General features: G+C 58.6%; 3 protein-coding genes and 1 long non-coding RNA gene across 19 annotated transcripts; 2 read left to right on the top strand and 2 right to left on the bottom strand.

The window, feature by feature from the left end:
- The first annotated feature begins 52,655 nt into the window (after positions 1–52,655).
- PRR5 (proline rich 5) lies at positions 52,656–104,303 on the top strand. 9 transcript variants are annotated; one of them, XM_082739841.1, is made up of 10 exons: positions 76,068–76,204; positions 82,455–82,584; positions 85,033–85,113; positions 85,757–85,897; positions 89,886–89,934; positions 90,568–90,625; positions 95,281–95,372; positions 95,824–95,964; positions 99,339–99,474; positions 100,964–101,928. In XM_082739841.1, the coding sequence occupies exons 4-10, from the start codon at positions 85,821–85,823 to the stop codon at positions 101,437–101,439; spliced, it is 1,029 nt and encodes a 342-aa protein (XP_082595967.1). In that variant the 5' UTR covers positions 76,068–76,204; positions 82,455–82,584; positions 85,033–85,113; positions 85,757–85,820; the 3' UTR covers positions 101,440–101,928. The 9 variants fall into 9 exon arrangements, with proteins under 9 accessions (XP_082595961.1, XP_082595964.1, XP_082595962.1 ...); XM_082739835.1 differs by lacking the exons at positions 82,455–82,584; positions 85,757–85,897 and adding an exon at positions 52,656–52,784 and having other exon boundaries at positions 76,085–76,204; positions 95,824–96,027; XM_082739838.1 differs by lacking the exons at positions 82,455–82,584; positions 85,757–85,897 and adding an exon at positions 52,657–52,784 and having other exon boundaries at positions 76,085–76,204.
- An 8,876-nt stretch (positions 104,304–113,179) lies between these two features.
- Positions 113,180–115,661, bottom strand: LOC309869186. Its single transcript, XR_014314039.1, has 3 exons — positions 115,434–115,661; positions 114,341–114,545; positions 113,180–113,381 (listed from the first exon to the last, which is right to left on the bottom strand). It is a non-coding gene; the product is annotated as an uncharacterized lncRNA (long non-coding RNA).
- LOC309869177 (rho GTPase-activating protein 8-like) lies at positions 114,865–171,500 on the top strand. The gene is given in 16 exon segments (XM_082739828.1): positions 114,865–114,908; positions 122,280–122,385; positions 123,433–123,543; positions 132,324–132,443; positions 135,039–135,182; positions 143,163–143,250; positions 146,668–146,799; positions 151,120–151,206; positions 153,400–153,498; positions 154,630–154,740; positions 163,252–163,325; positions 166,061–166,138; positions 166,470–166,598; positions 168,582–168,685; positions 171,060–171,268; positions 171,270–171,500. Coding segments are annotated over 14 exon segments (1,536 nt in total). The 5' UTR covers positions 114,865–114,908; positions 122,280–122,385; positions 123,433–123,497; the 3' UTR covers positions 171,385–171,500.
- A 15,111-nt stretch (positions 171,501–186,611) lies between these two features.
- On the bottom strand, positions 186,612–269,537 carry PHF21B (PHD finger protein 21B). 8 transcript variants are annotated; one of them, XR_014314031.1, is made up of 14 exons: positions 268,659–268,864; positions 268,406–268,471; positions 219,498–219,727; positions 211,363–211,455; positions 208,910–209,005; positions 208,655–208,784; positions 206,389–206,529; positions 198,713–198,764; positions 197,485–197,561; positions 196,135–196,189; positions 193,181–193,339; positions 191,423–191,498; positions 190,957–191,060; positions 186,612–188,703 (listed from the first exon to the last, which is right to left on the bottom strand). XR_014314031.1 is itself a non-coding variant. In XM_082739823.1 (14 exons), the coding sequence occupies exons 1-14, from the start codon at positions 268,852–268,854 to the stop codon at positions 188,485–188,487; spliced, it is 1,842 nt and encodes a 613-aa protein (XP_082595949.1). In that variant the 5' UTR covers positions 268,855–268,864; the 3' UTR covers positions 186,612–188,484. The 8 variants fall into 8 exon arrangements, 5 of the variants coding, with proteins under 5 accessions (XP_082595949.1, XP_082595951.1, XP_082595953.1 ...); XR_014314032.1 differs by having other exon boundaries at positions 208,655–208,745; XM_082739823.1 differs by adding an exon at positions 195,369–195,391 and having other exon boundaries at positions 208,655–209,005.
- Positions 269,538–280,120: the final 10,583 nt, after the last annotated feature.

Below are 280,120 nucleotides of genomic sequence, written 5' to 3'. Positions count from 1 at the left end.
AGCACCCCCTAACTGCATTGAACCTTGACTCCCCTTTTTCCCATGGGTAAACCCAATGAACAAATCACAGAACCCATTCAGAAACATCTGCTACAACCTGGGAACCCAGCAGGGATTTCTGAAGAGAAGAAAGGAAGGGACCTGCACACCGGTCTTCATGTTGGGCACTGCACAACATCGGGGAATGTCATTTACATGGACCCTTTTCTCCTCATGGGCAAGTAAGGCTCAGACAAATACAGGGACTTTCTCCAAGTCACACTGTTAGGAAGGAGTGGCCCAGGGTTTGAAACCTGGTCCAACACCGGTCCCAAGCTCCATTCTCCAGGCCCCTACCCACTCCAGCACGCTGCTCCACGAGCACCCTGGCAGACTCTGTGTCAATGCCTGAATGGGCTTCTAAACGACAGACGGCCACCTGATGTTGGGGTCGGGGGACGACATACTGAAAGCCTCTGCTGAGAGCTAGAATCCCTGCAGGGCCCTTCTGGGAAGGGGCCATGCATGCCCTCTGGGGGCCTCCTGTCTGCACACGCCGCCCCCTCCTCCACCCTTGAACCATCAGCTCCTTCACATCAGGGACAACTGGTGAAGCTATTAGGAACCAGCTTCAGGCTTCAAAAGGCAGGTGCTGGGGAGGTTCTAGGACACAGAGAGGGAGGTGACCCCTTAGAGAGGACGGAGCACAGGGTTAGGGTTAGGGATGATGGGGTAGGGTTAGTGTTGGGGTTAGGACACCGGTCTTGCAGCCGGCCTGGCCTGCTGGGCCTTGGCATCCCTATCAGATCTGCAGAGAGAGCAGGAGCGAAGGACACGCTTGCGCGGGGATCCCAGAGTCCTGACACAAAAAGGTCTCCTGCCCCAGGGCGGGAAGAAACAGACCTAGGGGAGATGGCTCCAGTCCTGCACCAGGAAGACAAAGACATCTCAGCAGTGACAGATGTCCTCCACGACTCATGTCCCCAGACACCGATGGGGAAACCGAGTGCCCAGAGCCACCGGGGGTGGGGCGACAGAGAGGAAATCAGACTCCTGGATTCTGATTCCAAAGACCCCCTAGAGTTGATGCGTCCCCCTCAAAACGTGCACCCACAAGGCGAGCACCTTGCTCTGGGCAGCAGCAGAGGGAGGACTGGCTCTCACGGGTGATCTCTGTTTGAAAACCACACAGGGGTGCTGATATCTAGGGGCTCCTCAGCAAGGTGAGAACCAGCCTGGCTTCCCACTGTGGGAGCCCAAGCTGTGCGGGGCAGGGACCGTTCTCCGCAGTGGCAGCCCAGCGAGGGGGAGGCTCAGAAGGGGCTAAGGCACAGACAACAACTTGATCACCTTTGGAGGCTCTCTCAGCAGGTCAGGGGGCCCCCCCTGAAACACAACGCACATCAGAATCCCCTAGAGGATTTAGTGACCCCCCCCCCACCCCAGAGTATCCCGTTCAGATCTTCGGTTGGGCCCTAAGATTTGCATTTCTAGCAATTTCCCATCTGAGGCTTGCCGGCCCCAGAACCCCACTTTGAGATCCACGAGGGTAACTAGAAAAGGCCGTGCTGGTCTAGCACGCAGGGTGTGGCGAGTGGGTTCTCCTACCATTATTTCTGAAACACAAAAGACCCTTTACAGGTTGCAAGGTGTTCCCACATCCTATCTCACACGCCACAGGGGGAGTGACTGTATTTTCCATTTGCCAGGGACCGGGGGCGGCCAGTCCGGGGCCCCAGGACTGGCTCAGGAGGTGGCTGGGGGGGAGTCACACCCGGACCTGGCACCTCTCCCCGTCCATCTTAACTGCGGGCTTTGTTCAATCCATGGTGAGCTTTCCCGGGAGGACTGGCCGCTTTTCCTGAACATCTACTATGTGACGCTTGTGCCTCTGCTCAAGCACCACGGACATCGCCCCACCTGACGCTTGCACCTGACACCCGCAGCAGCCTCCCGGGAGCAGGAAGCTGAGCTCGGGGCTGGCCGGCCTCCCCCTCCCCAGGTGCTGGACTCAGGGTTTGAATCCACACTGCCTGGCTCCTTACCTCAGGCTGTCCCTGCCGCCAAGCGCTTCCCACGTGGATGGCACAGGAGACAAGCTGAGGTGCCACGCGGAGCACAGCAGGAGGGACCCCGAGGGTAATTGGGTTCCCGGGGCCTCTTATGCCGGTGCCCAGGGCTTGGGCCCGGGCACGCCTTCCGTGACCACAGGCCTTTGTTCTCAGCCCTTTGCAAACAGACTCTTCGACCACAGAGTCCCTCATTTTCAGTTCCCTTTTCTCAGGTCCTCAAGTTAATTATTCCCGGCAGAAAAGGACTTCGAACTCCAGAAACAAGTCATTTCAGACGGCAGAGCTCATTATCTGCCTTGTACACGTGTCCCTGGGAGAGCAAGGGAGATTTGCTCGGGCCTGAGCGTAATTATGGGAAACGTTGGAGCAGAGCTGCGGTCCGCTCCGGCGTTGTTCCGTGGCCGGCTCCCGGCAGTGGCTGAGCTCATGGACACGGCGGCCCAGGGCCTCAGAGACCGGCTCCCGTGACCTTCCCCGGCCGGCAGCCTCCGGCACCCGCACCTGATCACGTGCCTTGAGGGCTTGAATAGCGTCCCCCAATAATTCATGCCCACCCAGAACCTCAGAAGTTGACCCCATTCGGAAACAAGGTCCTTGCGGATGTGCACAGGAGCCGCCTGTGCCCACAGCATGTGTTTCCTGCCAAGGTCAAAGACAGCGGCCAGCTCAGCTCTGCCCACGGACCCTCGCTCAGGGTGGTCCTCCGCGAAACCCTGAGCCACGATCGGGGCCGAGTCGGAACCAGAAAGCCGTTTCATTCCCTCCTCAGTCCAATGCTCCATGAAGCAGGCAACAGAAAACAGCTTCGGGGAAGGTGTGCTTGTGTTTTGACCTCAGCAATGAACCAGGGTGGCGCTCTCCTGTATCAGCAGAGGTAGGGGCAGGCGCGCTGGGTTTTCCGGGAATAACAGACACCCGGCAAAAACAAGGAAATCGGTGCCGATCGCCTCCCTCCTCCCTCCCGGGGTCCCAAACCAGCAGAAAGGACGTCGGTCTTCCCCCACTGAGCAGACGGGCGGACTGAGGCTTTGAGAAGGAAGGAGCCCACCAGAGCCCCTCAGGGAGCCAGGGCACAGCCAGGGCCGGAGACTTCTGAGTCTGGAAGCACATGGGACAGCAGAGAGGACGAGGCCGGAGACTGTGGGACCTCACGCCTCCTGGGCTGCCCTGAAAGCCTTGTCCCCCAGCAGCTCCTCTGGAGCCCCTTCTAAGCGGACGCCTCCTGGAGAGGGCAAAACAAGGGTGCGGGTGGTTTCGCAGGCTCCAAATGTCACTGGTCATGTCTTCTGTATCTTCTGGTGCCACTGTGACTGCCCCGGCTGAAGCCACCAGCAGCCCCTCCCCTGGAGGCTGCTCCAGCCCTGACTTCCCAGTTTCCACCTCCCTGTCACCCCCGACCCGGCCGGAGCACAGGCTCTCTTCCTGAAATGGCAATTGGAATGGTCCTAAATCGGGCCCATCATGGTCCCATCTTCGGCTTCTGAGCCCCAAGTGCCCCCCCCAAGCCGTCAAAGTTCTTATGAGACCCCCCCCTACTGATGTCAGCTCCTACTGCCCCCTCATTCCCCTCTGGGAGGTCCCTGCCCCGGGACCTCTGCCCCAACAGCTCCAGCTGCCTGGACACTTGTCCCCTGGCCTCTCCCCTTGCTCTAATGCCACCTTTCAACCATCCTGTTTAAAACTGCCGGCTCCGCCCACACGTGGGCACACAGGACTTCACATGCCTGGACCGTGTTCCTGGCCGGCCCGCTCTGTAAATGCATAGCTTGTGCATGGTCTCTCCTGATGCCCCTGCCGCAGTGTCAGCTCCACGGGGCGGGTCCCCTTCTGTCCTCTTCTCACACCTCCCCCGAGCCCCCAGAACAGCACCTGGCACGCGGCAGGTACCCCATTCCGTCCTTGCCGGCTCTAACAAAAGGGGATGGGGGTCAGGGTGAATTTGGGGGCAAAGGGTGGTTGCCACAGTGTCAGGGACTGTGGCCGCTGGGGCACCTCAGAACCCCTGGGGAACCGAAGATACCACGGTGTCTCCAGAGAGACCCAGACCACGGGGGTCCCGAGAGTCAATCCCCAGTGCAGCTCTGCTCTCCTGATGGGGGGCATCGGACAGGAGCCAGCTCTCGGAAACCCACTTCCTCCTCTGCTAGACGAGTTCGTAGGACCTACTGTCAGGGCCGCTGTAAGGTCCGTGGGGACAATGAGGACAAAACGGGCTCCTGGTCACTGGAGCATCTGGCCTTCGCTGAGCACGAGCTCTGAGCGAACCCCTGTCACAGCTGCCTGAAGTGCACCTGCTTCCCTCTCTTGCCCCAATGCCCACCATCCCCTGACTCTCCGTGCTGATCACCTGGGAATCCTGAAGGCAGCGAGGTGGGTGGTGTTCCGAACATCCCGTCCTGATCACAGAAGAGGGGACACTGATGAGTGGGGCACCAGGGCCAGGGGAAGTCTCTGGAACTGCAAACGGCCCCGTGAGGGTGCCCCCTATGGTCCTACAGAGGCAGGCGAGCCCCAGTGCGGGCATTCGACCCCATCTCAGGAGGTAAAAGAGCTGTTTTTCCAACCAGGAAGGCATCCCCTCCGCTGTGCCCCAGGGCAGGGCTGCAAGCAGACACCCATGAGGGGCGAAAGCCAGAGAAGAAAGAGGCTGACATCCAGAGAGAGGGGAGCAGGTCACAGGGGCACCGCAAAGTCACCCACGGTACGTGTGTATCACTTCACAGACACTGCGACACGATTTTCAAAGAAAACCAAAGGGGAACAGAATAAGAGATGCTGGAAGCAAATACGCCAATACCCCAGAACAAACAGTCCATTAGACCGAGTCACCCAAGCATGAGCGAGATGAGAAGATGCCATGGCAACGGACAAACACGGCATCCAGGGGAGAAGGGGAAGGGGGGAGCGTTGGCAGATGCGGAAGAGAGACAAACAGCCCGACCCAAACACAAGGAACAGAAGGAAAGTCTCCCCGACAGCCTCACGCTGCGGGATAACCGAGCACGACCGTCAAGTCCACCAACGAAAACTCGGGAAGGAGACCCAAAGACAACAGAATGAGCTGCAAAGGGAGGTTTCAGAGCCGAGGACAGAAATCAAGGACAAAATAGGCTTGGGGACCAATAAAGGAGACGCGGTAAAGAAGCTCACCTCCTTCGCAACCTGGCTCAGATGTCCTTCCTCACTGAGGTCCCCCAACCCCCTCTCCCATCCGCTGCACTGCCTTCGCAGCCCTTAGTGATTCTGTCTCGCTCTCTAGGATGTGTTCATTCAGTGAAGCATCTCTCTGCTCCCACAGTTTCCAACAGGGAGACTTTACCTGTCTGGCTCTTTCCCCGGTACAAAGAAAGATGCCCACCAAATAGGAAGCCATCAGCTAGCACGCGGCGAATGAATGAATGAATGAATGAATGAATGAGCAGAACAGAAGCTGACCACAATGGAATGAATGATGTAGAGGAAATCTCTGGGACAGTCCCAGGGATCACAGCTGAGAAAGACAAAGAGAGAAAAGAGAAGTCAGAAGCGTTTGCAGAGGCGGAACACGGTACAACACGAGGATAGCTGGCGTCCTTGACCCACAGCTCTCAGTGCGTGCGACAGATCATGTCGTAAACACACGGTACACCGTGGAGCCTACAACTCAAAAGGCCACTCCATGTTTCAGAAAGTTCTGCTGCAGAATGCCCCCCTGCCCCAATTTCCTTGCAGAGCTATGGATTTCAGGGAAATGGAATCCGTCAAGCATCCGGCACGCACAAGAAAATTGTCTTCGAGGAGGAAAAGAACGGCCAATGTAAGGCAGGGATCTTTTAAGAAATGGTTCACTTGAATTTTAATAATTCCTCCTGTTGTTTCTGAATTTTACCTCGTGGTAGAAATTGAATATAATATTTTCATTGAAAGTGTTATGTACTGGGGCGCCTGGGTGGCTCAGTGGGTTAAGCCTCTGCCTTCAGCTTGGGTCATGATCTCAGGGTCCTGGGATCGAGCCCCGCATCAGGTTCTCTGCTCAGCGGGGAGCCTGCTTCCCCCACCACCACCACCACGTGCTGCTCTGCATACTTGTGAGCTCTGTCAAATAAATAAAATCTTTAACCAAAAAGAAAAAAAAGTCTTACGTACTGCAATAACATTTGTTTTTTTGCTCACTTATTTGTTTGCTTATTTATTTCTTTATATATTTTGAATGGCAGAGGGAGAGAGAAAATCGTAAGCAGGCTCCACGCCCAGCAAGGAGCCCAACTCAGGGCTCGATCCCACATCCCTGTGATCACGGCCCGAGCCAAAATCAAGAATCAGATGCTTAAACAACTGAGCCACCCAGGCACCCCGAGATAACATTTTCATAAATCTCTCTCTCTCTCTCTCTCTCTCTCGCTTCATTTGTCTGGAGTGATGTTCACGTCATCCCAAGGCTGATCACGTCTGGATCGTGGAATGTGGGTGCCTTATACCTTCAACATTGCGCTTTTTCTGTTTTATCTACATCCTCTTTGTAGATTTCCTCTACATTGTGTGCTCAGGTAGCAAGCTCTGGCTTAGGGAATGTGCGAAAACGTTTTTCAATGAGAAGAAAGATAAAAAGAAAATTAGAAGCACATATGCCAAAATGTGAACGTGATTAATTCGGTGTGGTGGAAATCTGCCCACTGTTAGTCCTTCAGCGTTTTCAGCAGTGAGGGCGAAAGAGGAAGAGGATTTGGGGGGAGGGGAGAGTCACCAAGACCCCATGGAGCCCCAGGCTGAGACCCTGGGAATTGAGAATTTCCCCAGGGGGTGGGAATTCCCGGACCAGCATTAAGATCAGGGACGCCCCACTGGGCTGGAGGAAGCCACTGTTTGCTCCTTGCCTCCACTCGCCTTTATCTAGAACCTTCTGTGTGTGAGGCAGTGGCCAGTGAGAGATGTGCTTTGGGGAAATTAAGGGCTGAAGCAGGTGGGAACTACGTGGGTCAGTACAGGCGAGGAGACACAAAGGGACCTCAGGGAAGGGTCTAGAAGCTGGAGAGTGTCCACAGAGCTGGAAGCTGAGCGAGAAGGGACCAGATAAAGCACCAGGACATCACCGGGAAGTGGCGGGTCCACAGACGCATCCAAGAGAAGCAGCAGGACCAGCCAAGCCCGGGGTCCCGCCCAGCCTAGCTCATCCCGTTCTATTTCCAACACAGTCAAGAAAAGAATATCAAATGCCCGTAGTCCAGACAAGGAATCAGAGAGAAACATGATTTCTCCCAAGGTCATGTGGCTAAAAGGGGCACATGGGGACCCAACAGGTAGGGTCCCTCCTTAGCTCCGATGACAGCTGGGCAGGGGTCCTGATCTGTGAGTGTGAGTTCCCTCCCTGGCCACAGTCTCCTTATCCTGTCACCACCCCGTGGCACCTCCCTGGAGGCCTCCTGGACTTGCGGCTGGAGGAGGACCCCAGCAGGTGGCAGGACTCAATGCTAGACCAACTGGCCAGCCACTGGCAACAAGGTTACCCACCCTGATCGACCGTGTCCTAGTCCTGGAAGGACTTAAAGGATCACAGCTCCCTCCCCATCCTTCCAGAAGACACATGAGCGACCACACACAGGCTGAATTTATCATCCCCAAAACATCTGCCCCCCAGCTGCCCACCTGCCTCGAGAAGCAGAGAGAATTGGCCTCCTTTCACTCGCTGCGTGTGTCAGCGGGGGACCCTCCAGCCTTTGGCCTCCCTGGTGCCGGCAGGGGGTCCCCAACAAACCCTCTGCCCCATTCTGCACATGCGCCACCTCCCCCCGGCCTGCCCAGAGACACTGAGGCCACAAGCCCCCTGGATGCAGCACCCCCCCCCCAAAACCGTTTACTACAACCCTTTGGAGCTACTTCGTTTTTTGCCAGCCATTCCAGAGCTAGAAATATGGGGGCAGGGAGGGTGAGCCAGGTGTGCGGGGGAGGGGCGCTCCTGTGCCTCCAGCCTCACAAGCCCCACCTGGCAGCGGCAGGCAGCCTTTCCTGCTGTGCCTGGGTGTGCAGATGGGAGGGAAATCAGATAGAGACAGAAACACAGCAGCAGGCAGCAGCTTGGCAGGGACCCTGGGGCAGGGCAGGGCAGCGGGCAGAGGAGGGGCGCAGAGCTGCTGCCCTTGACCCTGTCTGAGGCAGGGGCCCCGGTGCTCCCATGGGCCGGAGACCCCCACCCACTTTGGGCTGACACTAGCAGGACATCCAGCCCCTCTGTTCTCGGAGGAGAGTTAGGGGAGACCTGGCCTCTCTCAGGGTCGGCACACAACTGAGCACAGGGTACCCCACCTACCACTACGAGGAAGCTGCTGTACCCCATTTTTTGGAGAGAAAGCAAGGCTCTGAGAACAGAAGCGGTCTGCTCCAGACCGCGCCGCTGGCAAGGGACAGGCCAGGGCTGGGGCTGGGGAGGGTTGGGGAGAACCCTGTCTCCCTTTCCCTGGGGGATTCCTCCTGGATGAGCGAGCTGTGGCCGTTCAAACAAGTGACCACAAACAATGCAAATTTGTTCTCTTTGGTCAAAGTCCAAAACCAGCTTCCAGACGCTAACGTCAAGGCGCGAGCCAGGAGGTTTGCTCCAGTGGCTCCGGGAGGGTCCGTGCCTCGCCTCTTCCAGCTTCTAGAGGTGCCCGCACTCCCTGGCTTGTGGCCCAACGTCACTCTGTCCTCCTGCCTCCTTTCACAAGGACCCTGTGAGGACCGTGAGGCCGCCCGGATAAGCCAGGGTGATTTCCCATCCCAAGACCCTTCGCGGCTTCGACTGCACGATACCCTGCTCCCGCAAGATGACCTATTCACGGGAGGCAGGTGTTGGGGTGTGGACATCTTTGGGGGCCAACATCCAGCCAAACACCCCCGCGGAGGGGAGCAGGGGAGGGACGGAAGCCGGCAGGCCTGCAGGACACCTGCACCCCTTAGCTCCTTCACTCCTCTCAAGGACCTTGAAGCAGCGCAGACATGGCTCCATTTTACAGACGGGGGGACTGAGGCAGAGCGCGCTGGGGTGGCACTCAGGAAGTGAGGGAGCCAGACTTTATCCACCCGCACAGGGCCCTTAGGGGGCAGGGAGCACCCACCCCTGCCTCCACCCAGGGCTTGTGGTCCAAGTTCTCCCCCACTGCTCTGCTCAGCCAGTCTGGGGAGGGAGCAGGAAGCTGCATCTTCCTTGTTCTAGCACATTCTTGTGATGCTGACGCCGCTGGTCCAGACAGCACTCGAAGAATAACTGTCCCCTGAGACAGGGAGCGGGGGAGAGGCGACCCGGTGGCTCTGGGACCGCAGCGAGAGAGCGGCCTCTCCCGGATGCCAGTCCTGAAGGTGCAGTGACCCTGTCCTCTCCAGCCAGGGGCCAGTTTTCAGGTCGCTGAAGTGGGAATAAAAAAACGGGGTCTGCCTCCCGGCCCCCGGGGAACAACAAGCAGAAGACGGGAGATGGGCTTTGAGGGGCCCCGCTGCGGGGGGGCTGCCTGACCTTCTGCACCAGCTCGGCTCCAAGCAAGTATAGACCAGTAACTCCCAAGTCTCCACTAAGGTGGGGAACGTCGGCATTCATGGGAGGTTCCTGGATGTTTCCTGTAAATTGTCTGTGCAGAAGGCGCTTGTGGGAGTCATTACATAAGTTTTCTGGGACTCTCAAGGGGGCACTGAGAAAGCACGATGAACAAGATCACGGTGGTCACTGGGCCACCCCGCTGTCTGGACGCTTGGCCCCTCAGCGCCCCCTGCCGGGCACACACGCAGGTGCAGCGAGCCTACCTCCCAGAGCCAGCCTGGGCCCCTTTTGGGGAGGGTCCCTTGTGCTCCCATGGTTTCCCCCACCAGGACCAGCTGTGCCCTGGGAGCCTCAGACCCCCGGTCCCCTGCCCTGGAGAGCCGGCAGCTGGCTCTGTGTCCACTGACCCTCCGGGGGACATCTGGCTGACCCCCAGTCCCTTTCCTGCAGCAGGGATTTCAACCTCTGGGGTTAATGGAGAAAAATGACTTTCCAATAAAATATTCATGCCAGACCAAACCTAAAATAGGCTGGAACAGAAGGCGGGTGAGTGTTGTCCAGTGCAAATGAGGTGACGTGGAACCATGAGGCTGTCCCTCTGTCTCCTCCTCCACCCAAAGCCTTGAGACCCCAGCAGGGCCGGCTTCAGGGCATGAACCCCATGCAGTCACGGGGGGCTGCCCCAAGTGCCCCCCTCGGTTGAATGCTCTGTGGTCGCCCCGTGAGATCCTCGATCTCAGAGCAAGGGCCCCGCGGTTTCTCTTGGCCCCCCAGCCTACCAACTCTGCAGCCATCCAGGCCGTCCGGGAAGACACCAGTGCCTGACCCTGGGGATGCCAATGCTGTCTTCTCGGCCTGTGTGGCCGGGAGGGAGGTGACAGTCACAGCCCATGGCTGTTGTTCACATGTGCTGGGCACCGGCTCTGCACCAAGCAGGTGCCCAACCACCTCCCATGACCCTCTGATGACCTCTGAGGTGACGCCAGTTCCCCCATTCACCACGAGGAGCCTTGTTGGCCCAGAGGCCAAGTCCCTTGTTGGGTGTTTCAAAGACCATGATGGGGGGATATGGAATGTTCTGGAACTGAGCAAAGGCCAAGGTGTCTGGGACAGGAGAGGTGGTAGCCAAAGCCAGCAAGGAGGGAGGGCAGGCCACAAAGGACTCGAGGCCAGTCCAAGGGTCTGGGTCTGGAAGCAGCCAGCGGAGTGCTATACAGGGGGTCTGATTCAAAGAACTGACTCAGGGGAGCCCTGGGGTCCAAGTCCTGCTGCGAGCCCACCGTCCACACAGAAGCTGGGAGGCCTTGCCCTCCCCCACGATGGACACCCTCCAGGTCCTCAACAACCCCCTAGAACGTTCTCCTCGCTCCCAGGGCAGCCTCTCAGGTCCCGGGCCTTAGCAAAAGCTGTGTCCTAACCCTTCCTCCCAGTGTTCCCAGTAACCAGGCCATCGACACGCCCAACCCTCAAGAGCTCCTTGCAGAGGCCAGGGGGGCTCAGAACCCTGCCACCTGGGTACCAGGGGCCAGAATATGGTCGGCAGCCGCCAGGCACCCACTCTGTGCCAGCACCTGTGAGAGGCAGGGGTCACATGGAAATGGGTATTCTGGCCCATGGAAATGGGCCCTGGCATTCCCAGGGCCTTGGGGTCACAAGCCTCCACCTCCCTCTCTGCATCAGAGCTTTGGGGGAGGGCATGCGAGGCTGGCAGGGGGAATGTGGGAGGGGGCTCCTCGGGCAGACGGAGGGCCGGGGCTGCCATCACTTGAGGCTGGGCTCTTGGCTAGGGGGCCCCCGACCCCATGAGGGGTTGTCCCACTCCATCGCACCCCGGCAACCCTGGCAAAGCAGTGGTTCGCCAGCTCGGGGTGACCCTGGACCAGCTGCCCCTGGAGGAACCTCAGGTGTGTCGGGGGCCTAGCTGCCCTCCTGGAGATTTTCCAAAATACCTGGAACAGTGAACTTTGGGGAGAGTCAGGCATGACAAGGAAGAAGGTAGCTGTGACCGTGTTGTTTCTCCCAGGGCCGGGAGGCCTGGCTCCCTCATGCAGAGCCACACTCTTGTCAACTTTCGTTGTCATCAGCCCTGCCCTGGGTTCACCACCCTCCTGCCAAAACCCGTGTTCCCTGGAGCCCACTGGCAGGGTGGTACCTAGAGCCAGGGTCCCTGCTGGGGTCCCAGGATCTGATGAGGCCACAATGGGCCGGTGTGTGCCCTAATTCCATGACCTGTGTCCTCATAAGAAGAGGGGATTCCGGACACAAACACATGGAGGGGACACAGCCGTGTGAAGACAGAAACAGAGACAGGAATGGATGATGTGACCACAAGGTCAGGATCAGCAAGGATGCTGGTGGCTACCAGGAGCTGCAGGAGGCAGGAGGGCCCTCCCCTACAGCCTGGCCCGGCGGGAACTTGGACTTCCGACCTCTGGCCTCCACAACGGAGACAGGGCGTTACTGTGGTTTGAAGGCACATTCTCTGTGGTCCTTTGTCCTGGAAGCCTCAGGAAGCTAAGGCAGTGGTCCTGCCACAGACCAGGAGAGACCCGGGAAGCCCCCAGGTCCCGAGCAGGACAGGCAGGCCCCCTCAGTGAGGCTCGACATGCCCCCACCCCAGCCTCACTGTCCCCCAAGCATCCCCAAATCAACACATGCCGATGCACCTCCGATCGCCCCAAGCCTGCTCCTTGTGTCCACAGCCCCCCAGGCTCAGGAGCTGCCAGTCACTCGGCTCAGAAACCTGGGGCCTTTCTTGCCCCCTAATCCCCACTACACTCCACTCCTTCCATCAGAGAAGTCTCCGGAGTCTGCCCCCAGTACCCAGAATCCAGCTGTACTTGTCGGCAGTGCGTGGCCGCTGGACCAGCCCAGGCCTCACCATCTGTCCTGGGTTGTCCCCTGCCCAATAGTGTGGCCACATCACAGTGGCCAACTTGTCCTTCCTCGGCGCTAACCCTGTCCTTCCTCGGCGCTAACCCTCGGGGCCTCTCATTCAGAGTAAAAGCCAAAGTGTGTTTGAGGCCCCCAGGCCCTGCGCTGCTGCCCCCTCCGGCCCAGGGGAAGCTTTGCGGCTTGTCCCTTTGCCTTCCTACCTCGGCTGCAAAGTCACCTGGTCCTAAGGCCTCCCCTTATTTCCAGATTCAATGTGATGGGAAGAGGGAGAGTCCGCGCCGTCGCAAGGCCCCATCCGGCTCGCCGTGGTCTGACACAGCTGTGGCAGGGGCTGCTGAGACCGTGACGTGGGGGCCCGGCGTGGGGGCAGGGAGGGAGCGGGAAGGCCCGTCTGGGGGGACCGCAGCGATGTGAGAAGTGACGAGTTCAGCCCGGACTGGGTGATGACCGCGGAGGCAGCGACTGCGCCAATTGCCGCTGAATTTTGAAGACAGAGACAGTGGGATCTACAGACAGACCGGCTGCGGGTGTGAGGGAAAGGGGAGTCTGGGGCCCCCCAGACTTTGGGGTCTGAGCCACCAGGAGGATAGAGCAGGTTTGAGGAAACGCAGGGTGGCTGGGAGGCCACTTCTGGGCACCAAGTGGGGACATCGAGTTGGCGGGCGGGTGTTTGAGTTTGGGACTCGGGGAACCTGGGAGGCTGGGAGGGGTTTCCCCGGCTGGGGTGTGGAGACGCGGGGAGCAGAGAGATGAGGGGAAACAGCGAGGCAGCGAGCAGGGGTCCCGCAGGGGGGACAGCGAGCACCAGGGGCTGGTGTTTCGAGACTCACAGGCGGGGGCTCAGGGACAAGGGAAGGGCGGCGATTGGCGGTATTAGCTCGATTACTGGAGAGAGTGACCAGGAAAGAACAAATCTGGTGAACGACCGAGGGGCCACCAGCGTCCCCTTCCGCCGGTCACGGGGGTCCAGGGCAGGGTGGCCTGGCTGCGCTGTCCCTCAGACCTTTGTCCCCCACAGGAGGATGTCCCACACTCTTGATGGCAGCTTCTCCTAGGAGACCACCAAACTGTGTCACAAACGTCACCCCACATGGTGGCAGGAAACAATCCAGGCGGCTGTCTGTGTTTACCTGCCGCGGGAACTCTGCCCCGGCCTGAGAACAGCCCCCGACATCTATAAGGCAGCTGGAAAGGAGGCCAGATCTTGCTCCTGAGAGCCGGCTGGCCCCACACAGGGGTCCGGTGTCAGCGCAGCGGAGAAGCGGGAGGTGCAGGAGGCAGTGGTGGGGAGGAGGCCGGGCTGGGGCGTCTGGGAGAGCGGCCCAAGGGTCTGGCTGGTCACTGCCGGTCCCAGCCAACATCCCCAATGTCGTCGACTTCTCCCATGGGAGCCGCAGATGGTGGTTTAGGACACATGCTTGCGAGACGCCTGGCTCAGTCCCGAGAGCGTGCGACTCCGAGCCTTGGGGTCGTGAGTTCGAGACTCATGTTGGGGGTAGAGTTTACTTAATAAAAAATAAAAATAATTAAAAAAGAAAAAATAACAATGCACTCTTGCCTTTCCTTTCTAATGTGATCATAGAAAGGACACTGTAGGGCAGGGGCCTTGGGGTGCCTGGGGCCGTGGTGGTTGGGCAATAGGGAGCCTCCCAAGGGCGTCACTGGACAACGAACTGGAGACCCCCCCACCCCAGGAAAGGATTCGCAGGGGAGTCATGGCTGCTCCGGCCTGACTGCGCGGCCCCAGCTGACTCATGGCCAGAGACTCTGGTCCCCCAAGCAAACTGCCCCCCACAGCAAACCGCGCCCTTTACCTCTAAACCTGGCCACACAGACAGCCCGGGCCAACGAGCGCCGACCGAGATATGGACCCAGGGCCCATGTCACGAGCCTCAGGTCACCCAGGAGGACCCTGAATATGGGCGACTCCCGGGGGTCAGGCTTGGCCCCTGGAGGCAGCGGGTTCACCCTCCTGCTGCTTGGATCTGCCGCCAGTGCTCACAGTGGGGCCTCACGGGAAGGCTAACTGGGCTGATTCCTGAGACTTCGGTGCCTATGACCTGGATGCCTTCTCCATGGTCAAGTCCCAGGAGAGGGGCACCACCCCCACCCCGTGCCCGGAGGAAGACACATCTGTGATCAGTCCTTGAGCTGTGACCTTGAGCGGACATTGGCCAGTAGGACTATGGCTACCCTCCATGGAGCAGGACAGGTGTCCCCTTCACGCACCCAGTGGAGGCCCCTGTGGCTTTAGGGGTGGCACGGGGGAGGGTCTCAGTAATGGCCACCCACCTCCTCTCCCTGGGACCACACCCTGGCTGGTAGATCAGCCCACGGAAGTCGCGGATGGGACAGCCCCTGATCTTAGGGTTATGAGTTCCAGGCCTGTGCTGGGTATGGAGATTACTTTAAAAAAATAAAAATCTTTTAAAAAATAAATAAATAAGCAGGAGGCCAAAGTGGTCGGAATGAGGGAAGTACCTACTCTTTGTTCCTTAATCTTCACATTAGCCCTAAAGGCTGAGACAATTACACCCACTTCACAGATGAGGAAGCAGAGACGGGGAAGTTGAGGGATTTGCCTGTGGCCACCCTGTCCAGGACCCTGGCCTGAGGGACTGCCGCTCCGATCCCACATGCACACAGGCCCAGGTGTCTGCCAGCCTGTTTCCCTGCACCCACCGAGATTTCCAGCGCTTCTGTTTCTCCTGAGGTCAACAGGAGTGTGAGCCCCCACAGGTCCCACACCGCCCTCTCAGGGGCCGACCCAACCGCCAGGGGCCTCTTCCCAAAGTGGGGTGGGCGCTTCCCGGTGGGCTCCCAGAAGCCAGGCCGAGGGGCTGGCCAACCTCCATCTGGAAGGACCGGTGGCCCCGGCCTGGAGTCCTGAGATCCCGGCTGAGCTAGTCCCCACTCCCAGCCTCAGTTTCCCCACCTGAGGGGTAGAGTGATGACAGCATCTGCTCCCGGGACGCGGAGAGGACTGGATGAGTCAACGCCTGAGACAGCTCATCGAGAAACGCCAGGTGCGGCTGACGTGCGGGACGGCTCCTGCGGCGGGGCGGTTGCCATGGCGATGGGCGGTCTGTGTTTAGTGGGTAAATACCCACAGCAGCCGGTCTTGCCTCATTCCGAGTCCCCGAGACCCGAGCAGCTGGGAGGTGTGCACAGCCCCGGGCCCTCCCCACCTGACCCGGGGAATCGGCCCTTACCCCTCCTTCCCTTCAGGGCTGGCCTGGGGGGCGGTGGGGAGGGGAAGCTACGCTGCTTCACGGTGTCCAGAACCTTCCCCCAGGGCTAGAACCTGCCCTGTTTCCCAAGCACAGTTCAAACTCAGACACTAACCGGCCCTACACCTCTGGCTCAGCAGAACTTGTTTCCAGAGAGTGTCCTGGGGCCAAGGGGTGATCCAGACCCCGCTGAGTTCTCAAGGAGCTCATAGCCATGCAAGGGTGGGGAGGAAGAGATCAGGGCCCCAGAGTGGGGTGGGGGTGTCAGACACCAGGCCCCCCGAGGCCCCTTCCAATGAAACCTTCCAGATGCGGAGTCTATGGGTAATCACTGGCTGCCCAGAGGGAGACATTTCTGTGCCGCCAAGTGCACTCAGTGACACGGTGCTCTCCAGCCTCCCCAGCTGTGACGTGGGGGTGAGCCCTCACGGCCCACACAGCCGGGCAGTGGGGGGGTGAAGGCTGCGGGCGCCTCACCCCGACACACTCAACCAGTGGCAGCAAGGAAACGTGGTTCGGGAAATCTCATCGGGCTGGTGGTTATCTCTAAGTCCGTGTGGTGGGCTCAGTCATGTGCATGTTCGGGAAAGGCCCCCTGCGCCCTTCTCCGTGCCTGCGGGCGCCTGCTGGGGGCGCTGGGGGCCCCTGGGTGCGTGGCCAGCCCCACCCCACCGGAGGGAGAGGGAGGATCCCCAGACACAGCTCTGGTGGCCCCGACACATGGGCCCAAAGGGACATCCCAACACAGCATACTGCAAATGCTTATTATTAAGACTAAGACTGGAGGAATCCTGGAATTCAGTACTAAAAACAAAGAAAAATATGGAAAAAGAAGAAGAGGAGGAGGAGGAGGAATAAGAAGGAGAGATGGTTCCAAGTCCCCCCATATTTCCCACGTGAGTGTCTTTGGGTCCTCAGCCCAGCCGCCTTCCCTGGAAGTGAACAGCAGGGAATGGCGTAAAGCCGGAAAGGGACTCTCCCTGGGCGTGTGGTGGTCCAAGGACTCAGGCCCTCCCCAAGCCCTAGCCACGGAGACAGTCTGATGAGACAGTGTGATGTAAGTCCTTGACATAGCTCATGCAAAGTTGCTGGGGTTGTACTCTGCTTGCCTCCCGGAGAACAGCAGTAGCTGGGGTAGAGCCAGCAAGGGGAGGAGGGAAGGAGGGGACCGGGAGCCAGAATCAGCCAACAGAGACCCCTACGGGCCACAGCGGGAGCACCTGCCTCCTAGAAGGGTTCGGGGCGACAAGGCAGGCCTAGCTTCTATTTCGGCAGAGTTGCTCTGACTGTGGAGAGGCTGAGCGGTAGCCAGCTGTGCTGCAGGTGCCTTTGGAAGCCCCATGGGATAGCCATGGGCCGTGGACACCAGGCACCCCGCCCAGGGTTGGGGTGTGGGCGTAGCCTCCCAAGTCACAGATCTGCGCATCCTCCGGCCCCGTGCGCTCACTGCCAGATGAGTGGGCCCCGGGCCACCAGCTCTGGTAGAGGTGAGCAGGCTCCTGGAGGTCTGATTTGCAAATCATGTTTTAATTACTTGGAAATGATCAGCTGTGTGGCTTCAAACCCTGGGAGACTTCATTTCCTGCCTTTGGGTGGAAAACCACTAAGTGGCAATGACAAAGAGCAGGAAGCAAGAGGGACTTAGAGCTCCTGGGGTTCTGGGCTCGGGGCGGGCATGCTCCAGCACGGGGGCTGGTCCCAGCTCCGAGACTCAGCCTCCCCTCCACCCTGCCCCCCTGGCTCCTGCCTCCCACTCCTGGCTGGTCAGAATGTGGTGCAACTTCTGCCCTTTCAACACAAGTCAGGCTGAGACAGCTGGTCCCCTGTCCACCCAGGCGGGGCAAGCATGCCCGCCCGTTGGTGAGGGAAGCCAAGCCAGCCCCAGGCCTTCTGGAAGCAGTAACCTAGCGAGCACAGAGCTCAACACACTGTGTCACTTACGCTGCTAAAGGAAGTGAGTACAGCCAAGACAGAAGGGACCTGGGGAGCACAGCTCAGTGCAGCAGTCAAGGAGGGCTCCGGGAGGAGGAGGCAGGAGTGGGATGCAGAGACCCGGGGTGGACATGGGGGAGGGAGGTCAGAGCGGCAGGAAGAGCCAGATCACAGCGGGTCAACACTTGCCAGTTTGCAAAATGCTTTCCCGGCGCATCTCCTCCCTGTGAGCCAGGAAGGAGGACCATGATTGCTCGCCATTTTACAGATAGGGAGGAGGAGCCCACACAAAGCTCAGAGATGGGACCCACGCCTGGGGCCAGGTCGCTCTGTCTCCAGCCAGCCTGGTGTCTCTGGGGACTGAGAAGGCAGTTTCCCTTCCTCGCCCAGGCACCCTTAGAGAAGGACCAGCTCTGCCAATCCAGGGTCGGGAGAAGGTGGGCCTGGTCAGCCACCGTCCTCTGTCTCCTACACAATGACGGGGGCCCCCACCTGCCCCCTGTGCCCAGATGAGCCCCTCCCGTTTGTCCGTTCCCAGCTTATCATCCTCAGATGGCTATGAGGGTCTTTCTTCTGCACAGGCTGCCCCTTCTCCAAACCTTCCATGGCTCCCTAGGGCAGGCCCATATACCCCTTACCACCGCCGACCTCTCCCTTCACCGATCCCTTAACCCTTTCTGGACCCAGACTCCCCGTCGCCAGCCACCTCAACCCTCTGGGCACACACCTGTGCCCTGCCCTCTCTCTGGACCACCCCCTCGTGAGCCAAGGTGCACATAAGGAAACGGATCGCACGGCCCAGCCCAAACGGCCCTATACCCACAGATCTTTGCAGCTGGAGATCGGAGCCTCCCTTAGCTGCTAAAGTCAGCCTGCATTCCTTGCCCTCCCCAAAGCCAGCCTAGTCCCTCATGTCTAAGCTCTGTCTCACTTGGACGGGCCAGTCCCTTCCATGGACTCACCTGGTTAAGCCAGGCCCACCGAGGTTACTGTTCTCAAGGTCAGACGATCCGAGGACTTGATCACATCTGTGAGGCCCCTTCACAGCAGCACCCAGATGAGCATCTGAGTGAATAACTGGGAGATGGTGCATCTCCAGGGTTGGGAACTTGGGGGTCATGTCGAATTCTGCCCCCCACATCCAGCTGCAAGGTCCCTCCTTCCCAGCTCACCCTGAAGACACGAAGGCGGGGAGCCAGCTCCGTGCACCTTCCAGTCAGCCGACGAAGATTGCGTCCCTGCATCTCTAAGGACCATCCCTGTTCTCAGTGAGAGAAGAAAGAGGGACACCAACACTGAGAAGCCACCCAATTTCTTAGCCAGCCGCGAAGCCCTGGACGAGCCAGAAGATCTCTCCCATCCCATGCAAACGGTTGCTACTCGAACCAAGCAGAACCTTCTCCAGCCTATGAAAAGTCAGTTCTTTCCTTTTTTTTTTTTTTTTTTTTTTTTAAGATTTATTTGGGGGAGAGAGAGAGAGCATGAGCGGAAGAGGCTAGAAATCCCAAAAGTGCCCAGAAGTGATTGGTTTTTATGACCAAGTAATCTCCAATAGCTGTGAAAGAGGGACTTCTCAAGGAGGCCACGGTAAGGAAAGCTTTTCCCATCTTCACAGAGGCTAAGGACCTTCCCTCAGGAGGAGGAAGAAAGGCTTCTTTTGTCTCATTTACACGCAGAGAGAATTCGCTGATGGTTTTACAACTTCGCCCTCTGAGTCAGAGGTAACCCAGAACACAACGCTCACCTCTGCACTCAGCGCCAGCCACTCCAGGATCAGGAAGGTCGGAGAGACCCTGGGCCTCCGAGGGCCGCCGTTGGCTCCCGAACACAAAAGCTTTCATTTCTGGGATGACTCCCTCTCCCAGGGGCGCGCGAACCCACGGCACCACAGAGAAGGTTTTACCTGTGATCGAAAGACCGAAGAAAGACAACCGCAGTGTGGACCAGACCCTCCCAAGCCCGCTGTCCCAGTGACCCATCAGCCCAACCAAACCACATCATGGGACCCAGCGACATAGCGACAGGTGTCACTAATGCCAGAAGACAGCAGAATCCAGAAGACAACGGAATCCTCAAAGCAAACAAATGAGAGTAACAAAATTCAGCAACCACGCACAAGCAGCAAGCGTGAGGAGCACACACACACGTACACGCACGCACGCACGCGCACGCACACACACACGTGGCCAGAGCTGCCGCATTTCCACAGGATGAGCCCCCCGGACGGGAGGCAGGTAAGATTGCACCAAGAGCCCAGGGTGGCACTTGGAAGGCCGTGCATCTATGCGACGCTGTGGGACAATCCTTGCGGCGTCTGGTCTGGGTGGAAACTTCCACAGCAAAAGACAGATGAGAAACGATTTACTTCCAAAGAGGTTCGCAGACTCAAGGGAAGCCAGACTGATGAGGGCTGCCTCACCAGATAAAAAACACAGCAGATACTTCAAGGAAAAACCAAGGGGTGCCCAGGCTGCTCAGTCGTTAAGCGTCTGTCTTCGGCTCAGGTCATGAATCTGGGGTCCCGGGATCGAGCCCCGCACCGGGCTCCTTGCTCAGCGGGGAGCCTGCTTCACCCTCTCCACCCCACGCGTGCTCTCTCACTATCTCCGTCTCCTCTCTCTCTCTCAAATAAATAAAATCTTTGAAAAAAATGAAATAAAGAGGGGTGCCTGGATGGCTCAGTGGGTTAAAGCCTCTGCCTTCGGCTCAGGTCATGATCTCAGGGTCCTGGGATCGAGTCCCGCATCGGGCTCTCTGCTCAGCGGGGAGCCTGCTTCCTCCTCTCTCTCTGCCTGCCTCTCCGTCTACTTGTGATTTCTGTCTGTCCAATAAATAAACAAAATTAAAAAAAAAAAAAAAAGGAGCAGAATTCTGCTCACCTCTTACGGGGCCTTGAACTGGCAGGGCCCTTAGAGACCATGTCGGCCACCTCCGCCGTTGTCCACTTGGGCAAGTCAAGGCCCAGAGGAGAGAAGCGATGAGGCCTTCCTCATGGGCTGAGATCATCATTTCCGAGGCAGAGCAGGACTCAGCTGCCCAGCCCAGGCCCACAGGACCCTCAGGGGCCCCTCGGCCCCTGCTGCGTCCCTTCTGGGAGGGAGGATCCCCCCTTCCCCCACTCCCTCCCAGACCCAGAGTGGAAAGAGCTAAATTCTCACTTAACAGCAGGATGCTTCTGGGCCTCATTACCATGATGCAAATTAATATTTATTATGTAATTATTCATCTTTGTAATTGCTAGTATTTCAAAGGGAACACAGAGGCTTTAATTAGAACGCTTTGAATATTATTAAAACGGAATGTCAGAATGAGCTGTGCCCCTCTTCCCGCTGTCAGCCTTGTGTCACGCTGCTGCCTCCAGAAGGTTCTAAGGACCTGGGTCCCCGCTAGCTCTGCTTCCCTACTCGGATGCGCACTTGGTTTGGGCCCACTGCTTTTCGCCCGACTTCTGGAAACTGTCTGGGGACATCTGAAGCTGAAAACACAAGCCTCATGCCTGTGATGTGTGGGGGTTGTGGCAGGACGCCTTCAGGGTGGGAGGCAGGCCAGCCCCAGGGGCAGAGGGGCTGGCAGGGGGCCCTGTGGCCACCCCCACCCCCACGGACCTCTGCATCCCGGCCCCCACCCAGCTCGCCCCCCCCAGCTCTCCCACAACGCAGCACCGGGCCACACTGCTCCTCTGCCCCAGGCCTCGCTCCGGGCTCCCCTACCTCCCTCCTTCCCGCTTGCATCCAACAAGCACTCATCCTCCGCCTGATGAAAGGGTCTCTTGCCCTTCTAGGTTCACAGAACATTCCCAAATCTTGGTCTTCTTGGTGGCAACCTGAGAGGATCGGAAGGTGGGCACCGGTTTGGGAAACTGAGAGAGCCCCCCAAGTGGCGCAGGAAACCTTGTCTGCCGCGTGCCGGGCCCTCTGCCCCTGGGGTTGCCCTGCCTCCCGCCCTGTCACCATCTAAGCCGACCCTCCAGGCCCTGGCCTTGCTTCTCACACAGGCGAGGGAGTGGCCTGGACGCTGCCGAAGCCAAGGCGGAGGGTTGGGTGGGATTGGGGAGGACGGTGAGGCCTGAGCGGGGATGGAGCAAAGGGGCTGTTAGCGGTGGGGGAGGAGGGTGGGGAGGAGGGATGGGGAGGAGGAGGAAGGGGAAGGGAGGCAGGAGACAGGATGGGGAGGAGGGTGGGGAGGAGGGATGAGGAGGAGGAGGAAGGGGGGAGGGAGGCAGGAGACAGGATGGGGGGAGGGTGGGGAGGAGGGATGTGGAGGAGGAGGAAGGGGGGAGGGAGGCAGGAGACAGGATGGGGGGAGGGTAGAGAGGAGGGATGGGGAGGAGGAGGAAGGGGAGAGGGAGGCAGGAGACAGGATGGGAGGAGGGTAGGGAGGAGGGATGGGGAGGAGGAGGAAGGGGAGAGGGAGGCAGGAGACAGGATGGGAGGAGGGTGGGGAGGAGGGATGGGGAGGAGGAGGAAGGGGGGAGGGAGGCAGGAGACAGGATGGGAGGAGGGTGGGGAGGAGGGATGGGGAAGAGGAGGAAGGGGGGAGGGAGGCAGGAGACAGGATGGGGAGGAGGGGTGGGGAGGAGGGAGTCGAGCCTGGGGGAAGGCAGCGAGCTCAGGTTGGTGCCGAGGGACCCGAGGGCCTCAGCGTGGAGATGCCCAGCCTGAGGGAAGGATGCAGGTCATGGGGGGGGGGGGGTCCAAGTCTTGGCTCAGATTAGAGAGGACAGAGACACCGGGAAGCATGGGAGAGCCCAAGGCGGCCCAGGGAGAGGAGCAGAGACATGGGCCTCGTGGAGGGGGGCCTAGAAGGAACGATCAGAGAGGAAGGGGCCTTGCAGATGGGTGGGCAGAGGCAGAAATGAGGGTGTGATGCTCGAAGTGTGCTCCCCACCAATATGTTACTGTCCTAACCCCAGTGTCTGTGAACGGCCCTTATTTGGAAATGGGGTCTTTGCAGCTGCTCAAGTTACAATGAGGTCAGTAGGCTGGACCAGAGTCCAACAGGACTGTGTCCTTATACGAGGGGAATTTGGACACAGGGACAGATGCGGAGGGAAGCCGGGTGAAGGCACAGGGAGAAGACGTCTACTGTCAGCCTCAGAGGGAGGCAGTCCCGCCAGCACCTTGATCTGGGACTTTCAGCCTCCAGACTGGGAGACTATAACCATCTGTTGTTCAAATTGCCTGCTCTGTGCTGCTTTGTCCGGGCCCCAGGACACCCAGCAGAGGGGTGGGGGACAGCGATGCTGAGACAGCGGACATGGAAGGGGCAGGGCCACCGGGTGGGGGAGGACAAAGTCACCTCCCAGGTAGGAGGTCTTCTCTCTTCTGCGAGGAGAGTCGACAGGCCATGGCGGGGGCGCACCCCATCCTCAAGGCTTCCTGTAGCACCAGCCCGGGAAGCAACGCATTTCAAGTCCCAGGAACCCAGAACAGGAGACCGGCTAAACCTGCAGCCAAGGTGCCCCGCCCTGGGAGACACTGTGGGGTCGGGACCCCCTGAGAGGGAAGGAGTGCTGTCCCTGGTTGCATCAAGGGCTGTCCCAGGCGGGCTGGGGTCCCTGCTTCAGTGGAAGCAGGAGGCTGCCCTGGGTTCCATACCTGCCCTGGTGAGTTCAGGGGCCGTCACGCCCTCCCTGGCCTCAGGTGCTCCATCTACAAAATAAGCATTAGAAACCCTTCCCTCCTGGGGCGCCTGGGTGGCTCAGTGGGTGAAGCCTCTGCCTTAGGGCTCAGGTCATGATCCCAGGGTGCTGGGATGGAGCCCTGCATCCTGGTGTCCTGGCATGGGCTCTCTGCTCAGTGGGGAGCCTGTGTCCCCGTGTGTGTGTGTGTGTGTGTGTGTGTGTGTGTCTGCCTGCCTCTCTGCCTACTTGTGATCTCTGTCTGTCAAATAAATAAATAAAATCTTAAAAAAAAAAACAAAACAACCTTCCCTCCTGACTCCAGGAGGCCGGCTCCCGCAACCCTTGGGGGGGGGGGGGTGGGTCAGATCTGAAATGTCTGGATCCCCAGCTGACGGGAGCCTCTCCCCTGTCCTGAAGGACTTGCTACAGGACCCGTCTGGTCCTGCTTCTTTTCTCTTGACCACCTGAGCTGTGCTCACACCGGCAGCCAAGGACAGACCCCAAACCCTATGCCACTATGTCAACAGGAAAGGCAGGCCCCCTCCCCTGTGTTCCCTGGGTTCAGCAGTCACCACCCCGCCCTCTACACCTTTAGGCCCCGCCTCAGACCCCCCCCCAGGTGTGTGCACCCATCCCACAGACACCCGGCAAGGTGTCCTGCCACTTGGGCGGGGCTGAAAGCAAGTCCCTTCTCCACTTTGCAATGCTCCCCGGCCAGTGGGAAGCTGCCTGGGGCTTTAAGGCGGGAGGACCTGCCTTCCCCTGCCCAGGCAGGATTAATATGCATGTATGCTAATCAGCAAAGCAGGGCAATTCACAAGACAATCAGAGGGACTTCATCCCTCTCCTGAAAGGCTTCCAAAAGCAACTCTGTCCTAGTTCCCCAGAGGCAAGCAGGGGAGGCCAGCCATCCGTCCTTCGTCCTTCGTGTTGAGCAAGGGGGGTGTCCCCGTGGGATGCCCACCTGCCAGTCTCTTGAATTGCTTCCTCGGCCAGGAGCTGCCCTCCCCCACTACCCTCCCTAATCCCTCCCACCCGCACTCCTAGCCAGAGCTGCTTCCTTGTGCCTCGCTGGGAAAAGGGGAGAGAGAAATGAGGGCAGGTTTTCTGAGCCAGCCGTCCCCAAAGAGGAGGCGCCCAGGAGGGACTCTGTCCCCGCTCACCCAAGGGACTCCTTGAGCCTCAGAATCCCTCCTGTCAAATGGGGCAGGTAACGTGCTTCCTGACTCCGTTGTTTCCAGTCGCCATCGAGGTGGGACAGAGAGCATTCCAGAAGCAGCAAAGGATCTCACAGTGATGCTCCTTGTGGTTCTTACTGAGCCAAGAACACTGCACCACCTCCTTGGCCGTGCTGGGGGCTGGGGGGGGGGGGCAGCATCACCTTCCCCAGTGAGGATTTGGCTGAGGGTGGCTGGGTCTGCTTGCTCACAACCTCCCCTACTCCTTGAGGGCTCCGACAGAGCTTGGGTGCCCCTCCCCAAGGTTCCAAGCAGCAGGGCCCATCGCAGGCACCCCTTCCCGGGCCTCAGCTCCCTCCACGTGGGAGAAGCCCAGGCCAGATCCCCCAGGACGAGGCTGGGCTCTGCCCTCCAAATACTTGTCAACAATGACAGCAACAGTAATAATAACCCTCGCGTGTCTGCCTGGCACCACTTGGTCCTTACCCCCTCCAGCGGGCCCTCGGTGAGCAGCGGGCCAGTAAAGCTCAGTGGGAAGGTTCTTGTCCCTGCCCTGCCTTCCATCAGACTGGGCTCCGGTGGGCTCCTGCTTTGCAAAATGTCACCACTGGGGGAAACCGTGCACAAAGGGCCCTCTGTACTGTTTCTTACAACTGCATGTGAACCTAAGATCATCTCATTTTTTGTAAAAAGATTTTATTTATTTATTTGAGAGAGAGCAAGAAAGCACAAGCATGGGGAATGGCAGAGAGAGGGAGAAGCAGACTCTCCGCTGGGCAGGGAGCCTGACCCGGGACTCGATCCCAGGACCCTCGGGTCATGACCTGAGCCGAAGGTAGACGCTTAACTGACTGAGCCACCCAGACACCCCTCACATGTTTTCACTTGACCTTAGCCAAAAGGCCGAGAAGAGATCCATTTTTTTTAAGTAATATAAAAAAATTAATAAAAAGACAGGGGGGAAAAAGCCTGTCACAGCTCAGAGAAGCCTAAAGAGGCGTGACAGCTACATATGCTGTCATATCCTGGTTGGGAGCCTGGGACAGGATGGAGACATCAGGGGATACTAAGGAACCAGAGTAAAGCAGGCACTTTGCTAATAAAAATGCTTCAGTCCTGGGTCATTCATTGTCACGAACGTGCCCCATGGAAGGAAGACTGACAGCCGGGGAGACGGGGGTCAGGTGGAAGGGAACCCCGCACGATCTCTATCTCACTGTAAGTCTAAAACTGCTCTGAAAAGTAAAGTCTATTTATTATTATTATTTTTTAAAGATACCAAATGACTACGAAAAGTTCTGGAAGTGTTTATCGAAGCCGCATCTTCTCCTGCCCTACGGCCCAGCCATTCGATGCCGAGTATATTCTCCAAAGTAACGAGACCATCGCCCACCAAGAGGCGTGTGTAAGACTATTCATGGCATCTTCTTTCAAAATAGACAGAAACTGAAGACACACCCGAGTCCTTCGATGGGAGAAGTCTAAGTCACGGTGGTATATTCATTTGGTAAAATACTACAACTAGAAATGGGGAAAACACCTGCTGCGTTCCAGAGAAACGGCGGTTCTCTTGGACATGACGTGGAGCCAAAAGAATTCAAACACAGTTGCCTCTGGATTGCGTGATTCCCGTTCAAGGGAAGGCGTGGCCCTGGATGGTGATGGCGGCTGTAGCCGATCAGCCGGGCAAGGCAGACATCCGGGAGGAAGGAGATATTCACCGTTTGTGTTACAATCAAACAAGAAGGGACTCCATATATTAAAACAAATGCACGATGGACTGAATGCCTGTGTCCCACCAAAACTCACACGTTGAACCCTCACGTCCAGAGTGACGGCATCTGGGGCCTTGGGGAGGTGGTTGCGTTCAGATGAGGTCATGACGGTGGGGCCCCCATGATGGGGTTCGTGCCCTCGGGAGAAGAGGTGAGGACACAGGGAGAGGAGGCCGGCTGAGCCCCAGGAGCGAGTCCTCGCGGGAACCCCACCCAGCCGGCTTCCGTGTTAGTCAACGGATTTACACATACGTACATCATGTATGCGGTTTACAGGACATAGGATGAGGGATTGGCCCAGGTGGCCCGGAAGGCTGAGAGGCCCCACGATCTACCAGCTGGAGGCCCAGGAGAGCCCGTGGTGTGCGGCGCCAGGCCAAGCCCCAGAGCCCGGGAACCAGGGCCACCCATGACCAAGGGCAGGAGAAAATGGACATCCCAGCCCAAGCAGAGAGAGAAGGAACTTAGCCTTCCTCTGCTCTTTTGTTCTTTCTGGGCCCTCAAAGGCCTGGATGACGCCCCCTGCATTGCTGGGGGAGGAGGGGGGAGTGCTGGGGAATCTGCTTTATTCAGTCCACCCGTCGCAGTGCGGCTCTCCTCCCCAAACGCCCTCGCAGTCCTACCCAGAAAGAACATTTCAGCAGCCATCTGGGCCTCCCGGGGCCTGGTCAAGGTGACGCAGGGAATGGGCCATCACAACCCTGGAAAACGGTAAAGTCAAGCACCAACCCAGACGTTTGGTTGAGAGCGACTACGCCATACTCACTCTCCCGAAGAGAGTTCTGGAGACCCGAGTCCAAGCTCCTCGAGGATCACGCCAAGAGCCAGCGCCCTGGTGACACGCACCCCCCCCCCAAAAGGTCACACCCAAAAATGTCCCAGACGTCATCCAAAGCCCCCGCTCAGTGCCGCTGCTGTTTGGGGCCTGGGCACGTAGCCGGGCAGTGGATGACAAAGAGGGTCATTTTTAAAGCAAAGCTAGTAATTGCAACAGTAACAGTGACTATAAAAGCAACAATAAATTCGACGAGCACAACCCGACAAGGGAATCCCAGCCGCGAAACAGAAGCGCAGCCGTAGTGACAACAAACAGCGAGACGCGGACGGACACCGCGGAGACCCCAGTGTCCGCCGCCCCAAGATGCGCTGTGTCGCCTCCCTCTGTGAAGTCCCCCTTTCCGACGTCCGGGAGGGAAGACCCGATGGCGCGTCTCACACATACCCGAAAGCCTCAGACGGGGAGCAAAGTTGGTGCGCGGGGAAGACCCGCAGTTGTCCGAACACGGGCGGTCATCCCGCTCGGCCTTGACCGTGAGCCGGAACTTGAGGAGGGCGGGCCGTGAAGGGTGCCCGGGCCAGGCTGGGAGGGGCCGTGGAGACCTGGTCCTTTGCTGATGGCTCGGCCTCCCTGACGCACTGGCTTTTCCACACCTGTGCCTCCAAGGCAAGGGGAAGAGGGGGTTTTCTCCTTAAGGCTCCAAGGCCCTCAGACCTCTCCCTCCCTGAGATGACCCCACATCCCTCGTGTGTCACCTTGAATCCTCCAGGGGCTCCATGCACACTGTGCCTGAGTCCCCAACCCAGGCCTTGGGCCCCAACCCAGGCTGGCCTGGTGGCATCCGGATGGATGCATCAGGGGCCCCGAGAGCTGAGGGAAGAGGCAGCCTGGGGGGCCGAACGTGGAGAATGGGACTTGCCAAGGCTGCCAGATGCCAGGCAAGGCCTGTCCCCAAGCGCAGAAGCACGGGAGCCATAGCCCCAGAGTGCATGGGGCCCCACTTCCCCAGCACCCCCACCACGAGGGGCCCCGCCTTCCCCCTGAGCCAAGAAATGAAGAGGAGGAAAGGGTGGGCTCTGACCTTTGGTTCTGAAATCCTAGGAAACAAGACCCAGGACAGGGACCACCAAGGTTCAGACACAGGAACAGGGAGGCGGTCTTCCCAGAGGCCCTGGTTCCCTAGACCCTGAGCCCTCTGCATCTCCCTCCTGCGTCCGGTCCTGCCTCCCTGCTCTGCACGCGTGCACACATGCACACACGCACACACAGCTCACACATGTGCACACAGCACACGCGTACACCACATACACCACACTCTCGGGCACATGCATGTGTACACAGCACACAGATCACACACATGCACACACCCACATGCAGCACATACATCGCACATGTGCGCACACAGCCCACTCGCACACGTGTACGCCACACACGCCATGCTAGCGGGTACACACACACGCACACACACACCACAATCACACACACCCACATTTCCACACACACTCCCACGCTGGATGGACACGGACGCGATGCGCACACACACCCCCGCCCCTGGTTCTCGGGTGCGACAGAGAGGGGCGCCCATGCAGCCCACACCGCAGACGACTGAAAAGTCAGACGACGCGATCCCGCTCTTTTCCAGAGGAACGAAGGAAGCCTCTGTCCTCTAAGCCAGCTGGGGCGCAGCCCCTCCAAGGTGGCCGTGCTGTCCCCTCTTCTTCCCAGCATCCCCAGGGAGGCCCAGAGAGGAGTCCCCACCTGAGGCAGAGTGGAGAACTGGCCTGTCCTGGGCCTCAGCCCCTGGGTCTTCCCATGGCTAAACTCGGGTTGGTGTCCAGCTGCCCCTGGCAGGCAGTGGGGGGACCCGCGGCCAGAGACGGGGGTCCCCCTGCTGTGGTATATGGACTTACGGTCACCTGGGGCCGGAGAGGGGTGAGGAGGTAAGGAGGCAGGGGGAGGGGCCCGGGTCCATGGATGTGCAGCTGGGCCAGGGTGAGGGTGCGTGGAGGGAAGGTTGGAGGGGTTGGAGGGGTTGGAGGGGAGGACGCGGCGTCCCGGTGGGAGTCCGCTTCTCACGACACGCCTCGGGCACAAGCCCAGTGGCGTCCAGCACGCACACCAGACAGCAGGTCACAGGCCAGACTCCCTCGGCAGGGCCCTGCTGTGTTGCGGGCGACGCTGTTGTCATTTAAAATGAGGTACATGGAGGGCGGACCTGGAGGCCCCAGGGCTCCCTCTCCTCCGCATGACCCTTGGCCACAGAAAGTGACCCCGTATGGCTCCAGGGACGGCGCCCTGCGGGGTTGCTGCAGCACCCAGGCCCGCCGCCTGTTTGTGTGGTTGCTAGGAGGTTTCCATGGCGACCAATAAGGGATGAGGGAAACCTGGAAGCTTCACACATCCCCCTCCACTGGTGGGAGCTGGGCCCCCGCAGCCCCTCCTGGGATTGGCCACGGCGCGGGGGTTGGGGGGCCTGGACCCCTGCAGACCCGTCGGAAGCCAACACAGCAGGAACCCTGGAGCACATGAGGAACAGGAGCAGAATGGGGTGGGGGCCCCAGGAGGCGGGGAGCCCCCGCAAGGCAGCACCCGCTCCACAGAGGGCTCGCCACGTGTCAGCTCATCCAGCCGGTCCCCGGGCCTTAGGATGGGGCCGCTGGTCCCCCCAGCCCCCAGCCACAGATGAGGAAATGGGGGAAGCAGCCCAGTCCAAGCTGAACCTGGTCTGACACAGTGTGCCCAGGGCTGGTGGGGGCCAGATGTCTCCGCTCCTAACCGCTCATCCTCCAGGGCTGTGCTCAGACTACCTCCATCTGACGGCCAGCAGAGCCAGGCACAGAGAGGTCAAGGGTCTGCTCCCAGGTCACACAGCGCAATAGGGACACCAAGCAGGAGGGGCATGGGGGGAACTGTCTGGCCACAGCCGAAATGCCTAGTCCTGAGACCCAGGCCAGTCCAGGGAGTCACAGCCCTGGGGGCACACGCTGACACGGATGGGGGCCACGGAAAGTCATGTAATGAAACACCTAGAAAACAGAGCTGGGTGGGAGAGAGTGGGAGAGGGAGGCAGCCGCGGCCCGGGACTGGGCGGAGAAAACTGAGCCCATCCTCAGCCCCTGGGGTGAAGGCCTTGCTCCTCGGGGCTGGGATGTAGGCAGTATCCCCCATGCTCCCCGGGGATGGCGTGAGGGCACTGCCCCCCATGCTCCCCTAGGCGGGGGTGTAGGCGTTGCCTCCCAACAGTACTCCTGTGGTCACAGCCCATCTAAACAGCCCTGGAAGGGGCAGACAGAGAAGGATTTCACTCTGTCACACAAGGAATCTGAAGCCCAGAGAGGCCAAGTGACTGGCTAAGGTCACCCAGCTTTTCAGTAGCAGAACGAGCCTCCTAACAGAGCTCTCCCACCTGCTGGCCCTACAAGTCTCCACTGGCACGCTTGTAATTTGCCCTGAATGATCTCCGATCGTGTGCCTAGGGGGGACCTGGCCAAGAACAGCACCTCACATGGGACAGACACTTGTGAATGGGGAAGGAGGAGCAGCTGTCCCGTGGCCTGTGATAAAGGAGAAACGGAGTCTCAAGGGCAGGGGCAGAAGGGAGTCAGTGGAGGAGGGAGGAAGAGCAGATCCCACGGCCCTGTCCCTAAGCCGCGGAGGCCCCTCCACCCACAGCCCCTGTCTGGAGAGGAAGAGCAAGGGTGAGCAAGGGGCAAGGAAAAGCCCGGGAGACAGACAGCCCGACGGTCAGGGCAGAACCCCCCAGCACCTCCCACTCCCCTGCCTGCAGGTGGGGGTGCTGAGGCTTCTGCTACCTCCAAGGAGGCAGCGTTGCTATGGTGACTGCCGTTACCTGGCAACTGAGCAACGTGGTCCTGGGCACCTGCTGCCTCTCCTCTGGCTCTGGGGATGGACGTGTGTCCAGGAGGCCCCTGGTCTCGGGAAACCCACCTGTGGGGACAAGGTAGGCTGGGGCAGGAAGGGGACAGGCAGAGCCCCTCCTGGGCCGGTGAGAATCCGGAGTAGGCTTTCATTGTTTTCAAAATTAGGAATAATAGTTTTGATTTATGGGATAACAAAAATAACATCGTGAAAAAAATGTTTTCCCAACAATATAAGAAAGTACACAGACAAAGGTAAGATTCACCGTATCTCCTTTCGGTGGCGTGTTCGTGTCACCCGTCTCTCTGCGCAGTGCCGGGGGGAACGGCGGGCATGGTTTTAACCAGGGGTCCCGCCCCGCGCGGCTCGCCCCACGTCCCCACTTAGCTCTGCGTGTGGAAGGTTTCTGGGTCAGCGACTCCAGTCTCTCGCACGGCGCACGGCCAAGGCCCCGGGGGGGTGACTCGCTGAGCGGGCCGGGAGCACGGGTTCGGGGCGAAGGCTGACCCTGTGCCTGGGTGGGGCTCACAGACCCCCAGAAGCGGAGATCCCCAGCGTGAGGAAGGAAGCCCTGTTCCCAGAGAAGGCACAGGGAGGAGAAAGGGCCTCTGCCCAGCAACACAGCAGGCTTCCTGGAGAAGGCTCTCTTTCAGAAAGCATTAGAAACATGAACGGGATTAGAATATGGAAGTGGAGGGGGCCCTGGGTGGCTCAGTCTGGAAGCCTCTGCCGTGACCCTGGGGTCCTGGGGTCCTGGGGTCCAGCTTCCATCAGGCTTCAGTGGGGAGCCTGCTTCTCCCTCTCCCACTCCCCTGGCTTGTGCGCGCGCTCTCTGAAGTAAAGGAAATGTGGAAGTGAAGACAGTGGGGGGGCCTGCGCTCAGTCCTCCCGAGTGTAGCAGGGAAACGGGGCGCCCTGCGGGAAGGCTGGAGGAAGAGGCTCCCGGGGGGGCCTGGGGCGGGAGGACAGGAGGGAGCAGCCAGGGGGAGAGGCCGGGTCGGAGAAGCAGAGCAGGGAGGCAGCATGTGGGGGGTGGAGACGGAGCTGGGGAGCGGTCCATATGGCTGAGCAGGTTTACTTCCCCCTTAACCCACGGCTCCCGTCGGCGCCGTGCTATCTCCATTGTACAGTGCAGCACGCTGAGGGCCCGAGCCATTCAGTTAGACTTTCCAAGGACCACGGCCCGTGAGCGGCGGCATCCCGGCAGAGCCCTCTCTGACTCCAGTCCCCAGAGCCCACTGCAGCCACCAGCTCGAGCCACCCTGTCCCTCCCACCACAATCTGTCTCAGAACTGGGTCCACCAAGGCCCCTGGCCCGCCAGATCCCTCTGGGGTGAGTGTGCTCCACAGCCCGGGGTCTCTCCGGGACCCCTGCTTGGTGTCAGGCCCTCGCTGACCGCCTGCTGCCCAGGACACGCATCGTCGTGGGGTCTGTCCTGAGGGGCCACTGGGCAGGTGACCAAGCCAAGAGGTGGTCAGGCCCATAGCGGGCAAAGCCCTGTCTCCTTCTGGGAGCAGCAGGGCCCCGCCCTCTGTGGGTGCTGGGGCAGGGGGAGGGGGCAGTCGTCAGTTTCTGCTGCCCTCACCCCCATCCAGGGTGTCTCAGAAGTGAACTTGGAGGTGGACCTTGAGTCCCCACCTTGAGTGAAGCCCACGGCTCCCTCTCGTTGCGCCCAACACACACAGACCGGACCAGAGATCCATGGGAACCCCCGCTCACAGGCTCCGCAGGGAGGGCCCAGCCCTCTGCCCACCGGCCCCTGAGCCTTCAGCCCCGCCCGGCAGCACACGCACACCAGCACCCCCCCCCCCGTGATCTGAGTAAGGGTCCCGTAGGGAAGCTTCTGTTCCAGGCCAGAGCGGCCTTTCCTGTCCCTGCCGGGGTGGGGCTCTGTCCCCCACCCACTTCCCCATCCCCAACCCGCCAGGGACAAACCTCCCAGAAGAGGAGGCAGGGGAAAGGCGGTGGGCATACCTCCTTACGCCCTGGCTCACCCCTTCCTCCTTTGGCATCCTCTGAGCCTCTGTCTCCCCAGGGCCAGGGGCAGGGGGACCAGACCCCCTCCTGCCTGGGGGGGGGGGCAATCCAAGGGTCACAGCCTGGAGTGGGCCAGGCTGGAGAAAGGGAGCCCACTCTGCCAGGGGCTTTAGAGGGCTTCCAGGAGGAGGCTGTATGTGACCGAGGCCGGCACAACCGGGGACCATCGAGAGGGAGGGTGTTAAGATTCCACATGTGGATTCCTTCTGAGCCAGCTCTGGGCCAGGCCTGGCCTGACAGGCCTGAGGCCATCGCACACCCTCGAAGTGAGGCAGGGGTGGGACGCTGCCCACGCTGGAGGGGGTGAGAAACGCCGAAGGAGAAACGAGTCACGGAGAGCAGAGGCCCCACACCTCAGGCCGGGCGGGGCCTCTGGAGGAAGGAGCTCAGGCCTGGGGCTGGCCCGGGTTCTGGGGTTCTGGCCAACCCCGCCCTCTCGGGTTTGGGGCCTGCCGTGGGTTGAGTGTCCAAATCCCAAACCCCAGAACCCGTGAGTGAGACTTTATTTGGAAAAAGGGTGTCTGCGTGCTGGATTGTCTGGTGGGGCCCGGGCCCAAGCCCCGTGGCAGGTGTCCTTGTAAGAGGCAGACACAGAGGGCAGGCTGTCGGAGACCAGGACCGACACGGGGGTGACTTGGGCACAAGCCCAGGAGCACCCCAGCCAGGAGCTGGAAGGGGCGGGCCCTTGGGAGCCCTCATATGAGCAGGACTCAATGCCTCCAGGTCCCTTTCAGGCCAGCCCTCCCCAGGAAACTGCAAGGAACGCGGGGGCCCCGGCAGGGCAGGGGCCCCAGCGGGATATGGGGGCGCTGAAGGCGCAGAGAGCCCCCAGACCTGGTGGTGCCCATGCCCCTTAGCCCCTGAGCAGGGCTGCGGCCTGGGGCCCTGTGTGCAGGGCTCAGCTCGCGAACGGAGCGGCGGCGCCCCCTGCTGGCCGCGGCGCCCTTTACAGGCGCCTCTAGCGGGAATGAGGGAGGGTGTCCCGCGTGAGCCCCCACCAGGACATCCTTAGCCAGGATTCTGGGCGTCAGGGTATCATGGGAACACGCACAGCTACCGGTGGAGTAACCGAGGGCAGCGCATCTTCTAGCCTAATCTGCGGAGCCCCTCCCCGACGCTGCCTGCGGGACCAGGGACCTGCCGGGGGTCGGCAGCCCGGGCCATGCGGCTGTGGGTGGGAACCCCACCTGGGACACTGGGGGCCTGGCCAGTCACACAGGGCCCCCGGCTCAGAAAGGCTAGAGCTTGGTTTCAGACTGTGCTGTCACCATCTTTAAAGTTGGGGACGCCTTGGTGGCTCAGTCGTTGGGCATCTGCCTTTGGCTCAGGTCATGATCCCGGGGTCCTGGGATCGAACCCCGCACTGGGCTCCCTGCTCGGAGGGGAGCCTGCTTCTCCCTCTCTCACCCCCCCTGCTGGTGTTCCCTCTCTCACTGTGTCTCTCTCTGTCAGATAAATCAAAAATTTTTAAGTCAATCAATCAAATCAAGCTCACCATTCTCAACAAGGGCCCCTCGCTTTCACTCTGCACGGGGTCCCGCACATCACATCCTGGTCCTGAGTGTAGGAGCTCCCACAGGAGCCCATGAGCTGGTGGAGGACACCCTCCACCCCGGGCTGCCGCGCGAGCGGGGCCTGGTCCTGCAGCACCCATGTTCCCACGGGGCCAGCCATCCCCCGTGGCTCCCGCTCCATGGACCTGAGCTCCAGGACAGTGTCAGGCCGCCCGGAGGCCTCCTGCACTGCCAAACTGAGCTAGACCTTTCCCTTGGGCTCGCTCGCCCCGGGCCTCCATCCCACAGTCTGGGTCGCCCTGGCATTGGGCCCTGATCCCATGTCCAATGCCATGGGCATTCTGGTCCCCCACACCAAGCCGGGCACGCAGCAGGAAGGGTTTTCGGCTGCACTGAATGGTGAACTGTCCGGGATGTGGACAGGATGCAGGGGTGGGAACACCAGCTCTGCGCCCCGCAGCCAGGTCCCTACACCCAGGCTCGGGGCCTGGGGAGCCCCCGGGATGGGTGGTCAGCCCTCCAGTCCCCAAGGCTGGGCCACCCAGGGTGGGATCTGTGGGGCTCTGCTGCCATCTTGCGGCGGATGCGGAGAAGGCGGTGCACCGCCCCGGGGGAGGCGGAAAGCTGGGCCCAGGCCCTGTAGCTGGAAACTGGGACGTCCGGAGGATGGGGACGGGGCCGCCAGGGCGGGGACACCAAACCGGCCTCCCCCCAACACCAATCTCTCTCCACCGTTCTGCTCTGTCTCTCCACGCTGTGAGTGAGGAGTGGGGGAGAAGCAAACGTGGTAATGGAGCTGGTGAGGGGCCGGGACCCCCGGGACCCCCAGGAGGGTGTCCAAAAGCCACAGCTCCTCCCAGAGCCCCCCCCCACTGCCCCACAAGCCAAGGCCGGACGACATTGGGAACTGGGCCCAGCATCTCCATCAGGTCCTTCCCCAAGGGGCTGGATGGTCCTCATCCTCCTTCCAGAGCTTACATCTCCACTTCCAATCCCCTTTCCCACCAGGAGCCCCTGCTGTGTAGACAGCCGGCATAGGCTGAGACCCCAGCTCTGCCCCCAGGGAAGCCAGCGGGTGTCTGGGAGCAGGAAGGTGGTCTTCAGAAGTGCAAATGGCCCTCCAGTCCAACCTCGATGGTCAGGGTGAATGAGGTCAGAGGAGGGGAGGGTTCAGGGAAGAGTGGGTGCCTAACAGGGGGGGGGTTGCCTTCAGACGCAGATTCTGCTCGCAGCCTGGTGTCCTTTCCACTCCGTTCAGCCTGCGGGACCGTGGGGGGTCCCACCTCTTGGCCCCACCTCGAGGACCAGAGGAGATCATACTCGCACAGTGTTTGGCCCAGACTCGGGCCCCACTGAGCACCTGCGCTGCGCCTGGCCACACAGGAGCCTGTTGGGGGGCAGGGAAATGACTACACCCCCTCGGCTCCCAGAGGCACCCCAAGTTAATGCAGCCCAGCAAGAGAGGGCCAGGTGACGTTTGGCAAATGGTGGTGCCCAGGGGGTCCCCCTCACCCACCTTCCCTCAACAGCCCTCAGCGGCAACCCCCCCGTGACCCCTGATTTGGGTTCCCCAGTCCTGCTGAGGGTTTTAGGGACACGCAGAGAGCCTAACTCTGCGTTCTCTCTAAAATTACTTCCGTGTCACCTCCTGAATGGCCCAGAGCCACAGAGACAGGGCCTCCTGTCCAGGGCCTCCCAGAGGAGAAAAGCCACCTCTGTGATCAACCGCAGCAAAAGCAGACCAGCTGTGGGCAACCTTGACCTCCCTCGGCGGCTGGAAGGGTGAGTGAATGTCTGTGCCTCTGGGCAGGAACTCCTGTGTGGCAATAAAATGACGTGCACTACCAAGCCATGACAAGTCACGGAGGGCCCTCCAAGACACATTGCTGGGCAGAAGAGCAGTCTGAGAAGGCCACACGGTGTGCGCCTCCAACCTAATGCCCTTCAGGGAAAGGCAGAACTCTGGAGACATTGAGAAGACCCACGGGGGCTGGGTACCAGGGGTGAGGAGGAGGGAGGGGTGAGAAGCTGGAACACGGGGCTCTTCGGGGCCGTGAGAACACTCTGTGTGATACTATCATGAGGGACACACGTCATTTACAACGTCCAAACCCATAGAACATGCAACCCCAGGAGAGAACCCTAATGTCAGTTCCAGACTCTGGGTGGTGAGGACCTGTCAGCCTCGGTGCGTTGCCTGTAACCGATGACCCGCTCCGGTCGGGGATGCTGGTGATGGGAGAGGCTGAGCCTATGTACGTGTGTGAGGAACCCCTGTACTTCCCACTCAATTTGACCATGAATACAAAAGTGCTCTAAAAAATAAAGTCTATTACTTTCTTTCTTCTTCTTTTTTTTTTTTTTTTTTAAAGTCTATTACTTTCAAATATGCTTTAAGAATCAGGTTGAGAGGCATCCAGGAGTCGGGACCCGTCCTGTCTGGTGGGTCCAGAAATCACCAAATGACCTATCAATCCAGCAAAGTCAAGTTCAGTGCCTGTATCACAAGAGGGTACGGCCCTGGCCAGACGTCTCAAGACTCACTGTCTTGGGAAAAGGAGGTCACGGCGTGAGGGGGGTGCTGTCTGGGTCCGCGGGGAGACGGGCTGGCGCAGGTCAGGTTCCGGAGACAGCAGAATGGGGCTGGAGGACACAGCAAGGGCTGCGTCGCCAAGCTCTTGGTGGTGAGCCAACAGTCATTTCATGACAAGCGGTTTGCCTCACTGAGTAAGCTCTTGTTTCCACAGACGGATTTTCAGCAAGTTCTCAAAACAATCAAGTTCTCTGCGACTTGATTCCCCGGGAAGAGAAATTTCTGCTGCGCGGTTCGCTTGCAGGCGGTGTGTTCTCAGACCGGAGTGAGAAGCCAGGGATCAGCAGCAAGAGCAAAGCTGGGCTCCCAGGTGCAGAACTCATTCAGAGATGAGCCTCACGGGGCCGCAGTCTTCCCATTGGCAAAGTGGGGTTCAAGATCACACGGATTCAGAAGGCCTTTCCAGCTCTGGTGGGCAGGTCTGTTTGAAGCTAGGCTCAGAGGGGCTGGGAAATTGCCCATCAGAGACCCCATGGAACACAGGCAGAGGTGAATCTGGATGTTCCCAATACCAGTCCAGCCGTCTCCTGGGCCCCCTGTCCTGCCCAGAACTTGTGCTGAAAAGGAGGAGGGCCAGGACAGCAGGGTTAGGAATGGGGAGTGGGAGCTGGGTCTACTGGAGAGGTGACCCCCTCCGTCTCTCCCTCCCTCTCCCCCAGACCCTGACTCTGCCCACCCCAACCCCATGGCTCCTTGTCCCCCATCCTCCCAATTCCTACCTCCTTTCCTTGCATCTCCTTGGACTTAACCCACCCCTTCAAATCCATTCTCCCTGCTGAGGTCAGTCTTAGCAAAACCCAAGTCTGACCCTGTCACTGATGCTCAAAACTCTCCCACGGCCCCCACTGTCCTTCAGACAAAGGCCCTCCACCTGCCGAAATCCTAGCTGCCCCTTCTGCAGAAGTTGATCCCAAAATTCATATGGAAAAGCAAGGCCCCACAACCTCTCCTGCTTCTTCTCTCGCTTGAATCCCCCGGGGACATTGTCCACCAACCTAGAAAGTCTAGGAAGACACAGCCTGGTCTTGCTGGGCACCCTCGTCATAGCACTGACCACCTGACACGGAGGCGGTCCCTGTTGGCCACCATCTCCGCCATCCCACTGTGAGTTCCCCAAGGTCAAAGACCACCCTGGCTACGGCAGTGCCCACCGCACCCAGCAGGGACTCCATAAAACAGGAATCAGACAATGGTTGTGGATGGATGAATGGGTGGATGGATGGATGGATGGATGGACGGACGAGTGGATGGATGGATGGACGGATGGACGGACGAGTGGATGGGTGGATGGATGGACGGGTGGATGAATGGATGGATGGACGGGTGGATGGATGGATGGATGGACGGGTGGATGGACGAGTGGATGGATGGATGGATGGGTGGATGGATGGATGGATGGATGGGCAGACGAGTGGATGGATGGATGGATGGATGGACGGACGAGTGGATGGATGGATGGATGGACGGACGAGTGGATGGATGGATGGATGGACGGATGGATGGATGAGTGGATGGATGGATGGATGGATGGATGGATGGATGGACGGATGGACGGACGAGTGGATGGGTGGATGGATGGATGGATGGATGGACGGACGAGTGGATGGATGGATGGATGGATGGATGGATGGATGGATGGACGAGTGGATGGATGGATGGATGGATGGACAGATGGGTGAGTGGATGAGTTGGTCGACGAAGGGAGGAGGAGGAAGGGTTTCCATCTGCCTAGGAAGTCCACCCAGTGACCCCTCTGGGGAAGAGGGAATTCCATTCACTCCTGTATCTTCTCTCTCCTTTTAGCCCCAGTGGCTCCAGGCCAGTCAAGGGTGGTGTGAGGGGATGGTCAGGCCAAACGAGCTCAGCAAAGGAGGGTGAGGGTCAGCACCACTCTTGGCCCTGGATTTCACAGCACAGCCAAGCCTCCCTTGCTGGGGGCACAGGCCGTGAGAAGAGGACCCATGGGAGCGCCCTCGGAGAAGACAGACCATCTCTGCTTTAAGCCAAGTGGTGACAAGGGCACTGGCCTGGGGAGGGGGTTGAGGGAGGGCCCAGGCCTGGCCTCTCTGCGAAGCCAGGAGCACACACAGACTCAGAGGGGAGGAGGGAAGACAGACACACTGCAGACTGGGCTTGGCTGGTAGAGCCTCATGGGTGCGTACCCTCCCTGTGCCCACGTGCGGATGCACACTCACAGACACACTCCATGGCCACCCGGCCACAGAGCACACTGCTGGTGGTTTGCGCAGCCCCCCGCCCGACCCGCTCTCAGAGGAGACCTCCCCAACACCTTCCGGGGCAGGTGTGAGCTCACAGGATCTATGTAGGTGTGGTTCCTGACACGGAGCTCCCGAGACCCTTGTACATACCTTGAGGTAGGAGCACTCGGAGCATCTCTTGTTCTGGGTGGGCTCTGGGTGGGCTCTGGGTGGACCCAGTCACCAGAAAGAACAAGGCAGAATCACAAGCCCAGAGTTTTCAGCCCCACACCCCACCCTCTGGAGAGGGGCCCCGGGGCCAGGAACGGAGTTAAAGACTGATTGCACCTATGTGAGGAAGCCTCCGCAAAACCCCATTAGTAGGGGGTCCGGAGAGCTTCCGGGTTGATGAACACATCCCCGTATCAGGAGGGTAACGCACCCCAACTCTATAAGGACAGAAGCTCCTACTCTGGGGACTGTCCCCAACCTCACCCTACCTACGTCTTCACTGGGCTATTCATCTGTATCCTTTTCACAGCTTAAATGTTATAAACTGGTGAACAGACATGCATCTCTTCTAGTAAACGATCAAATCCGAAGGGGGACAAGGTCATGGCAACGGCCAGTCTGTAGCCAAGTCAGGGGGAGTGATGGGTATCCCACACACCTATCAGGAGATGGGGAGGGCTTTCCGCAGGCGGTGCTTTCGCCTCTGAGGGCATCCAGTCACGGGAAGCAAACAGCACAGGGCCGGAAACCCGCGGTGCCCGAGGAACAGGAAACCTGGCCACAAGGCCAAATCCGAGGGCCAGAGATTAAGGTCTTAGCATCTGAGCGGTGATGAGGACCCATGCCGTACGGGTCAGCTTTGAAGGATTCATGGTGCCTGCTTTTCAGGTTCAGTGTGACCAGGGTCTAAAGGCAAAATAGGAACAGGGATTACAATGCAATTATCCACCTTCCCGTCCGCGGGCCTCCTCCCACCCCCGCCCCCAGGCCTCTGAGCATCAGCGGCAGGATCTGTGAACGGGGCTGACGAACCCAAGCCGGAGAGGCCGGAGGGTAGAGGGAGGCGAGGAGGGAAGGAAGAGTCTTGGGTGCCTGCGAGGGACGGAGATCCTGAGCGAGACCAGGAGATCATTTCAGTATGCGCTGTGGATCGGGACCCGTCCTCAGCCCGGGCTTTGGGCCAGGGGCTGCGCGGCAGGCTTGACTTGCTTCTCCCTAATTTTGGATGTGTTGCAAGACGCTTCATCCGCTGTGAGGCCACCCTTGGTCCACAGAGTGATGGCTCCCACGTCCTCCCTCCCGCAAAACAAGTCACGCTCGTTACCAGGCATCCGGGAATTTGGGAAACCGGGAGCAGAAACTTTCCATACTGGAGGGTGACAAGCATCACTGCTGGTAACAACTCAGCACTTGCTCTCCGGTCCTTCTCTCTCAGTAACATTCTGAATCTCGGGGAGGGCTTTTTTAAATTCGATCTAATTGCGTAAGCATCCCCCCCCCACCCCGACCCTCTTCCAAAACTCTTTATAAACCCAATTCCCTCACCGTCCGGGGAAAAGATAGTATAATCCCGGAATGCTTCACTCTTGCTGGGCACGTACATTTTCTCCCCCTACAAATGCTGGGAGGAACAGTGAGAAAGGTTTGGGAATCCTTCCTCCGCATGGGTTTCCAGATGTGGAACTACTGTGTCAGCTCACTTCCTGACCCACACCGCCCGGCGGGCCTCCAGCCAGGGTGCCGAAGTTCATGTTCCTGCCAGAGGGCCGCCGTCCCCCACCGCCTGCCCAGACCGACCTGTTCCCACCCCTGCAGCTGCCCACCTGAAGCTGGGGTGGGGGGTGCTCGCCTAGCTCCAGCGGCCGCCCTCCCACCCCTGTGACAGTAGGGCTGCCCGTGCATTTCTTGCCAGTTTCTCCGGGCCTGGCAGGGGCTGAGGCTGGGAGGCCGGGGAGGACGCCGCTGGGCTGGGGGAGCCCTCAAATCCGGGCCCCTGGCCTGGGCCAGCAGTTGCCAGGGTGACAACGGGAGGGTCACAAGAGAACGCGTAGACAGCGGGCACACGCAGGGACCGGCCACCACATTGTCCCCTCTCCCAGCCCATCCCCCTGGCTGGCCTGCTTTAGGGGGACGAACTGTTCCCTGGGCCAGAGCCACTCCTGCCTCTTCCCAGAACAGCAGCAGATCCAACACGCTGGGCTGCTGGACGTCGTTAGTGCCTTCTTGCTTCCCCCTTGCCTGGCAGAAGTTTCTGGATAACTGGAGTCTTTTTTTTTAAATGACACGTCCCCTCCACCAGCCATGCGGTTTGGAGGCAGGGGGGCGGGCATGTCAAGATCCATATGTCCCAGAACGACTTCCTGTTTCGGAGGCCCAGGGCCCCCTCCGGGCCGCCTGGCTTCTCGTCTCGGCGGCGGGAGGGCCGGGCCGGAGCATGTGGTCTGTTCCGGGAGGCCTAGTGCTCCCCCCAGCTCTGGCCGCGGAGCCGGGCCGTGCTCTGGGAGGCTCGCGTCACCCGTCGACCCGCTCTCACCCAGCGCAGGACCAATGTCCCTGGGGTCCTCAGTGGTGGAGCCTGGCTGGGGCTGGGGACTGACAAATAAATCAGGCAAAACCCTCTTGCCAAGTTACCATTGGGCTCTGGAGGAGAGATGGGCCCCAGAAACATGTCATTACAGGCACACCGTTGTTGAAAATGTATTTTCTGAGCATTTATGATGGGTCCCAAGCTGAGCTGAGAGATTCCCGTTATAAGAATTCTGTGAACCAGGACCAAAGGGCCCCGGGCCCTTGCCGGCTAAGGCAGACAGAAGTCCTTCCAGGGCCCCCGCCCACGCAGGGTCCATACCCAAGCCCCCAGCAGGAAACCAGGGCATAGAGGGAGCCTCTGGGGTGAGGCCGATGCTCAGTAGGTCCAGCAAGGAGGCCAGGGCGTTCCCATCCCCAGGCTTCCGTCAAGGTCACAGACAAAGGTCCCCTGAGCCCCTGGGGCAGGGTCAGCACCTGTCGTGGGGGAGCCGGGGAGGGCTGGGTTCCTGCGGATGGCAGGGCAGGAAGCAGCTGTGGGAAGCTGGGGGCAGGGCACAGCGGTCACCTCGATAGCCCACGGTCCGCAGAAGCCAGGGCAGGGACATCGCTGTAATGTGGAACTGCTGTGGCCCAGGCACGGCCAGGCTCCAGGACCGACATTGCGCACTGCCCCATCCCCAGCCCCCCACCCCCGGCTCCGGCCCGATGCCACAGTGGAGCAGCCGCCGGCAGGCACAGAGGCTTCGAGCACCTCTCAGGGATGGTGATATCTCTGAGGCCCGTCCCGAGGATGAGGTGGAGATGTCAGGGGAGAGATGGGGCAGAGGGACAAAAAGACAACCCCACCCCAGAAATACCAAGGCCAGCCTCTAAAAGAAAAAGAACAAGCAGGGGTTGGGGGGGGGTGAAGGGTCCTGGGCTCCAGCCCTGTGTGCAACAACTCATTCCACGGGGAGCCTGCTTCTCCCTCTCCCTCTGCCTGCTGCTCTCCCTGCTTGTGCTCTCTGTGTGTCGAGTAAATAGAATCTTTAAAAAGAATTTAAGAAGAAAGAGAGAACAAAAGAAAAGAAGGAAGGAGGGAGGAGGGAAGAAAAAAAGAGAGAGAGAGAAGTGGCCAGAATGTTTGCCTCCCCGACCTCGCTGTGTTTGGGATCCATCTTCCCGCTTTAATTATGTTCCAAAATGAGGAGCCCACCCGCTCGGTGGATAGTCTAGGTGAGGCAGCGGACAGGAGGACAAGGGAGGTAGATGAGAAAGATCTTTCTCCGACCTGAACCCCCACTGAGAGTTCCGGCAATGCTGGTCGTAGTGAGTCCAGCATCTCTGGAAGTAATCAATCTGCCCCTGGATGCCGGGAGGCCCGGAGCCCAGAAAGGAGTCTGTAAGGGGGCAGGGGTTATAACAAGGTGCACAGGAGCCTCCCGTGGGCGGTTCTGCTTTCAGCATTCAGAGCCGCCCGAGGATTCCAGACAGAGCAGGGAGGCCCCGGGAGAGCCGTGGGCACAGACAGCAGCAGGAAAGAGGGAGCATCTGCCCCACGCCGGGTGCCAGGTGCTGTGCCACGTAGGAGTTCCGCTCTCTTCAACTCTACCTGCTCAGTACTTGCAAGTACTGGTTATGCTTTTTTTTTTTTTTGAAGATTTTATTTATTTATTTGACAGACAGAGATCACAAGCAGGCAGAGAGGCAGGCAGAGAGAGAGAGGAGGAAGCAGGCTCCCCACTGAGCAGAGAGCCCAATGTGGGGCTCGATCCCAAGACCCTGAGATCATGACCTGAGCCGAAGGCAGAGGCCTAACCCTCTGAGCCACCCAGGCGCCCCAAGTACTGGTTATACTTGCACTTAACTGGTGAGGAAGCCTAGCCCCAGGGACCTGAAGGCCTCGCTCATGGTTGCTCAGCTCCCTGCGGCAGAGCCAAGCTTACGACTTGACATTGAGTTCGTTCAACAAACTTTGACCAAAATTGCCTCCGTCTCTTCCCCCTTTCCCCCAGCTGCACACCTTCACCCACTGACCCAGGCCCAGGGGTCAGGTGCTGGGACAATAGGTGCAAAGGAGAGATGGTAATCCAGAGTCTGTCCCAGCCGACGCCTGCACAGCAGCAGGACAGCAGACAACTTCAAAGTACACACATTTCAGGTCCACGAGGAACTTCACCCACATAGACCAGGTCCCAGGCTGTAAAGCGAGTCTCAGCGCACGCACTGAAATCATGCAAATATGTGGAACAATGAAACAAATCTAGAAAAGCGGCACATGTTCGGAAGTTCAAGAAACACGCCATGGAAAACCCTGTGAGTCCAGGAAGAAATCCCAGGGAACAGAGAAAATATTTTCAACTGAACGAGAAACAAAAATGCACGTCAGAATTTGCGGGGAGCTGCTAACGAACACGGGGCTTAGAGGGCATGGGAGCTCTCAGTGTTTATAGTTTGAAAAAACAGAGGTTTAAAACCAGGAATCTGAAGACGCTAGAGAGCAAATGAAAATCAAATTCTACAAAATAACCGCCCCACCCCCACCCAGAGATGGCCACGTCTGATCCCTGGAATTTGCGACTCTGTGAGAAGAGGTGGCGGAGGGGAATTAGGTGGCGGGTTAAGTGAAGGCTGTTGAAACAGAGAGATTATGCTGGGTTATTCGAGTGGACCCAGAGTGATCAATCGCAAGCGTCCTTGAAAGTGGAACCGGGAGGCAGAGGTTCCAAGTGCTGAGATCCGAGCAGGGCTGAGCCCCGCACTGCAGGCTTTGAAGGCGGAGGCAGGGTCTGCCAGCCAAGGAGTGTGGGGAGGGTCTGGAGGCTGGAAGAGGCCAAGAGGGACTTTGCCCGGTAGCCCCCAGAAAGGGAGAGCCCAGCAGACACCTTGATGTTAACCCCGAGAGACCTACGTCAGGACCCAAAGGTAAAACATTTGCCTTGTTGGGCTCCAAGTCATTAGTTACAGCAGCTATAGGAAATGAATACAAAAATCAGTGCACCTGGGGCGCCTAGGTGGCTCAGTCGGTTAAGCGTCTGCCTTCATCTCAGGTCATGATCTCAGGGTCCTGGGTTCGATCCCCACGTCAGGATCCTTGCTCAGCAGGAAGACTGCTTCTCCCTCTCCCTCTGCCCCTCCCCCCAGCCTGCTCTCTCTTCCTGTCTGTCTGTCTGTCTCTCAAATAAATGAATAAATTTTTTTAAAAATCAACATAGCCAATAATTGATTTTTAGAAAAGATTAATAAAACACCCATACCCCCTGGTGAGACTCATCAAGGAAAAGAAAGGCACAAATTAGCAACCCCAGGAAAGAGGGAACATCACTACAGATCCTACAAACTTTAAAAGGATAACAGAGGAACATTGGGAAAACCTTCATGTCAGTAAAGCTGACAACTGATGTGAATCAAATTCCTGGAAAACCATAACTTAAAACTGACACAAGAAGAAAATAAGAAAATCTAAAGAGCCTCGTATCTATTTTGAAAATTTGAATTTGTAACTCGGACTCTCGGGAGGAAAACTTCGGGCATTGATGGCTTCAATGGTGAATTCTGTCAAATATTTAGGGAAGAAACAATACCAGTTTGACAGGAACCCTGTAATTATTCTAATGAGGCAGAACCATCCTGATATGGAAACTTGACACAAAGGAGAGAGAGAGGGACCACTGCAGACCAGTATCATTCTTAAATGTAGAGCAAATCCTCAACAGAGTTCTAACAAATCGAACTAAGCAACATACACGAAGGATAATGAATCATGATAAGGTGGGATTTTTGCCAGAAACACAAGGTTGATTTAATGTTCAAAATCAACCAGGGCTGGGGCACCTGGGTGGCTCAGTTGTTAAGCGTCTGCCTTCGGCTCAGGTCATGATCCCAGGGTCTAGGGATCAAGGCCCACATCAGGCTCCCTGCTCAGCGGGAGGCCTACTTCTCCCTCTCCCACTCACCCTGTTTGTGTTTCCTCTCTCACTGTCTCTCTCTCTGTCAAAGAAATAAATATAAAAATTGTAAAAAAAAAAAAAATTAACTAGGGCCATTTGCTCTGTTGACAGAATAAAGGATTTTTTAAAACCGTAGTATTTCAGTACATGCAAAAAAAAAAAAAGTGATCAAATCCATTTATGATGATTTTTTTTTTTAAGTCATTTAGGAAGGTGAGAGAACATCACAAACTAGATAAACTACAAGAAAACCTACAGCTACCCCCCAGGGAATGGTACGAGACCGGAGGCTTCCCCCTGGAGAGCCAGGAAGGAGATGCTGTGTCCGCTGTCCCTCATCTTTTCCACCTCGAGCCCGGAGGTTCCAGCATCATGGTGGTCCATGCAGAGTCCGAGGGGATCCACAAAGTGCCCACCAGGCCCGGCCTCGGTGAGGGGGGGTGGTTCTGGCTTTGAAGGGGACGTCTGGAAATGCTGAACTTGGGGAGAAGTCTACAGGGGCTGCCTCTGCCCAGGAGGCCACCGAGGATGCTGACGTTGTTTTAAGGCAAATTGGGCCAGGTTTTCTGTGGTGGCCGGGCTTGTTCTGTCTGAACATGGCTTCTTGGCAGGATTGCCAGGCCACGCCAATCCTGTTCCCTGGCCCCAGACGCTTGGGCAGAGCGCAGGGGGGCTCCCTGCTAGCTTCTCAGGGAGGGACAGAGGCACAGTGGCTGGCTGTGCCCAGACCAGACCCCTTTCATCCCCTAGTTGCACACTCCCCCGCCCAACAACCACCCTAGGAAGGGGAGGGAACCTCGTGCAGCCAGAGCCATTCCCACTGGGAGGGGTGAGTGAGCGGGTCTATGGAAGGAGACCCTGGCCCCCGAGGCTGGCAGGCTGGGTCCTGCTGAGTTCACCCCTCAGGCACCCCTCGGATCAGGGCCCTGACCTGAGCCCAAGACCCTCACAGGCAGACCGCAGACCTGGAGAACTTTACCGGCGCCTCTATGCTCAAAGGCACGCAGGGTGAGCACTGGTCCCGGAGTCCTGGGCTGGGCTCTGCCCTCCATGGGGAGCCGTCACCAAACTCCCAGGAGGAGAGGATGGCTCCACCCCAGCTGAGGGCCCTTGTCCCACCCAGTGGCAGAATCGGTTTTAGAGTCTGGCTCCCCTGCCCCCCCCCCCAGCTCCCCTGGGGCTCCCATCCACAGTCCAGGCCCACAGGAAATGCCAAGCACAGCAGAGGCGCATGAAAACCAAGGAAAACGGCCCTCCGGTTGAATCAGACTCCGCGACCTGGGACCAGCGGACCAGCGGTCTCCCAAGAGCCTAAGACAGCGGGATGCCTGGCCTTCTGTTGGGACACAGGCCCAGAGCACGCAGATCTAATGCCGGAGCCAGAGCCAGTGGGAGAGTCAGGCAGCAGACAGCTCTCCGCCGGCACCGCCCCCCACCCCCTGCCAGCCCCGCCTGGCAAGCCTGCCCACTGTCCCAGCTGTGTCACCTCCCCCGCCAGCCGGCTGGGCTCTCTCCACAGGAATATCACCTGCCAACGGTCCACTGTTCAGCTGACCCAGCCTCCAGCCAGTGTTGAACCTCCCACCTTCCCTCCAGCTCTTTCCCCGTCAGTCTGAGGGTCTGGAGAAGGAGCCCGTCCTCCTGGTGGCCCAGGGAGAGCCTCCCCGTTGGCTAACGTCTCTGACAAAGGCCACCAGGAGCATCCCTGTGGGTGAGCAAAGAGGGTGGCCTGGAGGGAGGGTCACCACGGCAGCGGGGGGCGCTTAGCTAGAGGGTGAGGAAGGACTTACGGGACGTTGGGCGAGTGCTGGGGGGCACGGAACGGGGCGGGGGGGGGGTTGGTGGAGGAGGCGAGGCTCTGCTCCACCGGCCTGGGTGCTGTGCGGCAGGTGGCATCCCAGTAGCCCTTATCAGGGGCCCCTGGCTGGCTCAGTGCGTACAGTGTGCGAATCTTGATCTCGGGGGTCATGGGTACAGAGCTTAGTTTAAAAAAATAATAATAACAACAACCCCTAGTCCACAGAGCCTGGAGCCGGCTAGAGCTGGGTGTGGTCATTCTGCGGCCTGTACCGCGTTCCCACCGTCGTCCGTGTTCAGTGCTGACCTAAGGGTCTGTCTTTTCTCGATTCTCAGTTAGCGGCCTTGTCTGATTCTCTGCGTGGTGGTTTATACTCCGCGGGAGGACAAACTGGTCTGGAGAGAGAGGGCTCTCCCGAGAAGGGGAAGGGCTGTGTGGGGCCAAATGTGGGCCCTCCCCGCAGCCCCTCACATGTTTGGGAAATTTCCCGAATGCATCACATGCTGGGATGGAGGGCTCAGGGGTCGACACGGCGGAAAAGCCAAGCTCTGCACTGAGGTTTCCCAGGTTCCCTGGATTTCCCCTGGGGGCCAGGGACAAGGCGGGGGCAGCTATCCGGCAGTCTGGGTGGACTGGAAGCCTGGGTGGGCAGGGCCCGGGGACAAGAGTGGACATTCCCAAGACGAGAGGTTCAAGGTCGGATCGCAAGGAGTTCACTCCTTGGTACGAGCTTGTGGAGGCAGCCTCCATCCCGATGGCGCCCTCCTGAGCAGAGCTGGCACTTCCCAAGTCCAAAGGGAGAGTCCAGAGCCTCCCAAGAGAGACACGGCTAAGGTCTCCCCAACCCGCGTGGCCCTGGCCTGGGAGCAATGTGGCGTCCTCACAGCCTGGCTGGAACCCAGCTGCTTCCCAGCTCCCGCAGCCTGCTGGTCAACCTGAGCTTTGCGCACAGGTGCGATACCCCGGAGTAGCACACAGGTGCGACGTCCAGATGCGGCGCCCACACGTGGTGCCAGGTGTGGTGCGCAGGTGAGGCACGTATTTGTCAAAATGTCTCTGGGTTCCACCTTTATACAGCGCTCTGTCCGGTATTTCCAGCATTTGCCAGACATTCGCTGAGCACCTACTGTGGACCACGCCCGGGAACGCACCCCGGGGACACGGGGCTGAGGGCGGGGCTTCCCACTTCCATTCCAGAAGAGAAAATGGGGAGGTGAGAGAAGTCCCTCCACGGCCCCTCCCGTTTGTCGCGGCTTCCCGGCACGCCGGCTCTGCAACGGACGGGTGACAGAAGCAGTGTCATCTAACAGAGCGTCCGAGACCAACAGCCAAGTCCAAGACGTTGGAGAGCAGAAGGAAAGCAGCGTACGCAATGGGGACACAATGCAAATGTCGCCGGATTAGTGCTCAGAAACCCTTCTCTTCCCTTCGTGTTCCAAAATGCTGCGCAGCACCAACCTTTTAAATCTACAATAACAGATCAGATCTGCAAAGCAAGGAAGAGGGGCCCTCGGTTCTTCCACTGGGTAGGCAAGGTTGGGAGCCATTCTGTTTTTGCTTTTTCCATTGTTAGATACTTTATGTGTATTTTGTGCTACCTGTTAACCACATGGTTATGGGAGGAGAGTGAATCCCAAATCACTGGCTGATCTCAGGGCATCCCTGGAGGGCAGGCTTGAGGGCAGGGCTCAGCTGAGCTGCGGGAGATCAGATTCCAAACCCAGCCTTGCTGTGTACACTGGTCTCCTGTGGTCACTCGAACAAAGGGCCACACATTTATGAGCTTAAAACAAATCATTCTCTTGCAGTTTGAGAAGCCAAAAGTCGGGAGGGCTGCCTTCTTTCTGGAAGCTTAAGGAGAGAATCTGTCTTGTCACTTTTTCCAGCTCCTAGAGACCACCTGCATTCCACGGCTTGTGGCCTCCTCCCTCAAAGCCACAGGTGTGACATCTGTCCTCGCTCTCCTTTTCTGAGCCACACCACCTGTGTCTTCCAGTAGCCCCCCCCTCACCTCCTTCCGAGAAGGATCCTTGTGATAAAGGGGGCCACTGGGCAATCCAGGATCAACCCCCATCTGAAGAGCCTTAATCACATCTACAAAGTGCCTTTTGCCCTGAAAGGTAGTAGACTCACAAACTCTTGGATTAGGACGTGGACATTTGGGGGCGGGGAGGGGAGCGTGCATCACAGACCTCATGTCACACGCTCTATGACAGCAGGTAAGTCACCATACATTGCTGGCCCCTGGCTCTCGGTCTGCATGGACTGGGCAGGCGTCTCCAAGAGCCCCCCCCCCCCCGATGCAGGAAACCCTCAGAGTTTGTGGGCTTCCACCCTGTCCCACAACAGACACTCACTCATCAGAGAACTCAATTTTGCACAGGTCTATAGATTTGCAAAGGTGTCAGGCAATGAGCAAAAGCTTGTGAGATATTTTCCAGTGACTCAATCAACCCATGAATAAATACATAAATGCACAAACTCGTGAAATTAGCTGGTATGACCACCCCCATTGTGACGACAAGGAGCCTGAAGCTCAGAGGGGATAGGTCACCTGACAAGGGCGTCACCCTGGGCCTCCTGGTTGCAGAACGTGTGTCCTTCCAGCACCAGGACAGTCTGGGCACACGGGAGCACTGGCCTCCTGCGCTCACTTGGAGAGGAGAGGCAGGAAATGGAAGGTCAGCCGGCTGCTGCGGTGGGGACACAGGGCTCACCTGAGCCTCCTGGTGGTTTCCCACCGCCCCACGTGACCCTCGGAGCCGCTCTAGCACACACACGAGAGCTCGATCTGGGGTTTCCTGCCGGGCCTGGGAGACACTAAGTTCTCGGCGAGTTGCTAAAAAAGGCAGGCGGGCATCCTGGGGACACAGCCACCAATGTGCCCTCCAGGGGCTCCCAGGGGTCGGCTGCCGTGTATACCACCTGTGTCACCTTCACTGTCACTGTTTACCCCGGTCCTGGGCCCCTCAGGGGAGAAGAGCTCACACCCCCCAAGAGCCAGACAGAGAGGCTTCAAACCGCCAGGTCTTGGGTTCAAATACTATTACTCACTGCATGGTCCTGGGCATTTTTTTAACTTAATTTTTTTAGAGCCGTTTTAGGTTCACAGCCAAAATGAGAGGAAGGTACAGAGAGCTCCTATACCCCGCACCCCCCACGCACTGTCCCCCCCGCCATCAGCATCCCCCATCAGAGTGGGACATCTCTTACAACAGGTGAACCTGCGTTGACATAGCACCCAGAGTCCAGAGCTGACATTAGGGTCCCTCTGGGTGTGCATTCTGAAGGTCTGGACAAATATATAATGACATGCATCTACCTACCACGGTAATGTCACCCATGTGGTCCAGATAAGGGACACACAAAAGGGACTGTCCACAGAAGCATGGGCAGGTTAAGGAAGCACCCAGGGGCTGGGATTGCAGGAAGCTGCTACCATCCCTGGGGCTGGAAAGAACGAGCCGAGGAAGCGTGTTTCGTACGGAAGCCAGGGGACCTACAGCTGCAGCGGGCCTCCCAGCCAGAGCCGGGGATGCAGCCCGGCCCGTGGTCAGGGGGAGGAAACGGCCCACCCTCTCTGCCTCTCCCCACTCCTCAGCCCCAGCCAGGAACCAGGAGAGGATCCCACCCATCAGGGCGGACACAGACTGCCAGAGGATGGACCTGGTGGCGGTGGCCGGGGGGGGGGGGGGACAGGGATGCCACAAGTGAAAAGTGACCAGTGGTGCTCATTATGGGGCCATCCATCCCCACCCATTCTTTCTACAAACACCTAGTTGGCACCTTCTAAGTACCAAACACTGTCCTCACCGCTGGGGTCGCTTTGGGGGAAGAGAGGAGACAAGGCCCCTCTCTCAGGGAATTTGCATCCTGGAAGACAAGCCCAACACGAAAGAAATGACCAATTACAGAATAAAATGCCAAGCCCGAGTATTAGGAAGAGAACGGAAGCAGGACAAGGGAAGAAAGAAGAAAGGGAGGCTATTTGAGATTGTGCAAACATATGCTGCACATCCCCCGGGCCCGCTCGCCTCCCGTGCTCACTCCAGCTGGTCCCTCCGTGCAGATGCCCTCTCCACCCTCTGGACGCCCTGGCCCGCCCCCCAGGCAAAGGTGCTGGTCCCCGGACCCTGGCAAAGCCCACCAGTACACTCCCTCTCCTGGCCTCCGGCCACCAGGAAGGCCTGCTTCCTGACCTATGCGATTTTAACAGGAGCAGGTGGCCTGGCTTCAAACAAGCACCGTCACGGGAGAGAAAAGTCCTGAACACAGACAGAAGTGCCCGCATAATTGCACCTCAAAACTTGAAACCATCCCTACACTGTGACACACAGACGGACCAGTAACTGCCATGGGAAGGCCCCAGCCAGGCGGCCTTGCCCCTGAGGGCCTTCTACATTTTCTGCCTGTTAATCCTGCCACAGAAGTCCAGGAGCCTCCCTCGCCCCTGCCGCCCTTCCCAACACAACATCACAAAGGAGACAGGGGGACCTTTTTAAATGAAGGGTGAAAAGAACATCTTCTTTATGCTCTCGGGTGTGGGGCCGGGGTGCTCCGCCTGGGGAATAAGATACGGGGCGCTGGACATTTCAACCAGGCCAGTACTTCTCAGACTTCTCCGGGCCTGGGTATCCCCTGGAGAGCTTGTAAAACCTAGGTTCCTAGGCCCCAACCCTAGAGTCTGTAAGTCTGGGATGAGGTCTGAGAAAGTGCATAGCTGACAAGTTCAGGGTGATGCCCACGAGGCAGGTGGGGCCAGACTTTGAGAACCCCAGGTCCGGCCATTCAGATGCTGGAAGCGTCTGTTGGCTCCATCCCTGCCCCTCTGCCCGCCGCCAGATCCCGAGCGCCCCCCCCCACCCCGCCCAACCGGGCAGGGACAGAATCCGAATGTCTGATTTTTCCTTTCCGGCTCGCAGCGCCCCGCACAGGCCGCGGCTCGAGGAGAGGGCGCTCAGTGGGCGTTAGAGGACCGCCGCCCGGGGTGGGGGGTGGGGGGTTACTGGGTGGCCGGGGACGCCCCATCCCCGGCGGGCACCGCCTACAGCCTGCGCAGTGCACCGGGGTGCGGGATCCGCGGAGGGCGCCCCGGCCCCAGCTCCCAGCTCCCAGCTCCCAGCTCGGGCGGGCCCCTTCCCCGGCGGCCGCAGGTCGCCTCCTTCCGCGGGTCTCGCTCGCATCGGCCGCGGAGCCCGGGCGGCGGCGGCGGCCGGGGCCGCGTCCGCGTCCTGCGCCCCAGCGCGGGCCCGGGGGCGGGGCGGGGCGGGGCCTCGGCGGCCCCCTCCCCCGGCCCGGGCTCCGGCTCTGCGCGGTGGCGGCGGCGGCGGCGGTGGCGCGGGGACCAAGGTGAGCGGCGGCGACGGGCCCCGGAGGCCCCGCGCGGGAAGGGGGCTGGGGGGCCTGGGGGGTCGCACGCGCCCCTGAAGAGGCCGGGCCGGGGGCACCGGAGCGCCGTGTGTGTGTGTGTGTGTGTGTGTGTGTGTGTGTGTCTGTGTGCGCCGCGCGTCACGCGAGTTGCGGGGACATGGAATGGGGTAGGGGTCGGGTGTCCCCCGAGCAAGGGGCTCCAGCCTCTCTCACTACGAGTCCCCCGGGACCTCCCAGCTCCTCTCTCGGGGTCTCTCCTTCTCGCCAGCAACCCCCCCCCCCGCAAGGCCCCGCCCCGCCCCGCCCCCTTCTCGGCTCTGTCTCTGCGGGTGGGTCTCTGCCGGTGCGTCCAGCCGGGTGTCCCCCTGCCTTGTCTCCTGGCCTTCCTTCCCCAGCACTGCCCCCTCCCCATGGCCCCTCCTCCCCTCCCTTTACACGGCTCCCCCTTAACAGAGCAAACAAAGATGGTCAAGGCAGGGAGAACCTCCTTTCGGAGCCCTGTCCGGTTTCAACGCGGGGCCCCACCCCTCTGGCCTCTGGCCTGGGCCTCCTGCCACCTTCCTGTGGGGAGCTGGCTCTGCAGAACCCTGAGGGCGGGGGCATGGTCTGGGGCAGCAGTTACATCTGAGGGCAGAGACCCCAGGGCTGGAGCACAGAGGGGTCTGTGGCCTCGGAACTAGGGAGCTCCCTGCACATCCTTTGAGAGGTGGCGGGCAGGGCAGGGCAGGGCAGACTTGCGTGCGTCCGGGTCTGGGTCTGGCAAGATCAGACCATGCGCTGGACCCAGTTCACAGGAGCAGGGCCTGACGCTTTCTAAGATTGTTTCCAGTGGAAACACAGCAGGGGAAAATGTGCTGGGCTCGGGGAGGGTCCCTGGCCTGGGGGTCACTGGGTGTGGTCTTGGCCCCGACCAGCCCAGCCACTTCCTGTGAGCAGCCTCCATTTCCCCATCCGTGCCTCAGGGCACCAGTGACACAGTGCACAGCTGCCTGGAGTGGCCATCGCGGTCCAGGTGATTAGTGATGCTTTTGGCGACATCCTCGCTGGGCGGGAGTTCCCCGGGATTCCAAACAGCATTCCTTGGACTGCATCTGGAGGGGGAGGTGGGGCTCCCTGTGGCCTCGCAGACCTCCTGCACCGGGTGCAGCCTGAGAACGCTTCCTGGAGGGGTAAGCTAGGGGCTCCAGGAGGTGGGGTCCAGGACCACCAGATTGTCCAATTCAATGACAGTGCTTGATAAAACGCCAGTGCCTGGGCTCTCGTCCTGACCGGGAATTCGCATCTTAGAGCTCACCCCCCCACCCCCACCGCATGCACGTGCAAATATGAACACTGCTGAACACAAGATCACATACTCCTTCTGGCCTGTGGGCTGTGGGGTGGACCCAAGAGCAGCCCAACCCAGGGGCTTGGTCTCACCAGTCCCCTGGGCAAACCACTCCCACTTCCTGAGCCCAGGTCCCATCTGGCAGCGGGGCATGGCCTCCCAAGGGTCTTTCCTACCAAATTGTCTGGGATTCTGAGCCGTTTGTTGAAAATATGGGGGCGGGAGGGTGCTCTGGTGTCAGGGAGACCTCGGTCAGCTTCGCAGGGCCACCTCTGGCTGTCCGTGTGGTCTGACCAAGTGACTCTGCTTCTTGGGGCCTCCGTATTTTCCATCTGAAAACTAGAAATCCTAGTATCCCCCACTCCTCACAGGTAGTCAGGGGATCCAAGGCGGCGCACTGCTTGACACTTGGCAAGCTCCCCATTCCCGCGAACCCGGGGTGAGCCATGAGAGAGGTGGGCACCGTCTGTGTTGCAGCTACCTGAACGACCTGGTGATGGAGGCGTTCATGTGGACGTAATGTCTCCCCGTCAGGGAAAGCGGTCGGTGCAGAAACATTTGTTTGCAGATGGATTTGTTTGTTTGTTTCTAATGGATGGATTAAATGGATGGGGCTGGTTGAGCGGCATCGCCTGGGCGGCCGGGCAGCGTTCCGTGGGATCGGCTGGGATGCTGGCGCCAGCTCTTTCTGAAGACAGGCACTGGGAGATGACACCCGGGTCTCCCAGGCGGCTCCCAGCAGAGCCAGGAGGGGCTGGGGCCCTCTCCCCACCTCTTCAAGGTGCCCTGGGTCCTGGGCGTTCATGGACGTGAACAAAATCATCTCCTGGGACGTCTGTGAGGAGGGCGGGCTCCCAAGACACCCATGGAAGGACAGGAAAAGCCATTCATTCTTTCATTCATTCCCTCGCTCATTCCCACTGGCCTTCTCCAGGCCTGGCAGATGGCAGGGGGGTCCTGGTTGAGGCAAGAAGGGAGAAGCCACAGATGCCATCTGAACGGGGAGCTGTAGGGTCAGACTGTGGGGTCCTTGCTGCACAGGGTCACACAGTGGGGTCAGCATGTCCTGCTTTAGGCTCACCCAGAAGCCTTGGGTGGCCTCGGGATACGCGTTGAAGAAGACCCAGCTACGCCCCGAGTCTGAGTCTGGAGAAGCAAATGAGAGTCTTGGACTGCTGTGAAGACATGGGTTTAGTGGCACAAAAAGGTGACTTCCTGGTGACACCGTAACCCTCTTTTTGCCTTTTAACCACATCCCCCTTAGATGTCTCAGAACCAAATCTCAGTGGGGGAGCACCAGCAGGAGGAGGGCTTGGAGATCTGTGTGTGACCCCAGTTCTGGTGACTCAGGAATCCCTAAGTCCAGGACACGGCTCCAGGCAGTGGGGAGGAGGAGCCAGCCAGGCCCAGAGAGGGGCCGCAGGGGCCGGGGACCCCGGAGTCAGGCCGGCCTGTTGCAAATCCTGACAGCTCCGTCCAATAGCTGTGTGGCCGTGGGAAAGCTGCCTAACCTCTCTGAGCTTCAGTTGTGTCATCTGCATTGGGTCGCTTGGACAAAACTGTTGAGATGATCAAAACCTTGGTTTCCCGAGCTGGGCTGCTCGGGTCTGAATCCCGGCCCCGCCTGTCCCCAGCTGTGTGACACTGGCAAGGCCCTCGACTTCTGTGCGCCTCGATTTCTTCATCTGGAAAGCGGTGAGAAAGGCAAGCCCTCGGAGCATAGGGTCGCGGTGAGGATCTGGTGGCTCCGCATAACGCCCTGAGAGGGACAGTCCCTGTGTAAGACAGGAAGAGTGGCGGTCCGGCCACCGGCTCTCGCCATCACGGTGCTCGGATGTGTGGCCTTCCGCTCAGGCTGGCGTTAGGCCCAGAGTTACTGTCAGCATCGGGGTCAGCGATAGCGTCTTTGTGCACCTCCGGCGTGGCGGGAGGACTCCAGGACGGGCCCGGGGAAGCCTTCAGCTCCTTCTCGCGCCCATCTGTACCCTCCGGGGAGGACAGTGAGGCCACCGACTGTCTGCGCCCTGGGAAAAGTGGGGGTAGGGGTGCAGGGGCTGGGCCCCTTCTGAAAAGATTATCAAGAAAATCGCAGCTCATTTCAGCAGGAAGTAGTGCTCTCTCCTCGGTTCGGATTCCAGAGAGTGGGCTGACCCCTGGGAAGAAGGGGGCTGCTGTTTCTTGAGCACCTACCATGTGCCTGGTCCCATGTGCAGATTCTGCAGGGACTAGCCAGCCCAGAGGGTGAGCGTGGCCGATTCAGAGGCCCAGTGGTTTGCCTGGAGACCCGGGCAACAAGGACCAGGGCTGGGGTTCAGACCTAGGCCGACTGGCAGGTGTGCACGCCCCCTTTCTACCCCTCTGTGCTACCCGCCTGAAGGTCAGAGAATGTCACCAAAACACCCCAACATCAGGACCCACCACAGTGGGCTCCTCTGACCCCAGCAGAAGTCTTGCTCGTTTTCTGGAAGGTTCTTAAGGTTTTGCTGTCTGTGCCATCAGCTGAACTGGTTAAAAAGCTTCTATGTGTTGCCCCAAGCAGTTTCTCCAGCAACACCAGTGTGCCCGGAGCCCAGAGGAGAACCCAGGAGGAAAGATCGGGGGAGGGAGGATCCAGGCCGGGAGGGAGGCCCCCACTCAGCACCAGGAGACCTGCGTTCTGGTTCTGGTTCTGCCACATACCCTTTGAGTCTGAGAGGTCATTCTCCACGCCTCAGTTTTCAAATCTGTGAAATGGGAACTTCAATTTCTACCGTGTTTGGTTCCCATGGGGGAGAGGGGTAAGGTAAAGCTACAGAATAGTAATAGTCAGCACATAAGCAGCCCTTGAGATGCACCTCATGTAACCCTCCAAGGCCATGGTATGACCCCATTGTACAGATGAGGAAGGCAAGGCACAGAGAGGTCAGTCTCTTGTCCAAGGTCACACCACTGGTAAGTGTTTAGGTCTGATTAAGATGGGCGGAAAGCCAGCCATCGAGGACACATATTGATGATAATAAACATGATGCCCCCTGCTTGATTAGTTCCTGTGACAGGGAGCTCACTACCTTATGAGTTCCCTAGGACTGTTAGTCTCGGACTTGAGTAAGTGGTGGTGATGGTCCCTGGCCCAGCAGACTCAGCGTGGAAAGGGACGCCTGGGAGAATAGGCTGAGCTTTGATCGTGCTGGGAAGCCCAGCCGTGGAGAGGTAGGGAGCTATGGTTTTCACTCTGTTACGAAGTGGGGGTAAGAACCCCGCGGCACAGGGCTGCTGGGAGGTGTGAACAGGGGGTGTGATGTCAAGTTTCTGGCAGCAGCAGGGGCTGGAAACGTGGCAGCTGTTACTACTGTCGTGTTGTTACTCCTGCGCTTACTGTTAGTATTAGGATTATTTGGGTCCCGTGCCCCTAGGAAAATCATGGACCCCTGTGAACAGGAGCCAGGCGGTCTACGTCCCTGGGTCACACCCTGCGACATGCTCAGTGTTTATTGATCGGACGCCTGATGTCCCGCTCCCTCCAAAGAGAATGTCTTCATGTGGGCGAAGTGCTGGGAGACCTTTCGTTTCCAGAATCTCATCCTGTGCCCCACGAGTGGGGGTTGTTAGCTCCATTTTAGAAACGGTCTTAGATAGCGCATGGGCCGGCCCAAGGTCACACAGTAAAAAGAAGGAAAGCCAGGAATGCTTCCTGGAGGAGGTGGCATGACACTGGGCCACCAGGATGGGACGTGTGCCTGAGCCAAAGGGCAGAGGGGGCCAGTGCTTTAGGCATGGTGAAGAGGAACGTAGGAGCTGTCCACGGGGCAGCGCTGAGCCCCGCACCCAGCCTGCGGCTCACAGCCCAGGGCAGGGCAGAGTGTGGGTGAGGCTCAGGGGGCATTTGCTGAGCCGAGCTGACCTGAAGTCTCAGCGGAACAGTAACGTGCTAGCGGTCTGGGCTCCTGACCCCACCCTGCACCCCACCCAGCCACTTCCTTCTGTCCGGGCAGGAAGGAGTGCTCTGCCGGCTCAGAGGTGGCAGGCACCTTCTTGGGGACGGCTCTGTGAGCAGTGATAAAATATTTATCTGAAACAGCGACATCTGGGCTTCCCTGCACAAGGCGCAGCCAGGGGCAGCTCCCCTCCCTAGACTTGCGGCCTCCCTGCATCCTGCTGAGTCACAGGGCAGGCCGGCGAGCCCCCTGCCTGCACCCCCCTTGGCCCCTCTGTCCTTTGGCCGCATGCGCACCTCCTAATGTGTAAGCCATTCAGCTGCCCACAGGGCACCCAGCACAGTGAGTGCTGAGGGCTCCAGAGCTTATCCAGCCGCCAAGGTCACGGGCAGAGGAGGCCTGAAGGCCGGGATCCCCATGCACTCACCCCTGCAGGGTCCCACCTCCTTGGTCCTCACAGCAGCCGGCAAAGGAGGTAGGACCTCTTGCATCTCTGTTGGGGGTGGGGAAGGATACCAAGGCTCCGAGCAGGGGTGCAGCCCATCAAGTCTCCAGCTGCTAGTGGCTGAGCGGAGGTTTGGCCCTCGTCTGTCTGACTCCTGTCCCTGGGAGGACAAACTCAGTTCTAGCCAGAATCGGGGGCCGGGCTGTCTGTCCGTCCTGATGTGACCCAGAGCTATGACTTCGGGTTTGTGCTTTTGATTTTCAGAGTAAAAGCAACAACAAAAAACAGTAGCAGATGGCTTCTTCCTACGGCCTCATGGTGGGGAGGAAGAGCAGGGGTTTCAGATTCTTTTGTTCGCTCATTCATAAAATATCTTCTGGGTGCACTGGCCGCAGGCCACCATGCGAGGCTCCGTGGACCCGTGGGGGACACTGATGCCACAGTGGGGGGAGCCCACGGAACCGTCAGGCCTGGGTTCAGCGCCCAGGCCCGCTCACCGCCTGCTTACATGTTGGGGGAGCTCCGGCAGACCGCCCCACCCCTTTGAGCCTCGGCCTCCAGGCTGTGGCTTGAGGGTCAACTGCTCTTTCCCGAGTGAAGATCGCACTTGTGTCATTTCTCTCTGTCACCTCTGCACACCAGCCTGCTGGGCATTCACTGGCCTTGGGACCAGGTCTGGTTTCCGAGAGACCCCAGCAAGCTTTGCGGTCAGCTCTCCCAGGGAGGAACTGGAGCTGGTGGCCCGAGGGGCTTTGCAGAGCTGCTGCTCTAAGGCAGTGGCTTTTCCCAAGGGGCTTGGAGTTCTGAAGGCAGGCTCTGGTCCTGGAGCCGCCCTTGTCACCCGCAGGTGTAAGAGGGAGCCCGGTCGCATGCAAGCTACTGATGAGATACCTGTGGGTGGCCGGGGGTCATCTCCACCCCCCCGAGGACTCCCACCCCCATGCTGGATCGAGCCACCGTCGCCCCTCACTGCCTGCCCACGCGCGGGGGCATCTCATCTGCCTATTTCCTCTTCACTTGTCCCTCCTCTCAGCCCCCCCCCCCCCCGGCGTCCCTCTGCCTGGAACTCCTCCTGCCCTTCTTCAGCTTCACTGGGGCTTTTCCCTGGTTCTTCAAGGCCCTGCTGGAAAGTGCCCTCCTCCTCCAGGAAGCCTTCTCGGCTGCCCCACATCCACCCAGGCAAGATGGGGCAGCCCGTGGAATCCTGGTTTCTACATTTGCGGCAGCATTTAGCGCCCCATGCTCATCTGTTCCCAGTCTCTCACCCTCCAAAGGCTCCAAGGTGGGGCTCTGCCTGATCCATCTCTGGGTCCCCAGGCTCAGCCTGGGGCTGGCGCAGAGAGGAACCCCGGGAGTGTCTGATGAATGGACGAGTGAGGGAGGGAGAGAGTGACACCCAGGACCGTGGCAGGGTTTCAGAACCAGGTGGTCAAGGACAGCAGTAAAGCTAGGAGGTGTGCTCCATGGGGAAACCCACTGCCTTTCTGGACCAGTCTCTGCAGACAGGGACTCTGTGTACCTGGCCTTCAGACACAACAGACGTTCAGTGGGAGAGGAAGGATTTCTGGGGACCATGAGAGAGACAGCCGGCGGAGGCTTGTTGCAGAGACTCAGGGATCCGGAGGGCTGGCCTCCCGGCCTTGGAGCCATGTGACCCCGAGCAGCTCGTCCCATCCGTCAGGCCTCGCGTCCATCCTGCACAGCCGGCATCTCCGTGTTGGAGAGAAGCCAGCAGGTGGCAGGGCGCGTTCAGGGGCGTTCGCTCAGTAACACGCACGTGTGTTGAGAGGCATTTGCTAAACTCTAGGAGGCCGTTGCCACAAAGACACATCCCTGCCTGCTGGGCGTAAGTCTCCATCGGACTGGCCTGACATAGTCCGAGGAGGGAGGCTAAAGGAACGCAGACCCACGGTGCCACGGACTTGTCACAAAGGGCAGCCCAGGGGAGGCCTCAGCCCAGCCATCAGCTTGGGACCTTGCTGGTGGGTGGGTTTGCTCAGAAAGCAGGTGGGCTAGGCCTGTGAGTGCTGCGTGGCTGGAGCCCTGAATGAGGGTGAGGCAGGGGTGGTAAGACCCTGGAGGAGAGGGCTGGACAGGACCCTGAGTGATGCAGCGGGGAGAGGGCGTATGCCCCGCCCCAAGAGCATCGCAGGAACAGCATCCCCTGAGCCCTGAGCCCTCCACCCGCCACCCTGCCCCTGCGGCAGGCTCTTTGCATTAAGGAGCCCCTGAGATCCTTGCCCTGACCTTACGAGATAGGCACTGCTGTGTCCCCATCTCACAGAATGGGAAAACTGAGGCCAAGTCACAGTAAGGAACAGAGCTGCACTTTCCGAGTGCAGGTCCTTTTGTCTCTAGAACCCAGCTTGGAACCCCTGGCCTTTCCTGCAGCCCTGCCTCTCACAGAGCCTCCAGGCCTTCCGCTGGCTCATCTGCAGAGAGGGCCTCAGCAGCTGACATCATAGAGCAAGGGGGCACCGTCACAACCCTTACCACCTCCAGTCCTCCCTGAGACTTGTTCTGTCGTCTGTGGTCAGAGCGTCACCCAGGGTGCCTGGTTAGGGGACGAGATACAGCACAGGAGGTACCCTGGGACAGGTGAACCCCCAGAAATGGGAAATGAATGTCATGTCCCAAGATCAACCAGAAAGAGCTCTAGGCAGCAGCAGGCCCCTGCCACGGAGATCTGCCCACTGAGTCACAGAGGGGGCTGGCCCAGTGCAGGTGAGCTCCTTCCTCATCTTTACCTGAAGGTAAGGAGAAGGAGCCAGTGAAGGGAAAAGGCCTCCTCTGTGCTGACAGTCAAGGTCAGGGGCCATCATCTTGTTCTATCGGCTCCAAGGCCAAGAGGACCCTCCAGGAGACTATGGGCCCTCATGTTGGGCGGCTGGGGATAGTTGCTAAGAATGTCTCTGAGATAGACGAGCTTCTCCCCTATATGTATGATAGCAGATGCTGTAGGCAGGAGGGAGGGGGAAAGGGCCTGCGTAGGCCCCAGCCAGGGCTCACCATCTTTGCTCTGGCAGGAGCCCCGTTGTCAACTGCACAGGCAAGGTGGGGTGGGCTGGTCCCTCTGGGTGTGGCCTCGGATGCTGAGCTCTAGACATGCCCAGTGCAGGCCTCTGCCCCTGTTGGTAAATGGGAACTGCTTCCTCCCCCCAACATTGTCTCTTCCTGCCAGAGCAGTTACGATGCCCAAGTAGAAACCAAGGCTGGCCCAGGGTAAAAGCTTTGGCCAAGGTCAAATTCAAACCCAGCACTTAGCTCAGGGCCTGGCACATGCTAGGTTCTCAAGAAATACTCACCGAATGAAAGGGAGGGGAGTGCATGCAGCCTTTGGTCCTGTCCTCACAACTCTGCGTCCCTGGTGAAGGGTGGCTCGCAGCCTGCCCACCTGAGAATGCTGTGTGTGAATTCTAAGGTGTACTTATAACTGCAGGAGCCGACCAAGGAAAGAGTCTGGAACATGTCCTTAATAGTGAGGGGTCCCACTCTCAACCTCCAAGCAGCCTGGGCAGTGCTGTCCTCCAAATGCAGATGCACATGAGGCCCCAGGGCTCATGGAGGAGACGTTGCTGGGTTAGGTCACCCTGGGCAGGGTTTTGCAGGATGAATAGGAGTTGGCTGTCCAGGCCAGGCTTAGAGAAAGGTCTTACCAGATAGAGTGAAGGGCAAGCATGTGGCCATGAACTGGGCCTGGCCTCCAAGGACAACAGCTTTCTCCAGGATGTTGACCTCCACTTTCATTCACCTGGAAAGCCTCAGGGAGGCTCTTGCTCCCCTTCCTCTCCCCTTACACATCCCCAGAGCTGACAGCCTGGTGGGTTACCTACAAGAGGGCTGGGAGCTTATAGCCTCATCCTTTTGTCTCATCCCTGTGGCGCAGCCCTAGAGACCTCTTGCTGTCACCTGGCCCTCCAGTTGGGGGGGGGGGGGGGGAATCCCTGCGGGGTGAGCCAGCACAGGGGAGGAGTAGAGCTTACAGGTGCTACAAGGCACCTCGCCGCCTTGGTTCCCAGGGAAGAGCTAGCGCTCATCCATCCCCACCTTGTCCACCAGCCACACTAGGAACCTCAGGGAAAGAGCCAAACCAGGAACTACCAAGAAGACCAGCACGAGGAGCCCCTGGGGGGCCAGGCCAGGTGACTGGGCAAGGCTGTCCTCCCTCACCCGGGACCCAGAGAAGAGCTGAGGGAGAGCAGGTGGCGGGACACTGCGTCTGCCTCCAGGTCAGAGTCTAGCTTTCTGGCTCAAAGGACTCAGCGGATGAGCAGTAGGGACCAAGCCTGGGGTGACTGCATCATGCTCTTGGGGCACCCAGGGAGCCCGGATCTGAGCCCAGCCGGCTGACCTTGCCCGCAGGCAAGGGTTTCCCAAACGGATGCAGGTCAAGGAGGGCTGGGGACAGGCCCCAGGGCTTTTCAGCTAATTGAGCCTCATGTGACTTCCCCCCACCCCCAAGTACTCACAGAGCCGGAGCTATGGGTCCAGCCTCACCTTGGCAGCCCAGTGGAAGGGGGCTCCACGTTGTTGGGTGAGGTGACCCTGGGCAGGGTTTTGCAGGATGAACAGGAGTTGGCTGACCAAACGCAATGGCCTCCGTGCCTCACTTCACATACATGGCCCCTTCCACCATCACCATGGCCCCGTGAGGTCCTGTCATCATCTCCACGTGACATGAGAAGTCCTCATGCTGGTAGTGGTGGAACCTGGTGGGAGACTGAAGCCGACAGAACCTAGGGGCCGGCAGGGTTTGCAGTGCAGGAAGAGAAAGGGACTGGAGCTAGCCCATGGACATGAGAGGTCTGAACCCCAGGCAGTGGCCTTTCTAGAACCTTCACACACCCCATGGCCGGCAGCATGGCACACACTCTCCCCCCACGCTCCACATCCCCTACCTGGTGGGGCTCTTGTCCTTCACATGCCCTATAGGTCTGTTCCCCTCATGGAATACCTCTCACCCTCACCTGGCTTCACTCCAAGCCCAGCTCTTGGGGCTCTGGAGACACAGGGGCCAATCCTGGAGGAAGGCCCTGTCTGTCCAAGTTCCAGCTACGGCCTCGCACTGGGCAGGTCTGGGACGGCAGGCGCTGTGGGTGAAGAGCACGGCAGGAAGACCCGAGGGCCACCTCCCGACTGCCTGTGTGGCCTTGTGTTTACGGCTCCAGAGCCCCTCCCAGTGGGCTGCTGGGAGATTACATCCTGTGGAGTTGCTGAGCACAAGACCTGCCCCTGCTGAGGGTGCGGCCCACCGGGCCCTGCAGAGAGAGGTCATCTTTCCAGGCCTGTTTAAAATAGCACAGCTGCTGAGGGCTCTTCAGGACTCCCCAAGGCAATCTCTGTCCTCCACCCACTGCCTCCTGTGGCTCTGCCCACCCGTGGCTCACCAGGAGGTGCTCACGATGACTGATGACTCTGCGGTGGTGGCCTCCGGCTCAGAGCTGGGCTCAGATCTCAGCCCTTCCCTTACCTGCTGTGCACCCAGGGCCAGCCAGTGTCCTCTGAACGGCAGCCTCCTCGTTGTGAAACAGAGCGGGCATTCTGACCGGTAAGGCAGCCCCGCGAGGGAGGGAAGTGGGTTCCCAGCGCCCAGTAGGACCTCAGCATCTGCTGCTTTTCCCTGGCCTGTGCTTGGCTATTAGAAAAATGTCCCTAAAGTCATACCTGTGGCTGTGTTGTTACTATAAGCGTTATCAAGATGTACCTGGAATGACAAAACAAATAAATAAAGCCAGCCAGGAGGTTCCAGGCAGGACAGTCCTGCCTGTGGGTGATCTGCGTGTCCCACCGGCCTGAGGCCTCAGTCTCCCTATCTATAAAATGGACAGCTGGACCCTATGAACTCCCGGCGCCCTTTGGGCTGGGCTTCCTGTGGGAACCAGTAGAGGGAAGAGGACTCAAGGAGTCCATGTCAGAGCAGGGTGGCCCCGCAGCCTACACTGGGGAGCCCAACACTCATTTCCTCCTGCTGCTGGGGGTCAGGTGGTTTTGTTAAATGCCTTTCTTAGACCCTGTGTCCGTTCCCAAACTTAAACCATGTTCATGGATGGGGCTAGTGGGAGGGGAGTGTAGGGCCGTAGACACAGGTGCATACAGAGGGGAGCGTGTCAGAGGGACCCCAGGGGGTGTGGGAGAAGGTCCTGTCCCCACAGGCACCTCTGGGAGTGGAATCCTGAGTCTCACTCCCCTGCCCTGCCCCCGCTGGCCCCAGGAAGGGAGCGTGATTGGTGCAGCTCCCTCTGCTCAGTGCGGCCCCTGAGGAAATGGCGCACTGCTCTCCCTGACCCCCGTGTGCCTGCAGGAACATCGCCCACAGCTTCACCAGCCTGTCTACACAGCACGATTCGTCATCCCTGTGTCAGCGGGGATCGCGATGGTGTGATCGTGTGTGACCTCCCCAGGCCTGTGCTTGGCTATTAGAAAAATGTCCCTAAAGTCATACCTGTGGCTGTGTTGTTACTATAAGCGTTATCAAGATGTACCTGGAATGACAAAACAAATAAATAAAGCCAGCCAGGAGGTTCCAGCACACCTGTGAGATATGGACTGATTTTTGACTCTGCGCTTCCTAGCGACCAGAGCAAAGAGGAAGGATCAAACCCGAGAGTTGAATGCCCTTCAGAGGAGAGCACAGGTTTCCTGGTAATGAGACCCGAGGGGTCCCGTGCGATGGGCTGACCCGAGTCCTTGGTATTCCTGTGGTCTGGCTTGATCCAAGGACCTGGTGTCTGGAACAGGGTCCCCAGGCTGCCCTAATGACAGGGGAAAGAGAGGGAGGCATCCTCAGGGGGTCTGTGAGAAGGGCCCAGTGAGGTCCCATAACCTCGAGAGGGCTGAAGGGTCCTGGGTCATCTTCAGGCTCCACAAGGATTTCACCTTCATCTGTTAGAGAGAGAACCATGTGTGTTTAAGAACAGAAATAACCTTTCCCCTCCTCCAGATCTGTCCCCTCGCACACACCTATCCAGGTGTCCAGGAAACTGGGACCAGTGAGCCCTGTCCGCATGCCCAGGACGCTGGCTTCCCAGTAGGGAGCTGGTTTTTATAACATCCTGCGTTCTTGTTCTCTGGTACGCCTTTGACAGTGTTAAGCAAATTCACTTCGGGGTCTCTTTTGAATGGTTTCTTGGCTCAAGCCCTCGGGGGTTTTGTTCTGACAGTTGTGGCTTGTGCCTCCTTCCCACTGGTGGCCCGTTGCCTTGGGCGCTGCATCCTTGGGATTGAGTTTCCTTCTAGCCAGGGGTTATCTGTAGACACCTGCCCGGCTCGGGGGGCCTGACGCTCCAAGGCACCTTCCTCGGGTGGGCTGCCCGAGGCTATCACCAGGCTGGTCAGATGGTGGGCAGATGTGGGCAGATGCCCACACAGGTTCTAGGAGACGTGCATGCTCTTCCAGCTCCCTGGAGCTCAGGGAGACACACACCAGGTTTCTCGGCCATCTCTCTTGGCCCGGGGGCAGATCTTTTTCTCAGCTACCCATTTATTAGAGGAACAGGCCCCCTCGAGAGCCCTGGCTTTGTGTGAGGGACTCAGTTGTCTCTCACACCTACCTGCTCAGCATCTTCCCTCCTGACTGCTGGTTTGACCCTCTGTCTCAAGACCCCAGTTTTTACCTCCTGGCCTTTTCCTGGGACTTCACTGTTACGCTGATTAGAGCACAGTGAGGGGAGCGGCTGAGACTGAACCACACAGACGTGGGAGCCAGTCCACCTGGGCTTGCACCCTAGCTCGGCCAGCGCAGAGTTGCTCAGTTTCCCCATCTGCAAAATGGGCACAGCAAAGAATAAGGTTGCTGGAAGTAAGTGCTAGAAGGCTGGATGCCCTAAGGCACCGAGAAGGGCACCGAGAAGGTCCCTCCACGTTGAACGACTGCGTCTTTCAAGCGTTCTTCGAGGTAACACCCTTCAGTAAAATCAATACTGAATACCATCTAAGTGTGGGAATGAAACAGTCTGAATGATAATACTAGTATTAACATTCTGGCCCCTGGCGATCTTCCTCCTTTTCTTACAAGTGCGTATGAAAGTTATGCATTTAGATGTGTCATTTTTTTAAATCCAGCATTTCTAGGAGAAGGGCGTAAGGAGAGAGCTTTCAGCTTGTGTCATCCTTAAAATTGTCCAGCCTCTTGGCCTTTGAGTGGTCACTGCAGAAGAATCCTAATGCCCCCTATGAACGACTGCTTCTTATAGAGAACTTTCCAGAGTGCTAAGCACCTGTCTCCAAGGCTTCTTATGAAATGGCAGGCCACCTTTGGAGTCTGGGGTCTGGTGGAACCCAGCTCAGCCACGGACAAGCTCTGTGACTCAGCTTCCCATCAGTTCAAACCCTCCACCCCTTATCGGAGACCCTCAGGCCAGATGTGACCTGGGAACTCCTGCTGGCTTTTGAATGGTGATCCAACCTGTTGATAGCTGGCAGGAGACACCAGGGTGGCGTCCGGGGGACTGTGTCTCTCTACCACATCTGCACAGAGAGGGGCAGACAAGGACTCCAGATAGCCTCACATCAGAGCAGATACAGATTTTGTGGCTGGACTCTGAAAAAACTTGAATTTTCAGAGTTTGTGCGTTTCCTGGCTGTGGGATCTGCCGTGGGGGAGAGAAATTAGCCTCAGCTCCCCGTTCCAGCAAGCAGAATGAGGGATTTACCGTCAACAAGCAGGGCCAGGGTCAGTGGGTGGAAACCTGTGGGGAAAGGGGCACTCTTGTGACCGACTCTGGGGAATTTTTGCTGAAGGCAGGACAGGGTGATAAGATACAGGGGGTGGGGTTGGGCTAAACTGACCTGGCAGGATTCCTGCTCAGACTGGATCCTGCAAGAGTAGGTGGGAAGCCCAAGGTCGGTTCCGTGACAGAGGCTCCAAGGAGCCTGACCAAAGTGTGGTCAAGAAGGAAAGGCTTTGTTCGTGTCCACCCGGCACATACCACAGGCCTCTGTCCACTGCAGCCAAAGGCCTCAGCTAGCGCCCAGTCTGATAGAGGACACAGACCTCCCATTCAGGGGAAGACAGTGTGGGGGGGAGGACCCCTACTGATAACAGCTCGTACCGACGAGCACCCACTGCGCACCTGGCCTGTTTTGTATCTGTGGACACCTGTTCAGCCTTGGGAATCACCCAGGGAGGAAGGTGTTGTTCTGGTTCTCATTTTACAGGTGGGGAAACTGAGGCACACTGAACCACACTCGTGAGCCCAAGGCAGACGGCTGTTCACCGGTATAAGCCACAGCCCATGCCCTGAGCCAGGGCACTCTGCTGTCTTAGTACTATTATTATCATCAATATTGCTGGGGAAGAAATGAGTTGGAGGAGAGGGAGGAAGGGCATCCCGGGCGGAGAGCAGCACTTGGCGAAAGGCCCAGGGGTGGGAAACAGGCAGAAGGTCTGGAGAACAAGCAGTCCCTCTGTCTTCTGCTTGGAAGTTGGTGCAGACGGAGGCCTGGACAGGCTCAGCCAGGGATGAAGCGGAATGGAAGGAATGGAAGCTCGTGCCCAGATTGTGGAGGGCCTTGGACCCCGAGCTTGGAAACGTGGAGATCTGGCAGGCGGAGACGCTCCTCTGATGCCTGTGAGCTGGGGAGCGAGGGAGCGAGGGAGCGTGCGGGCGGCAGGGTGGACCCCGACAGGCTGCGAGGCCGGGACGCTGTGTCTGGGGGCGGGGAGGAGTCCTGAGCCTGCAGGGGCTTGGGGGCGCAGAGGGGTGGGCAAGCTGCGGCACAACCCTGGGGCCAGTGCAGGTGGCCCAGCGGGGGCTGGGAGGAGGGCAGGGGAGCGGTACCTGCTCAGACTTCAGGTGTGGAAGGGCTGGCCTCCAGGCAGGTGAATTCCGTCCACAGTCCACTAGGCGGGAAGCCAGGGACTGGAGTGGGCAGCCTGGTGTCCGCCCCCAGCCCTGCCCTTCACCGGCCTGTGACCCTGTGGGTAACATCAGGATCTGGGACCTCGGTGTCCTCTTATAGTAGGGAATGAGGCTGCCCAGCAGGAAGGGTTGTGCTGGGAACATGTGGGCCAGGCCCTTAGGAAGGGACACCTCCCACCCCTACAGGGAGATGGAACGCCGCCGCCAGTCTCAGCGGTCCGCTCCCCCGTCAGAATCCATCCCTCCGTGGCCGTTGAACCATTTTCTTGCAGGAGCAGGGCGGGGTGGGGGGATGGCTCGCGGAACAGCCATTCCCCTGCTGGCTGGACACACCCTCCTCCAGGACCAAAGCCCTGAACTTGGCAGAGTCCAGACAACCCAATGTCACCCCCTTCCTGGGCTCTTTGGGCTTTGTTTCTGAACTCGAGAATGCAGGCCAAGTTTGGGTGCCACCGCTTCCTACATGCCCTGCTGGATCGGAGTGCCTGCCTGGGGCTAGTAATTCCTAGAGCCCTGGGACCTGCCTGGAAGGGTCATTAGTGAGGGGTCACCAAGGAGCAGTGAGTGACAGAGCCCTTCCTAAGGCCCCCAGTCCTGCACCCAGTCTCCCCATTCTCTCGGGCTCCCTCTCCTATGTCTTTGGTTATCAGGGTAAGTTCCAATATCCTGAGTGGTGGTTCTTTCCAAGGATTCTTCTAAGGAAAGGCTGCTGGCCAAGGAGGCGCCCAAGGGAGAAATAAAGCTGTCCACCCCACCTACCCCCCACTCTCCTGGGGATTGTGCGTTCCTATTGGAGAAAGCAGGGGTAAGGGAACGCGAGTGTCTCCAGCTGACTGGCCTTGGCGCCCGACCTGTCCACGTTTGGATGTCAGGTTCCCAGATGCGGAGGTCAAAGCCAGGGCCTGGGGGCGTGCAGACCCTGTGGGGGGAAAGGTGATGCAGTCGTGTCTTAGGTCTGTCTTAACAGAGGACCCCAAGCTGGAGGGCTTGCTACAGAAACTTACTCTCTCGCAGTGCTGGAGGTCCAAAGTCTGAGCTCAAGGTGGGGGCAAGGCTAAGACTCCTTCCTTGTGTCTCCCAGCTGCTGGTGGCTGCCGGCGTTTCGTGGCGCTGCTTGGCGGGTGAGCTCCCCACACCCGTCTGCCTCTGTCTTCACACGGCTGCTCTCCCCGCGTGTCTCCATCTGTGTCTTCACAGGGTCTTATAAATTGCCATTTAGGGTCCTCCGGGATGACCTCATCTCAACCTGGTCAGATCTGCAAAGACCCTCTGGACACACAAGGTCACGTGCACAGGGACCAGGAGTTAGGACTTTAGCATGTCTTTTGGGGGGACACAGCTCTACCCACAACAGGAGAGCAGCCTGGATACCCCCAGGACTCCGTCCGGCAGGCAATGACTGTGTCTGTATCCAAATCAAGTTTGCAGCGCTAGATGGGGCTGGCGGGGTCATCCTCCCCCAGGAGGGGCTGGGAAGGATGTGCGTCTGTGTGGCGGCGGCCCCCAGCTCTCCCCGCCCTGCATGCGGCCGACCTTGACTCTAGATGTGATGCTGATTACGGATGAGAATCCGCGGTGGCTGCCGTTTTCTCCAGGCCTGCTCCGTACCGGGGCCCTGGCAGACACACACTGCTCGTGAGCAAAGGTGGAGTCCGGGCAGCCTGGGTTTGAATCCTGGCCTGGCTGTGTGGCCTTGGATCAGGGTGCACGCGGTGACGAACCAGCCCCAGCAGGTGCTCCCCGAGCACAACATGTGGTCACTGCTGTCACATACCCTCGCGCTCGCGCTGCCGGGTCCGTGGTCTGCCTGCCCGTTTCACTCAACAGAGAGGACAAGGCACTGGAGGGGAAGAGGCCGGCACTGGAGGTGGGAGCAGAGAGCGGCCCCAGTTGGGGGGCTGTGAAGCCTGTGACCTCTGTTGTGCCCTGCTCCTGCTCTGCCTTTACCCTCACTGTGCCTCGGGCACCTATTTACAGACCCGAATCGGGGCTATCCAACACCTGCCAGGAAGGACCTAGGACGCTGCTTGTTCGAGACCTCACTTACGGAGGGGCAGGTCAGGTTTGGAGAGCTGTGTGGATGCAGTCATAGGGTGCCCGCGGGGGAGACAAGGGGCCTGTGCTGATCGGAACCTCCTCACCCGCCCCTAGAACTGGATCCAGAACAAGTGGAGGGGGAGTGTTCTGAGAACAGAGGCCAGAGGCTGCCCGCTTGGGGAAGAGCTCGGAATGGCTGTGTGATGGGGCCGGGAAGACTGGAGGGGCACATGAAGATGTGAGGAGGTGTTGGACGGGACAGGAGCTCACCCCGTGATGGCAGGGACCCAGTCTTTCTTGTCCCCCGCTGTACCCCCAACACCTCGGATGTCTGTAGGAGATGTTCCATAAGTCTGTCTGCAGTGTTTACTAAAGCACGAGGGAGGCAGGCTTTGCCTCACCAGCAGCGCCGTCCCAGCTCCGGAACTTTATGGTCGACCACTTGAACAAGCAACATAATCCCACTCGGCCTCAGTTTCCCCATCTGTGAAGTGGGAGTATTAAGAGTTGAGCCTGTCTGTAAGGCCACCAGAGGCACATTTCCTCTGGACCAGCATAAGAGCAGAACCCACTGGCCCCAGGCATGGCAAGTGGGAGTCTCTGTGAGGTCCCCCCCACTCATGGAAGACGACAGGTGTCACTTCTGCTGCCCATCCAGCCCGGGATGACGAGCAGCTGTCCAGCCTCGGGACAGTCACCGAGGACAGCGCATTGCAAGGCCTTCAGGGATGACCGGCAGAACCATGGGCGATGCTGGAGGCAGCCGGCATCACAGCTCTGACGGGAATCCCATTCTGCCGCGCGGCCCTAATCGGCAGCCGTTACAGAATCCCCCATGGTGACGTGCATTGTCCCGTCCACCTCACCCCGTCACGAGGCAGACGTGTCACCATCCCTGTCCACCCAGGAGAAGCGAGGAATGAGCCGGGCACTCCTCCCATGGCCTCTGCTCCCTGCGTCCAAGACCCCTAGGGGGCAGGAGGCACGGTCCCAGCCGGCTTCGGGAAGCACCAGGCTTCGCCACCAGGGGGCAGAGGTGCCCCCGCAGCGGCCGGTGCCTGGAAGTAGGCAAGGCACGAGCGGCTGAGGACAGCGCTGGTGACAGTGACAGAGCTGGCAGCCGTCCACCCCTTACCCCCACCCCCCAGGCTGGCCTGGCTCCCGCTTCCGCTCTGCCACTTGCTGACTGGGGCTGCGGGCATGTGCCTCCCCCCCAGCCTAGATGGCCCTGGAGGACACAGTACAGCTGCGGTGGCTGCCCCAGGCCCTGGACCCCCTTCGGACCCGGCCGCATGGGGCTGGGCTGACTCCCCGCTCCGGGTGGCCCAAGGACACAGGCTGGCGTCCCTGAGCTCCAGAGCTTGCCCTGGTGGACTCGACGCCTGGAGGCCCGGGGAGCAGACCTGCGAGCCCGTCCTGCCGTCCGTGCCATGTGCCGGAAGTGAGGGGCTGAGCCAGGGGTTCGCGGAGCCCAGGGGACCATGAGAGTCCCCTCAGATGCTCGTTCGTCATCCCCAGCCCTGTCCCCGATTATCCTGACTGAGGTTCCCAGCAGGAGCGGGACAAACCCCGCGGCTCTTTCTGATCCAAAGTCTCGGTGCCACGGGCCAGGCCCGTCCCACAAGTCACCTTTGGTCCCAGTGCCTTTCCTGTGAAGACAAAACCTCGGGGCCAGCCCCTCGGCACAGTCCTACTGTGTGCCTCAAAGACACCTGGATCCCCATCTCTGGCCACGTCTGTGGGAGCGTGTGGCCCCCACAGAGCTTTGTGGTTCTCAGTCCCCATCCTTCACACGCACCGGTGGGCGCTTGGTGCAGCGAGGCCCCTCACCCCCAGGCCCACCCATCTTACAGATAGGCAAACTGAGGCCTAGAATCACCTGACCTGGTGGCAGGGCTGGCGGACCCCAGGTCCGGCTGCTCCGTCGAGGGCTCTCTGTCCCATCAGAAGGACAAGTCCCTCTTGGTGACCAGGGCCCTGTACCAACTCCTGACACCCCACTGGTGGGTGGGAGGGATGACTAAATCTCTGGTCTGGGGGAAGAAAGGGCACGGTTGAGCTATCTGGCCTGGCATGGGTCCAGAGCAAGGGTACTCTGACAGTGTGGGGGACTGGGACCCCAGTCTCCCAGTCCCTTTCACAGAAGGCATTTCCCTCCCGGGAGTCTTCGCGCAGATGGACCCTGCCCAGGGCCACCCTTGCCATATAGTCACTCAGTTCCCACCCGCTCATCAGGCCCGGAAGGCCCCATAAGCGAGTGGAGGGCCTGGTGGGCGCCCAGAGCCCCTCTGCCTGCCTGCGGGGGCGGCAGCTCAGCGAGGGCTGTCACGTGGGGCCTCGGGCCCAGGAGGCCCGGTCATCTGATGCTTCCCAGGAAGCCAGAAATCAGGGTTTCTATGTCAATCTCTCCATTGTAAAGCCTTGGCTGCGCACAGTTTTTGGTTTTTGTTTTTCCCCCGCACTGCAGGCTGTGCAGAATCCATTTAGGGGCTTGGCTCGGTTTGTGGCCACCCCATTGTCCCCTGTTCTGGGGGATCGGAACGGTCTTGTCTCTTCCTGGCCTCAGCCTCAGATTCCAGCCCGGGGGGTTGGCTGCTCCCCTGGGCTGTCGAACCCCACCCCCATATCCCTGTACCCCTCGCCGCCTTGCACCTGCCCAAACCCAGGGCAGCGTCACCTTCACCTGAGTGTCCTATACACACTGGCCCTGGGTTCTTTCATGGAGGTCCTCAGCTGAGGCTAGGGCACGGTGACAGCAAATGTCCTTAACACAGACCCGCAGACAGGGTTGAAGGCCCTCAGCCATCCCTACCTCTAGAATTTCTTGCTGGCCCCTTGTTCCAGAACGCTGCTCTCCACCACGGCTCCCAGAGCCCCCTTCCCACCAAGACCCCCCTCAGCCCTTCCTCCTCTCCCTTCCTCCCACCTCCCCCGTGGGCTGCCCTTACCCACATGCCACCCATTTTCCCTTTAATTTCTCATCCAGAGGGGTCCGCCTCCCTCCCACCTCGAGCCGGCCCCTGCTGCCAGACTGCCCGTCAGCCCACCCACCTGAGCGTGCCCAGCAAACAAAGCCAGCCCTCTCCCCCGGCTTGGGAAACCACCATACATCACGTCCCACCCAGAGTCCAACCCCACAGCCCTGCTCCGCCCCACTTGCCCACTGGTGGCTACCGTGGCTCTGCCTCCATGCGCCCGGCAGGGCACGTTCAACAGAGCATTGGCCTTCCTATGGTCGAACGTCGTCCCTCCGCTCCTGTGCCCGGATGTTTAACTTCCCTTCTCAGACAGCGCCGCATTTCTACTGCGCGCCGGGTTTGGGAACGTAGTACCGACCCAGTTTAGTAGTCCCTGCCCTCCTGGCTCCTGGCACTAGGGCAGCAAATTCCCCAAATGACCAGAGGGCAACCCCGGAGCGCAACCCAGGGTGGAGGCAGCCAGAGAAGGAGGAGATGGCCGGCGCCGAGGGAGGTGTGTGGTTCCCGGCCCAGCAGGTGGATGGGCGTGGAGGGAGCATACAGGCTCCAGGGGTGTTTCTAAAGAGGTGAGAAACCCCCAAGGGTAGGAAGGGGCCAGCTCAGTCCTTCCTGGCCTGTCCGCTCACACCAGGCCGTGCAAGTCTCTGCCTTGGGGATGACGGGCTCTGAGGGAGTTCACAGCCTCTGGTCTCCACTCCGTCGAATTTTGAGCTCAGGGCGGGGAGTCTGATGGTCATGACCCTGCCTCCCTAGGGTGAGGGTCATGTCTGACCCACAGCAGGGGCTTGGGAAATGCCGATTGACTTTAACCGGGCCATGTGTCCCTGCAAGGTTCTTGTACACTTCGTACGGGGCTTTCTTGGCCCTCAAAGCCACAAAAGCAGCCCATCTGCTGCTTGGCCTGACCCTGGCAAACCATCCCTCCTGGAACATTCGGCTGAAAAGAGCTTCCGTTTGGGGGCTGAGCCAGGCCTCGCCACTGCCTCCTTGAAGCTAACTCCTGTCTATACCGCATCAGACTGCATGAGCTAGCCCCCACCCAGGGAAGGGAAGGAGCCCCTTTCTCAGGGGGCGGACACTTTGGCTCTGCCATGAAGAGGCAGCAGGAGAAACACATACTCTGGCATAAAGGAACCAGGGGCCTCTGGGCCTCAGTTCCCTGTTCCGTGTGACACGGGGGTGGGGGGGTGGCCTCTGAGCCTCCGCTGCCTGCTGAGATTCGAGGATCCGCAGCTCCTTTCTCCCCACTGATTTACGGGGGAAGTGTCTATGGGAAGACAAGGGAGCAGGGGTTGTGGTGCCAGCAGACCGTGATCAGCACAGGAACGGCCCTAGGGACTGTCCAGGAGGTAGGATGAGGGCAGCGATGCTGTGGGGCCCTGTCTGATGGGGGTGGGGGGGGGCTGTTTGCGTGCCCGTGCCTGTGCTTAGAAGGCCTGCGTTGGCCCAACTTTGCCATTTGCCGATTGTAGGTGCTGGGCGGGTTTTTTTCACTTTCTAGACCTCATCTCCTCTATTGGGGAATGGGAAGAAGCTTTCCCACCTCTGTATCGATACTCTAAATAAATAAATAAATAAATAGAAGAATTCCTACCTGGTAGAGGGAGATTGGCCTGAGGCCAAACATCTAAAGTGCTGTGCAAAGCGTGGAGAGTGCCAAGGCTGTGGCCGCCCTTCACTGGGGTCACTGTCCCCGGCCGTCAAGTCTTAGGGTACCCACTTGTTTCTGTCATCCCTGATACCTGGAGGGGTGGGTGGAGCGCCAGCTCTGCTGGTTTCTGCGGTGCAGAGGCCACTGGTGATCCCCCCAGGCCCCCGTCTGGCAGCCCCTCCACACCAGGGGAGGGTGACTTGTCATGCCCAGGCTGGGCTTCGGTGGGGTGGGGTCCTGGCCCGGTGCCCAAAGGGGTCAGGAGGTCTCCACCTCCTGAGAGAAACTGGGAGGAGTTTGCGTTCACGTGGCAGGGTCTGGAGGGATCCGCGTGGGCACAGCCTTTGTGGGGATGGCCAGGAGGGGGTGACTATGGGTGAAGCATTGGCAAAGGGGTTCTGGCATGGGAGGGGGTAAGGAGTCCCTGAGCATCGTGCTTGTGGCTGCGGTGGCCGGCTCGGAGAGGACGCTTGGGGTTGGGTTGTGCGTCCCATGCCTGTTGGTTTCCTGGGGGCATAGGTGGCCCTCGGAAGACCTGAGGGGTCCAAGCCTGACCCGGAAGTGGACACCTAGGGGGCTTTGGGGCGGCCTTGGCCCAAGAGGAGCAGACCCCGCCCCCGCTAGTGGCCCCGCCCTCCATGCCCCGCCCCCCCCGATCACACCCCTTTGCTTGAGGCCCCGCCTCGGCCCGACATAGCCACGCCTCCTATCCCGCCCCGCCCCCAGGACCTCCCCTGTTCCGCCCCCGGACCGGGCCCCGCCCCCGGCCCCGCCCCCGCCTCCGTTTGCGCCGGGTCCGCGCTGCCGGCCGCGCTTCTGGCGCTCCATGCTGCGGCCGCTCGGAGCAATGATTAACCCGGCGGGCCAGCCGGCGCGGGGCCCGGGGCGGAGGCGCGGGGCCGCAGCGGGACCCCGGAGGGCAGCTCGGCTTCCTGCTCTCGCCCAAGTTTCCTCGTAGAGGGCGCAGTGCCGGCCAGGGCCCGCAGCGCGGCGTGGCGCAGGGCGCGGCGGCGGGCGCGCGTGGGCGCGGAGCGGGCCGCCAGGGTCACCATGAGGACTCTCCGCAGGTTGAAGTTCATGAGTTCGCCCAGCCTCAGTGATCTGGGCAAGAGAGAGCCGGCTACCGCCGGCGCGGACGAGCGGGGCACGCAGCAGCGCCGGGCCTGCGCCAACGCCACCTGGAACAGGTAAGGCCGCGCCCTCCGGGCCCGCCCGCCGGGCCCGGGGCCCCAGAACCCGGGGAGAGGGAGCCTTCTGTCGGGCCCGCGCGCGAGGAATGGAGCCCTGAGCGCCGCGCTACCTCGCATTGAGCAAAGAACTTGCTCCGCCGGAGTTGTGCGGGCGGACAGGGAAGTTTAATGCAACGTGTTTCTGGAAGGGAGGGACGAGACCGCGGACTCGGGACTCGTCCTGCAGCGCCCAGCTGGTGGGCAACGGGGTGGGCCTGGAGCCCGCGTGCTTGCCTCGCACCCGGGGGTCTTCCCACGTCTGCGCCCGGGTGCTCGTGGCCATCTGGGAGGTAAATCGAGCAGGAAGTGTTTTTCCCATTTCTCAGATGAGCCGACGAGCCTCAAGGGCGCAGTCGGTGGGTGGCCGCTGCGCTTCCTGTCTCCGAGTAAAGGTCCCTTTGGTCGGAGGGAGGTGGGCGGGTAGCTTCCCCTGAGCGGCCCCTTGTCCTCCCAGCTGTCAGCAGGGGTGCAGCAGCTGCCTGGCATTCCTGAGACGACCCTCCCCCCTGGGGGCCTTTCCCAGACTAGCAGGGGCGTGGGAAGTCCCCCCACCCCCAAGCTTTGTTTGAAGAGCAAGGCTGGGATCCGGAAAAGAGATGGTTTATGTAGTGGGATTCCCCAGCGTGTCTGTTCCTGATCCCTTTTCAAAGTAGACATTTCCACCAAAAGGAAAAGGGAGGGGTGGGGCACGGACTGAAAGGCTGTTCGGGGCGGGCTGTGAATGCCGCCCCCCCACACACACACCTGGCAGGGAATTGTTGCCAGATGCTCTGCTGGCTGTGGTCCTGGCCCCCAGGAACCCGGCTGTCCATGTGGCCACCCAAGGAGAGTTTCTTGAGCATCCCAGTGGGCACAGGGCCACCAGCCTGAGACCCTTGTCTGGGCACTAGGCAGGACCCCATCATCCATGTGCTTGGCTTCTGTTCCCTACCAGGTTGCAGACTGCTTGTGGCTGGGTTTGCCTCAGTTTCCCTATCTGTCAGCGGGTGTGTGCATTCCTCCTTACAGGGCCGATGTGGAGACAGTGAAGGAAGGTCTGTCACGGGAGAATGTCAGTGACGCACTGACTGCACAATGTCCCAAGAGTTGATTTCTCCTGTCTCAGAATTCAGGAGAGAGAAGCTGATCCCCTGCCCACACCAACACACACACCAACACACACACACACACACACACACTTACTTCTCTGCTTTTGCTTAGTGGTAGCCAAACAAACTTAGTTCAGTTTCCAGCTCTGCCTCTACCTCACTGTGTGGCCTTGAGCAAGTCAATCAACCTCTCTGGGCCTTAATTTCCATAACCATAAAATGGGCTCCTAAGGGTGTCTGCCTCAGGGGCTGTTGCATTTAGGGTTTAAATGCAAACATACATATTCAAGCCCTCTGCGCAGTGCCCAGCACATGGTAGGGACTCACGGGTGTCTAGACAGGGGAGGGCATCGGCTCAAGGGCTTAGCCTCCTGCCCTTGTGACCCTGGGGCCAGCTCTGAGTCTTGGGGAGCTCCGGGAGGGGACTGCAGAGAAAGGCCACCTGAGTCCCTCCACTGCTTTTCACTTAATGGCATTTAGAACCAGCACCTGCCAGACTTCAGAAGAACATGTTTCCTCTCCCCCTGCTTGAGTCTTCCACCCCTTGGGCACCTGACTGCTCCCATCTGACGTCTTGTACTTCTCCTATGCGCCCGACACCTTCAGGTCCCTCGGTTCACTTAGCCCAGAGAGGGAGTTACTTCTCTCATCTCCCCTTTGAAGGTGCAGAGGGGGACACAGAGCGCCCAGCAGACCTGCCCATGTCAGTGTCACCCACATAGAACACGGTAGGGCGTGAGCCACTGCTCTCTCCTCTCCAGACAGAGGGTGCCGAGCCAAGGAGAGGCAGGGCGCCTTCATCTGCCCTTCCCTGAGTGGGAGCTGTGTCGGGCTGGGGTTCCACTCTGGTTTCTGCCTGCCCACCCCTCCTTGCAGTGCCCCCTGTGAGGCGGGGCAGGACAGTAGCCCTCATACAGGACAGCCGTGTCTGCCTTCAGGGCCCGCCTGGCTGAGCTGGGCACTCCTCATTCGGAGTCCAAGGCGTCAGGGGGACAGTGCTCCCTCCGTAGCCTTCTGCCTCCTCCAGCTTCTGGTGGTTTCTTGGCTTGTGGCAGGCTGCTTGTCTTCACGTGGCCTCTCCTGGGTCTGTGATCGAAACTCCCTCTCCTTTCTCTTGGAAGGACACCAATCATTCACTCTGGGGTCAACCGCATCCCAAATGATTCTGTCTCAGGATCCTTACCTAACTACGTCTGCGAGACCCTGTTTCCAGAGTAGACAAGAATTTCTTGGGGACCCCATTCAGCCCACCACAGTGACCCTGGGCGCATCCACCAATTTCCTGTGCATGTTTCCTCATCTGGACATGGGGCCAACATACAAGGCTTGCTCTCGTGAGAACGGGATCCGTGCGCTCACTGAGACATTCATCCCTGTGACTTGTTCTCTCATTCCTTCCTGTGCTCCCTGGCACTGGGCGGCTTCTGGGGCCACGAGTCAGCAGAGAAAGAACAGCTTCCTGAGTTGGGGGAGGGAGTCAGGAGATAAACAGGGACACAGGTAAAGGGATGAGGTCACCGCAGGTCGCAGGTCGCATTTAGTGCCTGGGAGAAGATCAACTGGGAGACAGGTGAGGGCTGTCATTCTTTCCTCCAGGATCTCGGCTCCGGGGGTGCAGGAACGGGAAGTGTTCGAGTGAGTGCTGGCTGCCAGGCACAGTTGTGTCCTCAGCCCTTCTCTGCTGGGCGGGTTTGTCCCCTGAGCCAAGCCAAGCACAGGGCCCCAGACAGGCTGTTCCCACCTGCAGCTGCAACCCCCCCCCCCCACCTCCGTCAAGGGCCGGGACAGGACGCTCTGTGAATGCCTTCCTCCTGGGCCTCCCCAGTTAGCTCCTGACAGGGTTTGGACCCCGTGCAGGGGTGGGGCGACTAGTTCCGTGGAGGTTATGCTCTTGAGCTGAGGGGCGAGAGGGAGCTCCCCAAACCTCAGCCCGAAAGGCCTGCCCAGCGCAGGTCCCCTGGGCACGTGTTTGGGCCAGAGGTGTTAACCGTTAATGGAGTTCATGTTAATTCTCATTCCCTGCTGGGCCTGAATGCTCTGGGTCTGGAGAGCCCAGCATCTGTCCCAGCTTCTAGCTGTGGGAGGGGAGGCCCCAGGCCGGGGGAGTGTGGGCCGGTGCTGTGCCATGCACACTGCCCAGCGTGGGACACTCCCTCTGTCCCCATCGCCTCCCTCCAGGGCAGGGGTGATTGTCTTCAGCTTGCAGAGAGGGAAGCAGGTGGGGGGAATGGACTTGCTCAAGACCGCACGCTAAAAGTAAATAAATAAATAGATAAATACATAAAAGAATTATCATCAAAAAAAAAAAAAGACCCTATACTAATATCGGGGTCTGGGGGTCTGACCCCAGGTCTGACTTGAGGTCAGGGCTCAGGGACCAAGAGAGGTGGGTATTGGTGGTAAGAACCTGGAGGCTGGCGGCAGACGCCTTGTAGGCACTCCCCTGCCATGGGCAGGGGCCGCCCGATTCCATCAATGCTAGCCCCCACCCCCAGCTCTGCACTCACTTAGTGAGGGGTCCTGACCAAACGCCAGACCTGAAGGCGCTCCTGTCATTCCCCAGCGGCCCTCAAGGTGGGACTCAGCAGCCCCATTTTGCAGGCGAGGACACTGAGGCTCAGAGAAGTTTGGGAACTGGCCCAGGTCTCTACAGGGAGTCTGGGCAGAAGCTGGGATCTAACCCAGGTCCAGCTCCAAAGCCTGCATGTCTGCCACCACCTCAGGGGAGGGTCTCTGAGGGGCCGGTGGAGGCTCCCGGGTGATCCCTTGGTTGGGGGTCGGGGTTGGAGGCTGCCGGGGGCCTGGGTTTGGTTCCCCATACCCCACCCCTGCCTAGTGGCTGCTCTGGGCCCTGAACCTCCAGCCCCGCCGGGGCCATCAGGGTGGGGTCCGCGGAGGAATGGCCCCAAAGATGTCCACACCCGGCCCCCGGAACCTGCGACTATGTTAAAGGCAAAAAAAGGACTTGGCAGGCACGATGATGTGGAGGGTCACGCGGTGGGGGCCTGGTGTGGTCACAAGGGTCTTCCCGAGAGTGAGGCCTGGGGCTCAGAGTCGGGGAGGAGGTGTCAGGATGGGAGTGGAGAGCCAGGGTGCCACGGTGCTTCCTGTGAGTGTAGAAGAAAGGGCCTGAGCCAAGCATGTGGGTGCTTCCAGAAGCTGGAAAAGGCCAGGCAGCAGATTCTCCCCTAGAGCCTCCAAGAGGAGCGAGTCACAGAACACCTTGAGATTAGCCTTGTGAAACTGGTTTGGAACCTCTGGCCTTCAGAAAGGAAAGCAAACACATCTGGGTTGTTTGAAGCCACTAGGTTGGTAGAATTTGTGATGCTGACACCCGTTCCCCCCTCCCCCCTGCTTTCCCCCTCCCTCTGCACCACTGAGCGCCCTGGGCCACCACCTCCCACACCCCGGCCCGGGCTCCATCGTGGCCCCAGAACCGACCTCACAGCTGGGAAGGGGGCACTGTGCTGTCCCCTCCACAGTCAGGACTGGCACAGGTCAGAGCCCTTGCTGGGTGCCCAGGGAGGGGTGGGGGTGGGCACGGGCACGGACCCCTCCTGCTCAGCCAGGAACCCTGTTAGCGCTGGGGACGAGCATCTGAAGCTAGGAGGACTGAAACCCGGGTGTGAGTGGGACCCGTTTGCCGAGGAGCCGATGCGGCGGACACGGGACTGGAAATGGCGTCATCACCCTGTTCACTAGCGGGTCCCCTCGGGGCCTGGCCGGGGGGCACAGTCGGCTTCCAAGTTGCCTACCTCCTGTGCCTTTCACTTGGACGTAGAGAGGAAGCCATGGGCCCTGCTCCGGAGGCGGCTACAACAAAGCCGGGTGGGCCCCCCTTCATCTCTTGGCAAGGACACTGGGGCTCCATCTGGTCACCCTCAGATAGGACAGGGGGACTAGAGCCTCAGCAGTCAGGTGGGGTGGAGGAAGGAGCCTGGGTGGCCCCGGGAACCTGGTGGCGCCCAGCTCCCCTGCCCTTCCTCGTTCACATGGCTGTCCCTTCGCAGGGACTGCTGGCTGGGAAGCCAGTGGGACACACCAGGCCTGGACACCAGGGGGAGGGGCCCGAGGAGGTGGCCGCCCTGCTCAGGGTCCAGGTCGGCCTTCTGGCGTCACCTGGCAGAGGCCTGTCCCCCTCTGTGTGTCCTCAGGCCGTGTCCACATTGAGGAAGGCACCAGAGAAGGCAGGACTCTGCTTCCAGGTCCTTCCAGGGGCCTTACCCTCTCCAGGGTCCCCAGAGGTGTATCAGCCGACCTGACCAGAGGCCGGGCGTGTGGTGGGCCCGACCCCTTCAGCCTCTGCTGGGGCTTTCTGTAAGGGGGGGTGGGCAACCCTGAGCAAAGTGATGCTGGGCCAGAGGCCCACACGCGGTGTCTCCTTCAGCCCACCACCCCCAAACCAGGGTGACCACAGGCAGGCACCCCCAGGAGCCCTACGGTGAGCCCTCCCTCTCCCAGTTTGGCTATGCCCCACCCCCCTCCTGGGCCACAGACTCCAGGGACGCTCTGGAGCCTCACCAGGGCTCTGGCACCTTCTCTTTGCTCCAGACCCACCTCGGGCCCAGTGAAGAGACTCTGGGACTCGGCCCTGCCCTACTGTCCTCCCGCACAGGGGAGGGGGACCGGCTCTGCGAAGGACAGCCCGGCGGGGAGAGGCCACGGGTCTCACCCGGAAGTGCCCTTGGAGGTCGCCTGTGGTTTCCTCGGGACCATCTGCCAGTGCCCACTCCGGGCCTGCCCACCTCTGGTCGGGAGGCCACAGACCGGGGTGGCTGGGGAGAAAGAGAAGTCACATGCGGGCCTCTTGCTCCCCGCCCTTCCTCTCCCTGAGTGGCTTACAGCAAGTTTTTTTGTTTTTTGTTTTTTTCGTGGCCCAACTTGGACTTGGGACAGAAGGGGAACCTCGGCCCCCGGCCGGGGAGGACCAGAGGGAGCAGGGCCCGTCCAGCCGGGGCAGCGAGGGAGGCCGTTTCCAAGCCAGCGACCGTGGGCGGATTCCGAGCCAGCGACCCGGGTCGGACGCCCACGGGCCAGGTTCGCGGGCTCTGCCAGGTGTCGTGCTCTTGGGACGCTGGGCAGTTCTTGGCTCCCCAGACCCTCGTCATTTCCTTCCGTAGCCTCGGGTGTGACAGGCCCCCGGTGTGGTGGTTAGAAGGGAGAGACTGAGAAAACCAGAGCGGATGGTTGAGCTGTGGTGGGAGCTGCTGGGGACACACCCTTCCTCGGAGACAAGCTAAAGATGCCCCAGTAAGTGTCACCCGCGGGGCACCCCACTGCCGGGCACCGTCTCCTTTGGGCGCTGGAGTTCAGAATCCATGGTGTGCGTGGGGAAGCCGAGGCACAGGTGGCCAGTGTTCACGGTGGGCGGGGAGGGGACGGTGGGTCTCAGGGTGGCCCCTGGGCTGGGCCGGAGGCTGCTGAGACTTGGGTGTTGGCGGGAATCAAAGGGAGGTGATTAGCTGATGCGTGGGGGGGGGGGGTGTCAAGGACAGGGGCAAAACAGTCAAACAGATAGACCACCCCTCCCCTGAAAGACCACTGAGGTCAATTTCTTTCTGCAACGCAGCCGTGAGGGAGGAGGGCCCGACCTGGAGGGACCAGGGGAGCGGGTGGAGGGCAGGCCTACAGGGGAAGAGGCAGCAAGGACCCGAGCAGGAGGGGCTGGCGCGTGGGACTCTCTGAGGGTCAGAGAGCCGGCCTCACCATCCAGAGCCACAGAGTGCGGGGTCACCTCTGGGCTGGGGTCCCTCTGGCGGTCTGCCTGGTAGAGGAGGAAGGCGGGGGCAGGGCTGCTAGGAGCAGGGGTGTGTGAAGAGCGGGAGGGGCCGCCCAGGGCTCGTCCTGCCCCTCCCACCTCAGGGCCTCTGTACCTGGTCCCCGCTGCACCTTGGAGCACCTCGGAGCGGCTGGGCCCCCGGGCCCCAGGGCGGTGACCAGGACTGTCCTGTGCCTCCTGCCCCCCCGCAGCCCCCACAGGGCTGGGAGTCAGCCTGCAGCTGCTCGGATCCAGGGTGACAGCTGCTGGAGGACCGGGGATTCCAGGGTGACAGCTGCTGCAGGACTGGCGCTGCTCATGCCCCTGGGAGGGGGTGGGGGTGTGCACGGTCCTGCCCCGGCCGGCCTCAGACCCGGCTGCATGGGGACAGGGGGCAGCTGCTGGATGAGGAGCTCTGTGCCCTCCCGCAGGAGACATGGCCTCTGTGATCCTCTGTCTCCCCGTCTGTGAAGTGGGGGGCCAGTCTGCGTTCCTGGGAAGGGTGGCGCTAATGCCAGTAGCCAAGGGCATTGGGAGCCTGGTGGCTGCTGCCTGGTCTGCGATGGAAATGGCAGCGCGCACCCGGCTGTTCCCTCCACGCTGAGAGTCTCGGCAGTGGGTCTGTGAGCTTCAGAGCCGTGCCTGGGGCCTGGGTGGAGGGCAGAGGAGCCACCCAGACCTGGTTCTTGCCCTCGGAAGTGTGTGGCCAAGGGAGGGCGGGGTGCTGATAGGAAAGTGAATCAGCAAAGTGTCAGGATAGGAGGCTCCCTGGGGAAAGGAAGGGGTCAGGAGGGCTTCTTGGAGGAAGTGGCTTCTGAGCTGAGTCTTCAGTATGAACAGCTGCTTACCTTGTAGACAGGGAGGAGAAGGGCTTTCCAGACAGAAGGGGCAGTGGGTGCAGAAACCCAGAGGTGTAGTGGCCTCTGGCTGATCTAGCACTCTCGTAGTCTGGAGTGTAAGATGCCCCGGAATGCAGGGAGAGGCCGTTCCTGACAAGCCTCGAATGCCATGTCCAGGCCTTGGGCTGTATCTGCAGGCGTCAGATTCCTCACAAGACCCTGGTCAGAGAAGTGACTGGAGGCAGCAGGGAGGCAGGGCAGCTGGTAGGATCAGGTCCAGGCATGCAAGGAGGGGCCCTGGCGAGAGGGGAGGGGAGGGCCGCAGCGGAGCTCCAGGAGCTAGAAATGGATCTGACCTCAGGGTCAGTTGGTTTCAGAGAGTGAGGGAGAGTCAAGAATGAATTTTCCCCAAATGCTTACAAGTTTCTCCAACAGCGAGGCTCTGTGCTCTTGGGGTCTACAGACAGCGATGGAAACAAGTTAATCAGATCACAGAAACACGGTTATACAGTGCCGGTCCGGAAAAGCTGGCAACAGTGTGTGATCTAAAGAGAATAGATAATGGAAGTGGGTGAGGACCAGCTAGCAGAATTGGCGTGTGCAAAGGCCCTGTGGCTGGAGGCCACTTCCCAGTGGGGCACAGAGCATGAGCGTTCAGTGCTCAGGGACACCAGGAGTCAGGAAGGGCCGGCTCGGGGCACCTGGAAGCCCATGGTGAGTGTCGGGATCGGATACGTTGCAGGGTGGGACAGGTGATCAAAGGGTACCCTTGGGAATAGAACATAGGAAGGGAAGCAGAGTGTGTGCAGGCCACAGAAGACATCCTGGAGAGGTAACTTGGAGGTGACTCAGGCCCGGGGCTCTGGGGAGGCTGGGGCTAGGGATGTAGATCTTGGGGTCGAGGTGGGGACTGAGGTTCTGGTATGGACAGGGTCCCGTGAGGACAGCCGACCCCTTCTCTCCTGGGCTTGCCTTGCAAGAGAAAAGATGGGCACCTGCTTCTGACCGGACCCGCTTCTGTCCCTTGAGCCAAGTAGGGGAGGAGAGGGCAGGTGGGGAGGGGCGGCGGGGCCTCAGTGACTCTCTTTCTCCCGCCCGCAGCATCCACAACGGGGTCATTGCCGTCTTCCAGCGCAAGGGGCTGCCTGACCAGGAGCTCTTCAGCCTCAACGAAGGCGTCCGGTGAGTGGCCGCCTGTCTGTCCTGTCCGGGGCCTGTGAGTGGGGCGGGAGGCTGTAGCCAGGCCCTGCCTCCCCAGCCACGCCTAAAATACTGCCCTTACGGCCACGGTGGGCAGCGACCCCGGGGCCACCGTGTGCAACTTGACCCAGGTTCTGGTCGTGTGGCTCTTGGGCCTGGTGGACCTTCACCCCCACTGGTCCCGAGGACTTTGTCTTCAGGGGAAGCAGGGTGGGACTTGGACAGGGGCTTGAGATCACGCCCACATTCCCCGCTGGTGTTGAGCATCATGAAGGATATTATTCTGTTAAAGAGGAAGGACCCACCTGCTTAATGACGGGAGTGTCGTTCCCGGAAAGGCAGTCACAGCCCGGCCGAATGCCCCTCATTTCCTGTGGACGGCCAAGCAGCGAGCACTGGTGAGGGAGTCCAGGAGGGACCAGCCCCTCCAAGCTGCTGCTGTGAGCCGGGCACCGTCCGTCACTCAGAGGGAGTCAGCAAGGCCAGCCCCGGTCATCCTGCTTTGCGGTGACGGAGGCTGAAGATCAGAGAGATGGGGATGTCTGCCCGGGGCCACACAGCTGCCTCAAGGAGGCATTTCCTCTCTTTGTGCTATTCCCTTCTCACTCCGGGCTCTGCTACCCAGTCCCTGTGTCAGCTGGGGAGAGGGGGCGGCCCAGCTCCTCGTCGGCTCACGATGGGAATGAAGGATGATGGGGAGCGGGATCGTGTTCATACAGGGCACCCCCGCCCGGTGTGGCAGGGCCGAAAAGGGCCTTACAGACAGGTAAACTGAGGAGCGGGGTGGGTAAGGGGCGGCGTTGCCTCTCCCAGGCCCCCTTCCATGCAACCCGTCTCGGGGGTCCTGCTTTCCTCAGGCTCCTCGACTGCCCATTTTACCGGGGAGGGAACTGAGGCCAAGGTCACTTGTTGCGTGTGCCCACAGGGCTGGTCAGTGGAGCTGGGGCTCAGGTCCCTGACCCCAGGGCCTGTGGGTCCTTTGGGACGTCCCCCTGCCCAACCTCCACCCAGCTTTCTCCATCCCAGAGCCACGTTAAAGCAAGTGGCAGGAGTTCCGCGTGGTCCCCGTGACTGGTCGTTGGCCTCGATCCCACGAGAAAGCCTGGTGACTGGAGCCGTTGATGGCGCGGTCACCCAGACGTTCCCCTCGGTGTTCGGGGCCACGTGGTGAGATGGGGGTAGGTGGGGGAGTTCCTCGGTGGGTCCCGGCGAGGCTAAGGCCAAGGAGGTGAACAGGCAGAGGACCCTGACATCGGCCATCACCCTTTCTTCCCTCCGTTGTCATGTACACGCATAGGTGGGCACAGCGACACGTAATTCACTCTTCAGATGTACAGTTCCGTGGTTCCTAACAGATTCAGAGTTGTGAGTCCTCACCGCTGTTTGATTCTGGAACATTCTCATCCCCCCCCCATAAAAGCCTGTCCCCATTAACAGTCACTGCCCAGCCCCTGACAAAGGCCAGTCGAGTGTCTGTGTCTGTAGATTTGCCTCTTCTAGACGTTTCACATACGCGCGATCACCCGGTGTGCGCACGGCCTGGGTCGGCCGCATCCATGTCGCCTCACGCCTTCAAGCTCGTCGCGTCGGAGCCCGTGCCTGCACCTCATTCCTTCTCGCGGCCAAATACTGTTCCACGCTAGGGAAACCGCGTTCCCTGCACCCGTTCGCCTGTGATAGCTGCCCCCTCGGCCGTGACACGCACACGGCTGTGAGCGCGCAGGGCTTCCTGTGACCCGCGGACACGTGGCTTCGTTTCTCCTGGGGCCACCCCCAGGGTGGGGTAGGGGCTGCCCCGCTGCTCTGCACGGCTTCGCTTCCCACCCCGGAGCCCGCGGCCTGTGCCCCCACCTTCTTCCCTGCACGTGCGACTTGACTTTCGGGAATTTGTATCCTAATGGCACTTGCAGGCGTGAGGAGCCCTTTCGTGGCTGAGGTTTGCACTTCCCTGATGACTGAGGACGGGAACATCTTTTCACGGGCTTGTTGGCCATCTGCAGACCATCTTTGGGCAATGTCTCCTTGGCCCATTTATAAATGGGATGACTTATCTCTTTCTTGTTGAGTCGCGGGAGTTCTTTATATATTCAGGGTCTGGACCTTCAGCAGGCTCTGACTGGCACAGCTGCTCTCGCTCCGTGGGTTGTCTTCACACGTTCCTGGGGCTGTTCTCCAAACCATGAAGGTTCGATTTTGGTGACATCCAGGATGTGGTCCAGCCTCTCTCTTGACCCGTTCCTTTGACCGCCTTCTTTAAAGGCCCCAAACCAGGCACACTTCGTATAATAGTTTCCCCAGACTAAGTCACTCTGGGTCACAGAGGACACCCCTCCAGGCACACCATGCCCCCAGCATTCGATGGCACAGCTCCTGGCCTGCCCAGGGCCAGGAGAATTGCGTGGGGGCTCGTGGGCAAGAGCTCAGCCACCTGCTCTGTCCCGAGAGGCCCCTTCTGTTGCCTTCTGGGCTCTGGCATGCAGATCCACTGGCCCTGTGACTCCCAGAAGCCACCAGACCCATCTGGCCAGGGTGGCCCTGGCCTCGGCCTCTGCCCCCCACTCCGGCCCCTTTCTGTGGCTGTCCCTCTCCCCTCCGATGACACCCGGGCTGTTCCCCCGGCAGTGCCTTCCCCAGGTGGTGTCCTGGGGTGATTAGGCTGCCTGGGCATTCGCCTGCGGATACGGGAGCCGCCTAACCTGCAGGCCCCCCAGCGTCTCAGTGTCCACATCTGTAGAATGAGCGTGACTCCCCTCCAGCAGCCGGGAGAGCCAGTGGATGCGGCACACACAGATGCTTGCCCAGCCATGCCCTCACCCCTGCTCAGGGGCTCACGTAGTGAGTTAAGAGGAAATATCGGGAGGTGTGTGGGGAGCTGCAGGCAGCCGGCAGTGGGGCAGAGGGTCTGCTCGGCCCTGAAGGAGACGTTCATTCATTCGTTCATTTGTTCATTCGTTCATTCGTGTTCGTACTCACTGTCACTAATCACAGGCCAGGGAGAGAGAGAGGAGGGCTTTACTGAGCACCTGCTGCATACACCAAGAGTGAGCTGTGGTCTCACTTGACAGCCCGGACCCTCCTCCCCGCCTCCTGGCATGTCTCTGGTCCCAGAGGAGGGTGCTGGAACTCAGGTAGGGGCAGGGACTTGCCCAGAGTCACACAATGGACCGGCGGCATCGGGCTGGCTCTCTGTCCCCTGACGGGCGGAGGGGACTCACCCAGGCTCAGCCTTGATCCCTCCTTGCCCTTTGCTCTGTGGCCATGCGTGGTGACCTGAGATAGACGTTGAGCCTGCCCATGGGGGTCACACAGCTGAGGTCATGTGAGGTGAGGTCACATCCGGTCCTTGGAAGCCCAGACGACTGGGACAAGGTGGAGGGACCGTGGCAGGGGCTGACCACAGGGGCCACTGGCTTCACACCCCCTTGCTGTCCGAGGTGGAGTTCAGCCTGGTGATTGCAGCCACTGTTAACGTCACAGTGACGCAGGGATGGCGTCAGGCTGTGACATGGGGTTGGTCCTGTGCTAAGAGGAGCTGCCAGCCAGGGGTGTAGGACAGGGTGCCAGGGGCGCGGGACAGGGTCCTAGGGCTGCCCCCAGACAGCCGCAGTTGCTCTGACCCTCAGGGTCCCCATCTGCCCCATCCAGGGACACCAGGACCATGGTCAGGCTGGCATGAGCTTTGGGCTGTGACCGGCCTGGTCCAGCTGTGTCTCTCTTCAGCCCCCACACCATCATCTCTGCGCCTATTTCCTGCCCGAAGCCCCAGGTTCCAGGGATGCCGGCTGCTCGGCTGCTGGGTGCTAGTCACCGACACAAGCCACCTGCCCTCTGTCCCTCTGCTTCATTTACCCCCCAGGCCCGTATCCCCACCACCCCCACTGGGGACAGCCAGTCCTTGGGGGGTGGTCTTCTTTCAGCTCCGCCAGGAGGGTGGAGTATAGTCACCCGAAAAGGCCTTTGAGGACCAGCGCACCCTCTTAGTGGGGATGAGGGACGGGGAGTTTGGTGCCCCCTCAAGTGTACGTGCATGCTTACACACGCGTGTGCGTGCACACACACAGCTCCAGGGCGGACAGAGACGAGAGGGGAGGTCAGGTGTTGGGCCAAGTGTTGACAGCGCCCGAGTGTTTCAGGCCGTGCCTGGTCTGGACTGGGACGCCCGCCATTCCCAGCCCCCAGAGGTGTGCAGTGCGGAGAGCTGTCAACCTGAGTGCGAAGGAGGAGGCTCAGACCCTAACTCGGTGTGTCCTGTGTGGCCTTGGACAAGTCACTGGACCTCCCTGAGTCTCCCTTGTCTCGCTTTTAGAAGGGAACCGTACTGGGCACCTGCTGCTGGGTTGGTGAGGACAATACAGGAGAGCTGCCCTGGGGAGAGAGGCGGAAGGGGGGTAGCTGTGCTGGTGGCTTGGGCTGGGCGGTGGGGGATGGAGCTGAGGGTCAGAGGCCCAGAACTGCTCCCCGCCCCCGAGAACGTGACAGATGCCAGTGGCCCTCACTTGCTCTGGGGAACCTTCCGCTTCCTCACGTGTGCAGTGTTGGCGGGAGCCCGCAGAGCCCCAGTGAACACCACGGAGGCCTGAGGCCCACCCAGCCCTCCCTCCCCACCTGCCCCCTGCACTGGGACGGGGTGGGGGGCGCATGCCCACACTTCCCCCTGGGCTGAGCGGGTCGGCCTCCTGCTGCCCCCGGCGACCCCCCATCAGTGCCGCCTGGGCCCTGCTGTCCCTCACTGTCCTGTCGCCTCCCGCCCACAGGCAACTCCTGAAGACAGAGCTGGGGTCGTTCTTCACCGAGTACCTGCAGGTGGGTGGTCTGCGCTCTCGAGCGGGCCGGGGTTGCTTTCCGAGCAGGCCAGAAAGGACCGGAGTCGCCTCCTCTCCGTGGTCCACAGTGTGCTAGGTTCCAAGGACTGCCGCACCACTGTGGCTCAGTTTCCCTGTCCAGCTGGGGCGGGTCGTCGGGCAGGTTCATGACAACGGTGCGGGTGAAGTCTGCGCGCCGGGCGTGCCCTGGCACGTGGCAGGACGCAGGGCTGGTTCCCTTCCAGGCCGTTCACCTCCCGGGACACAGGGTAGGCTTCCAGACGTCCCCGTCACTGCAGGGCCCCTGCGCCCCGAGCACGCAGTGACGCTGCTGGCCTGGCGTCGGCATCCTGAGGCCCCTGTGGCCGAGGCCCTGCCGTCATGCCGCCTCTGGCCAGGGAGCCTGCAGAGTTCACGCACACCCGGAACCGGCCGTCAGTGTCTTCCCAGCACGAGCCGAGGTTCAAGCTCTGCTTGGGGTGGGGGAGGTTGGGGGCAATGGGTGAGTCCCGGCCCCCTGGGCCTCAGCTGCCGGCTGATGGGGCGAAGGGGCAGGGGGAGGCCTTCTGGGGGCCTCCGCCTGCCCGAGGCCATCCGCCGGGGCAGTAACAGCTTACCTGTGTGTGCTTTCCAGAACCAGCTGCTGACGAAAGGCATGGTGATCCTGCGGGACAAGATCCGCTTCTATGAGGGTGAGTGTGGTGGCCCACAGCGGGGACCGAGTGCAGGGACTTGCCACCGTCCCTGCTGGGACACGTGGCCCTGCGTGCCTTGCCTGTGCCCCTGGGTGGCAGGGCGGCGAGGCCACAGTCTGACTCCAGGAGCGGACCTTACCGGGGAGAGAATCTGCCCTTCCTGCCACGGCCCCACAATTTGCTGGAGCCCGAGAGGGCTGCGAAATCAGGGAAAAGCCTGCCCCCGGGGCCTCTGGTGCCAGTGAACCCCGTTCCCGCAGCCTGGGAGATCCCCTGACAGGATCTTAGAGGACTGGGCAGCTAGCATAGGGCCGAGGTTGCCCTGATGTTCCCGAAGGAGGAGGTGGGAGGCGGGGACTGTCACCGGGCTGGGAGCCGCTGTCCCGTCAGAGGTTGGGGCCTGAGCTTGGGCCTGGACCTTCTAGATGAGTTTTCTCTTTCCATGCTCATACCCAGCCACGAGACCTTTGGGTCCCTGTGCCTGTTTCCTAGCTGGGGACAGTATGTCTGCAGCCGCACTGAGTAGAGAGCGGGGTGCATCCAAGCCCAGGCCAGTCTGACCCCAGCGCACATGCCCTTGGCCCTTCTGGAGGCCCCTGATCTCCAGCGCACCTCTGCCAGGCTCGGGCCTCAGCAGGTAGGGAAGGGTCCTGGCGGGCTCCGCCTCCCTCCCCCCAGCACCCTCCAGCTCCCATGTCCCTAGGTCAGGGGGCAGCGACCAAAGTGGTGTGTCCTCGTCAGAGTGAATTGGCAGAGAGAACGATCATATGAGAGGACCCAGCTCAGACCACAGTGCCTTTGCTGAGGCCTGTTTTCTGCCAGGCCCGGGGCTGAGTTCAGGCTCCACGAACATTCGCTGAGCACCTACTATGCACCAGGCACTTGGCACTTGCCTACTCTCTGCGAGACCGTCCTGCGTTTTTTCCAGCTACTAACACTGGCTTTCCCAGCAGCCCTGCTTGGGAGATACCACTGCAGCCACTGCACATACAGGGAAACTGAGGCACCCAGGCCATGCGGCTCTGTGCGGCAACCTGGTTCCACTTCCACTTTGGTTCCTTCTTCAGTCCTTACTCTGATCCTAGAAAGAAGGAGTATAATCCCATTTCCCAGAGGAGGACACTGAGGCCAGTGGCCTAGTGTGCATTGGGTGAGCTCAGAGCCGCGTGTCCCCCGCTCTCTCTGCACGTCCTGCTTCTGTCGGGGGCAACGCTGAGGCGGGAGCGTGGGAAGGACTGCCAGGACCACAGTCCAGCGGAGGGAGAGACAGACCGCCGGGGTCCAGGCTGGCTTCCTGGAGGAGGCAGCAACTGAGTCAGCAGTCGAGGCGCTAAGGATCTGGCACCTGGTGGAGGTCCCTCCCACGCCCCCTCCTTACTCGGCACATTCCAGCAGTCCCTCTGCCTCCCACCGGCTCCGGCCCAGGGGAGCTGGGAGCTTCAGAGAAGAGAAGCTTTGTGCAGCTTAGTCAGGCCCTGCCTGCAGCGGCCGTGTCACCAGGCCACCCTCTGGGGCGTGCCCACCCCATCGAGCCGCCCCAGGCCGCAGGGACCGGCACAGAGTCCCGGTCTAGGGGCCATGGGTCCTGGCCTCCATTTCCCACCCAGCCACAGACCTCAGCCTTGGTCTCCCCCTCTTAGCTCCGTGGGGCTGGATGGACTCCACCCATGTGCTCAGTACGGGTCAGGCCGCAGCTAGCTTCTGGGGGCCTGGAGATGGGGGAGACGGCTCTGTCCACCAGGGATTAACAGTCCAGTCGGGTACACGGACGGGGACCAGACGGTGACAGCTCCGTGTGATGCATGGCGGTGAAGGAAAGCCGTGGGGAAGGAAGGGTTCACTCCGTCTTAGCAGGGAGGGCTCCATGGAAGCAGTGGCCCTTGAGTCAGGCCTCAGAATGTAGTCTGTCAAGAAGCCGTTCTGCCCCCCTCGGTCTATACCAGGGGACAGTCGCTGACGCCACTCCCCGACGGGCGGCCTTTGGAGCCTGCCCTGTCCACCTTCTGCCCCGTTTGGCTCCCAAAGAAGCTCTTTACTTGAGATCGCTCCCTGTGGCCAGCCATGTCCTCACTTGTGCCTCTGCTGGGGGCCGGGGTGGCCTCGCCCACCCGCCTCCAGCCTTGCGGACATCAACTCCCAAGCACCGCAATTCCTGGAAACGAGAGGCCAGGAGGGACAGCCTTGCCATGAGACTCTCCGTGGTCTCCCAGCCGGGCTTACAGGAGTGGGGTCGGGCTGCCGCCCAGGATGGCTCCTCAGCGGCCAGACACCCGATGACCCCAGGGACGAACCCAGGGCCTCCTGCAGGCTCCAGGCCCTGGGCTCGGCCCTCTCTTGGCCGGCAGGTATCCCAGCCCATCACTGGCCATCCGGCCTGACTCCCCAGTGGCCTTCACACACTGGCTGGTGGGCCTGACTCCATTGGGCCGACCCCCTGGCCAGCTGGCCTCCTCGGAGCCCCTGCTGTGGCCTTTTCCATGGCCCTGTGGTCATCGCGGGGCTGAGACCTGAGCCAAGATTAGCCTGGTACGCTCCAGTCTCCCGGGCCCTCAGCGCTCGGACGGAACATAGGAGGGCAGAGGACCCACATACCGGGGGAGAAGCCCGGTTCTGCCGAACTTCAGCACAGACAAGGCGGCCCGCACGGGTGCACCGGTGGCCACAGCCATGGCCACCACTGAGTGAGCATTTGCTGCACAGCAGCCTCCTCCCAGTGCACGCGAGGACGTTCCCAACCATCTTATGGAGTGTCACATGGAGGCCTGGTTGCCGGACTCCCTAGGGTCCCACGGCGAAGCAGAGCAGGGCTCCAGCTCCGGGCAGCCTGACGCTGTCACCCCCGACAGCCCCCCACCCAGCCTTTGTCGCCAGCCTTAGACCACAGGCCCCAGCAGAGAACTTGGCCTGTGGGCGAGCTCGTGCTTCCTGGCCTCTTGGTCGCCTGAAGCTCTGACGGGCCCTCGAGGCTGTGTTTTACAACGTCTGCTTTCCACAGCATTTCCGCCCCGCGGGCTGGAGAGCGGCCTGCGGACGCCGGCCTGGCCCGGGCCCAGAGCCACCCCACGGCCGGCCCAGAAAACTGAGCCGTCTTTCTTCTCACCGGGGATGGCGGGGACCTAAAGGGACCTTTGTGTAGACAGAGGCCTGCGGGCGGCAGCAGCCACCCATCCTGGGTTCCACAGAGCTAGGTGTGGGCCCCTGGGGAGGGCTGGGAGCTGGCCGCCGGGCGGAGAGCCCCAGGGCCCACAGATCGGCCATGCACAGAGGCCACCCTCGCTGCCCACGGGGCTGGACGGGCTTCCCGGGGCCGCCCCCACCAGGCTTCCCTCCCAGAGCCCCCGCACCTACACAGAGTTGGGGCCTCTACGGGCAGTGAAAGTGTGGGGTTCGGAGTCCAAAGGAAGTACGGAGAAGAGGGGAAGGCCTTTGTTCGGCTCGCTGGTTCCCATGGAGACCTCGAGGCGTCCCGCACGAGCGGTGTGGTCTGGGAGGCCAGCCAGCATGTGGCACTTGCGCCCTTTTCACCCAGAGACCCCAGCACACCCCGTTTTTCTCCAGCCATCCACTGGAGGTCCCACCGAGCCGCAGGGGCCTTGGCGACGTGCTTAGCCCGGACCCGGCCGGCCAAGCTTTCTGTTTGTTCCAGGCAGGGGGGCTGAGCACTCAGAGCTTTGCATGTCCTGCAGCAGTCCAGTCCCAGCTCGGGGACACCTCATCTGTCCTTATCCCTCAGAGACTGCCCTCCCTGAGGAAGGCAGGCTCCTTCCCGGGGCTGGCAGAAACACCCAGAGCCTGACCGAATGCCTGCTTTCCACACATCTACTTGTGTGGTTCCCACACTGAGGATGTCCATCAACCCAGCAAATCCAGCCTCTTAAATCAGCTTAGCACCTCCTCCAGGAAGCCCTCCCTGCCGGCTCCTCTCCACTTTCTCTGGTTCCCTTCCCGACCTGGGATGCACTGTTCTTGGATGTGATCTCCCCGGTTCCTCTGACCCCAGCTCAGGCAGCCCGGGCTGGCAGGGACCAGGGGCCTGGAGGAGAAGGACCTGAACTTCTCAGAGGCTCCGTCTCTTGGTCTGCCCACTGAGGTCGCCCCTTCAATGGGCAGATGATTGCACTCCTAGTTGCCATTCAGAGTCCTGCTTCCCTGTCCTGTGGTGGATCTGGGAGGCTCTGGTGGGTCCCCAGTGCCCAGTATAGGTGCTCTGCAAACATCTGCATGGGTGGACAGATTGCCCGCCTGCTGGGGGAACGCCGTGGGAATTGGGAGGAGACAGGGCTATGTGTGGCAGCTGCCAGTGGGGGCAGGGGGCGTTCCTGTGCAGGACTGGGGTGGGATGAAGGAATGGGAACCGGCCAGGACTTAGCAGCTCTTTCTCTGCCCTGGGCCTTGGTTCTACTCATTTCATCCCCACAGCCCTGGGAGGTTGGCCCTTTCAATGTCCTGTTTTATTAATGGGAGAAACTGAGGCACGGGGTAACTACGTCGTGGACCCCCAGCCACAGAGTTGCTAAGGGCTGTGTGCTGTCAACCTGGGGGGCAGGGAGGGCGCCTCCAGGGCCCAGAGCCTGGCCCTCAGCTCCCATGCGGATGGGAGAGAGGACTCCAGCCTGGGAGGGCTGAGCAGTGACAGCTCCCTGTGCCCACAGGACAGAAACTGCTGGACTCGCTGGCAGAGACGTGGGACTTCTTCTTCAGTGACGTGCTGCCCACACTGCAGGCCATCTTCTACCCAGTGCAGGTGAATGGCCCCTGCAGCCGTGGGATGCCCGGGGCCCAGGCGACCACCCGTCCCAGCCTTCCAGCATGCTGTCCCCAGCCCGGGGATGGCCACGTCCCTGGACCCCTCACCTGCTTTCTCTCCTACAATCTGGAACGAAGGACGGTGTGTCCCCCCCCCCCCACACACACACACACACAGGCCCTATAAAGTCCTGGGCAGCACATAGTAGGCCCTTCCCAGCATACAGTAGGGGCTTGGTACGTGACAGTGACCCTTTCCTTGCCTGGGGAAGCTGGCTGGGGCCTCTCTTCGGGTCAGGGCCATCCAGGGAGGAGGGTGGAGTAGAAGGGGGCCCAGGGATATGTAGGGTCGTGTCGTAGCCCTGAGATCTGGCCCCGGATCGGCAGACAGGGAAGCAGCAGTTTCTAACGATGGCAGCGGGATGGGGCACGGCTTTCTGTGTCTGCAGGGCAAGGAACCGTCCGTGCGCCAGCTCGCCCTGCTGCACTTCCGGAACGCCATCACCCTGAGTGTGAAGCTGGAGGATGCGCTGGCCCGCACCCATGCCCGGGTGCCCCCCGCCATCGTGCAGATGCTGCTGGTGCTGCAGGTGCGTGGCGCCACAAGGAGGCCACTGGGCATGAGGCCGGGCCTTCCAGACGCAGAGCCTGAGGCAAGGGTCTGGGTCCACAGGACTCGTCAATGGGGAGAGACTGTTAGGAGAAACCTGTAAGGAGACAGGGAAGCAGGAGGAGCCCAGAAGGTGTTGGGGGGAGATGGGAGTTCAAGAGAAGGCAGACGTCAGCCTCATCCCATGGGGAGCCCAGGAGTGTGGATGGGCCCAGAGGTGTCCCCAGTGGGCAGGGACTATGCCTTCACCCCCTGTACCAGCCAGCTGTTGGGGCTGTTGGCCGCCTCCCCACAACGGTTCCAGACGTTCCTGGTGCCGGTGTCTTTCACCCGCCAGAGCAGCTTTAGGAAGGGGGCGGCCACACGCTGTTGGCAGCCTTGCTCCCAGCAGCTAGGGATCAGTGGCCTTCCCAAAACAGCAGAGGGTCTGATGGACCACAAACAGGGCCTTTTGCAAACTCCTGCATCCCAAGCGCAGGACCCTGTAGTTTGCCGGCTTGTCCCACTGTAAAAGGACAGAGGTAGGCACTGTCATCCACCCCATTTTATAGGTGGGAAATAGAGTCCTCGTTTGCCCAGAGCTAACAAGGCCTGGCCTCACCCACATCTGACGGCTCCGAAGTCCTGTTCCTTGTTCTTCATCCCCTCGTGCACATGGGTAACCTAAATTAGTCTCGCAGACTGCGAGGTTGGTCCTAGTGTCCAGGGCAGCCAGTGAAGATTGCAGAGCAAGGAAAGTGCTGACGAATGTGGAGGTCTGAGGGTCGAGGGACTGCGCAGGGCAGGAGCTGGTGGTCTTTCTGGAAACCACATGTCCTGCTGTTGGGATTTGGAAGGATTTTAGGGGAACCTGGCTGGGTTGAAGCCGGGGTCCTCTAAGGACTTTGTGCCTCTCAGCCTCTTTCCTCACCTATGTGACTTCCTGCCTGCAGGACAGGTTCAAGGACAGTGGGGAGTAATCAGATGTAAAGCCTTTTGTGGTGCTTCTGGGAGCCTGCGGTGGCTGGACAGGGATTTGGAGCCAAGGAGGTCCCACCCCAGGCTGGTGGCTAGACTGGGGCGGTGCTGCCCCCTGGTGGCCTCTCTGCCTCATGCAGCTTCCTCCGCTTGGTCCCGTCACCCCTAGGACTTGCCCTCCTGCCCCATCGCTGTTGCCCCACTCCCGACCTGGCCGGCACTTTGACTGAGCTTGTCCCCACTGTTTTCGAGTCCCAGATGGATCTGAAGTCACAGCTGCTGGTTAGCATGTGTCGAGGGCCTACCGTGTGCCCTGTACTTCCCCAGCAGAGTGACCGTTCTCCTGGGGAAGCCAGGAGAGCAGCTCAGCCTCTGAGTGCTCACAGGTAATGCAGCCCCGGGGCCGCCATTCTCAGTGTGCAGTGGGGAGCAGAGACAGACGTCCTGTACAAGGCTGCGCAGAAGCATCGTGCTGGTCCGTGCTGCTGTCCGTGGGGGTGGAGGCAGTTCCCAGGGGCTTGGGGTCTGTAGTGATGGCTCCTCTTCGTTCTGACGGTGGGAGTTCATGTGCTCTCTAGTAGTCAGCCCGGCGGGGGGCCTAGGGATGTTCCCGGTCTTTTTGAGGAGCCGGCTTTTGGTTGCCTTGATTTTCCCTGAGGATTTCCTGCTTCAGTCTCAGTGAGGTCTCTCTGATTATTTCTCTTGTGCTCTCTTTGGACCTTGTTCGCTCTTTTTCTGGTTTGGGGTAGACACTTACTGACTTTAGGTTTTCCCTTTACTAATGTTTCCGTTTGATGCTACAGTTTCCCTCCAAGCATTGCTTCCCGTGCGTCCCATCAGTGCGGATCTGTTTTCATTTTCATTTCATTCAAAACATTTTAAGATACTTGCTAAGATTTCCTCTTTGGGGGATGGCTGAGTAGCTCAGTCCGTGAAGCATCTGGCTTTGGCTCAGGTCATGATCTCAGGAGCCTGGGATCGAGCCCCGCATCGGGCTCCCTGCTCAGCGGGGAGCCTGCTGCCCCCTCTCCTTGCTGCTCCCCCGCTTGTGCTCTTTCTGGCAAATAAATAAAATCTTAAAAAAAAAAAAAAAAAAAAAAAAGATCTCCTGTCGGATCCGTGGCTTACTTAGAAGTGAGTGAGTTGTTTGATCCCCGCATACCTGGGGCTCTCCCGGCTCTCTCCCCGCTCCTGACTCCCTGGCTTCATACCGCTGTGCTCTGAGAGCCGGCGCTGTACTTACATCCTTTTAAATTTGCAAAGGCGCGTTTTATAGCCCAGAATGTGGTCTGACCTGACAGGTGAACCACAGGAGCTGTGGAACGTGTGATTCTGCATCCGGGGAGGGGCGGGGGGCAGTGGTCTGACAGTGATTGGCGTGTTGAGTGCCGTGTCCTTCCTGAGTTTCTGCCTGCTGGTCTGTCTTCGCAAGCGGATGAACAGTCTGTTCCTCGGCTCTAGCAGCTCTGCCCCATGCGGTCTGCAGCTCTGTTGTCAGGTGCAGGCACACTAGGGGTCATTCCATCCTCCCCGAGAACTGCCCTCTGTACAGTTGCATAGTGACCTGCTTGACCCCTGTTGACTTTCCTGTCATCAGGGGTCAACCCTGTCTGGAATTAACCTAGCTGCTCCCGACGTCTGCATGGCATGGCTCTCTCAACCCTTTGCTTTTATTTATCTATCATTCATTCATTGGAGGGAGGGACAGAATGAGAGAATCCTAAGCAGGCTCTATGCCCAGCACAGAGCCCCAGACAGGGATTGATCCAACAACCCTGAGATCATGACCTGAGTGAAAGCCAGGAGTCGGCCCCTTGACTGCCTGAGCCGCCTGCACGGCCCTCAACTCTTTGCTTATGGTCTGTGTGTGTCTTCCCGGCTGAAGTGGGTTTCTCAGGCGTGGTATTGGGGCAGGGGGGCTCAGGCTGTCCCTAGCTGCTATTTTAAGATTCTAAAGGCATCTTGTGCCATGAGCCTCTGGCAGCCCCCGAGCCGGGCTGTCTTCCCCGTTCCTTCAGCCGTCCTTTGTTCAGTGAGCGCTCACTGTGGGCCTACTGTGTGCCGGCCGTCTGCTGGGGTGCGGGGGGCCCAGAGCTTGCCCTCCCCGTCAGCGAGACCAAGTCTGTCCTGCAGGCGGCTGCCTTCTTCCAGCTTTGGCCCTGATGGAACCGGAGGAGATAGAGATCCCTTCAGGGCTCTGGACAAGGCGGGTCAAGGAGGAGGAAGTGGGCAGGGCCTGGCAAGGGCATCAGTGTAGAGCAGGGGAGGGGCAGGGCCACCTGGGGGCCGGACTAGAGCCTGGCTGGCCCTGGGGGGCAAGCTTTTCCTGGCTGGGCGGGGGCGGCAGGGAGCATGCTGTCTGTCTCGTGACCACCCGTCTCCCTCCCTCTCTCACAGGGAGTGCATGAGTCCCGGGGCGTGACCAAGGACTACTTGCGCCTAGAGACACTGATCCAGAAGGTGGTGTCGCCCTACCTGGGCACCTACGGCCTCTACTCCAGCGAGGGCCCGTTCACACATTCCTGCATCCTGGGTAGGGTTTGCCTGGGCCTGGGGCGGGGAGCGGGGTAACCTCTGGCCCTATCCACCTCTGCCCAGGGTCCAGGCCTCCCAGTGAGGAGATGGCCACAGCCAGGTCCCGCTGGGGATTTGCTTTCCGGCCATGCAGCAGCTATGTGCCAGGCCTGGACACGCAGGGCCCGGGGTCCCTCCTACAAGAACTGAAGGGGACTTGTCGGGCTGACACCATACATGGTAATGAGATGACTCCCCTGAGAGCCCCACGGAGCTCCATGTTCCCAGTGAGGGCCCATCTGTGTTCAATCCTGAAAGGCAAGAGCTGGCCAGCAGAGGACACAGCATGTGCAAAGGCCTGGAGCCCAAGAAACCGAGCTTGTTCAGGGGAATTGTAGGAGAGGGGTGAAGGGAGGTGGGCGTCCTGGGGCTGTCTGGCCTGTCTGGAGGCCTGCCACGTTGCTCCTTTAACAGACAGTCCGTTGGTTCGTTCCCCTGTGTACACTGAGCACCTACTCTGTGCCTGCCCCTGTTCTTGGCCCTGGGGAAGACGCAGAGGCCAGGCCCCACCCATATGGGCTCTCACGGTCACGGACGCAGGCCAATGAGTACACAGTCCCCTGACCAGTCTCCGGGGGGACCTATACACAGGTGATGCAAGGGCTCTGCTGGGAAAGGCAAGACTGGAAGTGACAGGTGAGCTGAGGGAGGAGGAGCCAAGCCTGGGGAGAGAGGCACAGGGGCCGCTGGGGAGCGCCCACCTGCCTGCTGACATAAAGCCCACCCCCAGGGTTAGGGTTAAGGTTAGGAGAACTGGACAGAACCTCTCTCCTGCCCCTGGGCAGGTCTCTGAGCCACTCACTGTGCTCAGCCCTGCCACATGGTGGTCAGTCTTTGGAACTGCAGGGCCCTGAGTGGGAGCCTGAGATCTGGCCCCCCACCCTGCACCCCCAGCGTGCCCACCACAGTCCGAATAAAACCCCAGCCCCGAATTCATGTGAAAAGACCCTTTCTCATCCTCCCCACCCCCATCCTGGCACTTAACCACTACTTGACCTGTGGTTGGTTCCCTCCCCACCACACACTGGGACTCCAGGAAGTGCTACAGGTTGTTTAACTTTCAACAGGTGGGGAAACTGAGGCATGTGTGCATTGGAACCCAGCCCTGCACCTCCACACACCCACCCCCCCCGCCTACCTCCAGGCTGAGGCTGGGACTGAGGAAGGAAGGAAGAAGTCACATAGGGACACACACAGTGTTAGAGCCGACTCCCCTTCCTTGCAGGGGTGCGCGGGGGCTGGGCCAAGGATCTGCACCGTTCAGGTTTTTCCCCGTGGCTGCCCTTTCTTGCGGAGCTAAGCGCACAGTAGGTGCTGGCTAGACTCTGGCCCCAGGAAGGGCCTAGAATACGCAGGTGCCTAGGTTTGCCAAGTGACCACTTCCCACCCTGGCCCCCGCCCCCCCCCCAACCCCATGCCTGACACCTTTTCTGTCTGTCTGTCTGCAGAGAAGCACTTCCTGCGCCGCTCCCGCTCAGGGGATGTGCTGGCCAAGAACCCAGTGGTGCGCTCCAAGAGCTACAACACCCCGCTGCTGAACCCCGTGGCCGAGCACGAGGCCGAAGGAGCAGCCGCCGGCGGCCCCGGCATCCGCAGACACTCCGTCTCGGAGATGACATCCTGCCCGGAGCCCCAGGGCTTCTCCGACACACCTGGCCAGGCCCCCCCTGGGGCCTTGAGATCCTCTATCGGCCCCCAGTCGGGGCCCTGCCCCAGCAGACTGTACCCCCCTGCCCAGCCCCCCGAGCCTGGCCCAGGCGCGGCCCACCCCTCCCCACCCTCCTCCAGTCCAGAGAACCTGGTGGACCAGATCTTGGAGTCCGTGGACTCGGATTCAGAAGGGATCTTCATTGACTTTGGCCGGGGCCGGGGCCCAGGCGCATCGGAGTTTGAGGGGGCCGGGGGTCGGCGGAGCATCGTGTGAGGGCCTCGCGTTTCTGCTGACCCCTGTGTGCCTGGGGGGTACGTGTGTGTAAGAATTTTTTTACTCTGTCCCGGCCAGTCAGCTGTGGGTCCCAGCCACTGTGCCGTTCCGGAGTCTTCGTTGGAGAAAGCTTCACCCCCCGAGCCCCCGGCCCTGCTCCGTTCGGGGCACGTGGTGGCAGCTCCAGTGGTCTCACGTGGGTCACCAGGCGCACCGGTCCGCCCTGTGTGCACGGAGCAGACCTGGCCACCACCCCCAACCTGCCCCAGCCCGCCAGCGTCCACACCCACGGAGACAACACTGTGGCCCAGCCAGGCTTCCGGAATGATTCCCAGAGCAAGGGGGGTCGGTAGCAGACCTGCCTTCCCCCTTCCCACTCACCTGAGGCCACAGCATGTGCTGTGGGCTCCTGTCCCAGACGCTCACATAGGCTGTCCTCACTCGGGGCAGCCACGGGCAGGAAGAGGATGGAATAAAGGTGTCTGCCCCAATCCCGAGCTCGTGTCTCTGACGCCAGGCCCCAGACGTCCTTTTTCCCTGGTGCTCACCCTCCGATGTCCCCTTGCCTCAGTGGGGCCTCCCTTCCCCACTCCCAGGGAGGGCGAGCTCCTCGGGTCCAATTTCCTGGTCCTCTCCTGACACTGGGGCCCAGAGGCCCCAGAAGGAAGAGTTGTGAAGCCGGGAGCAGCCGGGACCGTGGTGGGGAAGGGACATGCTCAGAGGGTCAGCGATCAGCGTGGCCAGCAGTAGAGCAGCCTGGGGAGCAGGCCTAATGGAAGGGGGGCTGGGGAGTTCTGTGAGTCAGGTGGTCAGGGAAGGAAGGTTGATGCCTCGCCCAACGCCAAATCACAGGGGCCCCCATCCCCGGGGACCGGCCAGAGGGATCCCCTGCCTGCATGGGCCTCTCCTGTCTACTGGGGCTCATTTTGGGATGCACACGTGCGTTGGGGCTGCAGGGCCACGGGGAGCGCGGTCTTGTGTGTAAGGAGGGGAAGTACTCACTTCACAAGCTCCGTGGCTGCTCGGCCTCGGAAAATGCTCCAGCAGTGGGCGGGGGAGCCCCCCAGGTGGGGCTCAGCTGGGAGAGTAAGAGTGACTGGCCCCAGCCTCTGGGGGCACTGGGGCTGGGAATTGGGCCACAAGCCTGTCCCTGGTCTGAGAACCCAGAATGGCCATTTGGCTGGGCTGGTTGATGGGGCTGAGATCCCTGAACGGCCTTCATTGGCTCCCAGATCCTTCACGCAACCCAGATAAGCCTGGACCCAGCTAACATTGGGGTGGGGAGTTGGGGGGGACCATTATCAGTGGGGTCCCCTCAAGGCAAAAGGGTCAGGCGAAGGGCAGAAATGGCAGGGACCTGTCCGGGCTCTGCCCTCACCAGGGTGTTGAGCCCTCTGTGATGTCTCCACCTCCTGGTGTGAAGGACCAGGAGAGCTGAGATTCTCGGGTCCCTGGGGACTCCAGTGGCCTTTGTGGGGCACCCTGAGGTCTTTGCCAAATCCTTCCCTGGACGGAGGGAGGCCCCATGCGCCAGCCAGTGGGGCCTCACCGGCGATGGGGAGGCTGGAGCCCCGGGGAGGGCGGAGGGCGGGTGCTAAGCCTGGGTCCTGAAGAATCCCAGGGGCTGCTTCGGCTGCGGCTGTCCAGCCCCTGCCCCCCCCCCCCCCAATTAAAGGAGCAGCTCATTGTCTGGGTTGGGAGCAGGTCTGTGTCACACGCAGCCTTGTTCAAAAAGCGTTAATGGAGATCTGCATCAAAACATCCTGTTATACATTGGTAAATTACGTGTGAAAAATCAGGAACAGATCACACCAGGTCCCCACACACAAAGGTCCCCCCGAACCCGCAGAACCTCAGACTCTGGCTACTGGTGTCCCCTCCAAGAACCAAACTTCCTTATGATGAAGGTCCCAGCCCTGCTCAGGTCTCACGTTGGCTACCAGGAGCTCAGGCCAAGCCCCGAGCTGGCTGTGGCCGGTGTAGACCTGTGGCTCTGTCTGCCCCCGTGACCTGCCATCCTTCCACACCCCCCACCCCCCTCCCGTCTCCAGTCTCTCCACGCATTCCTTCCTCAGGACTTGTCACTGAATTTTCAGGGGGTGGAAACGGGTTATGGGGCCAGAACTTTCTGCCGGCGTTCCTGTTGTGGGGAAAGCCATTCGGACATCCGCAACCCCATGGCCTGGGAGAGAGCTGGGCCCAAGAGGGGCCCGGGGGGCTTGGGCTGCACGAATTCTGGGGAGACCCGATCTGACACAGGAGTCCAGGACTAGTCTGTCCCCCCACGAAGAGGCCACCTGTCCTGTCCCCGCTGAGTCCCCAGCCACAGGTCGAGCCTGTCGAATGTGTGACCTCATTGGTTAACGGTTCACTGTCCACGCGCCACCAGGGCGCCTTCTCCAGTGGAGGGTTTCCCACGTGGCTCACTGTTCCCATCTCTGTCTGTCGTAGGTCCTCCGGTAAGCCTCCAGGGCCAGGGTCTCCGGCCCGCCCACACCTGCCGATGGGACTCTGCTGTGACCCTCGCCCAGCTGACGCGGGGGCTCCGAAAGCCTGAAAAGAGAAGTCCTGCTCCACAGTCCAAGCCCTTAGTGCTTCAGGCAAAAACCCACCCGGAAGCAGGCCCTGGAGCGTCGCGCTTATGGGAATGGGACGCCCGCTCTGCCCGGCAACCTCCGCGGATGAAGAGGGCAGTGACAAGGACGCAGGGGCCACAGAGGGCCACGGAGGGGGACGATCTGGGGGAAACCAAAAAATCGTCTTTAAGAGTTCATCTGGGGAACCCCTGCCCGTGCGACAGAGCGGGGATCCCACCCTCCGTCTCGGGGGTCTTGACGTGGTCTGTGTGACTCCTTCGGGCACCTGGGAAGCCCAGGGATGCTCTCTTAGAATAGTGTTTTTACAATAAAATACCTAAGATCACGAAGGAAACCAACTCTGCTGAAACCACGACGCCCAGCCCATCTTTAATGCGTGTGGACGGCGGCCTCGCGCGTCTCTACGGGTGGGTCGGCCGCCGGATCTCACACGGGCCCGTGCTCACCTGGACATCAGAGGAGTCAGGAGTCGAGATGATATTTCCGGGTCTCAGCACCCCCTGGGTGTGACGTGAGCCAGTGTGATCTCTGCTGGGGACAAACCTTGAGGGCTGCTCGTGGCGGGGCTGGGCTTGGTTGATGGTGATCCCCCACAAGAGGGCAGCTAGCCAAGCTGCCAGTGTCTGTCCCCAAGTGCTGGGTCCCCGAGTTTTATCCGCCGGCAGCTCTGGGAGTCTGAGGAAGGGCCCTTCTGGACTGCCTCTCCCCGCAGCTGCGCCTCCGGCCAGCCGCGTCAGCATGGGGTGGACAGAGGGGCTGCCACCCCGTGGCCCTCCTGGAGCCCTCTGCGGCTGCCCGGTGCCCTGGGCGAAAGTGTCCCGCTTTGCAGGCTGGGGTGGACGGTCCTCCCTGGGCCACCCCTGGCTGCTGGCTCCCCATGCTCGACACCGTCCTCCGGGGACGTACAATCCCCAATCCCCGTGTGTGCACACCCATGCATGCAAGTGCACATGTGCACACACGTACCCACGTGCACACACCTTCACCTCCCTGAGGCCTGTTGCTGCTTCCTACCCCCACCTCCAACCCCCATTCTCTGCTTTCCCTGAGCCTGGACCCATTTGCCTGCATACAAGATGTTGCCGGTGTCCCTGTGGGGAAACCTTGGCCCGTGACATTCCCACAACACCGTGAGCCCTGGGAAGGCAGGCTCGTGCTGATCTGGCCAAAGACATAGGGCGCTCCATGGCCCCGCTGCCAGCCTCACTTGCAGCCCTGGAACCCAGCAGGGGTGAAGGTAAAATGAGGGTCCCTCCTGGAGGAGGACACGGGACAGGAGCAGCGGCCTCAAAGCAGGACTGGTTCCTGCGTCGTGTTCTCCCTGAACAACCCTGGTGCACCAGAGCATTCCGGACAGGGGGACTTTCAGGGATCTCCCCCGAGGGCGGGGGGCCTGCGAGAGAGCATGCACCCTCACCACCCTGCATACACCCCTGCATTCCTGTAAGACTTCAGCTTCCCCTCCAGCTCCTGCGCATCTATGCAGAGACAATTCTGCGCGCGTGTGTGTGTGTGTGTGTGTGTGTGCGCGCACGCGTATGTTTGTCTCGTCCCTGCCTGTCTCTGTCTCTGTCCTGCTGACGGCACGAGACCGTCTTGGCCCTGGCCCCTCAGCATCTCCCTCCTTTCAGGCAAAATGTTCCGCGGGGTCCCCTAGCCCCAGACTTCCGTACTGAGCCTGACCCTTCTCAACAAAGGCCCTATCAGCCGCCAGGACCCACCTACTTTCAGAAGCAGGAGAACTGGACGTGGACAAAGTCACCTGCGGGACGGCTCTCCTGGGCCCCAGGAACTTCCCCCTCTTGCTCTGGGCGGGCGTCCGCCTCCGCCTCCCGTCCCGTCCCCGTCCCCGTCCCCGGCGGCCCCACCCATCCTCCTTCACAAGGGACAAGGCAGAGGCTCCAAGAGGTGTGAGTTCGACTCCGTCCTGCTGTGGAGCTCTGGTGGCCGCCAGGCCACGCGTCTGGGATGTGGACGTGGGACCTGTGGCTGGGGACCTGCACCTTCCCCCTCCCCCACCGGGGCCTGGCTCAGAGGGTGCCGTCCAGCAGGTGTCTGCTGGGTGAGCTGAATGGCAGAGGAGCCTCTCGAAAAAAGGCCAGGCCAGAGGGAGCCTTGGTTCTTCTCTTGGAAAAGGTAGACGGAAATCCTACAATATTTTTAGCCTCTCTCCACACTGCCCCTTGTTGTCTTCATGTCGTCCCAGATTTCCATCCAAAATGGCACTGGCACTTCCGCATGGGTTTGTTTTAGGGTGAAGCACGCCGCAAACACACGGGGTCCCCGTGGCGGGGGGCACGCCCGCGTGCATGACCGACACGGCCCCCAAACTTCACAGGAAAACCTCTGGCCTTCCTGGATCTCAGTCTGGGCCGGCCAGGCAGGGTCATGGAGGGGCAGGGCACACCCTTTGGGGTTTCAAGTTCAAGCCTGCGGGAGCGTCTGCCCCTCAGTCTATTCAAACCTTGGGCGGGCGGCGATGCTCTGCCGGCTGCGCTGTCCCCATCGGTGGCCGCCTCCCGGTGCTGTCCTGGCAGCCGGGACAGTGGGTGTGAGACCCTCACACCACGGTCCTCGTCCTGCAGAGGAGGGGCTGGGGAAAACGCCCCTCTCGGAGTGACTAGATTTCATCGCTGCCCCGTCACATGGAGGACCTGTGCTCCCGAGGATGCAAGTCCCGCGGGCACACACACTCACAACAGCCAACGGTCTCCCCCTCCCCCCACAGGAGTTCCAGAATCAACTTCCGTGTGCCTGGAACCAGCCATCCTGAGACCGTGGGAGGCCCGCGATATTGTATTCAAGGAGTCCATCTGGGTTCCCCTGGCCTCTACCTCTTGGTGGGGGGCTGGGTGCTGCCTCAGGTGTCCTACTGGAACAGGAGCCCCCCCAGCCCCGCCTCTCCCCCAGCTGCCGCTGCAGCCCCAGCTGCCTTGAAGCGGGCAGGGCCACTCACCCACTCACCCCTGCTGCTGAAACTCCTCTCCTTCTCTCTGCGTCTCTGTGGCCTCCCCAGGCTGCACGTGCCCTGCCCACCCCCAGCCCCAGACTCCGGCTCCAGAGCCTCGCAGCGGGAGGGCCCTCGGCGTGTCCCCACCTTGCTATCAGTGCCTTTGCCCAGGTCTGGGCTCTTCTGTCTTATCTCTCAGACACACACACACACACACACACACACGGACTCACAGACACATTCGCATGCATGCGTGGGCATGCTGACGGCCACACACGCACACACACATTGCACGCATGCACACACTCACATGCTTCTGGGAGCGAGGCCTCCCTCCCCGCTGTAGGGAGGGGGTGGCTCTTGCAAAGGAGGGTCACAGATATCCCCTGGCGCCCTCCCACCGCCCCAGAGAACCCTTCGCCCAAGGCCACCCTAACAGAGGGGCAGATACATGGTCGTTCGAGGCACCTGCCTGCATTTTGCTGGGGCTCTGTGTCTTAGTCAGGTCCCCCTATGTACAGATACCACAGCCTGGGGACCGTAAGCATCAGGCATTCATTTCCCACAGCTCCCGAGCCTGGAAGCCTGAGATCCGGGGGCGACACCCTCAGGTTCTTATAAGGACTGTCTTCCTGGCTTGTAGACAGTCACCTTCTCACTGTGTCCTCAGCGGGTGGACAGAGAGCTCCTCATGTCTCTCCTTCAGGACACTCATCCTATAGGGTCAGGACCCACCCCATGACCCCATTTAACCTTAGTTACGTCCTTGGGGACCCCATCTCCAAACAGTCATTCTCGTGGTTCTGGTTCCAATGTACAAGTTTTCAGGGGACACAGAGCCATCCACAGCACCCTGGTGAGGTGATGGGTCCATTTCTCGGGCAGCAAGACCCCCCGGGCCCATCCCAGAAGTCAGAGGAGGGTCACCACGGGGCCACAAACCCAGCCCAGGTATGGGAGCCCCGCCCACCCTATGACATTTAGGAAAACGGCGGGTGGAGGGGATGTTGTCATTGGAGCCTTCCTGGTGTCTTCGCCTGCCTGCACCCCTTCTGAGAGGTAACATTTGCTTTGGGGTGTGTGTGTGCGTCCCACAACAGACACCCACGAGCAGGAGACCTCCGTGGGGATGGCCTTGGAGCGCAAGCGTCCTCCGAAGTGCCCGCTCTGCTCTCGGCGTGTCAGTGTGTGGAAGGACCACCTCCTGCATTTAGGAATCACAGGTGGGAGGAGTCCTGTGTTCTGGAGGGAGAGGGAGGAGGGGTTCCCTCGCGCGGTGGCGGAGCTGTCTGAAGCCGAGGATGCCCCCAGCGAAGGAGCGGAAAACGCGGGGAACAGGAGAAAGCCTGGGCACCCGGCACGTGCCTCCGAAGATTTGACTCGTTTTGATCTCCCTTTCGACCGTGAAAGTAATATTTGTCCTATAATTTAAAAGAAAGACTGCTAGGTATCAACCCAGAACGGCTGAACGTGGTGCTTGAAATAGTGTTTGCATGTTCATCGCAGCATGATTCACAGTCGCCTGAAGGTGGGAGCCACCCAGGCCGCCCATCGACCGACGAGCAGATGGACCAAACGCGCTCCTTCCACACCACGGAGTAGGGAGACCACCACGGAGGCAGATCCCGACACCTGCCTCGACATGGACGAACCTTGAGGACCCTATGCTCGGTGAAATACACCCGTCACGGAAGGACAAAGCCTGCAGGATTCCATGTTATGTGAAGTCCCTAGAGTCGTCAAACTCATAGAGACAGAAAGTAGACAGGGGGTCACCAGGGGCGTGGGGAGGAGATTGGGGTGTTATGGTCTGACGGGAGCAGAGTTTCAGCTTTGCGAGATGAAGAGTTCTGCCCGCTCACCCCACGCCGTGTGAATGTGCTCCACCGTTAGGGCTAGGAAGGAGGAAGGGAGGCAGGAGGGAGGGTGGAGGACGTCGAGAACGACTTCCTGCCCTCCCTGCAGCATCTCCCTCGGGGAGTGTGGAGCGCCCTGCACTGGCCCCTAGGCTGAGGCCCGAGTGGGGTTGGGGCGTTATTGCAGTGAGGGACTCGGTCCCTGAGCTCCAGGAGTGTCCAGCAGTGATCTTGGGGATTCAGGGGAACATCAGCCAGACAAGCCCCTAACATCGGGACGCTCTTCCGCATCCACCTCCTGCGCACACCGAAGGCCCACACTTCCTGGTCTCCTGGTGGCAGGTGGGGCCACGTGACCGGCCCCGGCCAATGAGCTCTATGCAGAAGGGACACGGGGGCCCTTTGCAGTTGCCAGGTGGAGACTCCCGGGATCTCACCTGCCCTCTGCCTGGGGATGGGCAGGATTCCAGAGGGGGCTGCTCTGTGAGGTGGGGTCTTGCAGACAAGGTGTGAGTGGGAGATAGACCTGAGTCTCTGTGAGCCCCTGAGATGGGCGGATGTTTATTACTGTTGCGTGGCCCGGCTGGAGCTGGCTGGTACGCTCTGCTTTCCCAGATATGCTATAGGAAAGCGGTGGGTGAACCGGGAGAGAAGGCTGAGTGGGGTAGGCGGGTTTATGTGTTTACACGTGTTGCGTGCCTTCCTGGGTAGAGCCGGGCCCCAGGGTTCTCATCCCGAATTGGTCACTACCTTGCTGTGTGATGTTGGGCAAGTCCTCCGTCCTCAGTGTCTGGTATCTGCAGCAAGGGTTTTTCCAAATATAAAATCCTGTGAGCTTGGTGATGGTTCTCGGCTTGTCCATGCACCGTGGACACATGGGGAGCGCGAATATAAGAATGCAAGCTCCGAGACACCAGCGTCCCTGATTCAGCAGCTCCTCGCATAAGACAGTATGGGGCAGACAAGCACTTAATGGGTTTTGACCTGCAAGTGATAATGGCTTAATCATAAACGGATGGTCTTACCCCAAGAACGCTTCTCCTCATTGACTGATGTGTTTGCTTAGAGCTCAGAACTGCTTTAATAGGCTGTAAAAAGCTATACAAATGTAAAGTATCATCCACATCATCACAAGAAGAATTTCTCATGCTGACATTTCTGTTTTCACTATGGGGATTGATGTCAGCCTGTGTTTGGCGCGGGAAGAGGAACGTAAGACAGGAGGCCGTGGAATAGGGCAGGGTTCTCCTCTGCAAGCAGCCGAAGCAGATTTTGGTTGATTACAGAGGAGTTCGTTAAAGGATTTGGGGAGATCCCAGAGTTGTCAGTAGGTGGGAGCCAACACTGAGGTAGTGCTCCCTTCCAGGACAAACTTGATGGGAAAATAGCTGCCACTGCAGTCCCTGCACAGGGACACCCCCACCGCACAGAGATGCCCCCACTGCACAGGGATGTTCCAATTGCCCTGGATTGAACCCACAGCTGCCACCAGGCCTGATAGCAATCATGTTCCAAGTACTTATAGCCACTGCAGCCTCCCCCACCCCCAACACTGCACGTCGCCCTCCTGCCCTTTCCACTGTAACATATTCCCGGACTGGTTCCTCCCTAAGCACGTACATCACAATGGTGGAGCCTAAGTTGTCGTCTGGGCCTTGGTTGCAAAGGAGGCCAGGTAAATCCATTGTCTGGCCACCTTGGGCAGAAAGATTAGGAAGAGTGAGCATCCCAGTGCAGCAGGGGTGTGTGAAAGGTGCACGGGGCCAGAAGGCACAACCAGTGTCCCACTCTGATGTCAAATAGGGCATCAAGAGCATGGCCTGCTCAGTTGCACATCAAGAGGATTTCAACAATTAGGACCAAAGGATCCCAGAAAACATGGTGAACCTCATGGAGGGTCCACAAGGGTCGTCGCAGTTTGCAGTGAGGACTAACAACCAGACACATTTGCTCCGAAACGGGTGCGGGCGCAGGCTAGGAGGGTGGGTGGAGGGTCCTGACCGCTGCAGGGAAGCCTCCTGGCCTCGATGGGTCTCAGGGGCCCGGCCTTGAACGAGAGGAGTGGGACGCGATCTAGATGATCTAGATCCCTTTAGACTCCGTCCAGCCGCCGCGCCCACATTCAGCAGGGAAATCCTGGTTTCGAGGTTTTAATAAGGTTCAAAGCAAAGCAAGTCTTGGCTCCAGCAGCTGGCAGGGAGAGTTAATTTGCGAGAAAACAAATGTGAAGCCTAAGACGTTGGACCAAAGGATCTTTATTTCCTCCTTCCTTCAAGCTCTCCAACCCCCAGTGCTTATTAATGTGGAATTTGCTGCTTGGGGGAGAGCCAAATCTCCGACTTCATAAACATTTGTAAGAGCAAATTTAATAAAGCCGGGAATAATGCCATTCAGATGTAATTCCTTCGTTTCGCATTATTATTCTTTGTCTTCTATTGCAAGGCATTCGAAATGCACGGAGTTATTGTTATAGCAACAAAAGGAAATGAGTAACTGGTGCCTTGCTGATTAGACACACTTGGGGAAAAAACAGAAAAAAGAACCAAACAGGACCTGCCGGGGTTTTGCTGTTCCTTTCTGTTTCTCTTTCCTTTTCCCATGAATGGCGGAATACACCGGCATTGTTTCCCCTCTCATCATTCTGTATTATTGCTTTATTGTGCATATTTTATTATCACTAAGCTATACTTGAGGAATTTGTATGAGGTTTACACAAACACAAATGCGAGGGTGGCATTCCCCCTCCACGTCTTGATACCATGGAATTATGGGCCAGCCGCACACCAGCTGGAGGATGTTTTCTCTGACTTCTGCCCTAAGTTGCTTTTTAAAACAGAAAACCTACAAACTGTCCCTCTTCCATGGGGGACCGATCTTGCATTCATACTAAAAAAAAAAAAAAAAAAAAAAAAAAAAAAGACGTTTGCCTCCCAAAAAGGAAAAGAGAAACGTGGCACCAAGCACTAGAACAACCTGATCCTGTGTGTGAGTCGCTAATATGAATCAAATCCTTGGGGCGCCTGGGTGGCTCAGTCGCTTGACATCTGCCTTTGGCTCAGGTCATGATCCTAGGGGCCTGGGATCGAGCCCCACATTAGGAAGCCTGCTTCTCCCTCTCCCACTCTCCCTGCTTGTGTTCCCTCTCTCACTGTGTCTCTCTCTGTTAAATAAATAAAATCTCTTAAAAAATAAATAAATTGATGTCATTGTCATGTTTTGAGAGCAAGTACTTGGTGTTGAAATGGGCCCATTCCTGCTCCGTCCAGAGGCTCAAACACGCACTTGTGTGAGAAGTTAGCCCCGCAGTCCCTTCCTCGCTACCTGGAGCCCTCTGGCAACAAGGAGGGGATATAATCATAATTTGCAGGTGCACTATGTTAGTTGAACAGGCTGGTTGGTGAGGCTACAAATTCTTTGCACATGAAAAGGCAGCTACTTGGGTAATGATGTCCCTGGGCATACCGGGGAGCAAGAGTGACTGAGTCCGGCGACACAGACTGGGTGCTGTCACTCACTGCCGACTAGATCCTGAGGCCCGGAGAAGATCGAAGATTGGCAGTGACACAGGAAAGGAGTTTATGTCAGCGAGGCTGACCCCGGGAAGACAGCGCCCTGACATCTCAAACACTGCCCCCAAAGAGCTGGAAGGATGTCTGGGTTTACGGAGGGAAAAGGTGGGACAAAGACCGGTGGGCAGGTGCAAGTGGGCGGTACAGGTCAGGCCGGTCATTGTCACGGGCTCAGTCACCCGGGGGAATTGTTGGCTCAGGGTGGGCCCTGTTGCTTGAGGGGGTAGTTTTGGTTCCCATCGGGGGACGCTTTGCCTGTACGGTCTTTTGTGGGAGTTAAGAGATGCGCTGGAAAGAACTTAGTGGGAAGGTCCACACAGAGGTCAGCATGGAGGCCGTGGGAATCCTCTTTCAACGCGAGCAGGAAACTGGAGTCATTCTTTCATCCACATTGATTGGGGCAGGCAGTGAGCAAACCGCCTGCCCTGCAATGGGAACAGCCAGCGTTTGGAGCTGGGCACTGGTCCTGTCTACACTAATCCATATTCATTTCCTTTATGGTTATCATTAGCAAAACTGGCGTGAAGCTGACTGTCTTGACTTTGGGGAGGTTAAGTTCTTGGTCTAACTCCTTTCCCATTTCTGGAATGGTTGTGTGTCTTAGACTCAGCCGATCGGCGGCCTTCCTTGGGTTTGTTTTTCTTTCTTTCCTTTTTTTTTCTTTCTTTTTTGTTTTTTTCCTGCTAGAATTGTCAGGAGAGAAATTCTGCAATTTGGTTAAATAAATCAGAGGATGCTTTGGGTTGTAAGAATCAGAAAACTCTAAACTAGCTTCAACAATGAGAAATTTATTGGAGCATCAAACCAGAATGTCCAGAGGTTCTGACAGGCTTCAGGACAGGTTTGATCAAGGGGTTCATCACTGTCACCAAGGACCCAGCTCCTTGCCATCTCTGTTCAGATCTCTTTGTCCGTATCTCTTTGTGGTCACAGGATGGCCCAGTGTGTCTAGTGCACTGATGTACCTCATCTAGGTTGGAAGAGAGAAAAGGAAAAGGTAGGACTTTTTTTCCACCAACTATTCCAGCTGGACTGGCCTGAACTACTCGCTGTGGCATGATGAAGACCTGTGTTGACTGAGCTTAGGCCCAGTTACTTCAAGAACCTCGTAAGCATCACTGGTTAAGAAGAGTAGTATTGTGCCGACTGACATCTGCACTCACATATCCTGCTGGAGGTGGGGAGAGGTCAGTATGCCTGGTTGATTATCTTGGCTGCCGTTGGAGGCTCCTGGGACACCAGCAGCTGTGCAACCTTTCATGCAAAGCAGCCTGGGATTATGGAGCTGCTTGTCCCTCCCCCCCTCTCCTCCCCCCAGAAGGGAAGTGGGGAGAGCAGGAAGGGGAGCACTGGATCTGGGGCAAGGGAAGGATCCTATGGCTGCTGTGTTGAGGCCAAAGAGGCCAGGGCAGAGCAGGGAGGGCCCCGTGGGAGGAGGCTGTTGCAGGAGCCACCTGAGAGGAGTGGGTGGGGCTTGATCTCTTTGGGCCAGTGTAGGGGAGAAAAGTGTGGGCACCGATTTAGAAGTAAAAGCCATCTGGGCTTGCTGAGGGACCACGTATGGGACCTGAGAGCTGGAGAGGAGCCAAGGATGACCCCTAAGGGTTTGGACAGCGCCCCTGGAGAATGAGACAAGAAGCCCCGGAGAGGAGCTGGGCGCTGTCTGCTCAGGCCACCCCCCTCCCCCCATGGAGATGTCAGGTGGGCGGTTAGAGGCAGGACTCTGGACAGGAGATAGAAGTTAGGGATCATCCGGGTATAGACCATATCAAAAGCAGGGCGCTGGATGAGATCAGAGGGAGTGTAGGCGAAAAGGGGGTTCAAACTCGGCCCTGGAGCATACTGCGGGTCAGAACAGTAACAGCTCCCAGAGACAGAAATGCACCGCTTGGCCCCCAGGGACCCTTTAGAGGCCCAAGTCTTGGTCACCTCTTCCAGGAAGTCTTCCGTGCTCCTCAGAATGGGTCAAGGATTGCCCGGCCACTCTCTCTGGGGAGTTCTGAGCTCAACAGCGGTCCCCATCGCAGTCCCGGGAAGGCGGCTCTTGGCCCAGAGGACTCTTTGGGAGATTTTTGTTGAATGTTTCTTCTCGGTTCCTCGAACCTCCCTGCTCCGAACCTCGCTTTGCCTGTCCCTAAAATGGGGAAGCGGACCCTCAAGGAAAGCGCCAGCCCCAGGGGTGGGGGCTGTGCCAAGCGGGGCCTCGAACCAGGCAAGCCTCGGGGGCGCCTCCGGAGCTACCGGACAGGGGTTCGGAGCTCGAGCCCCGCCCAGCAGGCCGGCTCACCTGCACCACGCGCTCCCGGCCCCGCCCGGCCCCGCCCAGCCCCGCGCGACCCCGGGAGTCCCCGCTCCCGAAGAGCCGCGCCGCGCGGGCAGGGGCGGGGCGAGGGGGCGGGGCGATAGGCGGGCCCGGCGTGGGGGCCACTTCCGGGGCGGGGCCAGGTGAGTCGCGGCGCCGCCGAGCCCAGGTGAGGAGCCCGCGGGGCGGTGGCAGGTAAGGCCTGGCGTCCGCGGGCGGGAGCCCGCCTGTGCCTCGCGTGGGGACGCCACGCGGTTCCGCGGGTGTGAGCCGGCGGGCGCGCTCCGTCACCGCGCAGGTGGGCGCGGCGACACGTGACGTGGCAGAGGGACGCGGGCGAACCCAGCGGCCCCGCCACGCCGTGTCCCTTGCCCTCCCCCCTTGCCCCCACACCCCTCCTTGCCCCCTGCCCCGCCTCCCTGGCTGGCCGTGCACCGCCTCCCCCCTGCGCCCTTCCTCTCCTCTCCCTCACCCCTCCCCTCCGTGCTCCGGGCCTTCTCCCCGCCTCTCCTCCCCTTCCTTACCCTGCACCCCGCTTCCCTGCTCCCGGCCTTCTTCCCTCCCCTCCCCACCTCTCCTCTTTCTTGCTGCCTGCAGGCCCTCTCTTTTTGCCCTGCACCTCTCCCTTCCTGCGCCCCTCCGCTCCTCTAATTTTCCTCCCCTAATTCATGGCCTCCATTTGGCTGGGTTGCCCACTGTAGGCCCATCAGCCCCTCTCACCCCAAACCAGGGAGGTAGGACTCATCTTTCCATTTCATAGATGAGAAAGCTGAGGCTGATTCCGTCGCTCTGGCTGGGTCAGCGCCCGGAATGGAAGGCCAGGAGTTAGTGGCCAGAAACTTTGATCGCGTGGCTTGTCAGTCTCCAGAATCCGTTGGAGGAGAGGCCTGGCCCCTTTCACTGTTCTCAAGTCCTAGCATGGGGTCACTGATCTCAGCACTGGCTTGGAGGGTGTGTGTTTGCAGGGGGGCTCCCCAGGCCCCTGGAGAAGGGCCTGTGGAATCCTCAGGAAGCGAGCACAGGGGAGGAATTCCTGTGGGGTGGGGGACATGGCCTTGGCCATCTGGTGGCCACAGACTTGGAGGTTTTTTTGTCTTCTGGGCGTCTGTGAAATGCAGTGTTAACATTCATCCAGGTGAGAACTCAAAATTTAAATGAAGGCTCAACAGTGAACATCCTTTGGTTGGTCTCTGTTGGCAATTTGGGGACCTTGTTTGTGGGTTTCTCCTTTAATACAGGGACTAACCATTCCTTAACCTAACACTGTGGGCAGGGGGCAGGTGAACAGGAACACAGGGTACGTTGGCCTGAACCCGGCTCCTCCTGTGGACAGCCATCTCCACACTCCCTGCCCACAGGGAAGCTAGAGCGAAGCCAGGCGCTAGTGGGAGGTCAAGGAGGGCATCCTGGAGGAGGCAGCCATTGAACTGGAAGATGGATGGGCGGTTGGCACGGAAGGTATGCATGTTGAGGTCACCCAGAGGCCAGGGGAGGTGGGGTGGAAATGCCTTCGGAGGGGTAGGCGGAGCTGGTAGGAATTTCCTTGGACAACACCACTGAGTCCTTGAAATGTGATCTCAGTGAGATGTTTGAAGGTCTGGAAACTTGAGGAGACACCCTGTGGATGCGTGGCATCTCTCCAGCAAGCTGGGTCCGTCATGGGCACGTCGTGCATGGTGGCTTCCGTTAAAGAGGGGACAGCAAGAGCTCGGACCACCCTGGAGGTGCCTGGGCGCTTATCTTCACCACGTCCAAGAATACATCCCATTCTTTGATCTTAACCCGCTTTTGGGGATGAGGAAACTGAGGCACAGAGGCAGCAGGAGGGGGAAGGAGCCGCAAGATGGGGCAGAGCTAGTTTTTAAGCAGGGTCACTTTCTCTCTCAGGGACTCAGCCTCCTAACCTGTGAAATGGCCCCGTTGGCCATCCTTCCCAGAACAGTCACGATCACCATCACTAAGGGCCATTAAGCCCTCACAGAAGGCTTGATTGCCCCACCGCTACAGCCGCTTCCGAGGCAGGACTGTGACTGTTCCCTTTTACAGATGAGGAAAGGGAGGGAGGGAGGCCCAGGTGACTTTACGAGGTTGCAGGGCCAGCGGGCGGAGAGCTGGCCTCATGCCCACCGTGTCACTGCAGCGTCCACACCTCCCCACCGGGCCATGGTGCCTCCGGGGGCACTGAGTTCTGCCTTCTCGGTGGAGCCATTTGAAGCCTGCCCATGACTGCCCACCAGAGCTCTATGAAGTTAGCCTGGGGTAGAAGAAGACTTTTCTATTTCTTTTCGGATAAATTATTAAACTTTTCCATCAATCCTTGGGTTGAAATGGATGCTCAGGGTAGATGTACCGTGTGTGTCCAAGGGCTCCCCGGGCCTCCCGGGGCACATGTAAGGGGAGCCCTTCTGGGCCCTGCACCCGGGGTGGGGATGGCCTGGAAGATGCCCGTGGGGAGGGAGCTCTTGCCGGTGACACGCCCCAGCCGTCTTGGCGGAGGCTCCTGGAACTTCTGGCAGCCAGCTCTGGGTGCTGTCCAGGTTTCTGGGTCCTTGGAGGGCAGGAGACCTGGCTGAGTCTCCGCCCCTGTTTTCTGACCTCTCAAATGGGCCACATCAGGAGCCGGTTGTCCTGAGGCTCAGAGGGAACAGTGTGGACACTCAGTAGGGCAAGGATGGGGCTGAACTTAGTAGTGACTCTGGAGCCCCCACCCCGACTTCCCCGGCCCCCGGCTGTGTGACCTGGACCTGCTAGCCAGCCTTGCTGGCCATCTCTGTGCCTCGGTTTCCCCATCTGTAAGACACAGACAATGTTATCACCTGCTCATTGGATTTCTGGGAGGATCAAATGAGTTAATCCACACTGAGCCCCAGTACAAGATGTGGCACCTTTATAAGTGTGTTTCTCAGCGTCGGTTCGACCCATGGACCCTGGGAGAGTGTGAAGAGTGGACTTGGGTGTGACCCATTCCTTCCCTTGCGGAGGGCAGCTGTTCACCCTTCACTGACCCTGGACAGGTGAGCAGTTAATTTTCCGTTGAGCTGGTGACTGTCCATCAGAAGGAACTGGTCTGGCAGCTCAGGAGTCCAGCAGCTCCTGGGGAGCTGTGTTCCCCACCGCCCTTCTCCGCTGGTGGGCGGTGGGCAGGCTGGGCGGGCATGTTGGTTATCCGCAGGAACGCCCTGGTGGTTGAAGCTGGGGAGAATCTGGAACCAGTGGGGCTGTGGGTGGGGCTTCTGGAAAGTGCCTTTTCTTTAGGGCTTGTTCGGTGCTAAGTTCTCGGTGCCTCTGAGGCCCCTACAGCTCCCAGGTTTGGGAGCTGGGAGCGAGAGAGGGACCACCTTTGGTTCTGTGCTGTTCAAACACCTTGCAGGTTTTTTTTTATTCATTTGTGTTTTCTTCTGTGTGGGGAAGTTCAGACAATTGGAAATAAGCAGGACGTCACAGCATCGGGCACTGTCATGCTACGGCTGAGTCTGACCTAGGCTCACCCCCACTGTGCCTGCTTCCCTCCAGACCTCTAGCCCGCTCCCTGCCACCTGCTCACCCCCTCTTCCTCTCCTGCTCCTATAAAGCAGCCCCCAGACTCCATAAATATCACAGTGTGAATCCTGTTTTCTTACCATGACCGCAAAACCATTGCCACGCTTGAAGCAATGAACACAGGGGCGCCTGGCTGGCTCCGTCAGTGGAACATATGACTCTTGATCTCAGGGTTATGAGTTCAAGCCCCACGGTGGGTGTAGAGACTACTTAAAATGCTAAAAGAACAACACAACATAATTCTGTAATATCCAGTGGTCAGAATTTGGATTCCCATTTGCTACAAAGAACACTTTTTATCTATTTATTTTTTTAAAAGCTTCATGAATGATTTTTTTAAAAAAGATTTTATTTATTTATTTGACAGACAGAGATCACAAGTAGGCAGAGAGGCAGGCAGAGAGAGAGGGGAGGAAGCAGGCTCCCCGCTGAGCAGAAAGCAAGATGTGGGGCTCGATCCCAGGACCCTGGGATCATGACCTGAGCCGAAAGCAGAGGCCTTAACCCACTGAGCCACCCAGGCATCCCAGTAATTATTTTTAAAGATTTTATTTATATATTTGTCAGAGAGAGAGCACGTGCACACACACAAGCAGTGGGCAGAGGCAGAGAGAGAAGTAGGCTCCCTGCAGAACAAGGAACTCGATGTGGGACTCAATTCCAGGACTCTGGGATCGTGACCTGAGCCGAAGGCAGTTGCTTGACCAACTGAGCCACCCAGGTGCCCCAGTTTTTCTTTTTAAGTAGGCTCCGTACCCAGCATGGAGTCCAACATGGGGCTTGAACCCATGACCGTGTGCATAAGACTTGAGCTGAGATCAAGAGTCAGATGCTTAACTGACTGAGCCACCCACGTGCCTCCCCCACAACCAATTTTTTTTTTTTTTTTAAATCGGGATCCAGATAAGGTCTCTGTGTTTTGGTCAGTTCACCTGACTTGGGAGGCACGGCCGCCCGGTTTTGGGCGTGACCCGTGCTAGCTGTCTCTTCCTCGGTGACCACTAGGACGCTTCGCCTCAGAACACTCTGCCCCTTGGTGTGATGTCATCCCTTTCACTTGATTTGATCCTCAGGAAGGTGTCGGTGGGGCTTGTGCCTGCTGCACGGGGCAGGAAGTGGGGCCCGAGGGGAGCTGGCGGCCCCCCTAAGGGGCACTGTGAGAAGAAATGACGGATGACTGGGACGGAATGAGCCCATCTCACCCTGTCCCTGCTGCTCACGGCAGCCGGCTCCGGGACTGGGTACCGACGGGAGCAGAGTCAGGTCCCTGGCTCTGGCAGGTAGAGTGGCCTGACCATCTCCTGGGACCTGGGGCATTTTTTTTTCCCTCTGGCCGCACTGAGGGGAAGTCAGTATTTGGTCTGGCCACACTGTCACCGGATCTTTCTATAAAGAGGTGTCTGATGGCAGAAGTTTGTGGGTTTACCGGGGCTCCGTGGGTCCCACTTCAGTTTCCCAGGAGGCAATGGAGCAGATAGATTTGAATTCAGTTTGTATTATTATTATTATTTTTAAGGATTTTTTTTTTTTTTAAGTTTTATTTATTTAGAGAGTGAGAGCACAGTGTGGGGTGGAGGGGCAGAGACCGGGAGAGAGTCTCAGGCTGACTCCCTGCTAAGCACAGAGCCTGACATGGGGCTCAGTCTCCCAACCCTGGGATCATGACCTGAGTTGAAATCAAGAGTTGGGCCCTTAAATTGAGTCATGTGACCAGGAGCCCCTTTAAAGATTTTATTTTTAAATCTCTGTACCCAACATGAGGATTGAACTTACCACCTCCAGACCAAGAGTCGCATGTTCTACCAACTGCGCCAGCCAGGCAACCCCACCCCCTCCCCCTGATTGAATCATTGAATTGAACGTGAGCCAATGGTAATAATAGAAACAATATATGGATCCCTTACTCCCTGCAGGAGCCATAGGTTCCAGGTAGCCAAGACAGCATGTGCAAAGGCCCTGGGGCAGGAACAGCTTGAAGCATTTGAGGGGCAACCTCAGATGGACTTGAGGCCCATGTGGCTGGAGCAGAGAGAGTGGGGTTGTGTGGCGAGGGCCTGAGGTTGTGGCGGGGCCCAGGCATGAAGAGCCAGTCTTTCAGGTGTTTGCAGGGGTTTGAATTTTATTCCAAGAACTACAGGCAGGTGTTGGTGCTCAGAGGGTGTCAGGAGATTATGGATTGGGTAGTTGGAAGACCAGACTCGGGGAGAGCAGTCTGGGCCAGAGCTATGGGTCTGAGGGTGGAAAGCATGGGGTTGAGCATCCCATAGGAGAGGAGAGGTCCCGAGACTCCTCTGCCCTGATGGGTCTGAGCTGTATGATGGAGACTCTGGCAGGGCCCCAGCTATGTCCTCTCCAGGGACAGAGCAGCCTGGATGGTGGGCAGTGGAGTAAGTGAGGCCAGCAGGGGGCGTGACCTTGAAGTGTTGGTAAGACCCCGCTAGGGATGTCTAGAATGCTGGACTCTGTTGTGTGCCTTTTGTCTGTTCTCTTGTTCAACAGACACTCCCAGCCCTGGGGATGGTAAATGTTGGTCCTCTGGGGTGAGTCAGACACGGCCTGGCTGTCAGTGAACTTATAGGGATGGGTCAAGGACACACAGACACATGGTGCAGTCTGAGGAGGGCTGTGATGGAGCTGGGGGCTGCCAGAGCTCAGAGGAAGGCCCTCTCCCAGCCTTGGGAAGGTGGGGCTTGGGTGGGTGGGGCAACCAGGGCATCAGGAGGCTTTTGATTATAATGAAGAGAAAACCCCTTTCTGAACTGGGTGATATATTGGCCTATGTAGCTGAAGTGGTCTGGTGACAGTGTGGAGATCAGGTATGGCTTGATCAGGGTTTGGCAGTTCCCTGCCTTTTTTATGAACCTCTGGATCTTCAGTGGGGAGCGAGTTGGCTGCAGCCATTTCAGGCCTTATCTTCATCCATGGCTATTTGGAGAGAGACTTTTCCAGTGGTCCTCTCTTGAGATCTTTCCCAGAAGCATCTGGAAGACTTTTCCTGGGGGCCTCACAGGCCTGAATGCACCCACTCCTGTGGCCCCAGAAATTGCCATGTGCTGACTGGCTCAGGCTTGGCTTCCTCAACAAACCTTTGAGAAGAGAGATAGGATTACTCTTAGGTAATCGGGCCACCTGGGAGGGCTGTGCAGGCGGTGGTGTGTACACCTGAGTGGGCACCTGGGAACTCCAGGCAGCGCACCAGGATTGCTGGGGAGGGAGCAGCCCTGTCTGCCCAGCAGGCTGTGGGAGCACTGAGCCTTGACATTGGTGTCTATAAGAGCCACAGGGGGGTCGGGTGGCCCCAACAATGGGACAGGTTCCTTCGCCCTTTGGGAGTACCAGGCCTGGGGCAAGGTCATGCAGCTGGAGGCAGCCTGTTGGATCCTGCTGCTGGTGCCTCAGCAGGGAATCTCGGACAGGTTCTAGTGGGTTCCGGTCCTCCTGCCCAGACAAACGGTCTTCATGTGCCTCCTTGCCAGCATCAGGGACTCAGAACTGTCTGTGAGGTAGTGGGAGGGTCAGATTTAATGAATTTGGAACAGACCTGAAACAGATTTAATGAATTTGGAACAGTTTTTGGGAAGGGGAAAGAGTGCCCCAGTGCGTGCACCGTGGGGGAGGGGCAGGAGAGAGGGGCTTCATCTCAGGACCCTAAGATCATGACCCGAGCTGAAATCAAGAGTCGACACTTGAACAACTGAGCCATCCAGGTGCCCCTAAAAATTACTTTTTATGGGGTCCCTCTAGAGACCCCGGATCCCAGCTCAGTGGTCAACCTTCCACTTTTCCTCCCGCTCCCCCTTAACCTCCCCCCTCCGTTCTCCTCCCCTCCCCCTTCTTCCCCCTTCTCCTTCCCCTTCTCCTCCCCCATCCCTTTTCTTTTCCCCTCCCCCTTCCCCCAGCCAGGAGCAAGGGCTCCAGCACCTCACATGTGGACACTGTCTCCCCTTCCCCTTGGCTGTGCCAGCCCCTCTCCCTGGACCCTGGTGCCTGTGAAATACAGGGTGAGGGACCTTCCCCTCCTTCCAGATCCCTGTAGCAGAACCCTGTTCTGAGACACAAGCTGAGCCCTTCCTCTGTGCACCCTGCACACGACCACACAACTCAAATTCAACTTAGTGCTAATTCGCCCAAGGTAAGTAGGTGTTAATTTGTAGCTACTGCATTAACAGAATTGCTTTGAGGGCCTGTTTGTGAAATGTGCAAATGCATTCTTACAGCAACAAACCATTTTGCTATGAATTATAAACAGATGAGTCCGGCAATTTGAAATCTCTGTCGCATCACGTCCGCGTTGCGGCACGCCTGCCCTGGTCCACGACTGCAGTCAGGTCCGGCCCCCCTTCCTGACTGCTTAAACCCCTCCATGCGGTGGGGGCTCCTCAGGCCTGGCTCACAGCTGGGGGGAGAGGGCTCAGCATGGAGAGCCCCCGGAGGGAATTGCCGTGGGGTGGACTGGAGTGGAGGGGGACAGAGCTTGTGCTTCAAAGCCACCGCCCAGGACAGAAAGTGTGACTGTAGTGTCTGCAGGGCGCTGAGTTCTAGGGCTCCCGGGTCCGCAGGTCCGGGCAGCAGCTCAGCCCCCAGGACACTGATCCGCTGAGGGAGGCCCGTGGCGGCGCTAATCTAAGGATCCAGAATGGGGCGCACTCGCCCGCAGTACATTTGTGGCCGAGGGGACGGGGCACTAACAGTGGGAGAAGTTGCAGAGGGAGAATCCTGCAGACGCAGGTGGTGCGGATGACGAGGGCGGGCGGTACAGATTTGGTCTCCGTGCCAGGGAGAGCGCCCTAGACCCGGGCACCCTTCTGAGGGTCTTTTCTTATTTATAAAGGGTCCCTTTTGACCTTCCCTAAACTAATGAGGTGACTCAGGCTGGGCCCCTAGAGAGGGGACCCCCTCCCCACTCCTGGTTAGAGAGTTAGAACTTTCAGCCCCACCCCTCAAGCTCCAGGGAGGGGGCCTGGGGCTGGAGCCTGAGTTCCATCCCTCTTGGTGGTGATTAGTCACCAGCTGAAGGGGGCAGAGCTCTGAGACCCTGAGGCTAAGAGAGCTTCCTGGCAGGTGAGCCACAGCACACCGCTAGGGAGAGCACAGAGGCTCCATGCATAAATCTCCCCCCATTCCTTGCCCCGTGCGTCTCTTCTGTTTGCCCGTTCCTGAGTCATATTCTTTCCCACAGGTCAGTGATCATAAGTCAGGTGGCTTCCTGAGTTCCTGAGTCTTCTGCTGAGTTACTGAACCTGAATGGCGGCTGTGGGAGCCCCCGAATTTGTAACCGCATCAGTTCGAAGTACACTTTAGCCTGGGTGCCTGGGATCTGGGACTGGTGTCTGAAATGGGGCAGTCACTCGTGGGACTGAGCCCTGAACCAGTGGGGTCTGTGCTGACCCCGGGTTGATTGTGTCAGAGTAAGATTAAATTGTGGGACTCCCAGTTGGTGTTGGAGGATCAGAGAAGTGGTGTTGGAAAAACATCGTTGCTGGAAGAAAACACCACACAGGGGCAGAAAGAAATTCAAGGCTCAGGGAAGAGGCTGTGTAAGGGCCCTGGGGTAGGTGCAGCATGGGGTTTGGGCAAGCCTTTGATGCCTGGTTTCTGTGGCTGCAGCCACCTGAGAAAGGACGCCCAGGGCGAGGGGGTGCGGGCGGAGTCGAAGCCCGACTTGAAGCCCCAGGCTGGGGGCCCTCTTCTCCTTGAGCCTGAGCCTGCTGTCTTGTTAGGAAGGCAGGCGGGGCTAGAAGTGCCTTTCCTCATTTAGGGTCCCTTTCTTGCAAGGCTCAGGGTGCCCAGAGCAAAGTCACATTAAAAAATAATTTCCAGGAGGGCGCCTGGGTGGGTCAGTGGGTTAAGATGCTGCCTTCAGCTCGGGTGGCGGTCTCAGGGTCCTGGGATCGAGTCCTGCATTGGGCTCTCTGCTCAGCCGGGAGCCTGCTTCCCTCTCGCTCTCTCTGCCAGCCTCTCTGCCTACTTCTGACCTCTCTCTGTCAAATAAATAAATAAAATCTTAAAAAAAATAATTTCTAGGGAAGGGATAAAGCTGTGAGTGTCATACCGATATAGACTTGAACACATGTTAAGGATTTTATTAAACTCAAGAGGGAAGCAGGCAGATGCTGTCACTGGTTGAAAGGAGGTTCTGAAGTGCGGAGGCATTTACAGATCCGGAATATGGAAATGAAAGTGAAAAGGGAGGGAATTGGGGCATTTCAGGGGAGGAAGGGGAGCGGGAAGACAGAGGAGTCACGGGATTCCATTGGGCAGGATGGAATTTGCACGTCTGCGGACGAGAAATGATTTTGTCTTGCTCTCACTGTCAACAGTTTGCAGAGTTACCAAGTAGCCCCCAAAGGATGGAGTCAGCCAAGTAGGGCGTCTCTGTTCTAGACAACGTATACTTTTCCGTCAAGGCACAGGTTTGCTCCCACACCTACGAGAAGGCACCTGTGGGGACTGGTCGTCAACACCAGGAAATCCGCTGGTAGCGGGAGGTTTAAATGATAGTTTAAGACCCTTGGTGAGCAAGGGGGTCCCACTGCAGAGACCAGCCTAGGAGTCACAGGTGCGTCCTGGTGCAACACAGGCCAACACCTTGAAGAACTTCCTGGAAGGAATTCTGATAAGACAGAATTAACTGGTTGGCACAATGGGTGGGGTGGGGTGAGGGCAGGTGCCAATGTTTACTCTCCTCTTTGCATTTAAAAGAATATGTTTGACATTTCTCACCGTATTTGGAGTCATTCTGGTTCTAGGCAGGAATCAGGAAACCTGGTTTTAAGATCCAGCTCTCCACTGACTTGCTGTGTGACTTTGGGCAAGTTCCTTATCGTCTCTGGGCCTCTGTTTTCCTGCTGTACAGGGACAGTTGATGGCACAGTATGTTCACTGCGGTCCTTCCTGGGATCACTGTTTTGTGATTCTGATAATCCTTGGGAAGGAGGAATCTGGGTATGTGAGAGATTTGTCTCAGGTTCTCCAGGGACAGAGAACCAATAGATACTCGTATATAAAGAGTTTTGTTTCAAGGTATTGGCTCATGTGGTTGTGGGGACTGGCAAATATAAACCCTGCAGGGCTGTAGGAATTCTGTGTTGTAGTCTTGAGGCAGAAGCCGTTCTCTGAAAAAAACCTCTGTGTTTGCTCTTAAGGTCTTCTACTGAGGCCCACCATGCTATGGTACATTATCCACTTTACACAAAGTCAACTGGTTGCAAGTCATATCTACAAATACTTTCACAGCAACATCCAGGCTAGTGTTTGACCAGACAGCTGGGCACTGTAGTCCAGACAAGTTAACACAAAAATCAACCATCACAAGGCCAATGGGACCAGACTTACCCTGGTGCCAGAGCCCACTGCTCCCCCAGATGCCTTCTGGCCAGTCAGCACCACCTGACTGGCTCCTGGACTCGGAGAAGGCAGAGCAGTTGTGTCTGGTGGGGACAGGACACTGGCCTCCCGGAGGAACTCCTGGACTCCTTAGTGGCAGCTGCGGGACGGACTTCCTTCTGCTCTGGCTGTGTTCCCATCCTGTGTGGGGTGGGGTCCCACTGACCCCACGCAGCGGGGGGTTAGGAGCTGTCAGACTCTGGTGCAAACCCTGGGAGCACTCCAGGACGGTGGAGAGAGCCTTATTTTACTATCAGGTATAGGATTGGAGGAGTGGGCATGGCCCCCGGGTCCATCCAGATAGATCCACACGCCCCACGCCCCCAGACTGGCTGTTGCCCCGGTTGTGTGTGACGTGCCCGCGTCTGAGCACGCAGACTTCAAAACGAAGCTGCCTGTGCTTTCTGAGATAGGCAGTCCGGGTGAAGGTTTTGAGCCTGTGAAGAGAAGGAGTAGTTATCGCTCTGTTTGGTTCAAGCAGACTCTGGAGGAAAAACAAAGCTGTCTTGGCTTCTGTGGCTTTGAACTCCCAACTCCCCACCAGTTCCTTGCCAAGACCTCCCGCTGTGCCGCTCGGCAGGGGGGCCTCCCCCACCCCCACCCCGCCCCAGGGCACAGGAGCAGGAAGAAGCCTGGGTGCATTCTGGTGGTCAGTGCCTCCCATGAGGCTTTGAAGGGAGAATGTTCCAGACGTGTCCTCCCCCGGGTTAGGTGGGTCCCTCAGGACATGCCCCCAGAAGGTTGCTTTCAAGCTGTTGGTCTGGCTCTTAGCAGGTGTGTCAGTCCAGGCTAGCCCACAAAAGGGACACGTGTGGGACTCGGGAAGCTCTGGGGGTGGGGACAAGATGGCCTCCTTCCCTCATCAACTCCAGGGAGCCCCCTTGCCTGGTGTGAGGGACAGCAGAATGACGGGGTGACAGGAAGTCCCCCATAAGACTGGGTGCCCCCTTCCCCAGCAGCAGCAGCCCTTGGCACCCTTGTGCCTGACCGCCAGTCTCATCGGGTGGCCCCGGGACAAATGACAAAGGTGAGCCACGTTCTCAGCTCACCGGGCTTCCTGGCCAGAGCTGATCACAGCCCAGCTGCTGTGGCCATGGCGATGGCCGTGGCCGTGGCCAGAGCTGTGGGTGTAGATGATTGAGTTTCTTTTCTCACTTTCACTGCAGGTAGCGAGTGGCTCGCAGCCAGGCCTGGTGTCACCCCTCCCTCCCTGGTGCCCAGTGAGCTGCCGTCAGCTCCGGGGAAGCGGAATTTGGAAGGTGTCCCAGGGCTCCCAGCTTGGACACGGTGGGCCACGGGGTCCGCGTGGGGCAGCGCCAGGCCTCCCTTACCTGGGTCTCTGGGCCCTTCATCCTGCCAGGGAGTGAACCCGATCGCCCCTGTGCACCCTGGCCCTGGCCAGTGGCCAGTTGGCTGTAGGGCTCCCCTCCCATTACCTGCTCTGCCCTGGGCAGCCGCAGCCTCCAGGGTCAGGTGACCTCAGAAAAACGCAGGACGTGCAGGGCCGGGGAGGCTGTGGGCAGAGCTGGTGGCGGGTCCAGGCTCTGGTATGAAATGTGGGTGGTGACCGATGGGTCTGGAATTGTCGTGTATGCTGGGGTAGGAGGCAGTGTCAAGGCGGGTGGAGGACCTTGCAGGAGGTGAGGGTGTGAGACTCCAGTATGCCTGTGTGTGTGTGTGTGTGTGTGTGTGCGCACACGCGCGCACGCGGGCACGCGCTCGTAGGGAATGTGGAAGGGGGTGCCTGTGACTCCCGAGTCCTTGCAGGTCCCTCTCCCCCACTCCCTCCCCCTGTCCTGGGCTCCCCCCTTGTGCCATGAGCGTCTCCCACCAGGGTCTGCTGTGTCCTGGCAGCAAGGACTAGGCTCTTGCTCCATCTCAGCCCAGAGAGGGCAGAAGCCTTGGGCAAGGCCACCCAGCCGTCCGAGGAGGGGGCAGGGCAGGGAGCACGGGCGGGGGCAGGGGTGCAATGGGAGGTGGGGGGAGGAGGCTGGCTAAAACTGACTGAAAGTGACCCGAGCTAGGTCACTGTTGCCATGGCTCCCGGGAGTGGAAGTGCAGAGCACCTGGGTTTCCCTGTGCCAGGGTGAACCAGGAGAGAGGGAGGAGAGAGGGCAGAGGCAGAGACCCCCGGGGCCTGCCTTGGGCCCGTGTTCGCACCTTAGCGGCCTCAGTTCTGTGCTCTGGCAGATGGGGACGGTGGCCTTTCTCAGTGTCCTGGAGCGGGGCAGGGCCGCATGCCCACCTCCCTCACTCCGTCCACACCTGGTTTTTATCAGAATTGTTCAGAGGAGAGGAACACGGACGGCATCGTAGCGAGCACACACGCTTGATTCAGAAATGGGTGCCGTTCACTGGGGATCCACGGTGTGTCTGTCTTCTTCTTTTTAAATAACATCAACTTGCGGTCTTGCGGAAAGTCTCCTTGTGGATTTCTCTGAGCGTGTTCATGGCTCTGAGCGTGTTCATTGCCTGCCATGGCGCCCTCTTGTGTGTTCTTTGATCCCCGAGGGCTAGTTTCTCTAGAAGGTTTCTGGGGGCTTCACTAGACCCACAGGAGACATTCCGGCAGTCTTCGTAGGTGGGTCCCTGGCATGGTGGCACCCCAAGAGCCGCTGACATCTGGGGGCTAAGGTCACTTGTGCGACTGGGCTGCTGGCCACGCCTGTCTGGACACAGTCCTGTGGTTCCCCTCTTCCCTGCACCCCAGATCGCCTGTCTCATTGCAGCAAGGGGTACCGGCTCCCACCCCAGACCGTGCTGGGCCGTGCTGCTGCTGGCGGCCCTGGGCCTCGGGCTGAGTGTTCTGGGGTGTGGGATGTTCAGGGCCAATGGCTCAGGGGCGGGACGGGGGGGAGTGAGCCATCAGGGTGGATTGCAGCGTGCACGGGTGATCTGAGTGTGACTGTAGGATGCGGGCACGTGTGGACGAGGACCTGGAGACTGTGTGCAGAACTAGAAGTTGTTCACAGGGTTAGGGGGAGGCTTTCGTCCTCTTGAACACAGTCCTTCCGTGTTGCTGTTAAGCCATCTTGCCTTTGGAAATGCACTGAGCAGAGAGAGGAGGGCGAGGGACTGACTTGTGGCCACATGAAGTGGATGGGGCTCGCGAGGAGATCATGTTGTCAGCCTGTCAGGGAAGTTCGCATCAAGGGGAGAGCAGTGACCTTGGGGGCCCTGTGGCGTCCTGTGGAGGTAGAGAGCCAGGACCGGGTGTGGGTGTAGGGTTGAGGTCGGCTGGCGCATGACGTGGTGTTGCTAAAGCCAGATTTCCCCCTCAGAGTTTTTGGAAATGAAGTTCATTTACTTGTACCACAAGCACAAAGAAAAGCAGTATGGGTGGTGATCATTTTCTTCTCTTAAAGTAGAGAATGTTGAAGTAGTTTCCATTGAGTGTTTCAGCATGCACTGACTTTTCAAGGAAAAAACACGGAAGCACTCATTTGATTAGAAGTGACAGGTTGTCCATAACCCAACAGGCTTAAGCAGGAAAGAGGATTTATTGGATGTTTGCATTCAGGTGTGGCTGGATCCAGGTGCACAGTGTTTTATGGGATTGTTTCTCTATCTTCTGTGTTTGGCTTCATTTTTCTCCCCTTCCACATGGTGAACTTTGGTAGCTCCAGGCCCATATCCTCTCAAGTTTGGGTCCAGCGGAATATATTTAACATGTGTCCCTTCTCAGGACGCCCGAGTGGCTCAGTCAGTTAACCGTCTGCTCTTGCTTTCAACTCAGATCATGATCTCAGGGCTGTGAGATCGAGCCCTGTATTGGGCTCCACGCTGAGCCTGCTTAAAAGAAGGAGAAAAAGAAGTAGTATTTCTTCTCAGTAGCTTTCATGGAAGTCTTAGAATTCACTCTGCTTAGATCAGCTGAGGGCATGTGATCATGCCTGCCCACCCTCATCTCTGTGGCTTAGGGAATTTGGTGCCAGGATTGGGCAGGCAAGGATCCTGCGTTCCATGCTTGGTGCCCGAAGTAGAGCTTCTTGCCACGTTGCATGGCCTCTGCATGCCTGTGGTGTGCACGTGTACTTCTGTGCGTGTGTGTGTGTGTGTGTGAGAGAAAGAGAGAGAGAGGGAGAGAGAGAGAGTGTGGGGGGTGTTCCTGGCAGAGCGGGTGGGGATGCTGGTGGCCAAGAGGACAACGGTTCACTCTGTCCAGCTAAGGAGTCCCTTCCTGTGTTGTAGGCCTGGACTCTGGCCATAGCGTGTGTCTGTGGCGGCGTTCCATTGCACAGACTGTGCAGACCACACGGGCTGGGGATGCTGTTTGCTGTGCCCCTAATGTCCCTGATGTTTGGGGGGTGGCCTCCCTGGCCCATGTGGGACCTCAGCAGGCGCCTTGCCCTCTCTCAGCTACTGCCTGTTGCTGGTGAGGTCAGCTCCCTTCCTCCTGCTGACCTCTTCCCTGTCGGGTCCCTCTCTCCGCCTGAGCACTTCCAAAGGCACCCATCTGTTCCCCTCTGTGTCCGGGGCCCCGGTGCCCTGCCCAAGACATGGTTGTCAAGTGAATGTTCAAGGCCTCTGTGACCTCCCCACCCTCCTGCTGAGGCCTGGGTGTCAGCCACACCAGCCCCGGCCGCCTCTCCCCTGACCTTCCTCTGCGGAGCTGCCTACAGCCTTCCCACCTGCTGGGCAGCCCTTCCCGAGTGCCTGATGCATCTGACCCCCCCGGACACACAACAGCACCAGGAACCCCATGTGGCCAGCCCCCGCGCCCTCCCTGTTGGGGCAGGCACCTTCCTGACCTCCGTTGCCATAGGGTCACTTCGTCTACTTCGAACTTGTAAAGCATGGAACTGTGCGCTGTGTCACCCTCTGCGTCTGGCCGGTTGCTCCCCCCTTGTCAGGACACCCACTGAGGATGGCCTGTTCACAGGGCCGTAGAGTGCACCCCGTGGGACTGTCATGGTGACAGCCCCTTCTACTGGCCCTGGCTCCTTGCGTCATTTCCCGTGTGGGGTGTTTTCAGGAGTGCTGCTCGGAGCATCCTCACCCCGTTTCCTGTCTCTCCATGCAGAGGTACATGTTCTGTGCATGGGTCTAGGCTGGATTTGCGGGGTCCTGGGTGCCCACCCCTGTGTATTTCTCTTTTCAAGTTAGATTCTGATGTTTAAACACGGGCGGCGGTCATGGATAAGCACAGACTCTGACTTCTCCCCGCACTTCTCCCCGCAAAGGGAGTGGGTGTGGCCACGATGAGCCGTCTCTCCGCGACCCCCGGGAAGGGGGCGAAGGGGGCGTGCCGTCCCTGCCCTGGGCCTTCCCCGACTCCCTGCTCCCGCGCACCTGGTGGATGTCGTGGGTCAGCATCGCAACAGCCTCCACGCCTCCCCTTCCGGGGCTCTGCCTGTGAGCAGGAGCCTCCCTGACCCGTGGCTCAGTTCTCTCATCTGTAAAACGGAGACGAAAAGCAGCGCTTTGCCAACAGAGAGTTTGAAGAAGAAGGCAGCAAGGTTGTAGACTCTTTGTGGTCCTGAAACATCCTCCTTACATTGTCAGCCACACGTTGTTTTAGTTCAGGTCACTGTGTCTTGTACTGAGAGCCACACAGGCTTTTGCGAAAATGGACAAAGGCCAAGCGTGGGTAACTACCCGGAATTACTAGCCCGTACCCTGGATCTCTCTCTCGGAGAACGGCTTTCTTGCCACATCGTGCATTTCCTCTTGCTAGGAAAAGCCGGGCCAGACCACGTGCTGCTCTCACTGTGCATTTTCAGTGTTTTAGAAACACCTTTATCATGATACGATTCAGGTGACATAAACAGTGGGCCTGCACAAAGCTGGCATAGTCCCCCGTGTTTAGCGTCATCTCAGAGAATGTGCACCTGTCACCCCCGTCACTTTGAGGACATTTCCTTTACCTCAGAAGGAACCAGTGCCTCCTGGCTTCTTGGCTCTGCCCGTCCATCCGGGTTCCCTTCCCTCTCCCAGCCCTCGGCAGTCACCGATCCGCTGCCTGTCTATGACCTTGCCAGTTCCAGATGTTTCGTATGAACGGAATCATGTCTTTTGTGACCGGCTTCTTTCGCCCAGCGTCACGTTTTGAAGAATCACCCACGTGGTACCACCCTCGAGGGTGCAAATACTCCATTGTCTGGGGCCTAAGGGAGTTCTGTAAAGATTTGTGTGGGCACTGACGCATTATCCCAGGCAAAGAATAACCACATTTGGTGACTTGTAGCTCTGCAGCCACGAGCAGTTCTAGTTGATCTTTGCTGGCCTCAGTTTCCCTGTCCATAAAATGGGTGCAGGAGTGAGTATGTGTCTTTGTGCAGGCGTGATGGTGGCCTTGAGGACTTCGGCCCTGAGGGTGCCGTTCCCACTCGAGGTGTGCGCTGCCCCCTGGCCCCCTGCCCTGCCCTCCTGCGACATGGGGTGGCGTGGTGAGACGGAGCTCCAGCTGGGGGCACCAGGGCCCAAACAATAGGCAGTCACATACACGGGCCTGCACCTTTGGGGCTCCGGCTCCCCGGACCTCCCTCACGTGGAGGGTGGGCTGGGCAGGTGAACAGAGGTGGAAATGTTGTCTTGATTTGGGGTCTTGGGGGATCCGAAGTGGGTGTTTTTTTTTTTATGTTAAGGAGAAAGCCGGGCACATGAAGGCATTTCCTTCATTCCTTGAGCCCTCCCGGGTCCTGTGTGTTCCACGTCCATGGGTTCTCTGTGCTTCTCCCTCAGGGTGTTGGAAGGAGCCCATGCCGGAATCCCCGAGAGGTGGCGTCGGGACGGTGTGCCTGGGCCGCCCTGCCCAGCAGCAGAGCATGTCCCAGCTGGACTTGGAGGAGTTGGCCGAAATAGGTACCGGATGCTCTCCTTCTGGCCTCGTCCTGCAAGGAGATCCCGGGTGTACATTGTCTTTTAATAGATCATCTACGTATGTGGGGCTCAGGTGGGGTAATAGCGTCGGTCGCTGCTTCAGGCTCCCCACTAAAGTGCCAGCTTCTGCATCCCCATCTTACAGACAAGCAAGCTGAGGCTCAGGGTACCTGGAAAACGTGCCCCAGGGCACCCGGTGACAGGGCCAAGCGGGGAGGAGAGCCTCTCCCCGGAATCGCCCCCTGGCGTTTTGGTTTGGATCGTCAGTGTACATGTTTACCTGCGAGGCTCTTCCTGTTACGCACTCGGGCCCGGGCTGTTTGAGTCCACTTCCCTCCTCCAGGTCTGCAAAAACCGGGGTAGATTCTAAGAATCTGCTGACGGCCTGTTGCCCTGAAATAGACGGATTTCATTTCTGTGACCTGCGTCAGCGCGTCCCAGATGCACGACGCCTTGGCTGGTTTTGCACCTGCTGCGCGATCCGCGCCTGAGAACCCATCATTGTGCCTCTGGTTTGCTCCCCTGGCTGCTTCAGCCGTGCAGCCGCATGGAAGCACTTCTCACTGGGGCCCCCGCTGGCAGGAGCGGGAGCCCGACGTCAGCGGCGCGGTTAGGGACGGCTGAAGGGGACGTCCTGGTCCCTCCTTGGATGGTCCAGCGTTCTGCCTCCTCCCGTTTCCATGGCTGTGCCCCACGTGCTAAAGCAGTTTTTTCTTTTTCTTTTTTTTAACTGAAGTGCAATTAACATACCATAAAATTAGCTTAAATCAAAGTATTTACTACCTTCAAAATGTTGGGCGGTGTCCCCACAACGTTAGAACATTTCCATCACCCCAAAAGGATACCCCAAACCCCGTTAACAGTTACTCCCTCCCTCGGCCCCAGCAGCCATCAGTCTACGTTCTGACATCCTGGGGTTACCCGCCCTGGGCATTCCCGTTAACGGAATTCTACATCGTATGGTCTCCTCTTTACCGTGGTCTGGTATTTCCAGGTTTCCAGGTCCGTCTGGGTCGTCACACTATCAGTACTGTGTTCCTTTTTTTTTTTTTTTTTTAAGATTTCATGTATTTATTTGACAGACAGAGATCACAAGTAGGCAGAGAGGCAGGCAGGAGAGAGATGGGGATGCAGGCTCCCTGCTGAGCAGAGAGCCCGATGTGGGGCTCGATCCCAGGACCCTGGGATCATGACCTGAGCTGAAGGCAGAGGCTTTACCCCACGGAGCCACCCAGGCGCCCCTCGCACTGTGTTCCTCTTATGTCTAGATAATACCCAGCACATGGGTAGCCCACATTTTGTCTGTCTGCTCCTCCCTGGATGGACATGTGGCTGGCCGGGGCCACGTCTTGGCTGCCACGATCGTGGCGTGCACTTGTCTTTGATAGAACACCTGTTCCTGGTTCTTTGGGGTGCCCTGTTTTCCAGAACTCAGCTTGGGGGCGCCTGGGTGGCTCAGTGGGTTAAGCCTCTGCCTTCGGCTCAGGTCATAATCTCAGGGTCCTGGGATGGAGCCCCGCATTGGGCTCTCTGCTCAGCAGGGAGCCTGCATCCCCATCTCTCTGCCTGCCTGCCTCTCTGCCTCCTTGTGATCTCCCTCCATCAAATAAAGAAATAAAATCTTAAAAAAAAAAAAAAAAACAGGAGCCAGAACTCAGCTTAGCACCATCCCCCGCTTATCAGGATGCTTCACGTGGCTGCCTTCCCCGTGTCTGTGTCTCTTCTCTTCTCATCACGACCGCCGCTGTCGGATTTAAAACCCACCCTAGTCCAGTATGACCACGTCTTAGTGAATTTCATCTCTAAAGACACTATTTCCGAATAAGGTCCCATCGTGAGGCTCCAGGCGGACAGGACTCTTGGAGGGACCCTCTGGGGACCAGAGTCTACTCCAGCCTAAAAGTCGAAGGTCCCGATCTCTTTCCAGCTGAAAACATCTCTGCCTTGATTTGTTTTGCATGAAGGAACCCCCCCCACCCCCCTGAAATGAAACTGGAAGATGGTCCTTTTTCCTCCTTCATAGCACAGTGGCCCATTTTTGTCCTCCAACCCAAATGTGGTTTCCTGCGAGCTGCCCGTGTCCACATCTTCAATGAGGGCTTGGGTTGGTTGGAATTTGGAGCTGGGCAATCAAGTTCAAGTCCACACTCCACTGTCCAGGAGCAGTCTGACCTTGGGCCCTCATTCCCTGTCTCTGAGCCTCAGTTTCCACCCCTGTCGGTGTGGAGGGCAGTATTCAGCCCTGAGATGTCATTTTATGCCTCCATGATTCTGCACGCTGAGCGGGCACATAGTGGGTGCGCAGGAGAGGCGGGCACATAGTGGGTGCGCAGGAGAGGCGGGCACATAGTGGGTGCGCAGGAGAGGCGGGCACATAGTGGGTGTGCAGGAGAGGCGGGCACATAGTGGGTGCGCAGGAGAGGCGGGCACATAATGGGAACACAACAGAAATGGGTGCATAGTGGGTGCACACTGAGGCATGGTGACTGTCCTATAAAGAGACCTCAGGAAGCCGCCTCATTGCCCCCTTCCTCAAGAAGACAGCTGAGCCCCTCTTATCCTTGTTGTCTACCATAGAGCTGCAGAGAGATGAGGAGGAAGCAGCTGCTCTGAGCATAGTGAGGAGGCCATCGGCAGCGCCCGCAGCTGCCCAGGACCCTGCGCTGAGCATGAATCACCCCTTCTACGACGTGGCCAGGCACGGCATCCTGCAGGTGGCAGGTGGGTCGCAGCACGCGCGTGAGCAGGGAAGGAATGGAGGGAGAGGGACAAGTAGACTCTGCTCTGGGCGTGGAGCCTGACGTGGGGCCCTGAGATCAGAACCTGAGTTGGTACCACGAGTTGGAGGCTCAACCGACGAGCCCCCAAGGCGCCCTGGCAATGGGTAATTATTTTTTTTTAAAGATTTTATTTATTTATTTGACAGACAGAGATCACAAGTAGGCAGAGAGAGAGAAAGAGAAGTAGGCTCCCCGTGGAGCAGAGAGCTGATGCGGGGCTCGATCCCAGGACCCTGAGATCATGACCTGAGCCGAAGGCCGAGGCTTTAACCCACTGAGCCCCCCAGGCACCTGTGATGGGTTATTTTTAAATAAATGAGTAAATACTTTAAAATTTTCCCTTTTAGGTTTCTAGTATGGGCAATTTTTATAGAAATAACCCACTTTTAAAAAGATTTAAGACTCTTTGAGGACCTGGGCGCCTGGGTGGCTCTGTCAGTCGAGCCTCCGACCTGTGGTTTCGGCTCAGGCCATGATCTCAGGGTCGTGAGATCAAACCCCACCTCAAGCTGTGCACTGAGCTCAGAGTCTGCTGGGGATTCTCTCTCCTTCTCCCTCTGCCCCTCCCCCAGCTCACACGTGCTCGGTTTCTCTCTAAAATAAATACATCTTAAAAAAAACAAAATACAGCTCCTTGAGGATGCCAGTAGTTTTTAAGACTATCGATGGGTCCCAAGACCTGGAAGTCTGAGAAGCGGTGACCTTGCACGTGAGCGGGCTCGGCGGATGTCCCTCGAACACTCGAGAGGCATGTGTATCCCGCGGTGTTGGGCGGAATGTTCCGGGTGGTTCCGCCGGGTTCGGTTGATGCGTGGTGCTGTCTAGATTTCTGCCTCCTCCGGTCACTTCTGCGTCTGCACCGCTCAGCTGTTGACTGGGGGGGTGGGGGGGGGGGCTCAGAAGGCTCGTGCTTGGGATTTGTCTGTTTCTGCCTTTGATTCTGTCCACTTTTGTTCCGTGTGTCTCAACACTATTCTGGGGGGCACGTACACGTAGGGCTGTCCCGTCTTCGGGTGTGTTGACCTCTGTGTTGCTTCGAGGTGCCCTCCTTTACGTCCGGCTGTGCACCCACTACGGCAACCGTGTGTGACGTTCGTGTCGTCGGGCCGGCCGGGTGCTCTGTCCTTACTGGTGTTGGTGGGTGTGTTGTCTCCGTGCTGTTCCCTCAGCCGGTCCCAGTCTTCACGGCTGACTCGCGTTGCAGTTAGACACTTTCCCACTATCTGTCCTTTGGTCCTTCTCGTCCTCCACATGGCCACGTTCTCAGGGCCCCGCCGGCGTGCTCGGGACTCTGCACCCGGTCCCCGGGCTCTGGCGAGCGTGAGGCAGAGGGCTGGCACTGTGGGGCTTGTGGTTTAGGGTGACCCTTCCTGCCGCGGTGTGGGGCTGCCGGTGGCAGCTGGCGGTGCCCCCGATCGGAGCAAGAGCAGTGGTGTCGGAGTTCACGCTGTGGAGCTTTTCACCATCAGGCGGGAGGACCCGCTGACACCTGACTGGGACGGGGCCCAGCAGAGCGGCTGAGGCTCCCAGGGGTGCGGAAGGAGAGTTGAATCAAGAGATGGGGGCCCTGGGAAATAAGCTGGGGTCCTTCCTCTTGTGTGCCTCATCTCCGCCTGCTGGCCAGCGGGCCTAGGGGAAGGGACGGGGCTTCTCCCCTGGCGAGGCTGTCGGCGGCCCATGCTTTGTCCTGGATCCTTCAGGACCGGTCAGGGCTGTGGGCTGCCTTGGGCTGCAGGCAGCTTCTCCCAGGGATGCTCTGAGGTCAGCCGGGTGGCACACTTGAGCCCCTCCTCGGGCTGCGGGGTTCTTTGCCGGGATGACAGCCGTCCTCGGGTTCTGGAGAGTTCTCTTGTTTTAGACCGGAGTCTCTTGAGACGTTGAACTGTCTTTAGAGAACACCTGATGGCCTCAGGTGACCCTTAAAAGAGGCCAGCCCAGCCGGAGGTCCTCCGGAGTCAGGCAGAGGCGGCCGGAGCAAAGCTGGATGGGGCAGCTCTCAGCGTGGCTGAGGTAGACTTCACGGCAAAGACTAGAGCAGGGGAAATCCAGACACTCCGACCTGCCCGCGGCTAAGCAGAGAGAAATCATTCGAGCAGAAATCAACGTCCTGAAGCCACCACCGGCTTTTCTATTGGCGCGCCTGGCGAGAGCCCCTGGCGTTCCCTCACGGAGCGTCAGTCCCCTGCTCCCTCCTCCCAGCCTCCGCCGGGCGTCCGGCTCTGTCCCCTCGTGCCTAGCTCCGGTGCACGCTCCTGGGTAGCTGGCCCGCCTCGGGGACAGCTCATGACCTGGAACCCTTCGCCCTGCTCCACAGGGAAGCGACGTGGGGCACCCTGTGACACCGGCCAAGGGGTCCACTTGGGGCATGAGCAGACCTCACTCCCCACCAAGGGGGACCCCCTGGTTTCCTCTCCGGGTGTCACTCCCCCCAGAGCTGGACACCCAGAACCGCAGCTAGAAATTGGAGCCGTTACACAAAGTCCTATTGAATGATCTGTCCCTATTGAGGGGGCGTGCACTTGGCCAAAGAGAAGCTTTGTAGCATTGTAACCCTTTAAGATAGTGTTTTGCAGAGAAAGTTGATTTCGGCGTTTCAAGAAGTGGTCACCGTCCAGAGCTCCGTCTGGGGCCGGGGCTGTGAGCCCGAGGGAGGTCCCAAGGGTGGAGAGCGGGGCAGGCAGGAAGGGTCCCGAGGAGCGGAGAGGCCGAGGCGGCCGGGGGCGGAGAAGAGCAGAGGGGACAGGTGGCCGCCCCAGTCCTGGCTCTTCCTCCCCCACAGTTTACACCCCAGGCAGGCCTCCCTGCGGGTCGCAGCCAAAACGGGTCTTCCGGTCTCCTTTCATTTTTGCAATAAAAGAGGAGCAGCCGTCAGACAAAACCCCAAAGCGACAAACGCCCAAGTCACTCCTGGTTGGATTGCTGTGGCCTTTATTATGCATTTTAATCGTCCTTCTCCCGGAGCCGATGACGGATCGTCAGGAGCGCGTTCCGGGCCATGGCTCCGGGAGCCGTTTCTTTATTCATAAACTGGGCTTCTCCGTCTCGGAGACAGTGAGCGATGCTGTGCAGCGCCCGGTGCGGGGAGGAATAGGGGTCATGAATTAAACGGGTGCCTCGCAGAATTTGCATTTTATTGATAGTTTTCATTTCCTTCCACATTATATCATTTTGAAGCCCGTTTTCGATACGCCGGCCTGTGTCACCGGAGAGCGGCGGAGCAATATTTACTCACATTGACTGATGTCATTGATGCAGATGCCGTGTTGACTGCTTAATAAGCGGGAGGCCAGGCTGTCCCAGGGGTCCCTCAGGGCCGCCCTGGGGGCCTCCCTGCTGGCGTCGCGGGCGCTCGGGGTGGGGGGTGGAGGGCGCTGAGCCGACCCGGCTGGGGGTGCCACCGCGCAGCTGGGAACCCCGCCCCGACGGGCCTCAGCCTCCTCGTCTGTAAATGGAATAGCACACCTGGATACAGCCCCCATCCGGCCCGTGGAAACGGGTCACATGTATTGAGCACTTACTGTGTGCCGGTGCCATGCCGAGATTTTACTAAAGTTACTGTCTCAGTGCTTCCCAGCCGGTGTTATTTTTTTTTTAAGATTTATTTATTTGAGAGAGAGAGTAGTGGGGAGGGGCAGAGGGAGACAGAACCTGAAGCAATCTCTGCGTTGAGCATGGAACCTGATGCGGGACTCGATCTCGTGACCCTGAGATCACGCCCTGAGCTAAAACCAAGAGTCAGATGCTCAACTGACACAGCCCTCTGGGCACCCCTTCCCAGCCACGCTGATCACCGGGCCTGCCCTGCAGGGTGGCAGAGAGGCTGGCTTGGGACTGCCCTGCTGTGAGGGGACCAGGATCCCAGGGCCCGGGCTGTCCTCCCTGTCTCCTTGTCCACAAGTCCAGTCTGCGCGCCGCCGCCCTCGCCGTAAGCTTTGCAAGTCTGTCCGTCTGCGTAATGCTGGGATATTAGCTTAGGGGACATTTAGAAATCGGGGGATGCGGAAAGATTGCACTAAGTGACGTTGCCATTTTGGTTTTGAGGGGAGTAAAAACCCTTCACTGGTGGCCCAACACCATGCGAATTGATGAACTATGCAAACAGTAGGTGCACAATAAGTGTTTATACCGTGAAGGAGTGAATAAGTCAGCGCTTTATACGAGCGGGATGAGAAGGGACTGGGCTAGACGTGGGCACTGGGCTCCCAGGCCCCCTCCACGTCCCTGCCTGTGGCTCGCCCGCGCTGGCGCTGTCCGGGGACGCTCCTCTCCCTCGTTTGCAGATGGTGGTGGACGGGGCTTACGGCTGGTCAGTGCCCCTCACGCCCCATCGCTGGCTGAACGGAGTCCACACTCTTCAGGGGGAGTTCGTCCCTCTGACCCCGGCCTGCCTGGTCTCTGCACACCCTCTACCCTCTGGGCCCGCTGACCAGAGCCGCGGTGGCGTGTCCCCTCGCCCGGCCAGCACAGCATCTGTCAGCAGCCCTGGGTCTGGGGGCTTGGACAGGCCACGAGCCCCCCAGCCCACCATCGGCAAATCGGCAGAGCAGAGTAGGGAGGGAAGCAGGGCCTGTGGGCTGAGGAGGGCAGGGCGCTGGTGTCTGAGGAGACCTGCTGTGTCCTGGCCTTGCCCAGAAGGTTGGCATTCCTGAACACTGGGTCCCAGGGTGGCCTTGCTGGGCCCTTGTGGCAGGGCATGTGCTCCCCACATCTGTCCCTTTTCCTCTCTGAGGCTTTGCCGTGCCTGCACTGAGTCTGTGCTCCTGACTGTCTTGTACAGTGGCAGGCTGTGGACGTTCTGCTTGCTGCCTCTTTCCCGCCCCAACAGTGCCTGACCGTGGCCCCCCAGGACACCGAGTGGGTCTTGGCTGGGCAGCTTTGGTGGTGGAAGCCCTCTCTTCCTTGGGATCCGCTGGCCTGGGCAGCTGCTCTTCCTTCTGGCCCTGCATCCACTCCAGGCCGTCAGCCTTCTGCACTGGGGACCCTCCATCCTGGACGGGCTCAGCCCTCGCCCAAGGCTGCACCCGTGCACCCCTCAGCCCCGCCCACCCCGTGTATGCACGGACTGGCTCCGCCTCCTGTGGCCCCCAGCAATGGCCCGGCAGCCCAGGCCAGCACTGGGGGCTCCTCTCCAGTTGTGGAGGTCACTGGCCCCCACCGCCTTACTCCCTCCCACATGTGGTCTCTGCTTGGGACGCCCCACTCCAGGTCCCCCTCCACCAGCAGCCGGTGGGCCTTCAGAGCGACCCGTCAGATGGCGTCCCTTAGTTCCCTCCTCACCGGCTCTGCAGTGTCAGCGGGATAAAGTCAGACCCTCACTCTCCTCGTCCCTGTGGCCTTGACCCCTCCTTCCACCATCATTTCCCGAGACAGCCCGCAGCCCGCGGTGGCGCGCCTGTGTCAGACCCGTGCTGTTCTCGGCCCAACAGGGTGGCCCGCGAGCTGACGTCCGCTCTGCCCTCAGCAAGGCCTTGCCTGCAGCCCCAGTTCCTGCTTCATCGTCCCTTTCTGGAGCTTGGCCTCTGCGTCTCTGGCCTGCTAGGTGTGGTGGCCCCCCAACAACCCTGTCCCACCCCGCTCTGGCACAGTCGGCGTGGCAGGGGCGCAGGGTCATGTGACACGGCGGGGTAAATGGCGTGTCTGGTCTTTGTCTCTGATTCTTGGGAAGTAGCCTCTGAGTCCTTGCAATTTCCCAAGTGGCAGGAGCAGCTGTTTCTGCCAGAGAGGAGGCTCACAGCGGACCCCGGGTCGTGCGTGCTGCCAAGACAGCTCAGGACGGGGCTGCTGAGCCAGAAGGACCAACCGGGATGAGAGGGTCCGAGCTTTGTGACCTCCAGGGGCTGGAGACTGCCTTCAGTCCGCTGCCAGGCGTTTGATCCGCATTGATCACCGACGGAACCGCATATGGACTGAGTCACAGCTCTGTCCGCTGCACCCCTGTGGTGAAACCAGTGAGGACTCCGGAGCCGCATGCCCGGGTGGTGGTGGTGGTGACACGTCGATCTGCCTGACTGCAGGGGGAGGCGGCGGCGTGGGTCTCTACACAGGAACCTCCCACCCCGCCCCCTGCGCCTCCACTTCTGGCTGGTCTTGACTGGCGTCCTTTATGGTAGAATGGAAGTGAGCTGGTGAATTACCGACAGGAGGCCGTCGTGGGAGCCTCTGGGTTTGTAGCCAGCTGGTCCAAAGCGGGGTGCCCGGGGGACCCCCGACCAGCAGCTGCTGTCTGAAGCGAGGACCCTCTGTGGAGAATGGAGCCCTTCGCCCAGGAGGTGTGGCCCAAGCCCAACCAGGTGGAAGGTGCTGGAGACGTAGCCTGTGGCTGCCAGAGCCCGCAGGCTTCTCAGCGGCTTGTGGGGGGCGGGCAGAGACCCCCTCTGGGGCCGGGCGAGGCCCGTGTCTGGTCTCTCTGCCCACGCTGAGTGCACAGTGGGCCTTCTGTGAATGCTTGTTGAACTTGTCTTCATTTGCCACGTTATTTTGTCACCCCAAGAGTTTGCGCTTGGCCTGATTGGCAACGATGACGCCCCTCGGGGTTCTTGTCCTTCCATCACGGACGCTCACTTTCTCTTTCAGCCCCAGGGGCAATTAATTCCACGGCTTCGGTCGCCCCACGGAAGATCCCCAGCTTGAGAGGCAATGCACAGGCAAGGCACAGTCCTTGTGCGCCCCAGGCGAGCAGACACCGCTTGGCCACGGGACCCCGGCCTCTGGGACGCTCGGAGCAGTGTGTGGGACACACTCCCCTCCCGGGCACGCCCGCTGAGGGATTTGTGCCCGAAGCCCCCATTCGGTGAGGCTTCCGGTGCAGCCCTTCCACGCAGGGGCTCTCTAGACACGTGGGAAGCGTGAGCAGAATCCGTGAGGAGCCCCGGAAATGAGAAGGTGCCGTGTCTGGAAATCGGAACAGCTCTCGAATTCTGAGCATCAGAGTAGCTTCCGGGCTCCTGGGAAGATCCAGACGTGTCCCCCATAATAAGCAGCCGTCCCGGGTGTGCAGTTAGGGCAAGCCACGAGCGCGCACGTGGGTGTCCACGTGTGGACATGTGTGCGAGCGAGTGTGTGTGCAGTCCCCACTAGCTCCAGTCAGAGCCGGACGGGCTGGGAAGCGCTGCTCTCATTGTTTCTCGTTTTAAGCAAATCCCTGAAAATAGCTGTAAATACTTCGTTAGGATGAAAGCGAATTTAAAGTGGTGTTATTTCTAGAAGGGTACCTGCTTTCTTCAGGTTCTAGAATCCGTCTCTCAGCTGATCAGTGACGGGTGATTGGACATAATTTGAGGCCAGGCATGGGCAGTGGGCCTGCGTGCTGGGGACACAGATGATCAGACGGGCATAGGCCCTTGGGGAGCAACCCCCCTCGCACTGTCCCATGTGTGGTGAGGACCACTGTGTCAGCAGAGTCACAGGGTCCCCTGGGCCACGCCAGTGGCAGCACCAAGCACCAGGACTCCTGTTCACAGTCCAGGGAAGACTGTCCCCCAGGCCCCCCCAGCCTTCTCCAGGGCCTGGAGTCCTGGGGGTGTCAGGGACGCTTGAATTCTATGAGGAGGAGGCAGTGGGCAGGGTGGCCGGACCCCAGGGGTGAGGCCAAGTGCATCTAGGTTCGAGCCCAGGTGCCCTCCATCCGCGGAGCCGCTGTGCACCGGTGACTCAGCCCGCCAGGCCCCATCGCCGTTCGTAAAGGGGAGCGAGTGCCTCTGCATGTGGGCTGGGAGCGAACCTGAGTCTGACGGAGGCACACAGGGCGTCGCGTGGCACTCGCTCATCCAGGTGCTGTCTTTGCTGGCTGCCAGCCGCCTGGGCCCCTTAGGTCAGGTGGGGCTGCTCGGGAGGCTTCTGTTTCCCGTCAATGACGGGGGCTGCCGCACGAGAAGGCGGCCCTGGGTGCCGGTGGGGCTCATGCCTGTGTCTGCTCCTGCAGGGGAGGACCGCTTTGGAAGACGGGTCATCACCTTCAGCTGCTGTCGGATGCCCCCCTCCCACGAGCTCAACCATAGGCGTCTGCTGGAGTAAGTCCCATGGGTGCCTGTGCACACGCATGCACTTCTGTGTGTGTGTGTCCCCTTGTGTGCACGCGCATGCACATACACCACCCCCACCCCTGTGCACACACACACACACCACCCCCCACCCCCGTGCACACACACATACACACCACTCCCCACCCCCGTGTACACACACACACACACCACCCCCCATCCCTGTGCACACACACACACCCCACCCCCTACCTCCGTGCACACACACTCCACCCCCATCCCCACGCACACACACACCTCACCCCTGTGCACACACACACACCCCTGCACACACCCATGCACACATACACATTCGTGCACACACATGCGTGCACACACACCCGCACGCACACACATACACCCGTGCGCACACACACACACATGCACACGCATGCACATGCACTCCTCTCCCTCACTGTCAGCATGAGTGGATGCTCAGGGTTAAAGGCTCATCAGTGTAGGTCAACTCACAGGTCCCCAGGTGGATGTTGTATCCTTTTCCAGGTCACCAAAGCCACCTGCGGGGCTTAAGGCTCTTCTCAGCCCAGGGTGGCTTTAGGTCCACAGTCTGAAGCTCTGAGCCCAGCCCTAGGGGCCCTTTCACACCTCCCTCCCACACAGACCCCCGCCCTCTGGGTCTGCTTCTCCCCTGCTCAGAGGAAGGCCGTCCACTTAGCTGCGTGCAGCCTTGGCTGCTGTCACACCCTCCGTCTTGTCTGTTGCCGCTGGCGTCTGCACACTCCATGTGCCGGCTGTGCTGCTTCCCATGCCTACTTCCTGGCGGGAGCCCACGAGCCTCGTGAGAGGTGCTGGGAGAGTCGGCGCGTCCCGACTGCAGCCCCAGTGTGGCTCCCATTCCCGGTTCTGACCACTCCAGCCCGCCCACTTCTCCACCCAGGGCGTAGTGCTGAGGGGCCGTGCCCTGGAGCCCCCAGCTCTAGGGAAAGTGTGAGTGGGTCCCAGAAGCAATTGAGAGTCTGTGGGTAGTGTTTTTGTGAGAATCCCCTTGACCCGAACCTCTAATCTGGTCTGCGAAAGGGTCTTCTGACGGCAGTGGGAGATACAGTGTGACCGCAGGAACCCTGCTGGCCCCAGGGGCTCAGGAGTCTCGAGCCAGCGCTGCTGCTGCTGTGGGGCGAGATTGCCACGGAGTCCACAAGGAGCGCCGGCATTGTGGTGCACTGGCCTCCTCCAGCATGCTCGCACATGGGGGCACACAGAGAGGGGGTCCCGGGTCAGGAAGAGCTCCCGTTTGGGGTCCTCCAAGGTTAACACGATCCCTTGTAGATTATTCCTTCTGTGGCTTCACAAACCCATGACCTGCAGGTCAGCTGTCGCTGAAGGCCCACTGCTGGCCCAGGAGGTATTTGGATTTGTTTCCTTGTAAAGACAGAAGGACCCCGGACAGACAGAAAGCAGGACGTTGCAGGAGGCGGGGTAATAAACTCATTCACGGCTGTGGGCTTGCTTTGGGGCCACGACAACCTTCGGGAGCTGGATGGCAGTGGTCACACAACATCGTGCGTGTACTCTGTCACTGAATTGTGCGTTTTAAAATGGTTAATGCTATGTTACAAATTTCATCTCAATTCAAAAGAACAAAAAACAAAAACAAAAAAACCTACCTCTGATAGCAATGGGTACATGGTGTTTTCTCTTGTGCCGCCTCAGAGACCTTCACTACCAGAAGGAAGTGGCCAGCACAGCCTCTGTGGACAGTTGTGTAGGTTGTTCACTGCACAAGGGAGGCATCACGATGGGCTGCCATCCAGTTGCCGTTCCTCTCACCCAGCCCTGGAGGGTATCCATGCAGAGGAAGGAGCGCCTTTTTCTGATTTACTCCAAGGTGCCTGTGGGCTTCTTGATCTTGCTAGGAAAAGCGCCCAGGCTCTCTTCCATGACTCCATGGAAAACATTGCCACCACGCACACCATCCTCCTTCTCCCTGTCCAAGCAGTAGCTTTCTTGTGACCAGATGTGCGCTCCTATTTTTGCAGTGGGTGAAGAAATAAGTCTGTGTCTTTGAAGCTCAACCAGTAATTTAGTTAATGACTTCCTGCGCCAAGCACGCCGCACAGCAGATGCACCGCGACAGGGAGAGAGCTCGGTGCGCTCGCAGGAAGGACAGGGGAGCGCTCCGGGCCGGGGAAGGGTGCCTGCTTGCACGGAAGTGCCCAAGTGAGCTGACACAGAGGTTCCCCTGGTCTCCTCTCCTGAGAGTTGAGAAACGCAAGGGTGACCATCTGCAGAAATGAGGGGTTCCGGGCGGTGTGGGTGCTCTATGGAGCCAGACCTCAGCCTGGCTTCTGCCTGTGAGGGGGACGGAAGGACGGCCTTAGTGAAGGCTGCCCCGGGGGCTTAGTCCAAGCAGTGTTTGAGCAAGTGTCCTGGAGAGTGAGCACTGGGGCTGCCTCCCCAACAGATAAACCCAAACCTCGGACACGTCAGGCCAGCTTTGCCTCGCGTTTATGCATCGGAGATGAGGGACATCGGAGAGGTCCTCCTGCAGGTGGCTGGACGAGGCCTGGGGCTGGAAGCGATCGCAGAGTTTTGGGGACTCTTACTGTGGCATGTGGCCATGAGACAGAACAAGCAGAGTCAGGATTCTCCTCTAGGGTGATGAGAGAAAACGGTTGGAGCTAATCTGGAAGGCAGGAATTGCCTGCTCCTTAGAGACGCATCCGAATGGCAGGGTTCCATCCTGGGTTCAAATCCCGGCTCGGCCTCTCTTACCCTCTGGGGCTGCTAAACTCATCCCTGCATATGGAGTAAGTGAAACAAATTTATTCTCTCAGCCGGAAGGCCGAAACCAGTGTTGGCGGGGCCGTGCTCCTCCAGAGCGAGCCCCCTCCAGGAGAGGAACCTTGCCCCTCGCGGTGCTGGCTGGCAGCAGACCTTCCCCTCCTGGGCGGGGGGCTCCGTCACTCTCCGCTCTGCCTCTCTCTTCTCAGACAAAACTGCCTTCTGGGATTTCCCCTTTTATCTGTCCTGTTGGGACATGTGGGCATGTTGAGTGCCCGCCCAGATCATCTAGGAGAAACTCTTCCTCGAAAGAGCCTTACCTCAGTCACAGCTGCAAAGACCCTTTTCCGAGTCAGGTCACGTTCATGGGCTCAGACGTTTGCCGTGGATGTCTCTTCTGGGCCATTTTTGGGCCTGTCACGTCCCCTTGCTAGCTGTGTGACCATGACCCTCAGGGCTCCACCTCTCTGAGCCGCCTCTAACAAAAGGGGGTGGGGCCCCTTGCAGGTGGGTTCCCAGGGGCCCTGGATGGGTCCCCCCGTGACCTGGGGTGCTGGGTGCTGGCACCCAATGGATGCCCATGGCTTCTGTTCTGGGGAAAGCGTCCTTGGTTTCAGTGACAGTGAGAGGTGATTTTCGAAACCGGGTCTTGCACTTAATGCCCAGGTACTTGAAGTACACTCTGGACCAGTACGTGGAGAGTGATTACACCGTCGTCTACTTCCATTACGGGCTGAACAGCCGGAACAAGCCGTCGCTGGGCTGGCTGCAGAGTGCCTACAAGGAGTTTGACAGGAGGTGTGTGCCTGAGCCCTGGGGGGCAGGGGGCGGGGCTCAGGGTCCCACCGTGGGAGGTGGGGGCCAGGGGACTAGGAGGGGTCCGGGCTGTGCCACAGGAGGCGGGGAGCTAGGCTGAAGGAGCTGGGGGTGGGTGGGGTTACCTCCCCTCGGCAGGGCCTCTAACCTGCTTCCTCATCTAGGGCAGGGCCGGCCAGACAGTCAACATTTTGGCTTCACCGGCCCTTAGATTTCCTTTTTTTTTCCCAAAATTTTCTGAAGATTTTGTGTATTTATTTGACAGAGAGAGACCGCGAAAGAGGGAACACAAGCAGGGGGAGTGGGAGAGAGAGAAGCAGGCTTCCTGCAGAGCAGGGAGCCCAATATGGGGGTCGATCCCAGGACCCTAGGATCATGACCTGAGCCAAAGGCAGAGGCTTAATGACTGAGCCACCCAGGTGCCCCATCGGGCTCTCAGATTTCCATTGAAACCGCTTGGCTCTGCCGTGCAGCAGAACAGCCCCAGATAATACACACACACACACACACACACACACACACACGCAGACGTGGAACCCAGTTCTAGGAAAGCTTGATTGATGGACACCGGATTGTGAATTTCGTGTCATTTTCACATACCGTGAACTGTTACTCTTCTCATTTTTCCCCAACAATGAACTATGGAAAGCCGTTCTCAGCTTGCAGCCTGTGCCAAAGTCGGGGGCCTGCCGGATGTGGCCCGTGTACTCTAGATTGCTGACCCCCGTCTAAGAAATGTGGCAAAGAAACACAACCGCGTGGCCGTCTTCCAGATGGCCTTTGTGCTTTCTCCCCACCTTACAGTGTGCACAGGGCCTTCTGGTGTCTCTTTTGGAGAGGTGGGCGGCGTGCTGGGCAGGTGAGGACACACCGGTCCCAGAGGGCAGGTGTCTCTCCCTGTGCCCCTCACCTGGTGTGTGGCAGGGCTGGGACCCACTGAAGACCCTGTCTCCCTGTCCCAGCCGATGCTCCGCACCACTTGGGAACAGCATGGAACCGGAGGATTTTTTCTTGAGCGACGTCTTGCGTAACAGTTGATTTCAGAGTGTGCTTGGCTAATGGGCTGCACTCTCGGGCCTTCGTGCGGGTCTCCTGGAACCCTCTGGGTGTTCCTTCTCAAAGGCCCGTCATACCTCTGATGGAGATCTAGCAGAGCTTCGAGTGGGTGGGATGCTGGCCAGCAGCGCCTGACCTCCCAGAGCCGGCCACCTGTCCTTTGAGTCCTGCTGTCGTCATCTGTGACTCTTCGGTGGAGTTTCTTACCTTTCTGTGCTGTGTCTTAGGGAAAGGATTCTTGCGTCATTTACCTGACACTGTGTACCAGGCCCTGCAGGGGAGCTGGAGGCAGCCGGGCCTCAGCAGTAGCCCCTCCCTCATGAAGCTCTCCTGGATTGTCCCTGGACAATCAACTGCCCCTTCCCTGCGTCTTCGCTGTCCCTGACCAGACAGGGCAGCTGCCGAGTGGCGTGTTTGTGCCCCTCTGTGCCCGGCTGCACCCCCCAACTCATCTCTTTGTCCCCTGCCTGTGGGAGAAGGTCTGCATGGGGTAGGTTCTCACTCAGTGGTGGAGGAGCCAGGTGGGGCCGGGAGTGAGTGCTGGTGTTCAGGCTGGGGCAGTCAGAGAGGCCAGCTGGAGGAGGTGGCCTCTGAGCGGCCCCTGGAGGGATGGGCAGGTGTTGCTAGGTGGCCGACCTGAGGAAGAGTGAGGGGGGCTGAGGCTTCGTGGTGGGAGGGCCGGCCTGGGGGATTCAGCTGGGGAACGGAGGGAGCGGAGGGAGGTGGCCAAGGGCAGGGCGTGTGCGGAAGACGCCGGACTTGGTTTAGGAGGCAAGGGGGAGCCATGGGAAGTGCTTGAGGAGAAGTGAATGACACGTTCAAAGTGGCCTTTTCCAGAAGCTCAGGCCGACAGGAGGACATGATACGTACCCCTCTGTTGAGCCGATAGAGATCAATTATCAAATGGAAGGAGGCACACGTGTCTCCTACTTCTCACAAAGGTGGACCAGGAGGTGGTCCTGGATGTAGGTAGGATGGTAGACCTCGGACAGCTACTCTAGACATCAAAACCAGCAGGGGAGTGTCTGCTGGGATGGTGAGTTCCCCGTCACCAGAGGTATGCAAGTGGAGCTCCAGATGCACTTCAGTGAGATTTATACCACAAGGGTTTTCTGCCTGCTCTCGCTGCACCCTGGTGGGTGTCCTGCGTTCTTTTCCTCTTGGCTGTTGACTCCTCGTTCTCCGGAGTGTTCTGCCGGGCCGTTCCTTTTAAGGAACCAGTCCACACACGTGCTGGACCCCCTTCCAGGAAGCCACCTCCACGTCAGGAGTGACTTGGCGGCAGCAGTGCTCTGGGACCCTGGACCACCCGCAAGTCGCTGCAGCCCCCTCCCTGCACCGAGAGCCCTTCTCTTTGTAATTTGTTAGTATTTCCTTGGGAGATACTTTGAGACTCTGTAGACACCTTGCTCCTTATTGAAGCGTCACGTCCTGGTCTTAGCCTCCATCGCTCGTTCTCGGTCTGCTGAGAACTCTGAGGGATCTTGGGGGGCCGAACGGTGCTTGGAAGTACTGGCAGTTTACCCTAAGGCAGAACGTACACTTCCGGCTTGCTTACATTTGTATGGACTTGCGGGTTCCTGTTTCTTTCTTTTTTTTAAAATTTATTTGACAAGACAGAGATCACAAGTAGGCAGAGAGGCAGGCAGAGAAGGAGGGGAAGCAGGCTCCCCGCTGGGCAGAGAGCCCGACTCTAGGATCCCAGGACCCTGGGATCACGACCTGAGCTGAAGGCAGAGGCTTTAACCCACTGAGCCACCCAGGTGCCCCGCGAGTTCCTGTTTCTTTCAGTGGGTTCTAGTCCATGATTGTGTTTAATCAGATTCAAATGCAGCCCCGTGGGTGCCCTTCCTGTGACCCTCAGAGGTGTCCCATCGCGCCAAGCGAGCCCTGCCTTTCCAGAATCGAGCACCAGTGAGGCTTCAGGCACATGTCACCTGGCCCTCAGCCCACCCTGCGGTCCGCTGTTTCTCTAGGGGCCCTGGTTCCACTCAGTGCAGAGAGTCCAGGGTCCAGGGTCTGGAAGGACTGTGCTGGTTGATTTCGGAGACACTGGCTCCCAGGCCCTGTGCATGGACAGTTGGGGTGTTGTTTGCATGTCTCCGTTTCTGCCGGGGACCGTGCGCTTACCGTGGTGCCTACGGCCGTTCCTGCCCAGCAGGGCTCCTCTGGCTCTCTCTCTCCGCATCTGTCCCCTCCCCTCTGGCAGTGAGGACCTGCCTGTGCCTCCCTTACTGACTTGCTTGCCCGTCCGTCGCCCAGCATCTGACTTATCTCACTTGCTGGTCGTGTTACCTTCTTGGGCCACCCCACCGCTGTGCACCCCCTTCCCGTCCCAGTGTGTCCCCGTGAGGAAGCCTGCTCACACAGCCGGCCTCCAGTCACCTCCCTCGTCCTCCTCCTCTGCCCCTCCCCCTCCCCACCGGCAGCAGCCTGGTACACGTGTGATGACCAGCTCCTGGGGGACATGGGCTGATCTCCAGCCACCGTGGCCAGCTTCAGGGTCCCAGTGTGTCCCCACTGGACACAGAGTTAGAGGCACTCAGTGTGGACTTATTCGACTTACTCAGATGCAGCAGACAAATAGCATCACGGGCACGGGAAGAAGTCAACGTAGTAAAATAATGAGGAGGTGATGAGTTTTGAACATTGCCTCGGTGCTTAATGTGATTTATTATGTGTTTATGCTATTTAATTTGTTTTTCACAACTGGCTCCCCAGATGCCTGAAATTCTGACCATCCATCGGCTCTTGTGTGGGGGTGAGAGCTGGCCGGAGTCGCCCTGGTGGACCCCACGCCCCTCCCCTCACACAGCGCCAGGCGGGGGCCACAACCACCCTGCCCTCCCCTGCTGCCTCCACCCGGCTGGTGCCGACCTCCTGGGCCCAGGCTCATGGCCTTGGAGTGAATTATTCTGGAATGAGGGGAGCCAGTAGCTCCCTGTTTTTGAGTGGGTGCCCCGTACCTCGCGTCATGAGCAGCTCAGCGAGCCCCCCGCCCCCCAGTGTGGGCGAGTGCCCAGAAGTAGGGACCCCGCTCCTGCAAACTGTAAGGTGTGCCATGCATGCTGGGCGGCGGAGGCAAACAGGCGGTCCTGATTCTCCCCTTCGATGTGGGGCTCAGTGTGCTTGAACCGGCTGCGTGGACAGAGCCCAGGTTCTGAGGCTCCTGGTTAGGCTTCGCAGTTCCTCAGCTCAGGGTGTTGGGCGTGTCGCTCTGCAGTCCCCTCACGCTTCCCTCCTTAGGTACAAGAAGAACTTGAAGGCGCTGTACGTCGTGCACCCCACCAACTTCATCAAAGTCCTGTGGACCATCTTCAAACCGCTCATCAGGTATGCGGCGATTTTGGCGAGAACCTCACGGGGGCGGGAGGCTGCATCCTGTGGGTTCAGGGCGGTGGCGGACTGGGGCGGCTCTCCCTAGGTGGCCTCCTGGAGGTCTCCTCTCCGGGGCACCCATGTGTCTGTGCTACGCTGCCCCCCCGTGGCTGTGGCGGGTCACGGGCTGACAGTCATGGATAGGAACGCAGGCTCACAACACGGATCACAAGTAGGCAGAGAGGCAGCAGAGAGAGGAGGAAGCAGGCTCCGTGCTGAGCAGAGAGCTCGATGCGGGGCTCGATCCCAGGCCCCTGGGATCATGACCTGAGCCAAAGGCAGAGGCTTTAACCCACTGAGCCACCCAGGTGCCCCTAAAACATTTTTTCATATCTTTTCGTGATTCATTTATCACAACTTCTCATGTACCTTACGCGCGTAGCAGCTGAAATGATCCCGTGAAGTCAGCTGTCTTCTCTCTCTTCCAAAGGAGAGGAGGTTGCCACTCAGAGAGGCTAAGTCCCGGCTCAGCGGGTTTCCAGCTCAAGCCCATGTGGTTCTGCCACTTACCCTGCCTCAGGTGTGGCCGTACAGTGGGGCCAGGAGAGAACCTTGGGAATCAGGGCTGGAGGCACTGGGGTCAGGACTGGGTTCTGCCACCTGTTGGCTCTGTGGCTTCGGGCAGCCACGTGACCTCTCTGAGCCCTCGAGTCCTCATTTGGAAGTGAAGTGGATCAGCACAGAGGCCCTCCAGTGCCCAAGAACTAGCAGGATGTCCACGGACCCCTCCTGATTCTGACCCTCGGGGGTCGGGGCCTGGAGCTTGCCCATGCACCTCCACTGCCGTCCCCCAGAGTGCACTGCCCCGAGGCCTTTCCGGGGTATCAGTGGCAAGAAACAGGGTTCTGCTTGTATCTGTCCTCCAGACCTCCAGAGCCTGGTGACTAGCAAATGCCTGGCCACTGGAGGGGGTCAGGCAGCAGAAACATGGCGAATGTTGGAGGGTGTTCCTGTGTGGGCAGGGGCTGGCCCCAGAGGCTTCCCTGCAGCTCAGAAGCTGACCTCTCTGTCCCCCCCACAGCCCAGCCATGCATGCGGAGTGGCCTGGACCCCTTCTGCCCCCAAGGGCAGGTGGCTGGGGGTTGGGGCACGTGGCCCAATTCCTGCTCGCCCACTAGGGGGAGCCGGTGCACGAGGCTGGGCCTCCCGTGGCCTCCCGTGGCCTCCCGTGGCCTCCCGTGGGCTTGTGGTGGAACAGCTGGGCTTGAGCCGCAAGGGAAGAGGTTCTCGACGTCTGCCCGGGCACTGGCGTGGGGTTGTGGTTGACGACTTGGTGTCGTGCCCTCGACAGTCTGTTCAGAGGACACATCTCGTGTTGAGCGTTCTAGCCACACACACAAAGCCAGGGGACGCGAGGATCACTTTGTAGACGACGGACCGGCTCATTGCCGTGATGGTGGCGACAGCATCACAGTGTATGTATGTGTCCCACCTCTCCCTGGGTGCCGGCGACCGTCCAGCGGAGCCGTGACCAGGAGCTAGGCGGCCAGTGGTCCTTTACCAGGGGCAGGGTGTGGGGCCCTTGCCCGCCGGATCGTGTTCCTGTCCTCGCTCCGCAGCTCGGGGAGCGGGCTCATTGGTAACGGTGGTCCCAGGTGGTATGTACTGGTGTAGACGGCAGACGTCTTCCCAGACAGTCCCGCTCACAGGGAGAACCCATTCCCGAGGGGGAGGATGAGGCCCTCCGAGGCGGGGAAGCAGACCCGGCTGGGGCTTGTCCCCACGGTGGTGCTCACCCCCGGCTGGCCTCCCGGGGGACACCGTCCCGGAGAGAGGGCAGACAGTGCCTTGTGTGCTCCCTGCCCCGCCCCGGGACCCTCGCAGAGAGGGGGTGCCCAAGTGGGAAGGCACCCCAAACCGCAGGCTCCCCCGGCCCCTCCCTGCCCTCGCCCGTGTGTGCAGACTCGTGGCAGAGTCAAGCTGGAGGCAGATCTTTATTTTCATGCAGATGAGACACTGCATTGTCGGTGCCTCTGAGTTCTTAGGAAAGAGGCAGATCTGCAGATGCGCGGCTTCTGTTGTGTCCCAGTTTCCGCTGGAGTCAGCACTTACCGTCTCTCGGCGCGAGACGCGCGCGCCTTGCTCTCCCCGCCCCCGGCCCGGCCTCCTGGGCTCATCGTCCTTCTTCTCCTGCTTCTGATTTTTCAGTCATAAGTTTGGGAAAAAAGTCCTCTATCTCAACGGCTTGAGCGAGCTCCGCGAACACCTAAAGTACGACCAGCTGATCGTCCCCCCGGAGGTTCTGCGGTGAGTTGGACCCGCCCCGAGAGGTGTGGAAACACCCCGGGGATCCCACGGGCCTTGGTCCCCACCCCTCGCCCCCCGTAGCGTGGAAGGCTGCGCCTCCAAACACGCGCCCAGCGGATCTGGCCCCGAAATGCGCGGCGTCAGCAGGGATGCTAACTGCTGACTCAGGGAGCCCAGCCTGCAGGCGGGCTGTGCCTGTGCGGGCTGTGCGTGCGGACGCTGGGCCCTTCCCCCTCCCCCCGGGAGAACTGATTTAAAAATACAAGCCGCTGCTGTTCGTCTTGGTGTTTACCACGTTTGCCTTGAGCGGAGAAACGGGGGCGTTTCTCAGGCGTGTGCATAACGCCGCGTACAGAATGCAATGTTCTCGGGCCCGTCGCAGGTGCTCTGGACGCCAGCCCAGCCGGGGCTTTTGCTGAAAGCCTGTTCGTGTGTCTGCTACTTGAGCTTCCATGGCAGCGGGGATCTCTCCCATGGGGTCGGGAGCAGAGGAGGGTGGGCGGTTGGTGGCACCACAGCACGCAGGGGCAGGTCTTGGAACCCCGGCCCTTCGCATCTCCCTGTCTGGGGCTCCTGGGAGGGAGCAGGGCCTTCGCCGAGCTGCAGGGAGGTGGGGCGGCTTTCAGGGGTGGGGGAGATGTTGAGCTGCTCTGGGCGCCAAGTCGCACACCAGACGCTGGGCACACAGGGCGGTGTCGGACTGACCCTGCCCCCGGGTGGTAGGGCCAGGAGTTGGTGACAACAGCTAGGGAGGGGACTAGGGGCGAGGGGATATCAGGGGAAGAAGTGAGTTTCCCAGGGACCGGTGGCTGGGCCCAGAGGCGGGCGAAGGGCGCTTCCAGCAGAGGGAAGCCTTTGTGGAGACACGTGGGTGAAATGTTGGCCCGGGGTTGGGCGGAGAGAGTGGGCATGTGAAGTTGGATCATCCTCTGTGCCTTTGGTGCGAACACCCACGGTAGTGGCCGACAGTGTGTGTGCATGTGTGTGTGTGTGTGTGTGCACGTGCTCACACACACGCGTGCGATGGCGGTATGGCCCCTGGGCCCAGAAGGACAGGGCACGGGCCCTGCAGACGTTCACAGGGCGTCTGGCCCCAGCAAGGTGAGAGCCGTGCTTCCGCTGTGTCCTCAGGTATGATGAGAAGCTCCGGAGCCTGCACGAGGGCAGGTCGCCCTCTCCTGCCAAGATGCCGCCGCCGCGGCCCCCTCTGCCCACCCAGCAGTTTGGCGTCAGTCTGCAATAGTAAGTGAGCTGGGGGGTGACCTGCTGGTTTCCTCTGGGGGACCGTGGGACACTCGTGTCCCAGGGAGGCTGTCCCCACGCCTTTGTATCCAGCAGTCCCGCTTACCCCTGCGGGGAACCGGAAATGCACTCTTTTCCTGGAGGCAGGAGCACCTGCTTCCAAGTGTGTCCATGTGAATGTGTGCAGGGGACCCAGTGGCAGGCAGAGGACCAGGTCCTGGGGTTCTTGCCTACGTGCAGGGGACCCAGTGGCGGGCAGGGGACTGGTTCCTGGGGTTCTCTCCTGTGTTCAGGGCATCTAGGCCATGGCAGGACATGTGCCACCAGCCTCAACATGAAGCACGCTATGTGCTTTGCTTCGGCCAGTGCGGCGGGGCGGCCGTGGGGCAGGGCCCGTCAGGAGGGAGTTTGGGGAGCCAGTTCACTGTCTGCCTTGTAGTGAGGCAGCCGGGCGGTAATGCCAGCCGGCACCCCCGGTGGCCACAGTGCATCTCCCGTGGCTGCCACGCCAGAGACAGAGCCCAACTGAGAAAGGAACTTCTGTCAGGTCTAGCGCCTGATTGGGGACTGTTAGTGTCACAGCGTGCTGTGTCCTGTCCTTCCTGACTGGTCTCTCCCCTTACCAGCCGCATGACCCTGAATCCACTGCCCATCTCAGCTCGTTGACTTACTTTTGGAATGAAGGAGCTGGAGGATGTGGCCATTGGCATTTCCTTGTAAAGGATTCCGGGCCGACTTCATGGCTTTTGAGACTCCCCCAGCGGCCCCTCCTGCAGGAAGGCTTCCCCGATGCTGCTGGGGAAGTATGGGGACCTCCTGCCTCACCACCGCCTCCGACGGGCTGATGGGGAGCCTTCCCACCCCACTGCCTGGCAGGGAGCACCTGGTCCGTCCTGGTCTCTGCTGCCGGCCGTAGGCCAGACGGAGGCGGTGTTTTATCTGACGGCCGCGTGGGGCCGTTGGGTCTGGTGTGCGCGATGTGTAGAAAACCGGGGTCTGGAGGGTGGTGCTGGGTCCTGGATAGTGGTTTGCTCAGTCACAATCCTTGCTGCGACTTGATGCAATCTGAAAGGTTGAGCGTTGGAGACTGGACGGTGTCCTGGCCAAGGCGCTGGGGGACCCCCACCTGCCCCCTCGGACTTGCCACTTGCCTCTCCTGAGGCCTCTGGGCACGCGGACTCCTCCTCCTCTTCTCGTGGGGGCCGTGGGGCTACGGGGAGACACGCTGCGGACCCCGCTTTCTTCCTGGCCTGGAGTGAAGGAGAGCTGCTGCGTGTGACGGGAGGAATCACGGCCCCTGGGGGCGTCAGTGTCCCTGCAGTTGTGTCACTTTACATGGTGACGGAGACTCCGCAGGGGTGATTCAGTGAGGGATCTTGGGACCGTGAGGGACCCGGGTGGGCCCAGCGGCACCATGAGGGTCAGAGTCAGAGGGGAGCCAGGAGCACGGAAGCAGGAGGCTGGAGTGACGTCAGGGAATGCAGGTGACCCCGAGGAGCCGGAATAGGTAAGGAACGGGTTCTCCCCTCCAGCCTCGGTACAAAACACAGCCCCGTTGACCCGTTTTAGCCTCTGACACCTGCAGAAGGCTAGGACCGTAAGCTCTAACCGTTCGGAACTGCTGTGTCCATAGTAATTAGTTGCAGCAGGAACAGGGAGCTAAGAGCCGGCAGGGAGAAGTGTGTGGGGGAGGAAGGTGTGCGGTCACCCGGCTCCCAGAGCACGCCACGGGGGCTGGCGCTGGCTCACGGGGGCTTGGGTGCTGGGGGTCGAGCCGAGGGCGGGGCTGGCACGGGTAAGGAGGGGTGGGTAAGGAGGTGGGAGTTGTCCACAGGGGCCCAGGTGGGCTCCGTACTTCTGAGGCTTCTGTTGTCCCCTCTCGCTTTCAGCCTGGTCTGTGGGGCAGCGGCCAGCTGGTAACCGCAGTCCTCGCTGGCCACGCCCGAGGCCCGCGGTGCTTCCATTATCTGTCCCTTAGCCTGGCGACCTCAGCAGGGCCTTTGAGAGTGTATTCAGAGCCACTTCTGTCTCCGTATTGTCCAATAACATTTTAAAAATGAAAAATAAAAAAACAAAACACACCAGACTCCTGGATTCCTAGCGCCATCGACCTGAGTGTAGAGCAGGGGAGGCAGCCTCGGCCTTCCGACTCCACAGACGTTTTCAGAGTGTGTTCGCAGAGCATCTGAACGCTAGAGCCCACTCCGTTAGCAGACCAAAGACGGGTGTTAGAGATGTCCTTTACAAAGGCCTCTATTCACTCCAGTTCTGGGGCCAGTTGTAACTAAAAATCAGTTCGTTGTACTTTTTTCTTTTTTGACACCCAACGCGGGGCTTGAACTCACGATCCCGAGATCAAGAGTCATCGGCTCAACCGACCGAGCCGGCCCCGCACCCCCAGTTCATTGCAGCTTTAGGGAGCAATGAGTATCCCGGGACCGCCTCTGAAGAACACGCCGTGTGTGCCACTTTGAGAGCTAATCCATGGGATTGCCTCTTTAAATTAATATTTTATGCTGTTTCATTGCAAATGACTACAATAAAATGGCAATAAACATATTAGATAGAGCACCAAATATGTAATTTGTTTGGACTATGAATGAATGGAAGTCATTAAAATTCATAACCAAATCCTATTCACAAATGTTAATTTGCTGAGTTAAGTTCAGAAGCACACAACAGAAAGCTATCACCTTAGAACAAGCTAATTAAGTTAATATATTAAGGGTGAGACAGAGAGTCAAGCTAGCTTTGCTCCTCGCCATCCCCGAAGAGGGAGAAAGGCACGTGCGCGTTCCGTACAGCTCCCGCTGGGCAGCTGTGGGGTCGGGGGAGGAGGGCAGCTAAATCAGGACCTCCTTTGGGTAACGGAGGGGATGCAGGTCCCAGCTTGGGGAAGTCAAGCCAGTGACGTAACTCACCCCAGTTTCTTTCCCCGTAAGTGGAGCTAAAAGCATATTCTCCTTAGCTCCAGGCCCGGGGCAGCTTCACAACAAGGTGTGCAGACCATGTGAACCAGTCCCCGCTGCCCGGCTTGCCGGCTCTCATTTCTCCTTCATCTTCCCCTCCTCCAGGAAGCCTTCCCTGATGACTCCACACAGACTTAGGACCACTTGTTGAAATGACCATTCTCTCCGCTACCGAATTGCCTTGGCTCCCTTGTCAAAAACCGATTGCCCATGAGTGTGAGGGTTTATTTCCGGACGCTCGATTCTCGTCCATCGGCCCATGTTGGTTCCACACTGTCTTTAGTACTGTCACTTGGTACTAAGTTCTGAAGTCGGGAATGTGAGTCTCCCGACTTTGTTCTTCTTTTTCGACATGGTTTTGGCTCTTTGGGGACTCTTGCATTTCCAAATTAACTTCAGAATCAGCTTGTCAGTTTCGTAAAAAGGCAGCTGGGATTTCGGCGGAGATCGTGCTGTCTCTGCGGATCGGTTCAGGGAGCACGGCCGTCTTCCCCAAACCACACTTCCCAGTTGGGGAGCCACGAGAAGTCTTTCCTCACAGGTGGATCTTCTCCTTTTCTTTCCGTGAGGTTTTACGGCTCCCCGTCTCTGTATTTTGCACCTGTTTTTGTTAAATTTATGTAAGTATTTTGTTCTTTGTGATGCAGTTGTAAATGAAATTTTTTGCGTTCCCTTTTTTTGGATTGTTCACTGCTAACGAGTCGATGTAGTTGATTTTCGTACCCTGACCTTCTATCCAGCTGCCCAACATCAGTTTTTAGTTCTAATAGATGTTTTGTGAATATTCTGAGTATTTGCTATATCCGAGATCATGTCATCTGCAAATAGAAATAGTTTTACTTCTTCCTGCCCATTCCAGATGGCTTTTATTTCCTCTGATTGCCTGATCACACTGACCAGACCCTCCACTGGGTAGAGCACGCACATCCTTGTCTTTTCCTGTTCTTACCGGGAAGTGGCTATGATTTTTCCCCATTCAATGTGATCTTAGCTGAGGGTTTTCATAGACACCGTCTGCCATTGGAGGAGAAGCCCTTCCATCCCTAGCTTGCTGAGTGGTCGGGTCTTGTTTTTCTTTTTTCCAAGAAGAGATGTGAGATTGCGTCGTATGCCTATTTTGCCTTTATTGAGATCACATAGCTTTTGTCCTTTGTTTTTGTTTTTAAAAGATTTTATGTATTTATTTGACAGACAGAGATCACAAGCAGGCAGAGCAGCAGGCAGGGTCGGGGGGAAGCAGACTCCCTGCTGAGCAGAGAGCCCGATGCAGGGCTCGATCCCAGGACCCTGAGATCATGACCTGAGCTAAAGGCAGAGGCCCAACCCACTGAGCTACCCAGGCGCCCCTGCTTTTGTCCTTTGCTAATATAGTGATGACATCGATTGGTTTTTGTGTTGAACCAATCTTGTATTCTAGGAGTAAACCATAATAATCAATCTTGTATTCTAGGATGTTTGTGGTAGATCATCTTTTCACATGTAGCTCGATTGCCTTGCTGGTATTTTGTGGGTGACTTGGTGCCTGTATTCCTCAGAAACACGGGCCTGCGGCCACCTTCCATTGTGGTGTCTTTGACTTAGCTTCATGGCCCTTCTGTTTTTTGCAAAAGTTTGTGTCAGATCAGAGCGAATCTTTCCTTCACGGGGGTTGTGGGATCTTCAGACTCATGGGAGAAGGGCGGGTGCTCCCCCTAACCCCACCTCTCCGCCTCCTCTCGTATCTGCAGGAATGGGACCTGGGGGTGACAGATTCAGAGGTCCCCTGAAAGCAGGACCGCGTGTCTCTTCCAGCTGCGTCTCTCCCAGAGCGGGAGGTTTTGGCTGAGCCAGGGCCTGCTTTCACGAGGAAACAGGTGATGGGCGTCCGGCTTTCCCTTTTCTTTCGCTGCGTGCTTGGGTTCACTCGTCTTTGGTCTCCTGCGCCACGGGCTGTCCAGAAGACAGAAGTTGCCACTCTTTGGGAATGGCCTGTGCGGAGGGGAACAGGCGTCCCTCAGACTCTGATTCTCAGTCACATGAGAACTAGCCTGACTTGCTAGACACCCCACCCCATTAGAGTTTTGGGGGAAAACTTTCCAGTTTTTCCTTCACCTCCCTAAGGGGCCAGCTGTGCTGAGGTGGGTTAACCCCACCAGACCCCCCAACCCACAGTGTGAAGCTGTGGTCTTTCTGGGTACAGGACTCCGGAAGCGAATTTTGATTTGAACCCTCAGTTCTCTGGCTTCAGATAACATAATTTCCCTCTCTGAGTCTGCTTTGTCTTCTGTCCCAGTGCGGCCCAGGGACGAAGCCCGCAGTCCTGGTGGTGGGTGGGCGTGCTGGTGCACATTGGTCCTCCGCACGCTGTGGTTCTTGGGGTTTCCACCTGCGTTCCCCACTTCTGCCAGTGCCCGGGACCTCCCGGCCCCCTCTGCGGCTGAGACCTCCCCAGGTCAGCGACGTGAGCCGAGCTGCAGCCACCGTCCTGCTTTCGGAGCTAGGAGGGGGATGAGAGATGAAGGACCGTCTCGGACGGGTGGGAAAGCCGGGGTCCCGGCGAGGCAGGCCGGCCGTGCCTCCCTGTGCATGCTCTTTCTACAATGCTGCAGTCTCTCTTCCTTTCTGTGTTCCTTGCATGCAAAACCAGGGAAGAAACATGCTCTGAATAACTCGAGGCACGTCCCCCAAGGGGAGGGGCTACACGCGAGAATTATGCACGAGAATCCCTGGTGCCCTCTGGGGGCTGCGGGCCCGGAACAGCACTGTGCCCCCGAGAGCCCCTGCGCCTCGGAACTTGAGTTCAGGGTGTGGGTTTAATGCTCCGTGCCCCCTTGCGGAGACTGGCCGCGGCCTGCACACCTGGGGATGCACAGGGCGGGTCATGGGAGGACAGGATTCTGCTGGCCTGGGCACTCTCCTTTCACCTGGTCAGGAAGCACCTTTTATCCAGAACCTCTTGGGCAGAGGTCATTCTCCGCCCTGACTCAGTGGGCTGAGTGGGCCCCTCTCCTAGCCAGCAGCTGGGGACAGGGAGAAACCCTCAGCGGGGGTTTCTGTGCCGTCGAGAGGAATAACGGACCGCCAGGACCCTCTCTGCTGCTCACCACGAGCCGCCCGGCTGGAGTCAGTGCACCCTGAATGCCCAGGCGAGGAGGCATGTCTGGGCGGGGGGGCCCCACGACTGCGAGCGGACCCCTCCCCTTCTGGGACCCCGGGCCCCTCCCTGCCCTGACAGCCCGCTTGTGAAAGAGGAGATATGGGCTAAGCTTAGGCAAGGGGGTCTTTGGGCCGCTCGCCAGTGTCCATCCGGCCTATTTTACAGGTCTCGGGGGGGGGACCCCTCCCCGAAATGTTAACTAGCACAGACTTTGGAATGAACAGACCCAGGCTGTCAAGTTGGGAGATCTTGGGCCGGTCCCTGCAGTGTCCCCAGCCCGTGTCTTCCCGTGAAACGAGCCGCCCATATCTGGCCTGGGAGGCCACTCAGGCCCTGGCATTCCAGTGATTTGAATTGTTAGTATATTTGACTTAGAATGTAACCAAGCCTTCCACAAACCTCAGCATTGACTGCTGCTCCCTGCGGGGCGGTAATGGTGCCAGCAGCTCTGCTCTCCATCTGGGTAGACAGAGGCTGGGGAGGCTGAGAAACTGGCCTCGGGCCCCGCACCTCAGGGCAGGGCGGAGCTCTGTGTGGCTCCCACAGGAAGCAGGAGGAGGAAGCCGCCGCTCATCCGTCCACCGTGTTCCTCCCTCCCTGGGACGCAGAGGGGACTGTCCGGACTCTACTCCAGAGGGACACGGGAAGCCAAGCCTTGGAAAGGGTGGGGTTGTCCCCCACGTTCCTACGGCGACGGGACTCACAAAGGCAGCGGCTGTCATCAGGGCCTCTCAGCCGGCTGGGTCGTTGCCTCTCGTCCCGGACATAGAGCTTCAGCAGAGACACCAGGAAACCAGCTGCCCACGGAGCGCGGGGCACTCGGAGGCCTGTGGATGCTATTGGTGCCTTGTTTTTTTTTTAAAGATTTTATTTAGGGGCACCTGGGTGGTTCACTGGGTTGAGCCTCTGCCTTTGGCTCAGGTCATGATCTCGGGGTCCTGGGATTGAGTCCCGCATCGGGCTCTCTGCTCAGCAGGGAGCCTGCTTCCTCCTCTCTCTCTGCCTGCCTCTCTGCCTACTTGTGATCTCTCTCTGTCAAATAAATAAATAAAATCTTAAAAAAAAAAAAAAGATTTGTTTATTTGACAGGGAGGGACCCAGTGAGAGAGGGACCACAGCAGGAGAGTGGGAGCGGGGGAAGCAGTCTCCCTGGGGGCTCAGCAGGGAGCCTGACGCGAGGCTCCATCCCAGGACCCTGGGATCATGACCCAAGCTGAAGGCAGAGGCTTAACCAACTGAGCCACCCAGGTGCCCTTAAATAAACTTTATTTTTTAAAAGGTAAAAGGATGGAGAACTTAAGCCGTGCAAACCTAGAGAAAGTTGGAGGAACTGTATTAATATCAGCCAGAGTGGGTTTCAGAACAAGAAATAAGCCCAGGGACAAAGAGGGACATTTCATAATAATAAAGAAGACATAAATGTAAAAGTGCATGGGCTAGTAACCGAGTTTTTAAATACACAAAGGAAAACCTAGTAGAACCAAGAAAGAAGCAGACACGGCTCCACGCGGAGACATCCGTACCCTGCTCTAAACGACCGGTAGGTGGGAAACCAGCATCTAGAAGACACGACCACCGCAGTCATCCGAGCGAACCTAACTGACCTTTGGACAACGTGTGCTCTAAGAGGAGCAAGGCCCCTGCTCTTCTCAGCTAAACTGTGCCGGAGCAGGACTCCAGCCGGTGTGTCTGACCTCGGAGCCCTTTCCCTCCGTCCGACACAGTCTCCCAAGGATGCTGCCTTCCGGGCGAGAACGTCCGGCAGATGAGGAGAGAGAAAAACATTTGACACAGGAGGAAAGGGGGCAGTGGAATGCTCTGTGCGGGCGGCTCTGGCCTGAGATGCTAACTCTGCCACCTGGGGTGGAATGTGTCTGTGTGTCTGTGTGTCTGTCTGTCTGGGAGGGCCAGTCTTTTATGTTTCTACCTGTGTTTTCAAGTTGTCTTGTGTGGCGAATCTCTGTCAGATGAGCACAGTAAGAGGCCGGTGTCGTCCGGCGTGTCCGGCGTGTCCGGCGTGTCCGGCGTGTCCGGCGCGGTGTTTGATGGGTCAGCATCTGGTCTGGGTCTCCTGGGTCTGTCCTCACGGCCGAATCCCATGCCTTTGGGCCCGCCCTGTGCGCTCCCCTCTGCCTGGAACGCCCTTCCCTGTCTGGTCCCCCACGGGCTCCTACCCATCCCTCACAGCCTACTCAGAAGTTGCCCTCATGGGAAGCCCCCCCAGCCCCCAGGTTTCCCCTGTGTCACAGGCATCCTCTCTCGGCCCCGGAACACTGACTCTCTGAGCACCGAGGCCGCATCTCCCCCTGCATGGCTCCTCAGTCCTGTGTTTTCACCGCAGCGCGGAGAAGACCAGAGTCTCCTGTCGGGCCCAGGAAGCACTTACTTCCTCTTCTTTCCCCTCAGCCTCAAGGACAAAAATCAAGGGGAGCTCATCCCTCCTGTGCTGAGGTTCACGGTGACGTACCTGAGAGAGAAAGGTGAGTGAGAGCTGGCTTCCGCCCAGGGCGCAAGGACCTCTGGGTGCACGTCTCTGGGGGCCTCGACTCCTGTCCTGCGCACCCTGCAGACTGGGGAATTGGAGGGGTGGAAGCCGCACCGGGAGGCCGACCAGGACGGGCTGGGCTCAGGCACGTGGACCGTCCGGGTCTGAATCCTGGCTCCACTGTGGACTGGCTGTGTGACCTTGGGCAGTTACTTACCTTCTCTGGGCCTCTGACTCCTCATCTGCCCAATGCGGTTGGTAACAGTACCTGAAGCACGGGCTTGCTGTGGGGCCTAAATGCCGCGATACACATAGAGCCCCCCATAAATGATGGCGCGACAGGTAACGGTTTTGCAGGTGCCTTCCCCAGTGGGGCAGGTGCCGTCGGGGAGAATGGTTCTGTGGCTGGGGCAGGCTGTCGGCGGGGGGTGGACCGGCAGGTGCAGGTGCCGGGGGTGGGGGGGTGCAGGCTGCATCAGACGAGACGTGGGGGCCACTGTTGACTCCCCGGTGCTCCGTGACCGGGCGAGCTCAGGACTGCGTGTTCCCTCTCGGGCCGGAGGACGCTGTGGTGGTCGTTTGGAATGGTCTCCACTTTGGGGGCACTTCCCGTCTGCTCCATCTTTCGGAAACACACAGAAGATAGTGCTTCACGACCGCAAGTCAGAAACCGTGAGATGGCGTCTCCTTGGTTCGAACCTATCAGTTCCTTTAGTATGAAATCGAACGAGAAACCCAGCCCAGAGTGGGAACGAACTCCGTATGTGTTTGCTGAGCGAGTACATGACTAAGCGTGTGCTCATTGGGCGCCTCCCTGTCTCGAGCCTGGATGGAGGCCCTGGGGTTGCCATGGTAACCGCAACACCCAGCCCCTGTTCTGGGGGCTCGTGGTGGGAACCAAGAGACTCCGTGACGTTTTCCTCCATTAACACTACACTCGTGACGACCAGGTGCTCCCACGGGCGGGGCTGAGCTGTCCTGGACATCAGGGGACACTTGGGCCGAGGGTCACTGGACCAGCTTCCTCTGCTGCATGACAAGTGACCATAAGCTTAGTGGCTTCAAACGGCATGAATTTATTCTTGAAGTTTCCGTAGGTCAGAAGTCAGGGTGCTCGGGGGCCAGTCTGCTTGGGGCTTCACAGGGTGAAACTCCAGGCATTGGCAAGGCTACATTCCTTCCTGGAGGCCCTGGGGAAGAATCCACTTCCACGCTCGTTAGGCTGTAAGCCCAATTCCGTTCATGCAGACATGCCCATTTACTCGGGGCTGTCAGTTCTTTTTCTTGTAGAGGTGCACACTTTCCCCTTCCCCTGTGCCCTCCCCCTCCACCAACAGACCTTCCCATCTGTCGGATTCCAGCCTCCATGCTCCAGCACTCTGTTGCCAGGAAAAATCTGGTCCCTTTTTAAAAGTTTGCCTGATTAGGTCAGGCCCACCCAAGATATTCTCCATTTTTAAAAAAGATTTTATTTATTTATTTGACAGACAGAGATCACAGGTAGGCAGAGAGGCAGGCAGAGAGAGAGGGGGAAGCAGGTTCCCCACTGAGCAGAGAGCCGGATGCGGGGCTCGATCCCAGGATCCTGAGATCATGACCTGAGCTGAAGATAGAGGCTTAACCCACTGAGCCCCCCAGGCGCCCCAGATAATCTCCATTTTTTAGGGTCAGCTCGCTGCCTTGGACCTGAATTCTGCAGAGTCCCTTCTCTGGAGCACGTGGTCTGGTGTTTGAATGAATACCAGGAAGAAAGTGTCTGTAGCACAGGGTCCAGGAACGGGAAGCCCCACCTGCAGTCTCTCAGAAGGAAAAAAGAGGGACCAGCCACTCACACGGGGGAACGGCACATGCGAAGGCCGGGAGTAGTAAGGAGTGTGGCGCAGACTGGAGGCTGGCGCGGGGGTGTGGAGCAGGCAGCGGGGCAGGAGAGGCTGGACTGTGCAGGTCCGTGGTGCCCGTGGGAAACTAACCCGCAGGGATGGGGACGGGCTCCATGGAGAGGATCGGAGCCGGACGCAGAATGCTGACGAGCTCTCTCGGCTTCAGGACGGAGAAGAGACTGGGAGAGGAGCCCGGTGCGATCCCGGACGACTTGGCCGCATCCTCTGTTTGCCGGGCCCCACATGGTAGCCTCTGGCTGCGGGTGCCAATAGCCCGATCGACACTTCCTAGATGCCTCCTATGCTGGGCCACTGGATTTTTAATCTTATTTAATTTTTATGACTTAAATATAAATTTACATCACCCTGGGCAGACAGTGGCTACCACACCAGACGGGTCAGCCGTGTAGACACAGCGCTGGGAACACGAGGAGGCAGCACCTGTGGAGCCTTCTGGACACGGGCCTCGTCCTGTGGATCCTCTCTATGGCCCTCAGACTCCGGGCTCGTGGCCTTACTCTGTAGACAGGGCGGCCAAGCTCAGAGAAGCTGTGTGCTTTCTCTGAGGTCATGCGGCTGGATGAACACAGCTGGGCTGGACCCCAGGACTGTCTGACGAGAGTCTCTCTTCTGGGGGCCGCAGAAGTAACCATCAGTTGGGGCTGGGGAGTAAAGCAGCTTGAGGAATAAAGGTGGTGCTGGTGGATGGTGGGGGTGGGAGGGAATGAACCCGGCTGGAGAGCATGCCCTGCCAGCCGCAGGAGGGTGATGTGTGAGCAGAAGTCAGGGAATGTTCCAGAATCCTGATGTGCTGGGACCTGTGAGATGCCTGGAGGTCTTCCTTCCATAGGACTCCGCACTGAGGGCCTGTTCCGGAGATCGGCCAGCGTCCACACCATCCGCGAGATTCAGAGGCTCTACAATCAAGGTGAGTCTGGTGCCCAGAGACCCCTCACTGTAAGCACCAGCCCCACACCGGCCTCCACCGCTCTCCAAGGCGCCAGGGTCCCAAATCCCAGGGTAGAGTAGCTGCCCCGCCCCACCTCAGCCCCAGAATAGCCCAGGCCTCTGGAGAGCAGAGGAGGGCGGGCCGCAGCCGTCCCAGCCCACAGATGACGGGGGCACACCCGGGGCAGGGGCACGCCTGGCTCCAGGAAAGCTCTTCCCCACGGGAGTTTTTAAAGGCATTTGCGTCTGAGCCCCCCGTGAAGCTGGATCCCCAACCCCGTCATGACCCAGATAGGACGTTTTCTGTCCAGGGAAGCCGGTGAACTTTGATGACTATGGAGACATCCACGTCCCCGCCGTGATCCTGAAGACCTTCCTGCGAGAGCTGCCCCAACCGCTGCTGACCTTCAGGGCCTATGAGCAGATTCTCGGGATCACCAGTAGGTGCCTGTCCTAGGGGTGCCCGCGGAGGGCCAGTCTGGGGGGGTAGGGTTTGCTTGCAGTCTGGTACGGTGGGCCACGGTGTCCATGGCCAGGCCAGGCCACCACGGCCAGGCTAGCTGCAGGGACAGGCATGTCATCGACCCAAGGCGGGGGCAGAACCCCACAGAGGCAGCGTGTCTCAAGGTGGGCGTCGGTGTTTCCCCCAAAGGAGAGCAGAGGGGGCCCTGGCAGGAGGAGGACAGAGCGGAGGGCTTGGCGGTGTGGCTGACGCCCTCTGGCCTTTTTGCACCAGGGGGCAGGGCTGGGCTGGGGCAGTTGCTGAAAATTTTTAACTTATGATGGAAATAACACAAGTTCACAGTGTAAACACACCATCCCCAGCCCCCAAATCAATAGAGCAGAGGCCGAGGCTCTGTAATGAAGGGGGAGGCCCCCCCTGGCCAGATTTAGTGATATGAGAAAATCCAGGACGCTCACCTCAGTTCGAATTTCCAGTCAACAATGGTTGCTTTTATAGTGTAAGTAAGAGTTGCTGTTTATCTGAAATTCAAAGTTCGCTGGGTGTCCTCTGTTTCATCTAGAAGCCCTACTCATGTGGGATGGGTCTCTCCTTGCACGGATGTGAAAACAAGGCTTTCCGGGGCGCGCCCGGGAGGAATGGGCTTATGGGTGGCCTGCGGTGTCCAAGGCACGGGAAAATCCTAGCCGGGACAGCCGTCTGGTCTGCAGTGAGGAGGCTAAGAGGAGTGGCTCAGAGCCGGGCAGATGTGGCTCCAAGTCTGGGCGTCCACACGTGGTAGCTCTGTGACCCTGGGCATGTCACTTAACCTCTCTGAGGTCACTTTCCTCACTGGTATGGAACAGGGGACTGCTTTGAGGATTCAATGTGCATAAAACACGTGACATGGCTCATGGCCCACAAAAAGGGCTTTGGGACAGTCCGCAGGCGGCTCTCTCCTGCTCACCCCTGAGGGCTCTTTCTCTAAGGGACTGTCGTGAGCTGTGGACCTGGTACCAGGACCCACTCTGGGACTATAATTCGTAGAAAGATGACATTGAGGCTGGGAAGCTGACGTCCAGGCACCAAGAGGGCAGCCTCCAAGCTCGTTGGTTTCTTGGAAATATTAACTTCACGGGAACTGTCCGTTGACATAACCCACTAGGGCTTGAGTTCACAAAAGAAGAGCTTCTATTAAGAGGCCGACAGGAACATTCACGGGTAGGGAAGTCCCTGCCTTTCAGCAGTGGCTGTGTTTGGAAGGCACAGGGTGTTCACGGTGGCCCTGCCCAAGGCTTGGCCGGAGGAGGTGGGCGTGTTGGGGGAGCGGGACGTGCACACGCGTGTTTGCCGCGGAGCACACTGGGCGCCCGCGGAGTCGCTGTGGATCCGCTTTGACTCGCAGCTTATGGAGCCCAGTGGAGGGTTTCGTTCCGAGGAAAGTGGGGGGTGTGAGTCCGGGACAGCCTCACCCAGACCCGGAGGGCATGGGGCCCCGAGCCGCGGGAGTCACAGGTCATGTCCGTTGGCAGCAGGCTCGGCGAACTTCCTGGCAAGGGCCAGGCCATCTTTCAGGCTCTGCGGGTCCATCCGTGTTGCCATCCTCTGCTCCGCCGTCCTGCAGAAGCCCCACAGACGGACACACGGAGCGCGTGGCTCCGTGTCCGTTTAGCTGTACTGACGATCGGGGGCCCTGCGACCCGCAGGCTGTGGTTCGTGGACTGCTGGGCTAGACAGTTCCCGCTAGGAAGTGAGTGACTCGGCTTCCGGCGCTTTCGGGGAGGTCACAGCCGCAGTTCCAGGGTAAAGAACGGACTGGAGCTCTCGGAAGGGGGGCTTTGCGGGGAGCAGCCTCATGGCCCGGACGTCAGTGAGGCATCCAGACCCGACATCGGGACAGTCTGTCCTCAGAGCTGTCCTCCTCCCTGCGTCCGTGCTGTCCCCTCGGGAAGGACTCAGGAGGAGCCCCGTCCCGTTGTAGGTGTGGAGAGCAGCCTGCGGGTGACCCGCTGCCGCCAGATCCTGCAGAGCCTTCCAGAACACAACCGCGCTGTCCTCAGCTACCTCATGGGCTTCCTGCACGAGGTGAGTGGGCAAAGCGGGGCCCCGGCGGCAGGGGACGGGGGAGGCCCAAGCTCTGTGCCTGGCCCAGGCGGCCTGTCCCGCTCACGGTGCCCACACGGAGCAGGGTCTAGGGTCTCCCTGGCCCGCAGGACCTCAAGGCCTGATGAGGCAACAGCTCTGCTTCTCTGCCCGCCCCTGCCGCCCCCTGCTGCCCTCGTTTACTGATGGGAACTTCTTGTCTGAGTTCCCCTGCTCCCGCGTCGTCTCCCGCACGGGCTGTCTGGAGGGAGGAGCAGGGTCCCCAGGCCAGGGCACCGAGCCCGATGCGCAGCGAGCACACAGAGCAGGCCGTTCCTGAGGGAGGAGCGAGTCACCCGGTGCGCGTGTCCTGGGGCTTCCGTGAGGCAGTGCCACCGATGGGCGGCTACAGACAATGGAAACGTGTTGTCACGGTCCTGGAGGCCCAAAGGCCAGAATCGCGGGGTGTGCAGCGCCGTGTTCCCACGGGGGCTCGAGGCGAGGGTCCTTCCTGCCCCTTCCAGCACCTGGTGGCTCACACATCCCTTGGCTGGTGGCCGCCTCGCTCCTGCCTGTCCCCACAAGGCCTCGTCCCCTCTCTACAGATGTCCTGCTTCCTCTTACAAGAATGCTTGTCACTGCGTGTAGGGCCCAGTGGGGTAATCCAGGATGATCTCACTTGAGAGCCTTGATTACCTCTGCAGGGACCCTGTTTCCGACTGAGGTCAGTCACATCCTCGGGTTCCCGGGAGACGTCTGTTTGGTGGAGCTGCCATTCAGCCCCTACATGGGGTGAGAAAATGAACAGTGAGGCAAGCACTTGTCCCGGCTCGGGGTCCAGGCTGAGCTCCCCGCGCCTCAGGCAGGGAGAAGTAGTCTCTGAGGTCACTCCCTTTGCTTCCAGACCCACGACCCGGGTCCAGGCTGAGCTCCCCGCGCCTCAGGCAGGGAGGAGTAGTCTCTGAGGTCACTCCCTTTGCTTCCAGACCCACGACCCTCTGTCATCCGACCTTTCCTGGAAGGCGCATCCCTCCGGGCCCTTTGCAGGCCGCGTGCGGTGCTGGCGTGAATGAGGCTGGTTTGGCCGTGGGGCTCTCAGCCGCGGGGCACATTTCCACCCACATGGTGACACCACGGCAGGGGCTGGCCTGGGTCTTTGGGGCTTGTGCGGGAACCCTGCTGCCTGGCAGGTGGCCTGGGAATGTGATGACCAGTGGAGGGGAGGGGACCTCTGGGCAGGGCCAGTGTCACCTGTTGAAGTTCATCAAATACCACCTCTTGGTTTTTTGTTTTATTTTGTTTTTTGGGGTTTTTTTTTTTTTTGGACCACCTCTTCGTTTTAAAAATAAACTTTGGGGACTCCTGCCTGGCTCATTCGGTAGGGCAGGCTGCTCTTGATCTTGGGGTCATGAGTTCGAGCCCCATCTTGGGCGTAGAGATCACTGTAAAAAAATAAGCTACCTTGTTCTCCCTCTCTGTCACTTGACCTTGTTTCTCAGAAGCCAGAAACTAAGTGATCGTCATCTTTTTTTTCTACTTTTTCATGAACTAAAGATGGATTTATTATTCTGTCCTCTGCCATGCTGCTGGCATTAATATGTCCCCTGGGGCTTGGCGCTGCGTAGCCTTGGCCCCTGGGGGACACCTGCAGGGGCTCGGGGCTGCGTGTCTCCCAGAGACGAGGCTTGGGCGGTCTGGGCACCCTCATCCACCCCAGTGCAGCTCTCCCCAATCCCCCCAGTTCTATGTTCTCCTGTGACCCCCGAGGCTCTGCATTGCCTACTTCTGATTCATGGACACCCCCAGGACCCTGGAGGCAAGGAAGAGATCAGGCCATGCCCTCTGATGCCCCCCTTCCCCAGCCACCTACTGGCCGCATGACTTTGAGCAAGTCCCTTGCACCTTCTGGGCCTCAGTGTCTCCATCCGTAAGATGGGTGACGTATCCTGCTTTTTGGGGTTCTAAGTGCTGTAAGGCAAGCTCTTGTCCCCATACCGCCCCCAGTCCTCCAGTGACCCCTGCATGCGGGTCCGTCTTGACTATGCCCGACTCACTGGCCAAAGTGTGGATATCGGAGACGTGCTCTGACTGGGTGACACTGCACACCGTGCTTTTGCACCCACCGTCCTGGAGGCACCCCCCCCCCACCGCCCCGAGGAGCCCTTCCCGGTCCTTTGGAGTAGAAGACAAGACTGATGCCAAGGAGATTCCAGAAGAAGCTCATTGACAGAGCCAGAGGGGCCCTCAAGCGTCAAGCCCAAGCCCTTCCTTCTGCAGACGGGGAAACTGAGGCCCAGAGCAGGGTGCTGGCTGCACAAGGCCCTGGCACAGAACCCGCCGTCACTCGCCTGGTCTCATGTGTGCCCTCCTCCTCCAGGTGTCCCGGGAGTGCCTTTTTAACAGAATGAACAGCTCCAACCTGGCATGCGTCTTTGGGCTGAATTTAATCTGGCCGTCTCAGGGGGCGTCCTCCCTGAGCGCCCTCGTGCCTCTGAACCTGTTCACCGAACTGCTGATCGAGTACCACGAGAAGGTCTTCAGCACCCCTGAGGCACCTGAGGCCCATGGGGAGCTCAGCGCCGGCACCCAATGCAGGTGAGCGGGGCGGACCCTTCACCAGAGGCAGTGCCAGACCCTCTCGGGGCCCCACCTTGCCCCCCATGCCTCCGCAGCCCCTGACGGTGGCCCAGACACTCCGCTAGGGTGAGAAATGCCACATCAAAGTTGTGTGTGTGTGTGTGTGTGTCCCCGCGCGCGCTCTCACACTCCTTGTGCTTTGTGAACTTGCCATTAAACTTACAGCAAACCTTCCAGCAAACAGCCGAGGTTCTGACTCTTGGCCCTTCGGCATGGTTCGGCGGGTGTCGGGCTGGCGGGAGGTCAGCTCTGGGGACACAGCGCCCCAGCAGGTGCCGCGTTCCCTTACTAGGCTGAGCGGGGCGCGCTCCTGGGCAGACAGAGGCGGCAGCTCAAGTGCGTGTGGCTTTCGAGCCTTGGCTGGCGCCAGAGCCGGTGTCACATCCGAGGCCGAGGTCGCTGTGGCAGGGTTCTGAGAACTTGTTTGGCAGAGGTTGACCATGGGGAGGGCAGAGACTCGTAGAGTAGTCAGCCTGCTGAGAGGCCCCGGTCATGTTCCAGCCCTGCAGTGTCCGGCGGGCTGAGCCCTCCACGCGGGGAGAGGCAGCCCCCCGTGTCCAGCTTAGGTTCGGCGGAGGCAGGTGCTTTCCACATTCCCAGCACAGAGCCCCCAGACTCACCCTGACTGGACAGGCTCGGGTCCCGTGCCCACCCTGGCCGTGGCTGTGGCCAGGTCCACGCTGATTGGCCTGGGCCTGAGCCGTGTGCCCCGCCCCCACCTGGGCTGGGGTGAGGGCCGGCTGGCGCCCCCAGCGTGTCCGTCTGCGGAGGCCGTCCCCACAGCAGCACAGGCGGGGGCTTCAGCAGCAGACGTTTCTTCCTTACGGGCTGGAGTCCGAGATCTGCGCGGACAGGTTCAGGTGTGAGCCCTCCTCCTGGCTTGCCCGCAGCCACCTTCCCCCATTGTCGGTGCCTGGCAGGGCGGGGGAGCTGGGAAGAGCCAGCCTTCTGCGGTCTCCTCTCGCAAGGACGCTGACCCCCGTAGACCCAGGCCCGCCCTCGTGGCCTCCTTTACCCTCAGTCACTTCCTCTAGGGCCGCCCTGGGGTTTAGGGCTCAGCATAGGGGCTTGGGGCACGGGGGCACAGACGGAATGTGACAGGCCTCCCGCCACCCTTCACCGAGTGTCGGTGACGTATCAGACGCTGTGCTACGCGCCCCAAGCTCTTGCTGCGTGGGGGAGGGGAGGGCTGCGGGGCACAGAGAACAAACGTCCACTGCAGATGTCCCATCCGCCTGTCTAGGCCCGGGGCGCGGTGCTGACCCCCACGGTGCCTGTGTGAGTCCCGGGACTGCCCCGGGCTCCATCCTGAGCTTGGAGCAAGCAGGTGCTCCCTCTTCTCACCCTCGTGGCGTTTGCTCCCCTCCCTGACCTGCCGGTGTGCTCTGCCGCTCCTGTCTTATCTTCTCTGTCGTTGAAGATGGGGACATGTGACCTTGGGGCCGTCTGCCGGCACCTGTCTATTTTATGGCAGACACTCCCCCCAAGGATTGGTTGGACCCAGGAGTGGGAGAGTGTCCTGCTACCTTCTCTGAGACTTCGCTGACACGGATCCGTCCTGTGTCACGGTTGTAGCATGACGCCCCTGGGTCCTGGCCATCCGTCCAGTTCATAAGGACACTGATCCCATTCAAGTCTCCAGACCAGAGGAGGTACCTCAGGGTCACAGGGTGCTGCAAAGGGGTCCCTCCCGCTCACTGAACATGTCTTCCCTGGGGGAGGAAGGCTCTGTGGCATCAGATCACTTGTGGTCGGAGGCTGGAGGACAGCAGACTGGCGATGCGGGGTCACAGGCCGGCGAAGGGCAGGTGTCTCCGTCCACTGGGTCCCTGCTGTGGGTGGCCTGGTTCTGGTTTGCTCCCTGCCCCCCACTCTGCTCTGTCTGTCCTGCTCCTTCCTGTGCCCTCGGCTAACCCAGACCAGAGCGGTCCCCTCATGCCCTTGGAAAGTGACCAGGGTTTCCTTTCTTTCCTGTTCTGCCACAAAGCCTTATTCTTTTCTTCCTCTTCTTCCTTTTTCTATTTTTTCAAACCCAGCCCTCCTGCTCTGACCCGCCCCAGCCTGGCACGGAGAACGGAGACACAGCCCCAGCCTCTGGGGAAGCTGCCTGCCGTCTGCTCCCCTGCCCCGGGGAGGGGGTCTGTGCTCCCACAGTTCAGCACAAGCCCAGAAAAGCCTCAGAGCTCCGTTGCCAGGGAAGGGGGGGGGGACACAAAACACAACCTGAAATAAAAATGATGGGTCCCTTAAGAGCACCCCGCTGTGAACAGCAGAATTAACAACGACATTAAATCAAGTCCGCGCGTTCCGCAGAAGGGTTTACGGTGTGGCGCGTGGCACTGAAACGTAGGTCTCAAATTTCCTGACTCCGAGAGGCGGCCCGGAGACGTCTTCCTACGGCTGCTTTGATAACCATCTCCCTTTCGCGAGCGATAATTGCAGAATCCCAGGTTCAGCACCGCGTGGCCTTGTCACCCTTCCTTGTATCAAAGCACCATTTCCCCGTCAGTTCCGCGGCAGAGGAGAGCAATTGCGGCACTAGTGTGGGGCAGGCACGTGTGGCGCGTTCCAGCGTAACACCATGAAATGTGATGTGGAAATGAGGACTCCAGGGTGTCTCTGTTGACAGGACACGTGGAATAAATTGTTCAAACATTCACTTTTGCAGGAACGACCAAGATTTTAAGTGACTCCGGAGATTAGGCAGGCTGCCCGGAACTTGTAGCTGATATCCGCAATGAATTATTGAATCCCGTCCAGAACATGAAAGTCGGTGGCAAAGCAAGTGGCTGGTGCGACCCAGAGAGAGCCAGGCTGCTGCCACAGTGCGGGGAGCCAGGACCGGGCACCCTCACTTCTGCCGCCAGCGGAGAGTCACAGCTGTGTGGCACTGGGCCAGTCATTCGGCCTGCACAGGGAGTTCAAAGTCAGAAGGTTCTGCCTCTGGGGGTTCTGTCCCCACCACTTTGGGTGGGTGAGCAGGGTACGTTCCTCGAGCCTTTTCTCGCTGGTACAGTACAGAAGGCGGTACCCACTCTGCAGTCCCCTGTGTGCTTTTGAGCACCTGCTTTGGGCCAGGCAGCCCCAGTCTCACAGATACAGAGACGAGAGAATGCACTTCCCGCCCTCAAGGGGCTTGCAGAATGTTTGGGGAGTCGATAAGCAAAGAAATGCACCAAGAAGCGTATCGAGGGCTAAAGCAGTGTGCACAGGACACAGGCCGGTGCGAGGAGGGGACAGAAGAGAGAGTCCGGGCACCTCCCAGCTTTCCCATCTTGAGATACACGGCGGCTGAGGGCGGCGTCTTCCCTGACATGGAGAGGTTGGGAGAGGAAGGGCAAGTTCTGCTGGTTTGATCACAAAAGGTCTGCTGTTGTGTTGTAAGAACCGCTGCTCAGAAGGGAGAAGAAACTCAGTGACAGGAAGTGTAGAAAGAGAAGGTGAAAATCACTTGAAATTTTCCTGCCCATAGATAACCACTGTTCTTATTTTGGGAACGGGTACTTCTCTCCACTGCCGGCGGAGGTACCCGTTGGTCTGATCACTTCGGAGAGCAATTCAGCAAGCTGGTGAAGGTGAAGCTGCTCCAGCAACCGCGTGTCCAGGCAGGGAACCGAAGAGGTCGGGGCAAGAGCATCACGGCGGTGTTCTCATCAGAGCAAATGATTAGGTACAGGCTGAGCGTCCGTCAGTAGAAGAAACGGCAGATCAAAAAGCTGCATCCACGTGACCAAACAGGAAACATGAATGAGGTGGACCCGTGTACCCCAGCGCGGGTGGGTCTCTGAAGAGTACATCGAGAGGAGGGAGAAAACCAGAGAATGATAAAGGCTGTGTGTTCTCACTGTGGAAAGCTCTGAAAGGCCCCCATCCTACATGCAGTTCATGAATTGTACAGTATTGCACTTTTTTAAAAAAGATTTTATTTATTTATTTGACAGAGATCACAAGTAGGCAGAGAGGCAGGCAGAGAGAGAGGAGGAAGCAGGCTCCCTGCTGAGCAGAGAGCCAAATGCGGAGCTCGGTCCCAGGACCCTCGGATCATGACCCGAGCCAAAGGCAGAGGTCTAACCCACCGAGCCACCCAGGTGCCCCCAGTATTACACTTTTTAAAGAAGTTTTTATTTTTAAGTAATCTTTATACCCGCCATGGGGCTCGAACTCACAACCGCAAGATCAAGAGCCACGTGTTCCACCCACTGAACCAGCCAGGTGCCCCAGTGTTACACTTTTTGAACAATATATGTAGAAATGTCTTTGCAAAAAAGTGAATGGGCAGGAGACATACCAGATTCCTCAGAGAGGAGAGGAACCAAAGGGTCCTTAACTGTTTCTGTCATGTTTTATATATGTAAGTGTTCTGTGTCCAGTGTGGCTGAATCGCGCCTACAGGACTTGACCTTTTCACAGACAACATTATGAGCTCTGGAAAGAACACAAAAGAACAAACAAACAAGAAAGCGAGCAATGACTTGAAGGCCCTGGAGAACGAACAAGGCCAGATTCTGGAGGGAAGTCCATGCTTAGAAAAATCAATGGCACAGACGAGCTTCCATTATGTAGCTTTGAAGCTGAGCCAGGGTGAAGTTGGCACTTCTGTTCGAGCGCCTTTATCTCCAGTAGAAATTCACAGTCTCTTTGGCCTGAAGAACAGAGGACAGAGTTTGGGAAAACAACAGTCACTAGAAAGTGGGTAGGGAATTCCACACAGGAGAAAGCCAGCTCGGGGGAGCCTGAATTCTGTGCATGCACTCTGCTCAAAGTTCTGCCTGCTCGCTGAGCCACACCTGTGTGGGACAGACACCAGCTCTGGATAAAAGACCCAGCCTGAGGTTTGCGCTCCCAATAGACAGCGTCTGTGGCGTAACTCCAGCAGAGCCCAGAGCCTCTGTGATGTAGTAGTAACAATGTCCAGCACACAATGAAAATGATTATATGGAGAACCAAGGACATGCAGTGTACTCTAAAATTATCAACAGACACCAACCTTAAAGTGATAAGGGTGTTTGGAGTGACTTCAAGGATGCTACAGTAGCTATTACACACATCCTCAGTATGTAAAGGAAAATAGGCTTACCATAAATGCAAAAAGATAGGAAATCTCAGTGAAAGATAAACATAGAAATCATAGGAAACAAAGGGGGAATTCTAGAAAGCCAAATACAATATCTGAAATATATATCTGAAATACTCTGTCATCTCCATTACTGGGAAAAAAAAAAGAAAAACCCCAAAAGCAAAATAAAAACACTGGCTGTGTTTAATAGGAGAATGGAGATGACAGAAGAGAGTCGGTGACCTTGAACGCAGCCTAATAGAAATTACGCAATCTATAAAGAGTAAGTTGGGAGTACCTGACTGGCTCAGTATGTAGAGCGTGTGACTCCTGGTCTCGGGGTTATGAGTTTGAGCTGCACGTTGGGTGTAGAGATTACATAAATAAATAAATAAATAAATAAATAAATAAATAGTAGAAGGATTGAAAAAAATATGAACAAAGCCTCAGGGACCTGTGAGACAATATCAGAATATTTTATATATGTGTAATTGGTGTTCTAGAGAAGAGAGACTCGAGCACAAAAAAAAAAAAGAAAAATTAAAAATTAATGGCTGAAAATATTTCCAGTTTGGTGAGAGACATAAATTGTCACATTCAATCATCTGTGAACCCCAAGCTGGATAAATGACAAAGAAAACTACACACAGGGATGCTATACTGGGCCTTCTGATAACCAGAGATAAAAGGGAAATATTTTTTGTTTTAGATTTTATTTATTTATTTGACAGAGAGACTCACAAGTAGGCAGAGAGGCAGGTGGAGGGGGGGGGGAAGCAGGCTCCCCACTGAGCAGAGAGCCCAATGCGGGGCTCGATCCCAGGACCCTGAGATCATGACCTGAGCCTGAGGCAGAGGCTTAACCCACTGAGCCACCCAGGTGCCCCAAAGAGGAAATCTTGAAAGTATCTAGAGAAAAACGAAACAGAAGACCAGCAGTTGAGTATACCTGACTTACAAGCAGAAACTATGAAGGCCAGAAGACAGTGGAACAATATCTTGTTCCAATACGATACTAAGGAACAGTCCGAAAGGAACAATACTGCATTACTCAGAGGAGGGAGAAAGTGTCAAAACCCGAATTCTCTGTCAGCCAAAAATGTTTAAGACTGAAGGTTAAATCAAAACTTTTTGGAGGGTGAGGTGAGGGGGTAACAGGGTGATGGGCAGTAAGGAGGGCACGTGTGGTGATGAGCACTGGGTGTTCTATGCAACTAATGAATCATTGAACACTATGTCAAAAACTGGAGATCTACTATACAGTGGCTAACTGAACATAATTTTTTTTAAAAAACACCTTTTTTTTAGGTAAGAAAAAAAACTAAGGAATTCCTTTCATTGGCAAACCTGCACTGCAGAAAAAAATGCCAAATGAAATTCTTTTTTTTTTTTTAAGATTTTATTTATTTATTTGACAGATGGAGATCATAAGTAGGCAGAGAGGTAGGCAGAGAGAGAGGAGGAAGCAGGCTGTCCATGGAGCAGAGAGCCCGATGTGGGGCTTGATCCCAGGACCCTGGGATCATGACCTGAGCTGAAGACAGAGGCTTAACCCACTGAGCCACCCAGGCGCCCCCCAAAGGAAATTCTTCAAGGCGATAGGAAATGAGAACAGATTGAAACCTGGATATTTTAGAAATGATGAAGATCACTGGAAATGGTGAACATTTGGGTTATATAAAGGAATCCATTTCCCTCTTCATTTTAAAGAAATAAACAGGGCTGCGTAAGGCAAAAGTTATTAAGTTGTCTTATAGGTTTTATGATCGAGGTAGATATTATACTTACAGTAGCTGTAGCATTGGGTCCAACAGGAACGAAAAGGTCCTTAACTATTAACAGGGGTTCAGGGTTTCTACCTTTTATGCGGAGTGGGACAGAAGTCATCCCAAGTAAACTAAAAAGGTACGGGTGTATGATAGCCCTGGAACAGCTACCAAAAAATAATACAAAAAGATAACCGCTTCAAAAATAGGTGAGTTCAAGTGAATTCCAAACAATTTTCAAAAATCCAAGAAGGCAAGAAAGGATAAACGTGAGAGCAGAAAGACAATGGACAAACAGCAAAAAAATAATAAACCAGTAAGCCTAAATCCAACTGTGTCAGTAATTATCTTCTAATGTTAGTGTACTGAACTCTACAGTTACGAGGCAGGGCAGATAGTGTCAAATGGGTGTGAAAGGTAGACGTAACCATGTGCAGTTTATTGAGAGGCTGAAGGTGGCCAGAAGCAAAGACATACCACGCACAGTGATCATCGAAAGCCCGGGGTTTCTCTACTAATAATATATAAAATAGACTTTACTTTTTAAGGAACTTAGGTTGGTTTACTTTTATTTTTAAGTTTTTATCTTGATTCTGGTACAGTTAACGTACAGTGTTTCAGGTGTATAATACAGCGATTGGGCAATTCTATATGTCCCCCAGCACCCAAGTGTACGCTTTAATCCCCATCCCCTGTTTCACTCAGCCCCCCACCCACCTAAAACAGACTTTAAGACAGTATTACTAGATCCAGATGGCCTTTTTATAATGACAAAATGGTTAGTTTATTTAGAGGACGTGGCTGTCATAAATGGGAATGCACCTGATAATGGGATTTTAGATACCTGGACGAAGAAATCCCGCAACAGATTTGAGGGATAAGTAGGCATTTCCATAATCATGGCCGGAGATTAGGGCACCCTATCTCAGCAGCCAAAAGACCGGCTCAACAAGAAGTTGGTAAAGTGATAGATAATCTGAACAACATTACCTATCACCTTGACCTCTGTGATGCTTACACAGTAACTGCCCCCGACAACGGAAAACACACTCCTCTCCCCTGCACACGATGTGATCACCAATATAGACCAGATTCTGGGGCATAACATAAGTTCCACTAAGTTCAAAAGATTTGAAATCATGTGACTACAACCATGGGATCAAGGTAGTAATAAAAATCCTATCTAGAGAAAACCTAAATATGTGAAAAAAATTTTTAAAGAAAGAAAAAGGAGCCACGCTTCTAAATAATTCATATGTCAAAGAAGAAAATCATAGTGGAAGTGAGAAGATAATTTGAACTGAAGACTCGTGCAAAATATCAACATTTGGGGGGCGCCTGGGTCATTCAGTGGGTTAAGCCTCTGCCTTCGGCTCGGGTCATGATCTCAGGGTCCTGGGATTGAGCCCCGCATCAGGCTCTCTGCTCGGTGAGGAACTTGCTTCCCTCTCTCTCTGCCTGCCTCCCTGCCTCCTTGTGATCTCTGTCAAGTAAATAAATAAAATCTTTAAAAATATATGTATCAACATTTGGTAAACAATTAAAAATAGTACTTGGAGGAAAATCTAAATGCTAATATAAAAAATAAATAAAAATAAAAAGTCTAAAATCAACAACTAATGTTCTAACTTAAGCTATATATTTGTATATACACGTGTATATATGTGTACACACATGTACACACACATATGTGTATGTGTATATTTGTGTGTATATGTATACTTGACCCCAACCCTGGTCACAGCTGATTGACTGGGAGGTGCTTCTCACCCTAATGAGCCAATCTGATACACATGTGTATCAAAGTAACACATTCAGTAAAGAGAAGAAAATAATAGAAATAAACAGAAAATTAAAAACTAGAGAAAAAAAAGAGAAAATTAACAAAACCAAAAAAGTTAGCTTTTTAAAAAGATAAATTCAGGAACCCCTTTCTAGGCATATTAAAATAAACCCCAAATTAAGAATGAAAAGGCAGTTATCACTTTGGAGTCTGCAAATAGTAAAGTAAGTAAAAATATTATGAACGGTTTCATGCCAAAAATTCAAGGTAGATGAGATGACACATTCTTTGAATAATTCAGCTGAACTGAACTTGACCCAAAAAATGGAATGTAGTATTCTAGTGGCCTTGTATATTAAATACATGAAAAATTTTTAATTACAAAATATATCTCCCCACAAATAAAACTCCTGGCCCAGATGTCTTAACTGGTGAATTCTAACAAACATAAAGATGTTCTATCAAAAAGTAGAGAATACTTTCCAACTTGTTTAATACCATAATCTGACAAAGACTTTGCAAAGACAAAGATCCATAGATCTATGGATCTATATCCCTCATAAACAAATACAAAAATACTTCATGAATGTTAGCAAATCCAGTAAATCAATATGAAAGGTAGTACACAATGACCAAGTAGAGATTACTTAAGGAATTCAAGGTTGGCTTAACATTTAAAGATTACCATAACTCACTGTATTTACAGAATAAAGGAGAAAACTCACGTGGTTTTAAAGAAATGTAGTTATAAGCATTTGGCAGAATTTAATGATCAGGATTTTTAAAAAATTTATATATTTATTTTAGCAGGGGGCAGAGGGAGAGTGAAACTACAGACTCCACACTGAGGGTAGAGCCCTACAAAGGGCTTGAACCTACGACTTCGAGATCATGACCTGAGCTGAAACCAAGAGTTGGACGCTTAACCGACGGAGTCACCCAGGCGCCCCTATCATTCAGGATTTTTTTCAAATGTAAGCAAACTAAGAACTACTCTTATCTGCTGAACAATATACTTAATGGTCAAACTATTGACACTTTCTCTCTGAACTCAGAAACACCCAGGTCCTTAGTCTCACTACTTTCATTCAAATCCTATTGGAGGTCCTGGCTATTGAAATAAGGCAAGAAAAAATAATAGGCACAAAGATTGGAAGTCAGAGTAAAACATTCTCTGCAGATGACATCGTTGTTTATGTAGAAAGCCAGCTAGGATCTCCAAACAGCTGCTGTAACTAATGGGTATAGCAGGGTTTCAGAACATAAGGCATGTCAGGGTTCGATCAGGGAAAGAAACCACACAATAATTTGAGACGATAGTATGAACAACCACGAAGTGTAAGAGGACAGGGCTGCATGAGAGTAACCGAGGACTATCCAGTTTGGGAGGACTCCCCCTCCCCGTGGCTGGCATGCAAACTCCTTTGGAGAAGATGGGGTCATGGTTGGTGACATGTGCTGGCTTGCCTGGACAGAGCTGGTCCACAGCACTGGGCATGCAGGACACACCCGTGTGGGTTGCTGGTAAGTGGAGGCTGGTGGAGAGACATACAGAGGGAAGTGGAGCTTCAGTTGAAAGTTTAGAAGAAAAAAGAGCGAGAGAGAGAAGGGCCCTTGGTGTTCTAGGCTCACATGGGCTCTGAGGGCTGGCAGCTTCTTTCCTGATGTGCCAGTGAGGGTCCCGGGGAGCTCTCTGACTGCACGGTCTGCCTTGTATGGCCCCTCCTCTCATGAGCCCATGGAGCCGAGCTGGGCCCTGCAATCTCGAGTTTCAGCCAGTTCCGCAGGTGATTCCAATGCTCACTCAAGTTGGAGAACTGCTCCTCTAGAATGATCTTAAAGGCATGCCTTTTGTCCAAATTTTGGGTAATTTTTTTGAGCCCCCAGAAAGGCTGGTCTAATCATGTTTTTGTGTTATTTGCCCAGATCCTATTCTATCCGTGCAGGAAGATGTGTTCATTACCCCATGGGAGACTCCTTGGGAAATCTGTGCAGTTTAGGGCCATGCCCTCTGGTCAGCGGCTAAAACCAGACGGTTCGCTTGTGTCTGGAAATCATGTAGGGAATCTAGCATTGCATTTGCAAATCCCGCACCTTTGGCCCATCCTGGACCTAAACGTCCTTTGGCATCACACCCCCGTCTCTCTGTCGTAGGCACCCGTGTACACACACGCATTTGCACACAGACGCACATGTGCATACACAGCAGCGTGCTGGTGAGTCTTTCACTACCGGCTCTCTAGGAATATCAGGCCCCGATCTGTGGCGTGTGCCCGTTCCTGCAGCATCAGGGCGCTCACCATGGACCGTTTCAAGCTACTGACACCAGGTCACCGGACATGGGTTTGGGGGGAGACGCATACGATTGGTGGCCCTTCCTGACCAGGCTTCCTCCCTTCCAGCTCCGGGGCCCCTGCCAGGGCCCCACCCGTGGAGGCAGTGAGGACCACTCTTGCTGACTTAACCCGGGGGAGGGAGGAAGCTGGGAGTAGAGGCTTAGCCACCCACACCCGCCGCCAGCCCGCCCTTCCACAGCCCCATTTCCTACACTGCAGACAACCGCCTGCTGCCCCTGGAACAAGTCGATCTCTGTCACTTGACCTCAAAATGGACAGTTTGGAGCCACACTGTCCCGTAAGTGGGAGGGAGTCCCTGTGTTCTGTGTGAGACTGGGGACTCTTGGGGGTGGGTGCTGGGGCTTCATCCTAAGGAAGGGGGCGAGTGCAAGCCCCGGCCAGCACCCTCCGTGGCCTGGTGTGGGATCCTCCCAAGGGTCCTGGATTGGGCGAGGGACCCGTTGCACCCAGCTGCCTGAGGTCTGGCTCTGCGGGTGGTCTCACACTCTGGTCTCAGACTTCTCCGCGGTATGCGCCTGGGAACCCCCGGGGGCACCCCATCCCCATGCAGAGTGCCGTCACCAGACCCAGCAACACCACCCAGACACTGTCGGTTGTTTGGGGAGCCTTGGGGGACTCTGAGAGCTGCGGCTGGGGCCAAGGCTGAGCTCAGTTTAAAAAGTGCCCTCCCACCACTGGGGACACACATGGGCAGGAGCTGGGTGCTGTGCTGGCCTGTGTGGTCAGTAGTGCTTAGTGGGCTTGTGCTCCTCAATCTGTCCCCTTGCTCCTGTGCACGGCATCACCCTGGGCCTGGGTCGCCATCCACAACCCCAGACTGGTGAGCGGCTGGGTCAGGAGTGTGCCTGCTCGTGGCTTGGCAGGGTGGCCTCCAGCTGTCCACCTGTGCCCTGAGAGGTGACCAGGGTCCAGTGGGCAGAGAAGCAGAGGTGCTGGGAGCGCGGGCACAGAGCCACAGACCATGCTGAAGCCACCTGCTAGCTGTGTGACCTTAAGCGCCACTCCAGGTCCCCGTGCCTCAGTGCCCGATGAGGGGCTGTGACGTGTACCAGAGGGTCCAAGGAGAAAGCCAGGCAGGACGGGGCGGGCCCAGAGCAGGCGGGCCAGGGAGTGAACTATGCGGTGGGCCAGCTCCATGGTGTTCCCAGCCCGTGGACTGTGTGGGGGCCGAGGAGGCAAAGGGGGTGGCACGGAGCGTCCCGAGGGCAGGGCAGATGCCAGAAGGGCGCAGATTTCAGACGCAACCCGCAGAGCTACGGCCCTTATGGGCTGAATCGCGTTCTGCAAAAAGAGGTTGGAGTCCTAACCCCCAGGACCTGTGAACGGGACCTTATTTGGAAGCAGGATGACTCACTTTACATGAAATCATGAGGGTGGGCCTAGTGTGTGTCCTTGCCCTTGTGAAGGAAGGAATTCTGCCTGAGACATGCCCACGGGGGGTGGGGTGGGGGTGGGCACAGGAGGAGGAGGCAGAGATGGGGCGATGCGTCTGCAGGCTGGGGAGCGCCACAGGTCGCCAGCAAGCTGCAGGGACAGAAAACAAGAGGACACGGGGAGAGAGGGCCACCCCCACGCCAAGGCGTGCCTGAGTGCCCCGGGTGGGGGGACCGGCCCAGCTCATGCCTTGAACTGGCAGAAAATTCCTTTCTGTGGTTTAAACCCGTGGTCTGTGGTGCTTTGTTACGGCAGCGTCTGGAAGCTAAGTGCCCCTGGGGGAGCGCTCTGCGAAGTGGCGACTTCCCATCACCATAACCTTGGGGAGCAGAGGCCCCCCCGGGGGATGGCCATCCCGAAGGCTGGCATCGGGGAGTCGCCCACCCCGAGTTTGCTTGGTGTGCACTGCCGAGCTCTGATGGGCCCTGCTCCCCAGGGCCGGGTCAGGTGGAGCCGGGGAATCGGAAGGTGCTGGAGACCCCATGGAACCCTGGGATTCCTGGCATATGGGCAAGGGGCCCCGGGGTGCTGGTCGTGGTGGTGGAGGGACAGGAGGGACCGCAGCTGTGCACACACTCTGGGGCCCCTTCCTAATGGCGGAGCTAACCCTGGAGGGGCTTCCCCAGGAGGCAGGGAGCTCTCATCACGGAGCAGGGGTGGTGGGGGCCCATCCAGACTTGCAGGGAACTCCTGCCCTGTGTTGGGGTGCTGGAGCCCCCCAGGCCCCCACCTCTCTTGTCCGGAGCCAGGTGGGCTGTCCTGGAACCTCCGTGGGATTAGAGGACAAGGACCTCACGGAGTCTGGGTTCACCTCTGCAACTGCAGGTCCCAGGCGATCCCGCCCCTCCCCCAGCCTCAGCTTCCTCCTCCCCTGCCCCCACCCTCAAGTGGACCTGCAGCTGGACTGGGAGTGGGGCCCATGGGGGCAGGACCCTGAGCCGGGACGGAGGCAGCCCAGAGGCCAGCAGCTCTGTCTCTCAATAGCCTCCCTCATTTATTCCATGACTCCTCACTGAGCACCTGTTTCCTGGGTGCCAGGCCCTCTGCTGGATGCTGGGAACTGGTGAGTAAAACCGACCAGCTTCCCCGCCTTCGTGAAGCAGGCAGAAGCAAAAAGGTGAGTCACAGAACATTGTCGGTCTGAAGAATCAAACAAGAGGGGAGGAGAGGAAATGCTGTCCTCATGAGCGGGGCTGGGGACAGCTGCACCTCAAGGGGACTATGGTCCAGTTCCCAAGCAAGTGGAGATGCCAGTCCAAGAGATGGTGGGGCACGCCTGGTGCAGACATGGCACATGCAAAGGACCTGTGGCAGGAGCATGCCCAAGTGGGCTCCAGCTAGAGCAGGGAGGCTGTGTGGCTGGAACAGAGCGAGGAGAATGGAGAGAGGCAGGAAAGGAAGCCAAAGGGCCAGAGAATGCGGTGACTGTGGCCTTGGAGGACTTGCTGCTGAGCAAGATGGGCAGGACAGCAGGGTTTGGCAGAGGCATTGTCATGCTGGCGCTGCTGGGCTGAGAACTGAGGTGGAGCGCATGTTGCGCCCACAGATGTGCTGGCGGGCTGAGACCATGGTGATGCTGGTGTGGGCGGTGACACATGGCCACCCCCCGCTTATATTCCGAGCACAGTGCTAACGGCCAGGTGTGGGGGGTGAAACCACTGGGCTGCTGGCTCGTGTATTAGGAAGATGGGACAGGGGCAGGAGGGTGGGCCTGGCAGAGTCAGATGCTTCCTGATGCCCAACGGGCAGGGGTGTGAGGCAGAGGCCCCGCCTGGAGATAACTGCCGGGAGCAGTCAGCCCAGAGACCGAGAGCCAGGAGGCTGGACGATGTCAGCCTAGGAATTCAGGACGGAAGTCGGAGCATAGACCTAGGAGAAGAGACAGACTGGAGAAACCAGGTGTGGGTCCTGAAAGTCTCCTTCAGCGGGGGCCATGGTCAGCACGTCCCCCACGACATCTGGCCACAGGGAGGTCACGACTGACCTAGAATTGGGCAGCGCCAGGGGAATCATGGGGCGAGGGGCAGCCTGTTGGAAAGGACACGAAAGAGTGGGAAGAAAACAGGAGACAGAACAATGGGAACCGTGAGTCCCCAGGATTGGCGGAGGGGCTCCTCATGGGCCCCAGGGGCTGAGACTGGGCCGGCTCTCAGGGAGGCAGTGGGGTGCTGGCGGAGGGTGCAGCGGGGTCAGGCAGAGGTGCCTTGAACTCTAGGCCCCACCCAAACTACCGGATTCTGGACCAGCTTGGAAACAGGACAGGACTGTCAGAGACCACCGCTGGCTGGGCCTTGTGCAGCCCCGCCCACCCCTGCAGCCCCGCCCACCCCTGCAGCCCCGCCCACCCCTGCAGCCACGCCCACCCCTGCAGCCACGCCCACCCCTGCAGCCACGCCCGTCCCTTCCTCTTGGATTCCACCCTTGGCCACATCTGGTTGTCCAGAGGCGGGCTCCTCACCTGACTGGGCCAACTGGAGGCCTTTGAAGGGCCTGGGGTCAGGATGCAGGGGTCTGGCCCCCCAGTTGGGCTGGTCTCTTGGAAGGCCAAGGACAAAGCCCTGGAGTGATTGTAGGGGCTCATGTGCCACAGAAAAGAGCGGGTGCGGTCGAGGGGCTGAGGCGCGGGAGAGGGAGGGAGCAGCGTCCACACCGCATAGCGCTCGGTTGGGTGGTTTCCTGTTGCTTGTGACCACCACCCGGTCCCAACAGGTGCACCTGCCACCGGGAGGGGGAGGGGGGCGTGGCATCGGCTCGTAGAAGGTGCCCACGGGCTCTCTCGTCCCTCCCTGCCTCCCATCGGGGCAGGACCCGGACTTTCCACCTCCCCAACGTGCCCCACCTCCGCCCCTCGTGCTCCTGGAGGTCTCTCTGCTGAAGACAAAGCAAACCACGCAGCTTTGAAATCCTCAGTCGAGTTTAATACGTCGTACAGAAGGAAAACTACATCGGCATATTTAAGACAAACACTTTTTCTCTACCCTCACTATCCACTGGACGGTCCTCCTTGGTCCAAAACCACTAAGTCTCAAGACACGTCGGCAGCTACCCCTCCCGGGTCCAACCTTCCACATTCTCCCATTACATTTTTTTTTTAATTTAATTCAATTCAATCCATCCAAGAAGAAAAACAAACCAACAAAAAGGATTCTGAAGACATTTACATCGCAAGCCACGTGGGAATGCGTAATTGGCATCTAGAGTAACCAATATAGAAGACGTGTGTCTCACAGTTCACTTTGTTCATCAATAAAAGAATATAAAAATCTTGTTCAACCCAGTGTTAAGTGTATTAAAATAGATCTGTATCGTACAGCACAGTTTCTCCCGGAGTCGAGAAAATGCCGGGAGGGACCAGGGCGGTCTGTGGGATCCCGGCCAGCCTCCCCGCTCTGCACCTGTCGGCGTGCACGTGTGCGTGTGTGTCTGGGGCTGTGTGTGCACACACACACGTGTGTTCAATGCAATTGGGCACCGTGTGATATGCTGGGGTGGGAGCCCGGTGGCTTCCGGATGCTTATCCTGTTGTGCTATGTCCCTCAGGACTGGGGGGTGAGCCTCCACCTCGGGAGGCGGGAGCCCTTCTATGACACGCGTGCCCCCAGCTCTCAGGATCACGAGGAGACAGCAAGAAGAGGGACTCTTGCGTCTCCGAAGGCCAAACCCTCCCGAGGCCACTGCCCCCCTCCCTCCCCACCCTGACCCCCCCCCCCCCCCGTCTGAGGGGACCCTCCGGATCTCCGGTTGGGCGGTCCCCAGGAGGGGTTTCCGCATTCGTACCTTGCAGCAGAGACCACCGGAAGCAGGAAAAGAAGTCAGCAAGCGTCCCCCCTTCACATTAAATATCTTACAATAAAAACGCCATACAAAAATGTAAAGTTATTTTTTGGCATAAATGTCTGTACTGGCAAGAAAAGAGGAATGGAACACTTTATCGGCTCTTCGAAAGGAGAAAAGAAAAGGCTTCAGTCGTAAGTGGAGGGATTCAACCCCAGAAAGAAAACCCGCCACAGGCCTCCCCTGCAGCCTGCAGCTCCGTCTTGCCCAGAAACTCCGAGAAAACCACATCGATGGCACAAGGAGCCCAGAAGCTCAGCAGAGGGCAGGAGGCGTGCAGTGCGGGCGCTCCGGAGACCCGGGGTGCGGAGGCCCTGGCAGGTGGAGACCGCAGAGTCCCTCCCCGGAGGGACCCACCTCGTAGTCTCTTTCAAGTTGGACAGCCGTGACTCGGAACACTAATAATACTGACAGAGCGGGGCCCGCGTTCCAGGAAGGCGCTGGGGCTCCCCGGCCTCGAGCCCCGGGCCCCTGAGTGGGAGGGGCGCAGAGTCCTACCTAGATTCGCTACCCACTGCTCGTCCCAACTACTGCTACTACTTAGCTAGGTCTTCGGGTTCCTGGCTCCCCTCCCCACCTCTGCCCTTCTCTCTCCCGGGGGGCAGCCCGAAGCCGAGGAGACAGCGGTGCCTGGAAACCGGAGGCCTGGGCAGCCCCCAAAGAGCCGGGCGCTGACTGCGTCCCCGGCCGTCCCGTGCCCACCTGGCTTCCTTGGCGTCCCGTCGGAGCGCGGACAGGAGGACTCCATCCCCACCGGTCCCGGCTCTAGGACTTCCACCCGGTTCCTTCTCCCTCCTTTTCTCTCTCTCTCTCTCAGTTGGGTTTTATTTTCATCTGAAATTCATAGTGCTTATGAATTAAGGCGGACAGAAACCTCAGGTCTGCTGAGCGGGGTCCCAGGAACCTTCCGTGGGTGTGAAGCCGGTCCCGCGGGGTCAGTCGTGCCCCTGGGGGTGCTGGAGAGCAGAGTGCATGGCTGCGGCTGGGGGCTTGGTCCAGGCCCCGGTCAGCAGCGGGGCGGGGCTGGTGGTTGCCATGGTGACCTGCAGCCTCTGCCCGCCCTGTATCCGTCTCAGGAGGGCCCGCAGGCGGTCCAAGGACAACTGGGTGCCCCTCTGCTGGGCCAGCAGGCTCGTCTTAAGCTCTAGGCATTTCTGTCAGGGAGAGAGAAGGATTGGGGGCGGCGTCTCAGAATCCCACCGTGCAGGCCGCCTGGGGCTGCCCCGCTCGCAGCCCCTCTCCCACCGCTCCTCCCCTCTTGCGGCCAGAGCCTGAAAGAAACCAGCCTGAGGGCCTTCCACAAACCAGGCAGCCGTGAGGACTGGAATTGCAGCCAGACACCCAGGAGAAGTTTGTTTCAGAGTTCAGGGCTAGAAATGGTGCGCCTGTGTGGGAGCGTGGGATGTTCTTCCTCCTGACTGTGATGCTACCTCACTGACCAGGTCATTTCTCCTCCTGCTGAGGAAGCTGGGAGCCACTTCTGGCTCAACCACAGCGGTGGCAGGAGATCTGCAGATGGCCAGCGGGCTCTCTGCTCTGCCTGCTGCCTGCCGGGCTCTCGTCTTTCAGTTGGCTTTATACTTATCACGGCAGCGCAGGGAGCAGCCGGGACAGGGCCCAAGCTGGAGTGTAAGCTACTTGCTCCTCAGGGAAATCACTTCTACTCCCTGAGACTGCACCCAAACTCTGAGACAGGAATAATCACAGAGCCTCCCCTTGGGTTATTCAGATTAAGTGAGACTAGGAGTTGGCATTGCCCTTGGCATCATCATTACAACCACCATCACTACCATCATCACCATCACCACCATCACTATCATCATCACCACTACCATCATCATCACCATCACCACTATCACCACAACCTCATAACCATTACCACCACCACCATCATCATCAACCATTATCACCATCACCATCGTCACTACTACCAGCACCCCTCAACACTATCATCATGACCATCACCATCACTACCATCACCACTGCCATCATCACTATCACTATCATCACCACCACCATCACCACCACCATTTTAATCACTACAATCATGACCATCACAACAATCATCACCATCATCACCACCATTATCACCATCATCAACCATTATTATCATCACCATCATCACCACCCCATCATCACTATCACCACCTCAACACTATCATGACCATCACCATCACTACTGTCACTACTGCCATCATCACCATCACTATCGTTACTACCACCACCAACCACCACCACTATTATCACAACCATCATGACCATCACCACTATCATCCCTGACATCACTATTACCACCACCGTCACCATCATTACCATCACCACCATCACCACTATCATCACAACCATCATAACCATCACCACCATCATCATCAACCATTATCACCATCACGACCTCAACACTGTCATCATGACCAATCACCACTGCCATCATCACTGTCACTATCATCACCATCATCAGCACCATCACCAACATCACCACCATTATAATCACTACAATCATGACCATCACAGCCACCATCATCACCATCACACCATTATCACAACCATCATTACCATCATCACCAACACCACCATCACCACCATCATCATCATCACTATCATCACATCACCACCACTACCACTATCATCACAACCATAACCATCACCGCCATCATCACCAACCATTATTACCATCACCATCACCACCACCATCATCCCCATCACTACCTCAACACTATCATCATGACCACTACCATCACGACTGCCATCATAACTATCACCATCACAACATCACCACCATTATCACAACTATCACGACCATCACAACCATCATCACCATTGTCACCGCCATTATCACATCATCAATCATTATTATCATCACCATCACCACCATCATCACTATCACCACCTCGACATAACATCATGACCATCACCGTCACTACCATCATCACCATCACTGGCATTACCATCACCACCAACCACCACCACTACTATCACGACCATCACCACTATCACCACTGACATCACTATTACCACCACCATCACCATCATCGCCATGACGACTATCATAGTGACTATCATAGTGACCATCATGACCATCACCATCATCACCGCCCTCACCACCGTCTTGCTGACCGCCACACTACAGAAAGGAAGTCATTATGTTCACTTTACGCAAGAAGAAACTGAGGTTCAGAGATAGGGCTTTGCCACCGACGAAGAGCTAGGTGGGAGCAGAGCTGGAGGGCCTCAGCTCTTTGACAGTGCTCTGCTGAGCAGGTCACAGAGCCACACTGTCTACCTCCTGGCTTGCTGAGTGATGCTGCGGAGGTTGTCTTCTGGGGCCTCAAGAACAGTACAGCGAAGCTCTGGACTTAAATCTTGGGGCTCTAAGGTCCCCCGGCCTCCTGTCCCCACGCCCAGCGAACCTTCACGGCCGAGGCCAGGCGCCGGTCCCGCTCCTCCAGCTGCTGGTGCTCGCTCTGTAGCTCGCTGCCTCTCTGCAGCAGCTTCTGCTTCTCTTCTTCCTTGACTGGCGAAGAGAAGGCCAGGTGAGGACACAAGCCAGGTGAGCCAGAAGGCTGGGCCGCGGGTGAGCCGGAAAAGCAGTAAGAACCCAAGGTCTACACCTCCAGGCCGTTCTGCCATATCCTCCTGCAGAAGCCAGGGGCCCCGGCTGCATGCCCAGGGGCTGGGAGCGCCATTCCCCCCACGGGAACTACCTGGCACCCAGGACCAGGTAGTCGTGGTCCTGGCTACGGGACCCCTGGACCCCTGGCTGACGGGGTCCGGCTCGGGACAGCTTCGGATGGGCCCAGAGTGAGTCCAGAGGATGGGGCTGGGGTTGGAGAGAAGGGAGGCGGTGCCCTTCTCCACTCCCCGAAGCCGTCTTACCCGTCTTGTGGGTGACGTAGGAGTGCACAATGGCCAGCATCCCGGTCCAGGGCACACTGTCGTCTTTCTTTAAGGCCTAGAGAGTAGACAGGGAGATGAGCAAGTGGACGGGCCAGAACCTGCCGCAGCCTGGCTGTGCCCCCCTAGGGGAGCAGGGGTGAGGAACAAGCTCTCTGAGCAGCAGGTTCCTCAACCATGATGGGGTGGGGCCGCCCCCGCCTCATGGTCGGCTCACAGGGCTCCTCAAGGGCAGGAACCTGTTTCTTGCCAGGGCCCCCCACGGTGCTGGCATGGAGGCCCCAATTCTTCCTGACCGAATGCATCCACGAATGGCCACCTGCCTTCCTCCCATGTCCTGGGGACCCGAGAGCAGCCCCAGGCAAATGGGGACACCTCGAGGGCCCAGTGAGGCCCCACCACCATGCCCAGGTGGGGAAGATAATCTTGTGTCCCTCGAAGAGCTGTGAGCCCCCAGGCAGCCACGACGCAGGGGCTGGTGGTCCCCACAGGAGACAGTGACAGAGGGCCCACTGTACCCACCCAAGTCCCCGGGGATGATGGGAACCCACAAGAATCAGTGTTTTCAGAAATAAAAGTGATTCCCCTATGATTATACAAGTAACACATACACATTATGTAGAAAAACATCCTTCACACAAAAGCATAGGAAAGTTCCCACGTGCCTGTAACACTTGGAAGGCTGCCCTCCCCGTGTCTCATTCTACCTGCAGCTTTCTCGGGGAGCTGATGGAGCTAAGGCACCACTATAAAGCCTGGCACCTTCTTTCTTTAAAACTTGGGTGCAGGGCGCCTGGGTGGCTCAGTGGGTTAAAGCCTCTGCCTTCGGCTCAGGTCATGATTCCAGGGTCCTGGGATCGAGCCCCACATTGGGCTCTCTGCTCAGCAGGGAGCCTGCTTCCTTCTCCCTCTGCCTGCTTCTCTGCCTACTTGTGATCTCTGTCTGTCAAATAAATAAGTAAAATCTTAAAAAAAATAAATAAAAAAAATAAAACTTAGGTCCACATAGAGAACACGCCCTCAAAGGGTCACAAACTCTTTGTAACGACCATCTCCAGTGACCGTGTAACACAGCCCTGAGTGCACCTGCTGGGATGAAGTTCACTGTCTCCTACTGCCGCGAGGCAGCTGTATCTCTTCCTTTATAGACAAGGGGCGAGGGGTTTCTTCGTGCACAGAATTTTATCTGTATTTGGATTCCTTCTTGGGACTACGTTCCCCAAAGCTAGATTCTGCGTTTAAAAGATATATATATATATATATATATATATATACATTTTTAAGGTTCTTGATAAAAGAGTGTCTACTACTCCCCACATCAGCACCAGAAGGGAGTGTTTCTGTTTTTTCAAACCTGCTAGGTTTTCCTATGTATGGTCGCAGGGAGATGGAACGCGTTGCTTAGCTAGCTTTGTTTTGCAGTTTGCGATGCTAGTTCAGGTTCTCCCCAGGGGGAATCTGGAGCTCAGAGCCGGAGTCATTGGGTCAGATCGCTGCAGAGGGGACACCTCTGCTCAGTCATCCCCAGTGGACCTCTGCCGGCAGTGTCTGAGATGGTCACTATGGGGGTGTCCTGGCATCTAGCAGGCAGAGCCTGGGGGCACTGAGACCCTGCAGTGAGCATGGGGCAACCCCACAGATTCCCCAGCCTCAGATGCTGTGCTGGGGAGGGTCCTTTCGTGCAGGGAGAGTCGGTGGGGTGCAGGAGGGCCTGCTGCCCAGCAGCACAGTCTCCCGTACCTTCTGCTGGCACTTGGGGCACCGCCACACGCCCTTGGGCGCGGTCTTGAGGGGCGGGTCCAGGCAGCTGAGGTGGTAGGCCCCCGGGCAGGTGCCACAAGGCTGCAGGTCGGCCCCTCGCTTGCAGGCAGCACAGAGCTCGTCATGGGCAATCTCGCTCTGGAAGAGAAGGGAGGCAGGAGGCGGGTCGGTGGGGCTGGGAGAGAGCTGGGGGGGCCCCGGGCAGCTGCCGCCCTGACCTGCTTAGGACCCAGTGTTTCTCAGCAGCTCAGGGAGAAAGACGAGCCCAGGAACTGGGAGGGCAAGTGGCTGCCCAGCACGTGGACTCCAGGGCACCACCTGGGCCACGTTTCCTAGGGACACAGCCACTGAGTCAGAGTCAGACAGGGTGTGGCACCCCGGCACCCTGATTCAGCCCAGCTGGAACCCGGACGCCAGGCATGGGTCGCAGGGCAGGTGGTCCCGCTGGGGCTTAGGACACAGTCCGCCTGGGCCCCTAATGTCCCACTGTCCCATATCCTGGGGGGGGGTGTGCAGGCCAGCGCTCACAAAGCCTCCCTCCTGCCCACCGCCTTGGGGGGGGTCTGCGGTCACAGCTCTCCAGTCCTCTTGATAGCATCTTGGTCTAACCTGGCATCTCCCAACATCCCATGTGGGTTCTTGCACTCCTCTGTGCCCACCTCTGTAACGGGGGTTAGTGCCACCTGCCCCACAGGATGCTGGGAAGACCCGACAGGACACACAGAACACACTCCACATAGGAGCCTGGTAAGGGGCAGCTTCCTCTTTCCCTGGGCTAAAGGAACTTCAGACGTCCCTTCTAGAGTCGTCCGCCTTGGTCGTTTGACCTCTGCTTACACACCTACAGGGATGGGAAGCTCACTACCTTCCCAGCCAGCTCGCTGCACTGTGGACAGAGGAGCCTCTCATCACCCCGTGCCTCCCGTGACCTGCAGAGTCTGAACAATTTCCCACCACCCACTAGAAAACCTTCTCCATGCACGGGAGGTCTATTCTCTGCCCGTGTGGACACAGTGCCTTCTGACTTCACGGCTGCAAAGGACCAGAGGGCTCTCATGGGGGTGACCCACAGCACGAGGACCCCGGTCCCCAGGCTGTCCTTGATGGAGGGGGCAGCAGACAGAGATGAGGCCTCAGAGGTCCATTGCCAGCACTCACGTCAGTGCAGGAGCCCCGGGCCAGTGAGCCATGTGCCCAAGATCGCTCAGTGAGCCGGAGGTGGATGCCAGACCAGTGGCAGGGTCCCCTTTCCCAAAGCCATGACCCCTCCAGGCCCGGGGTCTGTGGAGGCAGGGCTCAGGCGCGAGGCCCATCCTGTGCCCTCGCTGTTGGGCACAGGTGTCTGTGGACGAGCACGACAGGCCCCCAGTACCAGTCTGACACTACACGGTTCTGGTGGTGAAAAGGCCAGGATCACTGCAGTTTGAGCCTGTCGCCTGCTGCTGCTCAGTGGCCTGACTGATATAGGCATGTGGGGGCTACCAACTCTTTTAGGATTTGATCCAAAACTTATTTAGAAAATGAGGTCACAGGGCACCGGGGCGGCTCAGCGGGTTGAGCATCTGCCTTCGGCTCAGGTCATGATCTCAGGGTCCTGGGATCGAGCCCCGCGTCGGGCTCCCTGCTCAGTGCTGAGTCTGCTTCTCCCTCTCTCTGCTGCTGCCCCTGTTTGTGCTCTCGCTCTCAGATAAATAAAATCTCAAAAAAAAAAAAAAAAAAAAAGAGGTCACGACCAGCTTGTGTCCTGGGAAAGCAGGGACAGCAGTGTGCGGGAGCGTCGGGGTCTCACAGGGTCACTGAGACGGAGTCCTGAGGGGTGACAGCCTGAGGATTACGGGGTCTAGACCCTCGTGAGGTGGGCAGTGCAGACCCGAGAGAGCAGCTCCTCCTGAGGTCACACAGCAGCGCCGAGCAGAGCCAGGTAGAGCCTGGCTGGCCCTGGCGTCAACGGCCGCCTCCTGGGCCTTCTCGGCCCCCGGGGTCCCTGCGTCCTCAGCAGCGGGTGGAGAGAGGTCGCGTTCGAGGCGCCTGTGGGCTGACCCGGGTGGTCCTGCAAAGCTCTCGGGAGGGAGGACGGAACCCGAAGGCCCTCCCCGCTGCTCACCCCTGCCAGGAGCACCCCGCCTGCACCCGCCGCACCCCGACCTGCTAGCGAGGGGACACCTACCTTCCAGCAGGGGTCCTCATTGGCTAGCACAGGGAAGAAGGGCGGAGAACACGTTAGCGGGCACCGGAGGGGCACCAGTCCGGACCGAGGCCACGAGGCCCAGGGAGGCAGGGCTTCCCACCCGGGGCAAGGCGGGAGCATCCCGGGCTCCGGTCCTCACCTGGGGCGGGACAGGAGCGTCACGGGCCCTGGGACGCCCAGTTCTCACCTGGGGCACGGCGGAAGTCAGGCTCCCTGCCCTGGTTGTGGCCGGGACCCACCCAGGGTCCTGCCCCACAGGCCGCCCCGCAGGCCGGCCGCCCTTCCACGGACCCCTCACAGGGACTCATTTTCAACTGTGTGTGTGGTTTTGCTCCATAACCCACTCTCCTTCTAGTAAGTGAGGCCGATCCACACATGTAATGATCACAAACATGGTTTTTCTCAGTTGCTGGCTCAGAGCTGTCCACAGAGGACACTGTCCAGAGGGGAGCAGAGCTTCTGTGTGTAAGGGCTATTCGACCGTTTACCACAGGCTGTTAGGTCCAGCCCTCACGTCATCGTCCCGGCTCGGGGCCCCGGCTCTGGCGCAGGCTCCGCCGGCCCTCGTCCTCCCCACAGATGTCGGGGCGAGGAGGCCCCGGCGAGGAGGGCCCCGGAGCTAGAAAGCACCATCCGCCGGAAAGCAGCTCTGTTCCCACACAGGCCTGGAGGGAGCGGTCACCCACGCTGCCTTGGCCCCGGGCCCCGGGGCAGCCCTGGGGAGCCGCGGTCCGCGGGCACCTACCTCTTGCTGTGAGGAACAGGGGGGTGTTGAGATAGTTGGATGCCAGCCGTTTCCTCTGTAGGGGACGGAAAACAAAACAAAGGCATCTCACCTGGAGCCCTCCTCGGGGACACGGCTCCTGCCCAGGACGCACCCGGCACAGGCTCCCCCCATGGCTCTGGAGGTCACCACAAGGGTGGACACGGGGACAGCAGGGTGGGGGAGCGGCGGGGGAGGCACGGAATCTCCCGTCCCCTGCGGGTACCTCCACCTCGCTCAGGAAGGACACCCTAGAGAGGTTTCTGGCACATTCCTCAGGAAGGACACCCAAATCAGGTTTCTGGCACATTCCAAAAGGGGGCTTCCGCCACAGGCCAAGCCTGTTCAGACCCTGGTTTGGGGTGGCTTTGCTGTGGAGGGGAGATGGGTAAGTGGCGTCACCCCCTCCTCTCAACATGTGGTCGGGCTGTCCTCACAGCCAAGGGTGAGTGGAGGGCCGCCCCCGGAGCTACGGTGGGTCCTGGGCTCAAGGGTCACGGCGTCGAGCTGACTCCGGACTTGCTAATCAGGTGGTCTCCCGCCGGCCACCACAGACTTGGGACACTACGTATGGCTGGGCTGGCAGAGCGGTGGATGGCTTCATCGGTGAGCACAGCAAAGGGGACAGGGCCCTAGTCATACAGGTGGCACACAGCTTCCGAGTGCTGGTCAAGAAACAGCTCAGTGACAATCTTTCAGAAGGGGCCCAGTGCTTGGGACACCATCTCAGGGACAGAGCACGCTCAGGAAGAGTAGGGAAGCAAGGGGCATGAAGACGGGCACTCGGGCACGTTCTCCGTGCAGGAGCCGGGGGGACAGAAGCAGAGGGCAGGCAGAGGGCAGGGGCGGGTGGGCTCCCCCGACTGGGGCAACCATCGCTCTGGCCAAGACCCCTGCCCAGGGACGCAGGACAGCAGCCTGGACTGACCAACACCCTGGGGAGGTGAGAACAGCAGGACCTCGACCCTCCCACAGGCCTCCTGGGACCTGTCCCTCGGGCAGGGACAGCCCGAGTCTGGAACGTGCCGGACACCGGACTCTGGGGACCTCGCTGGGCTTCAGAGAGCTGCCGAGGCTGCCGGACCACGGGCCCCAAGGAAACGGCTCCCCTGTTAGGGGGTGATTCTGGGGCTGCTTCCCGGGGCCTTGACGGGCTTCACACCTGATCACCGGGGTGAAGAGCCAGGAAACCTCGTAACCTGCACCCAAGCCACGCTCCCCCGTGCAGCCCGAGTGAGGACCTGCCATTCTGATGTGCGTCTGTTTCTCACTCATGGTCATGCCCTGAATGCCAGTCCCCGGAGGGGCATGTGAGGGGGGGCCGGGCCTCACCTCTGTCTCCAGGAGGCCACTGTAGGCGGGATTCGCTGTGCTTCTTCTCTTCCGCTCTTGGCGTTTGCTCTGGATTTCTGGGAAGGCACAGACACAGTGGTTGCTGGGTCCCTCCTGTCCTGGGAACCCCGAACTCTTCCTCTGCAAACCCTCGGCGTCCCGGTCCCCTCCCCTGCTCTGCAGCCCATCTGCCCGGCGTCCCTGCCCCAGAGTGGCCTCCGAATCACTGACTCTGGGGCAGACGGGTGGGCAGGTGCGCTCTCGGCGTGGGAACCCCCGTGTGCCATCATCCAGCCCGGGGGCGTCTCCGGGGGATGTCTGCCGGCCAGGCTAGTGCCTGCCCAGCTGCACAGGGACGCTCAGGGCAGCCCCAGGAACCAGGTCCACCTGCCGCTCAGGTGGGCTCTGCCCACGTGAAGCCTCCCACACGAATCCTTCCGAGAGGGCCCTGGTGTGGTGTTCCCCGCAGTGACCGTGAGCACCCCACACGCGCGGTCCCCCGCTTTCCTGCCTTCTGCTTTGCCTGCCACATGGAACCTCGAATCCATTTCTCTGAAAACAGCTGTTTTGACATGTTTTTCTAACTTGTCTTCTGGACTCAGTTTTTCCTTTTAAATCTTTGCAGTATCATTCATGTGTTTCCTGTAAGGCACCCCAGACCAGGCTCCAAATAAATAAATACTTGGGGACTCGTGGCGGGGGCAGAATGTTTAGGAGAGCTACTGATAGAAAGCAGAACCAGTCAGGAGGTATCAGAAAGCTTGTTCATCCCGACCTCACGACGACACTGCAAGGTGTCAAGGTGCAGCCTTCCTCGTGTTGCGGGAAGAGGAGACGGAGGTTCAGAGTGGAGGGAGCTTGCCCATGGTCCCGGGCTCAAAGCAGCACGAGCAGGACTCAAGCACAGACCTTTGGACGTGACCGGGAGGGCCCAAGCCCGAGTGGCTAGCAAGGGGCAGGGCCAGGCGGTCGGGCTCCAGCGACCACCTCCCTGGGCTGCGTGCAACGGGGGAGCACGGGACGAGCACGGGACGCACACGGTCCCTTTGCCAAAACCAGAAGGCGGGCTCTGTGCAGACAGCCATGGAACCGGGGGAAGCAGGAAGGCGTTCTTGGTCTTTGCGCTGACGACCCTGGCACTTGGGACAGACCCCCCCGGAGGCGGGTCACTGGTGGGACCCGCTGGGTCACCGGCCAGCACCCCAGCCGCCGCCGCGCAGAGCCTCACCTTCCAAGTGCTCCGTTGTGACCAGGCCCAGAGCTACCATGAAGGCGATTTTCTGAGGGAAGGAAACAGAGAATTAACGTTAATTAATAAACGTTTCAACACGACCTCCGGCGTCTGTTGACTCGGTGAACGTCGGCAGAGCGCCTCCTCAGCCTCCTCACGGGGCCGGCTTCTCGGTTTTGGGTTTCCTTCGTTTTCACCTACCGTCCGTCCGTCCCAGGACCCCACCGCGACCCCACGCTACAGTAAGTTGCTGTGTCCCCTTAGCTCCTCGGGGCTGTGCCAGATTCTCAGGTTGTCCTGGTCATCAGTGACCTTGACCGCTTAGAGCTTGGGCTGGGCAGGAAGGACACCCCTCAGCTGGGACCGGTCTGATGGTTTCTCGTGATGAGACTGGGTTATGGGCTTGGGGGCGGGAGACCACAGAGGGGAACCCCTTCGCAGCCCACTGTATCCGGGAACACGTCAGCCGTGTGACTCCTCTGTCGCACGCTGCCCTCGATCGTGGGGCTGGGGCGTCGCCCTCTCCATGACACATCCCCTCTCTGTCCCCCGTCCACACTGTCCTCGTCGGGAGGACTCACACTTCAGGAGGTAGGAACAGTGCTTTTTTTGGCCACGCAGATGGAAAAACTTGGGTGTAGTGGAATTTACCAGTCTTCTCTTTCATAGTCTGGCTTTTTTTTTTTTTTTAAAGATTTTATTTATTTGAGAGAGAGACAGTGAGAGAGAGCATGAGTGAGGAGAAGGTCAAAGAGCGAAGCAGACTCCCCATGGAGCTGGGAGCCTGATGCGGGACTCGATCTCAGGACTCTGGGATCATGACCTGAGCCGAAGGCAGTCGTCCAACCAACTGAGCCACCCAGGCGTCCCAACACAGTCTGGGTTTTTGAATCTTGCGTACAGACTCAGGTTACAAAGCAAGCTGCCTGTGTTTTATTGTAGAACCTAACTTCACTGTTTACATTGATTTCATTATTACTATTTGTAAGTAGGCTCCACGCCCAACGTGGGGCTCAGACTCACAACCCTGAGACCGAGAGTCCCATGGCCACCAACCGAGTCTGCTGGAGGCCCTCATGGTTCACATTCAAATTTTTGATTTGGAGTTGACCCTGGGGTCAACGCTTGTGAAGGATGGATTCCTTTCATTCCATCCTGCATTGGTTTCTTCCAATCCCACTTATTGAAAACTCCATCATTCCACTTTTTGCTGGTTGAAGGAGCCCTTCTAATCATATACTGAATGATCCTGAGTCTCTGTGGTTCTTTCCATGCCTCCTCTCCCATTCCTAGCTGTGCGGGAATGACGGTGACACCTTTGGTCCCCAGGCGTCACGGGGTTCTGGCAGAATTCGAACCCTTTCCCTGCTCTTCCTGTTCAGCGTTTCTTTGGGTCTTCTTGCGAAACTCAGAAACCATGAAGGACACCGAGGTGTGTTTACTGGGATGATGTGAAAATGATAATACATTAACTCGGGTCATGATGATAACTTTCGGACATAAAATTTTCCTTTCTGGAACCACGGTGCGCCTCTCCGTTCTTCTGCCTTTGGGGGTTTCAAACGTACCCTCCAGTGGCTGTCCACTGTTGTTAGTGTGTTGATTTTTATTTTTTTTATTTTTTTAGTTATTCATTTGAGAGAAAGAGAGAGAGAGTGAGAGCAGGGGGTAGGTACAGAAGGAGGGGAGAAGCAGACTCAACGCGGAGCAGGGAGTCTGATGTAGGGCTGGATCCCAGGACCCCGAGATCACGACCTGAGCTGAAGGCAGAGGCTCAACCCACTGAGCCATCCAGGCGCCCCTAGAGTTTTTTTTCCCCTTTTCTTAAGAAAGGGAGAGAGAGAGATACCTCTAGAGAGAGAGAGAGGGAGAGAGAATTTCAAGGGGTTCCCTGCTGAGCACAAAGTCCAATGTGGGGTTCGATCTCTCGACCTCAAGATCATGACCTGACTGGAAATCAAGAGTCTGGGCACTCAACCAACCGAGTCCCCCAGATGCCCCAATCCCAGGTATTTTTATCTTGTTGCTGCTACCACAAGGAGGAGTGCCGGTGAGGCTTCTAACACCCTGCTCTGCATGTCTGTGACAATTATCGTTGGTTTGCATTAATATTAACCCTGCTGTGCCCGATTCTGTCCGGAGTAGTTTTGTTTTTGTTTAATTGATTCTCTTGGGTTTTCTACATCATTTCAAATAGTGACTGCCTGCTGTTCCTTTGCTTTTTTCTTTTTTTTTTTTTTCTCACTTCTGTGCTGTTCAACATAGTTCTACTCCTCGATCTATCTGCTTTCTGTGATCTTCTCTGAGTCACTGAAACCCTCAGCTACTACAGAGAAGCCCGGCCGAGAGCTCACGCTGCCTCCCACCTTCTCCCGTGCCTTCCACGCGGGGTTACAGGGGAGGCCTTTGGACGTTGCTGGAAGAACATCGGATCTACAATCGGAGTTTCAGCTCCACTCGGGTCCCCCAGGTGCGGTGGTGCCCGGCGTGCTTCCTGCCTCTTGGCGGGGGGTGGGGGGGCAGGCCCACAGAGCAGCATCTCCCGAGTTCATGGGCAGACTTAAACCCTGGCATGCCCAGCCTTTTAGCTGGAAGGACAGCTGGGCTGGACATAAAGGCTCCCCTTTCTTTCTTCAGGATGGGGTAGGTATTGCTCTACCGTATTCTGGGCTTGAATGCTGCCGGGATTCTTCCCTGTGGAGTGACATGATCGCTTTTGCCCGGATGCCTTCCGGATGCTTCTGTGCTGGGTGATGGGGCAGTGTGGACCCTTGGCGCACGCGTTCATTTTCCCTGGTGCTCAGTACCCGGGACAGAGTCCGTTAACACGTACATAGTCTTTCTTCTTTGATTTCAGTCAACTTTTCTCAAATAAGGTTAAAAAAATTGGGATGCACCACCACGCCATAGAAAGGGGGGCCCGTCAACTCCTGGCAGGTGTGCACTCACATGAATGCAAGACTAACAAAATCATTAACGCGGCCACAGGGCAGATTCTGGGCTCCGGCAGATTCAGCCGATGGCAGTCCGGGCTGTGGTTTGGGGCCACCTGGCTTCAGTGCAGTTTCTGGGCCCTGGGGCACGGTGGCAGAGACTCTAGGAGAGCCCCCCAGTACCGGTGCCTGCCTCGCTGACCCCACCAGGAAAGACTGGACTGAGCAAAGACCAGCAATGTGGAGACCTTGCTCCCGGCTCCCGTCACCCCATCCTCCACAGGAGGTCACTTGAGTCCACACTGGCTGGAGGAAAGGAAATGGGAGAAAACTGCCTCCATGGAGAGAGCCAAACCCACACCAGCCGCCCACGTGGTGGGAAGCGCCACTTTATCTCCTCAGCTCCGTTAATTCTGGGCTCTGGCTCAGAAGCCTCCACTTATACGTCAGCTGGGTCCTCTTGGTTTAACTTCGTAGGGATCACTCTTGACTATTTAAAAACTCCTTCTTCCTTTTCTATTGTGTGTACTTTGCTCACTTGCTTCTGCCTCCTCCGTCCCTCACTGTGTCTTCTGCTGGGTCCAGGGCCCCCTGAGCTTATCCACTCAGATTTATTTCCGTGCATAATTCCAGCTCACGCTTCATTCTCTCTGGTATGGTGACCACTCAGCCTTCTCCTCCCCCGAACTAAGCCTTGTAACTTCTTCATTAGTGGTGATTCTTTTCTGTTCTCTTTCTTTGAATACATAGTAAGGTGTTGATTTTTTTTTTAATCTAGTGAGTATCCTTTATCTTATGGTAAAAATGCTCTCTTTCCCCTATTTTTTCCTTTGAATGGCTTTGCAATGATACTTTGCCCCATGCCTCCTTTTGTTAAAGGTCACTGAAGGAGGGGACTGTCCCTGGATCGGCTCTGCACAGGGGATGGTGGGAAGCAACTTAAAAGCTCCTTCGAGTGAATTGACTTCATTCCATTTATATTACAAATTATTGCTTCTTTCTCTGTATCTCTGTGCTGTATCTGTGGTGGTGTATTCTTTTGCTTATTTGTTTTTTGTTTTTCTGTAGGGTGGGTAGAACAGAGGAACAGGGAAAGAGAAAATCTTAAGCAGGCTCCATGACCAGCACATAGCCTGATGTGGGACTCGATCTCACGACCCTGAGATCATGACCTGAGCTGAAGTCAAGAACTGGACGCTGAACCGACTGAGCCTCCCAGGTGCCCCAAAAGCACCCGTTATCCCTGTTCACTCTGTCCAGTACCTTTTTAAATTTCAACAAATTACGTTCTTCATTCTCAGATTTTTCAAACCATTTTTATATTCACCCGATCTTACTTTGTTTTTCATGGTATTTTTTTGCTTCATTATTCCTTACTGAATTCAAGTGCATGCTATTCCTTTCTGAGAAAAATGTGCGTGAGTACCCTAAGTGTGCTTCCATGTCAGGCGTTGCTAGAGTACGCCACAAATTAACTCAGGTTCCAGACGCTGACTGTGCCTGCCATCCTTGGCAGGGGTTGCTGCCCAGATTCCAGAATTTTGTCCACAGGGTCATTATGGGTACAACTCCTTTTCCTCTTCCTTCTGCATTTCTGTCTTCTCTGCCTCCTGCTCACCCATCCCTTTGGGCAGGACTGCCATCCCCCTGGCCTTGCCTTCCTCCCCAGGGGCAGCTGTGGCCTCTGGCTCAGGTTGGCTCCTTTCTTTCTTGGAGAGCTTTTGGGAACTTCTGGCCTGGTCACTTTCACCCGAGCCCGGGGGCCTGGCTTCGGTCCTGCTCACTGCTTGTGTTTCTGGGAAACAGCCATAAACAGCTGTCTTTCTGTCGCCAGCCAGACCCCGAGACCTGACCTCGAATCCACCCTTGAATCCACTTGAACTCGATAACCTCTCTTCTTCCCCAAGCTCTTCTTTTGGGATTACCTCTTAACTCAGGCAAATATGACCCGAAACTGCCCCTTGGTGGGATGGCCACTGCCCTGGACCATCTGAACCAAACTTGGCCCACACCTGCCCAGATGGGCCACGGAGCGAGAGTGCTCCATGAGAGAACCCAAACGATTACAGAGCTAACAAAGATCTCTGCTCACGGAGGAGCCCCAGCCGCATGTACATAACATACAATGTACGTACAGACGTGTTCCTTCAACACGTGTGTGTGACCTCATGCTCGCCTCTACAAATGATGACAAGGCTTCCCCATCTAAATATTCATCCTAACCCTAAACAAAAGGTACCCATTCACCCTGTCTTAGGGAGTCACTGCATGGAAAGTGACTCCCTGTGACCTCCTTATTTGCTGCAAATAAAGTTGACTTTGTGCGATCACTCCGCCTGGCGCAGCTAATTTGCCAAGAAGTGAACTCATGTTGCTTTGGTTACATTCTAACATTTTATCTGCTGTTGCTGTCATGTGCAGTGGAGTGCTACGTCAGGAGCCCAAGCCCCCCTTGATGGGTTTCAAGAAGGGGAGGGTGACTCGGTTATTTCTGAATTTTAGGAAAATCTTTCCAGCTGCCTGGAGAACACATGGGGAGCGACCCCATGCGGGGGCAGGAACAGGGACTGTGGTAACAGGCATGGCGTGGAGCGAAGGAGCATGTGTGTGCACACCTCTTGCCCGGGGAGGTGGCTGGGCCCTTGTTCTGGCTGTCCCCCTGCAAGGCACATGCTGGTCTGAGGGTGGCCACAGTCTCAGTCGGATGCTGCCTGAGGCCAGGATAATGGGTGGCACAGAAAAGGCCACAGTTCTGTCCTAAAGGCCATGGACCTTGAAACAGGGAAGAGTGGGCAGAGCCTTGGAGTTGTCCTGGGTGCTGGTAAACTTGAGGCTCCTTTCCACCACCAGACTGGCCTGCCATGGGCTTGCTCATGCAGCCCCGGGAGCCACCGACTGTCACCAGCTACCTCTGGGCTCCAAAGGGCTCATCTGAGGAAGTTTCTGGAGCAGCTGCCACTCTGGCCTCAAGGGCTCCTGACCTGGGTTCTTCATGAACAGGTTTCAAAGACGCCACCAAGCCCCGCGTCAGCACCACACAATGCTCCCAGACCTCTTTAAAAAGAAAGTTTAATAAGGATTTTTACGCCAGGACATGTTGTAATTACAAGTTCTATGTAAGTCATTACATGTATTTACACTAATTATGTTGTTAAATGTAATTATGCTAATTGTATAAACGCACCATAGCTGGATTCCATGTACTTTGGGAGAGCGCAGAGGATCCACCCAGAAAACCTACGACGGAGCAGTGGGCGCGAGGCAGCCCCGCGGGAGGATGGAGGGGTGCGTGGGGGAGCCTCGGGCTGCAAGCTGGCCTGGGGCTCACCGTGCAGACGGCAGGTGCTCCCACGGCACCAAGGGATGGAACTGAGTGCCTCTGGAGATCAACGGGGCTGGGGGCGCAGACCAAACTTTGTTGCATCTCAGCCTCAGCGAGTGGTGGGCTCTGACTCCCTGCAGGCTTTTTGGACACTCTCCTGCTCCAAGACATTCTGTGGCTCCCCAGTGCCCAGGGTCTAAAGTTCCACCTTGGCAGCCTGCATGCGGGTCCTCCAGGATGAGGCTCTGGTGCCCCTCAAGCTGTGTTCAGAATTTCTCATGCGTTCGTGCTGCCCGGGCTCCCAGTAGACCAGCTGACTCCCCTGAGCCTGCCAAGGGCCTTCCCACCTTCCACGTGACTGCCTGGGGAGCGCCCTCTGCACCATACACCGTCCCCCACACCTCTGCCTCTCTGTTGAGGCCCCACCTGCTCCCTGGGCCCTGCCGACCCCAGCCCTCCTCTGCAGAGCCTTCGCCGGTCCTCCTGGCTGCAAACACGCTCTCCCCTTCTCCCCCAGCTCTGGATTTGCGATTCTCTGACGACGCTTGAGTTTTTTTAGCCAAAGCTGAAGTCCTACTGGTCATACCAGGAGCAGCGAGGTCCCCTAGGGCCAGGACTCTATCTGCCCCATCTCGGCATCCCAAGCCTCAGCACGGAACCTGGCACCCAGCCAACCCTAAGACGTGTCTGATGAATGATGAAGGGATGAAAGACTGACTTCTTCCGATACCGACAGCATATTGATAAAAAGAATCCTTAGGAGCTCTAGGAGCCCCATGGGGCCTCTTCTGCCCACTGAGGAGAGGTGGTCAGGGAAGGCTGCCTGGAGAAGGGGACGTGTGAAGTAAATCTTACAGAATGAATGAGTATTGGGTAGGGAGAGAAGGGGGGGCCCAGGTGAGGCCAAATGCATGGGAAAAGGCCCAAAGCATTGACTGTGACCCAGGAGGGCAGAGGACACAAGAGGAACACAAGAGGGGTCACCTGCTAGAACCAGAAGTTACCAAAGAGCTACTGGCCTCTACACCCCCACAGAGCAGGGGCTTCTGTGCTAACCATGGATTAGGACAGCACCACGAGGGCCCACATATCCCTCCTCCCTCCGGGGGTAGGTGGGGAGATGGCATGAATGCACAATTTCTGGGAAGTTCTATAGGTACTTTCAGGAGTCAGCTGCCTCTCCCGCGCCAGCCCTGGCTGCAGCTGACTTCTAAAGCATCTGCGGTCTCGCTCTGCCTGCCCTCAGATGCCCAAGAGTGGCCACAGGCAGGGAAAAGAGGCAGCGTCACGGCAGCGCCACGTGGTGCCAAGAGCCCTGCCTCCTGCCGGAGGAGACCCTGAGCCACGGATCCTCCCGGCTGGGCCCTGCGCTGTTGTCCCCGCCTCCCACAGCGACGCCCAGAGCCCAGCCACCCTACCTCGGGGTTCTCCTGGCTCGGGGGCCGGTCCTCCTCCTTCTTTTTGGTCGCCTGAGCTCCCTGAGATGGCTCCTCCGTGGGCGGCCGCGGCTCCGCCGTGCTCTCGGGCTGCGTCTGCACCTGAGGCTGGATGATGATGACCTGGAAGGCGGGGCAGGGGTGCGGGGTGAGGGGGGCAGCCGCAGAGGGAGAGGGGAGCTGGGAGGGCCGGACCGGCGTGGGACCTTGGAAGGCAGGGTTACAGAGCAACGAGGCAGCCTGCACCAAGCCCTCCGGTCCAGCAGGCGCCTGCACCCGGGGTGGGCGCCTCCAGACAACCCTTTAGGCAGGAGGGTCTGCCTGAGAATGAGCCTGGCTGCCTAGAACCCCGAGGGGACTGGGTTTAGTCCTGTGCTACCGCATCACAGCTGTGTGACCTCAGGGCGGTCACTTTGCCTCTCTGAGCCTCACCTTCCTCGCAATCCTCCCTCCAGGGCAGTGGTGAAGACTCAGGAAGCAAAGACTCAGGAGAGCTTGGTTTCTTCATCCCGAGCTCAAGTGCAGCGAAACTGAGGCCAAGAGGGCTCAGCTTTGCCACCTGAGGTCATCAGGGGTCTGTCCGGGTACACTGCCCGGTCTGTCCCCTCCCCAGCCTGCCGTGTGCCCGAGGCTTTCAAACATGGCCTGGGGAGTAGGGGTGGGGAAGGGGGAGGTGGACTCCAGATCCTGCTCAGCACGGCCCAGAGTGGCCCTACGTTGTCAGCTGTCCTCGGGGGTCACGGCCATTGTTTGGTTTGATGGAAGGGTCTGAGGCCGAGAACCTGAAAACAGCTTACACAGCCCAGCCGCTCCCTGCGGCAGACGCCCCTCCATCGGGGCCTCGATGGCTTTATTCATCTTTTGGACGGGAAACTGGGGAGGAACCATAATCTCTCCTGGATCCAGGGGAAGGAATTCACCAGGAACAGTCAACCAGGGTTGCACCCAAGCCAAGAATAACCTGACCTTGTATTTTTTTCCCCTAAGAATGTGACCATCTTGTGAATTTGAGGCTTCTAAACAGGAAGGAAAAAAGGCACCCATTTTCCTGCTCACTTATGGGAGACTCTTTGCTCTTCTTTTTATCACAATTTTAAATCCTTAGAATTCTCTGGATGGAAAAAAAAATGTCCCTCTTTATATTCATAGGAAGAAAACCATTAAGATCCCCAGTAGAAAATGGCAAAAAATATTCTCAAACATGTCACACAGAAGGAGACAGAATTCTTGAAAAGTATGGGGGAAACATCCAAGCTTCCTAATAACCCAAGGAATTCAACTTTGAACAGCGAGCATCTGTTTGCACCAATTAAATGAGCAAAACGTGTTTAAAATGACAGCCCTGAATGCTGGTGAGCTTGCAGTGAAAAGGGCACATGCATCCTACAAAAGGCACCCCACAGACACCCGCTAAGTGCGCCCGGGGACCAGGTACGGTCCCGAAGAGCGGCTCCCCATCCTGGGATGACGGAGAACCCCCAGGGCTCCCGTCCACAGGTGGGAGGACCCAGAAGCGTAGTGCGCCCAGACACACACCGTGTGCCGTAAAAATCTGGGCACTCGGAAGTGGAGCACCAGCTTTCGGGCTGGGAATTAGGAGGGACGCTGGCCCCAGACAAGAGGGGGTGCAGCCTGGCAGGCCCCAAACTGGGCACAGAGGAAAGGAGGCTAAGAGAGGTGGTACCTTCCTCGCAGCCCCACAGCCCCGAAGGCCTGACCTTACAACCTCCACGAGCTCAGAGGGGGACAGGGAGAGGACCTCAGTCTCCTTTTAAATCTCGGCAAGAAATCACGGACTTTCCATTCGGGCCCTGGGCTTTCCCCAAAGTCCTCGGCTATCCGACCACACCAGCCAGAGGCCCTGCCAGCACAGGCATCGTCTGGCCACACTTCCTACTGGTTAATTCATGATTCCGAAGAGGAAAGTAATTCACTCACGGACCAGTCCTCCTTTTTCCCCTGGTGTTCACCGTCCAGCCGTGCATTCCCTCAGTGACACACACACTCTCCTGCATCGTGTCACACACCTGTCGACCCGTACCCCCCCCCCCGCCCCGCTCACACCGCCCTCCGACCGCCGGGTCGCTGGCTCCCTCCGTACTCCTCCGCAGCCCAGTCTTGCCAGCGTGGACACCCTCGGGGACCGCCCACTCACACCCCATTCATTCGAGGGCTTCTGGGTCCTTCCGCCAACCGCGCACCCGCTCTGCTGGGGCAGCCGCCTCCCGGTGAGCCGGCACACACCCACCTTCTTGTCGGCGCTGATGAGGAGGGGCTGGACCTTGACGCTGTCGCTGACCACAGACACCGCGGTGCTGGGGGCGATGGCGGCGGCATTGCTGGGGGCGGTGGAGATGATGGCGTAAGCCACCCCGGCACTGCTCAGGGGAGAGGCGACGGCGGCGGGCTCAGCGAGGGCCTGGGGCTGGCTGCCGGGCGCTGGCACATGGCTCACGGTGTTGTTGGCGGTGGGGAGGGCTGGGCTGGGGTTCTTGATACTGACCACGGTGGCCTTCTGGAACGTCGGGGGCTGCTTGGGCGGCCGGTCCCGGCCTGGGGTGATGGGGAGGCTGTCTGGAATCAGAGTCTTTGGCCTAACCTGGGGAGGGAGGGACAGGGGCACGGTCACAGACACACAAGCAGGCAGAGGGGGCGGCCCTGAACAGACCCGGCACTCGGGACAGATGTCCCCTCCCCAGGCACTGACACGGCCAGGCTCAGAGACCTCCCACGCTAGAGGGGAGGGGACAGCAGCGGAGAGGCCCTGAGGCTCATCTCTGGGCCCGAGCCCGTTCAGCTCAACTCAGACAAAACGGTGAAGAACCGGGGAGGGGGATGGGAAAGCTGCCCGTGGACCAGTCAGGGGCCCTCTGACTCCAGCTGCAAAGCAGCAAGCTCCCTCTGACGCCAGAAGCCCAGAGCACTGTTGCTGGGATGGTGACCAGGAGAGGCCGTGGGGGCTCTTGGCCCGGCTCGGTGGGCTCCTTGGTCTGGGCGGGGCATGCAGTGAGTTAAAGCCGGTGCGGGCGGCTAGGACGTGGTTAGGCCAGGGCTCCGGACGGCTCGATCTGGGCCGATCACCCCTCCAGCGCCCGTGGTGTCGGGCACGCACCTCCTCGGTGCGCCGGGGGGTTGGGGGGGCACACACAAAGTGTTGTGTGCGTCCCAGCATTCCTGTGACCAGAAACGAGCCTCACGCCGACCCCGTGAGATCTGCGCCAGGGCCACCTCCTTGCGGACGAGCAGGCCGAAGAGGACTTGCCCTGCCTTGCTCATGTGAGCCCCGCTGTGACCGCACTGCCAAGCTGCCATGCGGCCGATTCTACAGATGAGCAAACGGAGGCCTGGAGAGGAAGTGACTGAGCCCCGGAGAAAACGATGCCCCAGACGTCACTGCTGGGGCAGCGGGACGCGCACTCAGGACTCCCACAGGCCTGCCTTGTGTCCACGAGGGCTGGCGGTGTCGGCCACACCCATCACCCTCACCCATCACCAGTGACCCCGTGGAGGGAGGGGTCAGGGTGGCTCCCTCGGGGCTCTCTGACCTGGGGTAGGTCATGTCAGGTGCCCTGGGCCCCTCAGCAGGCCGGCATCCTATCTGCCTGCTCCTCTCCAGGGTCCGCTGCCGAGCTGGCCTCTGTGCAAGGGTTCCTCCCTTCCCCTTCCAGGTAGGGTCTCCACCACAAGGGCCTCCCACCATCAGGGGACCCGCCAAGTCGTATAATCCTGTCCTGCTCTGTCCTTGGGATCAGGATCAGAGCCTGACACCAACACCAATACTGAACGTGGGAACCTCGGACGGCCGCCAACTTGGGGACAGCTGTGCTCGGACTCTGCAGCGGACAGGTGGGGACAGATGGGGAGAGGGCTGGTTAAGGAGAATCACCCGCTGTGAGGTCAAGGGAGGCAGGAACTCTGCTGTCGGTCCCTCCTACCCCGGTCACTCTGGGTTCAACACCATGTGACCCCAACTCTGCACGTCGGGGAGCTGTGCCCAGGCTGCAGGGGCTGGGCTCTAAGCACAGGGGCCTCCAACCCAGAAAAAACCTATTCAGGGGACCCCAGAGCTCGTGACTTTCAGCTGGTGCCACTTGGAGACAAGCTGGGTGCAGACCCAGGCCAGGCCTCCTCCCACGGGGGCCCCTCGGGGGCCTTCCCTGCCCTCCATGCTCTCTTCCTTCTCTGGGCCTGGTGGGAGTCAGCACAGGTGGGTTCCTGGGAAAGGCTGCCCCTCGGACAAGAGCTGCCGTGCATCACCCCCGAGCGTGGGGCGTCTGTCAGGAACTGTCCTCACCTCCAAGCCCCCAGTGTATAGAGTACACAGCACGCGCTCAACAAGACTGAGCGCTGGTTAATCGCCAGCAGGCGTAGTCTCACGGGCACCGGGCCACCTGATTCAGCTTCATGGCCACCAAGGAGGCCCCTGCACCAGCCCCTCTGCAGGAGGGAAGACTCAGCCCAGGAAGGTTAAGAGGCTGAAGCGTGGAGCCCGGTCAAGGATGCCGTGGACGGGACCCAGGGCGCCTGGCGCGGCATCTCGCTGCCTCCCCAGATGAACCATCTTATGCAGGGTTTCCTGCACTGTCTAAACCTGACTCCGACCCAGGGTTCAGAAGCTCTATTACCTCGTGACCCCTCCCAGAAATAAGCTCACCAAACCACACTGAAGGTGCGTCTTGATATTTTGTCGTACTCTAGTCTGCCTTTGTTTATTCCATTAAAGAAAAGAAAAAATCCTGGGTCCTGACCCACTGAAATGATTTTGCAATTCCTCATGATAAAAACCGGGTCTCACCGAAACGGGTCTCCTCCTCTGAAGGGCAGATGAATCAGGACCGTGAAGGGACATGCCCAAGCAGGTCCTTGCCCAGTGCAGTGGCCACCTCAAACCTCAGTGCTTGGGGGCTGGGGACAGACAGACAGATTCCCCCCGGGGCCCTCCCATGAGCTGCTTACCTGAGGTAGCACCGCCGCTCCTTGCCCGGCCAGCCTCTGCAAGGAGCTGACCTGAGGACCTGTGACAGGCACTGCAGTGATGGCTCCCAAAGCCTGGAAGACAGGAGGGAGCACTGAGCCGGGACCGGGACGCTGCGCGGAGGCCACCGGGGCTACCTGGCAGGTGCATGACTCCCGCCACCTGGCTGTATGGGGGACAGCACCCTGGAGGCATAAACTGGGCTACATCAGGCGTTCACAACCATGGAAGTATGTTTTTGTCACACAGAACATTCTGGAAGCCAGAGAAAGAAACAGGATGGCACCGTCCCAAAGACACTTGGCCCTTGGCTTCCTTTTTTACAAGTAAGGATTTTTTATATCGATACCCGTCTACTAAAAAACCAACGAAAATTAACGTTAATCCATACCTTGCTCCATTATTTTTAAAAACAACAACAAAATGGAACAGAGACCTAAAGGTAGAGCCTAGAAAACTAGAAGAATGACAAAACTAGAAAAAAGACACAGAAGAAAAATCTGTGGGACTCTAGGTTAGGCAGAGAGCCTTAGCTGTGACCCCAATACTCAGACCATAGAAGACAAATCAACGACCTGGACGACAGGAGAATTTAGGAGCTCCTGAAGCTTATATGTGAATAGAGTGCAAAGCCCCGGACCGGGAACACACACTTGCGAGTCACGTGTCTGACAGAGACTGGCACCTGGTCTGCACAGAAGAGCTCTCAAAATGCCATAATCACAGGGGTGCCTGGGGGGCTCAGTCATTGAGCGTCTGCCTTCAGCTCAGGTCATGATCCCGGGGGCCTGGGATGGAGCTCGGCAGGAAGCCCGCTCCCCCCTCTCCCTCTGCCCCTCCCTCCAGCTTGTGCTCCCTCCCCACACCTCAAACACAAACACAGTCATCAAAGAACAACCCAATTAAAACAACCAACACAAGATTTGAGCAGACACTTCGCGAGGGAAGACGCGCACACGACAAGATGCCACCAGCGTGAGGTATTAGGGAAATGCGAGTTAAAACCAGGGCGAGGGCCCACGACCACCTCCTCGCCTCCTGACGGCCGCATTCGGAAAGACGGCCCGCATCAGGAGTTGGCGCTCACGTACGGCAGCTCGGCCACTGCCCTTGGGAACATAAAATGATACAAGAACACGGCAGAACAGCTCGGCCATTTCTCAGAAAATTCAACGTACGTATACTGCTATGGGCTGAATGTTTGTATTTCCCTCCCCAAAATTCTTGTGCTGAAATTCTGAGGCCCCTGGGGGTGATGGATGTGGACAAGGAGCCTTGAGAGGGGATGGGTCATGGAGGCTTGCCCCCCCTCCGCGGGCAGCGGGTAGATAGGTCAAGGAGGGGCTTAAGCCAGGAGGGCGGAGCCTTACGAACGGAAGGGGATCTATGTCTTGTAAAAACAAGGCTCCAAGGGGACCAGAAGCCCCTGGCCCCAAGGGACGCAGTGAGAAGTCTGCCAGCGCCAAGAGGGCCCTTGCCCGAGCACAGATCTGGAGCGTCCGTGGGGGACGTGCCGCAGCAGACCAGCCCGGGAATGCTGGCACCAGCTCTGCTGCAGCGGCCTGGCACGGGAACGGGCCACAGCCCGACAGCCAGTGCCACCTGCAGAGGAATGTCACTCGGCGACCCAAAGGAAGGAGCTGCCGATACCCCAGCGGCAGGGAGGAACCTCGGGACGATCCGGCTGAAGGGAGGGAGCGAGGCACGAAATTTTTTTAAAAAGGAGGACAGGTGACAGGATGCCGTTGCTATACAACTCCAGAAGCAGCAAACGGATCTCCAGGAGCTGGGAGACGGGTCAGGGGTTAAGAGGAGGTGGGGGGATGGGAGGAACAGATGATGCAAGACACTGGGCACCTGTTCACCCTCTTGATCCTGGTGCCAGTTTCGTCCGTCCCCGGAGGACACGGCGGAGCGGCCACGAACCACGGGGCAGCTTCTCCGATTGTGGGGCGGCGCCTCCCGCCTCTCGGATTTGCCACCTGCCCCACGGGGGCTCGCGTCCTTCAAGCCCGCTGCCCGCCTCGCTGCGCGGGGCCAAACCCCCACGGGTCGCTGGGAATCCGCTGCGGACATTTGTCAGAACACAGCTTTACGTGCAAGGCGGAGAGCACGGAAGCAGACGTGGTCCCCCCGTGAGGACGCCTCTCGCTCCCGTCCTCCGTCTCGCGGTCCGACGCCCACATTTTTAAAGATTCTGCTCCACCTTCCGCGAGGGGGCGAGTGTAGAAGGTTCTGCCGTCCCCGGCGCAGGCCTGCGGGCGAACCGGCATCACTCTCGGATCCCTGGGCCGACCCAGGCGTGCCCGGGTGGAGGCAGGCACAGAGCCCCGTCTGACTCCCGAGCTTCCAGGGCCTTCTGCCAACCGGGGCACCACAGGCTGAGAGGAAGCCGGCCTGTTCCCTCTCGCAGGCTCTGCATCAGAGTCCCACACGGGGTGCTAGATGTCACCAGGGAACGATGCTGTATGGTCCCAGGGGAGCAAGGGACGCCGGCATAGATGGGGCTGGACAGAAGACCCTGGGTGGCAGAACTAGGCAAACACACGTCCATCACCGACAGAAACCGAAGAACAGGCGCCCATCGACTTTCCCTGGGAATTCCGCCGGCTTGGATGCCCCCCAAGCAAGTCCCCCAGATGCCGCCTGCCTCTGAGGGGCGGGGAAGCCCTTGCAGATGAGAGCTGAGCGCCGCCGTGTGTCTCTTCTGCGGCTGTCCCTGTGCACAGCCCTTCGTGCCTCTGGGTGTCCACTCTGGTGCACGTGTCTCTGTCCCGGGCACTCTTCCGGCTCTCTGCCCATGCGCCCGGGGCTCCAAGCCCTTCATTCCCGGTCGGCACTTACCTCTCTACCACGCTGGGGACCTCCATCCGCGCGCACCTTAGGAATTTACCATCAGGGAGCAGAAGGACGGGGACCCAGAGAGACTCGGGTGGATGGAAGCGGCTGGATGGAGGCAGAGGCCCGAGGTCGGGATGGGTAGCGGCGGGGGGGGAAGGTCGGGGAACTTTGCTGACCTCATTCTCCACACTCCGTTATCGAGAGACACAATAAGCCATGGACGCCTGGGAGCCACCCACAGAACAAACGGCCTTCACCTGCGGACCCCATCAGCGGAAACACCGTCGGACTCCACCGTACCCCAGCCTGACGGCAGCTGGCGTGCTGCTGCCGGGGCCGAGCTGGTGCCTGACCACGCCACGGCATGTTGGGGTCCCTCTGTGCCAGGGCATCGGGAGGGGCCCTGGACACGGGACGGCTCCCGGGTCGAAGCCCAAAGTCCCGGGCTTTTAGGAGGAGTCTGCTACCCAGCGGGGCTGCCAAGCCGGGTCCCTCCACTTCCCGCTTCTGGGAACGGTGCATTTCGTCCGGGAACACCGGCGAACACCCCGCCCGAGGCAGGCTTCGGGCCCTCTCCCGGCCCATCTACTCGCGTCTCTCTGAGGTCGGGCCCCGGAGTGCGGTCTTCCACGTCCTTACAAAGCTTTAATTAACGAGCTGAAAGGACATTTTATCTGGCAGGGGCTGACCTTTCTGCTCCGCGTCTAAATTTATCGATACCAGCAGAAACAATCACCTCGGCAGCTCCTTCACGAGCCTCACGCAGTTTATAGCCACACTTGCGTCAAGATAAACGAGCTCCCGAGCACTGCACTTACCGCTCTAAGCATCTTAATAGGAGAAAAAAGGGCCATAAAAGTCAAAGATAACTTCAAATTTTTCCTGCATCGGTGGAGTCCCTGGGGCAGCCTCAGAGAAGCTCTGACGCGGCCAGACAGGTATCGGGGTCACCGCTGCCTGTCCACGTGCTGGGGACAGGCTGGCTCTGACACCAACGGCACGTGACCCCCAGGATCTCTGTGGTCCCGGGAACTGAGTGGTGGGCCCGGCCTCGCAACAGCTGCTCCATCCCAGCCCCAGACCTGACGGATCAGAACCGGCTTGTACCTCTCGGCTCCCCCGCGGGGATGGCAGCTTCTGGTAGGCCCAGAGCCCAGGTTCTGGCCCAAGCGGGAACGCGGTGAAGGTGTGGGAGGTCCGTCATCAGACAGGGACGGTCTCAGGCCTCCAGGGCCCAACCCAGTGACCCTGCCAGCGGCGCTCAGGCGGCTGCCCAGGGACGGGGCCTCTTCTTCACACCTGCAGTGACGGCCACGCAGAGTCTCGCGAACGCAGTGGGCCCGCCACCCGGTACCCCCACGGGCAGCAGACCTGAGCCCACTCTCCGTCCACATGCAAACTTGCTCCCCGCCCTCCAAAACAACTCCAGGCCTCACAGAGCTGCTCTCTCAATGGGACCAACGGGGTTTCTGAGGTCGCCCCGTCCCTGCCGTGTAAATGTGTTCCCGAAGGAGACAGAAATCCAGCCGTGGGGGCTGCCCCGCCTCCAGGACAGAAGTGGACAACCCAGGCAGCTCCGAGCCAGGAATGGTGCAGGGGGCGCGGGCACGGGGTCCCAGGAGCCTCTCCCCCACACCACTTCAGGGACAGGAGGGACAGGGGGGAGGAGGAACAACCAGCACAAGTACTGGCCGGGTGGCAGGGTTGTGTGTGTACGGTGTGGCCAGTGACCAGAACGGAAAGTGACCCTGTGAGGGGGACCGAGACGAGGCCGGGTCACAGGGTGACCCTTAAGGACCTCAGAATTCATCACAGGAGCAGTGGCCCCGTGGAAGGAGGGTACACTGCCAAGAGACGGGCGTGGCTTGAACCTTATCTGAACCGATGTGTCACAGACGAGGGAACAGGCCAGTGGGGCTATGGTTTGTCGGGCACCCGGGTCAGTGAACGGCAGAGCCAGGGTCCGGGTGGGGCCTCCCCTACAGCCCTCTGCCCAGTGTGGACCTACTGTGGACCCAGGGGTAGGAGCTGCCCGGGGCCCCCTGCCTGTGTCCACACATGTCCCCTGTGACCTCCACTCACCTCAGCTGGGAGGGCACTGTCCAGGAGGGGACACCAGGAGGTCTAGAATGCCCCCTGCTGTGACACAGCTCTGAGGACAGCAGGGAGGCCATGGTCCTGCTTCCCGCACCCCACGCGGCTCCCACCTCCCACAGCTGGGTGGAAAAGCGGGGTGGTGGCCCTGGGCCTCCAGAGCCACCCAAAAGCCCCCCGGGAGGTGGCCTGGCCTCCCGCCCCTCCACGTGAGCCGCGTGGTTGTGTGTCTTCTCCGCTTGTGATTTTCCTCTCACCTTCCGAGAGTGGCCGCGACGTGGGGCAAACAACACAACAGACCGCCAACGTCGGGAAGCGCCAATACACAGGAATACAACCGAGGCACCACTTTCGCTGTGGGGGGAAGCGGTTTACTACGCACCAGTGAACTCCAGCAGCCGCCTTTACCGCTGCGGGGGAGGACCCGGGGAACTCTGCGTGCGGCGGGCGCGCCCCCGCTCCGTCTGGCCGCGACCGCCCTCCCAGCCTGTGGCCCCCAAGCCAGCTCCCGCTGACCCCAAGCCCGTCCATGTGGGACCCTCAGGGGCCACGGGGGTTCGTGCGCAAGCCCAGGGAAACGTACACCTCTTTTCGCTGCCTCATCCTGGGAGTCCCGGCTGCCCCCAGACCTTGTCGTCTGGGTCTACACCTGGGGCTGGGCACACACACTGGAGCCACGGGCACCCGTCGGGCCAGCCAGCATGCGTGCAAATTTCATTCCCCTGCAGGCTTGTGTGCTAAGAAGTGTCCCTCCGGTCTGAAGCAAGGGGAATGAGAGGAGGCTTGGATCATTCCAATGACTCCTCCGCTCACAGATGTGCACCAAGGGCCCACCGAGGCAAGCAAGAAGAGAGGGAGAGGCTGGCGTGCAGACGGTGGCAGCAGGGCTGCCTGATGATACCCAGCTCTGCAGCTCTCCTTCCAGACACACACCCCAGGGCCACACGTGCCCACGTGCCCACGTGCCAGGGACACAGATGGGAGTGGCTTCAGGACAGCACCTGCCCCAGGGAGAAAACGGACTGTCCGCTGGCAGGGACGGAGCGGCTCCGATGTCCTCATGGTGGGGAACATTCTAGGCTCCCGGCAGCCAGAGAGATGAGCCCCAAGTACACACGTCACCACAGAGCCTGGGACATGCCCCGGGTGACACGCACAAGGGCTCCCAACCACCTCACACCGTTCACGTCTAGCAAGCCCCACCCGACTGTGAGGTTTGCTGATAAACAGAAAACACACAAAACCGATTCATGGTCATAGCTGCCCTTGCCTAGGGGAGGGGGTGCGTGCAGGACACCTACTCCTTCTGTGTGTTTCACCTCTTCACAAAACGATCAGAGCAAACGTGACAAGATGCCCGTTTACCCGCTTGGGCAGAGACCATATGGCAATTCACTGCAGTTCCCTCTGGTATCCGTAGTTTAAAAATAAGCATAAACGGAGGCAGAGGGGGCTCTGCAGAGGGAAGTGGGAAGACTTCCTGGAGGAGGTGGTGTCTTAGCTGGGCCTTGAAGGATGGACCAGAATGTTCAGGTGGGCAGCCAGGTAAGTGCGTGGTAATCAGGAGGGACCAGCGGGTAGTAGGAGGGTTGAGGCACCAGAAGCAGGGGCATCAAGGGGCTCTAAGCGCAGGGGGCTGGACCACAAAGCCTAAAGCGGGTAGTGAAGGAGGAATGGAGGGCCACACGCAGGAGCTCGGCCATCCCCCGTGGGTGCCTGGGAGCCACTGGCCGTGGTAGACTCTTGGATGGTGTAGCCAGGGCAGGACAGGGACTTCTGGGTGGAGGTCAGACCAGAGGCCAGCTGGGAAGGTGCAGACCACAGGCCGTGGCAGAGTCCTCTGGGCCAGACAGGATGTGGGTCTCCTCTCCTCTCGCGTGATGGATTGCTGCCGGGCCAAGCTTCCGAGCAGCTCACAGCGGTGCAGAGGCCTGTCCAGCTCTCCCCCAGGACTGGCCGTGTTGGGAGGTTCTTGCCCAGGGGCACCAACACCTGCCACCCGGCCCTGGGCATTCTGTTCTCTCCTGGGTTCTGAGAGGGGTCCGTCCCCAATGCACAGCAGCTCCCGGGAGACGGGAGCTCTGCCCAGTGGGGCTCTCAGGAGACTGAAACGCTGGGTCATTAAAACAAGAAAGCCCTTCGAAAACCGGCTTCTCCACACCCCACAGGGAGACATTTTCCGGAGCTCAGACCCAGAGATGCTGCACACGATGCCCCTCCGAGCAAACCCATTTACTGAGTGCGCCACGGGGGAACCTGTATGGCCCCACAGGGGCGGCTCCCGCCCGGCTGGGTCCCCGTGACCCTGACCGAACAGGCCAGCTGTGGTAGGCTGCCCAGGGCCACTTAACCAATGCAGAGGTCCTTCCTGGGGAGGCCATTCTTAATCCGAAAGTACCAGAAAACTCGAGCAGCTACTTGGCGCTGACATTTAAAACCCCCTCTCAGCAGCCTGCATTGCAAAGTGGTTTCATTAACTTGAAAGGGTGTAATTTTATGCTATTTAGTAGGAAATACACACTCTAAATGGCATCGTGGACTGATGACTGGGGGCTGTGATCTGGAGGGGAAGCCAAAAAGCCGGCCACCGGTCCCTGGCAACCACAGGTGGGGGACGTGCTGGAAACTTCCCCACGGCGGGCAGCCTCCGGAAGCCACGCCCATTGCTCCGTGTGGGGGTTTCCGTGGGACCAACCAAAGCAGCTGCATCACATCCCCCAAACTGGGAAAGAAATGCCATTTCTGAGAGAGCACCAGACTCCGAGCAAAAGCCAACCAGGTCCAGGGGGCTGGTCCAGGGCCCCCTGCTTGGCCCGGCAGGAAGCCCTGTTCCCAGGATGGTGGGCCCGGATGGAAGCCCCCAGCGCAGGCCGCCCCCTCCCACTGCAGGGGTCCCCTGAGGGAGGAGCCCAGCCCCCGGGAAGATGTAGCCTCACAGGCCTGGAGAGGGCCGGGCGAGGCGTGTCGCACGGAGGACCCAGGGACAGCGGCTGGAGCCTCGCACCTCCGGGGAGAGTCCAGTGCTCCCCCTCCTTCCTCTGTAGCCCGGACCCCACCATGACGGAGACCACGGAGAACAGGCAGGCGGGAAGCAGGGGCGGGGGCAGGGGCTTGTCTCCGAAGCTGCCCGGAGAGAAGCGCAGGAGCCCAAGGCCAGAAGGAAACACGGAATGGCTGGTACCTGCCCTGCCCCGGGCCTTGGTTCCGCAGACCGCCTGCCCCCTGGCCTCAGGGCCCCCGCTCTCTGGGACGTGGAGTACTTGTATCTGCTCTTGGCAGCAGGCCTGGGAGCAGCTGCCTGGGCCCTCCGATCCAAAGGCCGCCGTGTCCTCCAGCAAATCCCAGCGAACGCAGCATGCAGTCCATGGGGGTGCTTCCGATGGGGAACGCTCTCCCCACCGGCCTGCAGACCTCGGGAAAATACACAGTTGGTCAGGAAATCTAATTTCCACATGTGATTGGGGATCACGCGCTCCCGCTGGCCTCAGCATTCTCATTCCGCACCTCCGATGCCCCGGAATCTAATTTAAAAGACGCACATCGGCCTGGAGCCCCAGGAAGCGCCCCCATCTTTCCGGGAGCCTCCCCCCCCCCCCCCCCCGGGCCCTGGCCCAGACACTCTTCGCTTCCAAAAGGGGGCCCCAGTGCGTCAAACAGAGATCCAGTCTACTCATCAGGACTGGTGCAGAGCTCAGTGCGCAACCTGACAGATTGGGACAAACATCTACACCCAAGAAACCGCCACCCAGACCGAGATACAGAACATTCCAGCAAGCCAGGGGCTCCTGAGTGACCCTCAAAGCAGCGCCATGCGTTCCCACAAGGGTTCTAGTTGGGGGAGCAGTGTCCCGTGTGGTCGGACGTAAGCAAGACAAGGTTCCCACCCAGCATGTGGGGGAACAGGCCCTAAGCAGATGCTGGGTCAGGATGTGAATTCAGATCTGGAGGTCGCGGTCAGCAAGCCTGTCCCCACTCGGCCCCCACTCGGCCCCCACTCGGCCAGCACAGACGGCGGTGGATGGGAGGTTCCTGCCAGCAGGGAAGGGTGTGGGGTGCGGTTTGGTGTGGATACAGTAACTGAGTCTAGCTGGTCTCCACAATCCTGGGAGCTGAGTATCAGGACCCAGATGGAGGTGTGGACGATGAAAACTTAAGGGGGTGAAGTGACCCTGCCCCAGGCGGCTGGAGAGAGACGGTTGGGAGGGACCCTGGCCTTCAGGCTTCAAGGTCACACTTCTCCCACCACCTGGTCCCTGCCTCTCTCTCCCTCCTGACCCTGTCCTGCAGTATGAGACCAGGCTGTGGGGGGGAGGGGAAGGGAGCGCACACATGGAGCGAGGAGCTTTGCTTCCCCAAGGGCTCAGTATGGCCATCTCGGGCACAAAGCGGGGGACTGGGGAAGACAGAGGAACACAGTGCCTGGAACCCAGAAGATAATAAGCCAAAATCCCTTCCCCCTCAGAGGTATGTCCCAGCACCAGCCTATCCAGGGCAGGGCAGAGGGGGGAACTGTGACACTTGGTGGCCATGCTTGGGGACCTGGGAGGGGGCAGCCATGGTGGGGATTCTAGCACGTGGCCCTGAGTAGGAGGGGAAGGGTCCCAGGGTCTCTTGTACCAGATGGAAACAATCCCGGTGCTACCTCCACCTCAGAGTAACCTCTGAGACCACGGCCTCCTCTCCTGACTCAGTTTCCCCACCTCTAGGATGGGGTCACCAGCGTCTATAGAGGAGATGGTCAGGTAGAGCCCTAGAAGATGTCTTCTGAACTTGACATTGATGAGTCCGGCCTTGGGCAGGGCACACGTGCGGTGGGCGAGCGGACAGTCTGGCCACAGAGCATTCCACGTGCCAGGACAGTCCCTGCGGCTCTGTGGCAAGGCTGCCCCTGGGCCAGCACATTCATTTTGCAGGAAAGAACCCCCCACCCTCCACGTAATCCGCACTCCCGAGGGGTCTCTGGATGCCAGACCCACTGGACGCGGACAGACTCCACAAGGTCACGTCTGGGCAGGGCCCGGCCTCGCCCAGACCTGCCACAGGTAAAGGCGAGTGCGCGGGAGGAGGGCCGGCTACAGCCCTCTCCGGCCTCCCCACCTGCCCAGGATGAAGCATCCATCGGCTTAGCGGACGGGGTGGGTTTCTCAGGGGCCCCAGGCACGGCCCACGCAGACTCAGCACAGCTGTCCCCCCTCCCCGCAGGCTCAGCCGGCCGAGGCTCTCTTACGCCCTTCCCTCCGGCTACCGCCCCGCCGCAGGGGCTTTTCTCAGGAGCACGAGCATCCCCTGCGACGCTGCAGCCAGCAGGAAGGGGCAAAGGCATCTCCGGGCACTTCTGTGCCACGCAGACGTGTAACCTTCACCCCTGACACGACAGAGGCCTGGCAGCAGCTCTGACGTCGCGGGGCACACGCCTCAGACAAGAGGCCTTTCTGATACAGGAGTGTGAACCAACAGGGGTGCTCCGTGTCCCAGTCGGTGAAGCGACCCGTGACCTGATTTCAGCTCAGGTCATGATCTCAGGGTCGTGAGTTCGAGTCCCCAGTGGGGAGGGGGTCCGCGCTGGCTGTGGAGCCTGCTGGAGAGGCCCAGCCCCCGCCCCGCCCCTCCCCTGCTGGCGCGGGCACACTCTCGCTCTCCCTTGCAATACCAAAAATCTCACAATGAAAACAAAAACCCAACCCAGGAACCAGCCATGCCGGAGCGTCTTCAGCCGGTCCGACGCACAGAACCTCCTCACACTTCCCGTCTCACACGCGGGGCGGCCGGGCAGTCGGTCTGCATGGGTGGCGCGCTGGGACACATGACTCGACATGGCCAATCAACACACTCAGAAAAAAAACCATACTTTTCCATAGGACTAGAGACAAGTGGTAGATACAGGGGAACCTTGAAAGACCAAGTTCCAAGATGGAAGGATGTGCAGCGTGAACTTGTGCTCCTGCGGTGGGTGCCCGGTCTGAGCACAAGTGCACAGAGGGGCAAGGCTGCCAAGGACCGAGGCACGGAAGCACGGAGCTCGGAAGTCAGCCGAGCATGGCGGAGCAGCTGGGGAGTGGGAAGGAGGCGACCTCCCCCTCCCCAGGGAAAGAGTTTGGTGATTTCTTATGAAATTAAACACACCTGTGCCCTCGATGCTGGCAATTGCCCCCCTAGGTACGGACACTAGAAATGAAGACGTGCCCTCAGAACGAGGTGCACGCAATGCTCACAGCAGCTTTGTTCATAACTGCCGGAACACGGGACCAACTCACATGTCCATCAACGGGTGAACGGGCAAACCGGGGGCAGCAGACCCACGCCATACGGGTCGTCACTCAGCCACGCCCGGGAGTGAAGGGCAGGTACACCTGCAGCGTGCCGGGCGCTCGAGCTGAGCGAACGGAGCGAGACAGGAGGGCCACTTACGGAACGGACACGATGCTCGGGACGGGCAGACGCTCGGCGGGCAGGTGCACGAGGGAACTTTCCGAGGTGCGGGGAATGCCGCGGATCTCGGGGTGTGAGTCACTCAGGTGGACCGCTGTCAAAACTCGCGGCACAGCACAATTAAGATTTGCATTTCAGTGTGTGTACATTATATTTCAAAGGAGAAAGCTGTATGCCTAAAACAGGGCACGGATTGCAGCTCCGACCCCCAAGACAGGAAGGAAAATGGGTGCAGCTGCGATGCCAGACTACCCCCCCCCCCAATTTGGAGGCTTCGCAGCTACGTTTGGAGAGGAATCGATGTTTGTGGTTACCTACAAACCACACGTGTTTGACACAACAGGTGTTTGATAGCACCTAAAAAGCAAGGTGCCGTCTCAAGGAAGGAACTGTCCTAGGAACAGGATCAGTGGAACTAGGGTCGGAGGGAATCTCTAGGAGCCATTCACTTAGATTAAAACCCACACTGGCCTCACGGAGTACCGACAGGGCTTTGAAGACTTCTGATCCCACGTCTCTGATCATCGTGGAAAGCACCTGAAGCTGCAGAGACCAGGGGCTTCCCCCGACCCCACATGGTTCTGGGCTGGGCGCACAAGGCCCCTGCAGGAAGCAGACCCACAGGCCGGGCCCTGACCCATGGTGGTGTCCCGCCTTCCCCCAGACCTCTGAGCGGCTCAGAGCCAGACCACAGAATTCGGCGGACCCCGAGGGGAAGGTGACGGAGACACTGGGGCAGCATTTCACAGGTGGGGATACGGAGGGACACCGGGGAGACTAGGAGAAGACAGGGCCAGGGGATGGGTTGTGACATAGCAAGGGCTGAGGCTGGGGTGGAGTGAGGACCGACCCCTCTGTCACAGCATCTCTGCACACACCTGGGGACCAGGACACAGCATGTGGACGGAGGAAGCCTAGCCCTTTGATCCTTGGAGAGACCAGGGGGAAAGGGAAGGCTGCCCTTGGCCAGAGACTCCTGAGTGCAACAAGCCTGTCCTTGGTGCAGAAGGGAGGTACCCTGGAGCCCCCGAAGTGCCAAAGGTAAAATGAGGACCGAGCAGCACTCAAGGAGGGAGAGGGCTGGGCAGGAGGCCGGGCAAGGACGGATGGACCCACACCACATCCTCCGGGCTAAGGGGGCACAGAGCAGCCTGGGACCCCTGTGGAGGGGCTGGCCCAGCCCCCCCGTGGAGGCTTCCTGGCCTCAGTGTCCCAGGGCTCCTCCCACCACTGGGATCTCCCCCTCCGGCGTGCAAGCTCCAGCCAGGCCAGGTGGGGCAGGACTTCCAGGGTCTGGGGCAGAGGTGGACTTGAGGTCCGCCGTGGCAAACATGGGGTGGGGGAGGCAGGGACACCCCAACCCGGCCTGCAAAGCCCAAGCGGTGGCCAACTTATTGTGCTTTCACGGACTTTAATTTTGAATTACTATACCAACATCAGAACACCCCAGCTTGTCCAAGTTTTACAGCTCTGACAACTATTTGTTGAGCAAGTAGAGAGATCACAGAATGACGACAATCCCCCTCCATACCAACCCCTGCTGTGGGGCTCGCAGCCCCGACTGGACTCCATGTTTCGGGAACCCCGAGGCTCACCCAGCTCCCAGCCCCTCTAGGGTCCCCGCCACCCAGCCTCCCCCACCTCCCGGGGACTGTGTGGCGCGGGGCACACGTACAGACCCTGTAGGCTTCCTGAGCCATGGCAGAACCTGGGGGGCACCACTGGCCCCGGCACCCTGAAACACAGATCCCTTGGGGCGAGAACAGCTACCAGGATACTGGGCACACTGGCCATGCTGGTGTAGGCCCCTCGTGGGCATGGCTGGTTTCATTCCCTGGACGAGCCGAAGAGAAGATTACTCTTCTCTTCCCCAAGACACTTAAATGACCTGCCCGAGCCAGGAGGTGGGGGCAGCCGGGTCAGAACCAGGCAGCCTGGCCAGAGAGACCAAGCATGCTTCACCAGTTCTAAGAGGCGCAGGGCCCAGAGAACAAAGGACAAAGGCTCAGCGTCACAGCCGGGCACCGGCAGCTCAAGCCGCGCGTCCCGGGAATCACAGCGCATCTCTGGAGAACACCCGGAGGTGGGCGTGCAGGGGGTGCCTGGTTCAGGTCCAGCTGGACCTCAGTTTCCCCACTTGCACGACGGGGTGGGGCTGATCCCCGAGGTCCAGCGTAGTGGGTCTGACTCAGAGAGGGAGGACACAAGCCGGAGGCAGACGCAGAGCTGGAAGGGCTGGGGCGGGGGCCCAGGAGCCACAGCCCGATCCTACCAGTCCCAGAGGAAAGATCCGGAGTGAGTTCCTGCTCAGTGAGGCCCCTGACCACACAGCAGCCGGGCCCTCGTGCCCACCCCATCCCTCCCCCTCTCCTTCCCCTACAGGTGCAACCCTGCCTGCAGGCCTCCCTCCCGGCATGCTCTCTGCCCGGAAGCAGGGAGACGGGGCTGAACCAGACAGGTCCCTGTGTCTGTCCCCCAGCAGCGCACAGTGAGTGGCTGGGGGTCACCTCCACCCAGAAGTCTACCTGGGTTGACTGCCAGAGCGGCATGAGAATCCCTGGGGCAGATTGAGCCCCGGCTCTTGAGCAGGACACCCAGATGTACGCTCCCCTTTTGTTTCACGCAGGGCCAGGTCTGAGGTCTGTGCAAGCCCCCGGGATGTATTTGGGGAGGCTCAGGACCTGGAGGCTAAGAGGAAGTGTGTGGGGCTCTGGGAAAGGCGCCCCTAGAGGTCAGGAGGCCGGGTTCTCCAGCAGGCTGGTCTCCGCCTCTATGTCCCCCGCAGAACGCGGCCGTCTCTGCGGTTCCCGCAGACCCCCCATGCCATCTGCAACCCCCGGCATGCACTGTGACCACTGTGCCCACTCCAAGCCCCCTTCTTTGGAAACCTAACATTCAATCAAGTGACAGAGTTCAGTCCCCATGTGCAGGAACACATGTGACAACTGCCACCTGGGGCGGAGAGAGGCTCAGCACCAGGTTCCACATCCAGGCCGGCCACGCACCAGCTCCACGCAGATTGCCCGGCGCCAAGGACACCCCAACCCCCACATTGCAGCCCACGTCTCAGCACCTGGGGGACTGACTGCATCCCACGTGGAGGCACACCCTTGGTTCCTAGCGCACAGTGGGTGCTCAAGAAAATGTCTTCGGCCTTTTGGCCTTGACAGCTCCAGAAGACTGTACACTTGAACTTGAGCGAAGGAGGAGCACTGGGCTTGGAGTCAGGAAAGTTGGCTTCACCCAGGTGCCAGTCCTCTGCCTCCTCACTCGTCATTCACCCATGGGAACATGCTAAGCCCCGTGAGCCTCAGTTTCTCATCTGTGAAATGGGAATTCTATTGCTCCCTGCTGGTCAGACTCAAGGGGACCCAGGTTACAAAGTGCCTTGTAGACCGTGGACGTGGACGGACTTGTCCTTTTGTAGCATGGGGCAGCTCCCACCAATCCCTTGCATAATTAGGCTCTTAAAGCTTTAAATAAAAATTTTTTGGGGGGCGCCTGGGTGGCTCAGTGTTAAGTGTCTGCCTTCAGCTCCGGTCATGATCCCAGGGTCCTGGGATTGAACCCCATATCCGGTTCCCTGCTCAGCGGGGAGCCTGCTTCTCCCTCTCCCGCTCCCCCTGCTTGTGTTCCCTCTCTCGCTGTCTGTCAGTTACATAAAATCTTTAAAAAACTCTTTAAAGATTTTATTTATAAAATTTTAAGAGATTTATTTGCGACAGACGGAACACACGCAAGCTGGGGGAGGCGCGGAGGGAGAGGGAAACCCCAGCAGGCTCCCTGCTGAACGTGGAGCCTGATGTGGGGCTCAATTTCATGACCCTGAGATCATGACCTGAGCGGAAGCGTCGGACGCTCTTCAACGGACTGAGGCCCCAGGCGCCCCCAGGCAGGTAGACGCGCTCTGCTGCAGACGCTGGAAACCACATCCCTTCAAGAGAAGGTGAGTGAGGGAACAAGCTTCGTTCCCGTGTGCGTCCCATTTCCGGGCTCGGTGGCGCGAGGCTTGGGCTCCTCGGGCCTGGACTCACATGGGGAGAGCCACGACTCCAGCCCACCGGCCACGGGCTTCTCACGCCCACTTCCTCCCTTCCTTACTCCCCCGTCCCTTAAAGGCTCTGACCACCGCGAGGCCACCAACTGCAGGTTTGGACAGGGACAAGCTGGGCACTCAAAGCAGGCAACAGCAGAGCCGGGAAGTGCGCTGACCATCCCGTAGGACGGCCGCCCTGCCAAACCCAGCCCGCCGACCAGCAGGCTGACGCGACACGGGGTTCGGCTGGCGCACCTTGGTTCGGCCATCCAGAGCCATGTGGCAGGGAACAAGACCTTGAATGGGGATGTGTGCTTGGGGAGAGGGTCCCCAGGGCCCAGGAGCAAGACCGAGCTCCGGATGCGTGAGCAAATGATGCCAGAAACAACAAACGCCCACGCAGCCCACCTCACAGCGTGCTCGAAAGTGAAGAACGGAGCCGTGGACGCGGAAGGAGGGACATGGGGGGAGGGGGCATCCAGGCTCCGCAGTCAGCAGAGCGCGGGGCCCTGGCACGGCACTCACTTGGGCAGAGGTCCTCCTGAGCCTCAGTCTTGTCCTCCATCAACTGGAAAGGAAGACCCTTTCCTTGCAAGATCAGGAGACTCTGGCACGAGGGGCCGACGGCCGGTCTAGACGGTGGTTAATATCAGCGCGCGCCCCTCCCCCTCCGGCGTAATTTCTTGTGAATTGCTGGTGATGACACAAAACATGAGGAGGGAAAGCACTCGTGCATGTGGGGTGCTGCAGAAATACTGGGTTTTATCAAGCTCTAATTCACGTGCAAATTATTTTACATTTTTTTTTTTTTTTTATTTAAAGCAAGCTCCACGCCCAACATGGGCTCTGAACTCATGACCCAGAGATCTAGAGTCAAACGCTCTACTATCTGAGCCAGCCAGGCTCCTCCCTAGTTTATACTGTCCCTCCGGGTCCTCTGTGAAATGCGGCAACTTACCTCTGGCTGAACGACATGAGGTCTGGGGGTTTCCCAGGCAGACCCAAGCCTCGAATCGGAGCCCCTCCTAACCCGAGTGGGGAGCCAGAGTTCTCCGGCTCTGGGAGGAGCGCGGCAGTCCTCCGGCCAGGGGCCAGCAGCCTGGGGCTTGTCTCCCTGCTCCTGCCCCCGGGCCTCTGAGCGGACTGAGTTGGGGGGACAGGCAGAAATTGGGGTACCCCGGGATCCCTCATCTCTAGCACCTGACAAGGTTCCCCCACATGTCGGTGGCAGGACGGGGGCGTGTCCCTGCCATCTCAGCCTCAGCAGGCAGCCGTGAGCAGGCAGCCGTGGGCAGGCACCCGGTGGGGCGGGCGGGACAGCCTGGAGCCAGAGAACGACCCCACTGCACCCTCCACGCAGACACCAAGGACCCCAGCCTGGCCAGAGACGCTCTTGAGGACCGGATGCTGCACCTGGGACCGGAGGAACTTGCTAGCCGGAGTGCGGCTTCCCAGCTTGCTACGTCTCAAGCGAAGTTCAACCTATTTGGAAATGTAACCTGCAACCATCCCGAAGGTCTCGGCAGCTCCTGTGAGCACCCCCGCCCCCCACCATCCTCAGTCTCCCGCAAACCCAACAGGTCCCAGGCTCCACAGGGCTTTCCTGCCGTGATCACTTCTCATTCCCCATGTTCTCTTTCATTTTACTTTTCCTGTTCTAATTCATTAATTAGTCTCTCTGCCCGCGACATCATCCCAGCCCCAGTGTGGCTCCTTTAACACAGCCAACATCTCTGAGTGTTTCCTCTTCTACGGCTCAGCTCGTGGTGGGGGAGACAAGAGGGGGCTCCCTGTTAACTTGGAGACCCCCTCCCACCAGGAGGCCCCCAGCCCTCCCTCTGAGACCCACAGCTTCCAGGTGTGTGGGTTTGGGGCCCGAAGCTTCAAGCCCCATTTGATTTGGAACCAAGTGTCGGAAGGTGCCCCGTCTTCCATCAGCCGGGGCTGCCCCTGGAGCCTTCCTCCCTGCCTTGCTCCTCCCAGGGGTCGGGCTGAGTCCTCCAGCTCTCAGCTCAGGAAGCCTCCTCCAGCGCAGGACCCCACTGCAGTAGGGTGTGACCCCCAGTGCTCCTCAGCCCATGAAGGGGTCCACGTGTATGGGTCACAGCCCACTGCAGCGGGGTCCTGAGCTGGGGGAGGCCCCGAGTACACTGAGCAGCTACAGCTTTTATTTTCCCCCCAAATCTGCTCAGAAAATACTTCTGCAAGTACTCAGTGCTTGTTCTGTACTTTCCAGTCCCCTGAAGGAATCCAGGCCACCACGACACCTTCCCCCTCTGGGCCCACACATCTCTGTCTCAGAGATGCTGGGTGTCTCTTGTCCGAGCTCTTTCTGAATTCTCTCTCGTCCGGGTGCTCGCCATCGGGAAGTGCTCAAAGCCACATGGGGAAGGCACAGGGCAGCCCGCTGCCCCTCCCCCAACCCAGCTTCTGCGGCCAGGACCCCTCCCCCAAGCAAGCCCCCCTGAGCCTGGTGGGCTTAGATTTCTGCACGACGTCCTGCCTCGACGTCACCTTCTTGGCTCCATCTCCTCCTGCTTCTCCGGGAACATCCATCCGGCCTCCCTTGAGCGACGCGGGTCCACGGAGTAACTAACGGAGAGGTAAGAACCCACGTCACAGAAGTGGGCTCTGCAGGGGCAGACCCTGACGGATGGAGCCGAGCTCTCCCTGCCGCGGGGAGGAAAGGGAAATCCCAGACAAGGAAGGGCGCTGAGCGCCTCAGCCCCAAGGCACCAGGCCGAGGCTCCCGGCCTCCAGTGGGGGATCCCGGGATCCCCCCGGGGAAACGAAGTGAGGGCAGGTCTCCAGGGAGGAAGACAGAGTTTCTCAGTCCTGCCTGGGGGAGGAGGTAAGGCTGCTGGGGGCGGCCCCCGCCACTCCGGCTCCAGATTTACAGGGCAGAGGCCTGAGAATCCGGACTTGTTCACCCGGACGAGTACATCTTTTCCTCATCACTCAGCTCTTAACGGGGATGACAGCCGGGATTAAATAGTAAGTCATCTCTAGCCCCATTACGGCCGCAGCAAGATGGCTCCAAATTAAATCTAACAGTCAATGAAATCGTCAATATTTAATTTACTCGTTGCAGGTGGCAATTCAGCCCTCGTGACGCTACTGTTTAATGGCAGAAATATTGGGATTTATCACACATTATGGCTCTCAGAATTGCTGGGCTTTCTCTATGAGGCGGCCACTGTCCCTGCGAGTGGGGCGGGGGTGGAGACCTCGGGGGACCTCCCTGCGCTGGTCTGGGAGCCCAGAGGCCCAATGGAAAGCTTTCTCCCAGGGACCACGCTGTGTCCACCCAAGGCGGTGGTTCCCATTCCTGGAATCCACCTGGCCCCTCTGGAAACTGGAAACAGGCAGAGGAAACGGATGGGCGGTCCCTCCAGGTTCCCCGATCTCCCTCACGCCGTGTCACTAAGACCCGGGACAGGGGCAGGGCTCCGGGAGAGCAGCATCCCACGCACCCTGGGGCATTCAAGAGTGTCAACACAAGCCCTCCGTCCACCACTCCTCCCACGCCGGCGCCACAGCCACAGTCCCCTGGGCACGCCCCTCCCCTCTGAGATCACCACGGGCCCCGTCCACATGCGACCTCGCTCCCTGCGACCCCACACACCCACCACCAAGGACGCATCCTGCTGGCCATGACCACCGCCTGGCCTGGCCCTTGACCTACTGCAGAGGGACATTTCCCCCGCCGGGTTGAGCACATAGCCCTCTCACGGGCCGGCACGGGTCCATGTACCTTACAAGGATTAACTGTCTTTGAAGTTTCTATTCCCGGATGCTGTGTGTGAAGACGTAAAGATCCGAGAGCAGGTTCACCCGGTTGGCGGTTGGTCTGTGAAGGGCTGGTGCGATGTCCGGTGCCCAGGCTGCTCCTCCGGGGCGGGGGGCGGTTTCCAAATTCACTGTATTCGTATTTAAGTAACACACTTCCCTAATCCGTCCTCACCTTCTCGCAGAACTGCTTTCTCTCTCCGCAGAACTGCTTTCTCTCTCCGCTGTGACTTTTCGGCCGCTCAGCTTGCTACGGTCCTCTGCTCATGTTCTGGAATTCCCTGATTGAATTACAACCAACCTCGTACTGGTTCCTTTTTTTCCCCGGAAGCTTCCATCTCCTGCTCCAACCTACATGGGTTTCTCTCGAGGCTACTGGACCCCTCTCCTGCACTTAGATCTCATTTTTCTAGGCTTAATTCCTTTATTTTGGTGGAGCACCGGACCTCAAGAGTTCAGTGAAAAAGGCAAGATGCCAGGCCCTGGCCTGTCCTTTGCGGAGCTGTAGCTTGGAGATCATGGCCTGTCGGCATTTACGCTAACTGCCTGGCTGCCTTCTGGCCTCTGGGGCCGCTCTCGCCTTCCCACATCTCTCCGTGACCACGTGGTCCAGCTTCCTGGGTTCAAACCCTGTGTCTGGCATCTTGTCATCATGTGCCACCGTGTGGACCCCTACTTGTGCTAAGAACTCTGAGGGCTGGAAAGCTGCACCCTTTAATGATGGAGAACGTCCGTATTTCTGTGACCTTCTGTCAAATTCCTGCTTCATCTGGAAGGCATCGTGGTCTGATACAGCTTCCTCCGTTTCCTTCTCTATCCATTTGTCTGTTTGTCGCTTTATTCTACCTTTTGAGGGCGCTCTCCTTCCTCCTTGGGTTATTTAATCCCACGTCATACACCCGATTTCTGGCGGTTCTGGCTGTCTGGGGCTGTTCCGCTCCGCAGTGCCTGTTCTGATCCCACAGATGCTCCCTACGGCCGGATTTCTTACTTACGCTTAAATGGAGTTGTGGAAGGTTCTGGAAGCTTCGAATCTGCTACAATCCCCAAATTCTAGGTTTTGGAAGGTTCTGGAAGCTTCGAATCTGCTCTGATCCCTGACTCATGCTCCCGCTTCAGGACAAGGCACCAAAGTCTCGCGGGTCTACGCAGGGTCACGGAAATCTTCCACGAACGACGGTGTCCGGTCCTCCTCCATCTTCTCGCGCTCCGGCTGTGGGCCTCGTGCTTCATCTGCTGAACTCCTCCCAGTCTCTGGGCCCCTCGGTGCCTCCACACCTGTGCTCCCGCCGAGCCTTCTCCGTCTTCTAACCATGGTCTGGAAGAGCGCTCCCACCCCTGAGCCCTCCGGCAAAGCGCTCCCTCGCCCAGCCGGCATCTCCAACACTCGACTGCGGCGGGCTCTGGCTGAGCGGATGGTGGCCGGTGGGGACGGCGGGCAGGTCACAGGAGGAAAGCCAGTGCCTCCCCGGGGCAGGGAGAGCCCGGGTCTTCCCAGAAGAGCCAAGGGACCCCCTTCCCAGATGCAGGTTTCCATTTCCTGCTGTTTACTCGTAGTTAAGCCGGCCCTGCAGAGACACCCCTTCCCTCTGTGGCTTCCTAAATTCGCAGTCAGATGTTGTCTTTAAAAGATAACGTCGAGGCACCTTTTCATTCTCACTGCCCTACAAACTGGACATTCGCTGGCACAGGGCAGCTCTGCGTCACGTGTCCCCGGCCCGAGGCCCTGCCGCGGCCGCCCCGTCCTCCCTCCGCCGCGGGCGTCACTCCCAGCTCCTTCCCGCTTCCGGGCTGCCCTAGGGACTGTGCCCGCGCTGCCTGGAGCTGCCGCGTCTCTGGGAGGGCAAGTGACGGGTCATCCCCCGTGTCAGCTGGATGGCTGCCCAGACATTCGGCGCAGCACTGTCCTGGGTGTGCCCGGGGGGCTGTGTCCGGGTGACAGGAACATTCAGGTCCGCCGGCGGAGTCACGCACGCAGCCCTCTCTGGTGGGGGGCCTCAGCCAGTCGGCTGGAGGCCTGGGGACAACGGAAAGGCTGCCTACGAAGGAGACGACGGTCTTACCCTGCCTTCCAGCTCCGAGTGAAACTGGCCCTTCGAGCGTCCCAGGCCTGCTGGCTTTGGGGCCGAACCCTCTACCTTTGGCTTCCCCGGGCCTCCAGCCTGCAAACTGCAGGTCTTCAGACTTGAGCCAATTCCTTGTAGCGAATCTCTTGTATACACACCCTTGTGTGTATGGACACGCATATGTGTGTACACACACGTGTGTTCATCACGTGTAAATGCATCATATAAGTACAAACACACAACATACACACGTGCACACGTTAAGAGCTCCGTCCTATTGGTCCTGCTTCTCTGGGGAACCCTAGTACGAGCTGGGTCCCAGGCACCGTGTCTTGCTCGTAGAGATGCCTGTATCGAGGACACACGAACGGGGGAAGGGTGCTCTGTTCCCCCCAGAACAGTGGCAGGAGTGGGGCACAGAGGAAGCCCTCTCCTGCTCTCCACGTGGCCGGAGGACACAGGCCCCCAGAAGACCTCACTTAGTGCTGCCACTTTGTTCCAAGCACCGAGGTGATGAAGCTAAAACTAATCACGACCGCCCAGAGCTGCGGTGTGTGTGACGGCCACAATGATCGGCTCGTCCATTCTCACTGGGTCCTTGGCAACCCTGAAGCAGACCCTTTGCAGGGGAGGACGCTGAGTTGTCTGGGGGCACAGGGGTTCACCCCGGCTCTCCTTGTAACAGAATAAGGTCTTGGCTCCAAGCCGAGCACGCCCTGCCAGGGGGACACTACCAGTGAGACGTGGGCAGCCGGCCCCTCATCCTGAGTGAGCGAGAAGGGAACTCTCCCGTGACCCCGGGCACAGGGACTGTTTTCAGGGCAGCTGGCAGTGGTGCAGGGAGCGAGGCCACGTGCTGACGGGCAGAGGGTGGGCGTCACGCTGGCCCACGCCACGGGACACGTACGCACCAAGGGCGGAGCTGCTCCGGCTGCTCCAGGGCCAACACACATGCTTTGCTTTTACCCAGAAAGTGGCTGCTACGGGGACTTCCCCAGAGAGCTGGGTCCTAAGGATCCCAGGCGGGCCGACCCACATGGTGTCGCCACGCCTCTGCAGGCCACTGGTATCCGTCACGATCACTGCCACCACCATCCCGCACGGAAAGTGCGACTCAGCTACAGAATGAAGAGAACGGAGGTGCTTCCTAGACCGCAAGGAGGCATCCAGACATGAACCAAAGACTTCATTTTCACTCCAAGAACCTCCGAGAACCTTTCCTTGATTAAACCCGGCGAGGTGTGCCTGCCGAAGCCCCTGCAGGCCTGGGCCCCGGGGCAGAGCCAGAAAACACCGGGGCAAACACGCCCAGGTGTTTCAGCGGGCCAGGAGGCATTTTTAAATACTAATTTTGGGGACAAAAACCATTGAATTCCTTGTGATGGAGAAAAGCCTGGAGGACAGGGGACAATCAGAAGGTACCCTTTGGAAGGGCACCGGCTCCAGAGCCAGACGACATCCCAGCCCCGTCCAGCCTGCGGTGGGGGAGGGGTCCCACAAGCCCCAGCTTCCCTTCCACGCCAGCGGACCCATGAGAAGGAGCCAACACCTTCCTTACCATTACTACCAACCTGGGTGCCGCCTCTGGTCCCACCGCGCGGAGGTTTACCGTTACAGAACTCCAGACGCCGAGCCCAGAGCACGCGAGACAGACCGGTCACTCTTCTGACGGAGAGCCCCAGCCCCGAGAAGGCAGGAGCTGGTGCAGTTTACCTGGGTCCCCCGTTCCCAACCCACCTCGCCCTGGACCCAGCCCCTCCCACGGGGAGCTCAGGCCTGACCCCTGGGCAGTCCCTACGCACCCGACCTCCAGCAGTAAGACGACGCCCACCTCCCCACTCCACGGGGGAGTCTCACCCACTGAGCTCTGCATTTAAACAAATGGATTATGCTAATGTCGGCTACAGTGATTAATAACTACATTTTAAGAGGAGATACCTCCCAGGGTGAGATCTTTGGGGGAAAGCTCTCGCCTGCAGCAAATGGTCTAATGTGACTTTAGACAAGAAACAGGTCTCCTCGGTTTAGTTATCTGGCTGAGTGGATAAGGGCCTGAGCCCCCTACAGCCCAATCGGGAAAGACGTGCTTCCTGGGCCCCCTGGAGACTCCGCTGAGCTTGGAACTGCCTCTCTGGTGGGTCCTCGGAGTGGAGGGTGTGGCCCAAAACTGCCCTCACTGCTCCCTGCTGTGTGAGCCTGGGCAGGCACCTTAACCTCTCTGGTCCTTAGCTTCCCATCCACGCGCTGGAGAGGAGGTGGCTGGAAAGCAGAGCAGCCTGCGGCGCCGGCGACCCCGCCACTCTGAGTCTCAGCCTTGTGCTCTATCAGCCTGGGGATGGGCTTTGCTGGCTGTCCCCACCGGGGCCACCACCGTCCAGAGCAGCTGCTCTCCGTCCCACGGTCCTGCCCAGCCTCAGGCTCACAGCTGTCCCCACAAGGCTGGCCACTGCCCTCTCTCGAGATGCCCTCTCGTTGGGACCTGTGGCCTGGCACATGGCCACGGACAGCACAGCCCCTCGCACGCCCCCGCCCCCACCACGGTACCCATCTGTCTGGATCTCCAGTGCAGGTGTCCCTGCCCTTCTGGGGGTCGGGGAGGCACCGTTCCAGCCAAGACCTCAGTGCCCCCCACCCCCTGCCTCTTCTTCACCCCACGGGTCCTGCTGCTTCTGGCTTTTTCCACTCTCTGTGGTGCTGCTTGGTCTTGGTCTGACGAGTCCCCATCTATCCTTAAAGACGCGTTACAGTGTCTCCTCCCCAACTCCCTTCCCCGTGCCCTGAGCAAGGTCCGTCCTCGACTGCAGGCCCCCCTCCCTCTCAGAGCCACGCGGCCGCCGCGAGTACGGCTCCTTCTGCCTCCAGACAGGAGCAGAGCACTGCTGCCCGCCCAGGGAGCTGGCGGGCAGAGGGGGACAGCGTGCCAGCGGAAATGCAGCAGAGTGGTGAAGGAAGCTTCTGGGCCCTGGAGCGGTGAGACCCTGGCCAGCCTCCTGCAGGCGGACCCTCTGTCACAGCCCTGCTCAGCTCTGACCTGGCCCCGAGGGAGCTGAGGGCCACCCGCCCGCCCACTGCCGTGGGGGGACGAGCCGCCCCGGAGCCTGGGCACAAGCACCAGCCACAGGTGCCCTGAGCCGAACAGCAAGGCCCACCTTCATCCTGACACCCGCCCCCCCACCCCCACACAGTGGGCGGCCCCCTCCCAAACTCCAAATCCCAAAGGCCTCGCCTCCACATGCCTGCTCACCCACCCAGCATGAAGGCAGGGCTCTGTCCCCACATGCAGGAGGGCAGAGGGCAGGCTCCGGATGGTTCTAGATACGGCGGCTCACAGCCTTCCTGCTGTCCCTTCGGCCTGGGCAGCGAGGGCAGCCCTCGCACCGGCCACATCAAAGGCCCAAGTCACCCCACTCCCTCCGAAGCCTGCCAGCCACCCCGAGGCTTCCCTGTGCCCCTCTACCCACTGAGGGCACGAGTGCGGCCTCCTCCTGCTGGGGTCAGGAGCTGCCAGGACAGGGCTCGGTGCTGGAAACCTGCCTGGCCAGTACGCACACTTCTGGAAAAACGATGGGCAGTAACGTCCCAGCCCGTGTGTCTGACCTGCGCTCCCCGCCGGTGTCCCTGGGCCCCCTAGGAGCACCCTCCCCGGCCTCCCAGCACAGGCAGAGAGGGGGGCCGAAGAGCAGGCCCAGAGCCCCAAGCGTGCCCAGCTCGGCCCTGGGCAGCCCTCACGTGGCCTCGGAGAAACCTCAGACACCTGAGGGTTCAGCCCGTTTCACGGAGAAGCCTGAGCCTCGCAGAGAGGCTGCCACTCGCCCATGGCCTTGCAGAGGGAGCAGCAGGACCACCTGGCCCCAAGCCTGGCTCCTGCGCCTCGGAGGGCAGCCTGGAGGGAAGCTCTGGGTCATGCGGGAAGGGCTGGCCTGGGCACTGAAGACGAGCAGGGGCCGGGGCCAGCCACGGTCTGCAGGGAGTCCCCAGGCAGGTAGGGGAGACGAGAGGTCCAAGGCCATCCTGTCCTGGGGCCCAAGCTGAGGTCCGTGGGAAGCAACTGACTGTGCCAGCCTCCGAGTGAGGGGACATTCCCCCGTAGCCAAGGCCATTCTGTCCTGGGGCCCCAAGCTGAGGCCACTTGGAATCAGCGAGGCGTGGGCTGGGAGGGCCCGAGAGGGACACCCCTCTCAAATCCGCGCTGGAAGGAGGGACGCCACAGTCTCAACGGACTCCCCGGGCGCCAGCGTCCTCCTCCCCGGAGGAGCGCACTCACCGCACCTACGCAGTCCCCTGTGCACACGCGAGAAAGCCCCAGGCGGCTGGGGCAGCGCGTCCAAGTGTGCTCCCCAGAACACGCGATTCCCCGTGCGACTGAATCAGGAACTTAGTCTGGCCAGTCCCCTGTGATGGGAGCGTCCCCTTGCTTGGCTGGGGGGTGGGCAGCCATCGACACCCCCTGCACTGGGACCAGCAGGGCAGGGCGCTGGGGCCACCACCCGAGGAACACAAGGGCCGGCTCCTGAATGCTCTTTTTAATTCTAATTTAAAAGAAAAAAATAACCTTTTAATTTTAGAGTCGTTTCCGATATACAGAAAAGTTGCCAAGACAGTACGAACTCCCAGTCACGTTATATTCCCGGGGCGGGACTGGGGTCGCGGGGCTGGGAGGAAGCCCCCAGGCGGCAGCGCCCTCTCCTCTGGCTTCACTGACCCCCAGTGTCAACCGCTGTCGGGGGCTGAGGAGCGCGTGTCCATCAGGCTTCTCCTCCGCGAAGCTCCCTCTCCTCCATCGCCACCTGTCGTCCGGAGGGAGTCCGTGCGCGCGGCCCACACTGGAGGCGGGGGTGAGGGGTCCTGCCCCAGCCCCTCCAGGGCCGAGCTTTTCCCTACTTTACTTGGAGTTCTTCTGTGCGGGAGACTTGTCTCTTCTCTGTTTAACTGCTTATCTCTATCCGCACGAACTAGCTGATGCTTACTTTATACTTGGGACTATAACCCAACACCACGTTTTGGGGCCCCAACAGTCCCAGCTGTGGCCACGGGAGCTCCAGGTTGGCTCCAGCGCCCCTTGGTCACAGCCCTGTAGTTGTGATCTTGTCAGTCTCTTTCCAGCACAGCGAGATGCTCAGCCCTGGGTCCCCTTTGTCCATTGCCGTGGACGACACAGACACTTCCGAGAGCCACCCTGGCTTCACGGAGCTGACACAGGGGCAGTGACATGGTCTCCACGTGGCGTCAAGGCTGCAGGGCCCCCGCTCACATCAGTGAGCAGCACGTCCCCCTGACAAAGGCTGTTGCCACAGGCAGCGGCACGAACTACCAACCACTAGGGGTTCCTGCCCCTCGCGGTCCCCCAGCCTGCAGGACCCGCCCCCGGTCAGAGGCCGGACAAGCCACAGCAGCTGCGAGTCGGGAGGGCCTGGGGCTCAACAGAAAGACGGAGCTGCTTGAGGATAACAGTTTGGATGTGAGAGGCTGAAACCCAGCACGTGCTTAGTAAGAATGAAGTCGACCCTTTGTTTGGGTCTTGCTCTGTCTGGCACGGCCACAAGTGCAGAATTTCCACTCTTTCTTTCTTTCTTTCTTTGACAGAAAAAGAGACCACAAGTAGGCAGAGAGGCAGGCAGAGAGAGAGAGCGAGAAGCAGGTTCCCTGCTGAGCAGAGAGCCCGATGTGGGGCTCGATCCTAGAACCCTGAGATCATGACCTGAGCTGAAGGCAGAGGCTTTAACCCACTGAGCCACTCAAGCGTTCCTCTACTGTCTCACTCAATCCTTGCCACAGTCCCACAGGAGCCTTTACTGTGCCCACTTTACAGATGAGGAAATGGAAGGCACACAGAGGTTAAGTAACCAGCCCAAGGACACCCAGCTAGTACATGAAACCCTGGAAAGCCTTCAGTCACTGCTCCATTGTCCTCATGCCATCGGGCAGCACCGTCCTCTCGTGAAACCGCCAGCGGTGTTTGCTACCAGAGCCCAGAGAGGCTGTGCAGCCAGCCCAAGGCCACACAGCTAGCTCACCAGAGAGCTAGGAAGACATCCCGGCCTCCCCGCCCAGGACGCCTACTTCTAGAAAGATTACAACCACCTCAGAGGGCAAGCATGCTGGCAAGTCGTGGCCCTCCCCCGTCCAAGCCCACGGGCAGTGTGAGCCGGTGGTGTTGCCCCAGCCCTTCCGGCTGGCTGGCCACGCAGCCTGCTGGGCAGGAAGGGCAGGGACATCCTCTCCCGCACGCACGCTGTTTCTGCAGGAGAGACCCCAGCAACTGCGCGTTCATTCTGCAATGCTGCAGGGCAGACCCTGGGCAGCGAGTGAGCTGCGGGCAGGGGTGGGCGCGGGGCTGCCGCTCATGCCTCCTCGCACGGCCAGCCCTCAGAGCTGAGGAGCAGCCACCGCACCCCCTCCCCGCTGATCTGCGGCCGCACAGCCCCTTCCAGCCAACTCAGACCAGCTCTGAGGAACGAGGGCCTCGGCACACGTCCAAGTAGCATGTTCTGGAACTTGAGGCCTCTGCATTTGGCCTTGGCAACCCCTTCCTACCCCAGGGCGTGACGGGGCACAGGGGCTTCTGACACACCTCAGGGCATCTCCGCATTCATGGTTAGATGCACGCAGCAAGTCCCCATCATGGGGCCCCCAGCCCCGCCACTAGGTGCCGACAAAGCCTGTTCAGTGGGGACGCCCCTGATGTCCTCACCAGTACCGCTCACCTGGCGAGATGGCTCTGTCCCCCCTTGAGTTTTCCAGCCTGTTCCAGAGGAGGACAGAAAGCCCTCGTGCTGATAAGCAGCTCCGTTTTGCAGGCTGCCGGGTCTCTCGGGAGCCCATCGGGCCGGTGGGAGAGGCAGCATGCCGAGCACGTGGTATGCATACAGGGCTGACGTTCTGGAGTCGGAGGCTCCACTTTTCTGCTCAGAGCTTGGCTGACCTTGGTAGACGAGGAGTCAATTATGTGCATCCACCCACTGTGTCCCTGGGTCCCTGCAGACATCCGTAGGCCCCAGCGCAGCTCTAATGAACTCTGGGATGTGCAGTGACTCCGTGCAGCAGAGACAGGGTCTGGCCCTTAAGTAGCTCTGCCTTCCTGATGCTGTCCCGTCCCCTGGAGAACGCACACCTGCTAGGACCTCCACATCAGGATCCCCACCCCCCCAGCCAGAGGCTCCCGGCAGACACCATCCTCCTCATCACAGCGTGTCCTGCCTAGAGTCTGTGCTCGCATTTCCGGGGCAGGCTGGGGATGTCTCTCCACTGGGCGGGGAGCCCCCCGGGAGCACGTTCCCTCTGCACCCCTCCTGGCTCCCTGCAGACTGGGGTATGCAACAGGTGCCCACGGCTTCTGACAAACAAGTGAGACTAAGGAAGCCATTTCGGGAGGCCACGCAGCTCTGCCCCCGAGTCCCTAGGTGGGGGTGGGGAGTGGGGTGGTCACGTGGGCCTGGAAGTGGGGCTACCCACACGGTCGGCCCTGAATGCTTTAAAATGAGCAAAGATTCCCCGTTTGCACAAATTCACGAGCTCCCCTAACGGATGACACGGCTGGGTCTTGGGGGAGCCCCCACAGCGGAAAGCATTAATGAGAGATAAAGGCTTGGCTTTGAAATTCAAATTCCGTGGCATTCTTCATCCACTTCTTCCAAGATGACTACGACTCAGACTGGTTTTTGCAGAGCTAATCGCTTTGATGTTGTTAATGAAAATATGAAAGGTGATTAAGGGGGACTCTTTTTCTTTCTTTCTTTTTTTTTAAACTTTGGGAGAATGTACAATGAGTTACGGATTTGGGCATTTCAGCCGAATGTGCGTTTTCATCACTGCAGTACCGGGGTGAGTGCGAGGAAGCCCAGAGTCTTGGCTGACGCAGCTTCCAGAGGGGACCGGGAGGAGGAGACCGGTGGGCGCCCCCGTGGCACAGAGTGCCGAGTCGGGACTCCACGGCGAGGGTCAGCGCAGGGGTGCTCCGGCAGAGCGAGGCACAGAGGCAGCACCTCAAACCCTCAGCCATTCGGCAAACACTGAAGGAGCGCTCCTCCGTGCTGGGCCTGGCGGTGACCTTGTCCTAGAACCAGTTCGCCTCCAGCCCTTTTTGTCCCCAGAGAAGTGAGCACCAGAGCCGCATGTGTCGGTCCCCGGACAGGGAGCTCCTCCCACGCAGGGGCTGTTTCTCTGCTGCCAGACTCCCCCCTGGCACAGGCCTGGCATCCGGCAAGCTAAGAGAAGGAGCCCGGAGGCTGCCTGAAGACGGGCAGCTATGGATACTCACAGCCAACTGCAAGCAGAAGCCGCCGGCCAGAAACTGGTAGAACACTCAAGAGGTGAGTTCAGAGAACCGCCGGGGACTGACGTGGATGAGCTCGAGTCTCCTAAGGGCTCAGTCTAAAGGGGCCCTCGGATCCGTGCGGGTTTACCTCCAGGAACCCCATCAGGTTCTCACAGTAAATACTGGAGAGAAATCCTCTTGTGCTTGACAGAGAAGAGGGGGAAAGTAACCATTCTGAAATATAATGAACATATATTGGTCACTTACTGTTTTCCCAGCTTTGGCGAGGCACAATGGGAGGAGACTGTGTGGTCCCTGCTCCCAGAGCTGTGCAACCAGCTGAGGAAGACCAAGCTCAGCACTGTGAAGTCAGGGAAGACTTCTTGGAGGAGGAGGTGCCAAATCAATTTTTAAAGGATTAGCAGCAATAAGCCAGGAGAAGAGGCAAGAAAAGAAAACACAGAATTAGAAAAACAATACTAACTCCGTACGTTTTGGACATTGGTGACCCGTCCAAGTCTAGAGCCTGGGGGGAGGGGTGGGATTGCGTCCCAAGACCCCTGGACTAGGTTAAACCCACCTCCTTGCTCAGGACCATAGACAGCGTTGGGCTGGGGCCAGAGCAGTTATGACAACAGACAGGAGTGAAACACCAGCGCCGCTCTCAGCCCTGGAGTGTTGGTGTGTGAGGTCGTAATGGGCTTAAGGACAGAACGGTCTGCATGAGAATGTCCCAATGTGTGATTCTCGCTTACACTTTCACATACACAACCCACGTACTTGAACGAGCTGCGGCTCCACAGCACCAGGTCCTATGTCCATCCAAGTTATGGCGAGTTTTTGCACTAGACAAACGCACGGTGCCAACAGCAGATCACTTCTGGGACCTGCCACCGCCCCATGGGTGCCCACAGGCGTCACCGATGCTGCACCGCGTATGTCGAATCAAGCCAGAAATCGGAGGAGAAAGAAAGATCGCTCCTCCAACAGCAGGTATCCATCTACCATGCTGGGCTTACAGTTCAAATCAGAGCTGCCGAGCGCCGAGTGATTTAGATTTAATAAGATCAGGGTGGTATACGGAGAAACAGACGCCAACCAATTCGTTCCAATTAATGGTGTAACGTTCTTACTGTTACTGAAAGTTTAGATCCTAGAACACTGCTCGGTGCCCAATCACTGAACAAATAAATCAAAAAGAAATGTGATTTTACAAATGAGTGGTGTTGTGCTGGAAACAAATGGCCTAGAATTTAAAGCTGAGAGAATCCCGAGATCTTCCCTCGCCTTTGCCTCTCCTGCAGCACAGAGCTCTTTGCTCCCTGCTCACCCCTCTCCTCCACCTGCTCCCCATCCACCCTGCAGCCCGACGCTCAGCTGAGGGCTCTGCTTCTCATTTCACTAAGAAAAGAGAACAGAGCAAATGACTTTCCAGAAGCCGCAGCCACCACCATCTCACTACCCTCCCCAAGTCTATCAGACTGCGTCCTCTCCAGGGACTGAGCACCAAGGGTCCAAGCTCCTGGCTGAGATCCCTCTGCCTCATCACTAAGACTACCCCAAGGCAATGCCTGCACCCGCCTGGCCTCACTCCTCCTCTGGCCGCCCTGAGGTTAAAGTGCAGGTGGTGGAGGGGCAGGTCCCACAGAGCCACGGTGGAGCTCCTGTCCACTCCCCATCCCCTACCAGCCAGCCTAGAAGCATGTGCAGAGCTTGGTCACAGGAGTCACCACTCATGGTGGTGACAAAGAAGTCCCTCACAAGTCACGTGGTTCCAACCAGCAGGACTGATCTGGCGCCATACGCCCTGGCCTGCCCATCCCGGCGCCTTGACCACCCTTCACCCCCTCCCATTCAACAGCACAAAGGGTTCTCTAACTAGGATGACTGTTTCTGGAGCACAGAGCCTGTGCTGGGTGCCAAGGCAGTAGCTTCCTTCGTTTGATGTTCCCCGACAAGGCTCCTAAGTGACTTGCCCAAGGCCACACAACTCACCACTGCAAGAAGCAGGATTCCAGCCCGTTATCTCCAGGCTTGTCGTCACGCCCCACTGGGAGGCGAGCCTGGGCAACATGGGACCAAAGGTGCTGGTGTTGTCCGTGGTGCTGAAGCAACAGGCCCCCGCGGTCCTACCACCCGGGACACAGGGTTCCACCCGGCCTTGCCCAGGAGAGGGCGCTAAGCGGTTTTGTTGCATTCACAGAATTTATCCTAATTAAAAACAAAACTTTTAAAATGTGGCCTTTATGGGACGCCTGGGTGGCTCAGCTGGTTAAGCTGCTGCCTTCGGCTCAGGTCATAATCCCAGGGTGCTAGGATCAAGTTCCACATGGGGCTCCTTGCTCAGTGGGGAGCCTGCTTCTCCCTCTGCCTGCTTTGCCTGTCACTCCCCCTGCTTATGCTCTCTCTTTCTCTAATAAATAAATAAAATCTTTTAAAAAAATGTGGCCTTGAAACCACCTCTGGAGGAAAAAAAAAAAAAAGCTGATTTAGGACTTACATTTCACAATTTACACATATGGAATGATGCTATTCTGACCGTTCGGTCTTCCAAAACTTACACAGCTCTCTTCGGGGGAGCTGGAAATGCCCTGTCCCTGGAGGCTCTATGGCCAAGGACAGCCCTGCCCCCCCCCCCCGGCTGCCTGCTCTAAAGCACACCTCACCGTGCCTCTGAGGCAGGACCCTCCACACCTGCAGGCTCACTACTGAAATGTACTCGTGTTATTACTTGGCGCTGAAGATACACCAGAAATGGTAAAACACACATATTGTTTAAAGAATAGCAAAGCATCTGTGTACCTGGTACCCAGCTTCACAAAGTAAAAGGAATACTAGCTTGGAAACACCCCCGGTGCCCTCCCCACTCTCGCCCACGTACAGGTAACTGTGATTTTGTATTTCTCACTCCGTGAATTTTCCATTTTTGTATCAAAATAGAGGTATCAAAAGATACAGCTTTGTTCCACACGTTTTTGAACTTTACATAGATGGATTCCTACCAGAGTGCTCTGCAACACCCATTCCGGAGGCAAGTCCACGTTCCTAAGACTCGCGGCTGCTGCACGTGGCCCAGCTGGCCTCTTTGCTACCCTACGGCCCACGCGTGTACTTACTGACCCATTCACTGTCAGCACGTTTGTTTGCTTGGTTTGGGCTGCTGGGAACGTGCTGACGTCCTGGGTCACCAGCATCAGACTTTCTTGGAGCCATGCACCCAGATGTAGGACTTCTGCTTACAGATACGGGTGTCTAGCTTTAGCTTTACTGGATGACTTAATTGTCTTCCAAATCCCCCAATTTCCAGCCCTTCAGCACACGTAGGAGGTTGGGCTGGTCTGTGCACTCACCGGCACAATCAGCGTCTTTGGGGGGAAAGAATCTCACTGTGGTTCTTATAGGCGCTATTTCCTGGACACGGGCAGGGCTGAGCATCTTTTTAGCAGCCCTGGGTACTGGGTTCAAGCTTCTGTCAAAAGGCTGTGGACCATAGGTGCATTTCGAGAGGCCAAATACATGTCATTGAAGGGACTGGACTGGCTGGTGTGCTGTGCAGGGTCTGCCCAGAGCCCCGAATAAGGCCCCCGAGTGAGGCAGACCCAGGGTTCCTCACCTCACAGAGCCCCATGTTCCCACTACATACCTCAATGCTTTCTTGCTGCCTCCCCATCAGTAACAAGAGTCCCTAAACTCTACTCACACTTTAAGTTCAGAAAGCATTTTCTCGAGCTGCATGCCTTGCCGGCTCCCCCAGACACCCCACCACGCAGGCTTGGGCGGCTCTAGGCTGACGGCCCCCGTGGGTAGACCACACCTGTCTCACCCTGCTGCACCTGTCATGCCCACATCAGGCCTGGCACAGATCTGGATCCTCCAGAGAGGATCCTCCTGACCGTGGGGGGGCCATGGGGGATGGGGCGGGCGTCTGGGGTCGCCTCTCCAAGCAGGCCGGCGGATGCCGCTGCTGAGGCCAAGTCCACCTGGAGGCCAGGGAAAGGACAAGCACACTCCAGAGGCTGCTGGGCTCTCTAACAGGCACAAGAGCCACTGGTGGCGACCAAGCAGGTGGGGCTGCGTCCCCCGCATGACGGAGGCTCCCGCTGCCCCTTCCTGCAGCCCCTGGAGAGCAGCCAGAGGCGGAAACTTAACATGCTCGCACTTGGGCTCATTCCTCTTCCTCCTCTTCCTCACTCTTGCCCAAAGGATCGCACCTTCTGCACTGGGTCTTCCCCATGTCCCTGGGAGCTTGGGTGGGGGGTTTTCCCCTCCTCACCCCTGCACTCCCTCCATCCTGGAAGCCACTCAGTTTCTGTGATCATTTCCAGTACCTGCTCCGTGTTTTCAGAAACTTTATCTCCCTAAAGCCGCTGAGATGTGCTCAGTTTCCAGGGTTTGGGCTTCCAAGACACACGTCTTAGCAATTTGCAGTTTCAAAAAATTCAGGTGAAATTCACATAACCCAGAAAGAACTATTTTAAAGTGAACAATTCAGCGGCCTTCAATACACTCACACCCACCTACCTCCAGAACGTTCTCTTTACCCCACAAGCAGCGCTTGGCTTTTCCTGCAGGATGCCATCAGGACTGAGGCCCCCACCGGGAGGCTGGGAACTCCTGCCCCGCCCCACAGCCTGGTCCAAGTCACTGACAACACAGGGCGGAGGATAAACTAATTTGTCAAGACACAGGCACGCGGGTCAGCGTCTCTTAAGTCCACGCCCAACACCTTCCCTGTGTCCCCACGCGCCCACCATGCACAGCAAATGTAACCACAGGCGTCTTCTGCAGCCCGAGCCGGGCCTGGGACACCGCCTGGGCCCTGCTCTCCAGGAGAAAGCCCACAGGGAAACCCAAGTGAATGGGGTACGCGGGGCCAGGCCACGATAAAGTCGTGTAGAGAGAGGAGGAGGGTACTAAGGAATTCACCGCTGTAGTCACCGACGGCGCCAAAGCGAAACAGCCTGGAAGGTTCTGGTTCCCCAAAAGTCAGGCCCACTGCCCCCACCCCAACCACCACGAAGTCACTATGTAAGTGGGCCCGGCACACCTGTCTCTGGGAAGTGACTAATTAGCTGTGACTCAGACGTGCCGACGACGGGGCGGGGGTCCCGTGTCTCCAGGGAGCCGAGTCCCTTCGCAAGGGTAAGGTGCCCTCCCAGCCTAACCCGGGCCCAGGAGGCAACAACTGTCACCCCGCACTACTACCCAGCCGTCAGCACCGCTAATTACCACTAATTGTAATATCGTTTCTGTCTTGCTGCTAATACATTTAGACTTGCTAATCAAATCAGACTATCCACCTTGCCAAGCTGCTTCCGAATACACACATTTTTGCAGAGCGAGAAATAAATAAATGACTCCTGAGCTCTGCTCTGTGTTCTCTGCAGCTGCTGTCTGCGGGGACATGACGGGGGGCATCCATTTATCTGTCTCCGGGACCCAAGGCATAGAAGAAATCTGAGGAGGAACTGGCCGTTTTGACCAAAAGCTTCCAAAGAGCCAGGGAGAGAGGGGCGAAGAGATACCAGGAGCTAGGAGAGAGGGAGGGGGGGCAGGAGGAGAGGGAGCGAGGAGGCGAGACACTGTCCCAACAGCCTGCACGACCCACGAAGCCCATTTCCTCCGTCACCTCCACTCGAAGGGATGCTGTCTCCTGCGGCCCCTGGCTGGGACCCCTCAGACCTGAGCTCTCCCTTTAGCTCCCCAAGATGGGGTACCCTGACGTGTCTCCAGACCTGGCTACGAGCCTGTAGAGGGCAGGGGCCCCGTGCAGTTGGTCTGTTTTCCTAGCCCTCGCCTGAGGTCAGGCACATAGTAGGTGCTCAGGAAATGCCAACCCCTCCTCGATTAAGATGTGAACAAACAGAACAGCCGGGTTAATGTTACTCTCCTGCCTGCAGATGAGGAAACCAAGGTGCTGAGGGACATGGGGTCACTGCCCAGTGTCCGTTACCAGCACAACGGTTCCTAAGGACCCGTCCTGGGCAGGTCTGGCCCTGCACCTGTGCTCCTTCAGGAAGCAGGTCAGGGGAGGTGGCCCTGGCTCCCCCGTGGCCCTCGACAAGAGCCACCAGGGACCAGTAAGGAACTGGGAAGGGCTGGGGGCTCTGAGCTCAAGGACACGCTGGGGTGATCCTGAGAATTCTGGAATGGAAACTGACAGAAGGTTGGCCACGAATGCAAGGGACAGAAACGCTCCTGTTACTACAGCCGTGCCGCTGGACTCACCCCTGCACATCCCCTCGACTGCTGAGAAAGGGGACTGTGTTACCCCAGGGGTGGGGCGGGCAGGGGAATCGCAGAGCTGGGGCCCTCGGCTGGCTCCTTCTGCCCTGGCCTTGGCCGACTCCCGATGACCCCGCCAGCCTCCCAAGGCCAGCAGTGTGGAGCGTGGAAGGTTCACACCTGATGCGGCCAGGCTTCCCCACCATCAGCACTGGAGTTTTCGTCCAGAGGACAGGATCTCTGCCTGCCCTGTGCCCATCGGCTTCTGTTTATCTCACGGCACAAGTGAGCAAGGGAATGAGCCAATGATATGACCCCAACAACTGATGTGTAGGGTAACCTTCCCAGGGCTGGTCAGGGGCAGGGAGAGTGGGGAGGACAGAAGGCTGAGACTAAGCAGGAACCACAGCCTCTGAGCGGGCACCGGCTCACCGTCCCCCTCCACCAGCCATCTGGGAGGCCGGCCTTAGTAAACCCATTTCACGGATGTGGAACTGGAGGCGTGGAAAGTCAGCCAGCTGCTCTAAAGAGGAGAGAGGCCAGCAAGCCGGGACCGGACGAACCCAGACCTGGGAAAGGGCAGCTCAGCTGCTCCTCCAGCAAACTCCCCCCACGACCGCCTGCCCAAGCAATAGCCACGTGCTTCTGCCCAAGCAAGAGCCATGTGGCTCACATACATAACTAAAAAATGAGAAGCACATCCTGCGTCAAATGAGGCTGTCGATTTTAATTAGTTTCAGACTTTGTGTGTTTCTGGCAATTATTTGTAACAAGGTTTACAGAGGGCATTTAAAATTAATTGTGATTTTTATCTAGAAATCAATGCTTATTTTTTAAGTAGCTCATTAGGGGTAAGTGTGTATTACGGGAGCAGCAGGGCCTGTGTCAGGAAGGAGGCACCTGGGGCTAAGAGGAAAAGTCAGCAAAGGAAGAGGTCTAAACTGTGACAGCGAGATCAAAGCCAGCAGAATTATGAAACGAAGCTCCAGCAGATAAAACAAAATCTGATTTGGACGGAGCAAAGGCAAAGTCACCTACCATGGGGAAAGAGAGCTTCTCAGCCTCGGCTGGGAGCTCTCCGGAAGTCCAGCCGTCCAAGCCACTCGGCATGGGCAGCTCGCCGACGAGGGCAGAGGCTGCAGAGGCTGCAGAGGCTGCAGAGGCTGCACAGCGCCCTGCAGATGTGCCCTGCGGGGGGTCTGGGGCAAACACTGCAGGGAGGGGCCGCGGTGGGGGGGACCCTCCCTCTTCCCAATACCACACCAAGGGGCAGGCAGTGGAGGCTGGGCTGCCAATCCTTTGTTACTTTCTGTGGGGTTTTTTTAACAAATTTTTAAGGAAACAGGTTTTAAAGTCCATCCTAAGAAAGATGAACGCAGACACAAATGTCTAAATACCAGTGACGTAAAACATAAGCAAAAACAGTCTCGCATCACAAAGCATTCTCACCACCGCCCTCTTCCCTCCTCTACCCCTTTACGTAAAATTGAGCACAATCCTCTAATTATAATAAAACCAGGAATATTTGGACAGGCTTCGAGAGCTTACAAAGATATGGCTACTTCCACCTTAGAAGCAGGGAACCTGATGTTCAGGAACTTTCCGTACCCTCAGAGTGCAAGGAGAGTACTGGGCGCCTCTTCCATGCCCCAAACGCCCCAGCCTTTCCCTGAGGGGAGCAAGGCAGGACCCCATCACCACCATCATCTTGACAAAAGTCCCCGTCACCACCCCCGTCACCACCCTCACCCACATTATCATAATAGTCGCCACCCTCGTCTTCATCATCTTTGTCACCACCACCCTGTCCCCGCTATTACAGAATCGCTGTCATGGTCACCACACCATCACCAGCACGGCCACCAGCACCGCCGGCCGCTCCACCACCATCACCATCACCACCACCACCAGCGTCGCGAAAAAGGAAGAGGCGGACGCGGCGCGCCGTCCACACCTTTCCATTTGTCAGGCGGCCAGGGGAAGGGTAATCCGCACTCAGAGGCCTGGTTCTCACACTTCAGAGGCTCCGGAATCTCGTGGCGGGGGTGAGGGGGGGACGCACGTCACACACACCTCTGGGCTCCGTGTGGAGCTTCTGTTTCTGCAAGCAAAGAAGAGCGCCCGGCGCCTGCTGGCCGCTGGGCTCCCCGGAGATCCAGACGCAGACAGACGGTCCCGGGCCGGGATCCAGCGGACCCCGAACAACGGTCCAGCCAGGGCCCGAGTTTTTGCAAAGCATGAAAACACTGTCGTGGAGAGGAAAAGAGTCGTCCGAGAGTTAAAAAACCTCTGTTAAGTGTGATAAGTAGCAATTGCGTCAGTGAAGGACATGTATGTTTGGGTTTATTTAAATCTCTCGCCATAAACCATCAATTAAATTCGTAGGGTGGTAGGATCGTTTATCTTGTCCTTTTTTCATTTAAAGTTTTAATTTTCAAGCAACACCTGGCCGGCTCAGTCGGGGGAGTGTGTGACTCTTGATCTCGGGGTTGCGGGTTTGGGCCCCACACTGGGTGTAGAAAAGACTTAAATAAATACCTAAATCTTTTTTTTTTCTTTTAAGTTGTAGCTTCCAAGAAAAATCACATTATTTTCTGTTCCTGGGACTTCCTTCCAGAACCTCAGCGTTACCGTCAGAACCGCAGGCTTGGTCAGAATAGGGACAGACAGCTACAAAGAGACCTACTAAGCGCCGACGTGTCAGACGCAGACAGCGTCCTGCACGGCCTTCAGTTTACGGAGCCGTCTGACCGCCCGGAAGGAGCAAAGCCAAGACGGGCTGCACGGGCCCCGGATGCCAGCAGTTTCCTGCAGTGTAGGGCGGAGACAAGACGTCTCCGCAGGGACGTGGGGTGATGACAGGTCAGGTAGCTCGTTAACACTCCCACCCGCACGGTAGTGGCTCCGTCATCCCTGAGTCATCCTCGGCATCGTCACCGTTCACGGTGACCCTGTGTCCCCATTCCCCGCACCCATATCAGCGTGGCCACCACCAGCCCCACAATCCAATCCAAATGAATCCAAAGGCGCCTTCCTCGGGAGTGGGGAGATGATGTTGACCTTGGGGGGATCCTGCCAGATCCTGCTAAGGAGAAAAGGGCCATCCACAGGCATTTCACGTGTCTGAGACACGGTCAGCAGCTCCGTGGGGGGTGAGGCTGAAGACGTGATCTGAGGTCAGACGAGACGCCGCCATCAGAGAATTTCTGAGTCTTCTTCCCCAAGTCACTGGCCTCCACACTGTGTTCCCTGGAATCCCACGTGGCCCTACTCACTGCGGCCCCGCAGCTGGGCAGAAGCCCGGCTGCACGGGGGTCCAGCCCCAGCCCCACTCCGGGGACTGACCCCCGCGTGAGCTCTGGAGCTCTGTCGTGGGCTGTAAACGGAGGTGTCCAGATGGCCAGTTCCTTGCTCAAGGTCACGAGACTTACATGGTCAGCGACAGGGTTGAACCCATGGAGAGCTGTTCAGGGTCAGGGTCCAGAGCCACAAGTGTCCCCCTCCTCCGATGGCCTGGAGCTGCTGTCCTTGGCTGTCATGCCGCACCCCGGGCTGCTCTACGCCTGTGTTGGGGTGAGGCAGAGCTCCTGGGGGGGTGGCTGTCTCCTAATTCCACGAGGGCTGCCCCCAGGACTTCACCGTGGCTCATCACAGTCTCCCCCGGGGGGTGGATGGATGGATAGGAGAACCCGGAACCAATACAGGAGGCCCAGATCTGAAACAGAAACCAAACCCTCTCCCACCAAATCCCTCTTTTCATCCTCAGACCGCACGTGCGTGGGGAGCACTGAGCCAGGGGTCGTCACGGAAGGGCTCAGCCCTCTACAAGTACGTTCTGGCTCGGCCGCCAGGGGACGTGGGGCACCCAGCGGGGGCAAGGCGGGGAGCGTGCCCGCCAGCCAAGAGGTCACAACCCGGGGCCGCACGCCACATCCCTCCACCCCCATGTGTCTGGGAGCCGCACAGTCCGGGGAAGGGGAGACGGGGCCGCGGACCTGAGCACCGCCATCTAGGAGGTGGGTGACTGGGGAGAGTCGCTGACCTCTTGGGGCCCAGTTTCTTCATCTGTAAAATGGGGACACGAGTGCCTGCTGGGGTCAAGTAGATGTTTCCCGAATCCTGGCACAGCCCCTCCCTCACCATGGGCCTCGGGCAGGTCGCTCATCTCTCTGCCTTAGTTTCCTCATGTGCACTACGGGGAGGATGACACCGCGATGCTTCCCAGAGAGAACCGAGTGCTGCTCCCTGGAGCGGCCTCTGTCCCCGGGAGGCTGAAGCACATCCTCTCGAGTCGCTCTGTCTCCCCCTCAGAGGCCGAGTCTGGTTAACAGCCACAGGCCGACCCCTGCCACGTGGCCGGGACCGAGCGAACTGGGAGGTCCGGACTGGGCGGGAGCAGGTGGCAAAGGCCACACGAGCACTTCCGGGGCGAAGACTTTTAGGGACGATGCCCACGACACCAATCCCCAGCCACCCCGCCCCTGCCCCGGCCAGAGCACACGAGGTTCACGCGAGGTTAACACGAGCCCCGACGGAGCAGCAGACGTTCACTGCGGGCCCAGAGGAAAAACTTAATTAAGGAAGAGCTTCACAGGCTCGCCGCCTCTGGGGTGCACAAGGACTCCCTGACACACGACAGGGAGCTGTGTCCCCTGCCAGCCCGGCCACCCTGCCTCCCGCAGCTCCTGCTCCACCAGTAACCCCAGAGCCACCGGCGCGAAACAGGGCCCCCGGCACTGGGGGGTCACGGAGCCACGGCCTGAAGGAGACACGGTTCCTCCTGGCCCGACAGGCGAGCCGGATTTGGGAGCGGGGAGAGCACACGTTTGCGCGGACGGCGCAGGGAGCAAGGCGGGGATGGTTTCCACAGGACCGACGGCTCATCGCGGCAGGGGCAGGACACAGACCCGCGTCTGTGGGCTCCAGAGGCCACCCTCTCCCAAGCCCTCCCACCGCCTCCTACTGTAGGCTCCACGACCCCAGAGGGGTGCTGGGAAGTGGGTGTGGGAGGGGCCACACGAGCAGGCGGCCGTGTGGCAGACAGCTGCCGACTGGGCGGGACGATCCCTTGGCCCCCGCCCTGCCCTCTCATGGCAAGTGTGGCCACGCGGCAGGCTTTGGCTGACGGAACAGGGGCTAGAGTGACATGGGACACAGCCCAAGGGCTGGAGGCCCCGGATGAAAGTGCTGAGCAAGGGCAGACACCGGGGGCCGGACTGCCGCAGCCTCGCAGCAACCCCGCCCCCTCGGAGCACAGGCCGGCTGGAGCCGTGCGGGACGCAGAGGGAACACGGTGCGTCTTTCCATTAGAGCATGGAAGACCAGCCCCTTCTGGACCCGCTCAGTGAGGGGACAATTCTGGATTCTGTTACCTACCAACTAGCCACGGACACGCCAGCCTTGCAGAATTTTCAGACATAGCGTATGGTGCCCAGGGTTGGAACAAAAGGATCAGAACCACGGTCTGCAGCAGTTTCTTCCTTTGCTTCTTTGTGGCCTCAGGCAGCAGGAGCTGGAGTCAGGATCAGGTTCCCCACCAAACCCGAGCGCGCCCCTCGGCCTGGTCTTAGAGACTGCCAGACCTGAGCCCCCAGCCGGCCCTCGGGAGCCGGGAAGACAGCCACCCCACAGCTTTGGCCGCCAGCCATGTCTCCGGGTCCTGCTTCACTGCGGGCGGCTGCAAAGCAAGGGTGATGACAGGCCATGCCCCCCCACGGAGCCCCAGAAACCTCCGGTGGCCCAGGGATCGCTGCTGAGCATCTCTTGCGCACCAGGAACGAAGCCGCCGGTGGAGGTGCGGAACGGCTGCAGGGTTCACACCAGCTCCGTCTGAGCCTGGCCCAGTGCCGCCCTCCACACCCCTACAGAAGGGCTCCAGCGTCACTTCCTGTCGCCGTAAACAGGGACCACAGCTTTGTTCCAGGGAGTAAGAGCACTACAGCGTGGAAGACACCTGGCATACAGTAGGTGCAAACTAAATGGTGGGGGGGTGGGGATGGGGAAGACAGCGGGCACTGCAGCCCACCCACGTGGCCCCAGCAGCCCCACGCCCAGCCCCCCGAGTCCCCGGACCTCCCCTCGAATCCCCACTTTGCTTTTGCAATGATCCTGCAGAGCACACACTGACCTCTCGTCCTCACTTCACAGGCGCAGGAAATGACGCGGAACGATTGACGCAGGACCCAGCAGGGCCCTGGGGGCCTCCGGTTCCTCACTCAGTCCCCTGGGACTCCCACCACAAGGCACCAGGTACAGGGAAGACCCGTAGGAACCCCAAGTGCCACACCCACAAGCAGTGTCCCCAGCCCCTGGGACGTGTGGCGGCCAGTGTGACACACAGACCGTGCAGGTGCTCAAGCTCGCACCTGGAGGCCGACTGGGTTCACACCGCAGCTCCAGAGCTGAGTCTGGGCTGGGTCCCCGCGCCCAAGCCGTGGCGTCCTCGCCTGGCAGACCGGAGTGCGAGCGGGAGTGACGGTCGCTGGAGGAAGGCCGGGGAGCAGGCGGCCGGTCACAGGGGAATACTGGCTCCATCGTCTTGCCGGTGACAATGGCCCTAGAGTGGCCCAGAGAGGACGTGGCCTCCCGAACGTCCAAGAGAGTGGACTGAAGCCTCAGGGCAGCAAGGCCCATCCAACCCCCACACGTGGCAGGTCGCGGTTTACAGCGGGCTTCCACGTAGTGAATTTCATCCCCACCACGGGCCTCAGACGCAGGGTCCCTCATCACAGCCATTTCACAGATGGGGAGGTTGAGGCCTGTGGAGACGTATGCCTGGCACAAGGTCCTAGAGCTCCTGGGAGGTGGGAGCCCACAGGAGGAGAGCCTCGGGCTCCAGCCGGGGACCCCGTACCTTCCTACAGGACAAGCGGGGGCTCCCGCGCCGCCGGGCAGGCGTGTGTTCCCGCTCACTGTCCACTGTGTTCTAGAGCGCCCTTTCCCTGCGACCGAGTGAGAACTGATCAGGGTGAAACCACCGGCTGGCTGGTTTTCAAGCCGGAGTTTCACGTCCAATTCTGCACTTCTGCTGAGCCGCCAGCCATGACAAAGGGCACATGTAGGTTTTCCAGGGATGGTCCCGACGTCCAGTATTCACACCCACTGCCGGGTGACACACTGAGAAAATACGGCCACTTTCTCACGACGAGCATGGTTTCGGCGGCTCCCCTCTGAGCTCCCGGCTGCAGGGAAGGGCAGGCAGGGCAGACACCTCGGGGCCCAGGGCATTCATGGCATTGGGCCAGCACCAAGAGGCCACCATCGACTCTGGTCCCCCCAACCCTCACCTGAGGTCAGTGTGATTACCTCAAGTGGCAGGTGCACTGGGTTGAACGATCTCCCCCAAATTCATGTCCACCCAAAATCTCAGCGTGACCTTATGTGGAACGAGAATGTTTGCAGATGTGATCGGTTAAGTTGAGGTCACACGGGATTAGGGCAGGCCCTAAATCCAACGACTGGGTCCTTACGGGAAGAGAGACAGACACACAGGGATGATGGCCACACGAAGCCGGAGGCGAGAGCCTGGGGAGAAGCAGCCACAAGCCCTAGAGAGTCCAGGAGCCCCCAGGAGCTGGCAGAGGAGGAAGGACAGTGCTCCGGAGCCTCAGGAGGGAGCTCGGCCGGCCCACACCGGGGTCTCAGTGCGCTGGCTCCACACGGGGAGAGAGTGAACGTCTGTGGCTGTGAGCCCCCGGTTCGTGGTCATCTGCCCCAGGACGCGCACACAGCCGACAACGAGGGTAAGCTCGGGAAGGTCAGGAGCGGGCTGGGCTCCCTGGGCTTCCGAGCCGTGGACCCAGGCCCCGAGTCTCAGTCCTCCTTCCGCCCCTGCGGTGCCCTCCCGACCGTGTCCACTTCATCTAGAGCTTTCCGCCATCCCCGCTCACAGGCTGCTGACGACCATGAAAGATCTGCAAACGTCCCCACTTCTACCACATCCAAATTAGTGTCATTACAGGGAAGGAGTCCAGATAAAAACACCCAAACCCGGGAAGCACCCGGGAGAGGCCGGGCACCTCTGCGAGCAGCCCGCAGCACCAGCATCTGGCCCGGGGGCAGCCCAGCTGCAAGAGGACCCCGCCGACCTTCCAGACCAGGCCAGGCTCCCCTCCGTGGCAGCTCCAGCCGCCCGCAAGGTGCCCACTCCCGGGGCCGTGTTTGCCTTTCTCATCAACCAAACAAAGCAGGAGAGATGCACACGGAGCCTCGGGAAAGCGGGTCGGGACATTCCTCCCTCCGTTGCCCGAGCGCGCCGGCGCGGGGCCGCCGGGGGAGGGGGATGAGTTACCGCGCGTCCAGCTGCACCAGGAGGTAATAAAATGTGTTGCTAAGAGACAAGTGCCAAAGAAGTTCATTAAAGGACACTTTAAACCAAGCTGCCAGACTCTTCTCCCTTTAAAGGCTACTTATTTGGTCCTGTCCCTCGTGTTTATAATTAGATCGACAATATGAGGGCGGCAGTCCCCATCCGAGCCCACTCAGCAGAACCTGTTAATAAAATAACTTGAACAAGGCACCGACTTCAGCCAGGGCACGCGGCGCTGCAGGCCCGTTTTATTTGCGGGTATAGACTTGAGTTCCACTTACTTACTAAAGGAGAGCTGAATGTTCCTGAAGAAATTCAACGGCCCTCAGCTGGGCAACTGACTGTTTTCCCCTAACGGGGGCTGGGTCGGGAAGTGGGGGGTTCTCTACGGTCCAGAACTGCCATCTCTCGGGGCTCGCTGTCCTAGCCCCTGAAGGTTACAGAAGCTGAGCGCTCAGTCCGTGGACGCCACGTGAGATGGTGACCGGGGGAGAGGGAGGCAGGACACTGCTAGATCACGATCCAGTGAGACGGATCCGTGAAGGGACACCAGCCCACCTCAGCTAGGCCTGGGTGATGAACGATGAAGCAGCAGCAAGCGGGGCTCGGGGAAGGAGCTCAGAAAGGCGGTCAGAGGACGCACGGCGGAGGACACGGCTCGGAGCTGGCTGCAGGAGTGCCCCCCTGGGCCAGCAGCGTTTAGAAAAGGCCTTAATGCGTGCACGACCCACATCCACCCCGCACGAGATCTCACAGATGCAGACTTTCTGGTTCCTCTGGAAGTGTCAAAGGAGAAGGCTGCACGGGGCCAGGCCATGGGCTGATGGGGGATGGGCGGGGCCGGGCCACAGTGTCTCCCCCCTCCAGAGGGCAGGGCATGGTCTGTGCAGGGGTCCCAGCCCTCAGCAGCACCATGCGCTGCCTGTGGGTCAAAGTTTGTGATTCTGCGTTAGCGAGCATCTCGGACTGGAATGAGGCAGTTACGGAATCCGTGATGAGCCTTAGCGTTTCCAAACAGGATCTCAGCGTAGGGAGAACCGGCCTGGTCTCCCCTCCGATCGCCATTGGTTGCTGCTTCCCCTTGGCTGATTAGATGCTGGTTTGATGGACAAAGAACACAGAACCACCGATTCTATCCTGGGACAGCGCATCAGGGAAGTTCTCCACACTTGGGGAATTAAAACTGCCCGTCTGGTAACTTGCAGTCTCTATTCAAAATTCTGCCCCATGGAAGGGCTGCTCCCTCTTTTATTTATTTATTTATTTTTTACTTTATTTGAGAGAGAGAGAGATCACAAGTAGGCAGAGAGGCAGGCAGAGAGAGAAGGGGAAGAGTGTTCCCCGCCGAGCAGAGAGCCCGATGCGGGGCTCGATCCCAGGACCCTGAGATCATGACCTGGGCTGAAGGCAGAAGCTTAACCCACTGAGCCGCGCAGGCGCCCCAGGGTGGCTCCCTCTTTCACATTACAGCCAGTCGATGATTTAAGGGCAGGGGTCAGTCGTGCTGGAGAGGAGAGCCTCCCCCCACCCTGTCCCATCAGCTCCCTGACCCCCCTCACGCTTACCTGTCACTCTCTCCCAGCCACACCAGCCTCCGCTGGAAAAGTCAGGCACGCCCCACCTCAGAGCGTTTGCACAGGCTGTGACTTCTGCCTGGAACATTCTTCCTGCAGAGAACCACGAGGCTCCAGCTTCTGCAGGCCCTTGCCCCACAGCTGCCTTCTCAGTGAAGGCCTTAAGTCAGGGAGAACTCTGTCACCCTGCTCCCCGCAAGCCCCTCCCAAGCTGAACACCCCAGTGCCTCCCCCCCCACCGCCACATCCCAGCTCCGGCTTCAGATAAGGTGGCTCCTTGTGACCTCCCTGTGACAGGCCCACTGGCTGGAGCCACAGCCGTGACCACACTCAGGACGTGGTCTGGTCTCTGGTCTCTGGTCTCCGCCCGCAGTGATGCCCACAACTCTCAGGTCTCCTCTCCCATCAAGGCGCGACGAGCCCCTGGAGAGGCCCTCCGGAGCACCTGTCCCCTCGGCCGCGGCAGCTGGGAGGGGCTGGCGACGCGGGCTTTCGGGGAGACTGTCAGACTACAGTCTCGGCGGGAACTCTGGTATTTAACCGTGGTGTGTTTCTTACCGCCCAGACGAGACGCATTAATCACAGAGAAGAGTTGGTATCACTGATTGTAGGAGATGCGGCTCGTCACTTTGTAACTTGCATCTCACGTTAAATTCTGGATCACAGTCTCTAATATGTATATATTTTTAATTGCATTTTCAAGTTCATTTACATGCGCAGATTGGCTTTCCACCTGAATGACATCAAAGAGAAACACATCTCTCTCCTCCCTCTCTCTCTCTCTCGCTCGCTCTCCCCTGCCCCATGTGCCTTTTTCTCTTTTGTGAGGCAAAAAGCCTCTCCCTAGATCCGTTGCAGTATCACCTGGGGCAGCCTGCTGGCGCCCCCCAGGGAGACCCCAACGGACCTCTCCCAGACCTCTCCCAACGGCAGTTTCAAGTAACTTTTTGCTGCTTCCACACAAGAGATGAAAAGGCAATCATGGCTTCCCTTCAAGACGACTGCTCCCCTCATATCACAATTTCTTAGCACCTTTTCCATCTGGGAGAGTGACTCTCCCCACGCAAGCCACCATCAGTCTCTGAAGGCGGGAGTGTGGGTGGGAGTGCGGGCCGGCGGCCGGGGTCAAGGACAGCCCTGCAGGGACTCGTCCTGAACCAGCGTTTTGAAGCCCGCCCGCACCAGGGCTGCGATCAGGTTCAGTGAGATTCACAACATGGCAGTCCTGGAATGGGCTGGGTCCTGCCGGCGCTGCCTGTCCCCTGCTTGTGCCAAATGGGGGTCACCTGCTCTTAAAGTCTAAGGACGGCTCTGAAACACCCCCAGGTATTGCCCCGGGGTCTTTCCTTGGCAGTCCTGCTGTCAGAAAGGACATCTTGTGCAAGAGTCCGGCACGTTACACAGCGGACCCCCACCAGGATGCTTCCCCAAAAAACCCTCCGATGAAGGAAATGTGACTGTTTGAACAAAAACAACATGCAATTCTTGCACAAATATGTTGTGTGGTTGGGAAGACCGCCATCCCCGGGGCTTGTCCTGGCTCCTGGGTGCCATCCCCAACTCCCCGCTCAGGGCCTCAGTTTCCCACATGTGACACGGGGGCTCAGCAGAGGTGCCCCGCAATGTCCCCCCATGCCAAGTCTTGGGGACACACATCCTAACTTTCCACGAAATCCCAAATCCATGACCCAGTCCCAGCTGTGGCCGCACCAATCCATGGAGACAACAGCAACCCAGAGGTTTCCGTCCCGACAAAAAGCCCCCTACTTCTCCATGGCAATAGCATCTTTGGGGTGCCGCCAACCTTCGGCTTTGCACATTATGGTCGATCAAGCGATACTGCAAAGAGCTCCGTCTAACTCCACCGCCCTGCTGCGTGCCGGGAGTTACACCACGCACCTGGACGCGCGTCCTCAGGACAACCTTGCCTGGGAAGCAGCATTACCCCACTTTGAGATAAGGACTCGGCCACCTGCCCCTCCTATTGTCATCACTTGGAGGCTCAGGAGCCACTCAGCCTTGGACCAAAAAAACCCTAAAGTCCCCCGGGGAAGCACTTCTTTCTGCTGTTTTAACAAGACCGACACAGGTGCCAAGCGAAAGGAAAAAAAAGTGAAGTGTGGCCCATCTGAGCCCGCACAGGACGCCTGCTGTTGGCCGTTGGACAGTAAAACCAGGACGGAGCTGGATGAGCAACTTCTCACGGTGCTCTGGAAACCGCTACCACCAAACAATAAGCCACAGTTAAAAAAAAAAAACATAACTTAAGGAAGCAAGTCTCTTCCTTTGGAAAACAGAAGCCGTTTCAAAATGAGAAGATGTCTCCTCATGTCAGTGAGGACTAACCCTGAAAACAGGAATCCCAGCAGCCAAGCCAGAGGGGGCCAAGGTGGCACCAAGAGAGTGGAGGGCACGGCCCCGGGAACTTGCCACCCAAGGGTGGGGAGGACAGTGTGCTTTGGGGGCCAGCCCGAAGCTCAGCTTCCACGCTGCAGAGACCCCTCCCTGCACCCAGCCTGCCACCCACTCCCCATCCCGGTGCCCCAGGCAGAGACTAGATGCAGAGCCAGGGTCCTACCAAAGTTCTAGGACCTTGTACCCCAGAGTAAAGGTCCCGCTCATCATCATGGACCGGCTACCTCAAATTCACCGGCGCTTGTCTCTGATGTGCTAACTCCACGCAACTTCTATCTGAACGCACGCCCTGGCCACTTCTCTGAGTCGTGGCATGAAGTGTGCTCATCCCTCTCCCGACCACTCCAGCGGAGAGGTGAGGACCATGAGGCCCAGGCTGGACAGCAGCCCCGCCACTCACCGCCTGTGTGACGTCAACAAGCCCCTGACTCTCTCTGGGCTTCAGCCTGCCCTCAATAAAATGGAAGTTAGGAGCAGGCCTTTCCCAATGAGCTATGTGAACGGGGAATGGGTCGGTCCAAGAGAGCCCTCGGAGGGACTTGGCTCAGGCTAGCCTCGAACAGGGAAGCTGGGACTCAAGATGGAGAACAGAGGACGGCCAGGCCCCGCCTGCTGAGGACCCAGGGCTGAACGCATCGTCCTGCTGAACCCTCCGAGCACCTCTCCCAGGTCGCTTCTTGTGCACTTACCCTGTGCCACGCTCTGCAGCCTCATTTGTAAGGGACTGTGCTCCCCACGTTACACCCACTGAACGTGCAGTGGCCACAGGAGGGTGGTGTGGCGTCTACAGCTCCTGTCCGTCCAGTTGGAAACTCGCGCTTTTTAACCTCTTTGTTACGTGCCTCTCGGAGGCATAAGTTAACAGCCTTCTTGGCGGCCCTCTTCTGGAAGGGAAATCAAACCCAGACTCCTTGTTCCATCAACAACGTACATTCTGAGCCGCGTGGCCACGCTGCATCCCCTGCAGAAACCCGCCACTTCCGCTAAAGTCCACCTGTGTCTGGGTGGGGTGAGGGCCTCGGAGGCTGAGCAGACTGATACCCGCGCCCCCAAACAGGCCTCCCTGCCCTCCAGGTGCCACCGACACGTGCCAAGACTCTGCTCAGCGGCAGGAACCCAGGCTGCCGGGGAAGGCGGGCGCTTTCTCAGGCCCAGGGCGAGCTCCGGTGGGTGAACAGGCAGCGGCACCTTCAGTGTGGGCTCGTCCAAGTGATGCAAAAGCAGCAGCAAGCCCGTGACGTGGGTCCTGGACAAAAGTGTCAGAGGAAAAACTTGCTAAATCACAGGGCTAATCATCATAGCCGGCAGCTCTAATGAGGCATCGTGGGATTACCAAAGTTATTATCAGAGTCATTTCATTGAAAAAATTCAAAGCTAATTGAAATCAATTGTACAGCCCCGTCAGCAGCTGTTTTAAGAGGCTGAATATCAAAGCGAAACTTGGACTGGCTGGAGAAAAAGGCACAGCCGATTCCAGCTCTACCGGGAGCCACGGGGCAACAGGACGCTCTGGCTTGAAGAACGTGGGGATCAGGGAACAGTCGTGAGCAGCAGTGCAAAGGTGGCGGCCCCCGAGGCACAGGGCAGGGCTCAGTAGGTGTCTCCTGTGGTCTCCGGTGCAAGGACCACAATTCCCTTTGCTTCCTGGTTGGGATGGGTCCCGTTACTACACCCACTTTACGGACAGGAAGCTCAAGGCAGCAAAATGACTCGTCCAGAGCAACTCAGCCAGATGCAGGGAGCTGGGTTATGAACGGTGGTGGGGAACTTTAGGGTCTCTGCTCTTGTGGCTACGGGACATTTGACTCTACAAAGCAGGGGCCTGTCGGAGATGAGGCAGTGGCTACAACAGAAGGCCCCATCTCGGTGGTCCTAAGCTGTTTGACCTTGGGAAGCGGTCCAGCAGGAGAGATTCCCCTGTCCGGCCTGCCCCAACTCATGGGATGATCCTGACTATTAAATAAAAAGACAGCATCAGAGAGGTGATGGGCCAGACAGACCCGCTGCAGAGTATGGAGCAGCAGATAGCCATCTCTACGAAGTTTGTCTCTCTGCTTCCCTACAGGTAGAAATGTCACCTCCTTGGAACGGTCCTCAAGCACCCATCAGAGCACACCCCCCGCCTGCCACCAGCGTTGGTCCAGCGGTTGAATATCTCAAGCAGATGCCTCACCGGGCTTCAAGGAATAGGAAACCGTGGGGACACCTGTCTCCCCAGGGATATGTGGAAATGTTTGCAGACAATGAAATCACTTTCTAAGTGTAAGAAGCCTTACAAAATGAGACGTCCCCGTTGCTAATAACAGCGCCCCACCCACCATCCCCTCCACATCCCCAGCACTTGGTGGCTGCTCATCCAAGGCTCATGGAATTCAACCGAGTTCTTCCCGAGACAGATGTGCGCTGTATGATGCCGAGTGTAGGAAGCATGCGGAGGCACGGTGAGCTTGGTGCGCTTGGTGCCCGCACCGTGCAGGTTTATGCAGGTTTCGGGCGTCTGTGCGCACAGAACGCGTCCTGCTCTCAGCCACAATCGAGGACGGGGCGGAAAGACGGGGGCCGGGGTGGTGAGACCTTCAGATTCATACTGTGAGCCTTTTTCCAAGCAAGCATGTGTTGCTCTCACAGTAAAGACTTTTCTGAAAGCGCAATTCTTATCTTCTCACTGTTAAGAGAGCTAATGAGAAGAACAGCGATCACCACCTTACTTCGTTACGGGTTCACTGCAGGAGAACGGCAATCGTTTTCTTAGCTCGAAAATGAATCCCCTCACCTTCAGTGCGGAATCCCGAAAAGTCAGCAACTGACGTCACATACGGGTTACGTACGCTTCGAGTATGTATTTATTGGTTCAAATTAACATACTCATTACTTACTTCGCATAGCATATGCTCCGTAGCCAAAATAAAAGCAGTAACACAGACAGAACCAACAGATACGTGCATATGTACGTGGAGGTACACACATATATTTGTTTTTAAATCAACTGGCCAGACTTGCCAACTAGGTTTCTGGAAGCGCCACGGCTCCCAATGAATTTCTCAGCTCGAAGAAACTCTGGTGAAGGCGGGAGGAAGAGGACCCCAGCGGCCCCCCGGCCCTCGCAGCCTGTTAGGTGCTGGTCGCCCAGGGCTATGGGGCAGCAGGTTCCCAGCCTCCTCCCCATGTCATGCCCGGACCCCATCATCCGTGTGAGATCCTCCCTGCGCAGGTGACAAATACCTGAAGAGCTCATATGGCCTGGCTGGGCCAAGCAGGGAGGCAGGTCAGGCCTCCTTGTCCCTCCTCCCTTCCCATGTGCCCAGCACCATTCCTGGGGCTCTCGGCCTGTGCGCACTAACAGCCCCTGGCTCCATCTAAACCTACAGTGTAAACTCCAGGCCTTCATCCAGGCAAGTGATGCCTTCCTTGCTCTGGTCCCAGCTCGCCTTCTCTGATGCCCTCTCCTGCTGTCTGCCATGGTTTTACTGCCAGAAAGCTCACAGCATCTGCAGGTTTCTTCAAGCCATTGTCCTTCAGCAGGCTTGGCCACCAGCTTCTCCTGTCCACAGCCCCAGGTGTCCTCGAGGACCCCTCCCAGAACCCCCTCCAGGAAGCTCTCCTCAGTCTCCAGGACAGGAACAAGGCAGGTGCTCCCACCGCGGGACTTCCCCAGAACTCTTCTGGGCTCTTCTGGAAACACGGTTATCTACGGCTCCCTCTTTGGTGCGGTTTCCAAGGGCCGGGAACTGGGCGTCTTACTCGTTTCTGTCCGCTCCTCTCGAGCATACAATAACCTGCCATTTATTGCACGCCTACTACAGGCTGGGGATTCGGTGAGGACCATTCGGTGAATCACTACTAATCCTCATGCCCGTCTTATTACAAGGTCTTCCGCTCGCTCAGCAAATGTGCAATCCAACCCTACGAGGCACTGCCTTGAGAATACAGGGTCAGAGGAGAGCAGACGGGCCCCCACCCTTCACAGAGCTTACAGTCCAGCACAGAGCAGAGAGGAAAAAAGAGAAACAACACCCAGCACTCTCTAGAGGCAAGGAGATGCTCACGGTGCCGGAGAAGCTGCTGAAAAGCAACCACGGAGACAGCGCCGCATGTGTAGGAGGGAGATGGGAGTAATGCCCTGAGTGCAGATCAAGAAGAACATACCAGAAGGGGCAAGAGGAGATGCAGTATGTTATTCATGGAAGGAAACGGCCCAAACACCATCAGCTGGTAAACGGCCACCCAGACTGTGGTCTCTCTGCACGATGGAATATTATTCAGACACGAAAAGGAATGAAGGGCCTCTACCTGCTACGGCTCGGATGAGCCTGGACAACGCTACGCCCAGGCAAAGAAGCTGGTCGTACACACCGCACGTCGTGTGATTCCATTCACAGGAAACACCAAAAATAGGCAACTCTCTAGAGAAAGAAGGCAGATCAGTGGCGGTGGGCAGCCAGTGACAGCGTTCTTTTTGAAAGATGAAAATGTTCTAAAATTGATGGTGATGACAACTGCAAATCTCTGGGAATATATTTAAAAAAAAAACACACAAAACACTTAATTGTGCACCTTAAACGGGTGAGTGATAGGCTAGGTGCATTATACTTCAATAAACTGTTTTGGGTTTTGTTGGTGGTGGGTTTTTTAAATTTGTTTTTCGGTCTGGTTATTTATTTATTTATTGGTTTTTATAGGGGATGTATTGTAATCTTCCAATTAAGAGATGATTGGGGAGGGGCCTGGGTGGTGGAGGGGGGAGGGGGTAGCGGAAGAGGGACTCTAGGAACAGGGCTCCGGTGAGTGTGGGAGGGACACGGGCTGCTGAGGGCAAGGGTGGTGGTGAGCCAAGCCAGGTGGAGGCTGCCACCCTAGTCGGTACTCTTCCCTACAGGGGACAGAATGTGGAGCTTTGGGACATTTTCTCTTTAGCATGTGATGATGCTATATCAGAAGCGTGACAACTTCCAATCGAAGTCAGGAAGCCGAAAATTTACCCTCCTGGATAGGGACAGACTTGAAGGAACTCTTGGAAAACGGCTCTGTCCTTTTACCGAGGGACTGCAAACAATCGGGAGCTTTCGGAATAAAACCCAGCCTGCAATTCTGTCCGGTGCAGTCCCTCCGGTGCCCACCGTGGCTCGTGAATCATGGTGAGGACATGATTCAGCGCCCGGGGTACGTGCCACATACATAATACCTTTCAAGAAGACATAGTTTTATTGCTGCACTTAAGGACAGCCCCTCAGAATCCAGAGTCCATCAAACCGATGGATCCAGAGGTACGAAAGGCCCCCAGTTCACCTCTGGGCGGGTCCCTCTCTCACAAGGCCACACCTGCGCAGTCTGCAGTTAACACATGGGGCTCTTCTCAGTCTGGTGAAGCTGAACTTCATGAAGTTGAAGTCTGCAGACGCCCGGGACACGTGGCACCCAAATGTCGTGCTGAGAGCTCCAAAGAGGGAAGGAAAAAAAAAAACCAACCAACCCAGTACTTATGATGGGTCTGTTATTTACATGGAAGTGCTTGTTGCTTGACAATTTAGATAAAAATGTTCCTGCCTCTCTGCGTGTGCTGCAAATTCATGGCGTAAAACCACTGGAGCAACTAATGGAGTCTTCACACATCATATCTCCTTAAAGACGAGGGGTCCGTCCTCCACTGGAATTCAAAACCTTGGCAGCCAGGCGCGGCCACACCTGGGAAGGTGGCCTGGACTAATGCAGCTCTGACCAACTCCCCAGACCTTGTTTTTTTTTTAAAGCAAAAAATATGAACTCTGTTTTCAAACAGCAAGGTTCTATGGAAGCTGGCTTCCTGGTTATCCCCTCATCCACCGATGGTGGGAGACGCACTGGAGAGTTATACAGGATTTGTATCTCTCTACTTCTGACCAACAAGCAACCTATTTACTTCTGAGTCCTTGATAAACATCTTTAAACACTTGTTCATGTTTCTAGAAATCACTGAAATAATTCCAGCGTCAAGGGCATGAATGGGAAATTGATGGCCCGGCACCAAAAGATATTACTCAGCGGCTATCGTGTTTCTAACAGATGTGGGTAACGGGGTCCTGGTTCCCTTTACTACCTCGCTTGTCACCCGCATGTGCACTTTTAATGGAAACTTAACCTTTACAGCCCACATTGCAGCCATTCCAGGCGGGAGCAGCACAAAAACACGTCTTCGTAAGTGTAAATGGTCTGAGTTTCTTCCCGAGCGAAGCCACAAATGAGCACTACCTTTCATTTTATGTTGAGTCAAAAACAAACTCGAAAAGACTGGCCTTTCCCTACCTGCTCCCACATTTCTGCTTCTCCCGGGGAAGCTTCCGAAGTCACCAAGCAGAGCCCCGCTGCTCCTCTTCCAGACCCTGGGTGCAGCCCAGAATCACCTCCAAGGGCTTGTGCATGGACCTTTCCTCAGCCGAGCTGCCAATCACCACCAAACTCTCCCAAGGAGGGAGAGACGAGTAAGTGTTAAGTCTACCCAACTCATTTCATAGGTGACCTCTGAAAGATTTCACCTCGGAGCTGGGAAGAGACCAGGCAGCTTTATTAGCATGCCGCACCACGGCCTCAGCCCCCTCCCCTCCCTCTTTTATGAGCCCTTGTTATATAAAATGCCACAAAGGGAAAAGGGGAAAAAAAAACAGACAGTTCCAAACACAAGTTTCCATGGCCAGGCCCAATGCTGGCTGCTTACCAGATGTTATATTTAGTCATTTAAAAAAGAAACATTTTTAAAAAGCCAGAGAACAAAAGTTTTCCTTGTTTCCTTTCTTTTTGAACACACACTTCACACACACAAAAAGATGGAGGTGCAGTCCTTTCGCAAGCATCTTTCCTTCCCCGAGTTCAGATTTAAAGGCAAAGGCAGCCTGGAGTCGGACAGCTCCTTCCCCGAAGCTGCACCGGAGCCTCCGAGCAGAATTTTCAAATGTTTCCCTCAGCCTCATCTAAATTCCGGCATGACAGATAATAAATAGCTACTCATTTACTATCATCATAAAATTTTAAACAGCCTTGAAACAGTTGCTACAATACAGACGAAATGATCAAACCCAAGCTCTGAAAAGCCACTCCAAATAGTGAAACTATTGCCATGCAGAAGCACACATAAAGACATTGTTGCCATAAAAGCTGCGGGATTACTGGATTCTCTCTCCCTCTCCCTCTCCCCCCTCCCTCTCTCTCTTAAATCTTCCACTCAGAGCCTAAGAGTCAACAACTTGCCGTTTTACCCAGTGAAAAAAGGGCTTAGCAACCCTCAGCTATCACACCGTGCGGGATTTGATGATGGGGTTTTTTTCTTAAAAAAAAAAATAAATAAATAAAGTATCTGATTTGATTCTGCACAGTGATTAAACATCTTTGTGCTCAGCGAAGGGTCTTCCAACCCCTCCCCCTCCAAAAATGGCATCAAAGCAATCAAAATGGTAATGCCGGGCCTGGGTCCCCTCCCCCCGCGAACTCCCCGACTTCGCCGGGGCCGCGCGCCGGACCCCCCTCCGGCGGGAATGGAAGCTTCCACGCCCGGACGGGGGCGCGGGCCAGGCGGGCGGGCGGGCGCGCGCGGCCGGGGGGGGGGGGGGGGGGGGGCGCGGCACCGACAGAAAGGGGTTAATGCATTCGTCCCAACCCTCCCGTCCAGCCGGGCGCCCCCGACCAGGCGCGGACCCGCGGGGACAGCCATCTTTCTTTCCGCAGCCCCCGGCCCCCTCCTCTCCGCACGCCCCCTCCCATCACTTTTCAACTTTAAAGACTCGAAATTTACACCCGGCTTCCGAGTTCTCCGGCTCCGCGGTCGCCGCCACCCCCGCCGGTCTCGTGCACGTCTCTCCCTCCACCGAAAACCCCTCCGGGGAGGGGCCATCGGATCGGCGGCCGGGAGTTGGGAGAGGACCGAGGAGGCCACATCAGCGGCCGCGGCGGGGGCGGGGGCGGGGGCGACGCTGTCCAAGTTTGGCGCTGACGGCTGCGGCCGGCATTCCGAAGGAAGCGCGATCGATGGCCAGGGGGTGCGGCGGGGCGGGGGCGGGCCCGCGGAGGGGAGGGGCCGCGGGGAGGGGCGCCGGCGCCCCCGCCCCCGCCAGCCTCGGAGCCCCGGGAGCGCCATTGGCTGCGCCGCTCAAAGTTCTCGGCTCCGGGCGGCGCGGGGAAGGGGCGGGAGCGCGTGTGCGGGGAGCCGGGCGAGGAGGGGGAGGAGCGGAGGGGGAGGGGCGCGAGCGGCGGGGAGGGAGGGGGCGGGGGCGCGCGGCCGGCCGCGCTCTGGCGGCGGCATCTGTTCGTGGTGCTGAAACCCCGAGCGCTGAGCTCAGCGCAACTAAGTCACAATGGACAACTTTTCCTCCCCGGAGGGGCCGGGAGGGGGGTCGGCGGCCGTGCCCCACGCCGCGAGGAGCTCCTCGGGTGTCCCAATCTACGCCTGGAGGCCAGAGGCCAAAGTTGGGGCAGAACTGGGGGGTCCTGGGGGCGCCTTTCTTTTGTTCCCCGCGAGCTGGCGTCAGGTTCCGAGAATAAAAAGTGATGCTGGAGAAGTGGAGGGGAGGGGGGAGCCCGGAGGAACGACGCTTTAAATCAGGTTTGCAATGGAATCCAGAAATCGCTTCCAAGGAGTTTGGTATCCAGGCCTGAAATAGCGACCCCCGCCACCCCTACCCTCACAGCGGCGTGAAGTGGGGGACACCCAGCCGGGAGAAACTGCTACATTCCAAAAACATGTCCACCAACTCAAAATGGACGCCGGGCTGCTCGCCGCCTTTTGAGTGCAGCTTCTCTCTTTCGGCCACTGCCGGAGCCTTGCTCTCCCCCCCTCGGCCTCCAAGAGCCCGGCTCTTTCTTTCCAGAAAAGAGGGGGCGGGTAACTTTGAGGGCTGCAGACAGACTCCTTTGGGAGTCTGAGCGTGCGGCGCCGAGGCCGGCACTTTTTAGGGTGCTGCCAAAGTGCCGGGCGACCCCTCCTCCCCACCGCGGGCGGAGTTTGGGGGCGCAGGCTCCAGCTCGCTTACTTGTTTGTCGCTGAGCGCGGCGATCCGCGGTTGCCTTTCGTGGAGCTGCTTCTTGAGGTCGCCGTTCTGCGGAAACACGGAGGAGCGGGCTCAGGCCGGCCACCCCGGGGGGTCGAGTGCGCCCGGGGCCCCGCGGGCCGCAGACCCCCCCACCCCCGACAGCTCGCGGACCGGGCTGTCCGCAGCGCCCCAAGTTCCCCGGGCCGCGTCCTGCACGCGCGGCGGCCGGGCAGTGCCGCGCGGGGCCGCTTACCTGTGGCTGCCGCCTCATCGGGGCAGCTCGCGGGGCGGGGCGGGGGCCGCGGCCACCCGGCGGCGCGCCCCGAGCCGTGCAAGTTTGCAGGCAGGGGTGCGTGTGCGAGTGAGTGTGAGTGTGACTGTGTGCCGGGGGAGGGGGGAGGAACAAAGAGCCAAGTAAACACGGCGAGTCCGTGTCGAGCAAAGCTCATAAATATTCAAGTCGCGTCCTAATCTCCCCAACACACACACGCGCACGCCGCAATTCCGCTCGGGCTCCGGCCGCCACGCCGCCGCTAGCCCGAGCAACAATCGCCAAACTACTTTTGCAAACTGTGCAGGGTTGCACGGGGGTGGGGGCCGGGTGGGGGCCGGGTGGGGTCGGTCCACGCTCCCACACAAACACCCCGGGGCAGGCTCTCGAAGGGGCCCCTTCCTGGCACCCTCAGTCCTGCAGACCCTGCGTGGAGAAAGAGAAGTCGCGGGGCTCGGACTCCACGGGGTTCGGACCCCACCCCCCAAACTGTGCAAGATTGCGAGAGAGGAGGGAGGAGGAGGAGGAGCTCGGGGGGCGGGGGGCCGGGCTCGTAAAAACTCCCCCCGGCCCCGGGGCAGGCTGGAGGAGGAGCCCTCTCCGGGCACCTTCAGCGGTGGAGACCCTGCGACGACGAGCAAGAGGACGCCGGGCTCGGGTCCCTGAAGCCCCCCACTCCTGGCTCGGGGCCCCCGGCCGCCTACCTGGTGGCGCGCGAGTTCCACGGCGAGCGCCTCGGGCCGGCTCTGCAGCTCCATCCCGGCAACTTGGGCAGCACTTTGCGCTCACTTTGGCCCCGGCTCCCGGGAAGTTGCGCGACTCCGCCGGGGCGGGAGCCGGCGGGGGCGGACCGGGCGTCCGCGGCGGGGGGTGCACACGAGCCCCCTCCCCCGAGGCCGAACCGGAGGGAGCCGGGGGGGGGGGGCGAGTCTGGCGAGGGGGAAGAAAGGCGGCCGGGCGCCGCGGCGCCGAGCTCGCGGCCGCTCCAACTCCTCAGGCCGGCCGGCAAGTTGCGCCGGGTCCCCGGGCCCCCCGCGCTGGCCGGCGCATGGCCCCCAGGCGCCCGGGAGCCCCGCGCAGCCCCGCGCGCGCCCGCCCCGCCGCCGCCGCCGCCCGCGCGAGCCGCCGGCCGGCAGGGACTATATTTCCTCCGGCGCGCGCCTGGATCTCGCAGGGCCTCGGCAAAGTTGTGCCTCGGCACGATGCTAATTCGGCAGTGCCCGGATGGAGCGGGCCGGGGCGGCGGGGGGCGGGGCTGGAGCCCGCCGCCCGCCCCGCCCCGCCCCCGCCCCGCCCGCGCGTGCGCACTGCGGCCCCGCCGCGGCCCGGCTCCCCGACCCGAGAACAAAAGTGGCGGCGCGGCGGGGCGCGAACTGGCCGGACGCCCCGCCGTCTCTCGGCCCCCGAGCCCAGCCGCCCGCAGGCAGAACGGGCGGCGCAGCCCGAGGCCGGGTCGTGGGTACTTTCCGGTGGAGGGTAAAATGCCCGTTTCTTCGTTTCTTTCCTGCCCGGCGCTCGGGGCCCTTCTCTGCCCGCTCTCCCGGCCTCGGGCAGCTCCGTCGCCGACTTCACTCAAGTCGCCTGCCGGCCCTCCCGCCGCCCTGCACGCCCCGCGGCTCCCGGGGAGGTGGCGCTCGTGCGGTGCCCGGGGTCCCCCTGCGCCCCAGGGCCGCCGCGGTGTCTGGACGGGACGAAGACGGGTCTCCTGACTGTCCCTGTAGTGGCTTTTTCACACTCACAGTTAAACTCTCAACAGATGTCACCAGACTTTTTAAGGCTGTTGTTAAACGCGCCCGGTCGATGTGACATGGTAGGAGCAGCCGCAGAGGTCGTATCCCCAAACTCCCAGCCCACGGCCCGGAGGGGACTGTCCCCGAGCCGATGTCTCCGCCTAGTGAACATCCCAGTGCTTTGTGCCCTGCCCCAGCGTCCCGGTACCTTTGGAAGACGCTGGGGGTTGGGGGGACCAGGCAGTCTTCTCTCAAAGGAAACGTTTAAACTGATAAATCATTATAGCTTCATATTCCTGCACAGCCCAAGAAATACCTCGGCTCACAGAATCCCCCAAAGCCCCATTCGACATATGGCCCTCATCCCATGTCACTTGTGCCATCAGAAGTTGTTGGAGTGTTTTTTCAGGTCAGGACCCCAGCGTGGCTCTGGCCTCTGTTCAGGCTTTTGCCAAAAGTGACTTATGTGTTGGTGCCTTGGGCCCCAGACACCAGGGGCCTCTCATCTCTGACCCCAGCACTAACCTTTAGGAAAAACTCAGTAATGAATCGCCGGTGGGTCTGTGAGCTTCGTCATCCAACGCCAAACTAACGCGTGTTCTAAGTGGTCATGATCCATTTGGTCTAGCACGGACCAGGGACAAGCACGGTTCACCGAATGCAAAACAAAAGGTCTGATGCTGGGAAGAAGTTCTGGCTCCTTCCACTCTGGGTTCAGCCCAGCTCAGGATGGCACCCTCCTGCTTCAGGGCTTTTGTTGGCCCCTGGCGCCAGTTGGCCCCAGCCTGGTAACGTGGACGGCCCCGGGGAGCAGTGTGTTGCGAGAGCCCGGGGCAGCTGGCCAGTGTGAGCGCATTCCTACTGTAATCTCTGTAAACTTCACTGGCTTTTTGGTAAAAATTTATAATAATCTCATTGGCCATGTATGTAATTAAATCAGCAGACAGGACTCTCAGGTCGTCCGTGACCCAGGTGCGCGCTCCGGCAGGTGCCGGCTAGAGGAGGGGGCTTTCTGCTGGGGAGCCTTTGAAATGCTGTCTGCAAGTTTCTGTTAATTAATTCAGGGCGCAGTAATGATGTCTGCTTGGCCCTCTGTTGTTTTCCTAGCTACCTAATTCCTGAGCAAGCAACGGAGGCCCAGGGCTGGGACGCGCTCTGACGATGAGGGAGTTGAAGCTGAAGTTCTTGTGAGCAAACGTGCAGAGTCTGGTGCCGTCACCGTGGACTTCCCGCTCTCTGACTCCGTCCTGCTCTCCAGGCCGCCCTCCCTTTGCCCATGCTGTGCCCTCCGTGTGGCGTGCCCTTTTCCTCATATCCTACCTTTAAAAAAGCCTCTTCATCCTCCCATGTTCACCTCAAATGCCCCATTTCCCAGGAAACTCACTCTGGTTTCTACACATGAGTTCTTCACTCCTCCCTGGGGAGACCGGCCAGGCGGCGGTGCTCCTTAGTGTGAGGCACTTTCTGTCCCGTAAGAAAGGGGATTGCTTTTCTCCCCACGGGCGCCCAGGCCAGCTCCGAGTTTGGTCTGTGAGCAGAGCTCGGCATCTGTCTGCTGACAGATGACCCCATGTGCCCGAAGCCAAGCAAGTGCTTAACGGAGGTGGGGGGGGGGGGCGTGGCTGGCTGGCTGCTAGGAGAAACACAGTCCGTTTCTGCAAAGATGGACAATTAATAATTGCCACAGAAGTGAGCAGTGTCTACATACCATCCCATCACCCAGGTTTCTCTTCACCTGCATCAGTGGACAGGGGGCCTGGATTAGAGCTTGAATACCTGAGTTTGAGACTCGGGTCCGTCCCTTAACAGTCTCAGGCCTTGGGCAGTTACTCCACATCTCCTACCTCTGTTTCTTCAGATGTCAAATGGGAATGAGAATTATCTGGCCAACCACAGTCACCCCCAGATCCACTCAGCTCCTGTAGCCCCAGACCTTGGCTACTAGCTCAGGGGGGAGCCCCAGTCCCGGTCCGTTGCTGGCTTAACCAGGCAGAGGTGAAGGCCGGCCTGCAGCGCGGTCTCCACCCCACAGCTGCCATGGCGGAGCTGCAGCTCCTCCAACCCTGTGGACCCCTGGGGGCCTGGCTGCTCCCCGCCTCCCCTGCTGGTTTCTGAGTGAAGCTTTGCACCTTGGACATGGATCTAGCCTCCACGCTGTTGGACAAAGGGTGAAGGAACACAGACTGGGAAGTCCGGGGACCTGGCTAGTACTCCATCAAATGAACTTGAAGCAACCAGAAGCCGATTCACGCAGGAGCCAGCAAATCAGTATCACTCCCTTCCTTGGCGGGTTGGATGCTCTGGGGGGGACCCGCTTTGTGTGAAGCGGCGGGCGTTGCGGGAATCCATCACCTTGACTTTGCTTTCCTGCCTTCCCTCCCTTTCCCCACATCTTGCTGCCCTAGGATTGTACCCCAAGAAAGAGACTGTAAGGTTTGTGTTGTCTCTGTTTTCAAAGATCCCCAGCTAAGATGGGGAAGAGCTATGGGGTTCTGATCTTCATGGGATCACATATAAGAAAGACCTTGGGGCATTAGAACGAACTGAAAGTGTTGGTGATAATTCTCAGACTAAAGAACGGGTCTTCAGTTTCTCCCCTGCATGAAAGGTTCCCATAAAAAGCCAAGGTGCATCTTGAAAGAAGACCTTGAAAGCTCCTCAATAAGCATTTAATATGCACCTGCATTGTACAGGGCCCTGCACCGGGTGCTGTGTGACAGACATCCAGTTAGACAGGTCTCAGAGCCCTCGGGGGACCGTGGTGTATGGTGAGGCTCCAAGAGAGAAAACACAGACGTGAGGAATGACCATCCCAGGGACCCTGCATTAAGGATAGCACAGAGTGAGGGGAATGGGGTCGTGGGGGAGGGAAGGGTTAATTCTGGGAAAGGTGGTCTGAAAGGGGCTTGTCCAGAAGTGATTTGAGCAGAGCCTTGAAAAGGTAAGAATAGCTTTGTTCTGGGTTTTACCATTCACGAAGCATTCTCCATAATCTGTGATCTCACTGACCCTCAGCGGAGTTCCAGGACGTAGGTCGGGTACCCCAGTTTTGAAGGTTGAAGGACCAGTGCAGAGGGCTCTGGCTTGACTAGGAGGGAGGCACAGACTGAGGCAGAGGAGACCCGGGCTCTTCCCCTCAGGAGCTGTGTGATCTTGGGCAAGTTGGCTGACGACAGCCTGGGTTTTAATGACAGGGAAAGGTACTGTAACTGAGGTAGCAGCATAAGCCAAGGTCCTGAGGCAGAGACATCAGAGGCCTCTCAAATTTTTACCCTTTTCAAGGCTTTGCTTTAATGGTGGAGAGGAGTAGGATAGAAAAGTTCATGAGACCAGATCACGTGGGTCTCATGATCAGGGGGACCTGCCCAAGGTTTCTGCAGGGTTCCGGTGAAGTCTGTGCTCTGAGATTACCGCATGGTGATTTAAGGGATGTGGACAGGTGGAGGCAGCTGGGAGGTGGAGGCCAAGACTCAGGAAGTGCCCATACTTGGCCTGAAGGAGAAGAGAAGGAGGCAGGTTCCAATTCCTGGGGCCACCCCGGTCTCCTGCACAGATGAAGGAAGGGGAGCAGCAGGAAGGAACTCGAAAGTCTGGTGCAGGACGCACCCGTTATGAGGGAGTTCTCGGGGAGGCTTTAGACTTGACTTTTCATTAGGTGCTGCTGTGGACCCCGTTTATGGAGAGCCTTCCCTCTGCCCTCTGGAGAAGACACCCTTTGTGTCAAGTGATCCTTTGGAGGTGAGAACAATTATCCCCACTTAATAGACAAGGACACTGACGTCCAAAGTGGTTCCAGAACCTTCCCAAGCTACATAGCTATGGATGCGGTATCCACACACTGCCTACAACAGTCCCGTTCACGATTACTGTCCTGGTTAATATTTAAGTGTCCTTTTTTACTCCGCAATGTGTCCCAGCCTGGATGGCTAATTGCATGGTCAGCTCCCCATAGGGACTGCGGCAAAATTCACCCCCACCCAGGTCTCATGGCCCCAGAGCCTCATCTTCCCAGCACTCCGCTCTGTCTCGCCCAGCACGGTGCCCCATCGTCTGGAGCAGTGGCCAGAGGTCAGGATTGAAGCCTGGGGCACTGGTGCAGGGGACTCAGGTTTCAAGGGGACGAGGCCCAGGAGAGCCTCAGCGTCACAGACTGTTACTCTGCTCCCTGAACACGGGTGGTCAGGGCCTGTCCCGTGGCTTGCCCACAAACTCAGAGCCTGGCTGCAGAATCTGAGAGGCGTCTGCCACACACGGACAGGCTGCAGAATCTGAGAGGCGTCTACCACACACGGACAGGCTGCAGAATCTGAGAGGTGTCTGACACACACGGACAGGCTCAAGCTTGGAGCCCGCTGTCCTGGAGCATCTGCTGGGATGTCACTGGGCGCCTGCACTGACCAAGCCCTAATCTAAGCTCAGAGTCCCCAAGGGTAGCAACACCGCCCACCGACCCTAGAGTCAGCCTCGCCTCTGATGTCCCACGTTACGCGCACTTCAGGTAATTAGTCCAGTTCAGATCATACTGGATTAGGGTGGACCCGATCTCCCCTATGACTGGCGTCCTTATCCGAAGAGGAGAGGAGGGACCCACACACACACGGGACGATGCTGTGTGATGACAGAGACAGAGATTGGCGTCCCTAAGCCGAGGAACACTAAGGATTGTCAGAGCCACCAGAAGCTGAGAGAGAGGAGGCCTGGGAAGGATTCTCCTCTTCTGGAAGGACCAGCCCTGCCAACACCAGGATTTAGGGCTCTGGCCTCCAGGCTGCGAAAGGATACATTTCTATTTCTTTAAGCTCCCAGTGTGTGGTACCTTGTTATGGCAGCCCGGGAAACCCACACTCGGTCGGAGCCTCCTTTCTGATGAGCAGACAGGCTCTGGTCCCCGTCCCACTGCCCCCACAGTCCTGCGGGCACGCAGACCCTCACTCTTGCATCTCCCAGGGAGAAGAGGGGAGCACAGGGCTGGTCGTATTCAGGTCCACAGTGATCCAGAACCTGTCAGGTTTTAGAAGTCATAGGATGCCCTTGCCAGACATTCCCGACAGCCCCCGGGGACCAGTGCATCACTCAGCAATCACACCCCTCAGTATTCCTGCTGCCAAACCTGCGAATGTCCAACAGAAGGGGAGCGAAAGCCTCTGGACGACCTCCCGTCAGCTCACATCAGGGTCTGCTGCCAAACAAGCGTGAGCATCAGACTCATCCGTGTAACACCGAGCCTGGTTGGGACTTCAGAACCCCACATAAGGGACGGCGCACACAGTCCGCCCACTGGGAACTGTGATTTCCCTTCCTCGCCAGGCTGGCCTGGGCCCCTCCATGTCTCTAACTGATTCCATCTACACAGCAGCTCCCAGGCCAGGGAGGACAGGAATAATGGCTGTCCGGCTACCAGGGGGGAAACTGAGGCAAGGAGATGCTCTAACAGGACCCACTCGTGGTCACCAGGAGCCCATCACAGCACAGCCCCCATATCTCGGCCCCCACCCATGGTCCCATTGCCTCTAAACACCAGAAGCATCCGCTCACCTGCAAGGGTCAGGTCAGGGTTCATGTATATTCGTTCCAGGGTCCTTATCGTGCTGGGGGACTTAATCCGCAGAGATCTATGCTCTTGCTGACTGGAGGCCGGAAGCCACGAGCAGGGTGGGTTACTTCTCAGGCTGTGGGAGACACTCTGTTCAGGCCTCTCCCAGCTTCTGGGGTTTGCTGGCATTCTTAGCATCACCCCAATACCTGCTTCTGCTTCCAAATGACAGGCTCCCTGTGGACGTGCCCCTGTGTCCAAAGTTCCCCTGTTTATCCAGGACCAGTCACCCTGGATTCGGGGCCACTGTCATCACTTCATTTTAACTTGGTGACTTCTCTAAAAACCCTATTTCCAAATAAGGTCCCATGCTGAGGTACTGGGATTAGGACTCCCACGCGGGAATACTGGGGAACACGGTCCAGCACAACGGCTTATCGGGAGATTTCTCTTGGAGATTTCTCTCTGGGGAACACTGAGTTTCCGTTCATTCCCCACGCACCTATGAAGCACGGTGCTGTGAGTTCTTAGTCCTTGCTCCTGATTTGCGTATCTAGTCCTACCTAGCAGGCGTGCACCGGGACTCTGGCGGGACTTCAGCTTGGACGTTTTGCTAATTTGGGAGGGAGTCTGCTCCTTTCCTTCTCAGCGCACCTCCCTGCCCTCCCCTCTGGACCCACGCGTCCCACCTGGTTTGTGAGTGGAAAAGACGGGAGGCCCGTCCATGCGCTCTGGGAGCCCTTTACCGGACAGAGGAGACGTGGAACAGAAGCTGGTGGGGAGGCCTTGGCTGACATCACGATCATGACCTGAGCTGAAGGCAGAGGCTTAACAACTGAGCCACCAGGCGCCCCAGGATTTTATTTTTAAGTAATCTCTACACCCAACGTGAGGCTGGAACCCATGACCCTGAGATCGAGTCACGAGCTTTACCAACTGAGCCAGCAGGGCGCCCCTACAGTTCAACCTTTTTTTTTTTTTCCCAAATAGTTATTCCCAGGAGTCTTCAAAGGTTACGTGGCTTCACAGGGCATTTCCAAACTATATACCTATTGCTACGTCAGCTAGAGCAGAAGGACAAGTCCTCCACGTACGGATTATATGTTGACAATGAACTGGAGAACGGTTAGGTCCTGTCGTCCAAAATCCCTTCAAACACGAATGGGACGGCCTGGAGGCTGAGCGAACGCCCCCAGAGCACCGTGGTGCCCCTTTCCAGACTGGGGAAGGTTCCGTGGGTCTGGTCCAAGGCTGAGGCTCCCTGTATACCTGGAGAGGAAGAGGATGAGGCAGGAGCCTGCATGGACGGGTCACCCCTCACTGTGTGTGCCTACCCCAGGCTAACTGGGCTGGTTCACCACATCATTATTCCAATCAACCTTGGGCCCTCCCCCCTGCATGGCAGATGTGATTGCCCAATGTTTGAAAGGCAAGGCCAGGGAAGCTAAATAGTGGTCCCAGATCTTGGCCAGTGTGGGCTGGGGTCAGGATTCAAACTCAGAGCTGTCTGGTTCCAAACCCAGGATGGTTCCACCGCCCCCAACCACCTCCCCTGCTAGCTGGGTCTCCATCCTGGTGCCATTACAAGTTTAGGGTCAAAAAGCTACTTGGGGATTTTCTCTCCCCCAATGCATTTTCTTATCTCTCCTGCCGACAACGGTACAGTTTTCAAAGGCAGAAGTCAAAACCCAGAGAAACCCTGTTACTGAGGCAAGACCGACCCACAGACAGCTGTATGTCCTCAACGTACGCGGCCTGGTGAGCTGGGGGCAAGTGTGCACCCATGAGACCATCACCGCAGTCAAGGCCATGAACTTGTCCTTCATCTCCAAACGTTTCCTGCTGCCCTTTTTAATTTAAGACTTTTTTTCAAAGATTTTATTATTTGACAGAGAGAGCCACAGAGACTGAGGGAACACAAGCAGGGGGAGTGGGAGAGGGAGACGCAGGCTTCCTGCTGAGCAGGGATGCGGGGCTCCATCCCAGGACCCTGAAATCATGACCTGAGCTGAAGGCAGACGCTTGAGGACTGAGCCATCCAGGCCCCTCATATTTAAGACTTTTAAAATTTTTCCTTTTTTTCTTTCATGGTAAGGGCACGTAAGATCTAGCATCTCAACGGAATTTCGAGCACTCAGCCTGGTACCTCTAACTACAGGTCTGTGGGGGACAGCACCCCCCCCCCAGCTTCCTTCATCAGCCTCAGCCCCTGTGAATGTCTCTATTCCCTCATGCAATCAGCCCTAACACGGGGAGCAGAGATGTGGACTGGGCTGAGAGAGACGTTCAGAACTTGTGAAGTGGGCGCTGGACGGAGGGGAGATGAGACTCAGCCGGTGCAGAGAACTTTCCAGGGGCAGCATGAAGCCTGTCCACACGTGCTCTTTGATTGATGATCCCATAGGAGCCCCATTCACAGAGGAGAGAACCAAGCAACCAGAGTCACCCAGCCTGCAGGTCGGGCAGGAGCCCTACATTTCAATCCGGGTCTGCCGGATCCCAAAATGGTGGCCGTCGAGTCAAGAGGAGCCCCGGCCAAAGGGAAACCAAAGGAAGCTCTCTGGGCCCCCAGGCTGGGAGTGGCAGCGGCGGATAAGGGGACTGGTGTCTGAGATCTTCAGCCTTTCTTCTGGGAGATGTGGCCACCATGCTGACAGCCTCGGGGTGAGGGGGGCGTTTGGGCTCCTCCTGGTGAAAGTGGTGGATGTGGACATCGAGTGAGAAAATGGCCAGGGAAGGACTGGGGTTCCAGCTGCAGCCGGACTGCCTGGCACCCACGGCAGGAGCCGCAGAGACACAAGCCGTCCCCACCAGGAGCCAAGCTCCGGTGCCACGTAGAATGCTTCGGTCCCAAAGCTTCTATTATTAGCAGAACCATCCTAATTAGTACTTTTACGCCCACATCCTAGACTCCAAGTTAGAGCTTCAATTCTCTTCTGAGAGTGAGTCTGTGTGTCGCACATACATGTAGAAGGCCCTGTCCAAGGAGGAGGGGGATTCCTCCAGCACACGCGGTGGGCTAAGCCCTGTTTCTCTCTCACCTTTACGCCTGGAAGCCTCCAGAAGCCGCAAGAGCGGAATTGCTTCTCTGATTTTCTTTCTCACATTTGGTGATGTTTTTACCTCCAGGCTTCTGACCACGCGGGGACCCTGACCCTGGGACCTCTCGGCGGAGTCATCGCGAAAGGGACGTTTCCCTATCCGCCCCAAGCCTGGTTCTTCTCTCTACAGACAAAGCCAAAGGGCATCCGGGGGAGTAAGTGTTGGGAAATAGAGGGAGGGAAAGTGGGATTTCATTCCAGGGCATTGTGTGTGGGTCCTACTACGCGTCGGCCGTCCTGCCAGAGGCTATGGGCACATGGGATCCCTCTAGGGGCTCCCAATCTGATGGGGGTAACAGGTTCCTTCCCACCACCTCACAGGGGGGCCCAAAGTAGATGCTGGCAAGAGGTATGAACAGGGGTTGGAAAGCACCCAGGAGCAAGTGCCCATTCTCGCTGGCAGGCTTCACGCACCATCGATCCACTGGCCCCTGCAACACAAGGAGAAGGAAGTGGGGTGTTGCTGTCACCTCCACTGTTCCTGGTTGAAACTGGTCACCTCATTGGTGGGTGTCGGCGAGGATTTAGAGACACAGGTGCGAATGTCCAGGTGGGTTTGGGCACCCGCGTGCCGAGAGAGGAGACGGGTGGTGACTTGGCTCAGATGTGAGCCTGAAGCTGCCCCGAGTAGGATTCGAGGGGAGGAGTCCAGCCCGGAGGTGCTCCCGGAAGCACCTGCAAGTAGGGAAAGTGGCCCCGGGGGGAGGAAGGAAGCCCAGGCGAGGCGAGTCGAGGAGCAAGTCACAAGGGTGGGCCCCAGGGCTCTACCCGGGAGACCACGTGAACCTCCCTTCTGCCTTGTCCCACTCAAGGGGAGAGAGCTGGGGTAGTTCTTCCCCAACACCCTGCCCGCCGTTGGTCAAGGGCCTCTCTGGGGGGAGAGTCTCCTCATACCCGCTCCCAAGGCCACAGAGTTGGAGATGTGCGCAGCAGAAGCTCCAGGGCACACGGGAGGAAGGCAGGAGAGTGGGAGGCATGGGGCAGGGCATGGCAGCCTCGGCCTAGCGAGAGAGGGTTAGCGACGCGCCGGGAATGGAGACAGAAGCCAAAAGCCCCCGAAAGCATTAAGACAGTCGGTAG

The sequence above is a fragment of the Mustela nivalis genome, assembly GCF_964662115.1.
Source record: "Mustela nivalis genome assembly, chromosome: 7".
NCBI lineage: Eukaryota > Metazoa > Chordata > Mammalia > Carnivora > Mustelidae > Mustela > Mustela nivalis.
Note: the sequence above shows the minus strand (reverse complement) of the source record. Positions and strands in the feature narration are given on the sequence as shown.

Coding starts and splice junctions, on each gene's coding strand:
- PRR5 (XM_082739834.1), top strand. CDS start 76,068: ATGAGGACTCTCCGCAGGTTGAAGTTCATGAGTTCGCCCAGCCTCAGT. Junction 76,205..85,032: donor GCCAACGCCACCTGGAACAG/GTAAGGCCGCGC, acceptor TCCCGCCCGCAG/CATCCACAACGGGGTCATTG. Junction 95,373..95,823: donor CCATCTTCTACCCAGTGCAG/GTGAATGGCCCC, acceptor CTGTGTCTGCAG/GGCAAGGAACCGTCCGTGCG.
- PHF21B (XM_082739823.1), bottom strand. CDS start 268,854: ATGAGCTTTGCTCGACACGGACTCGCCGTGTTTACTTGGCTCTTTGTT. Junction 211,456..219,497: donor CAAGGCCCGGGGCAGGGCAG/GTACCAGCCATT, acceptor CCTGTCTTCCAG/GCTTTGGGAGCCATCACTGC. Junction 198,765..206,388: donor CGAGCCAGGAGAACCCCGAG/GTAGGGTGGCTG, acceptor TCCTTCCCTCAG/AAAATCGCCTTCATGGTAGC.